General features: G+C 37.8%; 9 protein-coding genes and 1 non-coding gene across 19 annotated transcripts in view; 5 read left to right on the top strand and 5 right to left on the bottom strand.

Annotated features, from left to right (window-relative positions):
• Positions 1 to 794: 794 nt before the first annotated feature.
• On the top strand, positions 795 to 868 carry Trnas-gga. The gene has a single exon. It is a non-coding gene; the product is annotated as a tRNA-Ser (tRNA).
• A 6,197-nt stretch (positions 869 to 7,065) lies between these two features.
• LOC125238974 lies at positions 7,066 to 39,818 on the top strand. Its single transcript, XM_048146475.1, has 7 exons — positions 7,066 to 7,126; positions 8,427 to 8,562; positions 9,804 to 9,915; positions 15,531 to 15,690; positions 29,295 to 29,411; positions 38,533 to 38,673; positions 39,336 to 39,818. The coding sequence occupies exons 1-7, from the start codon at positions 7,070 to 7,072 to the stop codon at positions 39,402 to 39,404; spliced, it is 792 nt and encodes a 263-aa protein (XP_048002432.1). The 5' UTR covers positions 7,066 to 7,069; the 3' UTR covers positions 39,405 to 39,818.
• LOC125238795 (differentially expressed in FDCP 8 homolog) lies at positions 25,945 to 28,014 on the bottom strand. The gene has a single exon (XM_048146239.1). The coding sequence runs from the start codon at positions 27,724 to 27,726 to the stop codon at positions 26,401 to 26,403; it is 1,326 nt and encodes a 441-aa protein (XP_048002196.1). The 5' UTR covers positions 27,727 to 28,014; the 3' UTR covers positions 25,945 to 26,400.
• A 12,460-nt stretch (positions 39,819 to 52,278) lies between the features above and the next one.
• Positions 52,279 to 72,736, bottom strand: LOC125238653. 3 transcript variants are annotated; one of them, XM_048146035.1, is made up of 8 exons: positions 72,661 to 72,736; positions 65,876 to 65,993; positions 61,832 to 61,989; positions 60,582 to 60,685; positions 58,449 to 58,600; positions 57,073 to 57,147; positions 55,869 to 55,984; positions 52,279 to 53,808 (listed from the first exon to the last, which is right to left on the bottom strand). In XM_048146035.1, exons 2-8 carry the CDS (start codon positions 65,985 to 65,987, stop codon positions 52,666 to 52,668), a joined length of 1,860 nt encoding a protein of 619 aa, XP_048001992.1. In that variant the 5' UTR covers positions 65,988 to 65,993; positions 72,661 to 72,736; the 3' UTR covers positions 52,279 to 52,665. The 3 variants fall into 3 exon arrangements, with proteins under 3 accessions (XP_048001992.1, XP_048001991.1, XP_048001989.1); XM_048146034.1 differs by having other exon boundaries at positions 61,832 to 62,004; XM_048146032.1 differs by lacking the exon at positions 72,661 to 72,736 and adding an exon at positions 71,966 to 72,077 and having other exon boundaries at positions 61,832 to 62,004.
• Positions 72,737 to 73,081: 345 nt separating this feature from the next.
• LOC125238654 (adenosylhomocysteinase-like 1) lies at positions 73,082 to 125,258 on the top strand. Of its 4 annotated transcripts, none has more exons than XM_048146036.1 (10): positions 73,082 to 73,654; positions 109,690 to 109,892; positions 111,145 to 111,283; positions 114,659 to 114,829; positions 115,983 to 116,115; positions 117,293 to 117,419; positions 118,380 to 118,457; positions 120,300 to 120,479; positions 121,864 to 122,031; positions 124,570 to 125,258. In XM_048146036.1, the coding sequence occupies exons 1-10, from the start codon at positions 73,411 to 73,413 to the stop codon at positions 124,726 to 124,728; spliced, it is 1,602 nt and encodes a 533-aa protein (XP_048001993.1). In that variant the 5' UTR covers positions 73,082 to 73,410; the 3' UTR covers positions 124,729 to 125,258. The 4 variants fall into 4 exon arrangements, with proteins under 4 accessions (XP_048001993.1, XP_048001995.1, XP_048001994.1 ...); XM_048146038.1 differs by lacking the exon at positions 73,082 to 73,654 and adding an exon at positions 93,659 to 93,704; XM_048146037.1 differs by lacking the exon at positions 73,082 to 73,654 and adding an exon at positions 107,956 to 108,161.
• A 12,411-nt stretch (positions 125,259 to 137,669) lies between these two features.
• Positions 137,670 to 142,243, top strand: LOC125238640 (peritrophin-1-like). Its single transcript, XM_048146007.1, has 5 exons — positions 137,670 to 137,822; positions 138,113 to 138,279; positions 140,612 to 140,788; positions 141,611 to 141,913; positions 142,146 to 142,243. Exons 1-5 carry the CDS (start codon positions 137,804 to 137,806, stop codon positions 142,179 to 142,181), a joined length of 702 nt encoding a protein of 233 aa, XP_048001964.1. The 5' UTR covers positions 137,670 to 137,803; the 3' UTR covers positions 142,182 to 142,243.
• A 360-nt stretch (positions 142,244 to 142,603) lies between these two features.
• LOC125238639 (aldo-keto reductase AKR2E4-like) lies at positions 142,604 to 157,053 on the bottom strand. Its single transcript, XM_048146006.1, has 10 exons — positions 156,909 to 157,053; positions 155,462 to 155,563; positions 154,683 to 154,753; positions 154,193 to 154,292; positions 153,107 to 153,217; positions 152,354 to 152,524; positions 151,629 to 151,723; positions 150,303 to 150,405; positions 144,551 to 144,659; positions 142,604 to 143,879 (listed from the first exon to the last, which is right to left on the bottom strand). The coding sequence occupies exons 1-10, from the start codon at positions 156,945 to 156,947 to the stop codon at positions 143,761 to 143,763; spliced, it is 1,020 nt and encodes a 339-aa protein (XP_048001963.1). The 5' UTR covers positions 156,948 to 157,053; the 3' UTR covers positions 142,604 to 143,760.
• Positions 157,054 to 159,108: 2,055 nt separating this feature from the next.
• LOC125238638 (aldo-keto reductase AKR2E4-like) lies at positions 159,109 to 171,434 on the bottom strand. 3 transcript variants are annotated; one of them, XM_048146004.1, is made up of 8 exons: positions 171,366 to 171,434; positions 167,457 to 167,537; positions 166,654 to 166,839; positions 164,809 to 164,925; positions 162,741 to 162,908; positions 161,552 to 161,755; positions 159,552 to 159,824; positions 159,109 to 159,394 (listed from the first exon to the last, which is right to left on the bottom strand). In XM_048146004.1, the coding sequence occupies exons 1-7, from the start codon at positions 171,372 to 171,374 to the stop codon at positions 159,567 to 159,569; spliced, it is 1,023 nt and encodes a 340-aa protein (XP_048001961.1). In that variant the 5' UTR covers positions 171,375 to 171,434; the 3' UTR covers positions 159,109 to 159,394; positions 159,552 to 159,566. The 3 variants fall into 3 exon arrangements, with proteins under 3 accessions (XP_048001961.1, XP_048001962.1, XP_048001960.1); XM_048146005.1 differs by having other exon boundaries at positions 159,140 to 159,192; positions 159,530 to 159,824; XM_048146003.1 differs by lacking the exon at positions 159,109 to 159,394 and having other exon boundaries at positions 159,437 to 159,824.
• Positions 171,435 to 186,120: 14,686 nt separating this feature from the next.
• LOC125238606 (homeobox protein invected-like) overlaps positions 186,121 to 288,358 on the top strand; it is a 119,675-nt gene continuing 17,437 nt past the window's right edge. For 2 of the 3 annotated variants that reach the window (XM_048145959.1, XM_048145962.1), the window contains exons 1-3: positions 186,121 to 186,365; positions 234,365 to 235,358; positions 235,797 to 235,874. In XM_048145959.1, the coding sequence (XP_048001916.1) occupies positions 234,389 to 235,358; positions 235,797 to 235,874 (1,048 nt within the window). In that variant the 5' untranslated portion in view covers positions 186,121 to 186,365; positions 234,365 to 234,388. The remainder of the gene's footprint in view (positions 186,366 to 234,364; positions 235,359 to 235,796; positions 235,875 to 288,358) is intronic. The other variant, XM_048145960.1, reaches the window with a different exon arrangement.
• On the bottom strand, positions 210,517 to 211,329 carry LOC125238975. Its single transcript, XM_048146476.1, has one exon. The coding sequence runs from the start codon at positions 211,327 to 211,329 to the stop codon at positions 210,517 to 210,519; it is 813 nt and encodes a 270-aa protein (XP_048002433.1).

Genomic DNA, 288,358 nt, shown 5'->3' on the forward strand with positions numbered 1-288,358 from the left:
TTTTTCATCAAAATTCGGCTTTTCAAAAGTGTGTGGATTGAGTGAGCATAAGAAACTATTTGTAAAAAATTTAATACGTCACTAGGTGATCTAATATTTATAGAGGTAGGTTGGCCTATTTTTTACTAAATGTTAGTATATAAATATTATATGTTAAATGAATATATTCACTGTTTTCATTGGTGGTTTGTGAGAACTGAGTGAGCACATGTTAATGGCTGTATCTTTTGATTTATCTTTTTACAAATTCAGAGATTCGTTTTACAATTGTTTTAGAACTTTTACTAAATGATCAGCATATTTTTTTTTATTTTCGGAAGGTGCTCACTCAATCCACACACACACGGAGATACGTATCTTATTTATACGTAGATCGGATCCAGTCGTGACCGTGACGTTTAGTGTAGATTTCATGCGTGTCACTAAGACCCCCGAATGTAATGCAAGGGGCGAGTTTTTAATTTCAGTTTCCATATTTTTGCATTTTAAATAAAGTTTTAAGAGTGATCAAAAATAATAAGATGCAAATATTATGTTGGAGGCAAAAATAATAGACCAGTACAAATTGTAAAAAATTTGTGTATCAAAAGAATTCGCGTATAATCAACATATAAAAAAATAGGTAAAATTCTAATTTTCATTCACATGACACAGACTATAATTAATCAACTTTTTTTAAATAATCTAACATGTACAGTCAGCGTCTTATAGTTGGTAGTATGATATAGGGCTTGGCCGGGCCAAGACGTGTGTACAAAAGGATAGGCATGGAAAGATTTGCGAAGTCCGGCGTGGCTTCCGTAGCTCAATTGGTAAGAGCATTGCACGGATTGCAAAAATGGTGCGGGTTCAAGTCCCGCCGGAAGCGTGAATTTTTCCATTTTTAAGACGTCACCCCAAGACTCTTGGGGTGACGTCTAGCGCCATCTACCGACAGACTATTACATCTTGTAACGGCACTGGAGTCTCAAGTTATATTGAGAATTCACCAGTAACAATGCGCTAACCCATACTAAATTAATTTTTATTAAGCAGAAACGTCTGCTAACGATTCTAAACATTTTTATATTAAAGCGTGTAGCGAGCTAACGCAAAGACGAGACGAGTGAAATATTGTTCAGTGGTATGGGATATTCTCTTCTTATCAATTGTAAAACTACCGTTTCTACACATTGTACTATTTTCAGAACATGAAGATTGAGCTTGTATCCTGCTCATAAAATCAATAATACCGTGTAACTTTGACCTCTCCAGCTTCCCATTGGCTGCGACCCTGCAATATTAGCTCAGTTGCTCTATTTCACTCGCACTTACACAAAACGCCATTGCAAACGTCAAAAAAGCAACAAACATGTTTATTTCTCAATACACGCAAAAATAATAAAGTTTAAATAATTGAGTAGAAACTACTCAAAATTCTGTATACAAGAAACAAAATTTTTTGCTCAGTTTATGTATGGTTTGGGTGATATTAAATATCTAAAATCCTGTTCTACATCGCGCTTTAGAAGATTTTAACCTCTATATCTATATAAGAAAGGTTTTAGGAATTTGCCTTGGGAGGTCCGTAGCTACTCAGTGAGCCGGTGTCGGCAGGGAGCCGGTCTAATTCCTTGCCATCAGATATGTTGAAGCGTATTAAGCAATTCATATATGGTAAACAATTAATTGTCAAGAAAAATGATAAAGAGAGACATTGGTCTCACCCATACTGAAGTAGCTGATTTGACTTCCTCTTTTATGAACAACGTGAGGTTAATATTTTGATCACTTTTTTTTGCACTGATTTTTTTGTCTTCATTACTTATTAGTTTTAAGTCCTACAATAGTTTTGCTTTTTTGTGGGGGGAAAAGTAACAAAACCACTAAAATATAATATTATACCTTAGGCATCTACAACAAACTACTACTACAGCAAATGGTGTTAATATGCATTCTTAAAAGGAACACGCCAAAAGATTAAAGAAAAAAATGATACTCTTCTTATAAAAATCTATAGAATCCTTCCGGGTAACTGTAAACGATGTCATAGATAAGAACAAAAAAGAGAGTCAAATCCGCTACACCGGTATGTGTGAGACAAGTCTCATTTCATTTTGCTGTTTTGTTTGACATTATTTTTATTAATCATTTTTATATTAAACCCATACATGACGACTTCTTCAAGGCGACATATTCAGATGGTGGAGGCTTAAGCCGGCCCCCCACCACGACCGGTTTCCCGTGTAGCAACGGACTCCCGTGCATTTAGAAACGCGTCTTGTATTTATGCTGCCGAGTCAAAAAACTTCGTAAGCGCGATGTAGACCCAGCGATCTGATTGGTCGGTGTATGTGACGTAGTATCGCAGCAACGTGGGTTACGCTCGGCTGGTAAGCAAAGGTGTATAAGTTTCATTGTTGCATTTTGTATTATGAATTACTTGGGTTTCAACAATGGTTACAAAGGTGGTGATGGGGAGTAAATGTAAATGTAGAGAAGAAATCAAGAACTTGTTAACAGTTTATCGTGATCAAGTTTTTGGTACAAGTGTTATCCGATTACTCTCTCTTTTTGGTGGCAAACAAGCAAACGGCGGTCTGTTGCGCTGTTGCCTATCACAACTCTGGTCCATTCTAGAGGTATGCCTAAATATGCCATTCTATGTGTTTTAGAAAAACAAATCTGCTGATGATTCATTGTATTCTCTTATGAGAGTGGTTCTGGATGTTCTGGTCGTTCGTAATCATAAATACTAAATGATTTATCAAGACGTATCCCGTATCCCAAGATGTCAAAAATTTAAAGGTGTCATTTTTAATATTAAATATTACAAGAATTTATTCCTTATCTTCTTATTACAATTTCTGTTTCATGATTCAACCAATTACTACTGCCACCCACGCACCGTTAACGTAGTCCAACGTCATGCAACGTAAAAGGAATCGATGTTTCTATTTATAGTATCTACGACTAGGAAATCTAATCCATAGAGTGCAGTCAGCTGAACCAATGTAATTCAACGTAAACAGATTATTATTCAAACAACTAAACTAACATAATTTGGACTCTACTCCTTAGATTCTGCTATTTGAATAGTAAATACTTTAGATAATAACTAATAGATACTTGCATTGGTTACGTTTCCAACTTTCTACAGCAGCAACAAATAGGACATGCAGGTTATTGCTAAAGTACATGACCCATATAATGCTTAATTATATCTCAATGGTAATACTTGACACGCTTATTGAGTAAAAAATTTTATTGAATCTATAAATGCATTTGGTTTAGTAATATTTCGATACCGTAAACACTCTATAAGCATTCGTGTTGATCCTATGTCTAATCAAAATACAATAAACAATGCGCATTGACTGATGGTCAGATGCGTGGTTAGTAGTAATACAACATTCTTGTAATAAATTAATTAGTTATCAAACAGAAGATGTCTGATGCGGTTAATAGCTTTTATGTTTATAAACTAGGACATACGGTCACTCCTCATTCTACTTGAGTGCACTAATAGAATAATAGTTATGGCTACTAACTGGCTGACCTTCTAATCCTTGAAACGATTGTGCTTATGAAAGGAATAGAGAAGCAAAATTTTCCTGAAGTGATTAGGCGAAACCTCATTATTTACCACTTACTTACTTTTACTTGTTTTATTGACCTTTGACCGTTTGGCAAAAAAAGTAACTTAAGTTTCATGGATTGTCTGGTTTGTGACCGATGTATGTTGACGTCGTCTAATTTCTAAAAAATGTTGTTGATTACATTGTACTTTGTCAGAAGCTCAACTTTATATCTACATTGTTCGTTTTTTTTCAATAGTTCCGATGCTATTACTGACACAATTTGGTTGCAACAACCCAAGCGCAAATAGATACTGATTAAGACCAGAAACGGCATAATAGTCTCTGATCCCAGATTACTTTAGAACCTTTTTATAGTTTCAGTTGTTCTCTACTTCTGCGCATGCACGAGTGCACGTTGCATTGCACTCAACTACCGTAAACAGTTAAGGCTCATCTACTCTTAATCTTTCCTTAGTCATCTGACTTACTCTTTCCAACTTTATGATAACTGAACGGCGGTATTAGAAAAATAAATGCAAATGTGATAGCAACTAAAACTGATAATTACAAATTATAAATGATTACTTACTGAAAATAATGGTTATGATAAACTCTTACATGAAAAAGATACCGTTTCTGGTTGAGAATAATAAATAATGTCGCAAATTTTGACAATATTAATTTCTCATTCTAGTAACTTACACCAAACCAATACAGGGTATAGCTATTATCTTCTTCTTTGCCTTTTTCCATAAATCATTTGGGGTCGGCTCTCCTCGTCAGTCTTCGCCAGGCGTATCTGTTCTGGGTCGTCGAGACATCTGCTTGAGCTTTCTTAAAGTCGTTGTTAATGACGGACATCCAGGTCGTAAGGGGTAAATTACCCAAAACATATGGAGATATTCAGTTCATTTTATGATTGCCTCTTCCTTCCGGTGCACTGTGTCTTAGGTGTCCATGGGCGCCAGTCATCGCTTAGGCAACTGAGTCTGCTTGATTGCCTCCTATCGCATAAAAAAATCATAAATTGAAAGTTTTCGTTGAGACTGTCTAATACTTCGTCATAGAGCAAAGCTGCCTGAGTCCAGTCTAGATAGGAAGACGTTGTATTCGCCGTCTATAGACAATCCCCTTAACGGTGCATTGAAGAAACCTGATTCAACCCCTCCACGGATATCTCAGAGTAGACTAAACTAGATCCAACATTTGTACATTAAGTATAAGCAGTTACGTGTGCACAACTTAGAGCTGTATATTATTTTCAAAAACTTGAACATGACATTACATGAAAGGAATATTTAAATGTTTATGAAACTTTTAGTAATCATGCCATTTTATCCTCCAAGCGTAAGAGTGCAAAGACTGGTATTTTAGCAGTACAAATGCCTAAAAATATTCGATTAGGTTTCATACTGATTGGGATTCAAATTTTGTTGCTTAATTTAGGATCGAATTTGTCTGAGAAGCATTCAATAAAGAGATAAATATTCAATGTTTCTTAATTTCTAGAAAGTACTGTATTTCAATCGTACATATTGCAATGCTAATAAGTAATTAATTAAACCTCAACACAGAACCAAGGTAGAAAATATGGAAGATCTCTCTGTTTTTAACCCTAACCTGCTGTTCTGCATCGCGCTATCGAAGTTTCTTAGCCCACTTCGTATATAAAACAGCGTAAAGCCAAGCAGTTCGGGGAGTCCAGTACCTCACAGTAAAGCGGTCCTGTGCAGCCGCTTCACGTAATTGCACACACACCCAAAATCTGACCCTGTCTCATGTTGCATGACTTCAACATTTGCCATTCTGTCGACTAGAAGAAATTGCTAGACTGTATTTGGATACCCGCGACGCTGTAGAATGACGAATGCTTGAACTTGAGGACGACTGCTTACAGTACTGATGTGGTAGATTTGACTCCTTTTTTATACCTTATATTAGATCATATTTTTAGAGTTCCGTAGGTACCTCAAAAAGGATTTTAGTCATATCAAGCTCCACCTGTGCAAGAGTTAAGTGACCGCCATAATTTCATAGAAGTCGATGTTTAAAATAACACTTGCACTAGGCTTCAAATCGTTGCAATCATAGCTTAGGATAACTTATTTGTTAAAAAAATATTTTACACTCAGAAAGAAGTATGAGGATATCACACATATCCTTGTTGATTTTTTTTGGGTAAATACATTAAAAAAAGTTAATTTCTTGTTAAAATTAAAATATATCAAATGTTCTCAGTTGCATTACGCATTATTATTTACCTCATTATATTTACAGTTATAATTTCAAATAAGTGAACTCGTAGTAACGCAGTTGTTATTGCATTGAATATTGCACATAACAATAAACATTTATTTTAAAATTAAATAAATAAATATATTTACTTTACCACTTACAAGGGTAAGCTTTTATTTTACTGGTAACACTAATCACAGCCTGCTATTCCAAATGCGTATCAATCAAAGGCGAGTGTTGCCTAATTATTAATCCTAGATAACCAATATAAATGAGACCCATGAAGCCCATGAGTAGTCAACGATCATAATACACTGGTTTTCAGTTATTTCTTTGACCGGTCCTTGGTAAGCGGAGAGAATATATATCCTGCGCGCGCATTTCAAATTCAAACGTCAGTGCTGGATCGCAGTTGATCTGTCAACAAAACCCAAATAATTATTGAAATAACAAAAAGATATTAAAATATTACGTAATTTAAATGTATGTGAATAATTAATATAAAGGAGAATCAACTGTAAGTGCCTATACATTTTGCTAAGTTATATTATCTTTTATTTAACAGAAAAAGTTTGGTCGATTTTCGTGCTATCAAGTGTTATTGGTTTTTAGATTTTCTAATATAATTCGTGTTACGGTTGTTGCTCAAAATAACGCATATTTAATTGATCAGTATTGTAAAATGCAAACTGTCCAAAATTGTTTCAATTATTACTGTTATTTACCTTTATAATAAGAGATAGATATTAACATAAATATTATATTTGAGGAAATAGTTAGTGCCACCGTCAAATACATTAAATTAATTCATATCATTTATTTGCTTTTACATAAAAAATCATGCAAATACAGTTATGATAAGCCAAGTAAACTCTGTACTTACTTACATGCAAAATTTTCTTTAAATGTATGTATAAATAATACCCACTTCCCGGTTTCCGATTGAGCTGAAAATTTGCACACATATGTAAATCATGTGACAATGCAATATTATGGTATCATGGAGCTGATCTGATGATGGGGCAGAAAGGTGGTCAAAGGAACTCTGTTGTGAAATGTCGCATTCCCATCGAGTAAGGGGTTTTTAGAGACATCTTGGAGAGCAGTAGATGATTTTTGAAAGAAAGGTACAGCCAGTGATAAAAGCTTGTGCCAAAAATGATATTTTTGCAAAAAAACTTATTATAATTTTGTTTCAAGAATCCTTGTTATACTGGTATAGTTAGAATTCTCTTAATTTGTATGTATACCTTTTTATTTCAGCGGCAATTACAATGAATGGAGGAAACTCTGGGGCGGTGTTCTTTCTGGGAACTAGAGCACATTATCAAGTAAGTAGTTTTATTTGAAAATATCTCACTGAGTAAATGTGTGTTGAAATCTAGTCAAATCAATTGTCCTACTTTGGTGATTACTATAAGGCTAGATTTGCTTGTATCTTTATATGAATAACCTGTCACAGCAACCTTATGTCACATGTATAACGGGTTAGGAATTTCACCACCCCTTTTCCTTGTTTGGATATTGTAGAAGTCTACTGTGGGATATAATAGGTCCATTGTGGTGTGGTCACGGGCTCAGACGAAGGATACTATAGACTTGACGTTAGCGTACACCCGTAAGGGACAGATATAGAATAATGGAGCGAATTTAAGAATCACTTTAAAAATGGCTGACAGTTTACCATAAACAACCTACGTAATTTGGGCGGATAATAAGCTTGACAAGCCACGTCCTAAGGGCCCATTTAGATGGTACGAGAACTCGCATACGAGTTTTATTACATTGCGGTATTTGATGGCTGTACAAAATTGTATGTAACCTCAACAGCCCGCAATGTAACTAAAATCGCATGCGAGTTCGCACGCCGTCTAAATCAGGCCTTATTGTTTGCCACAAACTCGTTTGTGGCAACGGCGGAAAAGTGAAACTATGACAAAGACAAAAAATAACATTTTGCTCTCTGTCACTCTTATTATAATTTGTATGTGACCATCTCGTTCGGTAGTGGTATTATTATTTGGCTATCTAGTCTATAGTATCCTTTGTTTAAGGTCACGGGCTGGCAACCTGTCACTGTACCTATCACAATCTTGTTTCCTTTAAACCCCTTAATTGCCAAGAGAGGCACTGGAACATACAGTTTCATGAGCTCTGCCAACCCTGTTTGGGAATACAGGTTTGAGTTTATGTACTTATATGTAGCATCCATTACATACAAAAAAGTAGGCTTTTGCTTGGGAACAACATATATTTTTTGACAAAACACATTGGACAGCTTGACAAAAAAAAGAGTATAATACAAAATGGAACTATTTTTTTTAAATCATAGCAACACTTACTATTGTCAGTCTCATGCAAAAGTGTCTCAATAGTTGCCACATGTAAAACGGTTTACATAGAATAGACGGTGGCGCCCCTATTACTCCCTATTACTTTACTCTTTTTTTGCCTGGTACAGTCACTGGCATGAATAAGTGAATGATTTATGTACCTTGTCACTTTAACATTGTGTTTGAAATGTCATACGAAATTGTCAAACGATTAGAAGCGACAAGGTATAGAAGTCAACACTTATGCGTGACTCTGGGTCTTAAATGAGCCCAAACTTAAATGCTATAAATTTTTCAGGTCCTCAATCAACCAGAACGCCCCTTCGATGTGGAAAACGGCAACTCCTCGCAAACCGGATCCACCGCTAGCTCTCTCTGGCCGGATACTGACTCGCAAAATAACGAGCGATGGTGCAACGACAACGATATTAACGGTAATCACTTCTTTACTATACTCAGAAATACGAGCATTACTTTTTTTTGCCAATAATTTTTTTTTTAATTGTTTTAGGGAATTTTAGGTCCATTGTACTCAGAATCACGAGTACTTTCAATCTCACTGGGAGACAAAAAGTGTCCCAGAATTTCCATACATTTTTGTTACCTTCCTCTTTTGTTACCCCATACAACATGTACGGAGAATGGTAACAAAATAAGAAAAAATCGTATGGGACAATTTTTTTTACTACTAGGATTGAAAAAGCTAGTAATTCTGAGTAGAAATAGTACTTTTTTTTATATCACACTTCATAAAAGTGTCAAAAAAAAAGAAATGCTCATATACCCACTCTTATCCCCCGACGCAATAGGCTACTTGCCTCCTAGTCAAATCAGCTTCTTTTTAAGAACTGTCAAAACGAATTTGAACGACTTTTTAATATGGAATTAATATGAAATCGTATTGAGTGACGTCACGATTCAGTTACTTTATTATATTTCTACCTGACTTGTTAAATAGAAGAAACTTCTAATGCGACTTGTAACTGACAGCGCTTAACAGGTTAAAGCGTTAAACCAGCCACTCACTCACTCAGTGTTACGTTGCGTTAAACGCCAACTCACTCACTCAGTGACATAATTGTTTTGAATGGTGGAATGTGTGTGTTTTATATTTAGATTTAGTGCAGAACACAGATGTCATATATACCATAGATCAAGCAAACGTATCTACTTAGCGTGTCAAATAACTCAGTGAAATCCACTGAGTTGTCCGTCTTTACTCGCAGCTTGCAGCTTTCGGGCGTCAATTTTTGTAAGTTGAAGTCAACCAAAACATAAAAAATGCCTCGTTACGTGATATTCAATTGCAACAACACAAAAATTATGAACAATCAAGAGCCTGAGACATATTTAAAATTACAGGCAAGAATCAACTTCAGTACAAAATTTGACACGCTCGGCCCCTATACAATTATATGAATTTGTTTCTTCTATCTAAATTAAGTTCTGTGGTCAGAACAGAACTTAATAAACATTTTTATATTAAAGGAAAAATTGGAAAAATTTACGCTTCCGGCGGCTCCCCTTCCGGCTTTCCTTTAATATAAAAATGTTTAGAATCGTTAGCAGACGTTTCTTCTTGTTAAAAATTAAATTTATTAATAAACTTTGAAATTCAGTGCATTTTGCTTTTTCATTGTGGTTTGCTGACAACTTTGATTTTTCTTTGTTATAGTAAACGAAGAGAAAGACACCGGTGTGAAAAGGAGAGCCAAGCGAAGACCGAGCGAGACGGCGCTATGCGAGGACATGAGACCAGCGCAGCTGAACGGCAATGCCAATGAGAGGTGAAAACTACTTATTACACATTTGTATATTCTAGAGATGGGCCGAATATGGACTTTGCCGAATACGAATATTCGGCCGAACATTCGGTTCAGCTCTTACCGAACCGAACATTCGGCCGAATATTCGGTTACGCCATATTTTGAAAGAGGATGTTCATTAATAGTATTTTATGCAACAGGCGTTTAAAGGAGGTCAAAAAAGACGAGTGGCGTGGGTAACAATTTGAGGCGAAGCCGAAAATTGTTATTGAGACGCCACGAGTATTTTTTGACTCAGTTAAACACCGTTGCATACAATACTTTTTCTACGACCATGCACTTAGTTTTTAATAGTTTTCTTGAATAAATTTCGTGAAATTCACACTGTTTCCTGTATTTTGACTCAAAGGTTTGCACTGTCAGCTCGGCTGCGCAAAGCCTTCCCGCGCACGTCCGCAGTGTCGTTATAAGGCGTTGCCATGGTTACAGAGCCAAACAATGCGTTTTCAGTTTTTTCGATACTGCGCGCATGCGCGGAAAGCCGGCGGACGCTGGCTTTGGGGAATAGACCTTTATGTAGGGTTTTAAAGATCTGTGCACGACCCTGTAAATGACGAATAACAGTTCGGGAGTAGAAAAAACTATTAAATGATTGATAAAGGTTACATTTGTTACTACAACTATGTTTTTATGATTTAGTGGATAATTGAAACTTAGTTAAAACAACTCTGAACACAAGTCTTGAACTACGTTTTTTAACTTTTTTACAAAACAAATGTATTTAAGTACATATATTTTAGAATAGAATAGAATAGAATATTTTTATTCGAAAGCACACAGATAATAAACAATTTTACACTGACATAAAATAGTAATAAAGTGCCACGAAATGGCTTCACCTCAGCATATTGCTGGCGACTTCCAGCGCTGGTCTTCATTTTGACGCATAGGTTTCTCTCTTTTAAGCAGTTCCTTGAAAAACTGCTAAACTAGGAGCTTATTATCCAATGGAATACGTAAGATCTTCATTAGTTATTTACTTTGTTTATTCGGTAAATATTCGGCAACGCAACCGAACTACGGCCGAATACCAACATTGAAAAACTTGCCGAATATGCCGAATACCGAATATTTACCGATTATTCGGCCCATCTCTAGTATATTCTATTATCCATACTTAATATTATAAATGGGAAAGTGTGTGTGACTGTTTGTTTGTCCGGCCTTCACGGCAAAACGGAGTGACGAATTGACGCGATTTTTTAAGTGGAGATAGCTGAAGGTATGGAGAGTGACATATGATACTTTTTGTCTCTTTCTAACCCCCCCACTTCCCTGAAATGGGGGCTGGAAGTTTGTATGAAGTATCCCGCAATGTTTGAATTTAAGGCAAGCGAAGCCGCGGGCGAAAGCTAGTATACCATACACTAAAGAAAAGGAGACTAAGCCCACTGGTGGCGAAGCCCGGAATCGAACCCGGGTCTCCAGCTATCGCGACTGACGTGCTAAACCGCTACACCACCCCGACCGCCGTGGTGTCCGTCGAAATATTCTCTAGTGTATGTTGTCTCTGAAAGCTGGGCGCCTCTGCATGGCAAAAAGAAATCAAGTTCAATTTGTAACCTATACCTGTTCAGTAAGTTCAAAGTTGTAGTTAAAATTAACTGGTGGCGGTCGCTTTCGTAAAAATTTTGGGATTAAGTAGTTGTTAAAGCGAACCCTAGGCTCCCATGAGCCTTGGCAAATGCCGGGATAACGCAATGAGGACGATGAGTGAACTCAACTGCTTTATTTATGAAGTCTCTATTAGTTTTGAAGTGCTAGTCGAATTCTGGGCTCAGCCCTATAGTATTGCTCACAGAACTTAATTTAGGGTCCCCCCACATCTAGCGTCTCGCGAGCGTCGCGTCGGGCCAACTGTATGGAAAAAGACGTCGCGTCGACGCGACGTCGGCGCGGCGTCAGGCTTTGCCCATACAGTTGGCCCGACGCGACGCTCGCGAGACGCTAGATGTGGGGGGACCCTTAGATAGAAGAAACAAATTCATATATTTGTATAGGGGCCGAGCGTGTCAAATTTTGTACTGAAGTTGATTCTTGCCTGTAATTTTAAATATGTCTCAGGCTCTTGATTGTTCATAATTTTTGTGTTGTTGCAATTGAATATCACGTAACGAGGCATTTTTTATGTTTTGGTTGACTTCAACTTACAAAAATTGACGCCCGAAAGCTGCAAGCTGCGAGTAAAGACGGACAACTCAGTGGATTTCACTGAGTTCATTTGACACGCTAAGTAGATACGTTTGCTTGATCTATGGTATATATGACATCTGTGGTATTGCTCCTGGAAAGTTATGTATGAAAATCTTGGCATAATTAATGGAAGATTTTTTTAAATTGGGATATGTACATTATCGGCCGAAGTTATTTTTCATCAACCCTCTCCACCCCTCCCCCTCTGCGTCACCCCTCTATCCCCCCCCCCCCCTAAAGAGCAGAAAATGCGGTATTTCTCGATTTCTGAAAATTTCAGCAAGGACCAACTTTCGTGACGGATCGCGCGAAAACTATAAGCGCTAGCACAAAAGTGTTAATGAGAGAGTTATAGTCAATTTATTAAGGACTAGCTTTTGCCAGCGGCTTCGGTCGCGTTAGATAGAGACAGAAAGTAGCCTATGTCACTCTCCATCCCTTCAACTATCTCCAATTAAAAAATCACGACAATTCGTCGCTCCGATTTGCCGTGAAAGACGGACAAACAAACAGACACACACACTTTCCTATTTATAATATTAGTATGGATTACCTCGTTCCTACACGCTTTTTCTGTATCTGCAACGGTTTTGTCAGAATTTGAGAAAAACCGCATTTACGACTCTTTAAGGGAGGGTAGAGGGGTGACGTAGAGGGGGGAGGGGTGGGGAGGGTTGATGAAAAATAGCTTCGGTCTACAACGTACATATCCCAATAAAAAAAATCTTCCATTAATTATGCCGTAATTTTAGCTAATTTTCCCGTATTACTAAAGCGGTCACATCGTCATGTCATGCCATGACTCCATGACACACAAATAATCTTTGGGTTCGTCCATTAACAAATAACATAGGTACACTGTTTGTGTATTGTGAGGAGTTATATTAGTGCTGAATAGTGTATTAAGTATATGTACTTAAATAGGTATGAACTGTGAAATAAAGTCAGTCTTTACGCAATACTCAAGGTGTTTAATTGTCGTCGTACTTCCCGCCCCACATGGCGACCCTGCCACGTGCGGTGTCGGGTTCGGATGTCGGAAGTGCAATCGCGCACTTTATGTGAATGAATAAACTACCTTTTATTACCTGTTTGACGCGTACTGGAATAAACGTGCAAATAAAAACTAAGTAATATGTGCAACTCAAGAGTGGAAAAAGATGCTGTTTTTATCACTCAAAATTCAGCCGGAAGAGGAAATAATGACGCTACTGCGACTGAAATGAAGAATCACCTGTCGATCATTAGCATTTTGATGATTGTGATGTGTACTTTGATGTTCATTGGAGGTTTATATATCATCTACAAGCTGTATAAACGTTGCCACGAATCATGGGCTGCTAACTGGATCGTGCAATACAACCTGCGTAGATCTTTTCGCAACGAACGACGAGAACTAGAGGATAATCACTGCCGCGGATGCTCTGCTGCTCGCGCCGGTACTAGCAAGGACTAATCTCCAGCTACTCGTGAAGTGATGTGATATAAGTGCATTTAGTGTTGATTTATCGGTTCATACCTTTGTTCCCCGCCACCGCTGAGCTCGAAGTGGATAGAAAGACTTACGTACGTCGTCCTAACATAATTAAATAACATTATGACCAGGTACAATAAGGAGTTAATTGTGAGTACGTTTTTTTTTTTTGTTTGTTTTTGTATTAAGTAGGTAAATAAAACTACCATAGTAATAACATAATTTAGTTTGTCATGACAAGTAAATTAATTCAAATCAGCTCAGAATTATCGAATATAAAAGAAAAATTGTCAAAACTTAGTTATGATAGAAGGAAATCAGAACTATTCAAAGTAAAGCTAGATGAAGCAACTGTAATTTATAAGCAATATTTTACGGTCATTAAGGAGATACATGACCAAATTGAAAATAGTCTTTTAGAAAGTCAAAGTTTAGTCGATATTCAAGGAGAGTGTGATAAAATAAAAGCATTATATAAGTGGATTGAGGATTTTTGTAACAAAACATACACAAGTTCAGATAAAAACTCCACAATGGAAGACTTTAACTTGAAAATTGCTTTGTCTTTGATACCAATTATGACGGAGGATGAGGCTGTGATAGAGCAGCTTATTAATTCTATCGAATATTACGACTCGGTGCTTAAGTCCGATTCTAAGCAGCAATTGATTAATTTCGTTCTTAAAAACCGCATTACTAAATTAGCCAAACTTAAATTAAGCGAAACATATAGCTCAGTCCAAAGTATGATTACAGATATGAAGACTCATTTATTGACTAAAAAATCCGCTTTCGCTATCCAAAATCAAATACAGTTGTTAAGACAAGGAGAGAACTCAATCGACGATTATGGTAAGCAGTTGTCCGAGCTGTTTGTTAATTTGACGATAGCGCAGTCAGAAGGCAACTCCACTACATTTAATGTATTAAAGAAAGTCAATGAAAAACAAGTCGTAACATGTGTATAGTCATTTATAACAGCCTGCCCGATCACTTAAAATTAGAAGATAATAATTTATTTAAAACTAGATTATCGAAATGGTTACTAGACAATTGTTTTTATAGCGTTAAGGAATATTTGACTCGTGAAGCTTAATTGTAATTGTTAATAATTCAGATTTACTACTTTTAATTTATTATTTATTGCAAACCTTTGACATTTAAAATCATTTTAGTTTATTTAGAAATTTAGAACTTGCAGGACACCTAATTAATTTGTAATTTGTTTATTCAATGTGCATGAGATAAATTATTTAATATTAAAATGTTAAAAATTTGCACGCCTGCATGCAGGTTGAATATGCATGGAAAACTTAGCCATAAGACCTACCTTGTTACCATATTCAAGCAAATAAAGATATTTCATTTCATTTCATAAAAAGGTTTGCGGATGGTCTGCGCAATCGGCGAATTAGTACCATTATTGCAGCACGCGATTATGAATATCTTAAGGACGCGGTACAAGGAGCGAAAATGAAGAGACGGCGGCGGCTATAACAACCTCTAATGGTGAAATGCTGGCATTCAATCAATATAATAATAATTTCAGCAGAGGATATGTACGTGGTCGCGGTCGCGGTTTTATCACATACAACAATTTTGCGAAATCTACGTTAAATAAACTTCAATTTCAATTGTTTGTGTCAAATTTCAATGTTGACCGTAATACATTTCACCAACAAACACCAATCGGACGTTGACGTTGGTACGCAATTCACGTCCGTGAATCTCAATCTCAACACCTATTACAGATAGTGAAATCAAAGTGTTTTTGTGATTTTTAATCTGAATGTGACGTCACACTAGGGAGGGAGGATGTAGTTTAGTGTGACAAGGGGGGAGGGAGGGATCCAAAAATCACGAAATTGGTGTGACGTAATTAATGGATGAGCCCTTTTCTTGTCAACAGCGACACGCCGAAGACCAAAGGCCGTCGCGTGAACTTCTTCAACGCCATAACGTCGCTCGCGCGGCGCAAGCGCCGCCTCCAGACGCACACTTACCTGAAGCACTTGGCTGCGCTCACCACCTGCACCTACCGGGACTCGTGCCGGTGTCTAGAGTGCCAGGTAGGTAATCTAAAAAAAATTTTTTTATTCTAATATTTTTTGAAAAAAAATAAAAATAATTCCTAACTTTTTTTTAAAAAAGAGACTTTTCATATTTGAATATTACAATTTTCGTTATTTTATAGTAATTTAGAAAGAAAAAACACAGAAAAGTAGCATAATTTCGAAAAAAACTACTTGTTACCAAGTAAAATGAGTGATTTTTCAATGATTTCCGTCTTTTACAATTTTCAAAATTAGCCAAATACAAGGTGTATAGATTCACACAAAGCTAAATTGACAGCGATTATAGTTCAGTCTGTGCAAGTGGCAAACGTGACAGATGTTACAAAGGTCGTCTTCGTCTCGTAAATTTCTTCAACGCCATATATATATGCATACATATTTTTGGCATTTTGGCTGTATACATAGCTCTGACGCTGATTGTAACATGGTAAACTTCTTCAACGCCATAACGTCGCTCGCGCGGCGCAAGCGCCGCCTCCAGACGCACACTTACCTGAAGCACTTGGCCGCGCTCACCACCTGCACCTACCGGGACTCGTGCCGCTGTTTAGTGTCAGGTAATTAAAAAAAAAAATCTAACATTTTTGAAAAAAATAAACCTATTTTTTTTTAAAAGTGCCTTTTTATTTGAATATTACTATTTTATCTACAATTTTCGTTATTTTAGGGTAATTTAGAAAGAATAAACACAAAAAAGTCGAATAATTTCGAAAACTATTTAGAGACTACTTACCTACCGGGACTCCTGCCGGTGTCTAGAGTGTCAGGTACGCTATCTCTGTCCCTCTCTGTCTGTCCCACTCTAACACGTACAGACACACACTTACCTGAAACACTTGGCCGCGCTCACCACCTGCACCTACCGGGACTCCTGCCGCTGTCTAGAGTGCCAGGTAATTAAAAAAAAAAATTCTAACATTTTTGAAAAAAAAAATAAAAAAATAATCCTATTTTTTTTTTTTTAAAGTGAATATTACTATTTTATCTACAATTTTCGTTATTTTAGGGTAATTTAGAAAGAATAAACACAAAAAAGTCGAATAATTTCGAAAAACTATTTAGAGACTACTTACCTACCGGGACTCCTGCCGGTGTCTAGAGTGTCAGGTACGCTATCTCTGTCCCACTCTAACACGTACAGACACAAATTTACCTGAAACACTTGGTCGCGCTCACCACCTGCACCTACCGGGACTCCTGCCGGTGTCTAGAGTGTCAGGTACGCTATCTCTGTCCCTCTCTGTCTGTCCCACTCTAACACGTACAGACGCACACTTACCTGAAACACTTGGCCGCGCTCACCACCTGCACCTACCGGGACTCCTGCCGCTGTCTAGAGTGCCAGGTAATTAAAAAAATGTTTTTTTATTGTTATTTAAAAAAAAATTAAGTGGCTTTTCATATTTGAATATGCCTATTTTTAACCCCCGACGTAAAAACGACGGTGTGTTATAAGTTTGACGTGTCTGTCTGTGTGTGTGTGTCTGTCTGTGGCATCGTAGCTCCCGAACGGATAAACCGATTTCGATTTCGTTTTTTTTTGTTTGAAAGCTGAGTTAGTCGGAAGTGTTCTTTAGCCATGTTTCATAAAAATCGGTCCACAGTGTCGCGGTCGGGTTTTTTTTTTCAAAATTTTAATTTTGTGGTTGGGTTATGAAGTTAAGTATTTTCATAGGTAGCTTGTATCTACAATAATTACAGTTTTCGTTATTTTAGGGTACCTAATCTAGAAAGAGAACAAACACAAAAAAGTCGATTAATTTCGATAAAAACGATTTAGTGACTAGGTACTTACCTACCGCGACCCCTGCCGGTGCCTAGAGTGTGAGTGTGTATGTGTATCAAGCGCTGATCCAGCTTCGTCCCCAGGGGGGGGGTGTCACGTGGTAAAGGCCCAGGCCCCAGGGGGGGGTCACGTGGTCTATTTGTATGGCCAACCTAGGCTCCAGGGGGGGGTCATGACCCCCATGACCCCCCCCCCCTGGATCCGCGCATGGTGTGTGCCTATCTATAAAAAAAACATACAGACAAATTGAGGATCCTTGAGATATAAGGAGTAGGACTAGGAGCCGTCACCGTCACCTACATAAAGTCACATAGAGCCAGTTGCATCAACCACATTTGACAGACATCATCGTCACGCAGCAGACGTCTATGGAGCTTCCCATGCATACAATAAAATTTAACGAACGCTTTAACGATTACAGACGGTTCGATGCAACCGGCCCTAAGTATAAATAATTATGATGTAACAGTTAGATAAGCTGTTATGATAGACAGCGGCTAGACACGTGCCTTGCGTGTTAAGGGGCTGACAACACCCAACTGCGCAAAATTGATGTTACTTGCGCAGTTTTTTAAGACAAACTATTTGTTTTAGTAAGGCAAGTAAATTATATGTTATTATTCATTATATTTCAACGAACATAGCCGTACTCGATACACGATTTAACGAAATCGGCTCGATAGAAAAAAATTGCAAAGATTGGTCTCGAGTTCGTCATTTAACGGTTCTATGTCGTTCAATTATTCACTTAGTTGTCTTTAATTAAAATTACAATAGCAAAAATATACATATCTAAAACACTAACGAAACATATTGCACAAATAATGCATCTTTCTATTTTATTTTAATATTTATCCGTACTTTTCGTACCTAGCCGCCCTGTTTTAGTGACATCGCGCTCTCACTTACTCCCATGCGAATAGACAGTGTACGCTAGCGTCAAGGCCATTGGGTATTGTCAGCGTCTTAACTGATAAGATATATCGTCAACCTTTAAAAAAACTTGTATCTTCGTCTATCAATGAAAAGAAAATTGTAGTAAGTATGTATGGAATGCATATAGACTTACTGCGTTTTAACTTTGAGAAGCAGTGTGAGATACGAGATTTTTACAAAGTAGTGACGATATATGTAATAACAAGACGTGTGACGTTCCGCAGTAAGGAATGAAAAAAATAAAATTTGTTCCAACTTTGTGCCTTGAAACCTTTGCAACGCTCTAGATTCTACTTTCCAAATTAACCACTCGAAAATGTGTAGAACAGTAATAGAAAACAACGAAATTGGGTCGCTTTGTCTGCAAAAAAAATGTTTTTTTTTAATTGTTCTAAGGCGGTTAATTATACCAAAGACATGTAACTCCGTATAGACAGCTATTACATTCTAAGAAAAAAAACGTACCTCAGAACCATATAGAAAAAGGTACGGTGGCCTAGATGGCGTTACACCTTTGGGGGACGCTCGGCTAGATGGCGCTATTATTAATATATTACATTTTAACACATATCAAGCTAAGAATATGGTCCAAATTGTCAAATTTGATGTTTAAAAGTTTTAAGCTTGTGTCGAGAGATGGCGGTCTATGCATTGTAATTAAATTACACATTTTACTTTGACAGTAGGTAACTCTATAATACTCGATCCTCTTTGATTATACTGAAAATAAGTCGAGAACTTAAATGTATGTCCGCCTGGTACGTATTCATGCTCAATTGCACAACCTTATTAAGGATGTGATTCCTGTACCTTGTCACATAATAACATCTAGTTTGAAATGTCATGAGTCAAATAAATAAAACCGACAAGGTACAGAAATCACTTATTTATGCCGTTGACTGTACCTACACAGGCCATAAAGTCTTGCATACATATTTGTGTCACTTTAGCTGTATTCATAATCTTTGTTGTTACATTTGCTACTATACACATAGGTACCTATATGGACCTTCAGGCACGCGACGATACATAATATCGACATGCACACATTTGCATGTGCAATATGCAACTCGTGCATCACGGTAGGTCCCCGCGGGTTATCATACGGCCTTCACCACGTGTTTGTACCTATGGTAAACATACATACATTACATATATTGATTTAGACTAACACGATTTGCACTCATAATTTTAGAACAAAACGGGACTTAATCGCGTAAACACTTACATTTATTTCGAGCTCCATAGTCCCAAAATTCTATCAACGGAACGTCTGTTCTACAGCAGAAAAGTACGTGAAGCGATTGAAATTAGGAAGCATCGAAATTTCAACCAAAATGAGGGACAGGGAATTTCTTCTTCGTGGAATCCAGTGATTAGCAAATGTAAGCGTGAAAAAACACCGAGGGACACACCGGCTGATGTCGTGAGTGTTGTGTGTAGGCAAAGTGACAACCCTAGCGCAAAAGTGAATAATCAAGAACAAGTGCGGGTAGTTCGAGAAACTCGCGCGGCTAGAAGATGTTGATGCAATTCCTCGCCAGTCTACCCGTGACCACGAACATAATGTGATGTTCGAAACGTCGGGCCTAATATAAATGTAAGTGTTTACGCGATTAAGTCCCGTTTTGTTCTAAAATTATACATACATTACATTATACCTCTGCCACACTATGCTCCTCTAGCTGCCGTGAATATGGAGAGTGGCTACTTTTTGTCTCTTTCTAACGTAACGCGAGCGAAGCCACGGGCAAAATCTACGTTTCCAATGTATAATATTACTGGAAATTTTCATATGTACCTACAGAGTAGAGATGGGCCGAATATTCGGTATTCGGCATATTCGGCAAGTTTATCAATGTTCGTATTCGGCCGAATAGTTCGGTTATATTGCCGAATATTTACCGAATAAATAAAGTAAATAAATAGCGTAAGTTTTTTCCTAATTCATCGGATAATGACATCCTATTTCAGTATTCTGAGAAACCACCAAAGGGAATTAAAAATGCGTTACAATATAAGTACCTACCCACAACAATTCATTAATTATGTTGAAAATTAAAATAACACGCGTACCTTAAGATACAAAACCAAAATTTTCTTATGCAGTAAATTATAGGAATATTAAGAGCCTTAGTAGTCTTAGTACCTATGGTTCTTCAACAGGACGTGCTCCAATTCAAGTAAGAAGAATAACTGTAGTTACTATAGATCAAAATAATACCCATTACTTACCAATAATTGAAAAGTTTTTAACTCTAAGCCAGGATTTAAAATATGGCGGAACCGAATATTCGGCCGAATGTTCGGTTCGGTAACAGCTGAACCGAATGTTCGGCCGAATATTCGTATTCGACAAAGTCCGTATTCGGCCCATCCTCTACTACAGAGTTACTCGTACAATCGATCGTATCTAAGTGCAAATGAATCATGTCCACGCAACATGCACCCGATGCGCCCGGGTTATCTCTCGGCCTTCAGATTAGCACGTGTCCCAAGGCCTGGCCAAGCCACAGAACAGTGCAACGGGGTACCTAAGTGGTGGGCAAATTTTACGCCAAAAATGCATTCTTACTACAAAGTACAATGTTGGCCACATGGAGAATAGAGGTAAGGAGGACAATCTGTAGAAGTAGAACAGTCACAAAAATGACCAGCTGAGGCCTATTAATTGCAGTTACAAATCTCTCCGGTAGGAGCGCATGTCTCGCTCAATACTCGTGGCGACGTGACATGACATTAGACGTTCTTTACTCTAGACTGATTTCGTCGGACTAAGCAAGTCAAGACGTAGTCCCGTGGTAGTGCGCTGGCTTCGTATGCGGATGTCCTCAGGTTCGATCCTGACAGCGATTTTTTTGTTTTTTGATTTTTTTGTATTTTAATTTTCTCAGTACTTACTAAACAAAATATTTTTGGATATTAAAAAAATAAAATAATTGAGGAAAAAATATCTGTAGAAAAAAATAAAAAAGATCTCATCAGGATTTGAACCCGGGACCTCTTGCTCCGTAGGCGGGGTCACTACCGAGAAGTCTAAGAGATTGTCAAATCCTTATGCACCTGCGATTGCAGCGCCACCTATCTTTTCTTTAATATGTGCATTCTTTAATATCTCTATTCTTCATGGTTGGCCATATCAACCACTGTATTGTAAATCGCCCGTTAGAAGACTACCCGTCCTTTTCTACTTAACTGTAAGTACACATTAGATAAAGTATAGTGATACTAGTTTATCTCGTAGAATACTGTTGTCGAGTCTATCGTATGTTTGGCCTGCTGACCGAGTTGCAGTATTGAAAATATGTGGAATATTCTACTATTGGCCCATGCAGTGACCTGTTTTTGGAACAGATAAATTAGGAGTATCTTCACTCCGCCGATATGCGGAATTTTAAATGATTTGTGTAGGTCATGGGTGCAGCGAAGTTAAAGGTTTGCATAGATGACGTTATCATAGCTTGACCACAGTATAATAAAGAGTACTATCGTACAGTATGGCCACTCCCGCTCCCCGCTGAAAGTGCCGCCTACCCCCTCTCGGTTACCTCACAGTTACCGCCTGTCAAAAACGCGAACAGTCGACCTGTCATATCTCACTCATACAAGCATGGTACGCGTTCACTTACACGAGCTTAGACTGTGTCCTAGGAACGCGCCTTTTTCATATATTTGATCGCCAGTGACCGAGGTGTGGCTTGACCCTGTCTCGAGTCTAAGGGCTGGCTGGAATCCAGGATAACAAATAAGACAAAAAAAACACATTTGACATTATTCCAGTGATTGTAAAAGGAATAGCTATGCTGGCGCCATCTGCAAAGCGTAGACACTGCACTTTTTTGTTTTTATTATATACCACGTGGTGGCAAACAAGCATAAGGCCCATTTGATAAGCTGTCACCATTGACTATGGACGCTTGCAACTCTAGGGGTGTTACTTGCGCGTTGCTTTTAGACATCTGTAAACTCCTAACTGTATAATATAATCCAGAGAGAAATTAAAATGAGGAGTTTATTTCAATAGACAGTCTTCCCCAGTTGGGCTCTGCTCGAATCTAGAGCAGGGCCCAACTGGGGAAGTAGGTACCTCCGCCTTACAGAAGACCGCAGCCAAATAGCACTAGACCCTACTCATATTGTTGTGTTCCTGCCGGTGAGTAAGGCTGCCAGAGCTCAACGAGGGTGCGGTGTGCTGGCGACGGAAGGACTTACGGAACTAATTTGTTCCGTCTATTGTCCTTTGAGTCGTCGGCAACCCGAACCCTCCTTGGAACTTGTACACTCCTTCTTGCTGTGTACTTATACTTAACACAGCAAAAGGGAATGTACAAGTTTCTAATGGGACGGCAACGCGCATGTGACATTCTTTGAGTTGCAGGCGTCCATAGGGTACGGTGACCGCTTTCTATCAGGCGGACCGTATACTTGTTTGCCACCGACGTAGTATAAAAAAAAACCGGCCAAGAGCGTGTCGGGCCACGCTCAGTGTAGGGTTCCGTAGTTTTTCGTATATTTCTCAAAAACTACTGAACCTATCAAGTTCAAAACAATTTTCCTAGAAAGTCTTTATAAAGTTCTACTTTTGTGATTTTTTTCATATTTTTTAAACATATGGTTCAAAAGTTAGAGGGGGGGGGACGCACTTTTTTTACCTTTAGGAGCGATTATTTCCGAAAATATTAATATTATCAAAAAACGATCTTAGTAAACCCTTATTCATTTTTAAATACCTATCCAACAATATATCACATGTTGGGGTTGGAATGAAAAAAAAAATATCAGCCCCCACTTTACATGTAGGGGGGTACCCTAATAAAACATTTTTTTCATTTTTTATTTTTGCACTTTGTTGGCGTGATTGATATACATATTGGTACCAAATTTCAGCATTCTAGTGCTAACGGTTACTGAGATTATCCGCGGACGGACGGACGGACGGACGGACGGACGGACAGACAGACAGACAGACATGGCGAAACTATAAGGGTTCCTAGTTGACTACAGAACCCTAAAAAAGACGAAATTAATACAATTTAAATATATGTTATTGAACCATAGAATGCCGTTCGCTAGTTTGCAGGTGGTACAGCGACATCTAACGAAAAATGTGGACATCAAAAAATACTTATACATTTTACGAAAACAAGTCATTGCCCAGTTTGCGGGGGTAACAGTGACATCTAGCGAACGACAGCGAACAACTCTATCGTTGAGTTTCCTAAACATATCCTAAGTACATTGGGTTTCTCAACAATAAATAAATAAATAAAATTCACTTTTTCTTTTGACTGAAAACACCGTGTTGATAACCTCTCTCTCCCTCCCTTTCTTCCCTTGGCTTCTGGCTGGCTTCCTAAACTTTGACGAGCCATAACATAATATTAAAAATGTAGGGGCTAAGTTTTGATTCCCATAGAAAAATTGAATTACGCGCCATTTCCAGTGCCAAGTTTCGATTGATCGTCATAGTTGACAGACGTCAAAAATACAACGTTACCTCTTTAGTTTTCTAACAGATGGCGTTAGTTATACAAAATAGTAAACGATGTTTTCTTACTCCTTAGAGTCCTAACAGATGGCGTTAGTAGTACAATATTGAACACAAAACTGAGATTTGATTTTTTTTTAAATGACAATAAAATAATATTTTTTTACAGATATGAAATCTAGATATGAATATAAATTACTATGTTTAAGCACAACTTCATAGGCGTGATAGTTTTTTCAAAAAATGTACCACAAGGTTCGGAACTTTGTCGACTATAGGAGGGCTTCGCTACCGCTCGCCCTGATAAGTAGGATACTGAAATCTTCTTCCTTCGTTGAGCCATCACAGCTAACTTTAACTTACAAACGGTCTTAAGCACCTACACTTCTGAAGGCGCTTAAGTCATTTTTGCTAATAAAAAAAAACCACAACGTTCTATGAACATTGGTCAAGTGCGAGTCGGTTTTCAACTTTTCCATACAAAGAACTCATGAGCGCCTGAACGACTATGATGGCAAAGTTAACGTTTCGAAATTTCAAGACTTTACGTATATATCTCGGAAACGATAAGAGATAGAGCAAAATGGACTTCAGATTTGGGCTTTCGGTGGCACAAATTCTATGTTTTCGTCAACAGACACCTTTTTTTGGACCGATTTGAATAAAATTTTGCTCAGTCAATTTATAAACGGTCTTAAGCGCCTCCTTTTTAGTAGGAACTTAAGTCATTTTGTACAAATGAAAAAAAAATTGAACAAGTTCTAAAAAGAAAAAGACAGAAATGAATTTCTTTATACCTGTCCAACTCGATTACACAATTTTAAGACGTTTAGTAACTACTTGCAGCGGCAGTGAGTGAAATTCGTAATCTGAGTTTTTTCTCTTAAGTCCGAATTACGCTTGACTGTAGATTTCTAATAGGTTTTCCTGTAATCTACATGGAGAGGGCTATCTCGTGTATTTTTTTGAAAATTTTACGCTAAGTAGTTTCGGAGATAAGGGGGGGGGGAATGGTCATTTTTTGCTTATTTTCTTAAATTATTTCTAAATTACCAAAACAAAAAATATAAAAAAAATATATTTCAGATGCTGATAAAATGCTCTTTCATTTGATATGTAACACAATATAGTTTTAATAACTTTGATTTTTAATTTTCAATTTTACCCCCAAAAGTGACCCCTGTGATTAAATTTCATTTAATTAAATTACATGTCCGTCTTTGGGCCACAGGTTTACATACGTGTGCCAAATTTCAAGTAAATCGGTCCAGTAGTTTCGGAGAAATCGGCTGTGACAGAGGGACAGACAGACACGCGAGTGATCCTATAAGGGTTCCGTTTTTCCTCTTTGAGGTACGGAACCCTAAAAATGGAGTAAGTAGTCATACTGAGGCATAAAATTAAATCCAATATGTTTGTAATAGTTTTAATATTTACTGTAGATATAAATTTAACGAATAACTAACTTAACATATGAGATAATAGAACAACATACAATCACAGGCCATCTCCCTTGAATTGGAAAGCTTGGCCAGAAATATATGAACTACGCGCCATGTTGCGGAATTTCATGACAACTTTTTCCTGCATACTATACTGAACTGTCACTGCATACATCAGATAACAGCGCCCTCTTGACAATAGTCTTTTATTTCTGGCCAGGTTTTATGGTCTAATACAAATAAACACAACAATGTCACTAAATGTATGTCAATGTCAATTTACTACATGTCAACCTTACTTGGAAGTCCAATTTTTAAATCTACAAATAATTTGAAACAAGGATGATTGAATTTTATAGTCACCATCATCAAAATATACAATATACATGTATTTTATGCACAGCACGCTGTAAAATTTTTTGCGCTAAGATCTGAAATAAATTAAAAAAAAAATGTGTGTACATTCGAGTCCATAAATATGTGTACATTTCTTCACCTTAACTTGTTGCAATAAGATAAACTAGTTGACTACGGAACCCTAAAAATGTACACATATTTATGAACTCGACTGTACCTATATTCTTGATAATATTTTTGGATTTTATGAGCAATGTTATTATTATATCTGATGATGATGACTTTTATATGTCAAAACAAGGGCAATACAAAAAAAATGGTCAAATACATTGAAAGTCAAATAAAAAAAAATGGTCAAAAGATTATACTTACACAAAAAAGCCAAATTACATTTAAAAAAAAATCGAATATTAATCAATAAGTGGTTTACGTCATTAAATAGGTTATAATTAAAAATATAAAAGTGAGTTAATATTTTAATCTACACCTAACATTTGAGGAGGCTAGTAATGCCTTGTGAACTTTCCATAATTAATTATGCCTTTATTTAAAGCTTTGAACATATTTTATCGCTAAATATACAGCACCATTTAAAATGTTAATTTACAAAATTGCATGTCAATATGTTTATTTTCAAGTCCAATAACTGAAATGTTAGTTTGGCGAAATGTACAAAATAAAATATAAATGTTAAATCATTCGACAAATTTGTCTATGTCGTACTCATTGTCGGCACTAGTATCAGCTTCGTCGGTAACTTCATGTAGTTTCTTACGTTCTTCTAAGCGAACACATTTCGGGCACTTCTGTCCTTTACGGAGCCAGCACACTCGGTGTAACATGGTGTTACATTTATTACACATTATAGCCCCGCTGTCAAATGGATAGAGAATCTCATTATTACTACAAATTTCACATAAATATCCTTTTCCTGAGCACAAATCACAGCTAGTTATATGTGTACGACAAACCTCTGTCAACTCTGTTAATTGTGTCTCTAAGGTGCCATCATTAATCGCTTGCAAATGTGCCATACTGTACTTTTTATTTATATCTCCTAACTGCATAAATAACGGTGAAAGAAGAGCGGAACCTTCTGAGCAGGCACATAAGTAGCGCCTCATCCACTCAAGGTCTTTCCGCATCTTGTGCACCCATTCCAGTTCCGCTATAAAGTTAAATAGCTTCGGGTTTATGCTTTCTATGTCTATGTAAGGTAGATTCCATGCTAGGTTTAACATCTGGAAGGCGAGACGTGACACATAATGCTTCTCCCAGTCCCAATTGTGTACAACTCTAGCCGGTATTGCAGATTGATCGTTCCAATGGCAAGTAGCACAGAAGTACAATCCGGTGTAATCACATAGCCTTGGCTCGTTCCATGCATCTTTAAAGGTCAGCGCTGTTGCACATTCTGCACATTTATAGTCTTGAGTGGCTAAACCTTTCTCCGGACAGATATCCATTTCAAACTGCCCCTTGTCGGTCATAACAACATGTGCACACACTCTACAAATGTAGTCGACACATTTGTAATGGCTTAAATAGCCACAGTCGCTGCAAATGTATGAGCTTTGGACAATGCTCCATATTACACCACTACAGTGATCGCAGTACTGTTTCCTGTTCTGAGGTGTTATTTGTTGTTTAAAATGATGTCCTTTTATACACACGCCTAATCTAGGTTGTCCATCGGTGTCCTTGATGTCTTCTAAACGCAATCGGAGCTCGACTAGGTATCTAACCAGCCATTTACGCTCGTCGGAACACTGTTGGCTGTTCAGAATGAGTTCCTTGCATTGTTTAATCGCCTTTTCGACTTCTTCCTTCGTAGCTGTGCTGTGGATTTTTAGTTTTTTGATCGCTATCGTTTTAGGTACTTGATTTAAGGAATCGTAGCTGTCATCAGCGGATACACAGCCCGAAGTCGACGAGGATGATTTGGAATAAGCGTCCGCCGTTCGTGGGCTGCAGCAAATTAAACTGTTTTGATATTTGGGCGAATCGAATGCTGCAGCCATTGTTACACTTTAATCACATTAACTAGAACTTTTAACCGTTTCTGTGGCACACTTAGAGTCTGGTGGGGCGTTCGCCTAGTTTTACAACACTACGTAACGCTACGCAGTCCATTCATGTGTCTGCAATCGTATTTCCCTTTGTTTTGACCAATTGAAAATATTTTCCTGGTGTCGTCATTTTTTACTACGCATGAAACTGTTTATACTATTTTCTGTACGTTACACGATATGATCTATTATTAAACATCTTTACTGCTATTGGAATAAGATAGAAATTTAGACGCAAAGTGTTTTTTAGTAATTTAGACGAAAAGGGGCGTCATTGTATGATTTGACGTAACATGACAGATTAATTTGGCGTTATGTTGGCGAGACTGCCTAGACTAGTCAATACGTTCCGTTTCACCAAACTCTATTTGTTAGTCAAAGTTGAAACGGAAAAATCCTTCAATAGAAAATTAATATGCTACTTCAAAAAATAATATTTTATGAATGAAAAGTACGTTAGTATGTAAAATATAGAAAAAAAAAATTTTTCATTTCTTAATTACATCATGACTTTGGGTACTTGTACTAATAATAATTATGTATTCTGTGCTTTAGGTTAGTTTGTGAGTTGTAGCGGAACGTTTTTGTGCCAACATAACGCAATAATGAACAGCGCAAATTGCTGCCTCGTTTGAAAACATGTTTGAAGAATAGGTATACACAATTTAAATTAAATTATTCATGTATTCTGTTTTCATTACGTCCATGTTTACATAAATCGAGCTAAATATGTTATTAGGTCAAGAAGGAATACAAACATGTTGATTGCTAAGTAAATATTATTGTATAGTCATGCAATTTCATTGAAATCTAGATACCGTCAAATTTGGCAACTTTACCTACTGCGGTAACTTTACCAGATGATATTCCTTAATAGCAGATTAATCGATATTATTTATATGAGCTATAATAACCAGATGGTTTTACTTATTATTAATTATTCCTAGTATTTATTGTATCTCCATAGAGATCTAAAAATGTATATTTAGTACATAGCTTTGAGATTTAATAAAACTAATAAAAGTAATACCATATGACAAAGTTACCACAGGAGGTAAAATTGCCATATTTAACGTTAGCTTTTATGTCTTCTGTTCTCTTTTTACCTAAAAATAATATTTTTCTCAAACATGCAATGAAATATTGTCTTTACGTTCCTTAAAATGGGCTGGGAAGTATCGCTTTTTGGGCGCAACAACTCGAGAGGACTGTAAAGGGATTTCATATTATTTTTTAGGCCTAGGCCTGCAAAGTAACTTTTTTTTATAAAATATTGTCCTTTAGAGCATTTTTATTTTATTTCATTGTATGTTTGAGAAAAGCACTATACATGCCTCGGCGTGAAAACGGATTCCCGGCCTCGTATCCCTATCCGGCCTCGCTCGCACGCTCGCTCGGCCGTATATACCCATTATTACCCACTTGGCCGGAAATCCTCATTTTCCCGGCCTCTGATGTAATGTACTATTTTTCATGTAATGTACTTGATGTAATGTACTGTTTTATTATTTACTTTCCAGAGCCGCTATTTTGAATGTGACGAAGACGAAGAATCCTCGGAAGATGATGAGTATGAGTACTACGCCGCTCTCTACGCGAGCCAGGTCAACAAGTGTCAACATGACGATGATGACGAGGTACGGATATTTGACATTATCAGTCAATAAACACTCCCATTTTTAACACGCTTTTATTAGGTCGTCGTGTATGTAACTAACTATGTAATGGAATCTGCGGAGGCTAATTTAACCATCTTCCAAGGATCGTAGCGTAATGAAAATTGGCAGCTATATGTAGTTCCGATGACAATACAATAATATGGTACTGTTGAGCTGATCTGATGATGGAGTCGGGAGATATGAACTGGAACTACATGATGGAACATCGTATCATAGCCGTTTTTGGGTTTCTTAGAAAAGTCTTGTTATGAACTTAGACTACAATTAGGTTTCAAGGTCTGAGGATGAAGCCGAAAGATATGAACTGGAACTACATGATGGAACATCGTATCATAGCTGTTTTTGGGCTTCTTAGAAAAGTCTTGTAATGAACTTTGACTACGATAAGGTTTCAAGGTCTGATGATGGAGCCGGAAGATATGAACTGGAACTACATGATGGAACATCGTATCATAGCTGTTTTTGGGTTTCATAGAAAAGTCTTGTTATGAACTTTGACTACAATTAGGTTTCAAGGTCTGCTGATGGAGCCGGAAGATATGAACTGGAACTACATGATGGAACATCGTATCATAGCTGTTTTTGGGCTTCTTAGGAAAGTCTTGTAATGAACTTTGACTACAATTAGGTTTCAAGGTCTGATGATGGAGCCGGAAGATATGAGCTGGAACTACATGATGGAACATCGTATCATAGCTGTTTTTAGGCTTCTTAGAAAAGTCTTGTAATGAACTTTGACTACGATAAGGTTTCAAGGTCTGATGATGGAGCCGGAGGATATGAACTGGAACTACATGATGGAACATCGTATCATAGCTGTTTTTGGGCTTCTTAGAAAAGTCTTGTAATGAACTTTGACTACGATAAGGTTTCAAGGTCTGATGATGGAGCCAGAAGATATGAACTGGAACTACATGATGGAACATAAAGCTTAAAGCCCCCCGCATAAAAGAAAGATTAACGTAGTATTTAAAATAAGTTGAGTAAGCGTTTTCTTGTGACCTTTCAGAGCAAACAAAGGGGGGCTCGGGGGGGAAGCCCCCCGCATAAAACAAAGAATAACGTAGTATTTAAAATAAGTTGGGTTAGCGTTTTCTTGTGACCTTCCAGAGCAATCAAAGGGGGGCTCGGGGGGCGAAGCCCCCGCATAAATAAAGATCAACGTTGTATTTAAAATAAGTTGGGTTAAGGTTTTCTTGTGATCCTTAAGAGTAACGAAAAGGGGGGCTCGGGGGGCGAAGCTCCCCGCATGAAAGAAAGATCAACTTAGTATGTAAAATACGTTGGGTTAGCGTTTTCTTGTGACCTTTAAGAGCAAACAAAAGGGGCTCGGGGGCGAAGCCCCGCATGAAAGAAAGATCAACGTAGTATTTAAGATAAGTTGGGTTAGCGTTTTCTTGTGACCTTTAAGAGCAAACAAAGGGGGGCTCGGGGGCGAAGCCCCCGCATAAAAGAAAGATAAACGTTGTATTTAAAATAAGTTGGGTTAAGGTTTTCTTGTGATCCTTAAGAGTAAAGAAAAGGGGGCTCGGGGGCGAAGCCCCCGCATGAAAGAAAGGTCAACGTTGTATGTAGAATAAGTTGGGTTAGCGTTTTCTTGTGACCTTTAAGAGCAAACAAAGGGGGGCTCGGGGGGCGAAGCCCCCCGCATGAAAGACAGATCAACGTAGTATTTAAGATAAATTGGGTTAGGGTTTTCTTGTGACCCTTAAGAGTAACGAAAACCCCGCATAAAAGAAAGATTAACGTAGTATTTAAAATAAGTTGGGTTAGCGTTTTCTTATGACCTTTCAGAGCAAATAAAGGGGGCTCGGGGGCGAAGCCCCCGCATAAAAGAAAGATCAACGTAGTATTTAAGATAAGTTGGGTTAGCGTTTTCTTGTGACCTTTCAGAGCAAACAAAGGGGGGCTCGGGGGGCGAAGCCCCCCGCATGAAAGAAATATCAACGTAGTATTGAAGATAAGTTGGGTTAGCGTTTTCTTGTGACCTTTCAGAGGAAACAAAGGGGGGCTCGGGGGGCGAAGCCCCCCGCATGAAAGAAAGATCAACGTAGTATTTAAGATAAGTTGGGTAAGCGTTTTCTTGTGACCTTCAAGGGCAAACAAAGGGGGGCTCGGGGGGCGAAGCCCCCCGCATAAAAGAAAGATAAACGTTGTATTTAAAATAAGTTGGGTTAAGGTTTTCTTGTGATCCTTAAGAGTAAAGAAAAGGGGGCTCGGGGGCGAAGCCCCCCGCATGAAAGAAAGGTCAACGTAGTATTTAGAATAAGTTGGGTTAGCGTTTTCTTGTGACCATTAAGAGCAAACAAAGGGGGCTCGGGGGCGAAGCCCCCGCATGAAAGGAAGATCAACGTAGTATTTAAGATAAGTTGGGTTAGCGTTTTCTTGTGACCTTTAAGAGCAAACAAGGGGGCTCGGGGGCGAAGCCCCCGCATAAAAGAAAGATAAACGTTGTATTTAAAATAAGTTGGGTTAAGGTTTTCTTGTGATCCTTAAGAGTAAAGAAAAGGGGGGCTCGGGGGGCGAAGCCCCCCGCATGGAAGAAAGATCAACGTAGTATTTAGAATAAGTTGGGTTAGCGTTTTCTTGTGACCTTTAAGAGTAAACAAGGGGGGCTCGGGGGGCGAAGCCCCCCGCATAAAAGAAAGATCAACGTAGTATTTAAAATAAGTTTGGTTAGGGTTTTCTTGTGACCCTTAAGATAAACGAAAACCCCCGCATAAAAGAAAGATTAACGTAGTATTTAAAATAAGTTGGGTTAGCGTTTTCTTATGACCTTTCAGAGCAAATAAAGGGGGGCTCGGGGGGCAAAGCCCCCCGCATAAAAGAAAGATCAACGTAGTATTTAAGATAAGTTGGGTTAGCGTTTTCTTGTGACCTTTCAGAGCAAACAAAGGGGGCTCGGGGGCGAAGCCCCCGCATGAAAGAAATATCAACGTAGTACTGAAGATAAGTTGGGTTAGCGTTTTCTTGTGACCTTTCAGAGCAAACAAAGGGGGGCTTTTTAAAATAAGTTGGGTTAAGATTTTCTTGTGATCCTTAAGAGTAAAGAAAAGGGGCTCGGGGCGAAGCCCCCCGCATGAAAGAAAGATCAACGTAGTATTTAAGACAAGTTGGGTTAGCGTTTTCTTGTGACCTTTAAGAGCACACAAAGGGGGGCGAAGCCCCCCGCATGAAAGAAAGATCAACGTAGTATTTAAGATAAGTTGGGTTAGCGTTTTCTTGTGACCTTTAAGAGCAAACAAGATGGGCTCGGGGGGCGAAGCCCCCCGCATAAAAGAAAGATAAATGTTGTATTTAAAATAAGTTGGGTTAAGGTTTTCTTGTGTTCCTTAAAAGTAAAGAAAAGGGGGGCTCGGGGGGCGAAGCCCCCCGCATAAATAAAGATCAACGTTGTATTTAAAATAAGTTGGGTTAAGGTTTTCTTGTGATCCTTAAGAGTAACGAAAAGGGGGGCTCGGGGGGCGAAGCCCCCCGCATGAAAGAAAGATCAACTTAGTATGTAAAATACGTTGGGTTAGCGTTTTCTTGTGACCTTTAAGAGCAAACAAAAGGGGGCTCGGGGGGCGAAGCCCCCCGCATGAAAGAAAGATCAACGTAGTATTTAAGATAAGTTGGGTTAGCGTTTTCTTGTGACCTTTAAGAGCAAACAAAGGGGGGCTCGGGGGGCGAAGCCCCCCGCATAAAAGAAAGATAAACGTTGTATTTAAAATAAGTTGGGTTAAGGTTTTCTTGTGATCCTTAAGAGTAAAGAAAAGGGGGGCTCGGGGGGCGAAGCCCCCCGCATGAAAGAAAGGTCAACGTTGTATGTAGAATAAGTTGGGTTAGCGTTTTCTTGTGACCTTTAAGAGCAAACAAAGGGGGGCTCGGGGGGCGAAGCCACCCGCATGAAAGACAGATCAACGTAGTATTTAAGATAAATTGGGTTAGGGTTTTCTTGTGACCCTTAAGAGTAACGAAAACCCCCGCATAAAAGAAAGATTAACGTAGTATTTAAAATAAGTTGGGTTAGCGTTTTCTTATGACCTTTCAGAGCAAATAAAGGGGGGCTCGGGGGGCGAAGCCCCCCGCATAAAAGAAAGATCAACGTAGTATTTAAGATAAGTTGGGTTAGCGTTTTCTTGTGACCTTTCAGAGCAAACAAAGGGTGGCTCGGGGGGCGAAGCCCCCCGCATGAAAGAAATATCAACGTAGTATTGAAGATAAGTTGGGTTAGCGTTTTCTTGTGACCTTTCAGAGCAAACAAAGGGGGCTCGGGGGCGAAGCCCCCGCATGAAAGAAAGATCAACGTAGTATTTAAGATAAGTTGGGTAAGCGTTTTCTTGTGACCTTTAAGGGCAAACAAAGGGGGGCTCGGGGGGCGAAGCCCCCCGCATAAAAGAAAGATAAACGTTGTATTTAAAATAAGTTGGGTTAAGGTTTTCTTGTGATCCTTAAGAGTAAAGAAAAGGGGGCTCGGGGCGAAGCCCCCGCATGAAAGAAAGGTCAACGTAGTATTTAGAATAAGTTGGGTTAGCGTTTTCTTGTGACCATTAAGAGCAAACAAAGGGGGGCTCGGGGGGCGAAGCCCCCCGCATGAAAGGAAGATCAACGTAGTATTTAAGATAAGTTGGGTTAGCGTTTTCTTGTGACCTTTAAGAGCAAACAGGGGGGCTCGGGGGCGAAGCCCCCGCATAAAAGAAAGATAAACGTTGTATTTAAAATAAGTTGGGTTAAGGTTTTCTTGTGATCCTTAAGAGTAAAGAAAAGGGGGGCTCGGGGGGCGAAGCCCCCCGCATGGAAGAAAGATCAACGTAGTATTTAGAATAAGTTGGGTTAGCGTTTTTTTGTGACCTTTAAGAGCAAACAAGGGGGCTCGGGGGCGAAGCCCCCGCATAAAAGAAAGATCAACGTAGTATTTAAAATAAGTTTGGTTAGGGTTTTCTTGTGACCCTTAAGAGTAACGAAAACCCCCGCATAAAAGAAAGATTAACGTAGTATTTAAAATAAGTTGGGTTAGCGTTTTCTTATGACCTTTCAGAGCAAATAAAGGGGGGCTCGGGGGGCAAAGCCCCCCGCATAAAAGAAAGATCAACGTAGTATTTAAGATAAGTTGGGTTAGCGTTTTCTTGTGACCTTTCAGAGCAAACAAAGGGGGGCTCGGGGGGCGAAGCCCCCCGCATGAAAAAAATATCAACGTAGTACTGAAGATAAGTTGGGTTAGCGTTTTCTTGTGACCTTTCAGAGCAAACAAAGGGGGGCTTTTTAAAATAAGTTGGGTTAAGATTTTCTTGTGATCCTTAAGAGTAAAGAAAAGGGGGGCTCGGGGGCGAAGCCCCCCGCATGAAAGAAAGATCAACGTAGTATTTAAGACAAGTTGGGTTAGCGTTTTCTTGTGACCTTTAAGAGCACACAAAGGGGGGCGAAGCCCCCCGCATGAAAGAAAGATCAACGTAGTATTTAAGATAAGTTGGGTTAGCGTTTTCTTGTGACCTTTAAGAGCAAACAAGCTCGGGGGGCGAAGCCCCCGCATAAAAGAAAGATAAATGTTGTATTTAAAATAAGTTGGGTTAAGGTTTTCTTGTGTTCCTTAAAAGTAAAGAAAAGGGGGCTCGGGGGCGAAGCCCCCCGCATGAAAGAAAGATCAACGTAGTATTTAGAATAAGTTGGGTTAGCGTTTTCTTGTGACCTTTAAGAGCAAACAAAGGGGGGCTCGGGGGGCGAAGCCCCCCGCATAAAAGAAAGATAAACGTTGTATTTAAAATAAGTTGGGTTAAGGTTTTCTTGTGATCCTTAAGAGTAAAGAAAAGGGGGGCTCGGGGGCGAAGCTCCCGCATGAAAGAAAGATCAACGTAGTATTTAGAATAAGTTGGGTTAGCGTTTTCTTGTGACCTTTAAGAGCAAACAAAGGGGGCTCGGGGGCGAAGCCCCCCGCATAAAAGAAAGATAAACGTTGTATTTAAAATAAGTTGGGTTAAGATTTTCTTGTGATCCTTACGAGTAAAGAAAAGGGGGGCTCGGGGGCGAAGCCCCCCGCATGAAAGAAAGATCAACGTAGTATTTAAGATAAGTTGGGTTAGCGTTTTCTTGTGACCTTTAAGAGCACACAAAGGGGGGCGAAGCCCCTGCATAAAAGAAAGATCAACGTAGTATTTAAAATAAGTTTGGTTAGGGTTTTCTTGTGACCCTTAAGAGTAACGAAAAGGGGGCTCGGGGGCGAAGCCCCCCGCATAAAAGAAAGATTAACGTAGTATTTAAAATAAGTTGGGTTAGCGTTTTCTTGTGACCTTTCAGAGCAAACAAAGGGGGTTCGGGGGGCGAAGCCCCCGGCATAAAAGAAAGATGAACGTTGTATTTAAAATAAGTTGGGTAATGGTTTTCCTGTGACCCTTAAGAGCAAATAAAGGGGGCTCGGCAAAAAAGAAATACTTAAATTTTGTTTGAATTAGTTGAAATGTGACAATATTTTCTAATCGAGTCAAACAAAATCCCACTAGCTGAGAGCTTCAAAACAATGTATGGCGAAAGTATGTCTCTCTAATGTCTTCAAAAAGTCGGCGATGGCACATATCTATATTGTCTATCTTTTACGGATAACTTACTAGGTATAAACATTTTTATGATAATACCGTAATAAGAAGGTAGACTCTACTTATTATTAAGTAGCAATTAGCAATAAGTACACGTTAAGCCACAAATGACATGTAAAATCCGCCTACTTGAAATAAATTTATGTATAAATGTTAAAAGTATTTGATTATTAATGACTAAAAAGTATAAAATAAATTAATAGTTTAAAAAACTATAAAACACGCTTTTATAAATGCACGTAAAAGCCAAAAATAAATTATGGATCGTTCAAGTTGTCTCTATTTGTGAGCTGAAGTTTAAAAACTATGTGCTTTTAATTATAATATTTGATTGTAAAAGCGTGGGGCGCTGGAACAGGAAAGACTTTCTTGTAAACAAATACTAATCCGAACTTCCTAGCGAATGAAGTTGCATAAGAACATAACGTTTACATATGCCGCCTAAGGGTTACCAAAGAGAACCAAAGATATCTCGTCCACGAACAAGAACTCTGCATCCTGTCACTGTAGACACTTTCCCCTTTTGTACTTTGATTACCGGGAAAAAGCGGCGTTCTAAGTGTCGGTGACTGTCGACTCTCCTCGCTACTAGCGCATATTTTGTCTGAGTTCGACAAACTGGTACCTACTTTGAACACTGACTTTTAATTGATTTGACTGTTTAATGTAGAACCTACTAGTAATGCTGCAACTCCAGTTAGCGCGTCAATCTGTGTAACCTCCTTCCCGTAACATAGCATAATTTGATTTATCAGCAAGTTATACAAAAAGTCTTTCCTGTTCCAGCGCCCCACGCTTTTACAATCAAATATTATAATTAAAAGCACATAGTTTTTAAACTTCAGCTCACAAATAGAGACAACTTGAACGATCCATAATTTATTTTTGGCTTTTACGTGCATTTATAAAAGCGTGTTTTATAGTTTTTTAAACTATTAATTTATTTTAGATAAATACATGGTGACTGGTAATTCGATCTATTCCTTCAAAGGGGTTATTCTATAGGTTATTTGCAATGTTTTTGACCCAGTCAACCGGGGGTCGAAAATCAGTAGTTTTTGAGTTATGCGACTTTTTAGTTTTTTTTTCGAAAAAGTTCTACCTCTCGGCCTATGAATTCAAATTTAAAAAAAGTAAGGGCAATAGGATAGTAATTTTTTTATTGTGTGGCCCATAAATACAGGATTATTTTTAAAATTAAAAATCATGTAAAAAAAGTGTAGAATACTCTTTATTGGTACACCTCAGCAAAAGATACAGTGGAAACAGACTGCAGAGAACAGGCGGTCTTATCGCTAAAGAGCGATCACTACCAGACAACCTTTGGGTAGCGGAAATAAAAAAAAAAACAATCAAAAAGAGTCTGTCTGTCTGTGACATCGTAGCTTTTGAACGGATGAACCGATTTAGATTTCATATTTTTGTTTGAAAGCTGAATTAGTCGGGAGTGTTCTCAGCCATGTTTCATGAAAATCAGTCCACTAATGTCAAGGGGTTTTTAAAAAAAAAATTTACTACGTCGGTGGCAAACAAGCATACGGACCGCCTAATGGAAAGCGATCACCGTAACCTATATACGGCTGCAACTGCAAGTGTCACATGCGCGTTGCCAACCCATTAGAAACTTGTACAGTCCCTTTTGCTATGTTAAGTACACAGCAAAAAGGAGTGTACAAGTTCCAAGGAGGGTAATTTTTAGAGATGGGCCGAATACGGACTTTGCCGAATACGAATATTCGGCCGAACATTCGGTTCAGCTGTTACCGAACCGAAAATTCGGCCGAATATTGAGCCATTTTTAAATCCTGAATAGAGTAAAAACGTTTCAATGGTTGGTAATGGGTACACATTTATACAGAGTGGGGCCTGTAACCAAGGTGAAGAATTGAACTGTAGGCTATTCTCCTTATACTGATCAACATTTGTTCGGCGACTTTTAAAAATAACTTGTATTTTGATTTTTATTACCCTTGAAAGTTTTTTCTAAGAGGTAATGTATTGCGAATTCTGTTAAGTCTAAAGTGTGACAGACAACGTCAATGACAACAATAATGGCGTACATTGAAGCTAATATTTATTTTGTATGAAAAATTAAAAATTTAAAGACTTCATAATTTTTAAAAGTCACTGAACAAATGTTGATCAGTATAAGGAGAATAGCCTACAGTTCAATTCTTCACCTTGGTTACAGGCCCCACTCTGTATTACTGAGGCTATAAGAAAATTTTGGTTTTTGTTTCTTAAGATACATTATCATTATTTTACCTTTTTTGCAAAATTATTGTATTTTATATTTTAACGCATTTTTAACTTCCTTAGAATGCTGAAATAGGATGTCATTATCCGATGAATTACGAAACAACTAACGCTATTTATTTACTTTGTTCATTCGGCAAATATTCGGCGTTGTAACCGAACTATTCGGCCGAATACGAACATTGTAAAATTTGCCGAATAACGAATATTTTCCGAATATTCGGCCCATCTCTAGCTAATTTTGTATATTTCAGGTTTTCATCGACACAGCGCCCGGCGACACCGCGTCCACGGACATGCTTCTCGACGCGGACGAGCCGAAGGAGAAGTCAGTCTCTTCGGACACCGTGTCCGACAACACGGAGCCGGAGCCCGACCCGCATCTCGAGATGGAGGTAAACCTGCTAAAGCACAGTATAATAAAAAGTACTATCGTACAGTAGGCAGGCAAAATAAATGAATTGAAATTGAAAGTATGGCCACTCCCGCTCCCCGCTGAAAGTGCCGCCCACCCCCTCTCGGTTACCTCACAGTTACCGCCTGTCAAAAACGCGAACAGTCGACCTGTCATATTTCACTCATACAAGCATGGTACGCGTTCACCTACACGAGCTTAGACTGTGTGCTAGGAACGCGCCTCTTTCATATATTTGATCGCCAGTGTCCGAGATATGATTATTAAGGAGGCGCTGTTATTCTGATGTATGCGGTGACAGTTCAATATTGTATGAAAAAAAATCGTTCTAATGATATTCCGCAACATGCCGCGTAGTTATATATTTCTGGTCACGCTTCAGCAGAAAAAATATACATAGAAATCACAACCTTTATCGTGCCTCTAAGGTCTCATGAGTTCGTGGCATGCCGTTTGGTTGAGCTAATGTACCTAGCAAAGGCGGATCCCGTGGTCAATTTGTATGGCCAACCTAGGGTCCAGGAGAGGGGGGGGGGGGGTCATGACCCGCTTTGATCCGCGCATGGTACTAGCACTGCGAGAACAACTTAAACATACGACTTTAACTATTTATAATGTATTAAATTATTATTTTGGTTTCAGGTGGCAGCTGGCACTCCGATAGTTCTGAACTATCTGCTCACCCATCCTTTCCATTGCTGTATCCAGTAGGACAGAAAAACGCGCTTTTGACCCGGAACACAAGCTTGTCATGTAGGGTAATCGCGCGGTTTCGGCTTCGATCAGTCAAGTGTAAAAATATGGGTGTACACATCTTACTCAAAAATATGTCCTATAGCATCTTAGTCCGGTGTAATAAGAGCGTTAGTACCATATTTATGAGACGATTATTTCGATACGTATTTTTGCACTTGATTGACCGAGCCGGCGCAGATGTGGACAGTAAGGACATTTTCATCTGAAATCAGTCACTGATATCACTAGCGAGTAAGGTCGTTCTCTCGGCGACTAACTTTTTTTTAAGGACATTCTTACACAGATTGAACGAGGCCCACGGTAAGCTCAAGAAGGCTTGTGTTGTAGGTACTCAGACAATGATATATATGATATATAAATACTTGTATTGAAAACATCCATGACTCAGGAACAAATATCTGAGCTCATCACACAAATAGATGCCCTTACCGGGATTCGAACCCGGGACCGCGGCGCAGCAAGCAGGGTTACTACCGACTGCGCCAGACCGGTCGTCACGGACCGGTCAGTCGTCCGGACTATAAGTGCGTTTTCACATTATCCGATCCGATATCGGATGTCGAACCAATATCCCATACATTACAGGCGCCATCTTGGATTTTTTCTATTGAAATCCTTCCGACATCCGATATCGGATCGGATAATGTGAAAACGGTCTTACCATCTTGCGCTATCATCGCGTTTCTTTTTTTAAGGCTGCTTTAAAAAAAAACATCAAAAGAATGTAAAATTGATAGTTTTAGTCGGTGAAATACTACACTTTCCGTTATCCAACAGATTTATTTAATTCAAGTTCCAGTTAGAGCATCTTATTGTCTTGATTTTTATAAGACTGGATTTATGAAAACTAACTCACTAAATTAATTATGAATTTTTCTCTAATGCACGTTTAGAAAAACGCACGTATAGAGCTGAATCAGTCGATCTTATTTGTAAAATTTGGACAATTTTGAATATTAAAACGGGTAAATTTATAATTCGTATATCCTGTACCATAATCATTTCAGACTAGATTTTTATTTTAAGTTTTTGAAAAAGAGTAAACTAGCCTAAGGCGAATTCAATTTTTTTCAGAAATTACCTAAAATTAAGTGACAATTTCTTTGAAAATCTACATCACATCGAAGTAAGTTTTGTACTAAATTAATCTGCAACGTTTACTTAAATTGCTGTTATGCCTTAGTGATTATAAATTGCTATTATTGATTTTTGCCAATTTTTTGAAAACGAGCCTTCACCGGTACAATTATTACCACTTTTGGACATTTTCTCATATTTTGTTAGACCAAGTAGAAAAAGTCCTATAATGTGATATATATTTATAAACTGCTCGCAAAGCCCTTTAATTTAATACCACACACGGTATGATCGAGCGCTCGGTTGCGATTTCACTATTTTTAACACGAAAGCCCTCTTAACCCCCGACGCAAAAACGAAGGGGTGTTATAAGTTTGACGTGTCTGTCTGTCTGTCTGTGGCATCGTATCTCCCGAACGGATGAACCGATTTTGATTTAGTTTATTTGTCTGAAAGCTGAGTTAGTCGGGAGTGTTCTTAGCCATGTTTCATGAAAATCGGTCCACTATGTCGCGGTCGGGGGCTTTTTCAAAATTTTAATTTTTATACAGGAGCGACTATCTTTTGTTCGTCAAGCGCGGATTCAGCTTTGTGCCCAGGGGGGGGTCACGTGGTAAAGGCCCGCGGGGCCCCAGGGGGGGGGTCACGTGGTCTATTTGTATGGCCAACTTAGGCTCCGGGGGGGTAATGGGGGTCATGACCCCCCCCCCCTAGATCCGCGCATGTTGTTCGTTTTATCAGGGGCGGCTCACTCCGCGATTCTATCGCCGCGCTACAAGTACATGCTGGCGGCCGCGAGTTCGCGGCCTAATCAGGGGTGGCGCGCGTTCTCACGGAACGCACGGTCGCACTTTCTAATGTTACTTTACGTCGCGAGTTTTTTTTTAGGTTCATATGCGATGTCCGCGTGTGGAATGGCTAATAACGCTTAGTTAAATAGATATCATGAATAAAATAAATACCATAGGGCATGTTTACACAGATCTACTATTGATTAAGTCCCCGAAAAGGTTCAATAAGGCTTGTGATGTTGGAACTGAAACAAAAATGTATAAATCCATCCATCCATACTATCCATACTAATCCATACTATCCATACTAATATTATAAATGCGAAAGTAACTCTGTCTGTCTGTCTGTTACGCTTTCCCGCTTAAACCACGCAGCCGATTTTGATGAAATTTGGAACAGACAATCTTTAGACCCTGAGACAGAACATAGGCTACTTTTTATTTCGAAAAAAAGGGATGAACGGGTTGAAAAAGAGGTTGAAAGTTTGTATGGGATTTCTTAATTTTAAAAGATAAAACCATGAAACTTTATATTTTAGCACTTGATAAGAAATCATTAAACATATTATATTTAAAGTCACATACAGGTCGAACGCGATTAAATATTAAAGTAACTCTGTCTGTCTGTCTGTTACGCTTTCCCGCTTAAACCACGCAGCCGATTTTGATGAAATTTGGAACAGACAATCTTTAGACCCTGAGACAGAACATAGGCTACTTTTTATTTCGAAAAAAAGGGATGAACGGGTTGAAAAAGAGGTTGAAAGTTTGTATGGGATTTCTTAATTTTAAAAGATAAAACCATGAAACTTTATATTTTAGCACTTGATAAGAAATCATTAAACATATTATATTTAAAGTCACATACAGGTCGAACGCGATTAATTAACATTATTTTTACCTTTAAAATAAACATGGTGGGAAATAAACATTAACTAAAAGCGGGTAGATTATATTTATTTGTCTACCCCGAACATTTATATAAATTAATATCGGGTAGTTTTGTGTTGTTTACATCTCCGGTGACATTTTGCTGGGACGTCAGTCTTCCGCGACCACGGCCAGTGCAACCTGGCCGAAACGTTGGGAAAAAAGGTAAAAATAATGTTAATTAATCGCGTTCGACCTGTATGTGACTTTAAATATGTGTACAAAGCGCGAGAACTTAAAGTGTTATATCATTAAACATCTTGATAAGGGATAGGGATAGGGATAGCGATAGGGATAGCGATAGGGAAAGCGATAGGGATAGCGATAGGGATAGCGATAGGGATATCGATAGGGATAGCGATAGGGATAGCGATAGGGATAGCGATAGCGATAGCGATAGCGATAGCGTTAGCGTTAGCGATAGCGATAGTGATAGCGACAGCGTTAGCGATAGCGATAGCGATAGCGATAGCGATAGGGATACGGATACGGATACGGATAATATGGGTATCGTTAGAGGGATACGGATAATCGGTCGGCGGTCTCTTACAATCAATGTGCTCTAAGACGATCGTTGTTTGCTTGCTTGAAGATTACGTTTGCGATAAGTATAAGCAAAATGTAAAAAATTGTAAGGGATAATAAAAAAAAGTACTTTTTACCCACCGATCATAGTGTCGAAATACGGGCTATGTGGGATGTTTATAAAGGTTTCCCCAGCGTATATAGAATTACCTACGCTGTGGTCGATGTGTAATATTTCTACAATCATTGCAAGCAAAAGTATTATGTGCAATCGAAATAATCGCAGATAAATATACCTACAGAGAAACCTAAGGATCCAAATGAAAATCTTAATGAATACTTTTATTACGCGGGCGAAGCCGCGGGTAAAAGCTAGTACTACACAATAAATACTACATTTTATCTGAGTATTAAATCGTTTTAATCCGTAGGCAACCCTATCGCCGGGCGCCGCGCACGTGCGGCTCGTCTCTTTGTTAGAATTTTGTAGGCATTTAAAAAGGCGGCATGTCGTGAACATCAAAGCAGTGGGCCTTCTGTACTTGTACTATTATATATTCTGTGGTTTTATCGCCTATAGTTCATCGTTTACTTGCTTTTGATGGGGGACCAGTGCCATAGTTCTTATTGCAGATAACGCTATGACCCTTAAAACTTGGGTGAAAATCTATGGGCTATGCCTATGACCTATAGGATCTTGACACTTTCGGAGCATTTCCACCTTAAATCTTTATTAAACGGTCCTTTTTTTTTAATTATAAATGGGCTTACTCTTGACTACAGACTAGCCAAAGGCAAAGACGTGGCCTACGATGGAGTGAGCTCGCCCAGAAGATGCCTGTTCACATTATGCATAAGGATCATGCTTTTGAAGGAACACCACATTTGATTAACTGATTTATAGCTGTGACTAACCCTTTAATTTTTCCTGACCCCTAAAATATAACCTAACTAGCTTTTGCCCGCGGCTTCGCTCGCGTTAGAAAGAGACAAAAAGTAGCCTATGTCAATTTTGCTCCATCCCTTCAACTATCTCCACCTAAAAAAATCACGTTAATTTGTCGCTCCGTTTTGCCGTGAAAGACGAACAAACAGACACACACACTTTCCCATTTATAATATTAGTAGGTATGGATTGCTTGCAATTTTGCCACAGATTAAAAGTAGACACGTGGGGAGGTGCTTAAATAATATTTAATAAATTACTTAAGGTAATTTAAGTGCAATACTGCAATAAAGTAGTTTAGTCAATATTAAACTTAGGATTTAAGCATGTATACGTTAAAGCTACATGTATTTCTTGTTTTATGAATTTATAAACTGTAAATTGACAACTTTAACAACTGATGGCAACTTTGCCCTCTTGGGCAAACTTATTTTTTTTATACCAGGTTTAGTTAAGGCAAAGGGCCTATCAAATAGTTATCAATACAATATAATATTTCTTAATTTTTGACCAATAATAAACTAAACGCCCACTTTTACATTTAAAAACTATTAAAAGACTTTCATACTGATAATACTCGCCTTTTATATAATTAAGTATCTAATAATTTGCCTTCGCTTAGATTAATCATAATTGTTGCAAATTGTATTTATTTAATAAACTAGATTAATAATTGTAGGCTAAAAAAATAAAAGCGCACTAACTAGACTAAGTACCCATTCAAACAAGTAATTGTAGATAAAAATAAAGCAATATGCAACGATTTATTATTGCTGCATGAATATTATGGGAATAACATGGAGTTATGAAATTCTCCTAAAATTGCTAAAATATACTTAACCCTTCGTCTGTGTTTGATAAGGATCCTAACATAAGGTATTGGACTTGGACTTTAAAATAATATATCAAAGTTAATTGTTTTATGACAATTTTTTGACACACACAGACGAAGGGTTAACGCACGTCTCCCAAAGGTCCGGAACATACACTTAATTAGAGTCAGATTTTGATTGAGGACTATTTTAAGAGTAAGTGGTAATACTGGAGAATTGTGATCTCATACTTAGAAATATTGTAGATTAATTTCGTAATAAGTATTATATGTATACCGAACAATGTTTAAATGTTATCCTCAAATTTAGAATCTAGTCAAGTGTAATTGTAACACTACTTATAATATATCTTAAGTTTAAAACGCAATTTATAAATATATATAATTTTGTGTAATGCTAATTTACTTATTACTTTGTAATTATGTACTATGTGTTCAATAAATGCACTTTTATATAAGGAAGAGGATAAGTAATGCAAAGTTTAAGTACCTATTTAACAAGTACTTTTGTTCTTGAATATCCGTCCTGCCGTTTCTGCAGATGTGCGGTATTTGCTTGTCTAGTTAAGAAATTAAGACATTGAAATTCTTAGTTCTAGTAAGCGTAGTATAATAGCAAACCATTTTGCTCATCTAATATTGATTTCAATTTCATATTAGTCTCAACCTCGTATCGCAGATCAATCTACTGCCAAGAATATTTTAGAATATCTACTTACAGTCTGGCAAATAAGAGTAAAACCTAAAAAGTAACATTGTAGTGTCGTCCCTTTCAAATCAGTATTTGTGTGGAAAAGGGACGGCACTATGATGTTGCCACTTTTTAATTTCTACTGTTTTTGCCAAGCTGTACTACACTGATTATTAGAAGAGTATAGTGATACGCTGAATACACGGTGTGAGATGAGGAAACCGAAAGATTTTAACGCATTTCTGAGGGCAACATAAAATGTTATATGACGTCTAGCAAATTTAGCAAGAATATATTTTTTTTAATGTATTTTCACATAAAAAGTAAATGTTATTGTTAAAACTGGCATTTTAAATAAAAATTTAATTTTTTTTTCTAAAAAATACTTTTTTGCAATGATACTAGTTACTTTTTGATATGCATTAACGCTATCAAAATTGCGTTTTGTTCTGAGAAACAATAAGTAGGTAATTGTTATTTTTTTTAAACTCTGAAAGTAGGCGAAATCCAGAAAAGTTTATATGACATTTTACTCTTCTATGATGAGGAATACGCTGTTAAAATTATTCGGTTACCTCATGCTACACCGTCTATAACTGTAAGTGGCTGCGTCTAGAGTCACACAGCCATGGATCTGCCGAGAAAATAATGCCATTGCTTTAGAAGTAGTATAAAATAAAACTATGCAAGGAAATTAAATTTCAATTTATTCGAGATTACATAATTTCTGTATGCAGCAGCCGCCGCCATTTCCATGTAATAAGAAATAAAATTAATCATACTGAATGTAAGATGTTTTATTTAAAACTAAACTAGTAACCAATTGTTCTACAATTCCATTGAAAATATACAAACAGTTATTTTTACACAAGATTTCAGATAAATAAGTTATGCCCGTGACATATAAAATATTCAATGAATATTGTTTCGAGCGAATTTTTTACCGTTACACATATTCTTTCGCTCTTTAAGTAACAGATATTTTACATACAATATTCATAAATATTTTCATACAAATTGAAACCCAAAATTTACACAAATCGTTCCTGAGCGTTCTAAGAAACTTTATTTCTAATATTTTATAGCAATTCTTACAAAATCTACGCGTCGTATCCAAGCTAACCTTACATTATCTGCCGCATGCAATTTTACGCTTTTATGCCATTAATAGATTTTTATTCGTTCACACGTAGTCAATCTTCACATGACATTTTTCCGATATAAAATAGAATACAAAATTAATGTCACAAGTGGCCTGTTTCATCACAGTGACAATTGCCGCCCGACAGTGTCACTTTGCTGTTCATTGCCTGTTCAACAAAAAATATTGACGCTGATTAACAATGTTATGTTATGAAGCCAGAAATAGGCACCAAATAGATAGGCCAAACGGATAAGTCGCATACGCGATAAACTTACCCCGCCTCGCCCCTATTTTACCTTCATGATAATTATCAATTAAAATTCACCACCGTGACAACTTTACCTTCTGTGGTAACTTTGCCATAGGTAAAGTTGTCACGTTTGACGGTGAGACTGTACCTATGGTGAGAATTGTCATATTGACTAAACAGACGCTTGAGACATTCATATGGTCATCTTCTAAATTGGACGTAATTTAGTTATAAGGATCCACACAAAAACATGTAAGTATTTTTAACTTTTTGTTGAAAGCATTTTATAAAATTACAGTTTTTTGAGGACGGATCCTTTTCGCTAAATTACGTTCTAGACCATTTCCCTGTCTGTCGTTTTTGCAATAATCGAGCAGAGAATATGGAAAAATGAGGGCGTACTGCGAATCGATGTGTTGCTTCCCTGCCATACTTACGTACGAATTCAGAAGTGCGACAGAGAAGCAATGCTTCGAGCGTGGTAGACCCTTTATTAAATCGCTAAACGGTACAATGTTAGTCCAAAATCGCTGCCCTAAACAGCACCCTTACGTTACCTTAGCGCTATCTCGTACGCGTAATTATTTCCTAAGAATTAAAAGAAATCTACATCTCTTTGACTACTTTGGCGAAACCAAATTGTATGTTACTACATATATATATCCTTCGACTATTCGGCATACACTGGATTAAAACAACTTAAGGGCCAGTTGCATCAACCACATTTGACAGATACATCATCGTCACGCAGCAGACGCCTATGTAACTTCCCATACAATAAAATTTAACGAAAGCTCTAACGATAACAGATGGTTTGATGCAACTGGCTCTTAGTGTAACAAAATGCACCAGTAAACGTTTTTTTATAGTGTCTGCGAAAAGAGACTCAAATAATGTATTGGCTACTCTTTTTCCGTTTAGACTCCAAATACGTAATTTTGCGTTGTTTTAAACGTTACATGTCAATTAATATATTTATAATTATTTTCAGCCCAGTGTATGCTCACTTTCACGCGTTTTAAATAAATTTCCATACTTATTCCGTAGCTATTGCACTGCCTTTGTACAGTCACCGCCAGATTGTCAAAAATACTTATCTATATCTGAAGATGTACTCATTCACAAGAAACCTAGACGAATATCTGGTTGTCACTGTACAAAATTCTGTCCCTAAAGAGCACGGTTATTTTGTGCGATAATCGCAGTGTCACGCGACCACGGAAGGTATGAAAAGACAATACATTCACCCCAAATTGTCATTTTTCATACATTGTGTAATCGTATGCGCTGAACGCTACATCTATCGCATAAACCAACCAAACCTTTTAAACTAGGTTTTCCATCTCGTGCATAATTCTTTTCTATACCATCATAAGAGTCCTATTCGTCAATTATTCTATTCATATAGATTATTCTAGAGTTTGTGTACTGAAACAAGATTGTGCAGTATTTACTATACAGGTACTAGTAATGTTATGATTTTTGGCAAAAACTCCGCAAATATGGACTTAACTAATATGGAATAAGTAGGTATTATTAGATTTATTATTGTGTGCCCTTACAGGGTGACATGACTCACTGTCTTAAGTAATGTAACCCCTATTATGTACATGACAATGCAATACTGAATAAATAAATAAATATAAGACAATTATTGGAATTGTAGATAAGTGTAAATTGGAAAACAGTTTTTATACAAACCATGCATAAAGACATTCCTTCGTGTGTTCTTGATTAAAAATATAAATTAAATTATAGTACCCTATGCTGGTTACTATAGCAAAAGACAACATTGCCCAGGTACACAGTTTACAGTCTGACCAAAAAGAGTAGAAATTAAAAAGTAGCAACATTGTAGTCACATCCCTTTCTAACCAATGTGTGAGAAAACGGGACGACACTACGATGTTGCCACTTTTTATTTCTATTATTTTTGGTCAGACTGTACTTGTGATATTGTGTGGGCAAAGTTACACGAATTTGGGCAAAGTTGCAGCACTGTTCTAAAATGTTTGACTTCGTAAAATTATTAATTTATAAAATCAAATTCTTTGCATTAAGAGTTTTTGCCAAGTTTAAACCTGCAGCATTAGTCTCCATTAACCTATACAAATTTTGGAGTCTATCTCGGGTTGTCAATGCAACACTTTCTAAATTTACTTCCTAACTAAGACTAAGTACTTCGGATTAATTTCTATTTGCATTCTTATTTTATTACTTGAGTAAGGCAATGCCAGGACTGATACATAGAGCATCATTTGCCCTACGTTTTATTTCGTTTAGATTATGCATAACTGAGCATCTTATACAAAGTATTACGATTTTTGCTATTTCTGCAATGAACAAAACATATTTAATATTTTTAGTTTCATATAAATGCACCAGACTATCTTACATACAAAAACTATGACTACCATTTAAATAAACCTCTAGATTATGGACTAATTACACAAATTAATTTAATATTATGCATTTCATTAATGTTACAATGGAAATAATATGAGCACTGTTTTATGAAATACGACACGAATTTAGAATGTGTATTCATATTTGAGTAAAAAGTATTGGAGTGTCTATTTATTTCTATTATACTAAGTGTATTATTTTAAAATTATAACTATAATTAAATTTCCAGACATAATCCGCAATGTTGTACCCTCATGTTTACAACTTGGACAATATTTACATTTATTAAATAAATGTATATAGGACATTAGACGAGCTTAGACTATGTGCTAGGAACGCGCCACTTTGAATATTTGATCGCTATTGTCCGAGGTGTGCCCACGGTAAGCTCAAGAAGGCTTGTGTTGTGGGTACTCAGACAACGATATATTAATATATACATAGAGCACATCCATGACTCAGGAACAAATATCTGTGCTCATCACACAAATAAATGCCCTTACCGGGGTTCGAACCAGGGACCGCGGCTTAGCAGGCAGGGTCACTACCGACTACGCCAGAACAGTCGTCAATTTATTATTGCACAAAAAATAAAGGGGCAAAGTTGACATGATAGTACAAAAATGTGAATTATATCAACAAATCTAATTTCTGCATCTATTGGAATATTTCTACTTTGTGTGTGTGTGGATTGAGTGAGCACCTTCCGAAAATAAAATAAAATATGCTGATCATTTAGTAAAAGTTCTAAAACAATTGTAAAACGAATCTCTGAATTTGTAAAAAGATAAATCAAAAGATACAGCCATTAACATGTGCTCACTCAGTTCTCACAAACTACCAACGAAAACAGTGAATATATTCATTTAACATATAATATTTATATACTAACATTTAGTAAAAAATAGGCCAACCTACCTCTATAAATATTAGATCACCTAGTGACGTATTAAATTTTTTACAAATAGTTTCTTATGCTCACTCAATCCACACACTTTTGAAAAGCCGAATTTTGATGAAAAACATAAGATTTAGACCGCTATTATATGTGTATAGTTTAGTAAAAGTGAAATGGGAATTTGTAAAATACAAAACGAACCACTAACGTGTCAGGTTTTTTTATAATAATTTTTTTTAAGTGCTCACTCAGTCCACACGTTTTGAGAAAGTTAAAAATGTAAATATCTTACGATTTGTAGCACCTAAGACACTCGAAAGTACTTCAACATTTAGTAAAAATTTTTACTAAATATCCACCATCTAATATTTTATATTCGTTGTCTGGTTTTAAAGATATTCAGACATAACTTTTCTCATACAAATGTATGAAGTAGGGTGACCACACTATGTCGGCTCCTGATTTTCCCCACCTTCCCATTGTCATATTGAGATTGGGGAGTTTCGTTCAATTTTGATAATAGTTTACCGGATTTGTAAGTGGGAGCGAGAAAAGAATAACTATTTCTCGCTCCCACTTACAAATCCGGTACGCTCATCTGTTAGCACGATTAGATTACCAGGTTCTGGTTTCTTACTAATGAAGTATTATATTCTTTGTTTCTTACCAATTATTATTCATGTCCTTTTTAACGCATGCATGTCGATATGGTTATTATCCTGACGTCGATAAAAATTACACAATACACATCATCACTAGGCCAAGAACATAACCTAAAAACAGTTTGCAGATGGAGAATTAATATGGTATTAGTTTAATATTATCAAAATTGAACGAACGAAACTCCCCAATCTCAATATGACAATGGGAAGGTGGGGAAAATCAGGAGCCGACATAGTGTGGTCACCCTACTTGATACATTTGTATGAGAAAAGTTATGTCTGAATATCTTTAAAACCAGACAACGAATATAAAATATTAGATGGTGGATATTTAGTAAAAATTTTTACTAAATGTTGAAGTACTTTCGAGTGTCTTAGGTGCTACAAATCGTAAGATATTTACATTTTTAACTTTCTCAAAACGTGTGGACTGAGTGAGCACTTAAAAAAAATTATTATAAAAAAACCTGACACGTTAGTGGTTCGTTTTGTATTTTACAAATTCCCATTTCACTTTTACTAAATTATACACATATAATAGCGGTCTAAATCTTATGTTTTTCATCAAAATTTGGCTTTTCAAAAGTGTGTGGATTGAGTGAGCATAAGAAACTATTTGTAAAAAATTTAATACGTCACTAGGTGATCTAATATTTATAGAGGTAGGTTGGCCTATTTTTTACTAAATGTTAGTATATACATATTATATGTTAAATGAATATATTCACTGTTTTCGTTGGTAGTTTGTGAGAACTGAGTGAGCACATGTTAATGGCTGTATCTTTTGATTTATCTTTTTACAAATTCAGAGATTCGTTTTACAATTGTTTTAGAACTTTTACTAAATGATCAGCATATTTATTTTTATTTTCGGAAGGTGCTCACTCAATCCACACACACACTTCTACTTTTGTCATGAATTAAGGTACTGTAGATGATTGAGCAAATAATATATAAATTGGGTAACAGACAGGATGTACCTTTAAAAACGTCTTATGTCAATGTTTAAACTAAATTTTGCTGTTCAACTGATGTTAAATATGAAAAATAAAGACATGCATATCATATACTTAATAAGACAGCTGTAGTAAAAACAACAGCCCAATTGATTATCTCATTTACTTAAACAGTTTTTTTTATTAAGAATATAATATGGACTACTTTTGGACTTGAGCTTTAAATCCGTTTTTTGTAACATTAAACAAAATTAGTATTATTTTAGCAACCAGTTCATTAATTTAATTTACCTTATTAACTTGATTAATTTAAGATAAATGGATCTATCGCTTTCGCTTTCATAAATTGTTACTATTTGTCACCATTCTATATTGTGAACAATTCATATTCAGATTTCAGATTACACCATACATTCGCTGGTGACAACATCAAAAAGTTAAAAGAATGTAGCACAATATTTGCTTCGTCGTCGGGCAAAGTTGTCACTTAATATTTTTGAGGCATTGTCTCTTATTTTTACAAGCTTACAGCCTTAGGCACTGGTCCCACCGCGACCTAGTAATCTATGAGCTATCGGCTATAAAAACGAACAAAAGATAATCACTCCCGTGTAAATGAAAGAGACACGGCGATGTTTATAGTTACTCGCCCAGCGGTGACCTATCAAAATCGCCATGTCTCTTTTATTTGCACGGGAGTGCTTACCTTTTGTCCGTTTTTATAGCCGATAGCTCATAGCTTACTAGCTCGCGGTGGGACCAGTGTCTCACACCCATTGAAAATAGCATATAAACAACATAATATTTTGGGTTCAAAACAGTGACAATGTATAAATCATTATTTTTTATTCAGGGAACGGGAAAATAATAAATTGTTATTTGTAATATGACGACGCCATCTAATTTTAATGTACAAAATCCCCTTGTGTCCAAGAAACTTTCTCTCCTGCCTTTTACACTCATTAATTTACGGAATTAATATGATTAAACTAATGGGGTCACATACCAATTGCTTTCACAGGAAACATCAGAAATCTTGGCTACGGCAACACCACATGAATTTCAGTCACTTAAAATTTTACTATTATCATTTTATATTAGTCAATCACTAACTGCTATAGTCCTTGTCACATCTATCGTCGTGGTCCCAATATTTCTGACTCCTGGGCACATCGGAGACATGCCTCCGCGGTGGAGTCTTGCCCGTTCCGCTCACAACTCCGTCTTGGTTCTCCGTGCTGTTCCGACGGAATCTCCCGGGGACTTTATCTCGAGAGTTTCTAGAGTTTGACCGGTATCTCTCTTCCTTTTCAGGCTCGGGTATGTTTTCATCATTTATGTTATCTTTAGAGCGCTGTCTAGTCCAGTTTCTCTGTCTGTTCCTGTTCGGATCTTCAACCTCTGGTTTTTCTTTTCTCCAATTTTCGACAGGGCGTCTGGCGCTAGTTTTTTGTACTTCATTATTGACTCTCTCGGGAGCCGGTCGGTCGTTTGGGAACTGCTGAACGAAACCGTCTCCTTGAGAGTTGAAATTGGTGTTTCCTGTGTATGAGTTTTGTATGTACGTCCCGTCGCCTTGCTGTAAGTAGTTGGGGTAATTCTCCTGCATATAGTTGTTGAATCTGTTCACATTCGGGACATTAGGGACATTAGGTGGTGGGTAATCCGGGACAGTAACCGGGTAGTTCTGTTGTAGATTCGGGGGCAGAACGGTAGGATTGAACACAGGTTCTTCCTCTTTCTTTTCCTCCTCGGCTTGCCGCCAAGAGTTCAAGTCGTATCTCTTGCTAAGACTGTTTTTGCTAGTCCACGTATCGAAGTTGTCTTGGCTGACGGATAACGCTTGTTCCTGTCTCAACAGTCCGGCACCAGCACCTAGGATAGGCCTGAGTTTGGGTTTCATTTCTCCGTCTCCGTCAAGGCTTATTTGTGAGATGTTTTGGGAGACTTTATCGCTCAAGTCAGAGCTGACATTGGCTTGGTTGTACTCTTCTTTCTCGGGGCTTTTCTTCCACGAGCCGTAGCTGACTTCGCTGTAGTTGTCCTCGGAGGCGAGGTCGAGGTGTGCAGCGTAGAACTGCTGCAGCGTGTTGGGCAGAGGGAGGAACTTGTTGAGGCAGAGGTCTGCGGAGAGCAGCAGCCAGATGATGCTGGTGGGCGGCGGGGACAGCAGACGCAGACGGATGGAGATGGAGAGCTCGTCCAACTCTTGGGATAACACTGAGAGGAGTTCTCGGCCATTCTGCATTAACTGAAAATAAAAAGATACGACAATAAGACAGATTGTTCATTTAAGTTTTTTTTTGGAACAGTCACCGGCATAAATATGTAATGATTTCTGTACCTTGTCATATTAACGTCTTGTTTGAAATCTCATACGAAATTGTCAAACACAGATCAATACAACAAGATGGCCCTTACAGGGCGACTCGCGGTCACCAAGCATACGACAAATCAGGTTTATAAAAGTTTGAACGCGTGCGACACCGATCAGTAGCGCCCAAGTATACGACCCGCTAACAGTGTCCGTGTCCGCTCGGGAAAAAATCTTAAATAATCAATTTTGGTTGCAAACAATGGTCTCTTACAGCATAAAGTGGTGTGGCAAGTCTTCTAACACTTCTACATGTAAAAAAGATGGAACAACATTCCACAGTTAAGTCAAATTAATTATTTTGTTGAATATTGTTTATTGTCCGCGGAGTTCATTTATACTGGTCAATATGGTTGTGCTGAGCGGCGCCGAGGCGCGTCCATCCCTCTTTACCGAGTTAACAATGTGATATGCTATCCCTTTCACGTAAACGACTAGGCATGGGGCCATGTTAGTTTATGTCTGTTGCGGGAACTTCGTACTGCCGTTCGTACCATGTGCTACCATTTTATGAAATATAAAAGAAAGCAGATTTGTAATAGTGAATAATTATCTAGAATCTGTAGAGTCTGTAGTGGTATTTAGTTCATTGATTAGTTTAGAATATTTAGTTGGTTATTTAACTTAGTAAACGTAAGTAAAAATGCACAGTTTAGTTATTAGTTACTAGAATGATTTTTATTGAGATGCTATCACAATTATCATCCTCCTTGCGTTATCCCGGCATCGGCATTCGCCACGGCTCATGGGAGCCTGGGGTCCGCTTTGGAAACTACTACCAAGATTTGGCGTAGGCACTAGTTTTATGAAAGCGACTGCCATCTGACCTTCCAACCCGAAGGGTAACTAGGCCTTATTATAATTTAATTATAATATTATAATTTGTTGCAAAACAAATTCACCACAGTACTGGTACCGGTACCATTGTCTATAATAGACATGTCCCATTCCCATCCCTACTGCTAATCATAAAGGCGCGCCATTATTTGAAACGACCAATGGCAGCACCGTGCGCGCCCGCCTCACCCCGCAAGGATTGGTGATTTGCGTCTCGAACAATATCGCTTGCATTTGGCTTCTAGTGGGGTGTTCTGTGTTGTCAAACAATTAAAAGCGACAAGGTACAGAAATCATCACTTGTTTATGCCGGTGACTGAACTAGGTTTCGGGATTTGCAATATTATATTCGTGGAACTAAGAGGCAGCATTTCAGCAGATGTCCCACTAGCGGACTTAGAGGATCAATATTAACAGCGAGTTGATACTTGATATTGAACGATTTTTAATACAGAATCAAACTTCATCGAGAAAACAACTCGGCATCTTGCAGAATACGGCTAAATGTTGAAAAACGATTGTAATAGCGGTCGAGGTGGTGTGGCGGTTTAGCACGTCAGCCGCGATAGCTGGACACCCGGGTTCGATTCCCCACTTCGCCACCAGTGTGCTTGATCGCTTTTTCTTTAGTGTATGGTATTTATTTCAGTTTATAACCATTGTAATAATTATACATTTCTGTATAAGATAGTAATATTACCTGTGTAGCAAGACTGGTGTGCGCAAATATCGCTTGCGAGTAGAGCTTTCATTTACTGAAGTAAAGGTCCAGCCAGTATGTGGACCTTCTTGCTGTTGAATAGATGAGCCTTTGCAATACCATCATATATACTCTGGCAGTGATTTTGTCAGTAGAAAAAGGTCACAATTGTCACAAACGAGGCGACTTGCGGCAACTTTGCCATATGGTAAGTTTTATATGCCACAGGGCAAAGATGTCATAAAAGGCAATGTTGCCTTTGATGGTAGGTGTGAAATTCTGAATGTGATTTTTTTTTAATTTCGTGCCTTTTCTACTGTGGCATTAAGTGTGTTTTAGACGTTTCAGTAATTTCAGTATTGTAAAGTACCTTGAAAATACTTTGTAAAAGTAAATTTACCTGTGTAGCAAGACTGCGGTGTGCGCGAATATCATCGCTCGCGAGTAGAGCCTTCATGTACTGTAGCAGTGGACCCGCCAGGATGTGTACCTTATTACCGTTGCATAGACGCGCTTCTGCAATGAGACAATAAAAAAAAATAGTAAAATTGACGTAGTTTGATTGGTTCATATCAATTTAATTTAGGCAACCAGATGGCGCTGATCACCGCCTCGCAACTGTGGGCGCGTTCAGATATCTCGGAAGGGCAGGCCGCACACTCCGCACAGCTGCGTTCGTGGCCACAAACCGGTCTCGCCGGAAGATCAGCGCTGGCCCCTGGGTCAGAATTTATGCCTTATTTTTTAGGGTTCCGTAGTCAACTAGGAACCCTTATAGTTTCGCCATGTCTGTCTGTCCGTCCGTCCGTCCGCGGATAATCTCAGTAACCGTTAGCACTAGAAAGCTGAATATTTGGTACCAATATGTATATCAAGCACGCCGACAAAGTGGTAAAATAAAAAGTGGAAGAAAATGTTTTGTTAGGGTACCCCCCCTACATGTAAAGTGGGGACTGATATTTTTTTTTCATTCCAACCCCAACGTATCACACGTATCACATATTGTTGGATAGGTATTTAAAAATGAATAAGGGTTTACTAAAATCGTTTTTTGATAATACTAATATTTTCGGAAATAATCGCTATCCCTACAGGAAAAAAAGTGTGTCCCCCCCCCTCTAACTTTTGAACCATATGTTTAAAAAATATAAAAAAAAAACACAAAAGTAGAACTTTATAAAGACTTTCTAGGAAAATTGTTTTGATCTTGATGGGTTCAGTAGTTTTTGAGAAAAATACGGAAAACTACGGAACCCTACACTGAGCGTGGCCCGACACGATCTTGGCTGGTTTTTTGTAATTATGAATTACTTATGTAAATAATTTATGTGTTTACCATGAATAAACTATTGAATCTTGAATCAAGCATACCCGTTAATAAGTTAAAAAGCCTTTAAAACGCTTTTAATGATATAGCATAGATATTTATAGATTTTATTGTTCTGTTTCAACTGGTCCCCGACACTGTAACCATTATGTATACAATTAATATGCAATGAAACAAATGTTTATGCCATTTTCAATGGGTTAATTGTACCTATAAAAGCAATAAGTGTTCACCGATGAGATTATTCAATGTTTGATTTTTCTTATCCTAAAATTACCTGCGAAATAATCGCCCATGAGGTTAGCGGCATTTATGAGGAATAGGGGATTCGCTCTCTCCAATACGTCCAGTTCTGTAAACAAAAACAATTTCATAATTTATTTACATATTTAAACGTTAGTAAAAAAAAATTCCCAGGATTGGGATACCTTATATAAAAAATAGTACATTACGATACAAGTGCGAAAAAAAGTAAGTTCGAAACGAGTGGCGATAAATTAAAACACGACCGAAGGGAGTGTTTTAAATCGACACGAGTTACGAATTTCCTTTTCGCACATGTATCGTACGACGTTTTTCAGTACAGATGGCCATCCGAAGTTTCGACCTGGCATATAATGAACCACTTCTCGCACTAGTGCGTAAAAAAAACACCATCTGTACTTTTAAAAATCTAATTATGATCACTTGAGCCATCACTGCTATGTGAGGTTTGTCAAAAAAAAAAAATATCTATACAATGTACAGTTATACAATAAAATAATATTCTATTCCATTATATCTTTATCAAGTCATTCATGGCCAGTCTAGCGGGTTCGAACTCTGGCAAGGGCATTTAATAGGGTGGAGCGAAAAAACACTTTTCTGGAATTAGCAAACCTAATAGTTATCAATCAATGCTCCTTAGTCTATGAAGCCTTTGTGCAAATTTTCAGCTTTTTAAATCAACATCTTCTGCCTCCGCATTAGGTTTGAAATTTTGAAAATCTCATACAAACCTGAAAATTCAAATTTTAGATAAAAAATGTTTTTCGGCAGTATTATGTTCAGTATACATTATTGATACATATTATTACAAGAAACTACCAAAAATTGCGAAAATAGCGTTAAAAATCGCCAAATTATTTTCAGTATTTTAGCGGCTATTTTGGCGAATGTACTGAAACTAGACAAACTTTGGCGATTCTTGACGCTATTTTCGCAATTTTTTGTAGTTTCTCATAATGATATGTACCGAAATTTTTTTTTTATCTGAAAGTTGAATTTTTAGGTTTGTAATGAAATGAAATGAAATATTTATCTATAACAATGGTTACAAGTCAGCTTAATACGTACAGGAGTTTAGTTGAACTAAACTTTTACAGTATGAGATTTTCAAAATTTCAACCCTAATGCGGAGGCAGATGTTGATTTAAAAAGCTGAAAATTTGCACAAAGGCTTCATAGACTAAGGGGCATTGATTGATAACTATTAGGTTTGCTAATTCCAGAAAAGTGTTTTTTCGCTCCACCCTAGCATTTATTTGTGGGATGATCATGGATGGTTTCTATGTATTTAATTTAATACATGTCGATGTCGTTGTCTAAGTACCCACAACACAAGCTTCAGTCAATCTGTCTAAGAACGTTCTACCATATTTAATGAAACCTTACTTGAGAAAGTTCCTTGCATGACCACATTGAGTAGGGCTCCGCGCAGTAACTGTTGGCGCGACTGCCTCGTGAAGGAGGCGCCCACGGCGGCCAGCTTGCGCGACGTGACGGCCGACAGCAGCGCCGCCGCGCGGAATGTGCCGAAAGCTTGCCTGTAAAGATAGGATAGAGGTTAGTTGAACGTATCACATGTAAAGGTCAATATCTGGGCGACCGAGCTTCGCTCGGTTCTATTTTAATATATCACGTCTTTAGATAAAAAAAAACTCTTATAAATACAAAAACAAAAAAAAAACAAAAAACAAAAACTTAATTTCTGGCCGGGATTCGAAACCCTGACACCTACGATCTATCTGCGTACATTAGACCGACCTCGTACGACTGAGCTAAGCGGAATCGATGCGCGCGCGGCGAAATTAACGACCATATTTTACGTTTACTAACGCGAAAGAAAAACTCATGAAAACTCGAAAATTCGCGTTTTCCGGGATCTAAGGCTACGCTAGATCGATTTTTACACACATAACAAATTTCAGCGAAATCGTTAGAGCGGTTTCCGAGATCGTCGGTATATATAAATAAATAAATATACAAGAATTGCTCGTTTAAAAGTATAAGATTGGGCGTTTTTGACCCGCTTTATGAGCTTTCGTGTACAGAGACCAAACTAGCTTTAAAACAGAGAATTAAATCTCACTTTTCTAAATATGTAATTTTCCCTTATGTATCAACCGGGAAAAAGTTATTCAACAGTTTGTGTTCGACCTGCTCGTGTATATGTCGGCGGCAGATCGAAGAATCCGGCAGAACACGAGATTCCTAGGCATATCGTGAAACGCCGCCAAATCATGAATTGCCTAAAAGTTGGCCAGGCGTATCACGATATGCCTGATAAACAATACGGCAGATCGATTAGAGCAACGCATTCGTCGATATTCCTAGCTATATAGCGGGCACTTCGTAGAATAGTTTCTTTCTTGGCTATTGGTGGCGCTGCGTATGCAGCGCATGCTATGGCGGCGCTCAACAAAACGATTTTAGCACCGAAAATAGTGTCATCATGGAAAATAGAAGTGCAAAAGAAGCTTTTGAGCCTCAGCTCCATTTATTTTATGTGAGTCACAAGGATTCTGTGCACAATGTCAAAAAACAGTAAGTCTCGTTACATTTCATTTGTAAAATACAAATTATTTAATTAAATACAGTACTTATTATGTTTATTGCATTTTTACTTCAATTTTGGACACTGTACTTAAGTATTGAATGATATGGCGGCGTATCATGATGTGCCTACGAATCACATGATCTGCTTAAATGCCACTTGCGGGCTTTACTTGGTGAAATCATGAAATGGCGGCGTTTCATAATATGTCTAGGAATTTCACGATCTGTTTAAACGTCACTGGACAAATCGTTAAACGGTGAGTTTTGAACGATATGGCGAATGTTACTAAGCCAATTCATGATTTGGCGGCTTTTCACGATATGCCTAGGAATCTCGTGTTCTGCCGGATTCTTCGATCTGCCGCCGACATGTACAAGGCCGTCGCACTGTCGGAAGCTGTGCACTTGTTGCCAGCGTAATCTATTTTTTTTTGTTTTGGGCTAGGCATCAAGAAGTGATTGATGCACCGGTTGCCTTTTTAGACGATTTAAAAATTGATTTTGATCAAGTAGAATAAACGTATCAGTTTGTTAGAACTTGATTTTATTTTTGTTTCTCTTAATATTAAATAACAATGAAAACAACAGCGAAATGCTAAAATGGAAAATGTTTAAAATCGAGGTTCCGCTCTCGACTGTTTCCTCCTTCAAAACTTAATCAATCGTAACGAAATTTGAGAATCTGAATAACAATGAAATAATCTGTGTCGGATTTTTTTGGCTAATTGTTACCAATTTTGAATACCACACCTTTTTTGCGCCATAATCAATTAGGCCGTTTTTGAAAATTTTTGATGAGCTCTAGCGTCTTTTAAAATAATATCAAAAAAATCAAAATGGTCCGACACAGATTTGCTATACCTTCAAAAACCAGGGAGGAAATAGTCGAGAGCGTTTGTATAGAGAATTGACCCCTCCTGTATCGTCTTAACTTCATAAATATTGTTGTACTAAAGTAGGTAGACTTACTGCAAGCGAGCTTCATCAGGGCATATGCTGGATACCGTAGTCTCGAAGTTCTTCAGTTTTCTGTTGAATGCAATACCATCCTCGCCCGGCGAGAACTGTTCCAGCTGAAAAATAAAAATAAATGTGTAATTCGACTAAGTTTATCTAAAGTCAAGTTTAGACGAGCAATTGTTATTGGTGCAAGTTTTGAAACAGAAGTATATACAAGAAAGAGACGCAGATATTTATTTGCCACTTACTCTTACCTATAGTTGCATCTCAAACTTGCAGCAATAACTTGCTGGTCTAAACTCAGCTTAAAAGTACAAAAATATCTCTGTCCTCTTAAAAGGACATTGGGCAGGGCAGGGACCTGCAGAATATATTACTCCTTAATCAACAGCAGCTCTTTCAAAGTCGGTGTCACAATGTTGGTGGGTGTATCAAGTTTTTATTGCCTGTTTTTGCCATGGTTACGGTCCCCCGAGTCACGCTGGTTTTATACAAAATTATGCTACTGAAATTATGCAAGCATGCATGTAGTCCATGTTTGTAGGTGGCAAATTAAGGAAAGGGCTTATCAACACCAGAGAAATGCATGTTTGCATAGTTTAAGTAGCATAATCTTGCATAAAACCAGCGTGATTCAGGGGACCATAACCATGGCAATAACAGGCAAGAAAAAGTTGATTCGCCCAGTAGGCCTAGCACATGATGGCCGCGAGAGTATGTCGCCGCGAGATAGATGACACGTCTTTGTCTAATTGTATTAATGACATAAGGACAGGTAGTCTATCTCGCGGCGACATATATATATATATATATATATATATATATTCGGTTGAGCCTTGAGCCATATTTTAAATCCTGACTTAAAGTTAAAAACGTTTCAATGATTGGTAATGGGTACATATTTATCTTAATGTTCCTATAATTTAGTGCATAAGAAAATTTTGGTTTTTGTTTCTTAAGATACGTTATTTTTACTTTCATACACAATTATTGTATTTTATATTTTAACGCATTTTTAACTCCCTTTGGTAAGTTCTTTAGAACGCAGAAATACGATGTCATTATGTGATGAATTACAAAACAACTTACGCTATTTGTTTACTTTGTTTATTCGGTAAATATTCGGCAATGTAACCGAATTATTCGGCCGAATACGAACATTGAAATACTTGCCGAATATGCCGAATACCGAATATTTACCGAATATTCGGCCCATCTCTAGTTATAAGTAAAGGAGATAATAAACATAAAACACTTACCAAAGACAACAGCGGTGTGTATTGTTCCTCAATAAGCAGTAGCTCCTTCAAAGCCGCCTCATCTTCTCCGCTGACATGATATTTCACTTCCTTCTCCCTCTTTCTTTCCTTGTCTTCAACGTCTTCTTTCTCTTTCTCCAGTTTGGGCTCCGGCTTGTCTGTGTACAAGGGAGCTTTCAATTGTTTCGATTATTTTAGTGAATGAATGAATGATAGGTGATTCTCATTTGTTTTTAACCCTTTAACTGCCATAATCAGATATATGTTGCATATAAAACATAAGTATAATCTATATATATATAAACGGCAAAGTCCTGAGTGACTGACTGACTTAAATCAACGCACAGCCCAAACCGCTGGTGCTAGAGATTCTAAATTTGGCACCTAGCACCTAGGTTACTTTTAAGGTCTAGGGGCGCACTAAGAAAGGATTTTTCAAAATTCATTCCCTAAGGGGGTGAAATGGGTGTTCAAATTTTGTATGGCGATCTACATTTATTCTTATATAAAATAAGACTGCTTCGTATGCCTTTTTAGCGGCGGCAGAATCATGCTCAAAGAGAAATTCAAAGACGTTAAAAAGTTAATATTATGTACTGATTGATAATTTTGATTTTTTGAATGCGGGTTGACATCAAATGAGAATAACCGTAAAGATTGTCGATGAAATGAAACGTGAATATTTAAATACAGTGCACATATCGTCACTACTTTTTAAAAAACTTGTATCTTCGTCTGTCAATGAAAAGAAAATTGTAGTAAGTATGTATGGAATGCATATAGACTTACTGCGTTTTAACTTTGAGGAGCTGCGTGAGATACGAGATTTTTTCAAAGTAGTGACGATATGGTATTTTATTAATGCAAGCTAGGGATCCCTTAGCAGCTTTTTACTGCTTAAGTTACACAGGGATCTTATATTTCAAACATAGACACAGCAATAGCCCCCAAAAGAAAACAAAAAGAACAATAGTTAACAACAAGTTTAGTTTTCTTTGTTCCTTTTTTCAAAGGAAATTTAGTTTGTCAAGTTTGTCAGTAATACTTCCTAGACTAGATATTAAACTTAACCATTATCAAGTTAACTAAAGAGTACTATCATGCAGTATGGCCACTCCCGCTTCCCGCTGAAAGTGCCGCCCAACCCCGCTCGGTTACCTCACAGTTACCGCCTGTCAAAAACGCGAACAGTCGTATTCAGTATTTCACTCATACAGGCATAGTACGCGTTCACCTACACGAGCTTAGACTGTGTTAGGAACGCGCCTCTTTCATATATTAAATTTGATCACCATCAGTGTCCGAGGTGTGTCACTATAGACCTGTGCATTATTATGACAAACTAAATTTGTGCCCATATTCTTTGCATGACTTCCTAGGAGACCACACTTAAGACTGTAAGTGCATGTTGTTTTTGTTTTGTTGTACTATTTATATATATAAAAATGCTACACCCTAGCAGTAAAATACCATGGCTGCATTGAATAAATGAATGAATGAAACTTGAAGCGTTGCTTGTTTGTGTTGATAACGATTATAAACACAAAATACCTCCACCCTCTTTTAAATGAAATCATTACCTTCGGTATCTGTATCAGGAATATCACTATTAGGGTGGAGCGAAAAAACACTTTTCTGGAATTAGCAAACCTAATAGTTATCAATCAATGCCCCTTAGTGTATGAAGCCTTTGTGCAAATTTTCAGCTTTTTAAATCAACATCTTCTGCCTCCGCATTAGGTTTGAAATTTTGAAAATCTCATACAAACCTGAAAATTCAACTTTTAGATAAAAAATGTTTTTCGGCAGTATTATGTTCAGTATACATTATTGATACATATTATTACAAGAAACTACCAAAAATTGGGAAAAGAGCGTTAAAAATTGCCAATTTTCAGTATTTTAGCGGCTATTTTGGCGAATGTACTGAAACTAGACAAACTTTGGCGATTCTTGACGCTATTTTCGTAACTTTTTGTAGTTTGTCATAATGATATGTATCAATAACATATACTAAACATAATACTGCCGAAATTTTTTTTTATCTGAAAGTTGAATTTTTAGGTTTGTATGAGATTTTCAAAATTTCAACCCTAATGCGGAGGCAAAAGATGTTGATTTAAAAAACTGAAAATTTGCACAAAGGCTTCATAGACTAAGGGGCACTGATTGATAACTATTAGGTTTGCTAATTCCAGAAAAGTGTTTTTTCGCTCCACCCTAATCACTATCCTTAACTTTTTCAACACCCATTTTATTTATAACAATATTTATTTCCACAAAAATATAGAAAAATAACAGATAGGTACACCACAATCAACGACCATATGACTACAACTGATCGCACAAGTTCACAATAGCGAGGGTCCGTATTGTATTTCAAAAACAGGTAGTTTACAGGTAATAAGTATAAATAACAGGTACATTAGTTCAGTATTGTTGAACCCTAAATCTTTGTGATAAGGTTGCAATGAAAACAGGTTATTTCACTATCTCTTTCGCTCTTAATACGAGCAGTTAAGCGTGAATGAGATGGGTTATTATTACCATGGTCGGTAGTTTACAAAAATAGTAACGTAGATGTCGTTGTAAAAAACCGGCCAAGAGCGTGTCGGGCCACGCTCAGTGTAGGGTTCCGTAGTTTCCCGTATTTTTTTTCAAAAACTGTCCAACCTATCAGGTTCAAAATAATTTTCGTTCAAAAGTTAGAGGGGGGAGAGACACATCTTTTAACTTCAGGAGCGATTATTTCCAAAAATATGAACATTTTCAAAAAATGATTTTAGAAAACCCCTATTCATTTTTAAATACCCATCCAACAATATATTACACGTTAGGGTTGAAAAAAAAAAACGGACGGACGGGACAGACATGGCGAAACTATAAGGGTTCCTAGTTGACTACGGAACCCTAAAAATTGGCTTACTACCTGTGAACGCTCCTGTTGTATTTGAGTTTTCTAGCTTTGAAAATAGAGGCGGTGTTCGAAAGGATAGTGTTTTAAAAGGAGCAAAAGGGTATTTAATCCCATTGTTTTTTTTTTCTCTTGTAAAGGTACTTTGAGATGATTAGTGAAATAAAACATAAAATATTTTATGCAGTGCACGAATTAAAGCACCACATAAAGAGAAAGTTAAAAATAAAAAGTAAATGAATTGACCGTGACGTCACACCTCAGTATTTCATATAGCAAATCGTTTTGATAGTTCCTAATACCTAACCACAAAATTAAAATTTTGGAAAACCCCAGACCGCGACATAGCAGACCGATTATCATGAAACATGGCTAAGAGTAAGAACACTCCCGATTATTTATTTATTTATTTAATAAGCAGGCAGGCAGTTAAAGAACTGATATAGCCTGTATCCAGTGATCATTGTGACAGTAATCATAGCAGAGTTGTAGATGTGATGTGCTTGTCTAGTCTATTTTTAAACTGATTCACATTTTGTGCTGAGACCACGTCTTCTGGGAGTTTGTTCCAAGATCTCACTACTCGATTGCTCAAAAAGTGTTTATAAGGGTTACTGTGAGATCTATCTCTCTCTAGCTTTAAGAGGTGACCTCTCAAACTCTCTCGATTAACTCAGCTTTCAGACAAAAAAAAACTAAATCTAAATCGGTTCATCCGTTCGGGAGCTACAATGCCACAGACAGACAGGCAAACAGACACACAGATAGACACGTCAAACTTATAACACCCCATCGTTTTTGCGTCGGGGGTTAAAAAGAAGCTGATTTGACTGGTAGGAACTAAATTTTAACTTCTGATTAGCAGAAACGTCTGCAATCGATGCCGTTAGGCTTAGAATAAATTTAAAAGTGGAAAATGTCTGCCTTGGGTGAGACTTGAACTCACGGCCGCTGGATCGATACTCCAGCGCTCTGCCAACTGAGCCACCAAGACTTCAACCAAGCCAGCGAAATTTTCCACTACTAAGGTCAATGGGACCCGTAGCGACATCTACCGTAAGAGTGTTAAACTATTATTGTAGCCTATCTGAACCTTTCTGGCCCAGTGAAGTATGTTGTAAGTAAGTTACCTGTGGCTCTAGGGCTCAGCTCTGCCAGGGCTCGCGCGTCGTCGTCGCCGGGCCGAGGGGACCGCAGATGGTGGCGGCCCGAGTAGCCGCGCCCGCGCCCCGGGGTCGACATTATCTGCTGTAACATAATATATACGAATTTAGAATGTTTATTAAAAAAAAAAAAAGTAAAAAGCATTTAATTGTCCAACATAGGTATTAGGTACATAAGTACAGGTCTCATTATACATTTTTGTCTCACTATGTTGTGCCGTGAGGCGTACAACTTTTAGTAAGTACCATGGGGTCTCATCCGGAACAGTGCAAAATTATTTCCAAATAGAAATCATAGATGGCGCTAAGTGTCACGATTGACGATTATTATTTTTTTATCAAATAGATTTAAAGGTATTTGAAGCGTCATAAATTAAGTACATTATAAATTAAATACAAACATCGATGACAACACAAATTTAATGCATTATTTTAGAAATTTTCAAAGAAATAATATCACGTAATATATTGCTACTGACTATGACGCAACAACGTGAACAACCTGCGCGCGACAGTATCGAGCTACCTAAATTTTATTGCATATTGTCACTAGATGGAGCTGTCACTATCTACAGTATACTGCCAACGAAACGGTGCGATTGTGTGCGTTCCGTTCATTGAGATATATGTACTACGTACTATAGGCGACGTTGCCAGACGGAAACTTTGCACAAGCTGACAAATGCGCGGAGTGCGCGAAGCGGTAATTTACGCGTAGAGTAGTAAGTCCACCATCAGATGTGACACATTATTATATTCCGCCTGTCAAAATTATTTATTTATTTATTTACAACTTAAAAAATACAAAGTAAGCGATCACTGCCGCCCATGGACACCCGAAACACCAGGGGTGTTGGAGGTGCGTTGCCGGCCTTTAAGATGGATGTACGCTCTTTTCTTGAAGATTTATCTTCTTCTTTAAAATACAAATATATACTTATATATAATAATATATATATAGTGCGGTCAGTTTTTTTGGACAAAGCATAGGCATCCATTGTTCTCTTTTTTCATGACCAGGCCAAAGAAAACAGCAAAAAGTGAGCGTGCTAAAAATACAATTTTACTCAATAACTGTTAACAATCAATAAACAAATTAACTTTTTTTTTTATATTATAGTAACATACTCGTAATTCATAAAGTAGTAAGTAGTTACCTAATAATTTTCCAAATTGAAATAAATATATTTCGCAAATCTATTAGAGGTGAAACACATTAGTAGGAACAATGAAAATGGCACATCTGCGCGGTTAACTTTTTAGTCTATGATTGCGTCACCAAAATCGCGCAGCCTCGCTCCCGCTCGCGTGTTCGTAGAATATTCAGCTGTCAGCCGATAATATTTGTTTGTGTACGTTAATAATGTAGGTATACGTTTGTAGTAGTGTGCGTGACAAAAATGTCGTCTATTTCTATTAAACAGCTGCCAATGATCGAAATTCAAATTAGTTGAACAATTTCCATTGAAAAAAAAAGTTTGTAATGCATCGGTCCGAATTGTGGATACTAGTTTTATCATCTTTTAGTAGATACAATTGAATGTAAAATTATTTATTATGCCTGACACTCTTGAGTATTTTTTATGCCGTTATTTTAATTTTACAATATAATATTTGGAATATAGTGCTTATAATTATTAAATATAAAACATTTTTTAAATACTTTTTGATACAAAATCATACTTCATTGATTTGGAACAATGCTTTTTATCGGACCTACAGTCAACCAATTGGAACCCTAGGCCACTGTAGAACTATGTCATAGTAACGTTATAAATCAGATTGTAAGAAACCTCTTACTGCTTGTCATTTTGACATGGTTGTAGAGTGGCCTAGGGTTCCAATTGGTTGACTGTACATCCGACACTATCGGAAGCGTTTATCGGATGTAGGATGTCGATCTGACACCCGATATCGGATCGGATAATGTGAAAACGGCCTAAGCATTAACCGTTAGTGCGTTTTCACATTATCCGATCCGATATCGGATGTAGGACCGATATCCCATACATTGAAGCCGCCATCTTTGATTTTTGCCTTTGAAATACTTCCGACATTTGCTACATGCACGACCGATGCGATGCATGCGAAATCAAACCTTATCGATATGGAAGTATGAGACGCGACGATTGCCGACTGGCTAGGATTTCCGAACGCACACGAATGCGCGCTCGGTCGCCGATTTGCGGCGGAGTGGGCCTAGACCTCGACGCGACGCCGCACTTGCGTCGCGCGAAGCGCAACAGCATTTTAAAACATTATTATTGTACAAATATAATTATTTATTAACCACATTTTTCAATTCCACACTCGCCGTTAAAATACAACTTTGCACTCTTGTATAACAACTAACTATGTATTTTATATTTTTGAATATATTTTTTCAGACTGGCACTTAAAAAGAGTTTAAACGTTTTTTTTTTCTAAAAACCTAAATTTTTCAACAAAGGTTTTACTTTTCACTTTTCGACATCTATCAATGAGAAAGGACCTTTTGTAGTAAGAAACAATACGATTTTTTTATGTAAAAACGATAATGTAAAAACGGCCTAAGGGTTACCAAGGCTCGATCGGCGCGCCTAGTGGACGCCAGGCTTAAATTGTCTGGTCTTGGTGTTTTAATAATTTTATGTGTTTATAGTCGTAATTTATTTGCGAAGTATTAATTTTATATCTGTATTTTTAAATTACACTATGTTGTGGTACCGGGAAGCATATTTTAACTTAAAAGGACGTAATGACAACATTTCATACCATGTTTCAGAAAATAAATAGTTTCGGAGTTTAAATTAAGTTTGCAGTGTTTGCACAATTTTATGAATAAAAATATTACTCTCGAAAATGTTTTATCAAATACGTACTTTACATTTTGTTCATTATGTTTACTACATGTACATTCTTAGCTATTATACTTATGTATTTCTTACATAATAATATTCATTTCCATATTTCTAATTAACTACGCGCCTGCTTTAGAGTGCTTTAAATTTTAACAAATCAATGCATCCTTTGGTCGGGGGCTGGGGCCTCTCAACTCAAGGTCGCCGGCGCCGTGGTCGCGGGGCGCGGGGCGTGGGGCGCGGGGTGGGGCGCCGCGGATCTCGTTCATTCAATTCCGCTTGCATGTGTTGCGGACAGAGCGAGTATATTATACGTACGCGGCGAGCACACATACAAGCCGCACGGCAACGCCATCTAGTAATGTTCGACTTTAAACGTCCATGTGACGTTATAGGTTTAGTGCGTGAAAGCTAAAACAGATGTCGCAAGATGTTGCAGTTTGATGACTATTTCGACGTAGGATACTGATAAGAGTTTTGTTGGCCACGCGTGGCTACTGGCGCCATCTAGCTCTTTGAGTGTGGATTAAATTTAGCCTACAGGTCTAGAATACTTAGGACGGCGCCCATTTTTAGTATGGGATTAGGTATCTGTACTAGTATTATTTGATCTGTGGTAAGTACTGTGTTACATGCTGTGCACAGTTATCACGATTCTGAGTAAAACTCTCATGCCGAGTTATGGTAGATGAGACTGGGGAAGTCAGTCAACCCAAACCATACCGAAATGTATACACCGTGTTTTTTTGGTTTCCGTTAGATTCGACACGTAGTTAGGTTCATTATCAGGAACCACCCAGACCACCCTGTATATCGCTTTTAGTTAAATTCGCAAAAAAAATTTTTCATCATGTTCATACATAATAAATTAATTAACATAATAAACCCTTAAGAATAACTTTCAAGTTATTGACAAGTGATTGACGGCACATGTCAAAACAAATAACATTGGGAATTGGTAAAGGCTGTCACACACATGTTCAGTAATTATCTTCATTTTTTTAATAACTCGATAACTGTAAAAGTTAAGACGCTTGTTTCTTAGAGAAATTAATTGTATTTGATCTAAAGAACCTTCCCTTAAAGTTAACGGAATTCAATAAAAACAGGCTGTATAGAATGTTTATTCCGAGTGAAACTCTCATGCGAGTTACAGAAATACAGTCATAAATAGTCATTTACTAAACATATTACGACCAGTCTGGCCTAGCCTGTAATGACCCTGCCTGCTACGCCACGGTCCCGGGTTCGAATCCCAGTAAGGGCATTTATTTGTGTGATGAGCACAGATATTTGTTCCTGAGTCATGGATGTTTTCTATGTACATAAGTATTTGTATATTATATATATCGTTGTCTGAGTACCTGCAACACAAGCCATCTTGAATGAATGAATGAATGAATGAATGAATGAATGAATGATTTATTTGCATGTGAATATTGGGTTTACATTATTAGGTGTTAGGTACAATATTTTATATTTGAATCTCCAAGATTCTACCTATACAGGTGTACATGCACTGTATATTGGCTTGGCTCGCTACTAATAGTAATAGAGTTTCACCATATAACAGAAAACTTACATATAAAGAGACTTATTATAAAATGTTACAATATGAGGCTATAATACAATTATACATCAAAATTATTAACAAATTAGGGATAAACATGTCATAGAAATTACAAAACAATAAAAAAGAATATATAGACTAATAATTAAAAATGCGAAAATAATGTCATACACATAAAAATTTAAGTTAAAATTTTGATTGAAATTTATAATTTAAAAAGTCATTAATACTATAAAAACAACACTTACATAACATTTCATAGAGTTTACGTTTGAATTCTTGAATTGGCAAGGTTTTTAGAGCTACAGGAATTTTGTTAAATATTCTAATGCACATAATGTATGCACTCTTTTTCCTGACTACTAAGCTATGTGGCGGTATTGGCATTTGATATTGTCTTAAGGGCCTATTGGAAAGATTCCCCTGTGAAGGAAAGAGTTCAGGATTTAGTTTTACAAATATCGAGGCCTCATAAATGTAAAGGGAAGGCAGTGGAAGTATATTAAGTTTAGGGAACAGGGGTTGACAGGATTCCCTATAGCGGACACCACATATAGCCCTAACACATTTTTTTTGTGCTATAAAAGCTTGATCAGCATGTACGGAATTTCCCCACATAATAATTCCATATCTTAACACAGATGCAATGTATCCGTGGTAAGCCATGAGTGCTGTTTTCATGGAAACTGTTTTTTTAAGTCGCCACAACACGAAACAGAATTTGTCAACCTTTTTACAGACAGACTCGACTTGATCCTTCCAATTACAGTATGTGTCAAGAATTATTCCCAGAAACCGTGTACTATTGACTTCCTCAATCTCGATGTTGTCATGACTTGAGCTTACCGTGGGGCTCAGTCAATCTGTGTAAGAATGTCCTATAATATTTATTTATATTTAAGTATTACCCTGGAACCCAGAAATTACATTATTAAATTAATTTAAAAAGTGGAATCCATATTTGGTCAACTCTTGCCAGGGTTTTGGCAACTATAGGTAAATATCTCGCGGAATTTCTTGATTATCAGAATGACATAAGTAATTCTTTATCATGTTTTTATCACTAGAAAATAATGGAGCTTTCCTAAGATAAATGGTTTATTCACCATAATTATTTATACTGTATTTATTATATATATATATTTTTTTTTATACTACGTCGGTGGCAAACAAGTATACGGCCCGCCTGATGTAAAGCGGTCACCGTAACCTATGGACGCCTGCAACTCAAACAGGGTCACATGCGCGTTGCCACCCCATTAGAAACTTGTACATTCCCTTTTGATGTGTTAAGTACACAGCAAAAAGGAGTGTACAAGTTCTAAGGAGGGTTCGGGTTGCCGACGACTCAAATATGAATAGAATAGAATAGAATATTTATTTGTATTAATTGTACATCGTCACATTCATCTTTCATACACTATATTAGGTAAAATAATCATAAGTATTTCAAAATCACAATAAAATCATTACATTAAATTATAAAAATACCATATATTATGTAGTCCTCTTTAATAGTTAGATGATAGGAGCAACAAATGCTGGACATTATCAGATTTTACCCAGAAATCCCAAATTGAATGGTCCTAGTTTACTCACTCTCGGACAATCTCAATGAAATATTAGAAACAAATTTAATACACTTACACTTGGTAAATATCTCAACAACCTATGACACCATGGTACTTGTGTTTAAATATTTTTATCTTTCAAATCAGAATGCTATTGGCAATGATGAAATTGAAGTACACAGTTTAACATACAACATAAGCCAGAACAATAGAACATCATTTACCTAAAACCATAAAATATGAGTCACAAACATGATTGTTTATACGTATGTGCCTACATTAATAACAACTAGTAAGAAAATAGCCTTGGCTAATGTCATATGTAAACAATGCCAATGAAATCGCAACATATCACATACTAGGACGTAAACATGTCACGAAAGTATATAAAAACCATCACAACTGTGTAGGCAGCAGGATGGAACAAAGAAAGCAGCAATTTACACGACTTGGGGAAATACGTCTATATAGATTTGAGTGAAGCATCAAATCGCTTTTCACAAAATCAAGTAATACGCAAAAGAATCAATTAAAATACCATCCCCTCGACGTTACACTTATTTTAATACCCTTCTAACACACATGCTACACATATGTTCCCCTTATTTCTCACGTAAATGCAAATATATGCCGGTAAAAACCACGACAGATTTCAAAATTGACCTTTTCTTGCAGCTCTGACACGTTTAATAAATCAAAGTCGAACTATATTGTTACTAACCATCGCTTACTTATATTATTTTTAATATAATTTCTCGTAGTTTTACTCACCAAATAAAGTATATGAACAAATAATAAGTTATTATTATATTTCCTAGCTGTGTAGTGGAGTTGCAGTTGTCATACGTATCACTGCCATATTGGTAAGACTAGTGACGTACCGAAACGGTTTATGACGATCTACGATAAATCGGTTTATACAATTGTCACAGTTAAAAAATAATTAATAATTTATAAAGCAATCAAATCAAATCATGGTAAAGTTAAAAGTGTAATTAATATTGCTTACAAATGAGTAATTGCTTTCCTTGAACTATTTTAGTGAATAAAAGCTGTTCAGTTAGCTAGTACTTGAAACTTCGATAAATACCGGTTTGGACAACTTACGTTGCCGGATCTTCGGCCGATCGAAAAATGACATTTCAGTCATTTCAGGGGGTGAAGTGGAGGGGTGTGTGTTACGGGCGGAAGTATTGCTGGAAAAACGATTTTTCCGATATAGTATTACTTATTTTGACCAAAATGCAAAAAGCTTTAAAAGAACTCTATTAATTGTACCAAAGAATTTATTTATTATCGTAATTTGTGTTTATTCGTTAGGATAAAACAAGTATCGCCGTTGCGGCTAAATTGTGGTGTTATTATTGATATTTTTATTTTACGTGCTTACATAAAGCTATATTATTTTTTAGTACGTTTATAATTTATTTATTGAATAGTTAAACCCCACAAACCCACCGTTCTACTTGTAAGAAGTCACAAAAACCTTTTAAAAAAAATATACTTTTTAAAAAATAAAAAATGTCTGATGGCCATGGAGAACCCAATCAGCATAGGAAGGAAAGTGTTTCTGCAGCGAATGTGGCCAGTGATAGCCCTGTAACGGACCCCGGGCAAGTGCGAGGGGGCTCCACCGTAGAACCGGCTGCTGGGAAGTTTGAAGGCCCCAGGGTCAAGTCTGGGGCCCTAAAAAAATCTGCGAGATATAGAAGCAGATCCCTGTCGGCGTCTTCGGCAGATTCGTACAGTTCTACGTCCTATACTGGTGAGTTTTAAAAAGTTATTGTTGTTTTTGTAGTGTTGGCAGCAATTCAAATAAATTTAATTGCTTCTGTGTTGTTGACCTTTTTACTTTGAAGATTGCTATTGTAAACAGAAGTTTATAGTTTTAGTTGAATTTTATAGGATTTAGAGGAATACCTATCACAAATTACATTATTTTATAGGAATACCGATCACAAAAAAATCTGATATTGTGTTCATTTTGGATAGTGTCTTCTCCTGTATTATTATGATTTAAATATTAATGTAAATATTTTTTCTAGGCACAATGGCCATAATGTTTATTAAACTACTTTGAATTTAGATGCCTTTTCCCCCAAGGAAATGGGTCAGTCACCATGGTACCTGTGTAAATAATTACCTGTTTAGTTAGGCACCAGTCTCTCGACGGAGAATTATTTTTTTTAGCCAGAAAATAAAAGCCAATCTTGAGCAAGTAAGACTACTACTTAACACAGCAAACAGGAGTGTACACGTTTCTAATAGGTTGGCAATGCGCATGTGACACTCCTTCAGTTGCAGGCGTCCATAGGTTACGGTGACCACTTTCCATCTGGCCGGCCGTATGCTTGTTTGCCACCAACATAGTATAAAAAAAAGTATGACAAGTATAAAAGTATATGGTATAAAATATATGAGGTAAGTATTTTTCATCAAAATTCAAAATTTTAAAAGAAATTCTGATAAAATACAGGTTGGATATGAACCATAAGGATTCTATTCTGATATAGAGTACACTAATACCTATGTTCTGAGTTCTGAAGGCTGATAGAGTGATACTATGAATGATTTCTAAATCTATGTATTTAGAAATAAATTAATGATTTTTCTAAAACCTTTATTCAAAATCCTTAAAACCTATTATACATTTTTAAAAGTATAATCATTAAAACTCCATTAGAACTTTAATGGAAAATCATTAGAGTTCTAATTAAAATGGAAACGCAAAACTTCACGCAACTTTGTTAACATGTACTCCTTAATTGGCTTTATTTGTGTAACTATCTTCCACACATAGTAATATATACTTTAGTTAGCTGAATTAGAATTCATTCTTCTGAACAATAAAATACAGAAACAGTCTTACATGACTATGGACATTTGTAACTGCAATATAAGGTATAAATTGATAGTTGAAATTGACAATGATACATACACTGTTTTAAGGCCTGTTGAAGATTATGGCAAGTTGGCAACCATCTAAATTGAGAGTTGATAAGTAGGTACAATAGGCGAGACGACTAAAAAAAACGAATTAGTCCGTCAGTTAGATTATCAAAGAATTTTAGACACGTATTTTTTCATTTTTCTCATAAACGAAAAATGACGACAGTGCGTTGAAGTTTCGCGTGACGTCACGCCTAGGTACAATTTTTAGGCTGAGCGCACACGGGTGCGACAGTTGCACGGCGACATTTTTTGTCTCTGTCTTGGACGCATATAGTGACGACAGAGACAAAAAATGTCGTCGTGCAACTGTCGCACCCGTGTGCGCTCAGCCTTACTTAGAAGTGACGTCACAAGCCCCGACTCCCGAACTTTGATGCTCTATATCTTTGTATTTGTCATTAATTAGTTAGAAAAAGCGAAAAATATGTGTTCAGTATTATTGGACGATCTGACGGACTAAACAGAATGCCATTTTATGTAGTCGTCATCCCTATACAGACAGAAATAACTGTAAGTAGAGCTCAAAATTATCTGTGATTGTTGTTCCTTGTTGTATTAAACAGTTTTTGCACACACAACACCAACATCTCGGCTGTAAGTTAAAATTCATACCATATATTAATAGAATAAGTATAGATATTGGATAGAGTGCTTACTGTATGTATACATCGGTTTTAATACACTCGGGTGCAAAGAAATCGGACCACCCCTGCATTTTTAACATTTCTTCAATTTCTGTAAAAACTGTAAGCAAGATCGCGATGTGTTATATACCAAATGAAACCTAAGGCTTCAGGGGCGGGAAATCTGGCCTGGACTCTTCTTTTCAGTTTGTCCCATAGGTGTTCGAACTGGTTCAGGTCTGGACTTCGTGCTGGACAATCCATAACCCCTATGCCGACCTCCTCCAGGTACTCCTTAGTGAATCGGGCCGCATGAGGTCGAGCGTTATCTTGCATCAGGATAAACTTGTCGCTGATGTAACCTGCGAATGGGACCACATGTTCATTCCTCAATGTACCGACGAGCAGTCAAACCACCCGGATTCGGTATGGTACCTGGCCCTGTGGTTGAGCTTGAGCCTTTGATTTCGATCTCGCACACTATACATATAATTTTTCTATGACTGTCGCTACTCATAAAACTGGAGGGAGGTGAAGGGATATTTAGTTAAGCGTTTTCACCCCAAAACGTCCTCAAAATACTTAATTTGATGAGCGCCATGTTTTATTTACGACACACATTATTCTGGAATTATTCATCGTCTCACGTCTCATGATATTCATATTTTTGTCGATATGTTTGTTGAATAGTCTTATACGCCATTGGTTGAGTTGGCGGATAGGCTGTTTTTGAAGTGGGGAGGTATGGGCTAGATGGCGCCATGGAGATGTGATGAAAGGTGTCCATCTGTCCATTTCTAATATTTATCGAGTCTGGGAAATGTGTGGGCCGTTCTCTTGTTTACTATCTTGGTATAGAACAAGAGGTATTTGGCTAGTTTCATGTGTTTTCATATAAAGATAAGATGGAAATAATTTAAGAGAAATATGTTTAGGAAGCTTTATTCTTTACCTTTTATTAAGTTGCAAAAAAAAAACGGTTTTTTCTGGCTTGAAAAAAAAAAACAAAAAACCGTGAAAAAAAAACAGTTTTTTTTCTGAAGTGGATCTATGTTTTTTTTCGAAAGTACGAAATCTCAAAATTTGCACTGCAGTTAATACTTTTATACGGTTTTTAGACTTTAATTAATTTCTGGTTTTATTAAACTAACATTTACGAAATCTGTAGTTGGTAGTTATCGCTATTTACTGCTGGCAATACCTACCATCGTCTCTCCACGCTCCACGCCGCATCGAGGATTTCCTAATAAACGTTTGTATACTGAATGTTTATCGAATTAAAATGTACGAGTACGTTATTGTTATTGATACGTTACAAATCACGAAAAACCGTTATTGTCGTATTATTTATTCATGTTACATGAAAAAAACTATGATGCTCGGTTTTTTTTCATGTTTTTTTTTCATAACTCTGAAAAAAAAAAAACATCCGTTTTTTATCTATTTGCAACCCTAGGTAAGTTGCCAGTAACTGACCAAAATCCCGTAACTGGCCACGTTAGCCTCAAATGAAATTCATTTTACCAATATACAGAGTTCTTTTATAGTACAAGGTGGTCAGTTATTGGCAATTTACCGTAATAAGGCCATCATCGCTTAACGAAACCTACGATTCGTGTTAGAAACTAGGCAAACCTATTAAACCTAGTCATATGACTGATCTCATGATCTGATATGCGACCGGCAAGCCTTGACCGTTATACTATTAATACAGTCAGTATCAGGTAGATACTGATGGTCAAATGGCTAAATACATAGATTGATTTTTGAATTTCGAACGCACGAATTGGCCGTTTGAAAGTCTGGAAAACGACGAACTGCTATTTTTGAATAACCTAACCACAAAATTAAAATGTTGAAAAAACCCACGACATCGTGGACCGCTTTTGGTGAAACATGGCTAAGAACACGCCCGATTAACTCAGATTTCAAACAAAAAAAAATCTAAATCTAAATCGTTTCATCCCTTCGGGAGCTACGATGCTACAGACAGACACACACACAGACAGACAAACAGACACACACGTCAAACTGTTATAACACCCCGTCATTTTTGCGTCGGGGGTTAAAAAGGACGGCTTATAATAAGTGGTTAGTGTGGTGGTGGTAAACTATACTGGACGACTATATTCTTTCCGAACAAACTCTAAAAGTCTAAAGGTGTTTTTTTATGATTGCTTATTTTTGCCGACACTCAACTCTATAGGTACCTACTTAAGCTTGACCTTTCTTGTATAAAGGTTGACCAAACTTTGTTTAAAAGTTGGCTTCCTTAACCTTTTGTGATTCTTGTGGGTTCTAGAAACTTCGTGTGCCTTAAGTTGCTTCAAGAAAATTTCAAAGTGAATACATTTCATACTTGTTACGTTTTCCTCAAAATGCTCCATCCAGATATTTGCTAAAACCGGCGCCACCGGGCTGCCCATAGCAACTCCGTCAATCTGGAGATAATGCTTTTGTCGATATAAGATGTAGCTTCCTTCTAGACAGTTTCGCAGCAACACCATGACCGACTCCAATATCTCATTGTGAGCTAGCCTTGTCCGAACTACCTCAAGACATTCCTTAACTGGAACATTGCATTGGTGAAAAGCGACTCGACATCAAAACTCACCATTATGTCATCTGGCTCCAGCTTAACATCCTTCAGAATGTCCAAAAAGTGACGAGAATCTTTCACAAAGGACAACGTTTTACCCACAAGCGGCTGCAACACGTGCGTGCGTGCGTGTTACGTTTTGCTTTGATTTCACATACGTATAGACTTAGTTAAAGGTTAGTTAAAAGTTTGCTAGTTATAACTGGCTAGTGGTTAATTAATTAAACTACGGTTGTACTCACGTTATTATCGCTATTGCTGCGACATGTTTGAACCATCGCGTGAACTCCTATATGCCTGAAGAGGGGCCTCCGAATTGGCCCGAAACATGTCGCAGCAATAGCGATAATAACGTGAGTACAACCGTAGTTTAATTAATTATTTGAATATGTCTCACGAAAGTTTAACGTGTATAATTGGCTAATAGTGGTTGGTCACATCCACAGGTATAGGAAGAAAGGAGATCGGAAACGCCGAGCGATTTGTATTGAAAACGCCTGTTGTAAGTTCTTGAACCCACACACACACACTTGTAAATGGAGGCTCCTATTGGTCTATTGCGCAACACACACACTGTACTTGCGAACGACCAGCGAGTTGTGTCACCACGCACGCACACAACGACAACTATGCTCAATGAGCTAACACTTCGGAGAGTGTGCTCAAGAGCTACACGAGCTTATTCCACCGTCCCCATTCTACCATCGGACTCTTACGCCGTGGCTTGCGTGGGCGACGGTCGCGCGATGGTCGTGCGACGGCGATGCGACGCATACGAAATTAAACCTTATAGATATGGAAGTAGACGATGCGATGAGACGCGACGGCGACGGTCGCGCGACCGTCGCCCACGCAAGACACGGCGTTAGACGCACGGCCGGTGTCTATCCTTACTTGGTAGATATTCCACGAATTCGCACGAAGCGCTTTGCTTCTTCTTTTCTTATGCGCACTGCCAAGGAGTGGAATTCCTTGCCGGCGGCTATATTTCCGAGCTCATATAACCCGGCAACCTTCAAACCAAGGGTGAACAGGCATCTTCTGAGCGAGCTCACTCCATCGTAGGCCACGTCTTTGCCTTTGCCTAGTCTGTGGTCAAGAAGAGTAAGCCCGATGGCCGAGTGGTTTTACAGGCATCCGTCCGGTTAACGGAGTACGCTGGTTCGATTCCAGCTCGGAACACTTGGAGGCCTTGGTCACTTTTTCTTTGTATATGACATTTATTTAATGTTTATAGTATAATAGTAGTGTTACTACTTAAAAATACAAATTAAAATATTTTCAAATGAGAATAATTTAATTTGTTCTAAGATTTGCACGGCAGCGCCATCTCTCTTCGCTAGCTCGTAATCACATGTGTTGATTCAGTTAGGAGGTCGAACTAGTTTCGGTTCTACCTCAGAGATGGCGGGGGGCGCCAAGCCTTCGGTAATTGTGTCATATACTTGGAAATTTCGACCCTTGCTTTCGTGATCCGATGGCCGAGTGGTTTTACAGGCATCCGTCCGGTTAACGGAGTACGCTGGTTCGATTCCAGCTCGGAACACTTGGAGGCCTTGGTCACTTTTTCTTTGTATATGACATTTATTTAATGTTTAAGAGTAAGCCCGTTTATAATAATAAAAAAATAAAAAAAACACTTAGTTATTTCTATTATTACAAATCCATTTCTTGCAGAATAAATGAACCATTTCCTTCCAAACATAACTCGCAAGTTATTAATCGCACAGAAACAGTAATTTCCAAGAAATACCGTTCAAAACTTGTATTTACACAATTTTAATTGGAAACGTTTCAATCTACGCTTTTCGCAATTGAATTCTAGGTTCTAAACCAAGTATTAATTAATCATGAGCATCTTATAGCACTTAAAGGATTTTTTTTTTCGTCAGAGGTGGAGGTAATCCTCATTGGATACTGCCATTGAGTAAGTATTACTTCGTATAGAGGAGCTATAGCAAACAACGAACGTGTCACAGCCTGTAAGCTGAAGGCGGGGCGAGGGGGCGGGGTGTGAACCAATGGCCTGCTTTCGTAACGTCGCAAGCGCTACGATTTTACTCGGCGCTTACGACCTTTCGGTCGCGATGATGAGCCCTGCATAGAGTGCATAGATTAGAAGTCGTAGTATAGAAGTGACATGGGTTTACATGGGCATTTTTTTTACTTTTTTTACTCTCAATTAGCGTGAGTTGTTAACAAAAAACCTAAATCGCTGTTCGTTTTGTAACAACAATCAAGCTTGAAATCTGTATTTAAAACTAAACTTTTTCACGTTCTGAATTTAGATTATAGCTTAGTATAATTTACATAATTAAAACAAAAACGATGTTTTTATTGAAATTTCATGCTTAATTATCGTTGCAAAACTGACAGCGATTTAACATTTTTTTTAACAACTCTGTGAGTCCCAATTTTTTTAAATGCCCACATATAAAGCTGCATACGGACTGAGCGTACATGTGTACACGTAGCGTAGTCGCAACTGGATATTAGTTATTTATGTGACATTTGCATAATGGTAGGCATTAAAACGAGTGTTGTTTTTGTTGTGTTAATAAGATAACATGAGTGTTTTAACGCCTAATTATGTATAGTCGCATACATAACTTTATCTACATCCATGTATGTATAGGCGCGGGTTTATCGTCCCATAGAAAATTTGAATTTCGCGCGTTTTTATACTCTCATAATTTGCTTGACCGTCTACCTACCCAAATTCATTCAGATAGGTTAGGTACTGCCACAGACCAACCCCTATAGACATCTATTACAAGACGACTCGCGGTCGCCAGCCTTCCTAGTATTTGCACTGATATAAGCGCGGGCGCTCGCCGTGCCCGATCAGTATCGACCAAGTAACAGATCCGAAAGCAGCGCGTGTTTTTCGCACAAAAAAATTGGAAAAGGGTATTTTGATGCCTTAAAGATGTCCACCTGTAGTGTGAAATGGTGTGAAAAGGTAACAAGAAGTTCAAATTTAAAAACAGACGGCATTACATACCACAAATAAGTCATATTTATAATTTATTCAGAGCCGGCATAGGTCAACTTACATTGGCCACTTACGCGTCAGTAGAGGGACAGTCATACTTCTGTCCCTTTTCATCTGGCGCGACTGCCCGCCGTCCTTGAAACGGCCAATCACAGCGCGCTTAACACATTCCCCGCCCGCTCCTCGCACCCCAAACACTGGTGACTCGTATCGCGAACCAAATATACAAGACTGCCACTCTATAGGAGGTTCTCTGTGGGTACTGCACTTACATTTACATACTCATATGAAATTCGACACGCGTATTGAGAATCTGTTATAGACCGACATGTCGGAAAACTGTGCAATTCTGACAATAATAATTAAATAACCTTTTTTGCGTCGATAAATATATATAATTTAATGTATGATAGGAAACTTGAACTAACTTGCGATATTGTCACGTCTGCTTTTGTTGCATTTTTTACTCTTTGGTTTCAACGAAACATGGCCGCCGCAACATGGCGCTTCGGCATGAGTTTATATTGATGCATTTTTTAAAAAGTAAGCGTGTTTAAACAAAAATGCAGTAAACCTACGTATGAAGAGTCACTCCTTGGCTTTTGTTAGATTTTCCTGAGCAGTTTGTACAGTACCTCACTACACATGACGGCATTATTTAGACGAAATATTTTTCATTGCGATACGTCAATCTACCACAGCCGTTCGGCACAGACTAAGTGCGTTTGTGCCGATCGGCTCTAAGTGTTGTTACACAAAATCAAGTTGAGGTGCCCTCTCTAGTTAACATAATTACTCAAAGGATACTGCCAACCCGGTATCCTGGCAGTATGCCCGACTCAGCTGGGCTTGCTCCAGCCGCCTACGGACTAAAGCCCTCCACCCTGTTCAGTGTAATGTTTTCGGAAACTCGGCGCTATCGGTATACACGTTGTTTCCGGGTGTGTTATTGTGCAATCCGGGTTATAGTGACTTAAAGGATGTGGAAGGACCCTTTAAACATAGAACGCCACATATTTATGGCGGGGTCTTTAATTAAGTTTGATGTAATCATTCATCAATCGGCCAGATAAATAACTATTTCTACACGGACTTATTTGCAAAAACCGGCCAAGAGCGTGCCGGGCCACGCTCAGTGTAGGGTTCCGTAGTTTTCCGTATTTTTCTCAAAAACTACTGAACCTATCAAGTTCAAAACAATTTTCCAAGAAAGTATTTATAAAGTTCTACTTTTGTGATTTTTTTCATATTTTTTAAACATATGGTTCAAAAATTAGAGGGGGTGGGGACGCACTTTTTTTTCCTTTAGGAGCGATTATTTCCGAAAATATTAATATTATCAAAAAACGATCTTAGTAAACCCTTATTCATTTTTTAATACCTATCCAACAATATATCACACGTTGGGGTTGGAATGAAAAAAAATATCAGCCCCCACTTTACATGTAGGGGGGGGGTACCCTAATAAAACATTTTTTTCCATTTTTAGGGTTCCGTAGTCAACTAGGAACCCTTATAGTTTCGCCATGTCTGTCTGTCCGTCCGTCCGTCCGTCCGTCCGTCCGTCCGTCCGTCCGTCCGCGGATAATCTCAGTAACCGTTAGCACTAGAAAGCTGAAATTTGGTACCAATATGTATATCAATCACGCCAACAAAGTGCAAAAATAAAAAATGGAAAAAAATGTTTTATTAGGGTACCCCCCTACATGTAAAGTGGGGGCTGATATTTTTTTTCATTCAAACCCCAACGTGTGATATATTGTTGGATAGGTATTAAAAAATGAATAAGGGTTTACTAAGACCGTTTTTTGATAATATTAATATTTTCGTAAATAATCGCTCCTAAAGGAAAAAAAGTGCGTCCCCCCCCCTCTAACTTTTGAACCATATGTTTAAAAAATATGAAAAAATCACAAAAAAGTAGAACTTTATAAAGACTTTCTAGGAAAATTGTTTTGAACTTGATAGGTTTAGTAGTTTTTGAGAAAAATACGGAAAATTACGGAACCCTACACTGAGCGTGGCCCGACACGCTCTTGGCCGGTTTTTATTTTTGCACTTTGTTGGCGTGATTAACATACATATTGTGGTTACTGAGATTATCCGCGGACGGACGGACGGACAGACAGACATGGCGAAACTATAAGGGTTCCTAGTTGACTACGGAACCCTAAAAAGGCGACAATAACTTTACAATTTAATTACATGTCATACAATTAACCACAAAATGTCGTTCGCTAGTTTGCAGGTGGTACAGTGACATCTAGCGAGAACTTTGGACATCAAAAAATACTTAAACATTTTACGATTTTTACAAGTCATTACTCACTACTCAGTTTGCGGGGGTAACAGTGACATCTAGCGAACAACTTGCACTACGGCATATAATTATTTTTCACGCCCTCTATCGTTAAGTTTCCTAACCATATCCTAAGTACATCGGATTTACTATTTCCTTTGACTGAAAACACCGTGATGTTTACTGTACGCTCGTAAAACGTTTTTTTAGAACTGTTTGTTTACCCATCGGTTTGATCGCTGACCTATTTACCTAGCAATGGATATTGGTTAGACAGTCCCGTCCCGTTGTTACTCTTTTGTGCAATACCACAGTATAATGAAGTACTATCGTACAGTATGGCCGCTCCCGCTCCCCTCTGAAAGTGCCGCCCACCCCCTCTCGGTTACCTGACAGTTACCGCCTGTCAAGAACGCGAACAGTCGACCTGTCAACCTGTCATAATTTTTTTTGGCAAAATTTCCTCATTTATTTATTTTTTATTTATTTAAACTTTTTTGCACAACTAAAGAAACATGTACAAATGGCGGACTTAATGCCAAAAGGCATTCTCTACCAGTCAACCATTGGGTTAAACAGAGACATATATGTTGGCGCAGGAGAAATAATAGCTAACAGAGACAAATATAATCGTGACATCAAACATAAATTTACTAAACTCAGGTTGAATACTAATACTTATATAAATTTATATAAAGATAGACTAATATATATAATTACATATATATGATGGTGAACATTATTTGAATTCTTCTGCCAGAAGATGCTTGCGGAGCAGTCGTTTGAAAACGAGTTTGCTTGGGGCTTGTCGAATAGAGAGGGGGAGAGAATTCCAAAGGCGGATTGCCTCGACGGCGAAGGAGTTAGAGACGAAACCAGAACGGTGAGAAGGAATGGAGAGTTTGAGAGAGCGGGAGGAACGTAGTTCACAGCCTGGACGGGGGGTAATGAAAGTGAATTTACATTTGAGATAACTGGGAGAGTAGGGCTCATTCTGTGTATTTCCTGTATTTAAAAAAAAATTTTTTTCACGAGCATGTATACGTCCTTGGAGGTTTGCTAGGTTTATAGCTCACAAGCTCACAACTACACAAACGTAGGTATAGTAGTTAGTAATAAAAGAAACAAGTCAGTCTCGATTAAGAGCTAAGGTTAAGCAAAAGTACCTACATAATACGAGTTCCGTGTATGGCGCCTGTCCACGGCTTGACCAATCAATTTTCTGCAGTCCACTGCAGGTGAGCTCGCGTGCTATGGAATCGGCTTCATTATTGTTCGTTGAATATACGAATAAGCTGTGTATAGGTGAAAAACTTTGTATGTGTGAGTGACGTGTTCGAATAGGCGTTTGTTTTGTTTGTGTTCCTAATGTTAAATATGTGTTCTCTATTCGAATTTCGAACACGTCACTCACACATACAACAGGTGACTTTCTTAAGTTTTTCACCTATAGCCGGTTAAGTATGTACATTACTACACGAGTGTGAAAAAGGGTCGCATCGATACTATTTCGCACGTGTATCATATTATAACTATTATAAGTCGATTTACAAATTTACAATACCTAAGTACATAAATGGTACAGGAAGGCGAGCAAGAACAACACTCTGTAAGCGTACCTACTTACCGTTTTTACCCTCCGACGCAAAAACGACGGGTTGTTATAAATTTGACGTGTCTGTCTGTCTGTGGCATCGCAACGAACGAATGAACAGATTTAGATTTTGTTGTTTTGTTTTGTGCGAAAGCTGAATTAGTCTGGAGTGTTCTTAGCCGTGTTTGATGTTACACTATGCACTATATCGTTATTTTTTCAAAATTTTAATTTTGATTCGTTTTTGCCATTGTGTAGCTCTAAAAAGATCTTGTCCATTTTTTGAAATCTTACAATCTAATTATTTTTAAAATCAGGACTTAATCGCGTCTGACTACATATTAAACTGACCTCCAACGTTTCAGGGACAGCGTTGTCCCTCTTGTGTTGTTGGTCTTCTTCGAGACCACGGGGACCACGCTGTCCCTGAAACGTTGGAGGTCAGTTTAATATGTAGTCATACGCGATTAAGTCCCGATTTTAAAAATAATTATGTGTAATAATTGTGAAAGTTTAAATCAGTATCTTACAATCTTTTAAAAAATACTAAAGTTGAAAAGCGCTAGCGATCCATTAAACAAGTTTTAAAGCGAAGAAATTGAACAAGTTACCGAGTTTGTAGATAGTTTGCGGAAGCTGTTAGTGTATTGGTGCTCAATCAACAGCCGGTTTAGTCTTACCACTGACATTTGAGCCAACTTCTGCTTTACATAGTATCCATCTAGTAGTAGGTATTTATCTTATCCATTATTTTCTGTTCAGATTTTATATCTTTTGACAACTTGACAAGCCAATGACCTACTCGCACTAACGTCTGTGATAAAGGAAACTGCAAATATTATGTTTCTTTAAATATTTGTTATTACTCGATTTCATGGCCAGGCCAGAATGTATGGCATGGAGTTTTTTTTTAATACTTAGGGCTGTTATTTTTCAAATGGTTTCGACTGCCCGATGGCAGTTGGGAGACACTTGTCTTCGGGTATTTTCATTCGGATCAGTTTTGCTACGAGAAATTATGAGGATTGGCACGACTTGACGTCCCTTTGCGGGCGGATATGATTAGAGAGCGGATTTCAGGTAGCGATTTCCGCTCTCTAGGAATGATATTTACTTGACTTTTGACAACCCTAAGTATTTGAAAGGGATCGTGGCATGCACGATAAAGGAACTCGATTCGTCCCTGAATCGCTGTAAAAATTACGGTTTTGAAGGAAGTGTCTTTTCTGTACCATTGAACTTTTTTTTTGTTATTATAAATTGGCTTACTCTTGGCCACAGACTAGCCAAAGGCAAAGACGTGGCCTACGATACGATGGAGTGAGCTCGCCCAGAAGTTGCCTGTTCATTCTTGATTTGAATGTTGCTACTGTTGTATTTTTAACCCTCGACGCAAAAACGACGGAGTGTTATAAGTTTGACGTGTCTGTCTGCTTGTGTGTCTGTATGTCTGTCTGTGTGTGTGTCTGTCTGTGGCATCGTAGCTCCCAAACGGATGAACCGATTTAGATTTAGTTTTTTTTGTTTGAAAGCTGAGTTAGTCGGGAGTGTTCTTAGCCACGATTTATGAAAACCGGACCACTGTGTCGCGGTCGGGGGTTTTTTCAAAATTTTAATTTAGTGGTTAGGTTATTATTTTGTTCTGTGGTACTTAAACCTAACATTCCTTATAGCTTGCACAAATCCAAACGGAATTGCATTGCATCAAATCATTTGTTTTTGTATTATATTATATGATACATATTGTATTGATATCATAATCTTTGCCTATAATATGATAGATAGATATATAGAGATAGTACCAGATATTGTTAAGTGCTTAGCCGTGAAAAATGTTATTCAATGTTTTGAAACGAAATTTTGTTATTAATTTGGTTTCAATAATTCGAAATGGTTTTCCACACTTGCCAAATCCGCTATTGTACCTACCTGAAATGGCGTCCGATACGATTTGGCGTATACTTGCTAACTGTACAGTCAGCGTAAAATATGTAGTGAAAGCCAAATACATCGCGAAATATCTTAAGTTCTTTTTATCTTACATTACAGTATCTTTATCTGTGTCATAAAATGCAAAAGCGATCTAGACGAGAAAATAAAATACTTGACAATTTTAAACAAGTTTGCTACGGGGCACGAAGTTTTTTATATTTCGAATATTTTGATAATAATTGAACTACTGAGGCCGATTTTTGAATGTCGACCATTCGATTTCGTGAAATTCGTTGAATAAATACCTTCACTACTAGCGATTGAAATTATACTAACAAAATCTAAAACGAGTGGTCATTACAACCAGATTTAATAGTATATTGTGCAACAAGGGAGGTAAGGGGGATTCTGTCAACGAGTGTCAATAACTCGCGACTAGAGATGGGCGGCGGGAAAATACCCGGGGTAGATATCGGGTATTTACCGGGTATTTACCCAATCTACCCGATATTTACCTTTTCTACCCTAATGGGTGGGTATAAATAAATATTGTAATAAAATGGGTCATAAAAAGAATTTAATCGTGAAAAAATGTTTTCTTGGTATTGTATAATATATTTATATTTTATTAATATAGTTCTATAAACATATATCGAAGTATTTGTATTGAATAAGGAATTTGTTAAATATCATTGACATACTTGTGTGTTTGTTACCTCCTCCTCCTAAACGGTTGAACCGATGGGGATGAAATTTTGTGTGCTTATTATAGTTCCTCTCAAGTAACAATTTCTGGTCCTATAGTGGTCGAGGACATCAAATTAAATCACACTAAATGGTCCTATAAATAATCTATATAAGGAACTGTAGAGCCGATTTGGCGCAATTATGCAGCCATTTAGTGATATAATAGGCCTATAGCAGTATCATCCGTGACGTTTAAGGTCTATAATGGTGATGTAATGATGACTATTGTGCTAATTTGTTGACATAGAGGACACAGTAACGCTATTATAGTATCAATTTATGCTATAGTAGCATTTGAGATTCCGTTATACAGGTTATTTTGTTAATAGCAGTTGCCGTCCCTTTTAATGCGAAATTTCTAAAATAATTTAATGTGTGTAATATTTAACAAAAACTGTTCTAAACGAGGAACTTAACGAAAAGTGGCGTGTGAACTTGTGAAGTTTAGTGTCAATTAACATAATTTAGATTTCGTATACTTCCATCATTACTGCAAAAAGGTATGCGATGGAAATTTTACCGTTAAAAGAATATTAGTTTAATGGAGTATTTTAAATGCGCCCTCGATTTATACATGTTTTGAATAAAATAAATATAATTTAATACAATAAAATTATTGGCACCATAGTTTCTACTATGGATCCAAGAAGTAAAACATACGTTTTTATAGTTCGACTATATCACTTATCATACGCATTCACTGCCATAAGCCCGCCATCGTGGATTCAATTAGGGTTGCATGAGAATTTAACTATGATCCAGTTTAACTTATAAGTTCTTTATATAGAAAACAATACTTGTTTTCAATGTTTTACTATAGAAAGATCTTTTAAACAGTATTAATAAATACAACTAGGGAACAAATCAAATTATTTTTCGATTTGTTAGCCGCGTAAACTGAAGACCCGGGTTCGATTCCCGGCTCGGCCACCAGTGGGCCTTGTCGTTTTTTCTTTCGTGTATGATATCTATTTAAATTTATAGTATTAATAAATGTTGTTTTCTTTTTAGTATGACAAATCTAAACTACAATTGGTCGCTATGTATATTTTTAAAGTTAATTTCTAGAAAAACACTGTACGGAACCAGATACCGCATCTTTGGCCTGATTTCATAATTACGATGTATAAACACCATAAATCAGCCTTTTAAGGTCAAAATTGTCATTTAAAAGTAATCGTTTTCTACTCTTATATATCTGATTTGGTTTATAAAACATATAGTAAACTCAGCTATAACGCTATTGTGTTTTAAAAGAGATACCGAAACCATTATTCAACAGGTCTGTGATATTTAAAGAGTCATTGTGGCGTATACGGCGATGAGATATAAAAGGCATTAGAAAACGACTATAACCTTTTCAAAGCTATATATATAAACGTATCCTGAAAACTTCATTATACAGCAAAATAGCTCTATAATGGAATTCATATCACTACTATACAGTGTTAAATACTATAGCAGTGTTTTCCAAAGCCACTATATCCCAAAATAGTGGTATAGTTAGGTTTTAAATCTGTTAAAACACAACTACTAAAAATACTATAAGCGGCTTGTTGGTTAGCGCAAATTGATCGCATAACAGTGATTTCTAACACCATTATACAGTAATATTGTTCTATAATAGTCATATTTGATCCTGTTATAGACTAGGCCTATAGCGGCTCTATAAAATGGTGATATAAACGTTTACATCACTTCCTAATAACACCTTTTAGCTGTATAACGCAACAACTACTTATATAACGGCTTGTCGGGAACCTTAATAACTAACTAAAATGTTACTTGCTGTTTGTTTGGTAAAGCCTATACTATCTAGCCGAAGTCACATAGAAGGCATTATTACAGTCCGAATTCAAAGCAAGTGTTAATTAAAATCACACATGGACGTGGCGCTTGTTTAGCTAAGTACAAACTGAAGTGTAAGTATCCCATAAATAAAAATAAAAAAAAGTAACTGACCGGTCAAGTGACTTATTGCACCCTTTCAATACGGATGCACCTACCTGGCGTTTTGCAAAGCTGTGACCTCATTGGCTAATGAATTTGAATTTGTCTGTCCACCGTGTTTACGTTAAGTACCTAAGTTATTTGAATACTTAGTGGGCCTAAAACATCTGGGGAATACAACTTTTTAATTGAATGTGGTAAATTACACATGATATATGGAATATTTGGAATCTCTGTTAACATTTTAATATTAGTTAGTCAAATATATGTATTTATTTTAGTAGAAAAATATATTTCAGTCATCTAAATTAAGAATAATCTTTAATTTCATAGATTATTTTTTATACCCGCTCATTTGGGTAGATACGGGTAAATACCGGGTAGATTGGGTAGATATGGGTATTTTCCCGGTATTTACCCGTCAGCGCCCATCTCTACTCGCGACAGCCGCAGGCTGCAGAGAGTTATAGACACGAGTTTACAAAATCTTTACCTCCTGAGTTACACACAATATTTTTCCTCACATTTGAGAGGAAAACACAGAGAAAAAAAATCACAAGGCAAAACCTTCAATGAATGGCGGTGTTGTACTGCCCGTTGCTATGGCAACGCGGTCAAGCTCAAATCGAGATGGCCGTCACAATTTCCTGCCAGATTGCAAATTATAACGATTACACTGAAATAATTGTAAAACATAAATAAAATGCGTTTTTCATATAGTGTAATATTTTTTTATAGCTTATTTTTATAGTCAAATTTTAGTTGTGCAAAAAAATATCCTTGTGTATTGTACGGATTGTATTAATTTTTAAAACTAAATCCATTACTCCCTTGGGAATAAAATAGTACATTATTCTTCAGTACACGTAGACGCAATGAGACCTTTAAACAGCAAATGTGATTAAAAATGAATAACCCTACTTTTTCAAAACATAGTATTTAGTCGTTTTCCACATATTTACTTTCGAACGGCGAAATAATGCGTTCGAAATTTAAAAAAACCGGCCAAGAGCGTGTCGGGCCACGCCCAGTGTAGGGTTCCGTAGTTTTCCGTATTTTTCTCAAAAACTACTGAACCTATCAAGTTCAAAACAATTTTCCTAGAAAGTCTTTATAAAGTTCTACTTCTGTGATTTTTTTCATATTTTTTAAACATATGGTTCAAAAGTTAGAGGGGGGACGCACTTTTTTTCCTTTAGGAGCGATTATTTCCGAAAATATTAATATTATCAAAAAACGATCTTAGTAAACCCTTATTCATTTTTAAATACCTATCCAACAATATATCACACGTTGGGGTTGGAATGAAAAAAAATATCAGCCCCCACTTTACATGTAGGGGGGGTTCCCTAATAAAACATTTTTTTCCATTTTTTATTTTTGCACTTTGTTGGCGTGACTAATGTACATATTGGTACTAAATTTCAGCTTTCTAGTGCTAACGGTTACTGAGATTATCCGCGGACGGACGGACGGACGGACGGACGGACGGACGGACGGACAGACAGACATGGCGAAACTATAAGGGTTCCTAGTTGACTACGGAACCCTAAAAATCGGTTCATTGGCTTTAGAAGATACCTTCACCATACTGTGGTACGGACTGGTAGGGCTTGAGGTGTAACATAGCAAAATAGTTAGCAACATATTTGACGTCAAATGTACTTATATAAAAGATAAGTATCAAATGATATTCCTAAGCTAGATTCTCCTAAGACTAGGTTCAAAGGAGCTGTAGTGCTTTGTAAATGTAATGCAAGCCTACATCGCCATCTTGTCGCCGGTTTATTATTGCGAGAATTATAGAGCGCTGTTCCTGCCATTTCTGATCCCTGGTTGTCATGGATACCATACGTGACTATTTACCATCTGTGACTTCGAAATGTGCTGTAATTTCAGATGACAACTTGCTCATTGTACTAGAACTACTAGAAGGATTATTTTGTCATGAACAACCGCATATACGCTCCAAGAATTCGCCTAGACAAAATCAAAAGAGTCTAGAATGTCTAGCTTGTAAACATAATGCGAGCAATCAGACATCGTCGCCATCTTGACGCCGGTTTATTAGTGCGGGAATTATGTATAGGGCACTGTTCCTGTCATTTGTGATCCTTGGTTGTCATGGAGACGGACTTACTTAGGTATTTAGGGCCAGTTGCATCAACCAGGGACACGTCAACGTCGCGTAGCAGTCTATGGAAATTTCCATTAAAAAATGTGAACCCTAGATTCGGTAACATACGGTTTGGTGGATCGACCCTGTCTCAGTCTGTCACTTCACTTCGTTATACAGAATGTTTGATAGATGGATGGACACACATATACAGAGGATAGAGGGGGCCTTATACAACGTGGTCTTACAAAAACAATACTTATACCCAAAAATTTGGCATATGACTCCATCTATCCCTTGTACTGATGTGCAAAATCTTAAATTTCTTGAAAAATTGACGAAACTTTCACGAAAAATAAAGGGAATTTAAATTTATGAAATGGAAAGTTTCCATCCATACAATTGTCCATACAAAGTATGGAAAGTTTCCGAAGTTTTCCTATGTGAAAATTTTAGAATTTTGGAAACTTTCCGTCGGCACATCAGTAATCCCTTTTATATATATGTCCTTGTATGAGTTGTATGTATAAGTACCAAATAACCTGTATGTTAGTGACCGACCACACCAGACCGTCGCGTGTCTCGGGGCGCGCAACGGGCGTCCGCGCCACGCCGCTTCAGTGTAATTCAAAAAACGCCTCCTCAGTACATTTTGTATAGGAAAGACGTAAGACGCGCCCCAGGTGGCGTGGCGGCGGCGGGGCGCGTGCCGCGCCGCTTGGCGGCGCGCCTTACGTCCTTCCTATACAAAATGTACTGAGGAGACGCTTTTTGAATTACACTCAGGTGGCGTGGCGCGGACGCCCTTTGCGCGCCCCGAGACACGCGACGCATAAGTGGGAACGCTGCCTTATGCTGAATCGTCCGGCGAACTTAAAATCTGTGGACAGTATGAGTGCATGGGCTTTTATATGTCGTAATTGAAAATGACAGTTTTACTGTAGTTTATCCGACTCTATCCTCATTTATAGATAATCGATCTTAGTTAAAACCCACACAGTGTTAACGACATTCAATCCCCTTTGCGAAATGTTCGATTTATGGGGGGTTTACTACGGGGTCTTTTTATTACCAGGTCAATACTGCAACGAGACGAGAGTCGAGACAGATTTGACAATTGACATATGAATGAAAGATAGTAATGATGAAATGAAGTCAATGAAAAACTTCAGTTTCTCTTACACATGAAGACAGATTTTATTTAGTTCATCATCATTGGTACGAGCCGGGGTTCGAACCCGCGACCTTCGGATTGAAAGTCGCATGCTCTTACCGCTAGGCCACCAGATTTTATTTAGTTGAGTTACTAAAAAAATATTTTCATGGGGAGACACATTATGCGGGATAAAAAAAAAGCTATGAAAATATATCTTAACGAGCAATTCTTGAATATTTATTTATTTATTTATTATATATATATATATATATATTATATATATATATATATATATATATATCGCCGGCTCGGTCGCCCATATATTTTTATTTAATTATAAATGGGCTTACTCATTGACACATACTAGTCGAGGCGAAGACGTGGCATACGATGGATTTGCCCTAAAAAAAAATTTCACTATTTTTTTGTACAATAAAAAATGTGTTTACTTACTTAGGTACTTACTTATATGAGTAGGGATAATATAGGCGTCTAAATTCCTTTACGTAGGTAGATACGTAATAATTTGTATGAGCCAAACCCAAGTCAAGTATAGAACTAAGTTTTTTGTAAGTGCTAAAACAAATAAAGAAAAAGGTATTAAATGAATGGAAGTCAGGACTCATATATTTTCTTATCGTTCAGTGTTTATCTTTAGATACGTAGTTTTTACTGTCAATAACATCGAACTTTATATAATCGGTAGGACAAAGATCTAGTTTTGACTAAAAGATAAGATAAGATACGATTCAGTTGTTTTCTATGATAGTTCAGCTGATAGTAGTTCATTGAATGTCGAATAGTTCACTCGTGAAATGGGGAAAAACGAAGAAAGAAAATCCGTAGATTTAGGTGAGTTGAAAGTTTTATAGCTATTCAGTTTAGATGGAGTTGCTCTACACGACAAATACAGGTTGACTTTACTATATATTTACCTAAGGTTTAGTTGGTTGGATATCTGTAATAGGGAACTTGACTGTAGTTAAAATAAAATATTTTATACCCTGAACGAAATAAAACACAGATAATTATATGAAAAACATGGACAGAAGTTATTTTTAAATCTAATTTCTATTTAATAAGTCAGGTAGAAACATATAAAGTAACTGAGTTGACCGTGACGTTATTCAATTCGATTTCATATAAATTCCATATTAGCAAATTCGTTTTGACAGTTCTTAAAAAGGAGCTGATTTGACTGGGAGGCAAGTAGCCTATTTACATGCGACGTTTACGTAATAATGTTAAATAGTATTTCAGGTAGAGTTGCATACAATACAATACAATACAAATATTCTTTATCGCCATAACAAGATGACATTAAAAAATTAAGCAGATAACTTTCATTAAGTATGGTAGACAACAGGCGGTCTTATCGCTAAAAAGCGATCTCTTCCAGACAACCTTTGGATAGTGGAGACAAAACACAAAAAACAACTGATTATTTGAGTAGGTGATGCCGTACAGTACTATACCTCCAGGAAGACGCCGGTGTTTGCATGCTTTCTAGATCTCTCCAAGGCCTTTGACCTAGTGTCATACAAAATTCTTTGGCAGAAGATGCAGAGCAGCGTCGGTCTTCCTGGTGAGGTGATCTCCCTGCTTAAATATTGGTACCATCAACAGAAGAATTGCGTGAGATGGGCTGGTAGGGATTCCGAGGAGTACGGGCTGGAGTGTGGGGTCAGGCAGGGGGGGATAACGTCTCCAAGGCTGTTCAACCTGTACGTCAACGGATTGATTGAGGAGTTAAGTAGCGCCAATGTCGGATGTTCGGTTGATGGTGTTTGCATGAACAACTTCAGCTATGCAGACGACATGGTGCTGCTTGCACCATCTCTGGGTGCTTTGCAAACCCTAATCGGTGTCTGTGAGAGATACGCAGGGAGCCATGGACTCAGATACAATGCCAGCAAAAGTGAATTTCTGATTTTCAAGGCTGGTACAAAAACGTATGAGACCCTGCCACCAATTACTCTATGTGGCACTAATCTGAACAGAGTCACGCATTTTAAGTATCTGGGTCATTGGGTCACTGAGGATCTCTCTGACAATATGGACATCGAGAGGGAGAGACGAGCGTTGTCCGTCCGTTGCAATATGTTGGCACGTAGGTTTTCAGGATGCACAAAGGGAGTCAAGGTTACTCTTTTTAGGGCATACTGCCAGTGCTTCTATACATGTAACCTATGGGTCAATTATACGCAGAGGACGTACAGCGCTCTTCGAGTGCAATATAATAACGCCTTTAGGATGTTGCTCGGTCTTCCACGTTGGTGCAGTGCATCAGGAATGTTTGCGGAGGCAAGCGTGGACGGCTTCCATGCGATTATAAGAAAACGCTGTGCCTCTCTGCTCAATAGGTTAAAAGGGAGCCCGAGCAGTATCCTGAGAGTGTTTGCCCGGAGGTGGGATTCACCAATGATGCGAAGATGGATCGGTCTGCACTCCAGTCTTGTAAATTATGATTATTAATAATAATATATAGCTTGATTTGATTATATTTCTATTGCCTAATTATTTATTCTATAATCCAGTTATATTTTTAATTTAATACATTGCATGTTGTTAAAATTTATCCCTAATTGTGTAAATAATATAATATATATAATTATAATTCTATTTTTTATTGGAATAATTGTGCTTATATAATTAATTTATGAGAGACATGTAACCTAATTTGGACATTGCCAGTAGCTTCTAATATTTAATTTCAACTTCTTTTTATTTTATTTTATTTTGTTATTAAGTACTTATTTTTTATAATTTTTGACATGTTTCCCATAATTTAATTAATGCTTTATTGTTAATGTGCGTTATTTGATGTTTATTTTAATCTCTAAATTGTAGGTCCTTAGTTATTTTGTCACCCATTGTATGAGCCATGTTGCTTGATTCAAATAAATAAATGAAATGAAATGAAATGAAATTAAGTGATAGAAAACGTCAAATAATCTTAATACTAATAAACATACATAAATAAGAAATAAAATAAACCTAAATATACCATATATATATTATTTGCACTCTGTCTACGATTTAAAATAATACAAAACTAAATACTGTTCTAAAGCCTCACAGGTTCAAATTTCAAGTGTATTCAAACAAAATAATGTTACATTATGTAAAAAAATTAAATTGTGTGTTAGTTAAATTGTGGCGTAGGCGAGAGGCTGGCAACCTGTCACTGCAATGTCACAGTTTCGTTTTCTTTCAACCCCTTATTTGCCAGGAGTGACACTGAAGCTTTAGTAGTTTCATGTGCTCTTTATGGGATACAGGCGTGATTGTATGTATGTATGTATGTAAAAAAAGTAAGTCTTAATGCTTTTGCGCAGAAATTGTTACATCAAAAACGATTTTAAATTTTTAACCTATGATGATCGTAATTTTCGCAATCGAGTAATAATAAATAAAGGTTGTAGTAAAAAAATAGTTACACTAGAAAATCATTACGGAAATACGGAATAAGTTTTTGAAAAAAAAAAAATTTTTTTTGGCACAAGCTTTTATCGCCGACTGTGCCTTTCTTTCAACAGCCATCTACTGCTCTCCGAGACGTTTCTAAAAACCCATTAATATTGCATTGTCATGTGATTTACATATATTATGTGTTCAAAATTTAAGCTCAATCGGAAACCGGGAAGTGGGTCAAATTTAGCTTCTACGTTTTGACGCACAGTAACATAGTAACAAGGCAAGTTGAATAAAAACTTGTAAAAAGAAGCCTACTCCACACTAACCTCACCAAATAGTTAACAGCGTTGCAAATCAACCGCCGGTCACACTTTGGGCGCTCGTTATACGAAGCGAACGTTCTCAATTTCAAATTAAGAACATTCTTTTTTCAAAAACTTTTTGAAAAGTGAACGCTAGTGATGTAACTACGGTGTCGTGTTATCGATTTTTTTTTCTCGGAAATCTATTTGTGTTGCGGGTTTTTTATTGAGCTGTGCTAGTTTATGGATTTCTTTAAGGTTTAGTGCTTGCATTATTCGTTGATTTTTGTAGGTTTGTTGTGTTTTATATGATTGATAGGAGTCTTGTGTTTTTCGGCTGACTGATCCAGGCAGGCAATTATGGTCGCGCGATAAATGATAAAACATCTGGCCGTCCCTATCGCACTTATTAATAGTGCGATAGGGACGGGCTGATATTTTATCGTCTATCGCGCGACCATGCTACCCGTGCAGAGTGGGTAATATTTTTGTCGTTAATTTTTGATGCCAGCCTGAATGGCTTGAAAATTTTGATTGGGTTCAAATGTATTGAAAAATGATATTCTAATCATTCTTGTAATGTTATTCGAGCATGTTATTTATGTGAAAAAAAAACGATTGAAGGTTTAAAATGCAACCCTTTTTATACGGAGCTAGGAGGCTAGGAGCAAATCCAATTGACATCTTATTTATTAAAATAATAAAATTTAAGCATATTATGCTCAGTAGTTTTACGGGTCTTTAATATCACTAATGTTGATCTTGTTGTTGTTGTTTTTATAACACGGGACTCGAGACTTAGCCTCAACGACGTTGAACAACGACAACGAAATGACCGTTTTCGATGCTTTACCGTGTGGTTGTTTCATTTTTTCGCTTTACCATAGATAAAATCCGTGAAGGATATTTTAAACATAACATAAACTAACATAATTACTATACCATAACTAATTTGTTCATACGGTTTTGTTGGCATTGTTATTAAACAAATACAGATGTCTACTGACTAATAATAATGTACTAAGTTAATATTGTAATACCTATACTCCTTTGTTAAGTCCAACAACCTTATAGTAGCTATTAGCTATATCGGAGCGGTCAGAGTGTTCAAAAATATCTGAAATTGAATTCTATTGCTTTGATGACCTTCAGATTGTTATAATTGCGATTATTAGATGACTTATGTACAAACTTAATGACTGTTATAAGATTTTCAAGGTTAATATTAATACAAAATGTCATCTGCGCGGACTTTTGACAGTTTTGAATTTATCGTTTTGATCCGACTCGAAGGACCAACACAGTAAGGGTCAGTCCTCAAGTTCAGTTCAAATACGTATTTTATTATTATACCTAAGTCGAGAAATGTTAATCGATTAAACTAATATGAAAGAAAAAAACGCGTATCTAAACACACTATGTGATAAGAAATTTATTTTTGTAAGATTTTATTTAACAAACAAACATTGCACGTAATAAATTAATGCTTGAATGGTCATATCCCAAGTTAGACTTAACTACTTGCATGTCATATATATCGCAATATTATTGAGATAAAAGTTGACATACATATGCATGTAACCATGCAACGATGTGCATCTGATGATGGACACAGGAGGAGGCCATAGGAACTACATATCGACGGCGAAGTAACAAGAACTCCTAAGTACAGGTCGATTACAAAGATATGTATAACTTTTTCACCTTATTACAATGCAATAAGGTGAAAAAGTGGATACATATCTCTGTAGTCGACTGTACTTAGGAGTTCTTGTTACTTCGCCGTCGATATATGCAATAAAAAAAATTAACTTGTATTTGGGTTTGTTAAAATGGTTTCTATGATAATTATTCGTCCCACGTAGAAACAAAAGTACAGTCTCCGTACGGGTATCGACATAATTTATAAAAAAAAAAAAAAAAAAAAATATATATTGGGGGACACCTTATACAGATCAACTTAGCCCCAAACTAAGCAAAGCTTGTACTATGGGTGCTAAGCGACGATATACATACTTAAATAGATAAATACATACTTACATACAAAGAAAACATCCATGACTCAGGAACAAATATCTGTGCTCATCACACAAATAAATGCCCTTACCGGGATTCGAACCTGGGACCGCCTGGTATATTCATAAATTTGCTTGACAATCGCCAATATTATCTAACAATCAAGCTCTACCTAAGTCTACATTACAACAACAACATACAACAACAACATACAATCACGCCTGTATCCCATAAAGGGGAGGCAGAGCACATGAAACTACTAAAGCTTCAGGGCCACTCTTGGCAAATAAGGGGTTAAAAGAAAACGAAACTATAACTACATTCACACACACACACACACACACACGCGCACACTCATTAAATGTCACTTCCACATATGCATGTCTGCCCTGTTTACTTAGTTTAAATAGCTTTTTTTTTTATTGTCTCTGTGCATGCACTTTTCTAGAATTTAATGTAATTTGTATTACCTTTGTAAAAATATTTTTCAAAAAACAAAACGGCCAACATATTCCGTTTAGACAAAGTCCCACAGTTAAATCTATTTTTTCGGTTCCCGAGATACAGGCTGCGCCTAGTTTGGGGCCGACGGATATAACCTTAATGGCAAAAATGTAATTATGTTAAGTTCTGCTTGGAAATGTACCTATATAGATATTTTTTGGCAAATAAACGATTTATGATTATGATTATGATTATTACAACAATAATTCAATAAAAATACAATATATTTCGGACCAACTCGGTCTGCATCTGACAGTTAGACACTTGTTACATGTATCAGCCCCTTTATTTTTAAAACTAAATCCCGTTCCATTTTCAACTCAAACTGTTACGTTACAGAGTCGTGTTTCCCTTGCATGGTATATTAGGTCTTAGTATATTAGGCATAATTACATGATTAAATTGTGCTGGTTAGTATAATTGGGAATGCTGGCTGTCTGAGTCCAGTTTGAGCGCGACCATGGTCCGTGTGTGTTGCAAAAGCACGTTCGAAAATCGAAGCGGTTTGAATCGGTAAATGTGGTCGAAAACCTTAAACATGTAGAAACTTATCCATCACTATCTTGTACTTAAAAGTTAATCTCTTGTCAGTGGAGTATTTTCCAGTTTTCCGCTGACTTTTTGATACTTACGATACTATTTGGTACTTTTTCTTTCACTTGATCTATGTAACTGCGTTTGGGCTTTCATCTACCACTTTGCGTCCTATTCGCCACTCCAGAATAGTTTTAAACATATATCGTCCGACGAACTGGTAATCTGTAAGCCCATTGCCCCTTTACTTGTGGAAGTCACAAGTGTCTGTCATATACAAAATCCTATACATGCACTCCCTGTTGTGAGAGAACTTGTCACGGCCGAACGTCTACGATAAATAATAAATAAATATTATAGGACATTATTACACAGATTGACTGAGTCCCACGGTAAGCCCAAGAAGGCTTGTGTTGTGGGTACTCGACAACGATATACATAATATACAAATACTTATATACATAGAAAACATCCATGACTCAGGAACAAATATCCGTGCTCATCACACAAATAAATGCCCTTACCAGGATTCGAACCCGGGACCGCGGCTTAGCAGGCAGGGGCAGTATGGTTCTCGCGAAAATGCCCACATACAGTAGAGTTCATAAATATGTGTACTTTTCTTGACCTTAATCTATGCAATAAGGTGAAAAAACGTACACATATTTATGAACTCGACTGTACAATTTCAAAGGAATAAATACACAACTAACAAGTATATCGCGTGGTATCGGTTACGTTTGTGCAGATGCAGGTTGACCTATAAACATGCGGACGGTGTTATGCAACAACGCGCATGAATTGACAACGTTTCAAAATTTTCAATGTCCTTAAATCGAAAACCATTTTGAGATATACGCCTGTAGATCACAAAAATATATTTTTCAATATTTTTTTTCCTTATTTTTAGTAAAAAATTCTTAAAAATAGTTTAAAGGGGAAGTGACGTCACATAGTCAATTCAGACTATTCAGAGCTGCCACTATAAACAAAAAAATCTTCCGGTTGGGAAGTCACTTGAGTCTGACTGTTACACTTATCACCGCTCGTAGTATGGAGACTAGAGGTAAGGAGCGAAAGCTTTAAGTTTCGCTCCTTACCTCTAAAGAAGTGCAGATATAAAACCAGGTGGCGCTGCAATTGCAGGTACATAAGGGTATGACACGTCATTTTCGACTGTTCTACTTTGACAGATTTCTCTCCTTATACTTCTACATTCCATAGCTCGTAGTTATTTAATATTTGTTGACAATGACACTTGACAGTCAGACATCTCGGACTGTTTAAGCTGACTGTTAAAACTTTTTTTAGGAATGATTTTGTCGTTTTCTTAGGTGTATGAAACAACACATGTGACGTCACGAAGCTGTGTCTTGAAGTTTGTAACTTACGCTCTTTCTGTTCGAAGTAGTAATAAAAAGGGAATTTCGCATTAAAATAGCAGTTTTTGGGAAAAATAAAAAAATACGTGTATCTTTAAATATTCAGTTCTTTCGAACCAAACAATAAAAAGTAGTAGTCGAAAATATGAAATGTTGTCAATTATATTTACTATAGGATTTTATTTATTGACAGCTAAGCGGCTATAGTATGCGATAGTGAAAATAATTGCAGTCAGTTTCAGAGCATTTCTTTTTTTTGCCATTTTTTTTATTTTTGATTTATTTAGGGAATTTTATGTCAATTGTACTCAGAATCACGTGTACTTTCAATCTCACTGGGAGACAAAAAGTGTCCCAGAATGTCCATACATTTTTGTTACTTTCCTCTTTTGTTACTCCACATAACATGTATGGAAAATGGTAACAAAATAAGAAAAAATCGTATGGGACAATTTTTTTAACTACTAGGATTGAAAAAGCTAGTGATTCTGAGTAGAAAATTAGAAATAGCATATTTTTTTTTCAAAATATCACATTTTATAAATGTGGATTAAAATTTTGAAAAAACCCCCGACGACGACATAGTGGACCGATTTTCATGAAACATGGCTAAGAACACTCCCGACTAACTCAGCTTTCAGACAAAAAAAACTAAATCTAAATCGGTTCATCCGTTCGGGAGCTACGATGCCACAGACAGACACACACACAGACAGACAAACCGACAGACAGACAGACAGACAGACAGACAGACGGACAGACAGACAGACACGTCAAACTTATAACACCCCTTCGTTTTTGCGTCGGGGGTTAAAAAAAGAAATGCTCTTCAGCGTAATCTGTAATTGACTTACATTGTAGTGAAGGAATAATGTAAGGCCAGGGACCCATTTCTCGAAGCTATAAGTTAAAACTGAAAGTTACTTACAAGCGGAAGTCTCTTTCCAACTTGTCATATTAGACATTGACTACCACTTGTAAATTGTAACTTGTAGCTTCGAGAATGGACCCCAGGTGTCAAAATGTCAGGGTTTTGTCAAGAAGCATCTACCTAATTAGTCGGTTTCTGTAAGAATTTTTATATGGTCTCGAAACTAGGTATTTGACAAATTTTCTGTTTTTTTTTGTAAGAATAATCTTACTCAAAAAGCTGTAGGGTAGAGATACCGTTTATGAATTTAAAAGCTTTGACATAACATTGTTAAGAAGAATAGGCGACTATATTAATTATACTGCGGGCGAAAATAGATTTCAGAAATCACTTCTACTTATTTCGATTCGCTATGTCCATTTGTGACATTTCATCGCGTGTTTACAGTTTATAGTACCATACATTGAATTTTAAAATTAATAAGGTATATCGTGCTATTCGTGCTTGTATTCGTCACGTTTGTCCAACAGTAGGCTGACCTTTTAATGGGTTGGATGGTGTTATGCAACACCGAATATCTAAAAAAAAAGTAGTGATTTAAGCTTGAACATATAACAATAGGAAAGTTTCCTTAACTCAGAATTTTTTTTGACAAAGTAGCTTGTTTTAGCATCCCAGTTTTTATAAAATACGCCAGGGCACGTAGCCAAATGTACAAACGCTTACGTCATCGTAACTAGCTATGTCAATCGCTCTCTGTATTGGCACTAGGGCTTCCAAATACCGGACCTTATCCAATACCGATATTCAGTCCGGTATTGGCGATTTCAATACCGGGATCCCGGGACCGGTCTGGCTCAGTCGGTAGTGACCCTGCCTGCTAAACCGCGGTCCTGGGTTCGAATCCCGGTAAGGGCATTTATTTGTGTGATGAGCACAGATATTTGTTCCTGAGTCATGGATGTGTTCTATGTATATAAGTATGTATTTATCTATTTATGTATATCGTCGCTTAGCACTAAGTATGTATATCGTCGCTTAGGCTAAGTTGATCTTGTAATTTGTCCCCAATATTTATTTTTATTTATATTTACAAGTCGCTTTTCGGTGAAGGAAAAAATCATGAGGATACCGGACTAATCCCAAAAAGGCCTAGTTACCCTTCGAGTTGGAAGGTCAGATGGCAGTCGCCTTGGGGTTGTCAAAGCGGACCCCAGGCTCTCATGAGTCTTGGCAAAGGCATGGAGGATGACTAGTGTTTACTGTGGTTACTTAGCCAACAGTTAAGTCTCTGACAAAGCTGGCTTACCACACTATATACATAACAAACTACATGTCAAAAACCTTTATTTATGGACTGCAATCACTGACTCGTGAACTGAATCAATTACCTCTGCATTGTAAAATAATAAACGTGGTTTTTCACATTCATGAATAATGCATGTGTGTGCATTTATTTCTGTTTGCAGTGACCTATTAAAAGGCCAAGCCAGAGTGGACTTGGGTTGAGGTTATGCAAAGATGAACAATTATTTTTAGCTAATTTCTCGACACAAGATAAAAACTGTTTTTTTTTTTTTTAATATTATGGCGGCACCTTACTCAATCAACCTAGCCCCAAACCAAACTTAAGCGAAGTTTGTATTATGAGTGCTAGGCTACGATATACATACTTATAAAGATAAATACGTACTTATATGTATACAGAAAACATCCATGACTCAGGAACAAATATCTATGTTCAGCACACCAATAAATGCCCTTTACCGGGATGCGAACCAAGGACCCATCGGCTTAGCAGGCAGGGTCACTAGTGTCACACTACCGACTGCGCCAGATCGGTCATCAGTTTTAGCATAGTAGTCTAATCTAGTATTTAAACTAAAGGTGTGGGTGTCATCTAAACCAGCATATTTTTTTCTTGATGTTTTAAGAGTTTTTAGACACACCTCGGAGAATGGCGCTCAAATCTATGAAAGAGGCGCGTTCCTACGCACAGTCTAAGCTCGTGTAGTCGAACGCATACCATACTTGTGTGAGTGAGATATGACGGATCGACTGGTCGCGTTCTTGACGTAACTGTGAGGTAATCGCGAGCGGGTGGGCGACGCTTTCAGCGGGGAGCGGGAGTGGTCATACTGTACGATAGTACTCTTTATTATACTGTGCTTTAGAGATACAGGTTTTTTTTAAGACATTACTTATCTTGGCTCATAAGAGCTCAGTGCCAATAACTATAGTATATATAGCAAGTAAATCAGCTATGTGGTCTGGTCGTGACGTTGACCCGATAACGTGGATGGCGTTATGCAACACCCACATTATTTATTCCATTGATTTATCTGTCTAGGAGTAGACAAGTTCATTTGCTCGTTGGTGTGATATTAAAGCTGTTGTATGAAAACCTCTAAGTTTGTTTTAAACATGGAAGTTATGCGTTACTAAGCAGTTTACTTAGTTTAAAAGTGGAAAATGTCTGCCTTAGATGAGACTTGAACTCACGGCTTCTGGAGCCTAGAGGCATCGATTGCAGACGTTTCTGCTAATCAGAAGTTAAAGTTTACTAAGTTGCTCCTTAAGAATTGGTTGACTAAATCCTTTACTGAAAGTCATAAGACCGAGAAGTGAATTTTAGTCTGGTCTTCGAATTAAGATTTCTAGTTAGCTTAATTTTAATATAAATAATGTCAAATCACTTGTAAATCTCTCGTTGTTTAGGACAAGGATTGCATAATCCTTAACTGTACACCAAGTTTGTACGCGACTAACTAAAGCGACCGACTTAATCCCGCCTTTGCTTGTGTTAGTAAACGGGTTACGACTTACGAGTAGATAACCGTGACGTGATCCGGAGTTGCTGGGATAATTATTTAAGATTTGGACCAATTCTTCTACTTCATATCTAACTTTCTACGTTTCTAAAACAATTAGGAAACATTATTTTCATTTTGTTCAAATGTATTAATCTTGTATTAAAATTTCCACAGAATATTTCCAATTAAATAAATACACTTTTAAAAATAAATAAATAAAAAAGCCTTTTATTTCTCGCAAATTAACTTATAGAATAATAATCTTACAAAAAAATAATATTAGCATATAATTAATTGTATCATTAAAAATAATTATATCATTTGATTATGTGACTCTATATCATGCAGTTACAGTACTTATTTTATATTATTACACTATTTAAGATTGAATTTAATTTAAGAAATTGACTTAATTAATTAATTGACTTATCAGTACAAGGCGAGAACCCCTCTTAGTTGAGGGTAAAGGCCTCCTCCAGAGATGCCCAGTAGTCTCTATCTTTTGCTAGTGTCATCCATTGCTCGCCAGCCGTATGCGTGATATCGTCTTCCCATCTGGCTCTCGGTTTTCCGCGTTTCCTTTTTCCTAGTGGCCCCGGCCATTTTGTTAGCACGGTTGTCCAGCGATCATTGCTCATGCGGGCTACGTGGCCTGCCCATCGCCATTTCATTTTTTTTGAGTAACTTAAGGCGTCTATTACTCCAGATACTTGTCTTATTTTAGAGTGGCGTATTTTTTGAATCTTTCTGATATTTAACATGCTTCTTTCCATACTTCGTTGGCATGAGTTTATTTTGTTTTTTATTTGCATTGTAAATTTCCATGTCTGGCAAGCGTAGGTGAGCGACGGCAATAGGCAGGTATCCATTACTTTTTTCTTTATCTTTACAGGTATCTGACTTTTGAAAATCTCCTTCATGCTCCAATACTTATTCCATGCTCCTTTCACTCTTCTGTCGATTTCCATTTCGTTGCTTTCTTTTTCGAAAGATATTAGCTTGCCCAAGTATATGTATGACTCTACATATTCCAGCGGTACGTTTTCGATGATTATTGGCTGTTTTAATGAATTTGTCATTATTTTGGTCTTACTGAAATTCATTTCTAGGCCTACTTCTCTACTTGATTTTTGTAGAGTGTTTATCATGTATACCAGGTTTGCACTGTTTTCTGATAGCAAGACCAAGTCGTCTGCGAACCTCAGGTGGCTTATGAGTTTTCCATTTATATTCAAGCCTACTCTTTTCCAGTTTAATTTGCTTATGACCATTTCCAGCACAGCTATAAAAATTCTGGGTGAGAGCGGGTCCCCCTGTCTCGTTCCTCTTTTTATTGGAAAAGATGGTCCCGTTGACTCCAGTTTCACTCTGCTAGTACCGTTGTCATAGAGATATTGCAGAATCTTAATGTATTTTGACTCTACATTTTGAGCTGCTAGGGCTTGCCATATTGATGAATAATGTAGAGTGTCAAAGGCTTTTTGGTAATCGATGAAGGCTATGTAGAGCGTCCTTCTAAACTCTTGGTACTTCTCTATAAGTAGCTCTACAGAATGGATGTGGTCAATTGTAGAATAGCCTTTGCGAAATCCAGCTTGCTCGATTGGTTGATAAATTTCTAATGTAGGACTTATTCTTTTCTCTATTATGGACGAGAATAACTTGTATAATGCAGGAAGGAGACTGATAGGTCTGTAGTTACTTATATCTTTGGGATCTCCTTTTTTGTACAATAGTATAATATTTGACTCTGACCATTGCTTAGGTGTGGTTCCAGTATGTAATATTTTATTAATCAGTATTTTTAGAGGTGTAGCGAGAAGAGTACAGGCAATTTTTATTGATTCGTTAGTTATCCTGTCGGGTCCTGGGCTTTTTTCCAATTTGAGCTGCTTTATTGCGCCGATAATTTCTATTTCGTCCGCTGGTTTTGGCTCTGACGAGTTTCCTGATTCATCTGGGTTATAAGAAGACTTTTACCAAAAACATATTCATTGTACAAATAACTGCCAGTGTCCTTTTTCACTACAGTGACGTTGACATAGAGACTCGTACTTTTGCATCCAAAGTAATACATACGTAATCTCACACCTGTATTCTAAAGAGGTGTAGGCAGAGCACATGGAACTGATCAACTTCCAGTGCCACTTTTAGCAATTACAGGGTTGAAACTAAACTAAAATGTGATGCTGATGTCGTAGTGACAGTTTCTTAATCCACATCACAAATGAATCCTAATTCAAATTATTGCATAATGCCATTCGCACTTAAAACCTGAACGTTTTAACGGCAACCCGATTTAGTGGCAATGCCAAATGCACTAGCAGACGGTTGTCGAAACAGGGAAGCGCGCTGATTGCTCGAGAGTTTACACTGGAGAAATGTGGGCAGAACGTAGAGGTATATCCAAGAAGATTTAATTACATAACATAAACAGGAACAGGTAGATGTTAACGAACATGTACTTACTACTGACTATTAGAAACCATTTTCTAAAACTACTATTAAAACGCCGGTTCTCCGCCTAGTATGCATAACTTGGCCTAGCTTGGTTTTGATGTGATGACGGCACTTTTTTAAAGCAGGTTTCACACAATTTACTAAATTAAATATTATAAGTTGCTTTTGCGGAACTTGCACTACAAACAAAATAATGCGTTGCCCCATCTACTGTCATTTCTGTCAGAAAGTTTATGCAAAAAATAATTACAACCGTTTGTGATAGGTACAGCACGTTTCTTGTCTTTGCCTCTTAAAACTTGGGATAAGACCCCCTCTAGCGGCGCAGTGTCAGCTTCATACATCATAAAATACCATTAAGTTCATCCTCACTTTCTCGACACGTGGCAAACCAAGAACAAACGGGCCTCTCGCTCGTTTTTGCCCAGAACGAATGAGCCACCTTCTGAGGTTGTTTCCCTTGCGCTATTATGATATGGGGTTCTTCAAGAAGCAGGTATTTACGGTTCTCAAAAATCGGCAACGCATAAGTGCTCCCCTGATGTCCATGTGCGGCGCTGACTGCTTCCCATCAGGTCAGGCGGCTCGTCTGCTCGTTTGTTGCGTATTTCATAAAAAAGTGAACGTCTACCTATGCCTTATTTCTCTTAAGGTTACAAAAGATCTCTTTCCAATTGTACTTTTTGGCGCATGAATTCTGTTCTAAGCTCTCGATAAGTTGTGTTGGCTTATTGCAGAGTTCTGACTCTTTCTGGTTGATCTTACTATTTCGCTCTCGTCCTCTCTTTTTTAGGAGTACTCTTCTTTGCTTAGTTCTGAAAATGAAAATACTTTATCAGTAATTTATTGTAAAGTTGATAGTTTGTGTTGTGTGTAATAAAAAGCGGAAATGCCCGAGAAAGGTATCCTCAAGGTGACGAGTATGGCCACTGTGGCTGAAGAGCCGAAGGAACCAGTGAAACCTTCAGCGAGGAAACGACACTCGGTCATATCTAGGAGGAGTGATGTTTGTAAGTGGACCCTTTTAAGCAAAACTCTCACGTTTCCGGACGCTCAATTTTATGGATGCACATAAAAACTATAAATAGAATCTAACTAGAACAATTTACACTCAAAGAATTCTTGTCAAAAACTCACAAACCGAGTCAAACCGAAACATTTGCTGGCGACAGCCTGTCAAGCGTTTCCTACTATAAATGCCACAAATATTTACATATTTCAGAGTCATATGTCTTCTTATTCTACTAGTAGTAAAACTAGGTATTTGTACGGGCTATTACCACGGTACAGAATATACAATAGTTATAACTAGTAAACAAACTAAATAATGGCGTCGCGCCAAATCTAATTCGTAGGATTACTACGGATATTACCTTGACCGAGTGTCCTATTACTCGTAGGTACTTTATCCGTATTGGACTTATCAACTATCATGTAGAACCAAAGTACCTTATAATAATAATAAAAATATTTTTATTACTATAACTACCAACACAAATACATGAGAAAAAATTACAAACAAAAAAAAATGACGCAGGAAATGTCTGCATAAATTGATAAGAAGCAGGAATGTAAAAAACCAACTATTTTTGGTTCCCTTTTTTTCAAAAACAACTTAGTAAAGTCATATTTTTTTGAAAACCTACTTTTTCAGCATAACTAATTACTAATGTGTGTTATTTTAAAAAAACTTCCTAAATCAGTAAAATATATTAGTCATATTTTAAACTCTCGTTAAGACACGATTATTTTAAAAAAGAAATGAGGATGGTTCTTTATTGTTTAGCCACGATTTTTTTTTCTCCTTTGATCTTGCTTATAATGTTCAAATTCAATCTCTTTAATGTTGCTGATACTAAATGTCATTGCCAAGATTTAGGGAAACCTATTTACATTCCTAATATTTGGAAAGTCAATGGTAAATTTAAAAGTGGAAAATGTCTGCCTTGGGTGAGACTTGAACTCACGGCCTCTGGAGTTCAAGTCTCACCCAAGGCAGACATTTTCCACTTTTAAATTTATTCTAAGCCTAGTGGCATCGATTGCAGATGTTTCTGCTAATCAGAAGTTAAAGTCAATGGTATTCAGATGCTCTTTGTCAAAAAATCATAATTGAGCAATTCCCGTTAAGTTTGTAAATTTGGATCACGTCTCCGTTTTGGATAAAAATTGGTAGGCTGATAGAGTCCATGATGCTGAGCAAGATCCACTAGGTTTCCCAAAATGTCCTAGGTTGATTGTATGAAACTTTCCTTTGTTGTTACCGAAAATGTATAGAAATCTGGTAACAAAAAAGGAAGCTTAAGGTTTCATACAAACTACGTAGGATATTTTGGGAAACCTAGTGGATCTTGCTCAGCATCGTGGACTCTATCAGCCTACCAATTTTTATCAAAATCGGAGACGTGATCCAAATGTACACACTTAACGGGGATTGGTCAATTAATCCAAATCAATAATTATCATGAAATGTCAAGAAAGTTCTATAGTCCATACTCTCTCCCATTTCTATGAGAAATAATATCTCCAATCCCACAGGGTCGTCATCAGAAGAAGACGAAGGCATCCAACCCCATGAGAAGGCTATCGCAGCCGGCACCCCTAACCCTAACTACTGCGTGAGGAACGTAGAACAACATGCGTTCGGACGGAGAGAGATAGAGATAGCTGAGCAGGAGATGCCGGGGATCATGGCTTTAAGAGCGAGAGCTAAAGAAGATAAACCACTTAAGGATGCCAAAGTAAGTACCATACTGTTTACTACTGAAAAAGAAGCAGAATGAGGTAATATTGATAAACTAGGGTCATCAAAAGAAGAGAAGGTTAACGCGAAACAAGATGCTTATAGGAGAGAGATAGAAATAGTTGAAAATAAGGAGGATAAACCACTTAAGGATGCTAAAGTAAGTACTGGCACGTGTACTACTATCACACTAATAAAACTAAGTAGAAATCCCAACAAAAATGAACACAAGACAATCCAAAAAAACGATAAAGCAGTCTACAGAAATAGCTGAGCAGGAGATGCCGGGGATCATGGCTTTAAGAGCCAGGGCTAAAGAAGATAAACCACTTAAGGATGCTAAAGTAAGTACCATACTGTTTACTACTGAAAAAGAAGCAGAATGAGGTAATATAGAGAAACTAGGGTCATCAGAAGAAGATAAGGTTAACGTGAAACAAGATGCTTATAGGAGAGAGATAGAAATAGCTGAGCAGGAGATGCCAGGGATCATAGTTTTAAGAGCCAGAGCTAAGGAGGATAAAGCACTTAAGGATGCTAAAGTAAGTACTATTCAAAAAGTCACACTATTCAAAAATAATGGCTAAGTAGAAATCTCGACAAAAGAGACCAAGGTACGCTGTAAAACGGTGGATAGACTGCGTGGAAGGGGATCTTCGTGAAATTTAAAAATTCAGAAATTGGAGGAAGGAGGCAATGAACCAGACTCCAATGCAAGTGCAAAAAACACTAGATACGAGCCGTAAAAGAGACTCGTTAGGTATATTGTAGACAGTTATTCTCTCAGTATAGTTTCTTTCTATATGACACATTATGCTGTTGAAATATATACATAGAGTTAGCTGAACAGAATACTAAGTATAATGACGACTCAGTAGTTAATCTCCCGCGATCGGTATTTGGCTCCCTCGCTCGCGCCGCGTGCGACCTTGGCAGCGCCACACAGCCGCGTACTGACGCGACCGGCATCATCCGGTTCCGCTTGTACTCTCTGCGCCTCGCTCGCAGAGCGCTACTCAAGGACAAACCGCGGGGCGCTAAATTTGTTAGAAGAATTACTACTGAGTCATCCTTGTACTGTGCTAAGGATATGCTAGATTCAGGATTTCAAGAGCAAGAACTAAGGATGATGATATTGATGAAATTAATGAAATAAGAAGCATGGTTTCCACAGTCCTTTCAGTCAGTTTTTTGGGAGCTACGAAAGCACATTTTCCCTACCAATATTTTAACGAATTTATTTTTTACAGATTGTGGGCTGCACACACATCAACGCTCAAACGGCGGTTCTCATCGAAACGTTGGCCGCATTGGGAGCCACAGTACGCTGGGCGGCTTGCAATATCTACAGCACGCAGAATGAAGTGGCAGCAGCTTTAGCACACGCAGGTACTTATATACACACACTACACAACAAAACACATCTTCACAACTGTTTTGTGCACACACGTCAACGCTCAAACGGCGGTTCTCATCGAAATGTTGGCTGCATTGGGAGCCACAGTACGCTGGGCGGCTTGCAATATCTACAGCACGCAGAATGAAGTGGCAGCAGCTTTAGCACACGCAGGTACTTATATACACACACTACACAACAGCACACATCTACACAACTGTTGTGTGCGCACACGTCAACGCTCAAACGGCGGTTCTCATCGAAACGTTGGTCGCATTGGGAGCCACAGTCCGCTGGGCGGCTTGCAACATCAACAGCACACAGAATGAAGTGGCAGCAGCTTTAGCACACGCAGGTACTTATATACACACACTACACAACAGCACACATCTACACAACTGTTGTGTGCACACACGTCAACGCTCAAACGGCGGTTCTCATCGAAACGTTGGCAGCATTGGGAGCCACAGTGCGCTGGGCAGCTTGCATTGAGCATGAAGTTGCACCAGCTTTAGCACACGCAGGTACCTTTTTTTTATAAATGGGCTTACTCTTGGCCACAGACTAGCCAAAGGCAAAGACGTGGCCTACGATGGAGTGAGCTCGCCCAGAAGATGCCTGTTCAAGTGTTCACCCTTGATTGCCGGGTATTATATGAGCTCGGAAATATAGCCGCTGGCAAGGACCTAAAGCATAATAAATATAAAAACGAGTACTATCGTACAGTATGGCCACTCCCGCTCCCCGCTGAAAGTGCCGACCACCTACTCTCGGTTACCTCACAGTTACCGCCTGTCAAGAACGCGACCAGTCGACCTGTCATATCTCACTCATACAAGCATGGTACGCGTTCGCCTACACGAGCTTAAACTGTGTGCGTAGGAACGCGCCTCTTTCATATACTTAATCGCCATTCTCCAATGTGTGCTCAGGCATTGGATGCCTTGGTCAGTTTTTTTTCTTTCATAATCTGAACCTAATTTATTTCAGTTTTAAATCTCAAATGTATAAAGCTTTTGTCTAAACTATATCTGAGCATTTCTTTTTTCTTTCGCCACTTTTATGAAATGTGATATTTTTGAAAAAAAAAATATGGTAGTTCTACTCAGAATCACTAGCTTCTTCAATCCTAGTAGTTAAAAAAATTGTCCCATACGATTTTTCCTTACTTTGTTACCATTTTCCATACATGTTGTGTGGGGTAACAAAAGAGGAAAGTAACAATAATGTATGGAAATTCTGGGACACTTTTTGTCTCCCAGTGAGATTGGAAGTACTCGTGATTCTGAGTGCAATTGACCTAAAATTCGCTAAAAAAATCAAAATAAAAAAATGGCAAAAAAAGAATGCTCATCTAATGTCGATGTTCGAAAACAAATCCACTAGTAACATTGTCCTTGATTGATTGGCTCCTTCATCATTGTTTTACTACCACTATTTTACAATAGTCAATACAGTACAGTAGTTTTCGCTAGCTCGTAATCACATGGTTATTCAGTTAGGAGGTCGAACTATTTAGTTCTGGCTCTACCTCAGAGATGGCGGGGGGCGCCATAAGCCCTCGGTAATTGTGGCATACACTGGAAAATTTCGACTCTTGCCGCCGTGACCAGTTGGCCGAGCGGTTTCAGGCATCCGTGGCTATAACGGAGTACGCTGGTTCGAATCCAGCATTGTACACTTGGAGGCGTTGGTAATTTTTTCTTTGTATATAACATTTATTTCAGTTTATAGTTAATATAGTAGTGTGCCTACTAAAAAAACACAAATTAAAATATTTTCTATGAAAGCAATTTAATTTGTTCTTATAGTCAATACAGTTAACCACTCTTGGGCCTTATTACAATTACCTACACAAGAACTGCAAATGATCATTGGTTAGAACTATTGTTTACGTTACGAAGCTTGCGTGTCTTGACATAATATTTCATTGTGTTTACTTCTCACGGCAGCGATTAGTAGGTACTATGACACTAGTGACTTAATAGTTAGTAACTACTTAGTAATAGATAAATAGTACAGTCTTCTGCAATGTTAATATTTGAGGACCGCAATGCAATGGCTGCAATAATATCTTTTTTTTTTTGCAATAATATCGGCACGGTCTTATTTGTATAGCCATAAGAGCGTGTCACATATCTTTTTTACAGCCTTCATAGAGTATTATCCATACCACAGAATACATAATAGTATACAAGTACAGAAGGATCACTCCCTTTGATATTCACACAATGCCGCCATTCTAAATTCATACCTACATTAACAAACCGACCGCACGCGAGCAGCCCTGATTGAATTCTATTGCGCCGCGCGAAGGTCGTCACCACTGAATGGCCGCGAACTCGCGGCCCCCGGCATGTACTTGTAGCGCGGCGATAGAATCGCGGAGTGAGCCGCCCCTGTCCATACTAAATTATAAATGGGAGCGTATGTGTTTGTTTGTCTTTGACGGCAAGATTGAGAGACGAATTGACGTGATTGTTAAGTGGAGATATTTAAAGGGATAGAGAGTGACTAGGCGACTATTTGTCTCTTTAAAAAAAGTGGAAGTTTGTATGGAGAATTCCGCTATTTTCGAATTTAACTTGAGCGAAGTCGCAGGCAAAAACTAGTTGTATACAATAACCAGAAAATTACATACATACATACATACATACATACAATCACGCCTGTATCCCATAAAGGGGTAGGCAGAACACATGAAACTACTAAAGCTTCAGTGCCACCAAAAAATTATTAATAAAAAAAACCCTCGATCGCGACATAATGGACCGATTTTCATGAAACGTGGCTAAGAACACTCCCGACGAATTCAGCTTTCAAACAAAAAAAAACTAAATCTTAGGGATCATCCACATATTACGTCACACCAAATTTCAGGTTTTTGGACCCCTCCCCCCTCCTATGTCACGCTTTTTTGTATCCCTTTAACAGGGATTGTCACATTTAGTATACCCCCCCTACACTGTGACGTAATATATGGATGACGCCCATATCGGTTCACCCGTTCGCGAGCTACGACGCCACAGACAGAGTTAACAGACAGACAGACGAACAGACAGACAGACAGATAGACACATCAAACTTATAATACCCCGTCGTTTTTGCGTCGGGGGTTAAAAAAGAAAGTTCCTAAGTCAACATCGAATAAATTATGGCCTGTGTCTTAGTGCGTTTTCACATTATCCGATCCGATATCGGATGTCGGACCGTTATCCCATACATTACAGGCGCCATCTTGGATTTTTTCTATTGAAATCCTTCCGACATCCGATATCGGATCGGATAATGTGAAAACGCACTTACGAGGATAGGTATTTTAATTGCAAAATTTGATTTTTTTTAACTAAATAACTTCATTCCTTCAGGTTTCGCAGTGTTCGCCTGGCGAGGTGAAAGCGAGGAAGCCTTCTGGTGGTGCATCGACCAATGCTGCGCTCCCAGCGCCACCTGGCAGCCAAACATGATACTAGACGACGGTGGTGACGCGACGCATCTCATGTTGAAGAAACATGGCGCTGCTTTCAAACAGATCAAAGGTAAGACGCCATTTTGTGGAAGGAGGCCATTTTGTGGAAGGACGCCATTTTGTGGAAGATGGACGCCATTTTGAATTCCGTTATTAGCATAGAGGAATAAGTAAGGGAAGAGTTGTAACTCCATACATCAGTAAATGCGAGTTATTTGTAGTGACATCTATCGTCATTCACTCGTCAATCACGCGCCAACTAGCGTAAATTATCAGTACTGCTACTTGCCAATAGATGTCACGACGAACAAAAAGTCTACTGCTCAACAATTTTTAACTAATATTACAATAGTATTAATCAGTAGTTTGCTTTCAATTACTTCAGCTTATAATATAAGGTGTAAACTGTTTTAATATTACATTTTTGGCACACGCAACACTGTCGGCACCTAGTGTCGAGTAGCAGTACTGATAATTTACGCTAGTTGGCGCGTGATTGACGAGTGAATGACGATAGATGTCACTACAAATAACTCGCATTTACTGATGTATGGAGTTACAACTCTTCCCTTACTTATTCCTCTATGGTTATTAGTTGGATTGCGTATTTGTTGGGACACCAGCGCCACCTGGTAGCCAAACATGATACTAGACGACGGGGGAGACACCACATATCTCATGTTGAAGAAACATGGCGCTGCCTTCAAACAAATCAAAGGTAAGATGCCATTTTGTGGAAAAATGTCATCATTTTGAATTTCATCGCTAAAGGCCAGTGGCTTATTTCACAATAGTGACAATTGTCGCCCGACAGTAACACTTCGCCGTTCATTGCCTGTTCAACATGGAAATATTGGCGCTGAGCGGCAATGTTACTTCTCAACCCAGAAATAGGCAGGAAATTGTCAGTGTCAAGTGTCAATGTCACAGTGGTGCAATAGCCCACTGATGGTGGAATATTTGCGCTCCCAGCGCCACCGCGCAAACAAACATGATACTGGACTACTGAGAAGTGTCATGCGTATAGCTTACGCACCTCATACTAAAATAACACGGTCACGGTAGGTACTGTTTTTAAACAAATCAAAGCTTACAATCAAGCTAAAAAAAATGGCTGATGTTTTAAATTTAATTGATATTAGCTAGATATTTGTTGCGATCCTATTTCCTTTTTTCGTCTCGTGTATCTTTTTTTTCTGATTACGCTTTTCTTTTTTTTTCAGGCATAGTGGAAGAGAGCGTGACGGGCGTCCATAGGCTGTACCAGCTGAGTAAAGCAGGCAAGCTCTGCGTCCCCGCCATGAATGTCAACGATTCTGTCACTAAAACCAAATTTGACAACCTCTACTCTTGCCGGTAAGGTCCTTATCCCTTTTAATATAGCAAACGGTTTGTGGCTAGGCAGAGTGATATCAGGTGGACTAAAATGTTAACGGAATGGTGGAACGGAAAAGTTTGTACATTTGGATCACGTCTCCGAATTGGATAAAAATTGGTAGGCTGATAGAGTCCGTGATGCTGAGCAAGATCCTCTAGGTTTCCCAAAATGTCCCATGTAGTTTGTATGAAACCTTCCTTTTTTGTTACCAGGTTTCTATACATTTTCGGTGACAAAAAACGGAAAGTTTCATACAATCAACCTAGAGACATTTTGGGAAACCTAGTGGATCTTGCTCAGCATCATGGACTCTTATCAGCCTACCAATTTTTATCCAATTCGGAGACGTGATCCAAATGTACAAACTTAACGGGAATTGCCGCGCTAGCAAATGTAAGAAGTGCCTGGCATCCGTTGGCTCGTTGGGTCGACGACATCCGAAAAACTGCGGGTCACAACTGGATGAGATTAGCCCAGGACCGGGAGAAGTGGCGTACTAGAAGAGAGGCCTATGCTCAGCAGTGGGTGATAAAGGGCTGATATGATGACGATGAAACCGTTTTATAACAACACTAGCTTTTGCCCGTTCTTCGCTCGCGTTACATAGGCTACTTTTTGTCTCTTTCTAACGCGAGTGAAGCCGCGGGCAAAAGCTAGTATAGTAGAACTATAAATATTAATTTTCCCCTCACTAACTCGGAAACACGTGCTTTGTCCTTTAATACCAACGGGTAAAAACGCATTTTATCCACTAGTGGGTAAAGTAATTTGACCTTGAATATAGCCAAATTTTCTGCTTTAAAATTGATAGAAGTGGGTGAATCTAGTAATGAAGATGTTTTACCACCTGTGGAACTACTGGAAGCAGTGATAAACGCGTTTTTTGCGTTGTAGTTTCCTCGCTATAGTGAGGGGAAAAGTTTTGTGTTATACACTTACACACGGGTGCAAATGTATTTTACTTCTCATGTGTTGAAAAACTCGCCAAGTTCGGGATTCCATTTTCGAACTACTCGCTTCGCTCGTGGTTCAACTATAGAATCCTTTCACTTGCTCCTTTTTCAATTCCACACTCGGCGTTAAAATACAACTTTGCACCCTTGTATAACGAATAACTATTGTTTGTTGATCGCAATAATTGTTCTTGTTTTTCAGTGAAAGTATAATCGACGCCTTAAAAAGGAGTACGGACTTAATGTTCGGCGGGAAGCAGTCCGTAGTCTGTGGTTACGGCGAAGTCGGGAAAGGGTGCTGTCAAGCGTTGAAAGCTTTGGGATGTGTGGTAAGATTTATTTATTTATTTATTATTTAACCTTTATTGCACAACATAAAGTACAAATGGCGAACTTAATGCCTTAAGGCATTCTCTACCAGTCAACCATTGGACCAAACAGAAACTTACAATTGGTGCGGAAAATAAAACAGAAATTTAAATAGATATAAGTCAGATTTCTTGTTATTTTAAAAGTAAATTAATAATCAGAGGGAAGGGATCGGAAAATACGAGATATTCAATAGAAAAATCATTTAAAAAAACGCTGGCAACACTCCAAAAGGAACTTACGTAATCGACTTGGGTTTGTTGTTAATTACCATGCTTTGGTGGGATGGAAAATCGCTAAATAATATACTTGCTTAGGGGTCAATTCACGGCAATGCTCTAAAAACCCACAAATCAATGGATACATTTTACTATGTGGAAAAAAATTCTTCAGTTTGTGGCTCTTTATTAAATTGCCGCAACTTAAGCCCAAAGAAACTATCGATACTGAATAGGAATAGAATCGAATGGCATCAGAAAAATACAATGTGAAAAGAAATTTTTTTTTCATACAAATTGTATGGGATAAGTATTTTGCGATTAGTGACTTTTCTAGCCGGAAATATTTTTCGGTCCCATACAAGCTTTTGATCCCAGATAGGAATGGGATCGATTGGCGTTAAAAAAAAGTTTGTCAAAAATGCACCCTGTATGTTTTTTCCAAAATCTGTAAATGCCATTTTTCATCAATTTGAAATCGAGGAATGGTCTCCTTAGACCATTTTCGCGTAGGATCACGGGATCTCACAGCTGCCCTTACTGACCCGCTATCAAAATACACCCTGTATGTATATTATATATAGGTCTGCCATTCTTGAAGGGTTATATAGCATATAACATAGCTGAAAATAATGCTCATATGAAATCAATACACGATTACCTACTGATTACGGAGTTAATATCTAGATATGTTTTTGATAGGTGTACGTGACAGAAATCGACCCAATCTGCGCGCTGCAAGCCGCCATGGATGGATTTAGAGTTGTCAAATTAAATGAGGTAATGATTAAATAATCTTATTTATGTTTCTATACTAGAGACCCTAAAGAGCGGTTACAACAGTGTCGCTTACCATAAGGACTAAATTTGCTCCAAAGAAGATCGAGTATTATAGAGAGTTACTGTCAAAGTGAAATGTGTAATCACAGTGCATAGACTGCCATCTCTCGACACAGGCTTAAAACTTTTGAACCTCAGGTTTGACAATTTGGCCCATATTCTTAGCTTGATATGTGTTAAAATGTTAAATATTAATATTAGCGCCATCTAGCCGAGCGTCCCCCAAAGGTGTAACGCCATCTAGGCCACCGTACCTATTTCTACGGACGACCAGTCTGGCTCAGTCGGTAGTGACCCTGCCTGCTGAGCCGCGGTCCCAGGTTCGAATCCCGGTAAGGGCATTTATTTCCTGAGTCATGGATGTTTTCTATGTATATAAGTATGTATTTATCTATTTAAGTATGTATATCGTCGCTTAGCACCCATAGTACAAGCTTTGCTTAGTTTGGGGCTAAGTTGATCTGTGTAAGGTGTCCCCCAATATTTATTTATTTATTCTAAATGGTTCTTAGGTACGTTTTTTTCTTAAACTGTAGCTGTCTATACGGAGTTACACATGTCTTTGATTTGCTCTTATCTTTTTTAAAGATATCTATATTTATCACACAGTTTTGAAGTCAGTCAAGGGCTGCGAGTGATTTTGCTCTTATTCGTATACAATTTCGAACCCTTCCTTGATGTCGCTCATTTCACTCAAAGTGCGTCCAGTCACCGGTTTAGAACTCCGTCCCCGCCGACAGACTCTATTCGCCATCCTGGTGGCGCACCCATGCTCTGTCGCACTCTCCATTGTACCACGCTCTAACCCTTCTCAATGATATACTGGCCAGCGACAGCAAACTGGATATGTTTCACAGCACGGAGTCGCAATTCCTTGCGATCAGCGCCCGTCACTTGGAGCCTATAACTACTCCAAGTTCGATCCACGTGTGAGTACCTACTATATTATGTACTCTATGTTCCGCCACACTATTTTATATAAGTGTACCAGGATTATTCTTGTTTATACCCTCCTGTACGATTGACATGTTTAGCTAGGCTGTTAATGTTAATTTAAGGAATAAATAAATAAAGAAATAAAGAAATATACGAATTCTTTATTCTTTATTTATAAATTCCTTAAAATTAACACTAACAGACAAGCTATACATGTTAATAGGAGGGTAGTTTTAGAGACTCATACAATAGGGTACACACTTAAGGTCTTATGATTGATTCATAATCAGTAGCTAATGGAACTTGGAGTCGTATTAGCTTCCAGGTATCGGCTACTAATCGAAAGGAATTGCGATTCCGTGCTGTAAAACATGTCCAGATTGCTGTCACTGGCCAGTATTTCATTTAGAAGAGTTAATGCATGGTGTAGCGGAGTGTGATAGGGCATGAGTTCGTGCTGTCGGGATAGCGAATAGAGTTTGTGGACGGGGGCGGAGTTCTATGCCAGTAATAGGGCGAACTTTTAAGAATCGCCTGTTAGAGCGTACTTACTATACTTACTCACAGATATAGTGCGAAAAGGGTTTCCATCGTATTTTTCCGGAAACGTTCGTATCTGTCATGCTAGTTCAGTCAATGTCAGTACGTCTTGTACTGAGACCAAAGACATGTATAACTCCGTATAGTCAGATAAAGTCTAAGAAAAAAACGTACCTCAGTACCATACAGAAAAAGGTACGGTGGCCTAGATGGCATTACACCTTTGGGGTACGCTCAGCTAGATGGCTATAATAAAAAACAAATTTACAATAAAGATTAAATAAATAAACACGATTTTTTCCGCAGGTGATAAGACAAGTGGACATCGTAATAACCGCCACCGGGAATAAAGGGGTCGTCACACGTGAACACATGGAGCGGATGAAAAACGGCTGCGTCGTGTGTAACATGGGGCACTCTAACACCGAGGTGGACGTCCATGCGCTACGGACGCCCGATCTGCTGTGGGAGCGAGTGAGAAGCCAGGTGAGAGAGACGCAAGACCTGCGATATTATTCTGGTTCTGCCTTATAAGATCATTTTCAGAATTTGGGACCCCACATATAGGGTGTTCCTTATTTTAATCTTTCGAAAAATTAACAACGCATACCCTCTTAATATGATCATATTACCCCAAAATACCATGATAAAAAATTTCAGTTCATTCCTGTAAGAGGAACCCGTGCCGACTTGCACCTGAAGTTCCCATACAAATTACTATGGAGAAATTTGCTTAAGACACTAAGTTGATATTTTTATTTATTTCGCATTGTTTTTTTGTTCGCATCGAGATGTTTATGTGAAATATTGTTTATACGGCAGTACTATACTCGGTAAATGTCAAAAAAATATGAAAATTAAAAATTTATTTTTTGGATTTTCATACAATGTATGGGAAATTGCATGAAAGTCGGCACGGGTTCCAGTTATAGGGATGAGCTGAAATTTATTTTGAGGGTGTGTTGGGGTAAAACGAGCCCATTTAGGGGGTATGCGTTACTAATTTCTGTAAATCGTAAAATAAGGGGCACCCTACCCCACAATTAGCGTAAGTTGTTAAGAAAAATTTACTGTCAGTTTTGTTAGCATACTATTAAAAGAGCAGAATTATGACACGCTATTGCTTACACGGTTAAAGCAAATTGCAACCTTATGCCGCCTAAATATTATGCACAAAATTAAATACTATCTGCGAAAGTACTATTCGACTAGAAGACTATTATGCTCATCAACATTATGCCAACGTACAATTCGATATTATAAAAATATGGGGAATGATTTATGCCAAAGCATATTCTGCGTAAGGTGTTTCTGCCAAAGGTGACTTCTGCCAAGAAGATTATGCAAATAAAATATATGCGAAAAAAGTTTATGCAAGATTATAGTGAACCGTGTCTTATAATCAAAGAGCGGAATTCTTCATAGCAAACATCAAATTGTCAAAGGGATTGACCTAACTGTTTAATCGACTTATCGATATCGACTTGAGTTTTCATGAGTGATTTCCTTGCCGTGTTACTAAAATGGTTAGTAAATTATTAAATAATATTAATAAATTATTAACCATTTTAGTAACACGGCACGGAAATCACTTATGAAAATTCAAGTGACATAAATGACATGTAACGCTGACATGATTAACTTTACTATGGAGATGCAAGTTGATTATCGAAAAGGTCAAATGTTACAGAATAATCTTTTAAGTTGATTATGGATACCTAATGTGATATTATTCCGTAACATCGATAAGTCGATAAAACAGTTAGGTCAATCCCTTTGACAGTTTGATTTTTGCTATGAAGAATTCCGCTCTTTGTTTATAATTATAACCTTAAAAATATAGAGATTTTTATACAGATATTTTTTATAGGTGGATCACATAATCTGGCCCAATGGAAAACGTATAGTGCTGCTAGCCGAAGGCCGCCTCGCTAACCTCTGCTGTTCGTCTCTTCCCTCATTTGTTGTCTCTGTCACGGCCGCGACACAGGCCTTGGCCTTAATAGAGCTTTATAATGCACCACAACATCGATACAAGGTGAGAAATATACACAATTTGTATGAAAAACTACCTAAATGTTACCCCAGGTTATATTCCCATAGCGTCAATTCGTTTCTTTATATGCATGATAACTTGCTAATCCTTATTTTTCGTCTTTATCAAGATTACTAGTTATAGATAGACTCTTGGTAAACTTCGCAACGACGTGCGAATCGGATCCAAACTTATCCAATTTCCAATTGATGACCGATCTGGCCTAGTTGGTCCCTGCCTGCTGGGCCGCGGTCCGGGGTTCGAATCCCGGTAAGGGCATTTATTTGTGTAATGATTAATGAGCACAGGGGGCCGATTTTTGAGTCTCACGGCGTTCGAATTCAGAAAATTGTCACTGAAAATAATAGGCAATTCACCGTTTTCAACCGGTATTTTAGTGACAGTGAGACTCAAAAATCGGCCCCCAGATATTTGTTCCTGAGTCATGGATGTTTTCTATATACAATATAAGTCATTATCCTCCTTGCATTTTCCATGGTTCATGGGAACCTGGGGTCCGCTTTGACAACTAATCCCAAGATTTTGCGTAGGCACTAGTTTTACGAAAGCGATTGCCATCTGCATCTGACCTTCCAACCCGAAGGGTAACTAGACCTTATTGGAATTAGTCCGGTTTCCTCAAGATGTTTTCCTTCACCAAAAAGCGACTGACAAATCTCACATGACATTTCGCACATAAGTTCCGAAAAACGGGGTTCGAACCCGCGACCTACGGAACGAAAGTCGCACGTACAATCAATCAATCAATCAAATTTTTATTTGCTGATAAAACATGATACAATGCATGCAAACGTGGTTGTAACGAACATTACATCACTGGTAATGTCAAAATAATAATTAAAATAGAAATAGATTACGGTTAGAATAAAAGAAAACAAAATTATAAAAAGGGAATACGATTAAGAATAAAATAATAATAATAATTTAAAAGTCAGGTACTAAGAATAGTTGCATATTGAGAAACTAAGAATGTCAAGATAGAAGAGATACAAAGACAATGTGATGTAGATGACTGGAATGTATAATTTTATGTCGATTTTTTTTTCATTCTAAATATAATCCAATGCTCTAGCAAAGTACTCTTTGGTGGAATAATATGGCATACATACCGCAAGGCTACCAGCGCTAATTCATGGATGTTTTCTATATGTACACAATATAAGTCATCATCCTCCTTGCGTTATTCCGGCATTTTCCACGGCTCATGGGAGCAAGATTTTGCCATCTGACCTTCCAACCCGAAGGGTAACTAGGCCTTATTGGGATTAGTCCGGTTTCCTCACGATGTTTTCTTTCACCGAAAACCGATTTCGCACATAAGTTCTGAAAAACTTATTGGTACGAGCCGGGGTTCGAACACGTTACCTCCGTATTGAAAGCCGCACGGTCTTACCGCTAGGCCACCGTACATCAGTATATTCCTGCGTCTACTATTTATAAAAAAAAACTTTCACATATTTATTATTTTATATTAATTTTTGATTTTATTTATGTATTTGTATTTGCATGAGTGCTTTGTGTTGTTTGGTTGTAGAGGATAGAGATTTAAATTCTACTTCTCATATTTCTTAGAGCCACCTACCATATATTCTGATTATATTAACTCCAATACCCAAATGTTGTCTGGAAGAGATCGCTCTTAAGCGATAAGACCGCCTGTTGTTACCTCTGTTTTTTTTTGTTTCTTGTGCATTACTTGTAAACTTGAGATGTTGGGAGACCATTGCTTCGCTTCAAAGACTGCACCAAGAGGGACATGGCAGCCTTTACAATCGACTGATTGATTTTAACTGGGAGAAGCTTGCGGAGAAGCGAACGGAATGGCGAAAGTGCGTTGGAGATGGTCGCAAGTTCGTCGATGAGACCTGGTTTGCGGCACTTGCTGACAAAAGGGAAAGAAGACACCATAGCGGAACGTCGCAATCGGTTGCAAGCCCTTGTCAGCTATGTGGCAAAATATGTCGCTCTCGCATAGGTCTCTTTAGTCATCAAAAGCGATGTCTCTCGGACATTGCACCATAAATCGTCTGAAATAGACGCTAAGGCCAGTTAGTGGTACTTATAAACTATGTGAGGTGTCCAATAAAGAGTATTGTATTGTATAGGTGAATAACTTAAGAAAGTCACTTGTTGTATGTGTGAGTGACGTGTTCGAATAGGCGTTTGTTTTGTTTGTGTTACTAATTTTAAATATGTGTTCTCTATTCGAACGTCACTCACACATACAACAGGTGACATTCTTAAGTTTTTCACCTATACTGTATCACAGTATAATAAAGAGTACTATCGTACAGTATGGCCACTCCCGTTCCCCGCTGAAAGTGCTGCCCACCCCATCTCGGTTACCTCAGTTACCGCCTGTCAAAAACGCGAACAGTCGACCTGTCATATTTCACTCATACAAGCATAGTACGCGTTCACCTACACGAGCTTAGACTGTGTGCTAAGTAGGAACGCGCCTTCATATATTTGAACGCCAGTGTCCGAGGTGTGACTGTATTGTATTGTATTGTATTGCAGGCGGATGTATACCTCCTACCGAAGAAGATGGATGAATACGTAGCGAGCCTTCACCTGCCTACCTTCGACGCTCACCTCACAGAATTGTCCGACGAACAAGCGAAGTACCTAGGTCTTAACAAGGTCGGCCCGTTTAAACCTAATTATTATAGATACTAGCATAGAGGGAAAATCGCCCCTCAATAGCCTGGACACTGCTGCAATAGTTAAATTAAGAAATTTGTCGAGAAAATTGCATAAAGTAAGCCCTTAATCAAATGTCAACAAACGACTAAAAAAAAAACGATTTAGTCCGTCAGTCAGATCATCAAAAAATTTTGGACACATATTTTTTCTTTTTTCTCGTAAACTAATTACGATGGTACAGTGGGTTGAAGTTTCGCGTGACGTCACGCCTAGGTACAATTCCTGCCTTACTTTAGGAATTAATAAAAAATTCCTAAAGTAAGGCAGGAAAAGTAATGAGATAAATTCATATTTTATTTTGTTAGCTTAATTTTAGTAAGGTTAACCCGAAGGTTAACCCACCATTTTATATGGAATTTGACAGATGACAGCCCACTAACCCTGAGTTAAGTGGTTGGAGCAAGTGGGCTTTATAAAATTTAAAAAGAAATTCCAGTTTTGTTACGCATTTCCAGTATTTAATGAACTGACACGTAAAATGTGTATGATTCGTCTGTTTATCTGTTTTTAGGGTTCCGTACCTCAAAAGGAAAAAACGGAACCCTTATAGGATCACTTTGTTGTCCGTCTGTCCGTCCGTCCGTCCGTCTGTCAAGACCCTTTTTCTCAGGAACGCGTGGAGGTATGAAGCTGAAATTTATATCAATTACTCAGGTCTACTGTCCCTTGAAGCTGTGAAAAAATCAAACTTCTAAGCCAACGCAATCAAAAGATACAGCCGTTTATGCCGCAAAAACGGAACCCTTAAAGGATCACTTTGTTGTCCGTCTGTCCGTCCGTCCGTCCGTCTGTCAAGACCCTTTTTCTCAGGAACGCGTGGAGGTATGAAGCTGAAATTTATATCAATTACTCAGGTCTACTGTCCCTTGAAGCTGTGAAAAAATCAAACTTCTAAGCCAACGCAATCAAAAGATACAGCCGTTTATGCCGCAAATTTTCGACACTTGCAAGGGAATCAAAACCTACAGGGTGCTTCCCGTGAACTCAGAATCTTGAAATTTGGTACGAAGCAACGTCTTATAGCATAGATAAAGGAAAAATTACGAAAACCATAAATTTTTAGTTACATCACATAATATATTTTTTTTTAATAATTTTAACCTTACTACCCATTTCCTCATAAACGCGTAGAGGTATTAAATTGAAATTCATACCAAATACTCAGGTCTATAATACCTTTAAGCTGTAACAAAATCAAACTTCTATGTCAACGCAATCAAAAGAAACAGCAATTTAAGCTGCATATTTTGAAACTCGCAAGTACTCGCAAGGGAATCAAAAGCTAAAGGGTAGGGTAGGGTCCAGTCGACCTAGAATCTTGAAATTTGGCATGAAGCAACGTTTTATAGCACACATAAAGGAAAAATTCCGAAAACCTTAAATTTTTAGTTACATTACAAAATATATATTTTTAGGGTTTTTAATAAATATAAACTTATTACTTTTTTCCTCATGAACGCGTAGAGCTATCAAGTTGAAATTCATACGTTTGTACGGAACCCTCGGTGCGCGAGTCCGACTCGCACTTGGCCGGTTTTTTAAATTATGTAATTAAATAGTCCTCGCGAGCCTCGCCGGACAGACCAGAATCTTCTACTTACGCCAAAAAAATTTCTAAATATTTAACCTAACCAAAAATTAAAATTTTGAAAAAACACCCGACCGCGACATAGTGGAACGATTTTCATGAAACTTGGCTAAGAACACTCCCGACTAACTCAGCTTCCAAACAAAAAAAAACTAAATCGAAATCGCTTCATCCGTTCGGGAGCTACGATGCCACAGACAGACACATACAGACAGACAGACAGACAGACAGACAGACACGTCAAACTTATAACAACCCGTCGTTTTTGCGTCAGGGGTTAAAAAAGGGAGTGGTACACTATTTCTAAAAATTTCCGTTATACTTAAATCATGAACCGAAAAATTCAACAAAAAATTTTGTAGCTGCAAATATAACAACTCACAAAGATGGCGTTGAATCGCCAGCGCCACATACTAGGTACTTTTGGAAATTGATTAATTGTAAAATGTTCGATAACATCCGACGAAGTTGTTTAAATAATTAAATTTATAAAAATGTATAAAATCATATGTAGTGCTATTTTAAATTATTCGTGAACATCGCGATTTTTACCAATGATTTTGGTATTTAGATTTTGATTTATATGTAAATGCACCCAGTATTATTTTGGCAAGGTTTAAAAGTTAGCATTAGGGCTGTCTCAAACCAGCATTTTACATATATACACAACACGTTCGCGGACACGTATGCTATAGCATACGCGTAGTCTTTTGTTTCCTTTGGCCTATGACAGATGACGTCACTAGCCGTCCGTGAACGTGACTCACTGCATTTGTGTCACGTTCGTATTTCATGTTGACCGAATGGTGGCCGCTATCGGATGTAAGAAGCGCCTGGCATCCGTTGGCTCGTTGGGTGGACATTCGAAAAACTGCGAGCACTTCTGGATGAGATTAGCCCAGGACCGGGAGGCTACCTAATGATTCTCCGACAATTTTTTAGCCGATTATTTATTCGCCGACAACGATTCGCCGAATGCCATTTAGCCGAATAATCAAACTATCGCTGCCACTTTTGGTCGAATAACGTTACGTAGAATCTTGGTTCGCATACAGTTCAGTTCGCTTCTGTGCAAATTATCCGAACTATTATTGGACATTTTTCATTTCAGTCAGCAAAGTAATATTTTCTTTTAGGCCACGTTTAGTCGATTAACGTTTCACATTTTATACATTGTTAAAATATTTTCGAATGAATGAATTATCGCTGTCGTAAAAAAATTACGCACTTAATAGACACTTTTTGTTTCTTAAACAAACAATGTATATTTTAAAAGTAAAAATTTGGTGACTTGAAAACAACAATACATAATTTACTAAAATTAATCCTTAGAATCAGAACATGATGATTAATATAAATAAGTAAATGAATCAAATGTGAGTTACTCTTATAAACGATCTAACAACTAGATTTTTGAATCCGCAGAAAACTTTGTACGCAAGTTCCAGCCAACTCACCAAAAAAAAATACCAAATGATCACTCGCCCTATTGTGTTTCGACCAATTTTTTGTCGGCCAATTTTTACAATTCCTAAATGATTATTCGTCGAAAAGTAAATCGGCGTATCAAATTTCTGCTTACCGACTCCGTTTACGAACGAATATTATGCGAAATGAGAATCTTCCAATCGTTATTCGGCCAAAAAAGACGTCGGCGAATCGTTGTCGGCGTACCGAAAATCGGCGTATTTTATTTCGGAATATCAATCGGGCACCGGACCGGGATAAGTGGAAGGGAGGCCTATGCTCAGCAGTGGGCGATTAATGGCTGAAATGATGATGATGATGAATGTGCTGTATTTCCAAAAGGGGTAAGCAGAGCACATGAAAGTTACTCAAGTTTCAGTGCTACTGATGATGATGATGAATGTGCTGTATTTCCAAAAGGGGTAAGCAGAGCACATGAAAGTTACTCAAGTTTCAGTGCTACTCTTAACAATTAAGGGGTTGAAGGAAAACGAAATTTTGATATTGCAATGACAGCCAGCCGTAGCCCATCGCCTACAAAATTGAATCCATATCCCACAGTCGACTTCTACGACACCCGCGGGAAGAAAAGGGTGAAATTATTAACCCCTCACAACAAATGATATTTATTTAAAAAGGAAGAAATAAGTCAATTTATATCAAAATATAACTTTAAATACTTGCCAAAACACGTAGTTCTTCAATAGTTGACCAGACGACATTTTCAAATAGTAATTGTATATTTATTTGCAATTTTGTAATAAAAAAACAATTAGAAAATGTAGCCTAGTTAGTAATTGTACAAATGGATCGGTATGACAAATATAGAAAATGCTGTAGTATGTAAAAACGTTACAAATGTGTATTTATTTATACTCTGTACTTTTAGGTACTTAAAAAACTGTAAACAAATATTTTTGACATTTTGTGGTTACAAAATTTGTCGGTTAACCAACCAAGAAACAAATGTAAAACCAAGCGAATCTGTCACTGAGCGACCTCTCTTTAACCCTTAAATGCATAGTGATGTATATATGCAGCATGCATTTTTGACTCTATTGACAGCACGTCAAAATTCAAATTTGAATTAATTTTTCTCAAGGTCATGCATTTAAGGGTTAACCTTCCTATTCGGTCGTGTAATGTTATAATTTACCCTCAAGTGGCTTAACGAGCCTTTTGAGGGTAGATTTTGTTTACATTTATTTAAATACCTAAAGAATAGACTATAGTTATTGATGAAATTCAGTTATAATATGTTACCCATCGAAACCTTGTGGGATTTAAACGTATGTATAATATTATGTATTAATCATGTTATGAGTATTCTCTCTCGGAAACCAACATAGGTATAGACAGACTAAGTTTAGTTGACAGCGATTTTGATAGGGTACACCTCAGAACATATCTTATACCTTTAAGGGCCACTTGCACCAACGAAAATAGTGGGTTAACCGGAGGCACAGTATAATCCGGAGGGTTAACCCACCATTTTATATGGAATTTGACAGATGACAACCCGCTAACCCTGAGTTGGTTGGTGCAAGTGGGCCTAAATGAGTAATCCTATATTTATTTATTTATATATACCGGCGATCTAGAAAATTGCTCTAACGATGTCGCTGAAATTTGTTATGTGGGGGTTTTCGGGGGTGAAAAATTGATCTAGCTTAGTCTTATGTCTCAAAAAACGCGAATTTTCGAGTTTTAAAACTCCGAGCGAAGCTCGGTCGCCCAGGTAGTAATACAGAGAGCACAGTATAATAAAGAGTACTATCGTACAGTATGGTTACCTTACAGTTACCGCCTGTCAAGAACTCGAACAGTCGACCTGTCGTATCTCACTCATACAAGCATAGTACGCGTTCACCTACACGAGCTTAGACTTTGCGTAGGAACGCGCCTCTTTCATATATTTGATCGCCATTGTGAGGTGTGACTAGATTGCGGATGTGTCGCAGTTAGCTCATTGATCATACAATTGTCGTTGTGTGCGTGGGTGATGACACGACTCACTGTGGTCGTTCGTATGTACCTGTACATGGAAATGATGCGCGTGTATTGCGCAATAGCAGCGCCCATCTACAATAGGCTACTTGCCCCCTAGTCAAATCAGCTTCTTTTTAAGAACTGTCAAACAATTTGAACGACTTGCTAATATGGAATTAATATGAAATCGAGTTGAGTGACGTCACGGTCAACTCAGTTATTTTTTTATATTTCTACCTGACTTATTAAATTGAAATTGAATTTAACCTCGTAAGGCCCAATGTACATTACAATGTACATAGTGTTGCAATCTAATTTAAACCTTCCATGAACTGAACAAAGTAGAATTTCCATTGTTAGATTGATTTTTGAAACAAATGAAAATCTTACTAATTTATTTATAGAATAAGGTTCAAATTCAAAATGGGAAAACTAACTGTGGGTCTTACGAGGCTAAAAATAACTTCTGTCCATGTTTTCCCTATATATTCAAATCAAGAGTGAACAGGCATCTTCTGGGCGAGCTCACTCCATCGTAGGCCACGTCTTTGCCTTTGGCTAGTCTGTGGTCAAGAGTAAGCCCATTTATAATTAAAAAAAAATAATAATAATTATCTGCACTATTTGTAAGTGCGATAGGGACGGCCTGATATTTTATCGTCTATCGCGCGACCATGCTTCCCGTGCTGATGCTTTCTTTCGTGCATAATATAAAATATTTTATTTTAACTACAGTCAAGTTCCCCATTGTGTGGGTTTAAGAACTTGCGACGGGAATATTCAATACAAATCGCTCGGCATCTTCGATTTCCTATCTACATTTGTGGGGTAGACTTTACTTTGCTTGTCTACTGTTAACCCTTAAATGCATGAATTATTCTTTTAACGAGATATTAATATATGTGATAGACAATGGTTTTCTGACTCTGGGAAAAATAATAAAAAAAATATTTAAGATCGATTTTTATACTAAATCAGTGTTAGAAGTTAAATAGGCCAAATATTATTTATATAAATATATCGTAATTGATAAGTTTTATTTAAAAGAAATGACTACTATTAAAAAGGTACACTATTTGTGGAACCCCTATGATAAAATATTTAAACATAAAATAATTACTAACTCTGAAAAAATCTGCCCAAATAATTTACTAAAAATCGCCATCATCCAGTTTTTTCACACTTTTCCGCCATTTTATCTTAATCCTTAATTAAATGCATGATTTCTTTTATTTTTGGTTGGAAATAATGTTTTTATTTAGTTATTTAGATGCAGGATCTAGGAAAAATATATATAAACGTCCAGCTTATATTTTGGCTACTTTATTTAAAAATATATGCATTGTAGCCAAATGGCAACAATATGCATTAATGGGTTAAATAAACGTCAAATTTGAATAGAATGGAGACGTATAAAATAACCCTTGAACTATCTATGGTAACAAAATCGTTGTCGACTTAGGTGGTTTGATTCTAACCCCCTTATTCATAAACGTACTCTAAAGTTGTCAAGCCGATAAAGTTCGTTTGTCCCTTTCTATCACACCAATACGTCGGAAAGGGACAAACGAACTTTATCGACTTGATAACATTAGAGTACGTTTATGAATAAGGGGGTAAGTATATTATGTACTCATACAAAATTGGAGATTCACGAACATATATCCGTAACATATTTTCATATTTTACAATGAAAACAATAAAACACTTACATATTATTAATTCTGTAGGTTTCCGGGGGTAATTCTAAGTCATGTAATGATTTTAGTTTTTAAATGACAAGAACTATATTTGACCAGCTTTTTTTATTAGAAGCTTAATTTTTTTGTTGTGTTCATGTAACATAATCGGGATATCGGTGAAATAGTTACCTTTTTTTCGTGTTTATGATAATGTAAATTGTATTAATGAAGATATAATATATACGTTTGTTATGTTTCGTATGTGATTCATAATTTTATGTTATTTTTGCTATATTTTTTATCTAAAATGATGTGTGTATTAATTTATTACATTCCGAATAGTTAAATAATGAGAGAATTTGAAGCACGAAAAAATCGTTATTTCACAATACAGTTATGAAGTCTAAATAAAAATAATATTGTACTTAAAAACAAACTTGTGAACAAAAACTAATTTTAAATAACAATCCAGTATCAAAAATGTATTTGAATTCTCAAATATGCGTATATCAATAATATACATACATACATACAATCACGCCTGTATCCCATGAAGGGGTAGGCAGAGCACATGAACCACTGAAGTGTCAGTGCCACTCTTGGCAAAAAGGGGGTAAAATAGGTAAAACGAAATTGTGGCATTGCAGTGACAGGTTGCCAGCCTCTCGTCTACGCCACAATTTAACCCATATCCCACAGTCGACTTCTACGACACCCACGGGAAGAAAGGGGGTGGTGAAATTCTTAACCCGTCACCACACGGGGGATCAATAATATAATTTAGAAAAACAAATATAAAGATTTAGTGCGCAAAAACTCTCATTATTTAAATAAACTGTAGGTACATTAAATAAAACTCAAACCATGTGTAGAATAAAAGTGTGTGTGTGTATGTGTCGAGAAAATGAAGTTTAATCATAATACCGATTTTCTTACAGGTCTAATTTAGAACCATATCATAATATATCTACTTCTGTAGGCCTCGTTTACCGCGTTTGGCTTGGAAATATCGTCTGAACGATGTTGGCAGTTGCCAAAAGTTTCCATTAGACTCAATCGAAGAGGGATTGTCTGGGCACGCTACGACTATGATGGCACAATCTGGATAATGTTTCGGTCAGGCAACCACATTTATAGTTATTTGTTATACAAGAGTGCAAAGTTGTATTTTAACGCCGAGTGTGGAGTTGAAAAAACGAGCAAGTGAAAGGATTCTATAGTTGAACCACGAGCGAAGCGAATAGAATCCTGAACTTGCGAGTTTTTCAACACACGAGAAGTAAAATACATTTGCACCCGTGTGTAACACAAAGCTTTTCCCCTCACTATAGCGAGGAAAGTACAACGCAAAAAAACGTGTTATCACTGCTTCCAGTAGTGCCACAGGTGGTAAAACATCTTCATCACTAGATTAACTCCACTTTTATGAATTTTAAAACAGAATATTTGCCTCTATTCAGGGTCAAATTACTTTATCCACTAGTGGATATAATGCGTTTTTACCCGCTGGTATTAAAGGACAAAACACGTGTTTCCGAGTTAGTGAGGGGGAAAAAGTCTAAAAAACGGAGTGTATGGTGTGTTTAAAAACATGATACCTTATTTTATCATTTAATTTGACATGGTTCTTAATGTTGACCTCGTATGAAAATTGGCATTTAAAACAACAATGAATAATATTAGAAAAAATACATCCGTACCACAGTATAATAAAGAGTACTATCGTACAGTATGGCCACTTCTGCTCCCCGCTGAAAGTGCCACCCACCCTCTCTCGGTTACCTCACAGTTACTGCCTGTCAAAAACGCGAACAGTCGACCTGTCATATCTCACTCATACAAGCATGGTATGCGTTCACCTACACGAGCTTAGACTGTGTGCTAGGAACGCACCTCTTTCTTATATTTGCTCGCCAGTGTCCGAGATGTGTCCGTACTATCTTAATTTTGTACTAAATTCTTTAGTAGGCATTCATACTAAAATATTCCCCAAAATTTAAAAATGTCAAGTTTATTACAGCGCTATAACTGATACCAGGAATATATTATGACTTGACATAATGGTGACAGTTCAGTTTAGTATGAACAAAATAGTTCTAATGAAATTCCGTGAGATGGCGCGTAGTCATATTATATCTCAGTTCAGGTTTTACCTTACTCGATCGATAGCGTAAGCGTGAAGGAAAATGTATAACTTTTGGTTCTAGCACAGAATATATAATAGTACAAGTACAGAAGGCTCACTCCTTTGATGTTCACAAAATGCCGCCATTCTAAATTCTTACCTACATTGACAAACGGACCGCAAGCGAGCAGCCGACATTGAATTCTATTGCGCCGCGCGAAGGTCGTCACCACTGAATGGGCCGCGAACTCGCATGTACTTATAGCGCGGCGATAGAATCGCGGAGTGAGCCGCCCCTGTAGGCCTAGCACATGATTGTCGCGAGAGTATGTCGCCGCGAGATAGATGACACGTCTTCTTCTAACTGTATTAATGACTTTTTTAACTTCTGATTAGCAGAAACGTCTGCAATCGATGCCACTAGGCTTAGAATAAATTTAAAAGTGGAAAATGTCTGCCTTGGGTGAGACTTGAACTCACGGCCTCTGGATCGATACTCCAGACTGTATTAATGACATAAGGACGGGTAGTCTACCTCGCGGCGACATACTCTCGCGGCAATCATGTGCTAACCCTGCTGGTAAGTGACCATTTGGGGGCGCTGTTCTCCATACAATGAATGTAATTTTCTGTCCTTTACCCCATAGGTTAACGTGTTCTAAAACGTCAGAAACTCATGGTACATTCAACAAATTGGAACCCTAGGCCACTCTACAACCATGTCAAAATAACAAGCAGTAAGAGATTTCTTACAATCTGATTTATAACGTTACTATGACATAGTTCTACAGTGGCCTAGGGTTCCATTGGTTGACTGTACCTATGCTCTAATATTATTTATTGTGTGTGGTGTAATATTTAGTGAAAACGCCTAAACCACGGATTCGTAGCGAAGTTAAGATATTGTTGCAATGTTTTAATAAATAAAGGTTTTCGAAAAGTCAAAATGTTTTTTATTACTTAGGTAACTATTCTTTTTATTGTTATTTATATGATACTCGGTCAGACGGGCCGATTTTTGAGTCTCACGCGTTCGAATTCTGAAAATTGTCACTGAAAATAATAAGCAAGTCACCGTTTCAACCGGTATTTTAGTGACAATATCCCGTATTTATTTATTTATTTATTTATTTATGTATGCGAGATTCAAAACTCGTCCTCAGAGCGTTGCACTTAGGTGCAGGGGGAGTTATAGAAAAAGCTTTTTCCCGAGGACGTTATGAAATTTCTAGTGTCTAACTAACTTTCTTTTATCTTTTACATTTTTTTTAATGAATGTGTGATGAGATGAAAAACGTTGCAACCAGGAGTGTAAGAATGTTGCAAACTCGAGTCGGCAAGTCGCGAATAGTCGCGATTAATATTTACTCCCGTTTGCAATATTTAACTTACGCCCCATGTTGCGCAAGTACTATTTTTCTTACATTACCTAACTCACTATCGGTAAGTATTGTGAAAGTAATAAACTTATCTATCTTTAGACGAATTATATTGACAGGGACTTCACTTTTTTTTCCAAAAAATGCATAAAAATATTAAATGCAGCGACCAACCCATTTCAAACCTTATATTTTTTGCAAATGGCGATAAAATGCCATGCATTCTGTATGTTACTTAAGATGTTTTGATTATAATTTATACTACGATGAGGAATCCCCTTCAGTTTATCATATCTTTAGATAAAATATTTATTGTTCAATTAAAATTGAATATTACATGAATCAGAGTTGAGGAAAAGGAAGATTATTATAACTACTGTGTTTTCCCGGGTTGGCTTGTTATTTTTACATTATTTTAGAATCATAATGTCATGGCTCAAAGGGTCATTGTGCCATTTTTGGCCCATGCTTTAATTTTCGTCTACAGCCTAGCAAAAAAAAGTAGAAAGGCATTCTGGCGGAACTTAAAATTCACTGCCGCTGTCTGTCATTTGCCTCCAGCGAATCCTTTACTACTTTGGACACGTGGCCAGACGGGAGCCGGAAAACCTTGAGAAATGTATGGTTGGACCTTGAGAACATTATGGTTGGCATGGTGGATGGAGGACGGGGAAGTGGCCATCCACCAATCCGCTGGGTGGACAGCGGCCGTTAAGACGATACAGGAGGAGTCAATTCTCCATACAAACGCTCTCGACTATTTCCTTCCTGGTTTTTGAATATGGAGCAATGATTTTTCGACACAGATTATTATTATTTTTATCTGTGTCGGACCGTTTTGATTATTTTGATATTTTTATTTTTAAAGACGCTAGAGCCAACGAAAAATTTCCAAAAATGGCCTTTTTCATTATATATCTACCGTGGACCGTCACGGTCTATATCCTGGTCAATATAAGTCTAATGAAAATAACTGAATCATTCAAAAATCTTTTTCATTATGGCGTAAAAAAGGTGTGATACCTACTCAAGCTTGGTAACAATTAGCCAAAAAAACTAAACGGTCCGACACAGACTATTTCATTGTTATTCAGATTCTCAAATTTCGTTTCGATTGATTAAGTTTTGAAGGAGGAAACAGTCGACAGCGGAACCTCAATTTTAAAGATTTTTTCGCAATATCTTTTAACTGAGTTTTTTTCGATAAATCTAATTAATAAGACTAGTATATTCAACTATAGAATTCCATTTTCATTTTAGCATTTTCGCTCCTGTCTTAAGAAGGCCTGCCAGGGATTAACACAGGCGCTTATTATTAGGACTGCAGAAGACCGTGAGGAGTGGAAGGATTTGGTGCGAAAAATAACGACCTCATGTGGCCGCGACCCTCAGCCATGAGGAACCGAGGAAGAAGTAGTGTCGTCCATTTTCTTACACATAGCATTGTCTGTCCGCAGCTCGGCCTGCGGCCTTCGCGTGCTTGGGAGCCTCTTAGATACACTCCGGGCCTTCGGTCCTTCGCGTAGTTACTGTGGGCGTTGTAGGGAAGTTGGAGCTTAAACACGACTCAATAGGCATTTTCAAAAATTGGGACCAAAAATTAGTGAAAGTTGTTAACAAAAATTAACTCGATGTCAGTTTTGTGACGACAATTAAGCATGAAATTTCAATAAAGATATTGCTTTTGCGTTAATTACGTAAACTATAAGCAATAATCTACATTTGGTTTTACTACAAAAATGGTTTTTAGACAAAAAATTTTTGTAATTGACGTCACAAAACTGACATCGAGTTAATTTTTGTTAACGACTGTCACTAATTTTGGGTCTCATTTTCTGAAAATGCCCCAATAGTAAAAGTGTCTTGAGAAGTTCACGGCGGGCCTGCGGCCTGCGGCCTCCGGTCCGTCGTTTCGATTTTCTAAGCCACTACTATTGTTTCGTGTTTAAGCTCCAACTTCCCTATCCGCAGGCGCGCCTCTCAGGGACGTGGTATGAAAAAGAGTTGCCACTTTTCAATATCTGTTCTTTTTGGTCAAACTATACCTACTTGACGGAATAGCACAAGATTTTGAATACTGAATTTGTTACTTGTTGAATATTTTAATTAATCACAATTTGATTGTAGTCGGGATTTTTATTTTGTATTCTTGTCTGTGACAAAGACTAACCCCCTTAAGTTATCAAGCCGATAAAGTTCGTTTGTCCCTTTCCGACGTATTGGTGTGATAGAAAAGGACAAACGAACTTTATCGGCTTGATAACTTTAGAGTACGTTTATGAATAAGGGGGTAAGAAAAGTACAGTCAATCATAAAAGCTTATAGCTAAGGGATAAGTTCGCCTTTGTACTGTTATTTACTGTAATTACTATGTTTTTTGTTATTAATTGTACAATAAAGAGTTTACTACCACTACTAAAACTTTAATGATGGCAATATTTAATATTTAAACTTTATTGCACAGTAAAAAAATGTACAAAAGACGAACTTAATGCCAGAAGGCATTCTCTACCAGCTAGCCTTAGGGCCAAACAGACAATAAGAGCTCAATATTCACAAGACATGATTATGATTATTATGAACAAATATCTAGGTCGAACTCGAAATATTTATTAATACTTATGACTGTATTTATGAATAATTGTTATTGTATAGATTCACGGCACTTAACTCAAAGATAAGTAGTAAGTAGATAGTGCATTGTTTAAATAGGAAACTTACTTCAATACCTTTCAGTGTGCTTCCAGTTTACCTGCAGAAAGTAGGGAGGAATCAATTTCTAGAATTGCATAACATTGAATAATTTTATTATTCAAAAATGTACTCCATACTACTTGGTAAGTAAATTTGTTTGTATACCAAAATGTGTTTATAGTCAAATCTCAAAATTAATTATGATTTGAACAAAAAGTTTTGTTCAAATTCTGTCAAAACTTAGTGCAGACTTGGTGCAGGTTGCAGGTGTTGTTATTAAAAATGGATCTACTTATATTTCATTTCATTTATTCATAGCAATGTACATTGTGTTGAATATTATTACATACTAATAAGAATAATTCTTATAAACTACCAATATCTAAGCCATGATTCAAAATTTCGGCACTTTTATCGTAATGTACTATTTCAGTCACACTCCTCGCCGCTTCAGCATTAGGAGCACAATGCCCACCAGAGGGCTCTCCATTCTTCAACATTCCTCATGAGACCGACTGTTCCAAGTTCTACACCTGTGCCCATGGTGTCCCTGTACTGAAGACCTGTCCTGAGGGCACGCATTTCAGCCCTATGCACTTGGTAAGTTCTTAGGCCCATCTTAACTTATCACATGTAATTCGACTTTGCCCAGACTGCTTACATTTTGCAAAAAATTACATTTTCTCAAACATGCAATGAAATATTGTCTTTACGTTCCTTAAAATGGGCTGGGAAGTATCGCTTTTTGGGCGCAACAACTCGAGAGGACTGTAACAAAGGGATTTCATATTATTTTTTAGGCCTAGGCCTGCAAAGTAACTTTTTTTTATAAAATATTGTCCTTTAGAGCATTTTTTTAAATTTCATTGTATGTTTGAGAAAAGCACTATACATGCCTCGGCGTGAAAACGGATTCCCGGCCTCGTATCCCTAGGTATATACCCACTTGGCCGGAAATCCTCATTTTCCCGGCCTCTGATGTAATGTACTATTGTTAAAATCAAATTATATTTCGTTCGTAGCGGAAAACTTTAGGAAACGACAATGTTTTTCAAGTGCTGAATCAGTCTGATAAGTTTACTACTTCCAATCCAAGTACTCTTCAGTTCTAACCACTTAATTATAGTAGGTACTAGTTAAATATAGGTACTTAATTACCAGTTATAATATCAACACTTTCTCCCCAATGATATGATCTTAAGTAGATACTTAATTCAATTGAAAGCATCTCTTCAATATCTAAGTATAGTTTAAAACGTGACAGATCAGATAAGACCACTGACACAGACTAAAAAAAAAAAGGTTTTTTTGAGTCCTGTCACGGTCGCCATGTAAGCACAGCTCTGGACCGGGAATAAATCCAAACAGGAGGTTGCTACTGTAGTTTAATAAGCAGATAGTTATTCTGTAGTACAGTCTGTACTCTCCAATCTATTAATGCTAATAGTTATAACTGTTAACTATAATATACACATTACACAACTTGCTTAAGGGATTTATAGTTCATCGCGCGGCGACGGACTATAACTCGCTGGTCTTCGCGTCGCGTCTCTTATTTACACTCGAGCGATTATCTTTTGTTCGTTTCTACCGCCGATAGCTCATCGCTAACTCGCTGGTGGGATCAGTGCCAAGAGTAAATCCCTTAAGTCATTGTAGAATACTAACCATTTAAGTTATTTATTATTTTGCAATTTTTTTTTTATTTTTTTTTTATTTTTTAAATATTGGGGACACCTTACACGGATCAACTTAGCCCCAAACTAAGCAAAGCTTGTACTATGGTGCTAAGCGACGATATACATACTTAAATAGATAAATAAATACTTACATACATAGAAAACATCCATGACTCAGGAACAAATATCTGTGCTCATCACACAAATAAATGCCCTTACCGGGATTCGAACCCAGGACCGCGGCTTAGCAGGCAGGGTCACTACCGACTGAGCCAGACCGGCCGTCTAATTGCGTATGTACCTACTAACAACAATGATCTCAGTTGGTCCTTTAAAATAAATGAAATTGAAATTATCACACCTACATACGTATTTGCTCGTTTGTATAATAATGGAGACGTATACTTTAATTAAATATCAACTATTTATTTATTTATTATTTATTTATTTATTTATTTGAAAACATATTTCAATGACATTACAGATAAATCCAATGCGTCATGAAATTAAATAATAAAAAAAACATTACAAAGAATAAAAGTATTATAACTAAACAATTGATTTGGGCGATGACGAAACAGCGTGGCTCCGTTGCGTCGTTTGCCCCGGTGTAGGATTCGGCAAGTTGCCCCGGAACCGCCGAAAAAGCACACCTTTCGGCCAGAAGTCTGCGCTCGCGATGGTGTCCTGCAGCGGCCGCGGCACGCGCACCACGAACGAACTGAAGTGCACGTAATGACGCGACTGTAGCTGGTGTACCCTCAGCGTGTAGCCAGTCTTCCGGCGCACGTACTCCACCACATCGTCAGCCACGGCGGAGTAATGAAGACGGGACACGTAGAGCGCCTTACTCGGTGTTGCAACCCGTAGACCAGAATTAACCGGCTCTGCGGTGCCACACAGAGTCTTACGAGGTGCCCTGCGCGCCTTCTTCTTCCGTTCCACCAGTGTGAATCCCTCCTTATCGACTTTAGCGCGGGAGGAATTCTCTTCCACTGGTTCTTCACACCCCTTATTAGGTGCATTGACCCGGCTGGCTGCGACAAGCTGACCGGCTGCGACGCCAGCATAATCACGCTGACGTGGTTTCGAGGTCACGGGGGGCAGTCGCGCGCGCAGGGGGGGCGCGCGCGGAGCGGCGGCACGTGCTGGACTTTTCAGCGTGTCAGCATCGCGCATACTGACCGACTTAACACTAGTGTCAGTCCGAATATCATTATTAATAATATTATTCATTATTATTTTATATTCAGGTGTGTCAAGATCCGGTGTTCGCCGGCTGCGACAACACTCTTCCAGCACTCTGTCCTGACTGGAGTCTCCTCCCGCGGCCTCACCCTGACGATTGCAGCAAATTCATCGTTTGCCAGTACGGGACTGTGCACGTGTTCAACTGTAGCGATGGCTTGGAGTTCAATGCTGAACTTCAGGTAAGGGAATGTTTATAATTCTATCTGTCGAGTGGTGCCTCGACTGCTTCGATCAGGGGTATCTGGACAATACTCGTTTCGAGTTTATTCAAATATGTTACAATACAAACTTCTAACAATACATCTAATATTATAATTAACTTAAAATTAAATCTTAAAACCCTAAAGAGTAAAACTAACACAAGTAGGTTATAATTAAATATAAAAAAAAAACCTCCCTCAGATCTCCTGCCTCCGGCATAGACCCCAGAATTCTTGCAGCGTTTCCCCTTTGCACCGCCAGACTCAACCTCTGAGCAAAGAAGGAACCCGCTCTTTGGTCCCCCGAGACACCTATAACGGCCCAGCCACGACATTGGTCTAAGCGCGTCAGCGGTGAGCGGCGGCCATATATTGGAGCGAGACACAACGATGGGACTTTTCATTCGCACGTATGGCTGCCGCTCACCGCTGTCGCGCTTAGACCAATGTCGTGGCTGGGCCGTAAGGCGTTCTGACACCTTTTTAATAAAAATTTTGGTGTCAGACGACCAAGGACACATAGTCCCCAATGCAAGCGCCGCAAACTCATAATCGTTCACTAAGAAAGAGTATTTGCGGCGCTTTATCGTTTGGGCTTGGTCTGCGATTTTCAATTCATCTTTTGCCAGTACGGCACTGTTCATAGTGTTCATGTCTTCGACTGTAATGATAACTATGAGTTCAACGCTGAACATTGTTAAGAGAATGTTGTCATTTCTACCTTGTTTTGTGTCTAGAGCAGCTCCTCCCTTTACCGAACCACATTGGCAAGCCAAACATAAATATATTATTTATTTGCAGGAATGCGTGTGGCCCTCCGAATCTAACTGCACTGCATCACAAACTTCATCAGAAAAACCTTCAACGGAGCCATCTCAAGATGGCGGACAAGAAAATGGCGGTGAACAAGATGGCGGCCAAGATAGCGGAGAACAAGATGGCGGCCAAGAAAATGGCGGCGAAGAAGATGGCAGTTCAGAAGGAAGCTGTGTACATGGAGAGTTGTCAAACAATAAAGATTGCAGTAAATACAACGTTTGCGATAATGGCGTTCAAGTAGCTATGGACTGCCCGGCGGGCCTGCAGTGGAATTCTGAACTCTCGGTAAGCATTTCCATTGAAAATGTTTCTATTAAATTACCTAAATATACTTACACGATTTTATTTTAATAGATAATTCATTACGTATTAGGTATATACTTATAAGTACATAAAATATACCTATTTATATCTAGTAAATATCATAATTTTGTCTCATTCATCTCATAAATCTCATAACGGAAGTTCTCTGACCTCTTGACAACATTACCTAATAACATATCTTTCTTTTTTTCAGTTTTGTGATTGGCCAGAGTTAGCCGGGTGTCAATAAAAAAGTGGTTGATTCTTCATATATTTTTTTTATATCTCCAAATATAAAAATACAAAATACAATACTGTTTTAATTAATAATTCGTACACAATACAATACTATTACTATTTTATTTATTTTCTTAAGAATAGTGTAAGTATAGAAGGGTAGTTATTCTTTTTATCATAGTAGTTACTAATAATCCACGCCAGACAAAGAATGAAGAACTTTGGAGCAGGTTACCTGGAATCAAAGGACTTCAGAGAGCTACGAGATGGTTGAGAAGCGCCTGTATAGCTAAAGGACCTTAGGATTGCAAGAGGTAATTGCACAAAAGATCCCAACGGGTCGAAGTGTATCCGTTAGAGTCCCACAGATATAAGATATGATACTAATAACCCAGCCAGTAGATACCCCTTGGCACCTGTAGTACAATTTTTTTAAATCTCTTAACATGAGTTACCAAACTGTCCATGTGAGTCGGTTGGCATTTAGCCTACTATTTTCCCTTATAGTCTTTCTTATTCTGTCTTAGGGAACAGCCTTCTGTTCGAAGTGGTAGTAGATGATCCTGCCAGAAACTTGGCTATACCTTCAACATAGAGCTAGATTGGTTGGTAAGTATGTTGGCCTTTAGAGGTGGCCCACTACTTTCTTCTATAGTTTTTTTATTCTGTCTTAAGGTGGAATAGGTCAGGATCAGGAACAGCCTTCTGTTCGAAGGGATAGTAGGTGATCCTGGCAGAAACTTGGCTATACTTTCAACATAGAGTTATATTAGTTGGTAATTGTGTGTTGGCATTTAAAGGTGGTCCACTATTCTCTTTTGTAGTCTTTCTTATTCTGTTATGTTCATTCTGTGTAGAATGGTTGTTAATTGTGTTTTGGCATTTAGAGGTGGCCCACTACTTTTTCCTATAGTTATTTTATTATATCTTAAGGTGGAATAGGTCAGGGTCGGGAACAGCCTTCTGTTCGAAGGGGTAGTAGGTGATCCTGCCAGAAACTTGGCTATACTTTTAACATAGAGCTAGATTGGTTGGTAAGTGTGTTGGCCTTTAGAGGTGGACCACTATTACTCTCTCTTAGAGTTTTTCTTATTCTGTCTTAGGGTGGAATAGGTCAGGGTCGGGAACAGCCTTCTGTTCGAAGTGGTAGTACACGATCCTGCCAGAAACTTGGCTATACTTTCAACATAGAGTTAGATTACTTGGTAAGTGTGTTGGCCTTTAGAGGTGGACCATTAATCTTTCTTAGAGTTTTTCTTATTCTGCCTTAAGGTGGAATAGGTCAGGTTCGGAGCCTTCTGTTCGAAGGGGTAGTAGGTGATCCTGCCAGAAACTTGGCTATACTTTTAACATAGAGCTAGATTGGTTGGTAAGTGTGTTGGCCTTTAGAGGTGGACCACTATTACTCTTTCTTAGAGTTTTCCTTATTCTGTCTTAGGGTGGAATAGGTCAGGGTCGGGAACAGCCTTCTGTTCGACGTGGTAGTACACGATCCTGCCAGAAACTTGGCTATACTTTCAACATAGAGTTAGATTACTTGGTAAGTGTGTTGGCCTTTAGAGGTGGACCACTACTCTCTCTTAGGGTTTTTCTTATTCTGTCTTAGGGTGGAAAAGGTCAGGGTCGGGAACAGCCTTGTGTTCGAAGGGGTAGTAGGGGTGATCCTGCCAGAAGCTCGGCCATACTGTGCGGTAGTTCTTGTTGAAGCCACCTGGAATTACAGCAGAGGTATAGTTATTAGAAAGGCAGTTTACTACGAAACTCATAAATCATAAATCATTTACATGGTCAATCATACAGGTCAGGTCGAATGTTGTACGTGGTGGAATGTGGTGAGTGACCCCGCGACACTCCTCCCAAGGCGGAGACGGAATTCGTTGGTGGTTTTAGACGGTAGTCCTATTCTGGTTAGTCCGTCATCGCCCCTGGTCCCCCGGACCAGATGGCATGTGTAAATGCATTTCCCCAACGTAAAAAAAAATGGTCGAATGCTTACCTGACCTGAGTTTCTTTTTACAGTGCAACTTTGACTTAAGTATCGTCGACATATTATAAGAATTCACCTGAATTATCCCTATTACTTACGTTGATGTAGTAAGGATTTCAAAGGCAAAAGTCAAAGATAGCGCCTTAAATACAATATATGGAATATCGGTCCGACATCCGATATAGGATCGGATAATATATGTGAAAACGCACTTATCCGAAGAAAGGGAAGAGCTTCTCGTTCTTAATTTTCTCTATCTCTTGTGACCGGTGAACCCGTGATTTTCCACAAAAACTTTGAATGACTTATAAAAATTAATTAAGTGTCAAAACTACAGAAAAGGCCATCCACAGATCCAGGTCCATCCAAGGATGTATGGAACCTGTTTAACATACTCAGAATTTGTACTTCTTCTGGTGTCAAACTAAAGTCGAAGATATCAATGTTTTGCTCAATCCTTGGCTTGTTGACTGACTTCGGGATGGGCGCTACTCCGGTTTGCACCTGAAATTAAAGGTTCTGGATAAAGTAGCTACATTTGAAGAGGTAACTACAGATGACCCTGTTGATGTTGTTGATGTTGCCTGTGTGGTGACGGGTTAAGAATTTCACCACCCCCTTTCTTCCCGTGGGTGTCGTAGAAGGCGACTGTGGGATTGGGTTAAATTGTGGCGGGCAACCTGTCACTGCAATGTCACAGTTTTGTTTTCTTTCAACCCCTTATTTGCCAAGAGTGGCACTGAAGCTTTAGTAGTTTCATGTGCTTTGCCTAACCCTTTATGGGATACAGGCGTGATTGTATGTTATATGTATGTAACTACAGATGATTATATCCTGTTGTCCCTCATCAGAGGCACAGGGCTCTTAGGAAGGATTTCCACTGTTCCCGGTCCGACGCGGCCTCCTCCAGGCGCGCCCAGCCGAGGCCCACTGAGCTGCTCCTTTTCCACGTTTTCTTAATTATAATATTTATAATCATCCCAAAGGCAACGGCAACAGTCAGTCTTAAAATTCATAATCTGAACACATCATAATCTTGCAAAAACCAGATCGAGTGCACGGAGTTCCATACAATTTCGCGACTGTCCACACACACTCTTGTTTTGTATGATTATGAATTTTTAGATTGATCTTACAGATTATTTTTAACACGCTTTTATTAGGTCGTCGTGTATGTAACTATGTAATGGAATCTGCGGAGGCTAATTTAACCATCTTCCAAAGATCGTAGCGTAATGAAAATTGGCAGCTGTACACTCTAAAAAAAATTTGGTTGCTCCTATCAATATTTTGATAGTCGTAGTCAAGCATCTTGATTCCATACGAGCCTGATAAGATCTTAGACACATCAAATAAGGTAATTTTGATTGCTCTTACTTTTGCAACGTAACTGAATCGATTAAGATCTTGTTCAATAATTCCATGAAAAATAATTATGTTAACTAAATTACCTTAGTAAGTTCAACTAAGGATTGAATCAACCTATGTTACATAGTTATGCCTAACAAGTTCATAATTGATTCAAGGTGTACAATGGTTAGGAATAACAAAACACCTAAGTTATTAGTTCAATCATACATTCCCTTGTTGTTTTTAGTAATCAGCTTTATTTGAATTATATAAGATCGTAATTGTAGTGATCAACTTAACGTCAACTAAGAGAAAACTGCTCTTAGTTGGTCTTCATTTTTTAGAGTGTATGTAGTTCTGATGACAATACAATAATATGGTACTGCTGAACTGATCTGATGATGGAGCCGGAAGATATGAACTGGAACTACATGATGGAACATCGTATCATAGCTGTTTTTGGGTTTCTTAGAAAAGTCTTGTAATGAACTTTGACTACGATTAGGTTTCAAGGTCTGATGATGGAGCCGGAAGATATGAAATGGAACTACATGATGGAACATCGTATCATAGCTGCTTTTGGGTTTCTTAGAAAAGTCTTGTAATAAACTTTGACTACGATTAGGTTTCAAGGTCTAATGATGGAGCCGGAAGATATGAACTGGAACTACATGATGGAACATCGTATCATAGCTGTTTTTGGGTTTCTTAGAAAAGTCTTGTAATGAACTTTGACTACGATTAGGTTTCAAGGTCTGATGATGGAGCCGGAAGATATGAAATGGAACTACATGATGGAACATCGTATCATAGCTGTTTTTGGGTTTCTTAGAAAAGTCTTGTAATAAACTTTGACTACGATTAGGTTTCAAGGTCTGATGATGGAGCCGGAAGATATGAACCGGAACTACATAATGGAACATCGTATCATAGCAGTTTTTGGGTTTCTTAGAAAAGTCTTGTAATGAACTTTGACTACGATTAGGTTAGGTTAGGTTAGGAAGATATGAACTGGAACTACATGATGGAACTTCGTATCATAGCTGTTTTCTGGTTTCTTAGAAAAGTCTTATAATGAACTTTGACCACGACTAGGTTTCAAGGTCTGATAATGAAGCCCGAAGATTGGCACTGGCATTCCACGATGGCATGGCATGGCATCGCAAAGAAAAGGATCAACAAAGTATGTAAAATAAGTTGGGTTAGGGTTTTCTTGTGATCCTTAAGAGCAAAACTAAAGGGGGTTCGGGGGGCGAAGACCCCCGCATAAAAGAAAGATCAACGTAGTATTTAAAATAAGTTGGGTTAGGGTTTTCTTGTGACCCTTAAGAGCAAAGAAAGGGGGGCTCGGGGGGCGAAGCCCCGGCATAAAAGGAAGATCAATGTAATTTTTAAAATAAGTTGGGCTAGGGTTTTCTTGTGACCCTTAAGAGCAAAAGTAGGGGGGGCTCGGGGGGCGAAGCCCCCCGCATAAAAGAAAGATCAACGTAATATTTAAAATAAGTTGGGTTAGGGTTTTCTTGTGACCCTTACGAGCAAATAAAGGGGGGCTCGGGGGGCGAAGCCCCCCGCAAAAAAAAGTATCAACGTAGTATGTAAAATAAGTTGGGTTAGGGTTTTCTTGTGACCCTGAAGAACAAAATTAAGGGGGGTTCGGGGGGCGAAGCCCCCGCAAAAAAAAATATCAACGTAGTATTCAAAATAAGTTGGTTTCGGGTTTTCTTGTGACCTTCAAGAGTAAATAAACAAAAGGGGGGCTCGGGGGGCGAAGCCCCCGCATAAAAGAAAGATCAACGTAGTATTTAAAATAAGTTGGGTTAGGGTTTTCTTGTGACCCTTAAGAGCAAAAGTAAGGGGGGCTCGGGGGGCGAAGCACCCCGCAAAAAAAAGGATCAACGTAGTACGTAAAATAAGTTGGGTTAGGGTTTTCTTGTGACCCTGAAGAACAAAACTAAGGGGGGTTCGGGGGGCGAAGCCCCCCGCAAAAAAAAAAATATCAACGTAGTATTCAAAATAAGTTGGTTTCGGGTTTTCTTGTGACCTTCAAGAGGAAATAAACAAAAGGGGGCTAGGGGGCGAAGCCCCCCGCATAAAAGAAAGATCAACGCAGTATTTAAAATAAGTTGGGTTAGGGTTTTCTTGTGACCCTTAAGAGCAAAAGTAAGGGGGGCTCGGGGGCGAAGCCCCCACAAAAAAAAGGAGCAACGTAGTATGTAAAATAAGTTGGGTTAGGGTTTTCTTGTGACCTTGAAGAACAAAACTAAACGGGGGGTTCGGGGGGCGAAGCCCCCGCATAAAAAATATCAACGTAGTATTCAAAATAAGTTGGTTTAGGGTTTTCTTGTGACCCTCAAGAGTAAATAAACAAAAGGGGCGAAGCCCCCGCATAAAAGAAAGATCAACGTAGTATTTAAAATAAGTTGGGTTAGGGTTTTCTTGTGACCCTTAAGTGCAAAAGTAAGGGGGGCTCGGGGGGCGAAGCCCCCCGCATAAAAGAAAGATCAACGTAATATTTAAAATAAGTTGGGTTAGGGTTTTCTTATGACCTTTAAGAGCAAAGAAAGGGGGGCTCGGGCGGCGAAGCCCCCCGCATAAAAGAAAGATCAATGTAATATTTAAAATAAGTTGGGTTAGGGCTTGTGACCCTTAAGAGCAAAAGTAAGGGGGGCTCGGGGGGCGAAGCCCCCGCATAAAAAAAAAAGATCAACGTAATATTTGAAATAAATTAGGTTAGGGTTTTCTTGTGACCCTTAAGTGCAAAAGTAAGGGGGCTCGGGGGCGAAGCCCCGCATAAAATAAAGATCAACGTAATATTTAAAATAAGTTGGGTTAGGGTTTTCTTGTGACCCTTAAGAGCAAAGAAAAGGGGACTCGGGGGGCGAAGCCCCCCGCAATAAAAAGGATCATCGTAGTATGTAAAATAAGTTGGGTTAGGGTTTTCTTGTGACCCTTAAGAACAAAACTAAGGGGGGTTCGGGGGGCGAAGCCCCCGCAAAAAAAAAATATCAACCTAGTATTCAAAATAAGTTGGTTTAGGGTTTTCTTGTGACCCTCAAGAGTATATAAACAAAAGGGGGGCTCTGGGGGCGAAGCCACCCGTATAAAAGGAAGATCAACGTAGTATTTAAAATAAGTTGGGTTAGGGTTTTCTTGTGACCCTTAAGAGCAAAAGTAAGGGGGGCTCGGGGGGCAAAGCCCCCCGCATAAAAGAAGATCAACGTAATATTTAAAATAAATTAGATTAGGGTTTTCTTGTGACCCTTAAGTGCAAAAGTAAGGGGGGCTCGGGGGGCGAAGCCCCCCGCATAAAAGAAAGGTCAACGTAATATTTAAAATAAGTTGGGTTAAGGTTTTCTTGTGACCCTTAAGAGCAAAGAAAGGGGGGCTCGGGGGGCGAAGCCCCCCGCATAAAAAAAGATCAATGTAATATTTAAAATAAGTTGGGTTAGGGCTTTGGGACCCTTAAGAGCAAAAGTAAGGGGGGCAAAAGTAAGGGCTTTATCAACGAAAAATTTCACGCCACGCCACTGCTAAAGCACGTCGCGAAGGTCTACAGATCCCAGAGCCACTATCAGTCTTTTAGTTGCTTAGCAAACTGTCGCGTCCACGTTCCATATCCAGGTTCAACCCCACGCAAATATACTAGAGAGCGACCGATTGTCTTTTTCCTACTCTGTAAGATGAAATCCTTAAGTTCTGTATTGCATTAATCTTCAAATTAGCGCAGCACTATGATTTTTTTTTAAATGAATGACTTTATTGCGATAAACTTGGTACCTATACATCAGGTGGTATTAATTCTTATTAAGTAGCAATACGTGTTAAGCCACAAATGGCGTTTTGAAATTCGCCTACTTGAAATAATATTTTTGTTTAAATTTTAAATATATTTCATTATTAACGACTAAAAAGTATAAAATAAATTTATAGTTTAAAAAACTCTAGAAAAACACGCTTTTATAAATGCACGTAAAAGCCAAAAATAAATTATGGATCGTTCAAGTTGTCTCTATTGCTGGGATGAAGAGTAAACTATGTGCTTTTAATTATAATATTTGATTGTAAAAGCGTGGGGCGCTGTAACAGGAAAAACTTTTTGTATAACTTGCTGAGAAATCAAGTTAAGCTATATTACGAGAAGCAGTTTACACAGATTGGCGCGCTAACTGGACTTGCAGCACGACAGCAGCGCCCCACGCTTTTACAATCAAATATTATAATTAAAAGCACATAGTTTACTCTTCGTCCCAGCAATAGAGACAACTTGAACGATCCATAATTTATTTTTGGCTTTTACGTGCATTTATAAAAGCGTGTTTTTCTAGAGTTTTTTAAACTATAAATTTATTTTAAGATTATAAATTTTAAGACTGTGTGTGTCGTGCCAAATATTCGCAATTGTTTTAGCAGATATTTTTAAATACTTTCATTATATCTACGGCTGCTGTTTTTACCTTCATTGCAAGTAGATAATATTATGTCATGCTAGTTCAGAGTATCAGTACGTCTTGTACTGAGACTGATTGAAATAGCATGACACGTTCGTAGGTTCGTAGATTTCCGTAAAAATACGAAAGAAAAACCTTTTCGCACTACATCTGTCTAGTGAATCTTAACCCTTAAATGCATGACCTTGACAAAGATTTATTCGAATTTGAATTTTGACCTGCTGTCAATAGAGTCAAAAATGCATGATGCATATATACATCACTATGCATTTAAGGGTTAAGCTATTAGTGTGGCCGTAGTTGTTTCATCCAGGAGTTTTTAGACCTTATATTTTAAAGAGACACTTACCAAGTACCTAAGGACGATTTGTGCAACGCTCTTCTTGTATTTAGTGGCCATGGATTTGAGAGTAGGGTCACTAGCGCGCGGTGGAGGTGGTGCTTTGTCAGTGCTGCACAAACAAAGACTAGGTATTAAAGTAAGTTTTCTTACATAGATTAAGTAACTAAGTCCTACGGTAAGCTCAAAAAGGCTTGTATTGTGGGTTCTCTCCAGGAACTAAATAGGGACTAAAACTGGCGTATAAGAGTAGATGTAGGAGTAGGGGTAATGGTCAATGGAAGTGATAGTGGGGCATTTTCAGAATTTGGGACCCCCCAATTAGCGAGTGTCGTTAACAAAAATTAACTCATTGTCAGTTTTGTGACGATAATTAAGCATGAAATGTTTTTGTGTTAATTACATAAACTTTAAGCGATAATCTACATTCAGAATGTGAAAAAAGTAAATTTTTAGACAGATTTTATGCTTAATTGTCGTCACAAGATTGACAGCGAGTTAATTTTTGTTAACAACTTTTGCTAATTGGGGGAACCCATACCACAGTATAAGGATAAATCAGTAGTTAATCTCCGGCAGCGGCGACGCGGTCGTTACTACTGCGCAAGGTCACGCAGGGTTGTACCTGTGCTACTGTCCTACTCGTAGTAACTGTGTATGGCGCTATGCTAGTACCAACGCTCTTTCTACCTTTTTATCTAATAAAGATTCAAGTACGTGTTTGTTTCTTAAATACTGACGAAATCGTATTTACATAAAAGGTTTGAATAGATGTTTGCACAATATTTAAGTAGGTACCAAACTTTCGAGCTAGATAGATCGCAGCATCTACCTAAATGTCGTTACATATAAATCCTTATTGATTTTAATGTGTCATTCTAACTTTAAATCTCACTTTTACGCCATTTACGTAAGCAATAATGTACCTAACACTGCAAAAATATAACAACCACTTACTTTTCTGGGTGTCTAGGAATTCTAAAGAACATTCTGACATTTCCGCATTTTGAGAACTGTTCTCCATACACCCATAAACACTACAGTAACGAAAATATGTCTTCGGTGCTGACGTCATTTTCTCCGGAACTCAACACGTCAACACAGCGCGCGAACGCGGCCCCGACTGTCCAGCCCAATACTTACCAGTTTCGCATGTATTCGGTGTATATGGAGAGTAGTTTTCGACACACCGCGCGGAGTGAAGTTTGTTAGAAGAGTTATTACTGCTTTATACTGTGCCCATACCCAAATTCTGAAAATGCCGAGTGATACCATAATACTTAATTATGCCGTAAAATTGTCCTACTTATTACAAAAATTAAAATTCATGGTTACCTAAAGAGATTTCCGAATGGTGTGTAAGCCATCACAGCTATGTTATGGCGTTTGCAGTACTGAAGGATGTCGTTTTGGGCCAGGTTGAGGTTCACCTGGAATAACCACATTTTTTTTAATACCACGTCGATGGCAAACAGGTATATGGCCCGCCTGATGGAAAGCGGTCATCGTAACCTATGGACGCCTGCAACTCAAGGGGTGGATGCGCATGCCGACCCACTAGAAACTTGTACACTCCTTTTTTGAAGAACCCCATACGGGAATACCTTCGACACCTACGTACGTACGTATTACCGTATTAGATACAAACAATATTAGGTAGTACTGTTTCACGTTGGTACTTACTGTGCTTAGTAAGATTAAGAAGCTCTGGTGGGCATGCGACAACAGCGTGCGACTTTCAATCCGGAAGTCAATGTCAGTCAGTAAGACTAGTTATTAAGCTCCGGGGCAGCAAATTTTCTTGATCAGATTTAGGTACAGCAATATCTATCTCACTGGAGTTGTCTATCGTCTCTGAGGGTTTACTAATTTATATTATTACTAGCTCTTGCCCGCGGCTTCGCTCGCGAGAAAGAGACAAAAAGTACCCTATGTCACTCTCCATCACTTCAAATATCTCCACTTAAAATATCACGTCAATTTGTCGCTCCGTTTTGTCGTGAAACACACTTTCCCATTTATAATATTAGTATTATGGATTAAGGATAACCTTGGCATACCTCTACTTGAAGCACTGATGGTTTGATCTCACAGTTTGCCAGCAATCTGTCCATTTGGCTGATGTTGAAGTTGGATATGCCAATGGACTTGGCTAGTCCAAGTTTCTTGGTCTGCTCCATTTGTTTCCACGTGTCTAGGTAGTCTATGACTTCATATTGTGTGTGATCCGGCTGGAAGTTATTAAAGTAGTGATTAATCAATTATTTCGTTCGTCGCGACATATCTATTGACAAGTTGCAGTACTAATAATTTTACGCTATTTTTTTTAATACTACGTCGGTGGCAAACAAGCATACGGCCCGCCTGATGTAAAGCGGTCACCGTAACCTATGGACGCCTGCAACTCAAACAGTGTCACATGCGCGTTGCCACCCCATTAGAAATTTGTACATTCCCTTTTGCTGTGTCAAGTACACAGCAAAAAGGAGTGTATAAGTTCTAAGGAGGGTTCGGGTTGCCGACGACTCAAAGGACAATAGACGGAACAAGTTAGTTCCGTGAGTCCTCCCGTCATCAGCACACCGCACCCTCGTTGAGCTCTGGCAGCCTTACCGGCAGGAACACAACACTATGAGTAGGGTCTAGTGCTATTTGGCTGCGGTCTTCTGTAAGGCGGAGGTACCTACTTCCCCAGTTGGGCTCTGCTCTAGATTCGAGCGAGACGATATCCGCTGATTGACGCTTATTTGACGCGTGATTGACGCTAGATGTCACAACTTTTTCCTTACTTATTCCTCTATGGCTTAACTTACAGTGAAAGATACTGGATTGTGGATCAAGTACAGATCGACATAGCTCATGTTGAGGCGTCCCAGAGACTTCCTTAGGGCTCCCAAAACGTCTCTCTTCTCGTTGGCGCCCAACTGAAATTAAGTAAGTAAGTAAATATTCTTTATTGCACCACAAGGATAACAGATTACAAATAGCAGACATTAAACATAGGTAGCAACAGGCGGTCTTATCGCTGTAAGCGATCTCTACCAGACAACCTTAGGGTAGGGGTATTTTGAAAATGGTAGTGCAAGAAATAATTAAAGGAATAGGAAAATTACACATACACTAAGTTAAATAATTATATACACCAATATTAAAAATAAAATATAAAAATAAATAAATAAAAATAAAATATCATGTACACAAACATACACATATAAGTATTAATACATACACAAATGCATACACACATACATACATACATAACATAACATACACAGCAGCAAATTAAGGCAGAGATAGGTAATGATTCTTTAGTAAAGTTAAATGTGTACACTTCTATGAAATTTCTAAAGAATTATGAAGAAATGTTCAAAATTTTTCGTAACTTCGAAGGTACAAATCGTCCATTTACCTAAGACGATTTCTTTATTTATTATTATAAACTCGCGCCTGTATTCCCAAATGGGGTAGGCAGAGCACATGAAACTAAGTTACCAGCCAACTGTCCACCAAAAACTGTAATCAAATCTTCAAGGTAATTTCATAATCATCATTTGACATGTTTGGATATATAAGAGTCGTGGAAGGGGGAAGTCCCTATACAAGTACATTCTGTGAATCTCCTCTATCCGCACAGACTCCCATAAGGTACAGCGGGGCAAATCTCGACTGGTCCATTTTGGTGGCCATTGTGACTGATCCATTTTTTCCATTATTACACTATGATGTTGAGTTCTACATGTATCCACTGAACACGCCTACCATAATATAACCGGAGGACACTATTTAAAAATGCAAACTTTGTAAAACATGGAAAAAAAGGTCCAGGTTACATTTGCCAGTCGAGATTTGCCCCGCTGTACCTTACTATTTTTTCGTGTACTCATTCTTGCCACAATTACCTTTGTAACTAGAAAAACGTGCTCCCTAGGAACTGTGGAGTTCTGTACACCTCTCCCGACTTGCACTTCGTTGTTGTAGGCCGATGCTGTGTCTATCATCCTGAAATTGATACCAAGATTACCAAGTTTATACTTATACTAACCCCCTTATTCATAAATGTTCAATAAAGTTATCAAGCCAATAAAGTTCGTTTGTCCCTTTCTATCACACCAATACGTCGGAAAGGGACAAACGAACTTTATCGGCTTGATAACTTTAGTGTATGTTTATGAAGGCTGGTTTTAGTGTCACGCGGACCGTCAGCGCGGACGGATCCGCGCGACCAATTTGTATGAAGTTGATGTTGTCGTCCGCGCCACTTTAAAACGCTCGCTTCGCTCGTGGTTCAACTATAGAATCCTTTTACTTGCTCGTCTTTCAATTCCACACTCGGCGTTAAAATACAACTTTGCCCCCCTGTATAACAAATAACTAATATTTCATGTCTACCTGTACCCGGCGTCAAGTGCCCATGACACAGCATTTTCCACCTCCATGCTTTTTGCTTCCTTCTGTCCGTTCTGTGGATATTTTACATAATATTATAAATGGTGTAGATCTGTAATCGGTCGTGTACCTAATTATTTCAATAGATTTTTTAGCTCCTATATGAGTACGTACCTAAGCAACTATAAGTACGTATGAAATGGTTCTAAAAGATAATATTTAAGTATATGTAGAGTTGCGAGCATATGTCGTTTTTATGGTAAGTAAGCGACAATAGGCTAGTTTCCTATACTTAAAATACAATATTTTTAGCAGTACACGAAATAAAGCACCACATAATTAAAAAAAAATATGCACAGTAATTATTTTTAAACATATATTCCATTTAATAGTCAAAGAGAAAAATATAAAGTAAATGAATTGACCGTGACGTCACTCCTCAGCATTTCATAGTAATTCCATATTAGCAAATCGTTTTGACAGTTCTTAAAAAGAAGCTGATTTGAATAGTAGGAAACTAGCCTATACCTATCTACATTTTACTTGATATATATTTATTGGCGGATTAGCAATCTTCACTTTTAATTAACATAAATTTCTGCAAAGTAACGCCTGATTCCATCGATTATTTTGAAAATATCACAAATAGTTCTTACATACATACATACAATCACCCCTGTATCCCATAAAGGGGTAGGCAGAGCACATGAAACTACTAAAGCTTCAGGGCCACTTTTGGCAAATAAGGGGTTAAAAGAAAACGAAACTGTGGTAGTTCTTACCTCGTCAAAACCTAGAAAGGTGCCAAGCCCCATAGCAGGCATGGAGTTTCCATCGTCCAGGGGGATCCTAGGAGCTTTGCCGCCATCTTTCTCGTCACATAACTAAAAACCACAAAATAATTAATTTACGTCTACCCAGGTAGCTAAGTACCTACTTTACAGTATTTACTTAGGCCCATTTGCACCAACCACTTAACTCAGGGTTAGTGGGCTGTCATCTGTCAAAAAAAAAATCATTTAAGTATTAAAAAAAAAAAAACATTGGTGTAAGTGGCTCTTATTATCAAACATACCTACATACATGCAGTCACGCCTGTATCTCATAAAAGGGTAGGCAGAGCACATGAAACTATTCAACTTTCAGTGTCTCTCTTGGCAATAGGGGTTGCAAGAAAACGAAAATTGTGACATTGCAGTAACAGGGTTGCCAGCCTCTCGCCTACTGTCCAACAACATTTAAAATTCTTGCATCAATAGTGTAGCCTAAGTGGAAAATTTTAGGAACACAACTTATCTAAATCAAATTAGAATTAAATCGAAACGCGTTCAACGTTACGACATAGTAGACGATGCTCACATTGAGAGAGAACGGAGAGCGTTGTGTGTTAGAGCGAATATGGTGGCCCGCAGATTTGTTAGTTGCTCCATTGAGGTTAAAAAGACTCTTTTTAGAGCATTTTGCACTACCTTTTACACTGCTAGTCTGTGGGCGTTCTATACGCAGAAACAATACAACGCTCTTCGTATTCAGTATAACAACGCCTTTAGGGTGTTGATGGGACTACCTCGTTTTTGTAGTGCATCGGGGATGTTCGCGGAGGCCAGGGTAGATTGTTTCTACACTACAATGAGGAAATGCTGTACATCCCTGGTGCGCAGAGTGCGGGCTAGTTCCAGCAGCATCTTAAGGGCGTTGGCGGAGAGATTTGACTGCGAGTATCTGAACCATTGTCACATGATTCACATGCTGGTAGCAAAGTCCACCGGACTGTTGTAAATTTAATTAAGATAATTAAGTTAATTATTAAGTATGATAATTATAATTTAGCTCTTAGTGTATTTTAATTTAATGTATTCTAATTTTAATTTTAATAATATAATTATGATCCTATGTTGGTCGCAAAATAAATAAATGAAATGAAATGAAATGAAATAGTTACGACTCAGTGCCAAACCTAACCTAACGTGTCGTTAAAACTTTCAGACAATTTAGGGCCGGTTGCATCAAATCGTCTGTCATTGTTAAAGCGTTCGTTAAACCACAGTATAATAAAGAGTACTATCGTAACTAAACCTAAACTTTATTGTATGGGAAAGTTCCATAGACGACTGATGCGTGACGATGTTGTGTTAGTCAAATGTGGTTGATGCAACTGGCCCTTCATAAAATAAGTTGTTAAATAAAACCAAATTATTTTAATAATAATATTGTTTAAGTATAACTTACCGCCACAGCGAATAAGCCGGCCAGCGTTAAAAACAACATGTCGGCTCGAATACAGAAGAACAACTAATGATCTTACAACATTTATTCCCAGTCTTTGTTTCCCACCGGTGTTGATGTTGATTTAGTTTTTGTTAGCGAGGTAAAGTTCGGATACGTGATATAAATACCTTAATCAATAAGGTAAAATCAATGTAAAACAACCTAAAGTAGAAATAAATTCGTTTTAGTTCAAGATTTCATGGGAAGATCGTCAAAACCCTGTCCAAAAACGTACAATTTTTAGATTAGAATCGGTCTTCAATTTGTTAATTATAAACACTGTATTACAAAAAAGATGGCAAAATTAAAAATATTGGGTTCACCGGTCAAATGTCATACATTACAGGTGCCGTCTTGGATTTTTTACATTGAAATCCTTCCGACACCAGATATCGGATCGGATTAGGTATGTGAAAACGGACTCACTGACGAATTAAGCTTGTTAGACTACATACTTGTATATCCGAACGTATCTAATAAAATTCCTCAATGCAATGTCCAACAAACATAAAAACATAAAATCAACTATGTAACTTAATAAGAACGTTATATACTTTACATAGAGTCCAAGCGGAATGCATATTTATCTTCGCTCCGTCTAGCTACCGGTTTGGTCACCAGTTACTTAATAAAGATACCTATAATATATGTTAAACTGAATATAAAAATGCATAAGTGCCTTAGGAATCTTATTGAAATATGTCGTTTTTGACTTTAGTAGGCAGTTTTGAAGGCTGTAGGCATAATTAACGCGTTAGTTTTTCTTAACCCTTAGCAGCCCAGAGACCTAAAAAAGGCTGTCTGTTCCGTTGGATATTGAAGCTTTGTTTTGACAAGTCAAAGATGCTTTTGTCTTCGTAAATTTTGACGTCTGGGTGACTAAAGGTTATGGTTTAATTAAGGGCAAAACCACATTGTAAGTAAATATGCAGTTTAGTTCACTACAGTTCGGCGATGTTGTAATGTTTATGTATGCCTACCGTGTTTCTTAAAAATCAAATATTACTCGAATATTCAAACATTTATTTAACAATTAGGGCACAAGGCCACTTTTACTTAGTTGTCTAGTTGTTTAACATAGGTACATACATACTTATACTCACGCTAGCATTCCTATAAGGGTTAGATAAAGCACAAAAAACCGCTTTCAGCTCAGATTAGGCTTGTGTCGTTCACGAACTATGAACTGTTAGGAATAAAATCCCATCAATGACCGAAATGAACTGAATCTTTCCGTGGTCTGAGAATCGGTCTTTGCTCATTTAGTTCATTATAGGATCGGCGAGCGCGAGCGGTTTGGATCGAGAACGAATGTGTGACTGCGCCGACCGAGAGCGAGAGCTACTTTAGCAGAGCAACAAAAAAAGTCAAGTTTTCATATTAAACTTCGGTTACTTACAACTTTTCGGCCCGGAATGTAACTATCTGTGGACTATTCGTATCATTTTGACACTGTTCGGTCCCATTCGTTCTGATCTTTCCGACCGCAGTGGTCGCTGGTCTGGCTGAACTAAATGAGCAAAAGACCTAAAAGAGCGAACTAGTTCGTGGGAGCGATTGAACGAGATCGGAGCGCTCCGATCAACGAACGAAACGGCACAAGCCTAGCTCAGATTTCGGCGCCACTCTTTAGTAATGGGGAAGCACACTGACATTTTATCCCGCCAGGCGGCGCCTGTGCAAGTGCTTAGGTAGGGTTGCAAATAGAAAAAAAAACAAATGTTTTTTTTTCAGAATTATGAAAAAAAAACCAAGCACCATGGTTTTTTTTTTTCTAAATATGGTTTTTTTTCAGATGATCAAATAATACGACAATAACGGTTTTTCGTGATTTCTAACGTTTCAATAACATTAAAGTGTATTTTAATTCGATAAACATTCAGTATGCAAACGTTTATTGGGGAATCCCCGATGCGGCGTGGAGCGTGGAGAAGCGGTGGTGTTGCCAACAGTAAACAGCGACAACTACTAACTACAGATTGTGTAGTTTTATAAAACCAGAAATTAAAGTTATTAAATTAAATTCGTTTAATAATTAACATAAAGTCTAAAAAACCGTATAAAAGTATTAACTGTTTTGCAAATTTTGAGATTTCGTCCTTTAGAAAAAAACATACTCCAGAAAAAAACTGTTTTTTTTTTCACGGTAGGTACGAAACGCCGCGAAAGGTAGTCTGGCTCTGTCACGCCAATACGCAAGAGCGAATATAGATATCTACGAGCGTTTCGTTTCGTGAGCGTTTGTGTCATTCGGCTACGTAATCATAATCATAATCTTTATTTGCTTTTAAAAAGGGTTAACATAATAGGTGTTACATAATTTTTGTGTCCCAACTTTTTAGCCGGTTTTGACAGCATGCAAAATATACTACCTACTAACTAAAATTACATTCAATTCCCTTAATTACTTACATATTAAGCTATTCTATTATAATACCGTACCCTGGGTGCGTAGCCGAATGGCACAAACGCTCACGAAACGAAACGCTAGTAGATATCTATCTCTATCGCTCGTGCGTATTGGCGCGACAGAGCCAGACTAACTGGCGCGGCGTTTCGTTTTCGTTTGGCGTCGGAGAAATGCCATTCGGCTACGCACCCTGTCAAGAAAATATAAAACTAATCGATATCTTGATTTTTCCCGTTCTTCCACGTCAGCAGTGCCTTGGGTATCGCGCTGCTTGGAACGTCGTATTTCTCAAAGGGGTAGTGCGCGTAGTTCTGCCAGAACGTGGGTCTGTTGGAGCGGTAGTTCACGTCGAACTGCGCGAGGTCATTGACCTCTTCCTGTGAGAGTTGGAAGTCGAAGATGGTCGCGTTCTCGACGACGCGGCTCGGGGTCACCGTTTTTGGAATGGTGACGATGCCGCGCTGGTACTGGAATGAAGAAACGAATAAGTATAAAGTCGTTAAAAAAATCTGAATATATTAAAACCATACCAAAGACATATCGTCACTACTTTTAAAAAAACTTGTATCTTCGTCTGTCAATGAAAAGAAAATTGTAGTAAGTATGTATGGAATGCATATAGACTTACTGCGTTTTAACTTTGAGGAGCAGCGTGAGATACGAGATTTTTTAAAAGTAGTGACGATATGTAACTCCGTATAGACAGATAGACACCTTTGGGGAACGCTCGGCTAGATGGCGCTAATACGATTCAATACGATTACATACAGTTACTATGTATGTCTTTCCCATCACGGAACAATGATGTTCCGGACCTTTGGGAGGCGTGCGCGGGGCCGAAGCCAACGCGTAGAGGCCCTTTCGACACTTTAATGAAATGTAAGGGGTACACCGAGCGGATGTTGCCCTTGCCCGTATCATGGGACACACGCAGAGGCAACACCCGCCAGGGTGTAAGGACTATTTGAGAGTTAATGGAATCTAAAATGAACTGGTCTATTTTGATGAAAGTGATGGACTAAATACTGGGCTATGGATAAAAAACCGGACGCCTGCCTAATAAAACGGTATCCAATTTTATTTCCGGCAGACGGTGACTCGTCCCCACAAGATGGGCCCCCACAAAAAGCGACATCCAAGATGGCTCAAGGGCAACACCGGTGTGAGAACTCAAGGGTGTCGAGAGGTGTACACCGCTTTCTGCCCAGTGGCTGTTAAGCCACTGTACCAACTCGCGTCTTATGCAAATTTTCACTTCCACCCCTGGGGCATGTAGCCCTAACGACCCCACTCTGGATGGCCAGCCAAGGCAAGCCAGAGGTAGAGAGTACTGTCCCACCCACCCGCCTTACGGGTAACAGAACTCCCCAGGAGCACTCGGGTACGTGGGGTCGCTGTTCCCCAACAGCTCGCCACAAGCTGCCCTGCGTTGACTGATTGCACTGGTAAAACCAATGGGCGATGGGGTCGTCACATCCCTACGCCAAGTTATAGTTACTATTATTATTATTTTTTGTAATTATTGTTTGACATCTATTTCTTTTTTTAATTAATTATTGAATTTATTTGAGAGTATTTTCTATTTTTAAAATGTAATATTGTATTGTACCCTAATTATGATAATTTAACTTTAACTTTGACATGTAATAATTGTTAATTTTATGAATAAATGAATATGAATATGAATATTAATATTTGACATTTTAACATAATTATATCAAGCAAACAATATGGGCCAAATTATCAAAACTGAGGTCCAAAAGTTTTAAGCTTGTGTCGAGAGATGGCAGTCTAATATGCACTGTGATTACATCCTTTGACAGTAACTTTCTATAATACTCTATCCTCTTTGATACTACTAAACTTACCAAATATCTAAGCACGATTTTTGTAACAGTTTTGTTGTATTTCTTAGCAATAGCGACCAGGGTTGGGTCATCTATCTTAGGTCCTTTAGTATCAGGGGCGGCCCGGAATGGACCCTGATATTTTGTATGGAGGATAGCATACCTACTTACTAGAGACAAACAGAAAACGAATAAAGTTACCAAGTATCTAAGCACAATTTGTGTAACAGTCTTGTTGCACCAGGGTTGGGTCATCCATCTTCAGATCCTTTAGTTCCATGAATCCTGATATTTTGTATGGAGGATAGCATACTTGCTAGAGACAAACAGAAAACGTATAAACTCACCAAATATCTAAGCACGATTTGTGTCACAGTTTTGTTGTATTTCGTAGCAATAGCCACCAGGGTTGGATCATCCATCTTAGGTCCCTTGGCATCAGGGGCGGCCCGGCTGGCGATCATAGCCCCGAAGGGCGCCCACGCGACCACCCTGATGTTTTGGGAGGTGCAGTAGTCGACGAGCTCCTTTTGGCCGAAGGCGAGATTGAGCTGAGGAGAAAGAAGAGTTTTAGTTGAAAAAATATAGAAAATTGCAGCTTGATATAATTCATCTGGAAAGAGGAAATCTTCTTTATCTTTTCCGTTTTTATCTCATTGCGAGTCTACTGGGGTGTAACATCTATTGTGTTTTAATAGATTAGGATATTGAAAAAGTACTCATGAGAGCATTTTTACAAGCTTTTATTCAACTTGCCTTGTCAGTATGTTAGTGTACGTCAGAACGTACGTAGAAGCTGAATTTGACCGGTTTCCGATTGAGCTGAAATTTTGCACACATATACAATACAATACAATACAAATACTCTTTATTGCACACCTCAATACACGAAACAACATAGCAAGTATAAACAACAACTTAAGAGGTAAAACAAGAGGCGGTCTTATCGCTAAAGAGCGATCTCTTCCAGACAACCTAGGCATATGTAAATCACGTGACAATGCAATATTATGGTATCATGAAGCTGATCTGATGATGGAGCAGAAAGGTGGTCATAGGAACTCTGCCATGAAACGTCGTATCTCCATGGAGTAAGGCGTTTTTAGAAACGTCTCGGAGAGCAGTAGATGACTGTTGAAAGAAAGGTACAGTCGGCGATAAAAGCTTGTGCCAAAAATGAAATTTTTGCAAAAAAAAACTTATTCTACCTGAGAGATCTCAAAGCACAACTGCACAGAAGATCAAGACAACTGGCACGTGTTCATTTCGCAGGTCACTCATTTTACGGCAACATACTTCGACTTGGTTTGTCCCTAGTTTATATACTCGTAGTCCTCCTCATCGTCTCCGACGGTGACCCTAAATACCTACACCTTGCGGACGTTTCCTAGCGTGTGCTCTAAGGAGGCTGGCCAGGTCACGTGGTAAAGGCCCAGGCCCCAGGGGGGGTCACGTGGTCTATTTGTATGGCCAACCTAGGCCCCCTGGATCCGCGCATGGTGACCATGTATATGTATGTATTATTGTGGGTCATACCTCAACTTGGTTAGTGGCTGGCTTAACATTGCTGTTGGCGATGAGCCTCTTCAGCTGTTCCACGTTGAAGTTAGACACGCCGATGGAGCGAGTCAGACCTTTCTTCAGGACTGTCTCGAAGCCGCGCCAGGTCTCTAGGTAATCGATGTTTTGGTCTACGCCTTCTTCCTGGAAATTTTGAAACGTATGCTAAAGTAAGTACATTAACAAATTGAGCCTGGTGTTGGTCACCACAATTTCTGTAGCTTCCACATAAAAAACTCAACTTTAACTTTCACTGCATCATTTATTTTATAATAAAAGTAAAAAATACATTCAATCCGCCTACATATTTTTCTCCATTTTACTTTCTTCTGTCCTCTATTGTTTTTCAACCATAAACAAGTTATAGACTTTTTACTTTAAAGTTTCACATACAAAAAGTTTTAATACAAATTAAACTTGTGTTCTGTTCTGAACACCTGGGACATACCCCAGACCTTTAAATTCAGGTTACGTAGCCATGAGTAGGCTCAACTGGAAGACCTTTGTGAAACAATCGGAAGTCCTAAATTAGGTTCTGGATATCTCTAGATACCAGTCCGGTGCTTGGCTAGGTCACACTTCGTTTTCTATAACAAGTGGTTGGAAAAAATAAGAATCACTAACGTACCTAACGTTAGTGATTCTTATTTTTTCCATAGAAAGCGAAGTGGTGGAACCTCCGGCGTTGTCGAGCGTAAGTAAATAAATAAATAAATAAATATTATAACTAGGACATTCTTACACATATTGACTGAGGCCCACGGTAAGCTCAAGAAGGCTTGTGTTGTGGGTACTCAGACAACGATATATATAATATATAAATACTTATATACATAGAAAACATCCATGACTCAGGAACATAAGTCATCCTTAACATCAGCAAAGTTACTGTTAAATTAAAAATATGTGCTCATGCAGCAGTGTTTCATGCCGTGTCTCCTCTCGGTTCAGAGGTGTAGAGACAAGGGCGGATTCAGCTTCGTAGACAGGGTGTGGGAAGGATGGGGGGGGAGGGGGGGAAGGGTCACATGGTAAATTTGTATGGCCAACCTAGGCTCCGCGCATGTGTAGAGAAAATCGGTGTAGCTAACATGATGATAACAATAACTTCTCGTGTAATTATAACAATAGAGGAACAAGTAAGGGGAGAGTTGTAACTTGTAACTCCATACATCAGTAATGCGGGTTATTTGTAGTGACATCTAGCGACAATCACGCGTCAAATAACGTAAATTATCAGTACCACTAGTCACTACTCGATACTAGGTGTCAACTGTGTCTCGTCTGCCAAAAATGTAATATTAGAACAGTTTACAACTTATATTAGAAGCAGAAAGAGTTAAAAACAGAATACTGATTGATACTATTGTAATATTAGCTAAAAATTGGTGAGCATTAGACTTTTCGTTCGTCGCGACATGTATTGACACATAGCAGTACTGATAATTTACGCTATTTGACGCGTGATTGTCGCTAGATGTCACTACAAATAACCCGCATTTACTGATGTATGGAGTTACTCTTCCCTTACTTAATCCTCTATGTTACAACGTTAGCTTACTGATGTGCAAGTTGCGGAAACTTTCCAAAAAAATCTTAAATTTCTTGTAAAATTGACGAAACTTTCAAGAAAAATAAAGGGAATTTAAAAATCCATTCATACAATTGTCCATACAAAGTATGGAAAGTTTCCTAAGTTTTCTTATGTGAAAATTTCAGAATTTTGGAAACTTTCCGTCGACACATCAGTAGTTTAGCTAATATCACAAGTCTACCACATCATTATAGTGAAAATTAAAAAAATGCTCACTGATAGAATGTTAGTAGGAACACCGTACCGCAAAATAACCTCCGATTTTAAGACCATCGATATTGATTTTGCATTCATCCGCTTAAATGGGGCCAATTAAATCAATAGAAAGAAGATCCATCGGAGCAGCAACAGAACGAGTGTTCTTAACTTCCTAGTTCCTACTAACATGCTATCAGTGAGAATTTGTTTAATTTTCACTATAAAATGGCGCCCGAACCACATCACACTCACATTGAAGGAGAGCGGCCAGTGCACAAGCACCTGGTCCACATAGTCGAGCCCCAGACGCCGGAGAGAGCCTCGCACGGAGACCTCCACGTCGGCTTCTCGGCTGTATGTCTGCCACACCTGGAAATACATGACGATTTTGATATAACAGCTGGAACAGATATATGGACTTTAAGAGTTTCTAGATGAGGAATCTGTTACGTGTTATCTAAGGAGTAGTAAAATCATCCACTTATTTTATTATTATTATTTGTATGTCTTTCGTTTATCTTGGGACCATGGGGTCCCGGACATTTGGAAGGCGTGCGTGGGGCCGACGAAGCCAACAACGCGGAGGCCCTTCCGAACAATTTAATCTTAAATCAAGGGATACACGTGGCGGATACCATCCTGAGTGCAGAATGTGATACATCCGGAGATGGTCCCCGCCAGGTGCGAAGACTATTGCAGTGCAGCACTTTTGTGAACTATAACTTTGGAACTATATTAGGGTCATAGGCTATTGTCGTGTAAGTTGGATGGTCTTGTTATTATAAATGGGCTTACTCTTGGCCACAGACTAGCTAAAGGGAAAGACGTGGCCAACGATAGAATGAGCTCGCCCAGAAGATGCCTGTTCACTCTTGATTTGAAGGTTGCCTGAAGGTTTCTTAAAGATACTTCTTCCTATTTGTCTTATTTTTATATTGTTCCATTTTTGTTTTGAAAAAAGGACGACACAAGCTAACAGGACAAAAAGTCACGTGAATCAGCCTACTGATATGACGACGGAAAGTTTCCAAAATTCTGAAATTTTCACATAGGAAAACTTCGGAAACTTTCCATAATTTGTATGGATGGAAACTTTCTATTTCATAAATTTAAATTCCCTATTTTACGTGAAAGTTCCGTGAATTTTTCAAGAAATTCAAGATTTTTTGGAAAGTTTCCGCAAGTTGCACATCACTAATTACACCAGCCCATCGTATCTCGTCACTCGTATCTCACGTTGCTCCTCAAAGTTAAAACGCAGTAAGTCTATATGCATTTCATACATACTTACTACAATTTCCTTTTCATTGACAGACGAAGATACAAGTTTTTTTTAAAGTAGTGACGATCTATTGTTCTAGCATGAGTACTTATAAGTAGGTTTATCATGACTTGATTCCTTCTTAGCATCTTCAGATCGACCCATATGTCGGTGGACTACATACCTTGGTAGTGATGAAAAGGTCTTCTCTCTTCACGACGCCTTCTTCTGTCTTCTTCTTCACCACCTGTCCTATTTCAGGCTCGATTCTGTACAAATGAGCTGTATCTATGTGCCGGTACCCCACGTCGATTGACATAAGGTAGATGCTTCCATTCATTCATTCATCATGAACTCTTCTCACCTGACACAACCTCACCTCCTCTCCTGACTGGTGGTGACACATTAATTTATCGTTGGTCCCAACCTAAATAACCATCCACCTTGCTATAGCTGAAATCTTTTTGATTTCAATGATGGACTACTGGTATACTCAATGACTCTAGAATATCTACGAGATAATTAGTCACAATTTTTTGCTACTGCAACTGTTGTCTTACCTTGGAATCACATGGGTAAGAAGCAAGACCTTGGTCGCTACTAATATCATTTGGAAGAGCAACATCACTGAGAATAATTTAACCAACCTTGGTGGTGATAAAAAGGTCTTCTCTCTTGACGACGCCTTCTTCTATCTTCTTCTTCACCACCTGTCCTATTTCAGGCTCGATCCTGTACAGATGTGCTATATCTGTGTGCCAGTACCCCACATCGATTGACATAAGGTACCCCACATCATTTGGAAGAGCAACATCACTGAGAACAATTTAACCAACCTTGGTAGTGATGAAAAGCTCTTCCCTCTTCACGACGCCTTCTTCTATTTTCTTCTTCACGACCTGTCCTATCTCTGGCTCGATCCTGTACAGATGTGCTGTATCTATGTGCCGATACCCCACGTCAATGGCGTACGAGATGCAATCCACCATCTTGTCCCAGCCGGAGTAATCGAACTCTCCGTCCTGGAAAAGCATGACTTTTTATCAGATGGATTCAGGAAAAGTAAGTATTTTTTTAACTCCCGACGCAAAAACGACGGGTGTCTGTCTGCCTGTCTTTCTGTCTGTCTGTTTGTCTGTCTGTCTGTGTGTGTGTGTCTGTCTGTGGCATCGTAGCTCCCGAACGGATGAGTCGATTTGGATTTAGTTTTTTTGTCTGAAAGCAGAGTAAGGGAGTGTTCTTAGCCATGTTTCATGAAAATCGGTCTACTATGTCGCGGTCGGGGGTTTTTTCAAAATTTTAATTTTGTTAGTAGTGACGATATGGAGCTTATTGTCAGAAATCTGGATTAACCCCTGGAACGCCGCTGTCAAAAATTTGCTACTGAATTAATAATTGTTAATTACAGTTAAAATTGCCTGGGAGAGGGGACCGATTTTTGAATCTCGAATGCATGAATTCGCCGTTCGAAAGTCGTAGCATTACGTCGTTTTCCACAGACTTTCGAACGGCGAATTCATGCATTCGAGATTCAAAAAACGGTCCCCAACTCTGAACTAGCATAATAAATACAAATGTTTCCGGAAAAATACGAAGAAAAACCTTTTCGCGCTTCATTTGTATCAATCATTACGCTTACCTCTCGGATACCGAGCCACGTCCCGTACCCCAGAGCTGGCATTTGGATGCCATTGTTGAGGGTGAACGAGGGAATGTTGACCTGAGAAGTAAAATAATAACTTGTGGTAAGTATACCCTTTCAATTGAAGTTCATCATCATTCTCCTTCTCCTTTTTTTTTGTCGGAGTGGGGAATCGTTACGCACCGTCCCCCCAGCCGCAGGAAGGCCTTGATGAGGGGGTGTGTGGGGACAGTGGGACTCTCTCCTTCGGCCCCCTCTCTTATCGAGAGGGAGGGAAAGAGGTATCATTCTCCTTCTCCTTGCGTTATCCCGGCATTCGCCACGGCTCCTGGCCTGGGGTCCGCTTTGATAACTCATCCCAAGATTTGATAAGCACTAGTTTTTACGAAAGCGACTAAAATTTGACCTTCCAACCCTTAGAATAAATTTAAAAGTGGAAAATGTCTGCCTTGGGTGAGACTGCAACTCACGGCCTCTGGATGGCCTATACAGTAGGCCTTATATTGGGATTAGCCCGGTTTCCTCACGATGTTTTCCTCCTTCAATCGAAGTTGTTGAACATAATAATGAATGTAAAAATTATATTTTCAGTAAACAGTATTTAAATGGAAAAAATACTGCCTGAAGTCACAGCCTTTTTTGTACTAACAACATAATGTACATATGTTGCATTTTTGCCACTGAAAAGAATACATTCATATTTTTAAAATAAATTGTAAATATTTATAATACAGATAATTTTGTTACATAAGCTTAGAAGAGTTTACAAGAGAAGATGATAAAGTAATATGATAACATTGATAACCTCTGTCAAGTCGGTAAAGTAATAGAGTAGAGAGACATATTTACATACATACATACATATACATAGAATCATGCCTGTATCCCATAAAGGGGTAGGCAGAGCACATGAATACTAAGTTTCACTGCCACTCTTGGCAAAAAGGGGTTGAAAGAAATCCAAATTGTGACATTGCAGTGGCAGGCAATTTATCCCATATCCCACAGTCGACTTCTACGACACGCACGGGAAGAAAGGGGGTGGTGAAATTTTTAACCTGAGACATATTTCATGGCAAAATATATAAAAAGGTACCCACATAATTACCACCACGCATATTCATTACGTGAATGTATTTCTATTACTAAATGTTTTAAGTACTTATAGGTAACTAGCGTTTGCCCGCGGCTTCGCTCGCATTAGAAAGAGACAAAAAGTAGCCTATGTCGCTCTCCATCCCTTCAACTATCTCCACCTAAAAAATCATGTCAATTCGTCGCTCCGTTTTGCCGTGAAAGACGGACAAACAAACAGACACACACACTTTCCCATTTATAATATTAGTATGGATGTAGTATATTTTAGTATAGTATGGATAAGCTTTTGCCCGCGGCTTCGCTCGCGTTAAATTCGAAAATTGTAGATTGCTCCGTAGTAAAGTTCCACCCCCTATTTTAGGGAAGTGGGGGGTTAGAAAGAGACTAAAAGTAACCTATGACACTCTCCATCCCTTCGTCTATCTCCACTAAAAAAAAACACGTCAATTAGTCGCTCCGTTTTGCCGTGAAAGACGGACAAACAAACAGACACACACACTTTCTCATTTATAATATTAAGTATAGATAAGTTATCTATTGTAGGAATTGAAGAGCTGAAAGAAAGTGGTACATACTTGGTTTTTTCAGAGCCATTTGACTTACGTTTCGACATGGTTTTTATAACTAAAACCTTTGAAATAGCTCCGTTTAAAACAAAATGGGATCGGACTGCTCTGAAATCGGTGTTCCACGCGAATACTGATGTGCCGGCGGAAAGTTTCGGAAACTTTCCATAATTTGTATGGACAATTGTATGGATGGAAACTTTCCATTTCATAAATTTAAATTCCCTTTATTTTTCGTGTACGTCTCGTGATTGTTTCAAGAAATTTAAGGTTTTTTTTTGGAACGTTTCCGCAACTTGCACATCACTACACGAGAATGCCAATTGATATTTTTTGAACAATTTGTTCTTTGGGCATTTTCAGAAGTTGGGACCCAAAATCAGTGACAGTTGTTCACAAAAATTAACTCGATGTCAGTTTTGTGACGACATATTAGGATAAAATTTGTCTAAAAACAAACCTTTTTCGTGTTCTAAATGTAGATTAAGTAATTATTGCTTATCGTTTTATTGAAATAATATTTTTATTGACATTTCATGCATAAAATTGTCGTCACAAAATTGATATCGAGTTCATTTTTAACCCCCGACGCAAAAACGACGGGGTGTTTGACGTGTCTGTCTGTGTGTATGTCTGTCTGTTTGTCTGTTTGTCTGTTTGTCTGTTTGTCTGTTTGTCTGTTTGTCTGTCTGTCTGTCTGTCTGTCTGTGTGTGTGTGTGTGTCTATCTGTGTCGCAGAGCATCGTAGCTCTCGAATGGATGAACCGATTTCGATTTAGTTTTGTCTGAAAGCTGAACTAGTCGGGAGTGTTCTTAGCCATGTTTCATGAAAATCGGTCCACTAGGTCGCGGTCGGGGGTTTTTCAAAATTTTAATTTTGTGGTTAGGTTATTGTTAACTTTGAAAATATGTCGTATCAAAACCGGTTCAAAAGTATAACAAATTGGTAAATAACAATCAACATTGACGATCACACAGTATTAATAATATTACAGTACCGACTACCGACAGCGTGGAGAGGCTATTTATAAACACGGAACCGGCGACTCATTCACATAAACACGCCGAGAATCTTATATGAGGCGATTGTTTGCGAATTGATATGAGAAACGAAAAGTTTTCTAATAAAATAGATAATTATCAACAAAGACATGGATTATTTAGAGTTAAAATGCCTACCGTCACTTAATGTGCAAATTTTCAAAAGTAAATTATTTTAAAACATCGATTTCTGACAAATATGTTAGTGTAGATATAGTTACATACTGACTTCCAAAATGAAGTCGTAGCGTACTATAATTACATACACTTATAGTGAAGTTATAAACTTGAAGCAAATATATAATAATAAGATTTTTTATTTGAAACTTATACCTATAAATTGTTTTGCTATATGCTGTGTTCCCTATGAACAAAAATAAATAAGTATGAGTACTAGAGACGGATTCCGAAGAAACAGCCTTAGCGAGAATAAGTGATTTTCACCTTCTCAACAATCATGTTAATTTAACGTTCCAGATTTTAGTGTTCAGAGCAATATTAGATTTTCGCACCTGCCTCTTTATACCTACTGAGACTTTTCCCATAATTATGTACCTACGTCTATATTTATATGTATACAATATGAATAAATTTACTTATATACAGATTATATATAAAACAAACATAAAACATTTTAATAAAAGGTAACTTAAAATAAATATTTACAAATAAACTAACTATTAAACCCCGTTTCTGGCGCAAAAGTACCCATAATACTTATGGCGTTACCCCTTTGGATGATTATGGATAACTTTTGCACCAAAAACGATTCAGAGCGGGGGCCCTCTCCTTTTTGCCGTAATCTACGGCCTATGTCGCGCACAAACTCTTTTGCGTCGGCACCCCAGCAGCCCGCCGTCTCCACTGCAAACGGTACGAATATGTACCCGCCCAAAGGAGCATACTAATGAATATGAATATAAAAAAAAAAGTATGAGCAGGTATTTGTATATAATCATTTACTTTATCACCATTATCAAAGAAATGATATTAATTTAATCATGTGTTTATGGATTTTGTAAACGTCTATAGAAAAGTAAGTACTTACATTAAAATTGAAATTTGAAAGCGTGGAATTAGGTGCCTACTGCCTACATTCATTGGAAGATCTTATAGTAAATACTTGTAGATGTAGAATGAGATAGGTAAGTATGATGTGATATATATTACAAAGTGTATGTTAGTAAATAACGAAATTTACCTTGGCCATGTTGCGTGTGAGCTCTCCGCCTGCCGGTTCAAAACTAGCGATAGAAAATACAGCGATAGCAAATGCGAATTATACGATACGATAGTATGGGGCCACGGTCACACCATTCAATGTTTGGATGGTAATGCTTTTTGTAGTTATTATGTCACAAGGGAGATAGTGATAAACAAATAACCATTGATAACAAAAGATATGCCTAAGACACTTGACATAATTATATTTCATGTCGTCATGAAATAAATAATGTAATAATATAAATCACTGTCACTAAAATACCGGTTGAAAACGGTGACTTGCCTATTATTTTCAGTGTCAATTTTCTGAATTCGAACGCGTGAGACTCAAAAATCGACCCCCTGGACTGACAAAGCCCATCTTACAAAAAAGCGTACCCCTGAAATGTATGGGCTTTTTAGGCTTAAAACTAGATGGCGCTGTTCGCAGCCTGGAAGTGGCCAAAATAATTTTTTCCCCAAATATTTTTGCTAGTTTTTATGTTTTATAAGAACAAATGACATATTTTTTTATTTTAAAATCATAATATCACGTCAATACACATTTTGAAAAAAAAAAAAAATGTAGGCATCGTCAGTGTAGTTATGACAGTATTTAATAGGTGGTGGGTAATAAATCTAGGTACCTACTATCTACGATTCTTAGTATAAAGTATGTAAATCCTATATAAATAATCCTTGTATACAAGCAAATAACATTTTCCCCTCACTAGCTCGGAAACACATGTTTTGTCCTTCAATACCAGCGGGTAAAAACGCATTTTATCCACTAGTGGGTAAAGTAATTTGACCTTGAATAAAGTCAAATTAACTGCTTTAAAATTGATAAAAGCAGGTGAATATAGTAATAAAGATGATTTACCACCTGTGGAACTACTGGAAGCAGTGATAAACGCATTTTTTGCGTTGCAGTTTCCTCGCTATATAGTGAGGGGAAAAGTTTTGTGTTACACTCGGGTGACTCGGGTGCAAATGTATTTTACTTCTCGTGTGTTAAAAAACTCGCAAGTTCAGGATTCTATTCTCGAACCACTCGCTTTCGCTCGTGGTTCAACTATAGAATCCTTTTCACTTGCTCGTTTTTCAATTCCACACTCGGCGTTAAAATACAACTTTGCCTCCTTGTATAACAAATAACTATTTCTGCTATTAAGAAAACGTCTAGTGCAGATAGTCGACTTAAAAATAAAAGTAAATCACTTGAATCCCTCATTATGCTAAGATTTTATTTTAGCGTTCTTCGCAGTGTAGGATTTCGCCTACGTTTATCAATATACAAAATGTTGTCTTAGCTAGGCCCTTGGATATTGCCTAACTAGGTAGTCTAGGTACTTAGACAAGCCAAGGTTGAGTGTTAATTTCAATTACCCTACTTACCTATAATTATTATTAATCACTTAATGGTACTTGAACGATAATTATAAGAATTCAAAAGTACTGAGAGACTTATAATGAGTCAAACTTCTGTTGAATACATTTTATGCATGTTATTGTAATAAAGCAAGAATTATTATGCAAAAATGAAAATATGTAACGCAAATATGTAAAACATAGATAGCGACATCTAGTAGCGTAATTGGGAAATGTTTAACAGACTGCTTATAGCGTCATCTTTACATCATATTAAAAACTACGTACCCTTTATGCCAACTATCATTTCAAGCACACGAAACTAAGCTACCTATTATAGTAGTACCGCTACTTGTCACTAGATGGCGCTTAAATAAAATTTAGTTTTGTTGTGTCCATCCGTCCATAGATGGCAGCACCGACATGAAACTAAGAGATTTTATCGCGAAAATTGTATTTGTATTCTAGATCCATATCAGTTCGTTCAGCAAAACGATGTTCTGTTGCAAATAAGATCGATACGTATCATTAACTTTGACGTACGGTCTTCATTATAGCCGCTAGGTTGGCATTATGTGTTTTTCACTTCTTTTTATCTAGTTTTAATAGAGTTAGCGACGTAATTGTATCAGTAAGCGTGTTAGTATCGCGTGAGTTTGTGATTGATGGTTATAATAAACTGTGTCGGCTCATTAAAGGTTAAGTTGATCTGATACTTTTAATTATTAGCGCTAAGTCGAGTTGTGACGACTGAAGAACGTTACAAAATGGTTTTCAGCGAGATCGTAAAGAATATGGAATATGAAATAATAACTGTGATGTGCAACGCTTCAAAAAACTATTGAGGTTTTGCAGGTTTCTTACTACCGATTGTAACTACTTTGAACGTTATTTGTCCATTAAAAAAGATTTTTCAACAACAAAAATTACTCATAACTTGATGCTCAAAGCTGGATTCGCATTTTAGAATTCGCATTTTGTTTATTTATTAATTAATAACAAGAAGTACGGCATAATGACAATGCTATGCTCCACAAAACTTGTTAATTTGTTAATTTGATTGTGGAGTCGTTTCAGTCTCTTTTTATACATTGTTTATTATATTTTATATACTGTGTGGTGACGGGTTAAGAATTTCATCACCCCCTTTCTTCCCGCGGGTGTCGTAGAAGGCGACTATGGGATATGGGTTAAATTGTGGTGTAGGCGAGAGAGAGGCTGGCAACCTGTCACTGCAATGCCATAGTTTTGTTTTCTTTTAAGCCCTTATTTGCCAAGAGTGGCCCTGAAGCTTTAGTAGTTTCATGTGCTCTGCCTACCCCTTTATGGGATACAGGCGTGATTGTATGTTATGTTGTTGTTGATGTTATTATATACAAACTAAAATATAACATAAATGATGATTATCCATATCCATACGAATATTAGGTATAAATGGGAATGTGTGTGTGTATGTTTGTTTGTCCGCCTTTCACGGCAAAACGGAGCTCGGAGAGACGAATTGTCATGAATGTCATGATTTTTTAAGCGGAGATAGTTGAAGGCACGGAGAGTGACATAGGCTACTTTTTATCTCTTTCTAACGCGAGCGAAGCCGCGGGTAGAAGCTAGTGAATCATAAATGTTAAATCAATTGATGGATTTGATTTAGTTTGATGGGGGCCGGGGGCCGATTTTTGAGTCTCACGCGTTCGAATTCAGAAAATTGCCACTGAAAATAATAAGCAAGTCACCGTTTTCAACCGGTATTTTAGTGACAAAATCCCGTATGTGAGATTCAAAAATTGCCCCCCAGTTCATATTTTCATAGTGTTATTTTTCATATACATAATAGTGTTACTTAGTTACAAAATTTGTTTAACCTGCGCCTGCCTTGAAATCCTCGCAACGCTCAAGGTTCCACATTCAATATCGGCATCTTTAGCTTGCTCGGGTATCAATTTTGACACGTGCGGACAAACAAAAAACTTCGCCTACTTGTAAAAACAAATAACTATTCTCGTTTCTAATAAACAATGACTAAGGTGCATTGTGAACTCGGGTTATTTCGAAAGGGGAATCTTGATCATCATCATCCTCCTTGCGTTGTCCCGGCATTCGCCGCGGCTCATGGGAGCCTGGGGTCTGCTTTGACAAGTAATCTCAAGATGTGGCATAGGCACTAGTTTTACCAAACTGACTGCCATCTGACCTTCTAACCCGAAGGGTAACTAGGCCTGATTGGAATTAGTCCGGTTTCCTCACGATGTCAGATGAAAGGGGAATCTTGATATGATGGAAATAATGGTGATATTTAAATAATGTGACTTTCGAAATTAGACGACTTTCGAAATTACCCCAATGTACCCGTACTTTCTGTATTAGTTACATACCATGATATTAAACGTCGATTAACTTATTAAAATCCATAAATTACTAAAACATATAACAATAAATACCTATTTGACACCAAATTCACTGAATGGTATCTAATACCAAAGAGGATCGAGTATTATAGAGAGTTACCGTCAGAGTAAAATGTGTAATCACAGTGCATAGACTGCCATCTGTCGACAAAGGCTTAAAACTTTTGAACCACAGTTTTGACAATTTGGCCCATATTCTTAGCTTGATATGTGTTAAAATGTCAAATATTAATATTAGCGCCATCTAGCCGAGCGTCCCCAAAGATATCCTACCACCGTACCTTTTTATATATGGTTCTGATGTACGTTTTTTTTCTTAGACTTTATCTGTCTATAGGTACGGAGTTATATATGTCTTTGCTAGTGTGCTACTCTGCGGCGGCGCCACCATAATGAAATTCAACTAATTATATGTTAAAATGATGTTCGTAAGACGTACAGTATGTACGTATAATTTTATGACTGTACCTATAGCGGGAAACGAAATAATGGGCTTTTATTGTGGCGCCGCTGCAGAGGATGCTCTGCAGCGGCGCCACTCAGTTCTCATAGATAGATATGACATCATCTACTTTTTTCTCATGGAAATTGATGTACCAATGCTGTTTATTATGTACGTATTGAAAAAATCACTATAACTTAGTAAATTTATGTACTTTCAGTAATTCCGCATTCCGCCTGAACGGTATGAGCTAGTATGTAAGGAGGTGTACCTACGGGTAAGCGAGAGGGAGATATGTTCCTTCCCGCTCGCTCCGCGCTCGGCGCGTTTCGTTCTAGGTTTCAATAATTATTATTAAATTTATGCCCCTGTTGTACACTTTGCTTTTTACTTCGATTGCGAGGAATTAATTATATTTTTCTCGGCAATTTACACCACGAAATTGTCGTAAAGCGAAAGAACATAATAGGTACATAAGATAACCAATTCCCGCCAACTTTTTTTCAACATGTGATCAGAGTTTCAGACGCTTGGTTTTTTTCCAAGTCAAAAATTTTTTAAACGATAAGTAATCGAATCCTATTTTATTTAATTTACTTAATTTAATGACAGAAAATACGGAATTCTAATAAATTATAGCAAAAATAAAATAACCTATCAAAGTTTTGTCACCTACACAATTTTATTGCTCAATAAAATTGTGCAATATGTTTTAACTGTTTGTCTCTTGAGACCGATTATCTTAGTCTTAGGCCGGCACGGCAACAGACAGTCTTAAAATTCATAATTTGATAAAGTCATAGGCTTCCCACAGACAGTCTTAAAAATTCATAATCTTAAAAAAAACTTGTATGCAATCTGACAGTTCAAACTGACACTGACAAGACACTGACAGATCTGTCAGTGTCAATTTGCATACAATTTTTTTTTAAGATTATGAATTTTTAAGACTGTCTGTGGGAAGCCATAATCAGTACAAAAATCAGATCGAGTGCACGGAGTTCCATACAATTTCGCGACCGTCCACACTAGGGCTTCCAATACCGGGATCCCGGTATCACGGGATCCCGGGATCCCGCCTTTTTTTGGGCACATTTCAATACCTGTATTTAATTTAGTAATACCGGGATCCCGGTATTTTTAGTAACTACCAAATGAACGTAAATCACTCATCAAAAACATTAAATTTCTGCATCACGATGGTTACTACACGCGTAAATCTTCTTCTTGCTTTCGTTTTTCGATTTGATACATTCTCTGTTTGGTGTTTTTGCAATATTTGTATGAAAATGATTATTTTTTCGATGATTAGCTAGATAAAGAATTAAAGATACGTGTCAAAAGCATTCATTGAGGAGGGTCGGCCGCGAACATTTTTTGACACATTTGTCGCACTTGTGAATTCGCACGTAAGTGTGACAGAGGAGCAACACATCAAACGTAGTTGCAACAGGACACAAATCCTCTGTAAACAAATCGCCTTGATGCATCTATATCATAGATATAACTTTTCAAAAAATTGGTTAATGCATACGAACTAACGTATCCCGTAGCTACTCTATTTTTACTATGCGTGTGCGTTAGTGTGTTGAACTCTATCTAGCTCAAAACTTTGCCGTACATAACATTCCCTATACTTAGTACCGAAATTGGGAAATCACTCCTTAACTATCAAAATCAAGAAAAATACTTTTCTAATCCGTAAACTAAGTGTTCCTATTCCGCGGATAATCTTTTTGATTTTGATTATCATGGATTTCCGCAAAGTAATGTGTGATTCCATAGATTATTTCTTAATGTGATTTTTGATAATCTATGTCGGACAATTCAGCTTTTTTGGCTAATTGTTCAATGATTTGGCGGATTTATTTTATTAGTGCATTAGCGCCTCTAGCGCCACGAAATACAAAAATACCACTAAATTGTACCACAGATATTGATTACAATGTGTTTCTAAAAAAAATCATCTCATGTTCTAATTTCAAAAGTCAATGATGAAACTATAATCGAGAAATGCTTCTTAATGCTTGTTATTTAATAAAGTGATATTATAGTTAAACCTACAGCACAACTACACCATTAACACTGACTATAAAATGTAACACAGCATGAATGAGCCACAGCAGCTTCTTAGTATCACAGCCATACTAAAGAAGAGGCGATTGAGGTGGCTCGGGCATGTGTATCGAATGGAGCGGACTCGTTTGCCACGCTGGGAGATGTTGTAGATGCAAAAAGACCGGTCGGACGGCCAACGCTGCGCTTTAAAGATTGCGTGAAGCGTGACATGGTCACATTTGATATTCCATGCGACCCGTGGCAACGACTGGCCGAAGACCGAACCACGTGGCGCCGTGTTGTCCATGACGTTCAATCCAAGCACGACAATGCCTGGTTCTCCTCCTTGAATGATAAACGCATGAGGCGTCACGAGCAAGCCTCTAAACCCCGCTCATCTGGGGGAGCATACACCTGCCGTGTGTGCGGACGAGGGATCCTCTATCGAATTGGGCTGTACAGCCACAAACGTAAGTGTCGCAAGGATGCCGTTTGAACCATCTGGTTATATATGCAAAGGCTTGTTATTGTTAAAATGTAAAAGGTTCTATTCCGCACGAGCTTAAAGAGATCGATTTGGCAGAAAACATGGTTTGCTATAGCCGCGTCTTCTTGTGAAATGTCCGATATGGCGGCGATATCTAACTTACAGAATCACCTGAGTAGAGATCTGGCGCTCTTTCCCGTTTGCTTTTATACTGCGTACTTGGGACTGAGGACTCATAACAAAAATAAAGAGCACAGGGCGTAGCCCTTTGAACTATGTATACTTAAAAACAATAGAAGTTGAACGGACTTGGCCACATAAGTTTGCGAACCGTTTGGGTTGAAATCGAAACTTATGAAGTTGGAAATGTAATCGATTTGACACCTCACTAAGTCGGATTGGCAAGATTCCGCTGTAGTATATAACACGCATGAAAAGTAACGAGATTTTGAATAAAATTTGTTATTTTAAGCAAATTACTTGGTTTTTATATTTTCCCGATTTCAATACCGGGATCCCGGAATTGAAATCGCCAATACCGGAATGAATACCGGTATTGGATAAGGTCCGGTATTTGGAAGCCCTAGTCCACACACACTCTTGTTTTTTAAGATTATGAATTTTAAGACTGTCTGTTGCCGTGCCGGCCTAAGACTAAGGTAATCGGTCTCAAGAGACAAACAGTTAAAACATATTGCACAATTTTATTGAGCAATAAAATTGTGTAGGTGACAAAACTTTGATAGTTTATTTTATTTTTGCTATAATTTATTAGAATTCCGTATTTTCTGTCATTAAATTAAGTAAATTAAATAAAATAGGATTCGATTACTTATCGTTTAAAAAATTTTTGACTTGGCAAAAAACCAAGCGTCTGAAACTCTGATCACATGTTGAAAAAAAAGTTGGCGGGAATTGGTTATCTTATGTACCTATTATGTTCTTTCGCTTTACGACAATTTCGTGGTGTAAATTGCCGAGAAAAATATAATTAATTCCTCGCAATCGAAGTAAAAAGTAAAGTGTACAACAGGGGCATAAATTTAATAATAATTATTGAAACCTAGAACGAAACGCGCCGAGCGCGGGAGCGAGCGGGAAGGAACATATCTCCCTCTCGCTTACCCGTAGGTACACCTCCTTACATACTAGCTCATACCGTTCAGGCGGAATGCGGAATTACTGAAAGTACATAAATTTACTAAGTTATAGGGATTTTTTCAATACGTACATAATAAACAGCATTGGTACATCAATTTCCATGAGAAAAAAGTAGATGATGTCATATCTATCTATGAGAACTGAGTGGCGCCGCTGCAGAGCATCCTCTGCAGCGGCGCCACAATAAAAGCCCATTATTTCGTTTCCCGCTATAGGTACAGTCATAAAATTATACGTACATACTGTACGTCTTACGAACATCATTTTAACATATAATTAGTTGAATTTCATTATGGTGGCGCCGCCGCAGAGTAGCACACCTTTGCTAATACTTACTGCATCATTATGTCTAAGTATAGGTATATATAATAGGCGTCACCCGTCTATACAAAATGGCGGTCTTTAGCATAATCATGTGTTTAAAAACTAGTTTGTAACATACCTACCTACATTAAATGTTAACCTACCTCAATGTATTACATCGCGTATCTCATTATATGTTGTGAATTTGAAATGTGAAAATTTAATGGAATATTTTAAATTTAAAATCGGTAAAATAATTATGGACCCATTACCACGTATATATGTGACTTTCTTCAGTAAAAGGTACCACATATCCGCTTGCATTAAAGACGAAAATTGTGAGTGTGTTTAGTAAAACGTCCCACTTTGTCGGTTACCATTAAAGCGAGATTTACTTGTATCTTTACATGAATAAACTGACAAAGCGGCTTTATAGCAATCAACAAAGTGGGACGTTTTTCCGTGCACACTCACATTTGCTCGTATCATTGAAATTGATTTGTGTCTTAAATGATTAAGCGACAATGTGGTACCTTTTTTAGGGTTCCGTACCAAAAAGGTACAACAGGAACCCTTATGGTGCGACTCTGTCCGTCTGTCTGTCCGTCTGTCACATTCCTAAATATCTCGAGAACTACTAGTGCTATCAACTTGAAATTTGGAATAGTTGTGAACATTGTGAACCTCTACAAATAGAAGGTATAATTTTTTTAAATTTATTAATTTTAATTGTAGAAAATGGCCAAAATGAAAGGGGGCAAACTGTAAATTTCAAGTTACTAGGTCAAGTGGAGTATCGTTAGAAAGAGCTCAAATTGAACGTAAAGAAACTATTTTTTATAATTTTTTTGTTGTGGAAAAAAAAAGAATTTTGAAGGAAAATGTAAAAAAAAGTACCGTTCCCCCCCCCCCCCCCCTTATCTTCGAAGTTTACCAAAGAAAAATTATGAAAATTTTAGGAAACATTGGTTTTATGCTAAATATTACAGGAAAAATATAATCGTGTTTGTATCTTGAAAACTTTTTTTTTAATTCACAAAAAACTTTTCAGATTTTTACTTTTAATTTACCCACCTTTGCGGATGTATATAGTACTTCAAATTAATACGAGATGTTACGTAAATCATCTTCTTTCCAATAAAGTAAAAATTGTTTAAATCGGTTAACATTACAAAGAATAATCCCTGAAAAACCAACATACTATGGTCGCGCAAATTAGTTAGCGAATTCACCGAGAGATGGCGCTATACACAATAATACTCATTAGTACCTATACTTTTGTCTTCTAGTCAAGTTGTTAGAGTTATGTGAAAACATGAGATTATTTTAACTGGAGAGTTTGAAAGTTTGTACGGAACCCTCGGTGGGCGAATCCGACTCGCACTTGACCGGTTTTTTTTTGAGAATGGCACATATAGGAGGTTGGTAATGAAATCGCTAGTCGGTTGACTAGTAAAAAGTAAAGTTTTACCTACGTGAACTAGAAAATAAATAAGTAACATATTTATTTTTATAGTTATTGTTTCAAATATTGAAACATTACAACGTGTATAAAACTACTATATTTATACGTCGTCATTTGTCTAAATTTCATTTTTGATTATAGAAAACAAAACAAAGTATTTTAAGGTCATAAAATTGTTTTTTTTTTTTAATTTTATTATTATAAATGTGCCTACTCTTGGCCAGAGACTAGCCATAGGCAAAAACGTGGCCTACGATGAAGTGAGCTCGCCCAGAAGGTGCCTGGTCACCCTTGATTTGAAGGTTGCCGGGTTATTTGAGCTAGGAAATATATATTAATAATTTAATCGCACGATACAATTTGTCCTTTACTAAAAAAAGACGCAAGCTTTAACCTTTAAAAAAAAAAAAGCGCAGGATCATCTCTCAGAGAAAGTATCTCATAAACAAGCTCCCTAAAACACGAGCTAAGAGTGTAAAGTGACTTGTAAAAAAGTTTAATTAAGAATATCTTGCAACTTACAGGCGTATTTTTCCCCCTTTTCTGTCGAGCTACGCCGTGCCTCGTTTAGATGTAACTTGAACTAACGTTTCATCTGAACTTCTTAAGGCAGCGTCCCCACTTAGGCGTCGCGTGTCTCGCGGCGCACAACGGACGGCTCCGCCACGCCGCCTGCATGTAATTCAAAAAACGTCTCCTCAGTACATTTTGTACACATTCAATTGAATTATATTCAGGCGGCGTGGCACAGACGTCCGTTGCGCGCCGCAAGACATGCGTCTTATGAGTGTGGATTCATTCTTGTCAACCAAATCTTATCACAGGCAAATCTGAAAATATGTAGGGCTCACCGTCTAATTGTCATTTATAAGACGCCTGCCTCCCTAAACTGTGACAATACATATCGACGAACCATACGTAGCACTTAAACATTGACTGAGAATGCGAAGCGAAAGGTTCAAAAGAAATACCTAAATAAAATTTGAATTTTAGTGCCAAGATTTGGTTGGACGTGTATAAGTTGTCTGATCAAATGATTTTCTAAGTTATCTATCTAAATCAGCTGTTATTGTGATATTAATTTTGTATTTGTTAGGAAGGGACTCGATTTATTGAACAAAACAAGCATTTCAAATAAAAGTGTTTATTTGTTGCAGATTATCACTGAGACCGTTCATCCATCCACCACCAACCATCCATCGGCGAGATTACAAACTGAAGATTACTGGGATGCGGTTAAAAAATCACCTACCCCGCACGAAACTCTGAATTTATGAAACTGACTGAAAATAAAATAATAATAAATAAATACAGTCCTATTATCTCAGCGATACCGTTGATGCCGCCGCTAATCATGAACTTGAAAATTTCCTTGATAGTTAATTCATGATTTTGTTTTTGTATGATTTCTTTTTCTTTTTCTTCTGCGAACTGCGAACCCTCAACAAGCTTGGTTCTTGATACACTCTAGTTTCAAAACGACTAGCTTTACTAGGTACACACTTCATTAATTTGTGAACCCACCATATTTATATTTTAACCGAATTTCAGTTTGTTTTAAGAAACTTGTTTTTTAACTCCCGACGCAAAAACGACGGGTTGTTATAAGTTTGACGTGTCTGTCTGTCTGTCTGTCCGTCTGTCTGTCTGTCTTTTTGTCTGTCTGTGTGTGTGTCTATCTGTGGCATCGTAGCTCCTGAACGGATGAACCGATTAAGATTTAGTTTTTTTTGTCTGAAAGCTGAGTTAGTCGGGAGTGTTCTTAGCCATGTTTCATGAAAATCGGTCAACTATTACGCAGTCGGGGGTTTTTACAAAATTTTAATTTTGTGGTTAGGTTATAGTTAATTTTGTGTCATTATAAACTATTTTCTGATTGCAAATTCATCATTATACGAAATCAGTTTCCATAATTTTCTTTCATGAGTAACTATCGCGCTAATAACCGAAGAAAATAATATGAAACATTAACGCAAGAGTAAAATATTTCCATTAATAGATCCATTAGCAGCTTACCCAAGTAATAACTTCTGCACTTAACTTATACGATACATTATAATATTGTTATTAAACTCTTAAGTTTTAGCATATTAGGTAGACAAGGCACAACTTTCCAAACACTGGTTCTTACTTGTAAATATCAAGGATAAATATATAGGATTTACATACTTCATACTAAGAATCGAACCTCGATTTTTTAGCGCCACCTATTAAATACTATCATAACTACATTGATGATGCCTACAAATTTTTTTCAAAATGTGTATTGACGTGGTATTATGATTTTAAAATAAAGAAATATGTCATTTGTTCTTATAAAAAAATAAAAACACGCAAAAATATTTGGGGAAAATATGATTTTTTTTTTCTAGTATGGATAGGTAGACGTTTGACCACGATCACACCTGATGGTAAGTGATGATGCGGTCTACGGTGGAGCACGTTTACCTATGAGATACCTATTTACTCTTGCTTTAAAGAGACCTGGATTGTATTCCGATTTTGGCCACTTCCAGGCTGCGAGCAGCGCCATCTAGTTTTGTCTAAAAGGCCCATTTCAGAGGTAAGCTTTTTTGTATGGGCTTTGTCAGTCCAGTATTAAATCGTTCTTGTAAATAAGTATATATTTTATGTAGTACCTATGCAGGTTAATTACATTTTGCAGCATTAGTTAAGATTACTTTTACATATCTATGTATAATATCATAATATTTATTTTTCCATTAGCGTTTTGCATGCACTGTCTATCTTAATTTATATTATGGTACAGTCACCGGCAAAAATAAGTGATGATTTCTGTACCTTGTCGCTTTTAATCGTTTGACAATTTCGTATGACATTTCATACACGACGTTAAAGCGACAAGGTATAGAAAACATCTGTGACTGTACGTAGGTATTTGCATTTGCACCATCATAAATGATAGGCTAGTTTCCTATACTTAAAATAAAATATTTTATGCAGTACACGAAATAAAGCACCACCTAATTAGAAGAAAAATATGGACCGTAGTTATGTTTAAACATAATTTATATTTAATAAGTCAAAGAGAAAAATATAAAGTAAATGAATTGACCGTGACGTCACTCCTCAGTATTTCATAGTAATTCCATTTAGCAAATCGTTTGACAGTTCTTAAAAAGTAGCTGATTTGACTAGTACGAAACTAGCCTATTCTATTGGTTTTTGTAGGTGTAAAGTTTCGATATCCTTGTAAGCAAGTACCTAATCTTCCTTTCCTTTTTGTTCCGTCTATTGTCCTTTGAGTCGTCGGCACCGGAACCCTCCTTGGACCTTGTACAGTGTACACTCCTTTTTGCAGCAAAAATGAGTGTACAAGTTTCTAATGGGTTGGCAACGCGCATAAGACACTCCTTGAGTTGGAGGCGTCCATAGGTTACGGTGACCGCTTTCCATCAGACGAACCGTATGCTTGTTTGCCACCGTCGTAGTATTTAAAAAAAACCAGTTGACCCCAGTGCTTTTAGGAGAGTGCTCTCTCCACCAACTTGCCTGTCTAAACGCGCGCAGTCTTAAAGAACACTTAAAAAACGAGCACTAATTAAAAAGTGCCCTCTTTCGGAGTGTTTCTTTTATTTCACTTTTCCCCCTTTACCCCTGGAGGGGGTGAGTAACGTCTCGTCGAGGGGAGTAAGTGATTCTGTTACCAATACCAAGTTAGCTTTAAAAAATGAAGGTGTAAAGTATCTTAATTGATTTTTATTCGAATATTAATTTATTACGCCGAATTATTATTATACGCAACATTAACATTGTGAAAAAACCCCGACTTAGTGGATCGATTTTCATGAAACATGGCTAAGAACACTCCCGACTAATTCAGCTTCCAAAAAAAAATCTAAATCGAAACATCCGCTTGGGAGCTACAATGCCACAGACAGATAGAGATAAACAGAGAGACAAACAGACAGACACGTCAAACTTATAACACCCCGCCGTTTTTGCGTCGGGGGTTAAAAATAAATACCTATCATGTAAAAATACAAGAACTTAGTTAAAATTTTAAAATTGTTATCTACTGTAGGTTTATAATACTTAAAATACAGGGTGTAAACCTAATAAGGGCGAACCTCTTAACGGTGGTGAGTATAGGACATAAAAAATGGAATTAGATAACTTTTACTTAAAATTGAAATATTTTTTTTTATCCATACAAATTAATTAGGCCCGCAACGTAATGCAAACACACTCGCGTCAAACGCTCGTTGACAGTTGTCATTGTCATCGCAACCACGTTTACAGTACATATAATTAATGATAACAATATTGAATTATATGCCTGGTTTCATTTATCGCCCTTATTAGGTTTACGCGCTGTATAATATGCCTAGGTAATGATAAGTACCTATCATTAATCATAAATTACGAATAGGTATCTTGATGGATTTTATTATAAGATAGCTATCTACGGCGTTTTCTAAATTCTCAGGTTATAAAGTTTGCACTACACACCCGTTATAGGTTATCTATACACCATACGGCATTAAATAATTTTATAATAACATTATTTTCATGGCGGTTTTATAGTAGGTTTATTAATTGCACATTAATAAGGTTATAGTAAAAATTGATTTCTTAATAGTCATATAAAAAGAATATTAAATTGTAAATAAGTTTACTGAAATATTTGATAATTTAATTAGTTATACACAAAAGCTTTTTTAAATTGAAATATAATAACGTCATCAATTAAAAAAGAAATATATTTGCATACAAAAAACAATTTAACCTAACCTTTAAAAATAGGTATCTACTTAAACTACATCTGTGGCATGTAAACAACATCTTCAACACAATCCCTTATTAATATTAAAACGCACACATAGAATAAATTAATAATAAACAACTTTAACCCGCGATCGAATATTAAAAAATAAAATTGAGATACGAAATCATACGGACACTGACGAAATGACAACTTCACTCTTATTTAAATACGACAAACAAATATACATTACATTATAATAAAGTAAAAAAGCGGATGAAATTTCGACGTGTATAAGTATGGGGATATGGAGAAAAAAAGGTCTGTAGAGACCACGCCTCACGGTAAGGTAGGGCCACGCCTTCACTGGTGGGGGGACGGATCGTATTTGCCAGTCTGTACTTGCATTCGCGACCCGCGTACGTTCGAGTTTAAAAAAAATAATTAAAAAGATTACCTGTCAATTTTCAGCGCCAATCGGCGCGCTTTTTGACAGATTAGTTTTTTAATGTTTGTAGTGCTGTGAGTGAGTGTGTTTTTTGGCGGATCATTTTGGAAGCTTTGGGAAGGATTTTGTATGGTGAGTTTCAGTTTTTTAGGGAATTTATAATTTACGAAGATTAGGTACTAAGAGTAGAAGCAAAGATATGCAAAGGCACACACGGTGGTAATGAAAGCCTTTGCTAAAAAAACATAAAGATTGAACAATATTTAGTGGTAGGTATACACATAGTATACCTACATACGAAATTCTTATTATTGTAATTATTCATTATCAATACAGTTATGTTTTAAACTACATTATTTCATCAATTATTTAAAGAAGTGAAATTTTTAAAAAGTCGTTCGGATTTTAAGAAATTAATGCCGACTTTAATTTAATAGAATTTCAAATACTTTTCTGAATTCATCCCGTAGTGTTTGTTACCTATGCATATTTTAAAATAACATTAGAATGCTTATTAGATAATAAGGCGTGATCGCCTAGTTATTAATTATATCAATTATTATAGCACACACGATTCTATCTATTTATTTTTATTGGATCGCTCACTATTATAATACCTACTTCGTAACACGTTGATGCAAAAAAAACATTATTTATATAAAAAAAAACATTCAGTTCATAAGACTGCTATTAGTTTTTGAAAATACTAAATAAATATGAAAAACAAGTAAATAAGGGATAGGTAATATCATATTAGAATCATATTGAACGTTCTATGTCATTTACTTACTATATAAATTAGTTAAACAAATAAAAAATATAACTAAGAAACAAAATTTAAAAAAAAAACGCTTAAAATAGGCACAACACTACAAACACTTAGAGAAAAAATCGAACTATAGGTACCGCTGTGAATTGGGTGGCCGAGCGGTATTAGGCATCTGCCGCGATTACAAAGGACGCTGGTTCGATTCCAGCCTCGGACATTGAAGTCCTTATCCACTAATATAGTCATACTCGTATATTAACTATTTAATTCATATTTCTTAAAATATTATTAGGTATCAGCTGAATTCTAAGACATGTAACTAACCCTTTTTAACTCCCGATCCAAAAACGACGGGGTGTTATAAGTTTCACGTGTCTGTCTGTCTGTTTATGGCATCGTAGCTTTCGAACGCATGAACCGATTTAGATTTAGTTTTTTAGTTTTAAAGCTGAATTAGTCGGTCGGGAGCGTTTTTAGCCATGTTTGATGAAAATCGGGGGGTTTTACAAAATTTAATTACTATCACCCAAAAATAGGCTTGCCTGGGATTCGAACTAAAAACCATCAGCTTGAAGGCAATGACTAACAACCAGGTTAATTGGCTGTTAAAGCTTGTTTGAGCTTGTTATAACCGTTTCCTTAAGTAATTGGTGACTAGGCAAAAAAGTTGAGTGACAATGAAAGCCCAACAAATCAACAATTAACTGTTTAAAAAAATATAAGACATTTGTATTTTTTTTTTATTTTATTTAAGTGTCTTTAAAGTTTTGTATAAGTATAGATAATTTTGCTTATTCTGTGCAGAAATAACGCTCTTCCAATTCATTTGCGTTTTATGAAAATTTCATGCAATATGTAAAAAAAATATTCCGCTCAGGGTGAGATAAAACAGTAAGGAGAAAAATAAAAAAATAGCGCTATAAAAGCAGTTTCAGAATAAAAAAATAGTATGTAGAGATAATATTTTATTAATACAGTTCATAAAATGTAAACCGGACAAATGATCACCAAAATATAAATAAAAAAGTGTAAACATAAAAAGTAGAAAAATAATCATATATGATTTATATGGTAAGTCGAATGTGTATTGAATTGTAATGGCGCTTTTAGCTTTTAAGTTAGTTGTTTAAAATTTTAAAAGCTTACAAAATCTTTCTGGCACTGCTTAATAATTATGTACCTATAGTTTTAACCCTTCAACTGAATTATGTACCTATTTACTATGATTATTATATAAATGCCAAATTTTCGCAAATTTTAATAGGTATTGGTTGGGTACCCAATGTCTATAGGGAACCAAATTTCATGAGTAGAGGACAGGAACCGAGGAAGTGCGCAGAAATGCGCTCACAATTAGTTCAACAGATGTCGCTAGTGTATAAGCTAGTCTTAAGATAAACTCACGCGCAAGAGAAAATCAGATCATTATTTCTTCAATTAAACCTATTTATATCCCTTTTCCGTATTAATAGTTGTAATAATTCGCGGTGCCGGGTTCGAATCCCGGTAAGGGCATTTATTTGTGTGATGAGCACAGATATTTGTTCCTGAGTCATGGATGTTTTCTACGTATATAAGTATTTATATATTATATATATCGTTGTCCGAGTACCCACAACACAAGCCTTCTTGAGCTTACCGTGGGCCTCAGTCAATCTGTGTAAGAATAATTATATTTAATTTACAAAATAACATTAAGACATAATTTTATTGTTAATGTAAATGTCGGCCGACGCGGAGCCGAGGTCAACAAACATGTGATCTGAGGCTTTCTCATTTATTGGCAAGTCGTGTATAAGTAGTATTATTTATTACTACGGAGCTGGGAAGCGGTCACCTCGCTTAGCGCAGCGACCTGAAAGACACTTTCCGATCGAATGACTAAACATACATCAACTCTCAGAAAACTCACTAGATGGCGTTGTGATGTAAGATCGACTGGCAATAAGACCGTGCCGAGTGGCACTGCCGACCTAATTAGGGGGATTGTTATTCATAGCAATGTAGGTATTTTATTATTTTTTTATTGTTTCTTATTATATTTTTTTATTTTTATTTTTTGACACTATTTTTAAGAGTACACATTATATTAACTAGGAAATCCTAGTCTTATATATAACATATTGACATTTGAATTGATGAATTTTGAAATTGAATTTTTTTTTATTAATTTTATCGCTTCTTTGACGTTTTTATTGTTTTTTATTTTCTCATTTTTTTGATTCATGATTTATTATTGTTTTATTATTTAATTTTATTTTTTTATTATTTTGTATACATTTTGACGACCTTTTTGTGAATTTGTGTTTTTATACCTTTCAAGTAATTTCCATTAAGAAATAAAGTTATCTAATCTAATCTAAAAAATAAATTTACAAAATTTCCCACGAAATATTAGCATCAAAATTATTACAGATGTAGTGAGAAAAGGGCTTCCTTCGTATTTCTTCGGAAACGTTCGTATTTGTCATGCTAGTTCAGTCAATGTCAGTACATCTTGTACTGAGACTGACAGAAATAGCATGACACGTTCGTACGTTTCCGTAATAATACGAAGGCAAATCTTTTCGCACTACATCTGTAATTGTATATTCTAAGCGCACGGTAGTGCGCAGGCCAAGTTCCAGCAACAGGCATACATAGTTTAATTTAAAGGTATGAGCGTGTGAACACGTAGCAAACACCACATTCAATATTTATTTTGTTTATTGAAATTTCACCAGACACTAAACAATAGAAAATAAATAAGGTAGGTACTTAAATTAAAATTTTCATTATGTGATAAAAAAAATATACATTTTCTATTTTGTTAATTTTCTTTTTAACATTTAGGAAGGTATTTATTTATTAAGTTTTTCTCCTTGTCAACAATGTTACGAAATGTCAAGAAAATATAATTAAAATAGCCATATTTAATGTGTTCTTGAGTCTATGGTTTGTATTATGGATACATTAAAATGCATTCTTTTACATGTACGTATTTCGCATTTTGACCTCCATCGAAATCGTTTAAAATTTATTTGAATAAGCTCGGTGAGCAGAAACAACGTCAAAATATTTTTTTTTGTGAGCATGGAATTCTGGAGCAATATTCAGATGAGGAATGACATTTTTAAATAATTCAGAAATGTTGACAGCTGTCAACTAAATTTCAATAATTTTGCCCCCAAATTATACAAAAAGAACAGCAATCACTTTATTACAGCCATTTAAAAACAGCATTTAAAGTGAAGATTTTCCTAAATATATTTATAGGTAGGTACTTGAATAGTCTTCTAGATGGCGCTCTATGTTCAAATTGGTTTTATAAATGGCAAATAAATAGGTATAAAATGATAAAATTTGTAGCATTCATTGCCACAAGGACCGTTATGCTTCAATAAGGTCTATTTTATTCGAGATTCCAACAAAAAAAAAATATGATTAAAAAGGTTTTCATTTCAAATGAAAAATAAGTATCATCATAGAGGAATAAGTCAGGGAAGAGTTGTAATTCCATACATCAGTAAATGCGGGTTATTTGTAGTGACATCTAGCGACAATCACGCGTCAAACAGCGTAAATGATCAGTACTGCTACTTGTCAATATATGTCGCGACGAACGAAGAGTTTGATGCTCACCAATTTTAGCTAATATTACAATAGTATTAATCAGTATTCTGTTTTCAATTCCTTCTGCTTGTAATATAGGTTGTAAACTGTTCTAGTATTACATTTTTGGCAGACGAGACACTGTTGACACCTAGTGTCGAGTAGTGGTAACTCACAACTTACGCTATTTGCTACGCTACACTACAAATAACCCGCATTTACTGATGTATTGAGTAACTTCCCTTACTTATATCTCTATGGTATCCTTTATAGCTGGATTGCCATGCGTGCATATTATTTTACTAGCTTTTACCCGCGGCTTCGCCCGCGTAATAAAAGTATTCATTAAGATTTTCATTTGGATCCTTAGGTTTCTCTGTAGGTATATTTATCTGCGATTATTTCGATTGCACATAATACTTTTGCTTGCAATGATTGTAGAAATATTACACATCGACCACAGCGTAGGTAATTCTATATACGCTGGGGAAACCTTTATAAACATCCCACATAGCCCGTATTTCGACACTATGATCGGTGGGTAAAAAGTACTTTTTTCTATTATCCCTTACAATTTTTTACATTTTGCTAATACTTATCGCAAACGTAATCTTCAAGCAAGCAAACAACGATCGTCTTAGAGCACATTGACTGTAAGAGACCGCCGACCGATTATCCGTATCCCTCTAACGATATCCATATTATCCGTATGCGTATCCGTATCGCTATCGCTATCGCTAACGCTAACGCTATCGCTATCGCTATCGCTAACGCTATCGCTATCGCTATCGCTATCGCTATCGCTAACGCTATCGCTATCGCTAACGCTATCGCTATCGCTATCGCTATCTCTATCGCTATCCCTATCGCTATCCCTATCGCAATCCCTATCGCTATCCCTATCGCTATCCCTATCGCTATCCCTATCGCTATCCCTATCGCTATCCCTATCCCTATCCCTATCCTTATCCCTTATCAAGATGTTTAATGATATAACACTTTAAGTTCTCGCGCTTTGTACACATATTTAAAGTCACATACGTGTTGAACGCGATTAATTAACATTATTTTTACCTTTTTTCCCAACGTTTCGGCCAGGTTGCACTGGCCGTGGTCGCGGAAGACTGACGTCCCAGCAAAATGTCACCGGAGACCACAGCGTAGGTAATTCTATATACGCTGGGGAAACCTTTATAAACATCCCACATAGCCCGTATTTCGACACTATGATCGGTGGGTAAAAAGTACTTTTTTCTATTATCCCTTAAATTTTTTTACATTTTGCTTATACTTATCGCAAACGTAATCTTCAAGCAAGCAAACAACGATCGTCTTAGAGCACATTGATTGTAAGAGACCGCCGACCGATTATCCGTATCCCTCTAACGATACCCATATTATCCGTATCCGTATCCGTATCCCTATCCCTATCGCTATCGCTATCGCTATCGCTATCGCTATCGCTATCGCTATCGCTAACGCTATCACTATCGCTATCGCTATCGCTATCGCTATCCCTATCGCTATCCCTATCCCTATCCCTATCCTCATCCTTATCCCTTATCAAGATGTTTAATGATATAACACTTTAAGTTCTCGCGCTTTGTACACATATTTAAAGTCACATACAGGTCGAACGCGATTAATTAACATTATTTTTACCTTTTTTCCCAACGTTTCGGCCAGGTTGCACTGGCCGTGGTCGCGGAAGACTGACGTCCCAGCAAAATGTCACCGGAGATGTAAACAACACAAAACTACCCGATCTTAATTTATATAAATGTTCGGGGTAGACAAATAAATATAATCTACCCGCTTTTAGTTAATGTTTATTTCCCACCATGTTTATTTTAAAGGTAAAAATAATCCATACTAATATTATAAATGCGAAAGTAACTCTGTCTGTCTGTCTGTCTGTCTGTCTGTCTGTCTGTCTGTCTGTCTGTTACGCTTTCCCGCTTAAACCACGCAGCCGATTTTGATGAAATTTGAAACAGACAATCTTTAGACCCTGAGACAGAACATAGGCTACTTTTTATTTCGAAAAAAAGGGATGAAGGGGTTGAAAAAGAGGTTGAAAGTTTGTATGGGATTTCTTAATTTTAAAAGATAAAACCATGAAACTTTATATTTTAGCACTTGATAAGAAATCATTAAACATATATTTAAAGTCACATACAGGTCGAACGCGATTAATTAACATTATTTTTACCTTTTTTCCCAACGTTTCGGCCAGGTTGCACTGGCCGTGGTCGCGGAAGACTGACGTCCCAGCAAAATGTCACCGGAGATGTAAACAACACAAAACTACCCGATCTTAATTTATATAAATGTTCGGGGTAGACAAATAAATATAATCTACCCGCTTTTAGTTAATGTTTATTTCCCACCATGTTTATTTTAAAGGTAAAAATAATGTTAATTAATCGCGTTCGACCTGTATGTGACTTTAAATATATGTTTAATGATTTCTTATCAAGTGCTAAAATATAAAGTTTCATGGTTTTATCTTTTAAAATTAAGAAATCCCATACAAACTTTCAACCTCTTTTTCAACCCCTTCATCCCTTTTTTTCGAAATAAAAAGTAGCCTATGTTCTGTCTCAGGGTCTAAAGATTGTCTGTTTCAAATTTCATCAAAATCGGCTGCGTGGTTTAAGCGGGAAAGCGTAACAGACAGACAGACAGACAGACAGACAGACAGACAGACAGACAGACAGAGTTACTTTCGCATTTATAATATTAGTATGGATTACTTCTCTAGTCTGATAGAGGTTATGTGAGCTTGAACCATTAATTCTATATTTTATCTGTGCTTGAATCCTAAAGAGCAATAAATTATTGAAATCAAGCCGGAGTCAGGTTTCCTAATAAAATCTAGACGGAATCTCGCCTAGATTACCTGGATTACCTATCCTATTGAGATTTGATTCATTGCCAGACATGTGACACCGTCAGTAGGGTCAGTAGAATACTGTTAACTAATAGATAGTGGTTGTAGGACTTACAGCTGCCTAGGTGGAGACATAAAAAAATATACAAAATAAAGGTGAAATATGACGTCAAGTAAATTTCACAAAAAAAAAAAATTGTGTATTATTACTTTTTTTTTATTTATTTTCACATAAAAAATAAATGTTGTTCGTAAAACCGGCACTTTTTTGCAACAAGTCACTTGTTGCTTTTTGATATCTATCAACGAGGATAATTAGATTATGTCCGATAATGGCATCATCGCTATCAAAGCAGCGTTTTGTTCTGAGAAATAAAAAATAACTGTAGTTTTTTAAAATGCTTATAAATCTGAAAGTAGGCGAAATCCAGAAAAGTTATGACATTTTACACTTCTAATATGATAAAATTATTAAAAAAAAAGATTATTCGGTTTCCTCATGTTACACAGTGTATTTTATGAGAAGTCATTTTTTTCACGCAGGACTTTTTCGAAATACAGCCATTTTGATTTGATTTGATTTGATTTGATTTATTTGCTAAAATGAAAGCACAGGTATATGCATGCAAATACAGTTTAAAAATCCTTATACTAATATAACAAAATTCTTAAGATAAAAACCAGATTAACATTAAACAGATTTCAAAATACGTCACAGATACAATTTAAAAGATTGAGATGAAAAAAAGAAAAAAATGTCAAATTAATTGAATAAATTAGCAAAATATTCGTCAATTGAGTAATATGGTCTATTTATAAAATATTCTTTCACTTTTCTGTCAAATAATTTAATGTCATCACAGTCTCTCAAATCTTTGGTCAGCTTATTGTATACCTTGATAGCATTATTACCTAGACTTTTGTTAAAGTGTGCATAACTAGATACAGGTAAAGCTAGTTTGTCATTGTTCCTTAGGTTATAATTTTGACTATCCCCAATCGTAGAATAAGATGCTTTATTACGATGGATATACAAACATATACGGTAAAGATACAGCGATACTACAGTCAAAATATTATTATCTATGAACATATCTCTATGTGTGACAGGTAATCTAGAGCAGCCTTCTATGATCCTAAGAGCTTTTTTTTGTTTCAAAAGGACAGAGTTTATATTGACACCATTTCCCCAAACTTCAATACAATAGCTTATTATACTATTAAAATAAGAAAAATAGACATGTTTCAATATATTTTTATCATAACTACTGGACAAACTTTTCAGTGCATAGCATGCACTAGCCAATTTCTTATTAACTTTGTCAATTTGCATATTCCATCTAAGATGCGGGTCAAGATTTACTCCTAGAAAGCATACACAGTTAGATTTAGATATAGGAATATTACACTCAAAGTCAGAGCTATTACTGCAGCGACGGAAGATCATATAGAAGCATTTACTGCAGTTGATACGTAGACCATTTGCTGCGAACCAAGTTGTGAGCTCAGTCCAGCACTTCTGCATCAAATCATTAAACGTGTCTTCAGAATCAGAATTTAGAATTATGCTGGTGTCATCCGCGTACAGATAAGTCGTTCCACATGTAATACAGTTCGGTAGGTCGTTTATGAATATTATGAAGAGGAAAAATTAAAAAAAAAAATTAAATTAAAAACATTAAAAAAAAAAACATTCAAAAAGTGACTTTTTTCTTACAATTTTACAGTAGATATCCCTCAAAGGGCTATGGAGAGCGTCACTGGACGGACGATGCACTCTTAAGCCTCAATCTCAATTCTTCTCAATCAAAAAATTTTGAAAAACCCCCGACCGCGACATAGTCGACCGATTTTCATGAAACATGGCTAAGAACACTCCCGACTAACTCAGCTTTCAAACAAAAATAACTAAATCGAAATCGGTTCATCCGTTCGGGAGCTACGGTGCCACAAACAGACACACAACAGACAGACACGTCAAACTTATAACACCCCGTCGTCTTTGCGTCGGGTGTTAAAAAGGATTGCCTGCGGATCTCCAAATCATACAACAAACAAGGCGATGACAGACAATTTTAAGCGAGAAGTGACGTACGCACAAACAAACGGTTGGCATATTTACCGAATAACATGAGTTATTTCACTGTGAAGTAATTAATATTAAGCACACGTTCGTAATTTCATTTACACAGTTGTCATCTTTGTTGAGACTTACACGGCGTTCTTTGTTTTCATTATAGCGTTAAAACAATTATTAATTGTAATAATGCAACAATTATTAATTGTTTTATGACAGGTTTTATTTCTTATTGAATATTGTTTTCGATACGCATACATTACATCAAGTTATTTTCTTTGACAGTTTTCTGAATTAATTATTTGTACAATTTATCTTTATTTGAAAGGTAAATTCTAAATAACTGTAATAAATTGTGATATTTACATATCTATAACAATGATATTTACGAACACTAATGCACAAATCACTGTATTGAAACAGAAAAATAATAGAACAAAGAACACCCTATCTTTTGACAGTTTATTGACAGTCATATTATATACTTTTTCTACTCCCGAACTGTAATTCGTTATTTACAGGGTCGTGCATAGATCTTTAAAACCCTACATAAAAGTCTATTTCCCAAAAACCAGCGCCCACCGGCTTCCCGCGCACGCGCGCAGTAACGAAAAAACTGAAAACGCATTGTTTGGCTCTGTAACCATGGCAACGCATTGTTATAACGATACTGCGCGCGTGTGCGGTAAGCCGGCGGGGGATGGCTTTGGGCAGCTGCGCTGTCAGTGCAAAATACAGGAAACAGCGTGAATTTCACGAAAATTATTCTAGAAAACTATTAAAAACTAAGTGAATGGCCGTAGAAAAAGTATTGTATGCATCGGTGTTTCAGTGAGTAAAAAAATACTCGTGGCGTCTTTATTAACAATTTTTGGCTTCGCCTCCAATTGTTACCCACGCCACTCGTCTTTTTTGATCTCCTATTAATATATAAAATAAAATATTATATGGTACCTATGTAAAAACGGTACGGACGGAAAGAATAACCAGTCATAATATAAGTATAATTTATCTGTATTTGTGACTTCTGTTTAATAAACGTCATATTTTTATTGAAATTTGAAATTATTTTGGTCATTTTTAGGTCAGACTATTCACTATCAAAACGGTGTGCCGAGTACGGAACCGTTTTATTTTCCTTCTAGAAATATTTTTCGACATTAAATTTATTAACACTAAACAAACATTTGCAAATAATTCCACACCTGTGATAATTTAATTATTAACAATACAATTCAATGACAGTGACAAATATGGAAAACGGAACATTGTCCGACTGAAATATGTACGGAATGCGCCCGTTGTGGCATTCGATACGCTCAATTTTATTAAATAAACTGTAGATATAGATCACAGTCTGTTGTTATTTTTCTTGTAACGTTTTCATATTCTTTTTAACTGTTTGACCACTTTTCTTGTATGTGTTTTGCTTTTCTGCTGTCTGTTGCCCTCCGTGAATCTTTTTCACTGGTCTCATCGGAAGATCAGCGCTGGAAGTCCCCAGCAACACGCTGAGATGAGGCCATTTCGTGGCACTTCATTATTTTCTGTCTTGTTGTTATTATGTGTATTTTCTCTTGCCTGTGTTCACGAATAAATGTATATTCTATTCTATTATTCTATTCTATTACGCAAATTTTATTTTCATATAGGTATAAGTATACAGGATGAAATAAAAAGGACCGTTCAAACTTTGCCTAGTGACTTTTGATTTGAGGTCATAATGAACAACTTTTATTATGGGATCAATGCTGAAATCGCAAAAAAAAACTTGACTGTTTCATACATTTCGACTGTCATGATGCCGCTCATTAGGCTAGATTCCTACTAGTCAAATCAGCTTATTTTTAAGAACTGTCAAAACGATTTGTTAATTTGGAATTACTATGAAATACTGAGGAGTGACGTCACGGTCGGTCAATTCATTTACTTTATATCTTTGTCTTTGAAAGTGAAAAATAACTACTGCCCATATTTTTCTTCTAAGTATGTGGTGCATTATTTCGTGCACTGCATAATAGTTATTTGTTATACAAGGGGGAAAAGTTGTATTTTAACGCCGAGTGTGGAATTGAAAAACGAGCAAGTGAAAGGATTCTATAGTTGAACCACGAGCGAAGCGAGTGTTTCGACAATATATAGAATCCTGAACTTGCGAGTTTTTTAACACACGAGAAGTAAAATACATTTGCACCCGAGTGTAACACAAAACTTTTTCTCCTCACTATAGCGAGGAAACTACAACGCAAAAAATGCGTTTATCACTGCTTCCAGTAGTTCCACAGGTGTGGTAAATCATCTTTATTACTAGATTCACCTATTTTTATCAATTTTAAAGCAGTTGATTTGACTTTATTCAAGGTCAAATTACTTTACCCACTAGTGGATAAAATGTGTTTTTACGTATTAAAGGACAAAACACGTGTTTCCGAGCTAGTGAGGGGAAAAATATTTTCCCCTCACTAGCTCGGAAACACGTGTTTTGTCCTTTAATACCAGCGGGTAAAAACGCATTTTATCCACTAGCGGGTAAAGTAATTTGACCTTGAATAGAGTCAAATTAACTGCTTTGAAATTGATAAAAGTAGGTGAATCTAGTAAAAAAGATGATTTGAATTTGATGAAAGACCTGTGGAATCACTGGAAGCAGTGATAAACGGAATTTTTGCGTTGTAGTTTCCTCGCTATAGTGAGGGGAAAAGTTTTGTGTTACACTCGGGTGCAAATGTATTTTACTTCTCGTGTGTTAAAAAACTCGCAAGTTCAGGATTCTATTCTAGAACCACTCGCTTCGCTCGTGGTTCAACTATAGAATCTTTTCACTTGCTCGTTTTTCAATTCCACACTCGGCGTTAAAATACAACTTTGCCCCCTTGTATAACAAATAACTATTATTTTAACTATAGGAAACTAGCCTTTTCCATGGAGCAGCCATTTTTTTTGCGATTTCAGCATTGGTCCCATAATAAACGTTGTTCATTTTGACACAAAAGTCACTATGCAAAGTTAGAGCGGTCCTTTTTATTTCACTATGTATCTAGTGGGTTGTTGTTATAAACAAACTGAAATATCATACACTGAAGAAAAAGTCTACCTGATTGTCCCACGGAAAAGTTCAATAAGGCTTGTGATGTTGGCCTTAAACAAAAATATATAAATACTGTATATATACCTAGAAAGTACCCAAGACATGAATATAATAGTATAAAATGTTATCTGAGTATTAATTCGTTTTAATCCATAGGCAACCCTATCGTCCAACGCTGCGCACGTGCGGCTCGTTTCTTTGTTAGAATTTTGTAGGCATTTAAAAAGGCGGCATTTCTTGAACATCAAAGCAGTGCGCCTTCTCTACTTGTACCTAATATTACAACAACAACAACATACAATCACGCCTGTATCCCATAAAGGGGTGGCAGAACACATGAAACCACTAAAGCTTCAGTGCCACTCTTGGCAAATAAGGGGTTGAAAGAAAACGAAACTGTGACATTGCAGTGACAGGTTGCCAGCCTCTCGCCTACGCCACAATTTAACCCATATCCCATAGTCGCCTTCTACGACACCCACGGGAAGAAAGGGGGTGGTGAAATTCTCAACCCGTCACCACACAGGGTAACCTAATATTAATTATAATATATTCTGTGCTAGCACAATATTTGTTAGCGGATTACCAAAAGTAATTTTCTAGATTTATTGACATGAATTTCCGCAAACTAACGCCTTATCTTATACTTTTAAACGAGCAATTCTTGTATATTTATTTATTTATTTATTATTTATTTATTTATTTATATATTTATTTACACTGACGATCTCGGAAACCGCTCTAACGATTTCGCTGAAATTTGTTATGTGGGGGTTTTTGGGGGTGAAAAATCGGTCTAACTTATCCTTAGGTCCCGGAAAACGCGAATTTTCGAGTTTTCATGCGTTTTTCTTCGCGCGCCATCTCGTGTGCAGTAGTTGTACTGTTAATACAGAATTCTTTCGGTCGATGTAAGTACTATTTATTGCAAACACTAGATGGCGACACAGGTCAAGGCTAAAACGAATAGAAAAATACACTATTTGAGCTTTTGTGGCGAAATGCGCGCCATCTCGTGTGGAGTAGTTGTGTTGTTAAGGCTGAGAATTCTTTCGCTCGATGTAGGTACTATTCATTTTTGAACTAGATGGCGACACATGTCAAGGATACGAAACAGAACCGAGCGAAGCTCGGTCGCCCAGATATGCTATCAATTAGGATGGGAATTTATTTATTAGTACTGATTGGCCAGCACGAGTTATTTTTAGTTTATTAGCAAAGGAATACTTTCATTTTCATTATTACGAGTTTCCGACAGACTTCATAAATAATAATACAATTAGCAGCGCACAATTAGTTAGCAAAATAGTATTTTATACAATCGTGATATAATACAAAGCTTTTCAGTCGAGTACCATGTTTAGGCCACGAAGCTTGCTGAGTTACCTAGCAAGCAATTGTTTATAATACCCGTCTCTGATTGGTCGATACGCGATATATAAAAAAAAAATGTGTTTCAGATGCAGAAAAATTTGCCAGGTATCGCAAATTAGTATAGAACTTGTATGAAGTTCTATTTATGAATTTATTTCAGTTAACTAAAGTGAAGTGTAATGAAAGACTATCCAACACTGAAAAGTCAGCACTCTGTGGTGTCCTAATTGACAGATTAAAGTCGACGAGTAGAAAAAAAATATTAAGTAGGTAGGTACCTAACAATAAATGTTATTCACACACCGGACTCTATTAATAATAATTATAACGTGTTTTTGCACTTTTGCAGTTCTTAACAAGGAACCAAAAGATTACTTTGAAATCGTTAAACATTTTTAATGACTTTCAACGATGAAATGAAATTATATTATTGCGTTTATTTAAATTGAGAAAGCATTGGAGAAAATTTTGCCACAAATTTCATATTAGCTGAAATCTTATTGGAATTTTACTGATATTTCCACAAGCATACCTACTTTCCATCGAAGCGGGTACTTATGTTTCAAGTTCACATGGAGCATAGGGAACCTTCTCTAATGGAAAGTCACATAGTCATACAGGCATTCGCTACGCTCAATTGTGTGTTTAAATTAAACATGATGGGATGAGGTAATGACTTGTGACATGATTGATACATACACATAATATAGGCATTGGTTACTGGAATCATTATTCTTTTTATGTTACCTAGTAGTAAAATTGCCTGCCGACCGTTTGACGACCGGTCTGGCTCAGTCGGTAGTGACCCTGCCTGCTAAGCCGCGGTCCTGGGTTCGAATCCCGGTAAGGGCATTTATCTGTGTGATGAGCACAGATATTTGTTCCTGAGTCATGGATGTTTTCTATGTATATAAGTATGTATTTATCTATTTAAGTATGTATATCGTCGCTTAGCACCCATAGTACAAGCGTTGCTTATTTTGGGGCTAAGTTGATCTGTGTAAGGTGTCCCGAATATATATTTATTTATTTTATTTTACAATCTTATAGTGTGTAAGCTTTCTAAAGCCCGCAGGTTTGCTTGCTGCTCTAAAGAAGTCAAAGTTAGTTTGTTCAGAGCCTACTGTACTAGTTTCTACACAAGCAGCCTGTGGGCAGACTATACATATAAGCGGTACAACGCTCTGCGCGTTCAATATAACAACGCGTACAGGGTGCTGATGGGGCTGTCAAGATATTGTAGCGCGTCACGGCCCAGCCACGACATTGGTCTAAGCGCGGCAGCGGCGAGCGGCAGCCATACGTGTGAATGAAAAGTCCCATCACTGTGTCTCGCTTCAATGTATGGCCGCCGCTCGCCGCTGTCGCGCTTAGACCAATGTCGTGGCTGAGCCGTTAGGGATGTTCGCAGAGGCGCGGGTAGACTGCTTCTACACCACTATGCGTAAGCGAGCCACATCCCTGGTGCGCAGGATACGGGTCAGCTCCAACAGCATCCTGATCATGATTGCGGACAGGGTTGATGGCCTATATCTGAATAATTGCTGCATGACCCATGTACGTAGGAATAAATAGAAGTTAAATGTAAATAGTTACGTATACTAACACTAGTCTTAAGTTGTTACATATTTTATGTTACTAACAAAAATGATCCAAGTTGGTCCTCAATAAATGAATAATAATAATAATAAAGGGTTTTTGTAATTGTTAGATTAACTCCGATTTTGTAAAATATAGGGCTCCGCGGCCGATTGTTCTTTTAAATGGGAATTAAACTCAGAGCAAAAAATACTATAACCCGTTTACTTAAATCTGTGGAATTAATCCTTCGCTTCTGGTTTAATTTCCATAGAAAATTTGAATTTGGCGCCATATTTAGTGCCGATATATTTGGTTGGCCATGACCATTCGGTAGCATTTCCATTTCTAGAAAAAAATCGCAATACTTATTTTTTTTATACTACGTCGGTGGCAAATAAGCATACATTCCGCCTGATGGAAAGCGGTCACCGTAACCTAAGAGATGGATATCCCAAAAGAGCGTTTTTTTACCATTTTTTTTATTTTGATATTTTTAGGAAATTGGGTCGACTGTAGGTACTTAGAATCACGATCTCAATAGGAGACAAAAAGTGTTCCATAATTTCCATACATTTTTGTTACTTTCCTCTTTTGTCATTCCATACAAAGTGTACGGAAAATGGTAACAAAATAAGAAAAAATCGTATGGGGCAATTTTTTTACATATTAGGATTGAAAAAGCTAGTGATTCTGAGTAGAAACATGAACGAAACATGTATCAAAAATATCACATTTGAAAAAAAGTGGCAAAAAATGTTCAAAACTGTCTGAAACCGTGAGCGTCAGAATGGCGGGTGTACATCAAGCAATCCTGGTGTGGTATACGTCAGGAGTTAGTGCTAGCAATGTGCCAAATGTGTGCCAAAATTCGAGCAATGTGCTCTTTGAACTCCAGAGATATTTAAGAAATTAATGACACCCGCCATTCTGACGTCAGGTTGGCGGGTGTACTTCCAGTTCTAGCTAATGGCTGCTTACTCGAGGGTGAAAGTACTGCCTAAAGTTAGTGCTCGCAATGTGCTTCAACATGTATGAAACACACATTAATTCAGAGAGCCGTTGAAGAGTAATATGGGATTGAATAAATATATCTATAACGCCTGCTGAAATAAAATAGCAATGTTCATTGCCTGCAATGCAGCATTAACATTCAGGCGCTTTTCACAAAAAAGTGATACTTATAGATATATTTATTCAATCCCATATTACTCTTCAACGGCTCTCTGAATTAGTATGTGTTTCATACATGTGGAAGCACATTGCGAGCACTAACCTTAGGCAATACTTTCACCCTCGAGTAAGCAGCCATTAGCTAGAACTGGAAGTACACCCGCCAACCTGACGTCAGAATAGCGGGTGTCATTAATTTCTTAAATATCTCTGGAGTTCAAAGAGCACATTGCTCGAATTTTGGCGCACATTTGGCACATTGCTAGCACTAACTCCTGACGTATACCACACCAGGATTGCTTGATGTACACCCGCCATTCTGACGCTCACCTGAAACCGTTATAGAAAACAAAACGCACCACAGACTAGTTTCCCCGCGGCATCGCTAGATGGCGCGCGCAGGTTGTTTATAGCGGCGGCACGATTTACAGCGCGATCCGAGATAACGCCGCTCCTATTAAAGAACCTAATTATAACTATATGTTGCGTTTTGTTCGCCTTTTATTTTTATAATTTTTTTTTAAATGTCGGTAGGTGTTAGTCTGTAAAATGAGCTTATAATTTTTATATTAGTCTTAGGTAGGTATCCGTCTATTGTATTTTTGATGTGTTGAAATAACGTATGGTAAACCGAACTTTGATCGAATAAAAATCTCAATAAAAACCTCAAAAATGAGCATTTTTAACATATAAGACCTACGCTAACAATTTTCTTCCCGTGATCCCTGAAATATACATTTACTACTATAATTGCTTGTTATATGATTATGATAGGTACAGTCGAGTTCATAAAAATAGGTATACATTTTTTTACTTTATTGCAACGATTTAAGGTGAAGAATTGTATATATATTTATGAACTCCCCTCCTATCCTCCTCCTCATCCTAACCTGTCTTCTATCTTTCCCCCCCTTAGGTTTTATGAATGTTTCTTTATTAATATTAAACCTTTTTATGTATCTAATTTATGTGTGTATGTTTATGTATGGTTATACTTATTTATGTATAATATATGTCTATTTGCATGAGTGTTTTGTGTTGTTTGGTTGTATTTAAATTCTACTTCTCATATTTCTTAGAGCCACCTACCATATATTCTGATTATATTAACTCCAGTACCCAAAGTTTGTCTGGAAGAGATCGCTCTTAAGCGATAAGACCACCTGTTGTTACCTCTGTTTAATTTGTTTTTTTGTATCTTGTGCATTACTTGTAAACTATGTGAGGTGTGCAATAAAGAGTATTGTATTGTATTGTATTGAACTCGACTGTAAACGTACCTACTTACTGCAATTCATTATAACATAATGAACAATGTTTTTAGGCGTTCGCCAGCATTAAATACTAGGTTTATTTTAAAACAAACAGAACTGAAACATCATGTTATGCAGCTCTATGACTCTTGTTTATGGTAAACTATTTTTAATTTAGAAAAACGATGTAAAATACAATGTCACAGTTCCCTTTATTTGTTTCACGTTCATTAATTCATTAGAGGTATGTCTATATTTAGGCATCTACTTGATATTTAACCGACACTCATTAAGTGTCTATTTTTCACTTAACAGTTAAAAACCGCATACTAAGAAATAATAAAACTGCAAAAACACAAAATTAACACAACTATGTGACACCGCACTAATAAGTACATAAATTACCTCCAAATATGTCATTGAAGTGTCATATTGGCATTAACTGAGTTGCCCTCGCTATCAACACTTATTAATTCATTAAAAAAAAACTTTATCTATGGTACGCAGTAACTGACTGTCAGCCATTTTGCCGCGAAGGGCTATATCCTACTCGTTCTAACCTACAAAAAATTCTTAATAAGAAAGAGATAGATGACGTTCTTAGTGTTGTTTTTTAATTACGTTTTATTATTGCTTTGTTAATTATTATAACGATTGATATGAATCTTAAGTAGGTTTCAGAGAACAGTTTAATTTGTTTTATTAGGGCGCAGCAGTTTGAAATGGACGGTAATATGTAGCGTTCAATGTTTAAAGGGTCCATATGAAATACAGACGGTCAACCAAATCTTGGCACTAAAAACGCGCGAAATTAAAATTTTATAAGGGAATTAAACCATCGCCCTTACATTTCAATCAATTTTTAAGTGGCTCGTTGATGATTCCGCCAACGTCGGCAAGCGTTTTATGAAGACTATAGGGAACATGACTGTTCTTAAAATAAAATATTTTATAGGTACCTTGCACGAAATAAAGCATCAGATCATTATTAGGAAAACATGGACAGAAGTTATTTCTAAATCCAATGTCTATTTAACAAGCCAGGTAGAAATATATAAAGTAACTGAATTGACTTTGACGTCACTCAATTCGATTTCATATTAGCAAGTTGTTCAAATTTGTTTTGAGAGTTCTTAAAAATAAGCTGATTTGACTAGGAGTAGGAGGCAAGTATCGTATTGGCGGGTGAGCCCTTCATTTTTCTAAGTTGCCAGGTTTTTTAGTCCTCAACTGAGCGTTTCTCCAGAAACTTCCTGCCTCGCACAGCTAAACTGTAGAATGAACTGCCGCCTGCGGTATTTCTGGACCGATATGACCTTCAAATTTTCCAGAAAAGAGCGAGCGTACACCCACCTTATAGGTAGACAACGCACCGCCGACCCTTCTGGTGTTTTGGGTGTCCATGGGCAGCAGTGATCGCTTACCATGGTTACAAAGTTGTTTGCATATAAGTACATACACTCAGCCATACTTGTCCAATCATGTATACAAACACTGCTGGAAAACATTATCTCACTTTTCTCTGGAATTGCACATTAACCATCCCTAAAAATGTTATTATGACACTTAAAGAAACTCACAAAGTATTGAAATCAGTCAAAAAACCACTGAAAAATATCATTTCTATAACGATTTTCATCAATAATTGTAATTACGAACGGATGACATCAAAAACTCCTGACATTACGAAGTCTAGACTGTCTATGACTCGTAATATTGAGATGACAACTTATCGTTATGTTATGAACGATCGATATTAACGTTTGAGTTTGTATAGCTTGGAAAAAATGCGTTGATATTAATTACAATAATTTATCAGATTTATTAACCGACTTTTTAAAAGTTTTAATTTAGGGTATGACAATTCTTAATACATACTATTTAAAGTTAATTACTAATTAGGCTTATTGTAAATGTGTAGTTATTTAAAAGTAGGTACGTTGGCATCAAAGGATAAAACACGTGTTTCCGAGCCAGTGAAGGGAAAGTGTAATTTTCCGTGACGTACTCGATATCGAGTAACGCATTTTAAACTCATGATAGTGTCACGCATCTCGTATTCCGTACACATTCGTCCTGACATTTCACGAATAAGCCATCTACTTGTGATACTATTAGTGTGCGTATATTTTATAATATCATTTGCTACTGGACTAATTATGAGTAATTAGAGCTAAGGATATGAATGAATAAAACATTAGTGTGATGTAATTTAATTAGAAAGGGACTAGGTAGTTGGCGTCTCTTTCGCACTTGAAAATGCATACGTAATAAAGCCTGACCAGCACGGGAAGCATGGTCGCGTGATAGACGATAAAATAGCAGGCCGTCCCTATCGCACTATTTGTAAGTGCGATAGGGACGGCCTGATATTTTATCGTCTATCGCGCGACCATGCTTCCCGTGCAGCCGGCGTATCATGCTTCCAATTTTATCACTTATCCACGTGGATAAAGCATCCGTCACGCTTTGGCAAGTATGTCAGTGTGAGAGTGACAGTTGTCTTATCCGCGTGGATAAGTGATAAAATTGGAAGCATGATAGACCGGCAGCCGGCGTATCATGCTGCCAATTTTATCACTTAAGCTAGGAACACACTACGCGGACGTCCGTCGTGATTCGACCGCGGACGGGAATCTGGACAATGACATTACACATAACCGTGCAAACTATCGGTCGACGGACGCGGACGTGGCCTTGAGCGCACGGACGTCCGATCGAAATCTGGCTCTCTGGATGTTTTGTTCCGTGCACACTGATAGGTCGCGGTCGCGGTCGTTTTACGACGGACGTCCGCGTAGTATGTTCCTAGCTTTATCCACGTGGATAAGACATCTGTCACTCTCACACTGATGCTAAAGCGTGACGGATGCTTTATCTACGTGGATAAGTGATAAAATTGGCAGCATGATACGCCGGCAGAAGTGTAAGACTATTGTTAAATTTGTCAAGAGGGCGCTGTTATTGTGATGTACGTGGCCGGTGACAGTTCAGATTAGTATGACGAAAAAATAGTTCTTCCGCAACGTGGTACCTATTTAAAAAATGCGGAAATTCTATAGAACTTAAGAGTCAATACCAAACAAGTAAGCGTTTTTCTCTTTTGCATTTTCTAAGCATATCGCGAAGACTTACTAACTACGACTACTGAGACTAAATTTTATTTATTTATTTAATAAAACATCTTACATAGGAACTTAAATGTAAATACAATGTCCCCCAAAACTGTTTACACAGTTTGACTGTGGGATCTGGGTGAGTCTAAAGGTACATAATTATAATTAGTTGTCATGGTAATGAATACAGATCTACATAAGTATATTGCCAAAGATGGTTAGGTAGTTCACAAATAAATGAGGCATCTAAATTTTGTCTAGGTAGTGTTTGAACAAAGCCCTCTTAAATCTATTTTTGTTTTTCTCTGTTCTAATAGCCACAGGTAAAGAGTTGAGTAAATAAGGTAAGCGTTTTTTAATGAGCCTATCCCCATAGTAATTGCTTACTCTGGGGACAGCATATTTACCTGCAGCTACAGATCTGGTGTTATATTGTTGGCTCATTTCAGATAAGTTACTCTCTTGATTGCCATGCTGATTAACTAATAATAGATACTTGTGTTTAAGAGTGGCTGGAAGAATTTTACATAATTTAAATAACTTATAATAATCATTTTTATATTTATTCTTAATTTTACTGCTCACTAATAATTTGAGAAATCTAATTTGCAATTTTTCAACTTTTTCCAAATTTGTTTTAAAAGTCAGGCCATAGCAGTCCAGAGAGTAACTTATGATTGATTCCACTAAAGATATATAGATACATTTTAGGGTGCTTGCTGGTATTCTATAGCTAAGGTGATAAAATCTACCGAGTAGGACTCTTAATTTACTACATAAATGCTCTATATGAGAAGACCATGAAAAGGTTTCATCTATTTTCATACCGAGGTAAGTGATGCATTTAACTCTCTCAATCGGCTTACATCGGCACGAAACTAGATTATTATGCAAACAAGAGAAGTCATGCGTAACTATTGTAGGGTCTGACGAACAGGAAGGGGTTAAGTAAGGTGAGTGTAAAATGAGCAATTTGGTTTTTTCTGAATTTAATACTATGCCATTATCGTGCGACCACTTGAGTACGGCGTCGACGTCCTGCTGCACCGCGCGGCAGACGCCGGCGAGGTCGTCGGCGGCGCCGGCGCGCAGCACGCACAGGTCGTCGGCGAACATGTGCGGCGAGCAGTGCCGCAGCACTCCGCACAGGCTGTTCACGTGCAGCAAGTAGCACACGGGACCGCAGCCCGAGCCCTGCGGCACCCCACACCGCACTGCCTGCTCGTCGCCGACCGTCGATCCCACCTTCACGCGGTAGGAGCGCGCGGTGAGATAGTCACTGAACCACTGGCTCAGTGGCTCGCCCACCCCGCACTCCCTCATGGCATCGATAAGTGTATTAGTTTCCAAGGTGTCAAATGCCTTCCGAAAATCGAAAAATACAGCCACGACTACTTTTTTATCTGCTAAATAACCATTTATTTCATTTGTAAAATTTGACAGTAGCGTATTTGTACTTTTGCCCTTTTGGAAACCATGTTGACACCTGTTTAATATACTGTTTTTCTGTAAATATGATCCCAATTGATTAACAATACACTTCTCGATTACCTTGTCTACGCTAGAAAGTATCGCTATAGGCCGATAGTTGGAATAGGATTTATAATCACCTTTTTTATGTATAGGTCGAATTATTGCTTGTTTAAGACCACCAGGGAAGCAAGATTGGGTTACTGACATATTAACTAACTTAGCTAATATAGGACTTACTCTATCTGATACAGTTTTTAAATCGCGCATGCGTATGTGGTCGGAGCCGGGAGACTTCTTACAGCTCATCCTGTTAATTACTCGCGACATGTCTTTACTACTCACCGGCTGCCACCGCATACACACGTCCGACTCTTTTGCGTATTCTTTCCTATCCAACCATTTATCATTACACTTATGTTTAATGAGATCAATTTCCTTAGAAAAAGTTTCTGCAAACCCATTACATATATTTATAGTACTACCTTGTGTTTTCATGTTATTCAAAATCACTGAATCTAAGGATTTTCTGTCGTTTCCTAACATAGAATTGACTTTGTCCCATATTTTCTTAATATTATTATTACAGTCTAATATACTCTTCTTATCGTAATCACTTTTTGCCTTAGATATTGTTTTAAAACATTTATTTCTATATTTTGTATATGTAATACGCTTTATCATGTTATTTGGTTCGTAGCTCCATATTTTAAACAGTCTATCTCTCTCTTCTATCATAGATTTTAACTTAGAATTAATCCATCCCTTATTATTTCTATTATTGCTGACTTTAACAATTTTATAACAATCATTATATATATCACTAAAAAGTTTACAGAACTCTTCATACATTTTGTTAGGACATTGAATAGATAATAGTTCCTCGAAGTCAGTAGCAAGCAATTTTTCTCTAACTAATCGGTTGTCTAGGACGCGGCGCGTGTCGCTAGACGCGCTCGCGGACGCGACCGCGGCCGCGGCCGCCCCTCCAGTGGCGCCGAGCCGCGAACTTTGCCCAACAAATGGCGCTGTACACCGCACTCGCGAGTCTCGCGACTGAGCACGTTTCCATACTACCGCTACCGAAATCAAATAGTGATCGGAAATTTTATGTTTGATTACAGCTGAATTAATGCTATCACTGAGCCCGCTAATATATATATGATCCAAACAAGACTCTACAACCGCTCCATTTAATATTTCTCGCCTGGTAACGCTATTTATACAGTTAATAAATCCAAATTCCGATAAAACACTTTCATATGCAATTACATGGTTATTGTTTATATCCAGAGTATTAATATTAATATCACCACACAAAATTACTTTTGAGTTTGGAGGTAAAGAGTGTAATAAAGAACTTAATTCGTGAATAAATTGTGTTTTTTTATCTTGATTGTGCAGTTTCGGTGGCCTGTAGATTGATATAACGTAGATAAGTTCGTCGTTGTATTCTATGGTTATGGAAACGCACTCGGCCGCGGTGAGGCAGCGCGCATGCGCGGGCACGGGCGCGACCGCGAGCGCGGCGCGCGAGTACACCAGCACGCCGCCCCCCCGCCTCCCTTCTCGAGTTATTACATTTACATTGAAGTCTTTAATATTATAAAATGACAAATCTGAATTATTTATGTTTGGTTCTGTAATTACCAATACATCTAAGGAGTTTAATTGGCTGTCTAATGCTACCAATAATTCGTTAAAATGTTTTTTAAGCGATCGGATGTTGACATGGACTAAATTTAAATCTTTAACTTCACTAAACGAGTTTTTTAATTCTCTGAAATTATCTACTGAAACAAAATTAACGAAAGACTGATTATCAATACAATCGATACTATTAATAGCTGTGAATTCTAATGAGTAAAAATAAACACTGTAGTCGTGGAATAATAATAAATCTACTTCACTTTCTTTAATTCACTTAAATCGTTCTCTGACCTCACCCACGTAGCGTTTCCGCCTTCGGCTTTCTTCACCAGGATCTTACCGTTCACCACCCAGATATACTTGAAGACACCATGCAGCTGGTTCTTCACGTTCCACAGCAGCACTCTGGTGGCCTTGTTCAGGTCCTCGTTGAGGTAGACCCTGGTGGCGAGGGCCCCGCCTGTGAGCGCGGCGCTGGTCAGGTCCGCCAGGCGGCGCCGCCGCGCGAGCCACTGGTCGCGCGCCGCCGTCCCCGAGCTCTTGAACGCGACGATGATGGGCGCCGGCCTCGCGTTCGGTCCGGGTCGTGGTGGATGAGTGCGTCTCGCTGACTCGATATCCGCGCAGCTCACGTCAATTTTCTCACCTATCTTAGTAACAATACCCATTATGTTTTCATCTGGTAACTGCTCGATTCCTACAATCTCAATATTATGTTTCCTAGTAGTTTGTTCAAATTCCTGTATTTTTTGTTCAAGCGCCATGTTCTGCTTCTCCAGGTATATACATTTATTATTGGTGCTAGCGGCCATTTTTTCTAGCTTGCTAATTTTCTCCTTCGACTGCTCATGTTCCGCCAGCAGCGTGTCGTACTTCTCTGAGAGAACGCTCATGCTTTGTTTTATATCACTTAATTGTTTTTCCAATCCAGGGAGTACGCTGACCTTCTTTAAAATGACTTTGAGCATTTTATCGACATCTTGGTCCTCCTCCTGCTCCACTTCATCGTCGGATTCATTATCCTCACAATTATTACAGCATCTCCGGTTGCGGCCTGCCTTCATATCTGCCGCCAGTCCCTTAACGCAATTTCTATGAAAAGTGCCTTGGCACGGGCCTTGGCACACAAAATGTGCCCCCTTTTTCGCCAACACTCTGTGACATGCTTGACACTCCATTATATCTTTATTATTATTACTTCTTAATTTGCCAAATAAATGAAGAGTTCACTTGAGGTCACGGCAGGTGGCACAGCAATTCCAGGAAATCGCGCACAGTTTTAGCAACTAATATTTGGGCGTCTCAGCGTCCAGAAGAGCTTAAGTGCGGCCGTTTTTGTAGCCGCTTACGCGTTTTCTTCAAAAATTATGTTTTCTTTAAATTTTACAGTTAATTAACGTTGTATCCAATACACATGTACTATAGCGTAATCACTGTCTCATAAGGAACATTTTGGTATCACTTTTAAGTCACTAAACTCACTTATAACCGTTGAAAATTAATTATTTATACAGAGCTTCTTAAACTGCTGTTTACGCGCGAAGGGCGCGCCCTAGACTGACATGAAACATGGCTATTACACTCCCGACTAACTTAGCTTTCAGACAAAAAAAAACTAAATCAAAATCGGTTCATCCGTTCGAGAGCTACGATAATAATAATAATAATAATAATAATAATATTTATTTATCAAAAGAGACACACGTTTACATGAATATCCATCAGACTCCAAACTAGGCTGAGCCTGTATTTTGGACGTCTGCGAGAGCGAGTTGACAACTACATAATTTTATACATAATTAGATTTGTAACAACAGTGCTATTATAGCTATAGGTAACTATACAAACTAAATTATCATTAAAACTAATCTAAAATCTAAGTTAAATAGGTTCTATTACTAATATTATTTTCATTTGGGTGTGTACACTTGCGTGTAAGTCTGTGTTTGTGTAGGTAGTGTAAGTGTGTTTGTGTGTGAGTGTGTGTGTAGGAAGCTTATCACAAGGTGTTTAGGTTAAGCCTTAGCTGTCAGATTTTCCGTCTCAGCGTAAGATAAACTATGCAACCATCTTGTTACCTGGAATTTGACTTTTTGCACGGACAGTGTTTTAATGTCTAGGGTCCTGCATATATTGTTGTAGGTGTAGGGATGTGCGAAGTCCGGGGATTTCCTGGCCAACGCCGACCTAACTGGAGGAAGAGGGGCTTTGAAGGTTCTCTTTAGTAACATATCCTTATACGACGGGGAGTTCAGAATGGATCGGTGGATACGCGTTACTGCTTTTAGGATGTAGAGCTGCCTCACCCTTAACAACTTTGACTCAGAGTACAACCTATTTGTAGGGAATCTGAAACGTTTTTTGAGCATGACTTTTATCACGGCTCTTTGGGCCCGTTCCAGTGTTATCATGTGGCTTTTTCCTGTGCCACCCCAGACCGCGATGCCATATTGTGTAATGGACTGGCACAGTGCAAGATACACGAGGCGCAGCACTTCACGTGAAGCGCAATCCCGGAGCCTCTTTACGACGTAAATTAGCTTCCTGACTCTAGCGGCAAGGGTGGTAATGTGTTGCTTAAATGTGAGATGTTGGTCAAATAGAAGTCCCAGATACTTCACATACGTGCACCTCGTAATGGCTTGACATGAGCATGATTGAACAGGCGGATTTGGTAGGGAGTCTGGATTTGGTACACACGTATGAAATTTAATAGCACGGTCTGCGGCGGGAGTAGAGGTTTTTGTTTTTGAAAAGGTAACAAAGTTAGTTTTGTCTACGTTTAGCGTAAGTAGGTTGTGGCTTAGCCAGGAGGCAACTTTCGCTAGTGCACTTTCCGCCTTGTGGTAAGTTATATCCCAAGTTTTGCCATGCACCAAAATCACAGTGTCGTCAGCGTAGCATAAAATTTCCGATGCCTCAGACAAACACACACACAGACAGACAGACAGACAAACAGACAGACAGACAGACAGACAGACAGACAGACAGACAGACAAACAGACAGACATACACACAGACAGACACGTCAAACTTATAACACCCCTTCGTTTTTGCGTCGGGGGTTAAAAACATACTATTTGACACATACGACTTCATCACAATCTACTACTAGAACCGCAGACTATATAAATACAAGTGAGCTGTAAAATTGCATGGAGAAATTATCAATGAAATCATTGATAAATGCCATGGGCAAATTATCACAAAATAATGGGCAATAAGTAATTAATATCTCAAAATGTAGTCTCATAACTTCTGAAATGACCACACCAAAAACCTGAGTACGTAGCCAAATGGCACAAACGCTCACTAAACGAAACGCTCGTAGATATCTATCTATATCGCTCTTGCGTATTGGCGCGACAGAGCCAGACTACCTTTTGCGGCATTTCGTTTCGCGTCGCAGAAATGCCATTCGGCTACGGCACCTGGTCGTGTAATCTGAATTTATACATACATACATACATACAATCACGCCTGTATCCCATAAAGGAGTAGGCAGAGCACATGAAACTACAAAAGTTTCAGTGCCACTCTTGGCAAATAAAGGGTTGAGAGAAAACGAAACTGTGGCATTGCAGTGACAGGTTGCCAGCCTCTCGCCTACGCCACAATTTAACCCATATCCCATAGTCGCCTTCTACGACACCCACGGGAAGAAAGGGGGTGGTGAAATTCTTAACCCGTCACCACACAGGCACTCAGCAGGCAGGCAGGCAGGGTCTGAATTTATGTATCGCAGATACCGCTAACCACATCCTCCATATTGAAATGCATAGGAGCTAAGCAATTTAATCACCAGACGACGTCCCCTTTGACACAAAAGCGGAATTCTACGAAATAAGAACGCATTTTGTCTTTCGAAATTACCCGAGCATTTCTGTGCTTCGAAATAACCCCAATGCACCCTACTAGTTTTATTAAATTATCAGATTTATTTATCTATTTAAGTATGTATATCGTCGCTTAGCACCCATAGTACAAGCTTTGCTTAGTTTGGGGCTAAGTTGATCTGTGTAAGGTGTCCCAAATATTTATTTATTTATTTATTCGAGAGTGCCAATAAATTCGCTATTTATAGAAAAATCGTTTATTGTCGTGTGTTTATGATGCTTATTGTAATTCAATATCAGCAGAACGAATGAAAAAAACAAACTACTTTATTATACCGATTGAAAACTGTAACATTTCACATTGGTATATTTTCCACGCGTTTCATAATTTCAGACATTTATAATTTATAACCGTAAACGTTTCACTCGTAAATTTGTGTGACGTGAACAAGACGTTTATAGTTTAGTAAAACATAGTAATTCTGACATTTCGTTATTTATTATGTAAATTCGGAGAAAATCAGATCAGCGCGTAGACAACGTGCCTATATCGGTTACCTCTATCTCTTTTTTAGGGTTCCGTAGTCAACTAGGAACCCTTATAGTTTCGCCATGTCTGTCTGTCCGTCCGTCCGTCCGTCCGTCCGTCCGTCCGTCCGTCCGTCCGTCCGTCCGTCCGTCCGCGGATAATCTCAGTAACCGTTAGCACTAGAAAGCTGAAATTTGGTACCAATATGTATATCAATCACGCCAACAAAGTGCAAAAATAAAAAATGGAAAAAAATGTTTTGTTAGGGTACCCCCCCTACATGTAAAGTGGGGGCTGATTTTTTTTTTCATTCTAACCCCAACGTGTGATATATTGTTGGATAGGTATTTAAAAATAAATAAGGGTTTTCTAAGATCGTTTTTTGATAATATTAATATTTTCGGAAATAATCGCTCCCAAAGGAAAAAAAAGTGCGTCCCCCCCCTCTAACTTTTGAACCATAAGTTTAAAAAATATGAAAAAAATCACAAAAGTAGAACTTTATAAAGACTTTCTAGGAAAATTGTTTTGAACTTGATAGGTTCAGTAGTTTTTGAGAAAAATACGGAAAACTACGGAACCCTACACTGAGCGTGGCCCGACACGATCTTGGCCGGTTTTTTTTTTAGTATGAATAGGTAGACGTTTGACCACGATCACACCTGATGGTAAGTGATGATGCGGTCTACGGTGGAGCACGCTTACCTATGAGATACCTATTTACTCTTGCTTTAAAGAGACCTGGATTGTACTCTATAGCCAGGCAGCAGGCAGGCAAGTATGGTCGCGCGATGAATGATAAAACATCAGGCCGTCCCTATCGCACTATTCGTAAGTTCGATAGGTGCGACCGTGCTTGCCGGCTAAGGCCTACGTCACTAGCTAGCGGTCGCGCAATTCCACTTGGTTTTGATACTTTTGATATTTGATTCTGTTAACAAACTTTTTGTAATTTACTACGCGAAAAAGGTTAAGACAAATACATTTTTAAATAGGCTTTCCGAGATGAACTTTTTTAAATTTAGGATTAGATTCTTTTATTACGCGGAACCCTCTGTATGCAAATCCAGCTCACACTTGACTAAATTATTATAAAACAATACCAACCCTAGGAATTACTACAATAAGCGACAACCCTACCATAAGTAGTCATTGTTTGTAAGTTGCATTCGGGTTACAGAATCCGTTCTTGATCCGTTTTATTTTCGTGGCACTTCATTATTTTCTGTCTTATTGTTATTATGTGTATTTTGTCTTGCCTGTGTTCACGAATAAATGTTATTCTATTCTATTCTATTCTATTTGATAATGAATGCTTGGCGTTAAAGTGTCTGTTAACTGGGATATTTTTTTCAAAGTTGTCCTCCCCACCTTTTTGTAACATGGGTATTTTTTGACGCGATTCGATATTTCGATCCTGCGGACCGATTTTTGAGTCTCACGCGTTCGAATTCAGAAAATTAACACTGAAAATAATAAGCAAGTCACCGTTTTCAACCGGTATTTTAGTGACAAAATCCCGTATGCGAGATTCAAAAATCGCCCTCCTGATAGGAGAAAAAAAGGTACATTTTTCAAACTTTCTATTCCTTTACCGCCATACAATATGTATGAATAAATAGTGACGGAATGGGAAAAAACTTTGGGACACTTTTTTCTCCTATTAGGATTGAAAGAGGTCGCGATTCTGAGTGGAAACCACATAAAAATTTCCAAATCCAAAAAAGTGGGGTGGACAACTTTGAAAAAAAAAATGGCCCAATTGAATTATAAATAAATTATATACAATATCGCTTTTATCCGCGACTTCACTCGTGTTAAATTAGAAAGCCCTTACTTTTACCCCCCAACCCCCATTATAGGTAAGTTGGGGGTTAGGTAGAGACAAAAAGTAGCCTATGTCACTCTCCATCAAGCGCGGATCCAGCTTCGTGCCCAGGGGGGGGGTCACGTGGTAAAGGCCCGGGGCCCCAGGGGGGGTCACGTGGTCTATTTGTATGGCCAACTTAGGCTCCAGGGGGGGGTCATGACCCCCATGACCCCCCCCCTGGATCCGCGCATGCTCTCCATCCACTTACAAATCACGTCAATTCGTTGCTCCGTTTTGCCGTGAAAGACGGGCAAACACACAACCAAGCACTGCAGACACACACACTTTTCCATTTATAATAATAAATAAATAAATAATGAATAAATAAATATCATAGGACATTTTTTACACAGATTGACTGAGCCCCACGGTAAGCTCAAGAAGGCTTGTATTGTGGGTACTCAGACAACGATATATATAATATACAAATACATATATACATAGAAAAAATCCAAGAATCAGGAACAAATATCTGTGCTCATCACACAAATAAATGCCCTTACCGGGATTCGAACCCAGAACCGCGGCTTAGCAGGCAGGGTCACTACCCGCTAGGCCAGACCGGTCATCAAAATATTAGTATAAACCTACCATATACTTATTTCACTACAACACACAAATGCTCCTAACGCGATTCGAACCTTGGACTTCCTGCTTCATATTCACTACTAACCAGACTATAGATCCCGTTATGTTATCAAATTAAAATCATCATTTAACGCTCCAAATGCCGCTTGACATTCTAAAATTCCTTACATTTTCTCAGTCTGCAATATAGTTCAGTAGAAGTAATAACCATTACATTATCATTCACTCCTTCTTCATACAGTTCATTCTTTCCATTCATTCGGCGATTATCACTCTTATCACAATGATATTAAGTGCAATTGAAGTTAGTTTTACGTCGTTGTGAAATAGACTACCTACCATAAGATGGAGCAACCATACTAATATTATAAATGGGAAAGTGTGTGTCTGTTTGTTTGTCGGTCCTTCACGGCAAAACGGAGCGACGAATTGTCATGATTTTTTAAGTGGAGATAGTTGAAGGGACGGAGAGTGACATAGGCTACTACTGTCTCTTTCTAACGCGAGCGAAGCCGCGGGAAAAAGCTAGTAATATAATAAACTTCATTGGCACACCTCAGCTAAAGATGCAGTGGAGACAAAACAAATGATTATAAATAGAGACAGACCACAGGCACTCTTATCGCCAAAGAACGATCTCTTCCAGACAACCTCTGGGTAGCGGAATTAATAAACATAAACAAACAATTTGCATAAAGGTCTATTATAGTTTAAAATTCGAAACATAAGAAACTATAATTAAATTACGTGTACCGTAATTTTCAAATAAGAAAATGATTTTTGAAAGTGATATAAGTAGAGGGTTTAGTTTTGGCAACAAAAACACAAAATAATTAAATGATACGCCTTAAATTAAAAATTGTACATTTTTTTTTATTAAGCTTTTGGGCTCAATCGGTCTTCGCTAGGAGTACGGGCGGCCGATTGCCATTAGATAGGTACGAAGTGTGCGTTTTGTTTAGGTTTGGTTTTGTTAACCCGCGATGCAAAAACGACGGGCTGTTATAAGTTTGACGTGTATGTCTGTCTGTCTGTGTGTGTCTGTCTGTGGCATCGTAGCTCCCGAACGGATGAACCGATTTAGATTTAGTTTTTTTTGTTTGGAAGCTGAGTTAGTCGGGAGTGTTCTTAGCTATGTTTCATGAAAATCGGGCTACTATGTCGTGGTCGGGGGTTTTTTCAAAATTTTAAAAGTGGTTAAGTTATTGTATGTTAGTAAGTTGGTACTACTATGTAGTGTACTACTGTACTGTGGCTATTTGTTGAATGATTTTAAATTGTGTATTATGTATTTGGTGAACTTTAAAAATGATTCAAGAGTTTCTTCTTTTGGAGTAAGTCTGTGTAAATTAAATAGCTCTGTGTTATGATTGCTGCATATGGTGTCGTGGACAGTTCTTGCGTAGAAGAACCTTGGGCAAATATACTAAAATAATTTGATCCTCCTTTTCTGTCTGTCTGTCTGTGGCATCGTAGCTCCCGAACGGATGAATCGATTTAGATTTAGTTTTTTGTTTGAAAGCTGTAAATGTCTTTTAAAGTTTAAATAAACTTTGTGGTTATTATTTTTGATAATTATTTTTATTCCATTAAGCAAACGAGGCTTGATCTCACGTTTTTTTGTATGTTTAGCTTGTCTCTTCTCCAAAGGTACCTTGTCGATTTACACTCTCTATGGGAGGTGATCTAAGCTCACAATATAAGGGTGTATACACACTGTCCATATTTAGAAAAATCATTATACTTCATGCGATAATTTTGCAAATTTAATATGATCGAAGAACATACACGATAATATAATTTACCATTCCAATTAAGTACATAATTATGTTTTACACTTCTGGTATTTTTATTATGTACCTACAAGATTAAAAACAAACATACATAATTTAGTTGCAAATAAGAAACTAAGGATTATAATTGTTGATCAATATTTATTAAGTACTCTGGCACGGGTGTGTACTTTGTAAATAGTAGAAATAGATAATACATACAATCACGCCTGTATCCCATGAAGGGGTAGGCAGAGCACATGAAACTACTCAAGTTTCAGTGCCAGTCTTGGCAAATAAGGGGTTGAAAGAAAACGAAACTGTGGCATTGCAGTGACAGGTTGCCAGCCTCTCGCCTACGCCACAATTTAACCCATATCCCACAGTCGCCTTCTACGACACCCACGGGAAGAAAGGGGGTGGTGAAATTCTTAACCCGTCACCACACAGGCGACAGAAATAGATAATATAAATAAATAAAATACTTTGATGAACAGTTTTATTCGCCTGGAACATTCAACGAGTATACAAGTGGAATCTAGAGCGCTGCGAGGGTTTTCAGGCACGATAGCAACAACTGTAAAATATTAAATAAAACAAATCATATCCATCAATTTTGCTAATTGGTGTAATGAAAAGAATATTCTATAAAAACTTTGATAGTGATTAATAATTTGGTTTTATACTGCACTTCTAGTTAATATTTCGCACGAAAACGTGACAACGTTAACATTTCTGTACGTAAATATACTAGTAGACTGACCATCTGATCAACCAAATCTTGGCACTGAAAAAAGTTTTTTTGTAGGAGGTAGGGCATAGCGAATGATATTCCGCTTTGTGTGGTAGGGCACAGCACAGCGGATATCGTCTCGCTCGAATCTAGAGCAGAGCCCAACTGGGGTAGTACCTCCGCCTTACAGAAGACCGCAGCCAAATAGCACTAGACCCTACTCATAGTGTTGTGTTCCTGTCGGTGAGTAAGGCTTCCAGAAATCGACGAGGTTGCGGTGTGCTGATGACGGGAGGACTTACAGAACTAACTTGTTCCGTCTATTGTCCTTTGGGTCGTCGGCAACCCGAACCCTCCTTGGAACTTGTACACTCCTTTTTGCTGTGTACTTAACACAGCAAAAGGGAATGTACAAGTTTCTTTTCTAATGTGGTGGCAACGCGCATGTGACACTGTTTGAGTTGCAGGCGTCCATAGGTTACGGTGACCGCTTTACATCAGGCGGGCCGTATGCTTGTTTGCTATCGACGTAGTATTAAAAAAAAGGCGGCAAATTTGAAAAATGTAGGGCTCAGCGGCTAATGCTGTTCATAAAGCGCGTACCTACCTAACGCCGTGGCTTGCTTGGGCGACGGTCGCGCGATGGTCGCGCGACGGCGATGCGACGCATACGAGATCAAACCTTATCGATATGGAAGTAGACGATGCGATGAGACGCGACGGCGACGGTCGCGCGACCGTCGCCCACGCAAGACACTGCGTAAACCTTGACGTTTTTGGGGGAATCATCGACAAGCCATAACACTTAAAAATTAATTGAAAATGTACGGATGAAGGTTTAATACCCAATACCCCCTAGAATATTTGAATTTCGCACCTTTTTAGTACACATACTCATATAAATATAATCACGCCTGTATCCCATAAAGGGGTAGGCAGAGAGAGAGATGTCTTTCAAGCCCTTTTTGCCAAGAGTGGCACTGAAACTTAGTAGTTCATGTGAACTACTAAGTTTCAGTGCCACTTTTGGCAAAAAGGGGTTGAAAGACATCCAAATTGCGACATTGCAGAGACAGGTTGCCAGCCTCTCGCCTACGCCACAAATTACCTAACCCATATCCTACAGTCGACTTCTACGACACCCACAGGAAGAAAGGGGGTGGTGAAATTCTAAACCCCGTCACCACGGTTCCACGGGTTTCCTGCAAAACTGTCCAAATATACCTAACCGCAAAGATATACTCACGCCTCACGCAACAAACTAACCTAAGAAAAAATTATGCAAATTAAACACAGTAAAAAGTAGCAAAATGGACTATTAAGACAGCTGTTTACCTAACTAGTAGAAATCCATTGATGAGCAAATAGGTACTAATACTTAGTTACTTTGAAATAAAACTATGGAAACGAATTATATCGCGTATAATTAATTTACCATTCATCCCGACGTTTCGAACACTTTACAGCATTCGTGGTCAGCAGCAGCACCGTGGAAAAATTACAATGTGCAAAAGCTACCCACATATAGGAGACTAGCTTTTGGCCGCGGCTTCGCTCGCGTTAGAAAGAGACAAAAAGTAGCCTATGTCACTCTCCATCCCTTCAACTATCTCCACTTAAAAATCATGTCATTTCGTCGCTTCGTTTTGCAGTGAAAGACGGACAAACATACAGAAACACACTTTCCCATTTATAATGTATGGATATTAATGAACTATGACCGTAAATAATATAGATTTTTAAAGAATGACGCCATCTTGCATGGACGACGATCGCGCGACCACCGCCGCCGCGTCGCGTCGCGTCGCCTGTTATCCATAGTTTTTTTTTTCAAGAATAAATAAATATTATAGGACATTCTTACACAGATTGACTGAGACCCACGGTAAGCTCAAGAAGGCTTGTGTTGTGGGTACTCAGACAACGATATATGTAATATATAAATACTTATATACATAGATAACATCCATGACTCGGGAACAAATATCTGTGCTCATCACACAAATAAATGCCCTTACCGGGATTCGTACCCGGGACCGCGGCGCAGCAGGCAGGGTCACTACCGACTGCGCCAGACCGGTCGTCAAGTTCATGGATGTCGCCCACCTAAGACACTTCCATAGAGATCGAAGGTTTGATTTCGTCGCGTCGCGTTGTCTAACCGTCGCGTGCCCGTCGTCCACGCAAGCCACGCTGTTTTAGTCTTGGTCTTCAACACAAGACCTACGCCACTTTACGCGGTCCAGGTGCCGTAGCCGATTGGCATTTCTGCGACGCGAACGGTAGTCTGGCTCTGTCGTGCCAATACGCAAGAGCGATAGAGATAGATATCTACGAGCGTTTCGTTTCGCGAGCGTTTGAGCCATTCGGCTATTTACCCAGAGCGATCTCTCGCCAGCCCTCGTTGACGCTGAGTTCACGATCTGCCTCTACTCTATCTGCCCGATATTTAGGATGGCCAGCAGGACGGCGACAAACTGCCTTGATTTGAGGAGTTCCCTCAACTCTTTATAGATCCTATCATCAGAATAGCACCAAATCAATATGGGACCACCTTGGATGGTGCTCCTTTGAAACAAAAAAAATATTATCTAATGTAATGTCTGATGAAACGCCCCTGCACATCCTGGTAGAGTGCCCCTCTCTAATGCGCACACGTAATATGATTCTGGGCAGCTACCAAATACACCCAGAGGACGTGAGGTATCTCGATCTTAAAAAGATACTACGTCTTTGAATTTGTAGGACTTGATCGAGAGTTGTAGTAGGTGGCGATCACAATAGATCAGAAATGGTCGCAGTGATACATAAGGCGCTCTGAAGCCTTACAAAGCCCCTAACCTAGAAGAAGAAGAGAAGAAGAATGTAATGTTTTGAAAAGAAGTGGCCCGCCGAGTCTCTTGCCGGTCCCATAGTGGATATCCCCTACAACTGAGCTCTGAAATCTTCTCGAGGCTGAGGCGTAGGGTTAGAGCCGGCGTAGCTTTATTTGACGTTCATATGCGCATTATGATATGCCTACTTGGAAAATAAATATTTCATTTCATTTCATTATTGAAATAGGACCACGGTTCTCGGAGTAATCGGTCAAACCTACATAAAAAAAAGCACGAACCCGAATATAGAACCTCTTTCTGGGTGAAGAAGTCGGTTAAAAAATGTCATGGAGTATTTTTGTTTCAATACTGTTTAAGGCACTCTATGGCTTACTGTGTGCGAAAGTGCTGCACTCTGGCGGCAAAACATTCCCGTAATATTCTATGCAATATTCGCATGACTGAGCATAAACATAATCATTTGTTTTGTCTCCACTGCCTCTTTTTTCTGTATCTTATGCTGATATGTGCCAATAAAGAGTATTATTTCTATCTATACGGTCATAGACAGATTTGACGACCGGTCTGGCTCAGTCGGTAGTGGCCCTGCCTGCTGAGCCGCGGTCCTGGGTTCGAATCCCGGTAAGGGCATTTATTTGTGTGATGAGCACAGATATTTGTTCCTGAGTCATGGATGGTTTCTATGTATATAAGTATGTATTTATCTATTTAAGTATGTATATCGTCGCTTAGCACCCATAGTACAAGCTTTGCTTAGTTTGGGGCTATGTTGATCTGTGTAAGGTGTCCCCAATATATATATAAGTATATTTTTTATAGACAAATATGATAACTTATATCAGTTGAAATAAGTATTATGATCGCCAGAAAAGAAATAGCACATGAAAAAAAAATGAAACCGATGAATTACTTTAACTTCTTATAGAATAATTAGTGTACACGCACCTTAACATTATTGATATTTGCCTCCATACCAGCTAGAAAACTACTTCATACTAGATACTATACAGGGTGAGCCAACGAGAGGGGCGAGTGAAGGAAATATTTGTTTTCATTGAAAACATTTTAATTTGCATTTTTTTCTAAGGTAAGTATAAATTGAAATAAATGCTATAAAATATTACGACATAATAATTAAGACAAAAATGCACACTATTCCATACATTTCTGTAGGTAGGTACGGTCAGCCAAGAAAGTGGTTTACCACTTTTCGACTCTATTTTAAACACATAAGGTCGAAAAGTCGTAAACCACTTTTTTAGCTGACTGTAGTCAGTTAAGGATTGTCTGTATGTCTGTTTGTTCATGATAAACTTATAAACTATGAACGGATTTCCAAATCGTTTACAGCTATCGATAGAGTGATTCTTAAGGGAGGTTTAGGTGTATAACTAAGGTTTTTTCTAATAAATGAATACCTAATAATATAAGTTAAAGGACAAACATATTATTAACCCCCGACGCAAAAACGACGGGGTGTTATAAGTTTGACGTATTTGTCTGTGTGTCTGTCTTTGTGTGTATTTGTCTGTCTGTCTGTGTGTGTGTCTGTCTGTGGCATCATAGCTCCCGAACGGATGAACCGATTTAGATTTCGTTTTTTTTTTTTAAAGCTGAGTCAGTCGGGAGTGTTCTTAGCCATGTTTCATGAAAATCGGAACGCTATGTCGCGGTCGGGGGTTTTTTCAAAAATTTTATTTTGTGGTTAGGTTATTATCTGTTTTTTTTATTTTAAAACCGCTTGCAACATTTATTTGGCCCATATTTAAGTCCTTCCTGTATACATAGTTCTATTCAAGTATGTCATCGCAGTTTTTTTCAATAAACTCATTAGTCCAAATCGGGTAATTAAACACATTACGCTTAAGTACCCTTTGTACCCGGTATGGATATAAATTACGCACCGGTATGAAAAATGGCTATTACGGACTAGTTTTTTAGGGATCCGTATTGAGAACATAAAAACCAGTAAAATATCTGCTTTTGTTCCGTTGCAATGTTAAATAAGTGTCATTAAAACATATGAGCACTTTTATGTGATTTGCCTACCCCGTTAGGGAATACAGTCGTTGACCGGTCTGGCGTAGTGCGGTAGTGACCCTGCCCGCTAAGCCGCGGTCCCGGGTTCGAATCCCGGTAAGGGCATTTATTTTTGTAATGAAAACAGATATTTGTTCCTGTCATGGATTTTTTATCTATAAAAGTATGTATTTATCTATATAAGTAAGTATATCGTCGCCTAGCACCCATAGTACAGACTTTGCTTAGTATGGGGCTAGATTGATATGTGTAAGGTGTCCCCCAATATTTATTTACCTATTTGAGCATTTCTTTTTTTTGCCATCTTTTTATTTTGATTTTTTTAGGGAATTTTAGATCAATTGGACTCAGAATCACGAGTACCTACTTTCAATCTCACTGGGAGACAAAAAGTGTCCCAGAATTTCCATACATTTCTGTTACTTTCCTCTTTTGTTACCCCACACAACATGTACGGGAAATGGTAACAAAATAAGAAAAAATCGTATGGGACAATTTTTTTAGCAACTAGGATTCGAAAAGCTAGTGATTCTGAGTAGAAATAACATTTTTTTTTTCAAAAATATCATATTTCATAAAAGTGGCGAAAAAAAATGCTCATTTATTTAATTTATGTGACAAATTACCATGTGTGTATGTACTTATGTTTACGTGTGTGTGTGTGTGTATAATAATGGAAGTCGCATCAGTAAAGCTGCTACAAGTGTCTGTGATTCCAAAAATCCACATGAAACGAGTACCTTTCTCGTGTGTTTACGTATTATTAATAATAAATAATAATCTCGTCGTAAAAATGCGCGCGGGTGCTGGCTCCGGGCATCGCTAACCGCAATAGTTGACTGGACGAAACCGCAGCCCGGGGCAGTGCGAGGGAAGTATGCTCTACTTAATAAATAAATAAATATTATAGGACAGTCTTACTTACGCAGATTGACTGAGTCCCACGGTAGGCTCAAGATGGCTTGTGTTGCAGGTACTTAGACAACGATATATATCATCACATTTCACCTACTCAAAGGTTAGCTGGAAGAAATCCCTTAAAGGGATAAGTTCGCCTTTGTACTGTCTATCCTGTGTCATATTTGTGTTTTGTGTTTTGTACAATAAAGAGTTTATACTCGTACATACATACATATATATATATATAATATCAAGTATTTATATACATAGCAAACATCCATGACTCAGGAACAGTCGCCATCAGATATATAAGAGCGCCCGAGGTACTCAAAAATATCTGAACACGCCTCTAACGCCTAGGCAATAGAGGCGTGTTCAGATATTTTTGAGTACCTCGGGCGCTCTTATATATCTGATGGCGACTGAACAAATATCTGTGTTAATCACACAAATAAATGCCCTTACCGGGATTCCGACACAGGACCGCGGCGTAGCAGGCAGGGTCACTACGCGCTAGACCAGACTGGTCGTCAATACTTGTTGTTGTTGAATGTCACAAGGCCCCATAGGCACAGGGCCTCCACAAGATCCTTCCACGCCTTTCTATCTTGAGCCACCGCCTTGGCCTCGTTCCAGCTCAGTCCATATTCCCTCAGCTCGTTCTCAACGCTCCACCTCCAGGTGTGTACGGGGCGTTTGCGGGCTCGCTTCCCTCCTTGAGGCCGCCACTCAAACGCGATACTGGCGCTGCTGATCCATCTCCATTTCCGCAAAGCCACTTCCCTGGCAATCGGAGATTGTCGGCACATACTCCACAAATCCTTATTTCTTATGGTCTTCGGCCAGAAGATACGGAGGATCGACCGGAGGGACTTATTGACAAACATTTGTAGTTTGTGTGTCAGCTCCTCTACTAAATACACGTATTTTCAACGCATAAAATGCAGTCTGACTACCTGTGACTACAGACGTAATGTCACACGTCCGAAACGTCGGGCCAAATATAAACGTAAGTCTTACGCGATTGGGTGCAGTTTTAATTCAAAACTATGGTTAAAGTTTAATATTTTTTTTTATTATTATACATCAATATGTATCACCATCATTTTTGTACCTACATACCAGCTACCCATTTGGAAAGCATTTAATTGGGCAATAAAAACCGCCATTTTGTTTTTCCAAACTACCCACATTTTTTATTTCTGCCTCGGAACCACATATTGGCTATTAACACGTTCGCAACGGCAAAGAATTTTTAAGACTTTCCCTGGGCACGGCAAAGGGTCTGTTAGATCCGATGCATGACTTTATTCTATGGCGTTAACGGGTCGATAATAACCGTTGGGTATTCTCTTAATTAATTGTTATTATCTAAGTTTTTACGATGAATTATGCATATATTTTTTAAATAACATATTATTTAATAGTTAACCTAGTCACTATTCAATTCGTAGGTAGATTCATTTTAAAATAAAATTGCTGGACAAAAAACAATTTGTCGGATCTCTTACACCCGATATCCGCACTGGCTGTTTAGATTGTCGATATTTTTGTAGTGTTGAGGGTAGAAATAAAATATCGATATCGAAAAATATTGATTTTAATATGGTGACAGACTTATGCGATACCTACTAAAGACACTACTTAAAATATGTTATAAATTTTAACTGTTTATTTAAAGTAATTTTAGTTTTACACAATATTCATATTATTTTTTTATAATGTCTGTTTGTATAATGTTTTAGAATAAGAAGAGTAGGTATGTAATGAAACGTAATCGACCATTATTTGTCTGGAGTAATAATGATTGCGGGTTGAATAATCTTATCTTCTAATATTTTCACAAGCCGATTGGCAGGGTTGCTGGTAGATGCAGTCAACGTCTGCCCGGTTGATGGGCATGTGTAAATATTATTGGCAGATATGTAACGCTTACCAATAATTATCCTCCTGGCACTACATCCTCTTTTTTTCTTTTGAACCGTTTCATGTTCGTTTTCTTGTTTTTCACTAAAAACAATGTTTTCTCGATCGCTTCATGATCGATAATTCACTAATTGTTACTGCAAGCACCCACACACTTGGACTGCACTATCTCAACTAGACTTTCATCTAGTACGGCTATCGGGTCATCGGGCATCGGATCTTGACGACCCGATGGCCGTACCAGATGAAAAATTTTTTCGCCCTGGTCGGCATGGGGTCGAAAGTAACCGATACCTATTTTATTAACTATATTGCTTACATTCCAATAGACATTGTCAAAACACTACCTATCCTTTTTTTACTCTTGCTACATCCAGAGATATCTATCCCGCACCAGCGTACGGAACAGCAAATTCTCTCTCGCACCGAAGGAAAGTTCTACAACGGTTACATTCGACCCGATGCCGTAGTGAACGTGTTAACGAATCCAGAAAAAACACAAGAAACTACTAAACAGTTAAAGAAGCTATTAAACATGATTACACTATTTGTTTCCGTTTGATTACCGATAAAAACGTATTTGTTTATTTTACGTCCCTGTTATTCGTAATCTACGAATTACTATTTTTGTGATGGTTACATAAAGTGGTTTTACGAAATCGTTTTATTATAATGAGGCTTAAAAAGCTGTTGCAAAAAAAGTTTTTTTTTTACGTTTACGTGCGCAATTTACGTTTACATGTCCAACATACAGTGTATAAAATGAAATTGGGTAATGTATGTGTGGCTTTCTAATCTACAATGTCCACATATTCAAGGGCAATAAGGTCGTATCCATGAAAAAATCTGAAAAAATAATACCTACTGTACATTACGATACAAAGAACGAATTCCCTCTTCGCACGTGTATCATATGACGTTTTTCAGTACATAGTCATATCAGCTGCTCCGATTTTTTGCGAGCTACTTGGGTGACAGGAAACAGTATGTGCAACACGGCTGTTTCGTATCTAAAACCTTTCACACTCGCGTGTTAGCCAGGGTTCGATACTTGGACCGTTGCTTTTTGGAATCATGATAAATGATCTAGCAACAACTCTAAAATTTGCCCGGTGCTTGCTTTATGCTGATGATCTCAAAGTCATTTACGGTGTCCAAGAGGTCTCGGATTGTGTATCTCTCCAGGTAGATGTGGACAGAGTGCATCAATGGAGTCTCCAAAATAAGCTGACGTTTAATGCCTCTAAATGTGCCGTTATGACATTCAGCAGGGCTCGTCATCCGCTTTACTATGAATATTACCTGGGATCGGAGCCATTACCCCGGGTTGACACTATTTGCGATCTGGGCGTCATTCTCGATTCGCATCTAAACTTCCACGAGCATATGATAACATTAGCTCGTGACTGCTACAAGAGGCTAGGGTTCATTATTAGGAACGCGAGGGATTTTCAAGACTCGAATACTGTAAAGCTTCTATATACTTCATTAGTCCGTAGTAAGCTTGAAGCAGCTTCCTCTGTTTGGAATCCTTATGAGGCATCCTACATCCTGCTCCTGGAGAGAATACAGAAAGTGTTCTTCCGGTTCTTATATAAAAAAGAGTTTGGGTATTACCCCTTTTTATATCCAACCAAATATTTGCTTGGTTGTTTAGGCTTCAACTCCTTAGAGGTAAGACGAAATTTTAAGCATCTCACTACAGCCTGTGGCGTCTTACGAGGTGAATCAGACTGTCCTGAACTCGTAGCGCAATTACTGCGCCTTTATGTCCCTATGCCGACCAGAGTCAATTTCCGGCCTCGTGATCGAGGTTTATTTGTAGGCCCAGTATCACGAACCGTGTCTCACAGAAAATCCCCTCTTGTTCGCCCTTTGCCCCTCCTGAATGCTCTCTTAGCATCAGCACCTGAGTGCGATTTATTTGCTGGCAGATGAAGTGCTGTGCGCGATGAATTATTGAGGTTCTGCGAGAGGATGGATGTACGTCTTTCAACAGTTTATCATGTATAAAAAATGTTTTGTACTTGTTTTTAGTTTTTAGTTTTGCAGTGATTTAGTATTTAATACTGTCATGCTGTATCACTATTTTTGAAATAAATAAATAAATAAATATCACTTTAAACTTTCGACCTGACAAAAATGTACTACCTACTCTACAAAAAGTAGTGCAAAAAGAAAACACCATGTATACTGAAAAAACTCTATTGCATATGAAATATAAGGTCATTTAGCTATAGGTAGAATGTTACATTTATTTGCAGCGATTTTATAGCCATTTCATCCAGTTTATTTACCAGACCACGTTAGCATAATTTATTTTTATTTACGTTCAAACAAAATAAATCGAAGTAGAGCAACGTGCCAGACCGATCGGGACCACACACGAAGCTGCGCAAGACCTTACATTTCGCTTAATCTGTCTACCAATTTATCTTTACCGTTATTTTTATTAAACTCCACCTTATTCCTTTAACTTAAGGTTCAACAATTTAAAAGCAGCTGTATTTGTGAAATTGTTTTCATGTTAACTTTACTCTCGCGTTCTAACGATTGAAATTGAACCTTAAACACAACGATTGAGAGTTAACCTTTAAATAAAGAACTCCATCTTGGAATCTTTGTACCAACTAAACTATATAGCTGGTTCTACTAATTTAAACTTTAATTTAAAGCACTAAAGATGATTTCATTCGCATTTTTAAATTGGTCAGAAGTGGGATCGGGTTAAGTCGTTCAGTTCCCGACCACGACCAAGTTTTCAGTCTTATTTTCTGTATGTTTAAGTTAGTTTTAGTTTGTTAGTTAGTTAAAGTGTTAAGCTGGGTATTGAATCGTTTTGTTGTGATCACCACCACAATTTCTTGGCGTTGGTTGTTTTGTGCTAATTTCTATGCGATCATTAGAGTGTTTTTTTGGCATAGTTTAAGATATGGGTTAAGAATTTATGGTAAGGATGGCTTTGAACTTTTGTGTCATTTATCGAGAGGTTTCTTTATCACTTACGTCTAGTAGAGTTATAGGATAATGCTGCACTAATTGTATTGGCTATGTGTCATGTTCGGATGAAATGGCGACAGGTCACAGGCAAATGTGCGATCCCCCAATGCCTCTTAGGCTGAAGGGGATTTTTTTTATAAATCTGTTATCCGACCTGTTATTCAACATTTATTTTGCGAACCGCCAAGGAGTGGAATGCCCTGCCTGAGTCTGTGTTTTCACATGAGTACAATCCAGGTTTCTTTAAAGCAAGAGTAAATAGGTATCTCATAGGTAAGCGTGCTCCACCGTAGACCGCATCATCACTTACCATCAGGTGTGATCGTGGTCAAACGTCTACCTATTTACTTATACTAAAAAAAAAACCTGTCGTCCTGTATGGAAGTGAGCCATCAAGAAGAAGGATGAGAGAAGACTGCATGTGAATGAAATGAGAATGTTGCGATGTATTTGTGGTGTGACAAGACTGGATAGGATTCGGAATGAGTATATAAGAGGAAGCCTGAGAGAACCGCCAGTAACAGAAAAGGTGAGAGCAAGTAGATTAGCATGGTATGGGCATGTAATGCGGAGAGATGAAAGCAATGTTATAAAACGAGTGGTAAATATGATGGTGGATGGATACAATGGTAGGGAAGGCCTAAGAAAAGATGGATGGAATGTGTGAACAATGATATGAGAGTAAAAGGTATTAGTATCGAAATGGCGGCTGATAGAGAGGAATGCAGGAAGATGATCTGCTGCGCCGATCCCAAATAATGGGAAAAGGGCAAGGGAATGATGATGTGTTTGCAATAAATAGATATTATAGACCATTCCTACAGATTGACTGAGTCCCACGGTAAGCTCAAGAAGGTTTGTGTCGTGGACAAAGATATTTATAGTTTATACATACTTATAAATATAGAACACATCTATGACTCAGGAACAAATATTTATGCTCATCAAGTCATCACACAATGTCAATCTAATCTATATAAATAATTTACAACCATGTTTATACTTCCACATAGTTTACTTCATTACTTTCATTAGACTCTAATACACATGATTTCAATAAATAAAGATAAATCATGTGTACATCAGAAAACCATAACTCTCATATGTATTTTTGTAATTTTTTTTTTCCTAGCCTATAATTGTGTCCCACTGCTGGGCAAAGGCCTCCCCTTTCTTCCGCCACTCATCACGATTTGCCGCCTGCTCTGGCCAGTCGCTGCAAAATGCGTCGAGGTCATCCCGCCATCTTTTCTTTGGCCTACCTCTGCCCCGGCTAATCTGTGGTGTCCAGTCGGTAGCCAATTTGGCCCACCGATCTGGATGCATTCGGCAGACATGTCCTGCCCAATCCCACTTGAGCCTTGCAGACTTAACACCCACATCTACAATACCAGTTTTGGAGCGCAGTTCGGTGTTCCTAACCCGATCGGTTCTGCGGACTCCGAGTATGCTGCGCTCCATTGCTCGCTGGCAAATCTTGAGTCGGGACTTTTGGGCTTCCGTCAATGACCAAGTTTGGGCGCCGTATGTTAGGATAGGCAGGATACACATGTCGACGAGTTTGCGCTTTAGTGTCAGTGGAAGGTTGCCCTTCATTAGCGTCTTCATGGACCAGAAGCTCTTCCAGGCGTTCTCGATGCGTCGATCGATTTCTTTGCACTGCCTGTTTTCGAAGGATGCTATCTGGCCCAAATAGATTTTTGTAAATAAATGAAATGAAATGAAATGAAATGAAATATTTATTTTCCAAGTAGGCATATTACAATGCGCTTATGAACGTCAAATAAAACTACGCCGGCTCTAACCCTACGCCTCAGCCTCGAGAAGATTTCAGTCCCCCCTCAGTTGGAGGAGGGTATCCACTATGGGACCGGCAAGAAACTCGGCGGGCCACTTCTTTTCAAAACATTACATCTTATATTTAACATGCATTAAAAAAAAACAAGATACAATTTAATAAGCAAAAGTATTCATAAAAAAAAAATATTAACACAAGAAATTATACAAAGTACAAAGCTATTATGATTATTAATAAGAGATGTTAGAGATGTATAGAGTCTCTAAGTGTCAAAGTACATCTAAAAAAATTATACATGAAGAAAAAACCGAATAACTAAAATAACTTTAGAGTTGTAAAAGACTCTTGTTGTCTTAAGCAAAGGAAAAAAAAATATGTATACTTAATCTACTTTTTTCCTTGGAGATGTATATGGTCTCCAAGAGTCAGAAAGAAAAATAAACAAACAAGGACCGAACAGAGTGCCTCAACGTAATCTCATTCAAAATTAATGTTACATAGAATAGCATAGCCCCTATTAGCTGAAACAGACCGGTCTTCACAAACAGCACCCGTTCACGAATATGGCGCGCATCTCAGCCATCGCCTCCCTCAACCTTCATTCGGGAAGGTGGCGACCCGATCAACGACGTCACCGTAAGCAAAGACTTTTTAGCGAGCATGACATGTTCAAGCTGTCCGGGCTGTATTAAATATTCCAATAATAAGTGAATACGGTATACCTAGATGTAAGACACAACATTCCGTGCTTGTATGTTACATAGTTTAAATTGACTTAATTGAAAACAAGATCTTGGGAGATGTAAAAGGTCCCCACAGTCAATTATAATTAATGGGATATAATAAAAAATAAAAATTTGGAGGTGTAAAGGTTCTCCAAGTGTCAAAAGAACTAGAAATAGAAAAAAAAATGCGTATGAAATACAAATTTCACGTCAAGAGACTGTTAAGCTAGCAATCTCCAACTAATTCTACAGAATACATAACTAGTATGTACTCAACAAGTCAATATATATATATACCAAATTATAATTATACAATAATAAGGATCAATAATTTAAACAGCCAGTAGCAACAGCGCCTTAAGCATGACACAATGTCTCCCCGGGACACTGCTAGCAAAACTATGACAGATTTTGAGCCTGGATAGTCGGCCATGGTGTAGTATCTCCCAGGTAATCATCAATTTTGTAGTACCCCTTTTTGAGAAGTGCACTTTTTATGTACTTCTTGAATGAAGTAAAGGGCAGATCCCATGCCTCTAAGGGTACCTTATTATAAAATGTTACACAGTTTCCCAGGAACGATTTCTTCACTTTCTGTAGACGAAACTTGGAAACCGCTAGCTTATGTTTGTTCCGTGTATTATAACTATGAATATCTGACAGTTTCTTAAAGGACTCTATATTCTTATGAGTATACATTATCACATCTAGTATGTATTGTGAAGCTACTGTAAGGATGTCTATCTCCTTAAAGCGTTCCTTCAGTGAGTCACGTGACGCCATGTTGTAGATAGATCGTATTGCCCGTTTCTGGAGAACGAAGATGGTTTGAATATCTGCTGCTTTTCCCCAGGCCAATATGCCGTAAGACATAACACTATGAAAGTAACTGAAATAAACTAGGCGAGCTGTCTCCACATCAGTTAATTGCCTAATTCTCCTTACGGCATACGCGGCAGAGCTCAACCTTTTTGCTAGGGCAGATATATGAGGACCCCATTGCAGATTGCAATCTAAAGTAAGACCAAGAAAGAGCGTATTCTCGACAAGGTCCAGGTTTTCGCCATTCAGCGTGATGGTAGTATCTGTCTTCCTTACATTGGGTAAAGAGAATTTAACACATTTCGTCTTCTTGGCATTAAGGAGCAAGTTATTTGCTGTAAACCATTCTAGTACCTCCTTCAAAGTTTCATTCACATGGCTATAGTCACTCAGTTGCCTATCAACTTTGAAAATTAGTGAAGTATCATCAGCAAATAAGACTATCTCACATTTGTTCTTTACAAGACATGGCAAATCATTTATATACACAAGGACATCATTTATATACACAAGAAAATCAAAATATAATATCCAACTCAAAAAACATTATAAAAAATGCATATTTTAATAACTTCAGCCTATTTTTAAAAAGCTACATTCGATGGCCTGTACTAGTTAACGCGGATGACATTTGGTTTGAAGAACGCACCCTAATCTATTCAGTATCATAAGTGTGGTAGGTCCAAACAGTTTTTAAAATTAATTCCTGATTTTTGTCAACAGATGGCGTAACAACCACCAACAAAAATGGCGGCGGTATCAACGCCACACATGCAGGACTCCCGTGTGAAGATACAAGAGAGTGACGAAGAACCATATTCCCCAACAACCAGAGACACTGTCACCCCCGACTTTAACGAAGAAGATAAGGAAGAACGTCCCGTACATGCCTTCTCAATCCACAACGTCCTCAAGAAAGAACGCACCAGCCCTGAGAATGTATTCTCAACCGATAAACTCCTCCAAAACACTCCCAATTATGAAGAAAATGACAATAACGATTCCCGAAACTCCGAAAGTGTCAGCCCTAGAATCGACTATGACGATAATCAGACTAACGAATCAAGAGCAGAAATAAGCGTAGACGATGATAATTCCTGCTGTAGTGATGACACTGTGTTATCCGTCGGAAACGAAGCCCCTGTCAATTATGAAAACAACGATAAAGAACAGGGACTTACATCTTTTAAACACATACAGACACATTTAAACGCAATATCACAGCTAAGTCAGAATCTAACAATGAACCAGCCTTTAATCTTACGACCGAATCCTATAACACCAAATCCATTGATGTTCTTAAACCAGCCATTATTATTTCAGAATCCTATCATGGATTTAAAAGCACCAATACCTCGGCCAGCGCCGAGTTTAATGAACCCTCAAGTATTTAATCTAAATTTCGCTCGGAAGACACAAGATTTAAGAAACGCGCGGACAGATGAAAATAGAAGACTAAACTATATGACTCCTAAATCTCCTGATGAGTCTAGGGACTTCATGAGTCAGAGTCTAAAGTTTAGTATAGATAATATTTTGAAAGCGGACTTCGGGAGGAGGATAACTGACCCGATGAAGAGGAAAAAGAGGGAGGTTAAGGAGGTTAAGGAGGCGAAGGAGGAGGTTAGGGTGCCCGAGGTGAAGAGTGGGGAGAAGGGAGGGGCGATAGACTTGTCGAAGGGGGATGATAGTGCGAGTAATTCTGGGTCAACCACTGGTATGTGTCTTTCAAAATTTAAGAGTAAACAATATAATAAAGCTGAAATTTGGTACCAATATGTATGGGTATGGGTTTAATTGTGGCGTAGGCGAGAGGCTGGCAACCTGTCACTGCAATGTCACAGTTTCGTTTTCTTTCAATCCCTTATTTGCCAAGAGTGGCACTGAAACTTGAGTAGTTTCATGTGCTCTGCTTACCCCTTCATGGGATACAGGCGTGATTGTATGTATGTATGTATGTACAATATATTTAGCTTTTGGTGGGACCAGTTCATTACAAATTATGTACTATCAGCTGCAAAGTGTATGGCGAATTTATAAATGAATTCATTCATAATTTCTCCATGCACTTTTACAGCTGATAGTACGTAACCAGGTACGTAGGTACATAATCTATTGTATACTAGAGCAGTGTTGTAACATCGTCACATTTCAGGGACGACGTCGGGTGACGGGCCAATGGTATGGCCAGCCTGGGTGTACTGCACGCGGTACAGCGACCGGCCCAGTTCCGGTGAGTACTGTATAACTACGCAATGCTATTGTTGTTTATCTACCTAATATATACTCACCATAGAGGAATAAGTAAGGGAAGAGTTGTAAATCCATACATCAGTAAATGCAAGTTATTTGTAGTGACATCTAGCGTCATTCACACGTCAACTAGCGTAAATTATCATAGCAGAAATAAAAATAAATAAATAAAAATAACACCCTGGCGTTTTTGCGTCGGGGGTTGTACTAATATGTATTCTGTGTCGGGGGTGAAAATGAAAATACGAAACATTGTGCGCTTTAGGGTCCCCCCACATCTAGCGTCTCGCGAGCGTAGCGTCGGGCCAACTGTATGGAAAAAAAACGCCGCGTCGATGTCGTCGGCTTTGCCCATACAGTTGGCCCGACGCGACGCTCGCGAGACGCTAGATGTGGGGGGACCCTTAATATCAGGAGGGCGATTTTTGAATCTCGCATACGGGATTTTGTCACTAATATACCGGTTGAAAACGGTGACTTGCTTGTTATTTTCAGTGTCAATTTTCTGAATTCGAACGCGTGACTCAAAAATCGGCCCGCTGTAGCGACTAAGTATGTAGTCAGTAGTACAGTTTTAATATTTATATCTCTCTAATCTTACGTTAAAACAGGTTGGTAAACTTTGTTTTACAATCCCAAGCTAATTAAGCTGTAGCTAAGCTAAGGCGAATCAAAATACATTAGCTAATTAAGCTATAAGACGAAAAAACGTGTTTCGCTTCGGAAAACAGAACTAATAACATAAATATGGATGCTCACTTCTTTGCTACATCGACTCATTAATAATTTGGTCAAAAACACGTAGTTTGCGCTCATTATTACTACCTACTAGTTTCCACAATAATTTTTATATAACTACATGTTTTTTAAACATAAAATGCCTACATAGGCACTAAATTTTATGTTTAAGCTCTTGTAAAAAGTATAAACAAAGTTAAATTTGGACTTATGCACATTTTTGCTGACATTTTTACTTATCTGTGATAGAAAATCCATAGTATCTATACTAATATTATATAAAATTTTGAAAAAACCCCCGACCGCGACCTAGTGGACCGATTTTCATGAAACATGGCTAAGAACACTCCGGACTAACTCAGCTTTCAGACAAAAAAAACTAAATCAAAATCGGTTCATCCGTTCGGGAGCTACGATGCCACAGACAGACACACACACAGACAGACAAACAGACAGACAGACGGACAGACAGACACGTCAAACTTATAACACCCCTTCGTTTTTGCGTCGGGGGTTAAAAAGGGAAAGTGTGTGTGTCTGTTTATTTGTCCGTCTTTCACAGCAAAACGGAGACGTACGAACGTGTCATGCTATTTCAGTCAGTCTCAGTACAAGATGTACTGACATTGACTGAACTAGCATGACAAATACGAACGTTTCCGGAAAAATACGAAGGAAACCCTTTTCGCACTACACCTGTACAAGTGTACACTTATCATCAAATAAAATTCATAACTACATCAACCCTAAAATCATCCCTTACCAATAATCCACTGGAAAATTAACCCTCCCAACCCCCAAGAGATTACAGATATGTTTGAGCAAGTGTAAAGCAGTGTTAACACTTTTCACTAAACTCACTAGAAACACGCTATTATAATCTTTATGACGTTTGTTTAGAGTCTAATTTTGTTTGTTTAAGGTTAGATTTTAGGGTTAGGTTGATCGTAATAAATCGGGATTGCTGATCACTAGATGGAGTATTAAGACTTGCATACCAATATTATAAATGGAAAAGTGTGTGTGTCTGTTCGTTTGTCCGTCTTTCCCGGCAAAACGGAGCGACTAATTGACGTGATTTTTTTAAGTGGAGATAGTTGAAGGGACGGCATGCGCGGATCCAGGGGGGGGGTCATGGGGGTCATGACCCCCCCCCTGGAGCCTAAGTTGGCCATACAAATAGACCACGTGACCCCCTCCTGGGGCCCCGGGCCTTTACCACGTGACCCCCCCCTTGGCACGAAGCTGGATCCGCGCTTGAGGGACGGAGAGTGACATAGGCTACTTTTTGTCCCTTTCAAACGCGAGCGAAGCCGCAGGAAAAAACTAGTAAATTAATGAGTACTTTTAATGGTACTCGTTAATCTTCTAATATGTAATACCAAAGAGGATGGAGTATTATAGAGAGTTACTGTCAAAGTAAAATGTGTAATCACAGTGCATAGACTGCCATCTCTCGACACAAGCTTAAAACTTTTGAACCTCAATTTTGACAATTTGGCCCATATTGTTAGCTTGATATGTGTTAAAATGTCAAATATTAATATAGCGCCATCTAGCCCAGCGTCCCCCAAAGGTAAAACGCCATCTAGGCCACCGTACCTTTTTCTGTATGGCTCTGAAGTGCGTTTTTTTCTTAGACTGTATCTGTCTATACGGATTAAATATGTCTTTGGTAATACGAAATCTATTATCAGAAGTCTATGATTATAGGGTACCCTTATCTGCAGCCTCCAGAGAGTTGGGGGCGTGATCTTATAAATGTACGATACGGTTATGATGACAATAATGCGGTTATGATCTCGTTGGGGTTGGTTACGGATACGGATGTCGGTTTTCTGCGATTACCCATAACATTTTTTTAACAAAGTAACATCTGGGAGAAAAAGGATGTATTTGGGGAAGATTGGCAAATAAATTATTTCACTGAGAGAAATTTGCATTGTGAATTTAACAAGTTCGACTTGTTGCGGTTTATTCGTTTGAATCAGCCAAACGTATGTTTAAAACAATATGTGTCAGGTTGTTTTTATAAAATCGACTTGTTGATTCAAATATATTGCCGATTCAAATGACAAGTAGCTTGTTGTTTGAACCAAAGAGCACGTAGGCGCTATTTTAACCAAAAAACTTGTTGAACGAACATGAAAACTGGTTGTATTTTCTCTCAGTGTTAGTTGTAAAGAATGGACATGGTCACTTTTTAACACCCGACGCAAAACGACGGGGTGTTATAAGTTTGACGTGTCTGTCTGTCTGTGGCATCGTAGCTCCCGTACGGATGGACCGTTTTAGATTTCGTTTTTTGCTTGAAAGATGAATTACTGGGGTCGGGAGTGTTTTTAGCCATGTTTCATGAAAATCACCACACTTGACAGACATCATCGTCACGCATAGGGTTGCAAAAAAAACGGTTTTTTTTCTGGCTTGAAAAAAAAAAAACATGAAAAAAAAAACCGTGAAAAAACACAGTTTTTTTTCTGGAGTATGTTTTTTTTCTAAAGTACGAAATCTCAAAATTTGAAAGTAGTTAATACTTTTATACGGTTTTTTAGACTTAATGTTAACTATTAAACGAATTTAATGAAATAACTTTAATTTATGGTCTTATAAAAGTAACATTTACGAAATATGTAGTTGGTAGTTATCACTATTTACTATTGGCAACACCACCGCCTCCACGCTGCACGCCGCATCGGGGATTCCCCAATAAACGTTTGTATACTGAATGTTAATTGAATTAAAATTTACGTTATTGTTATTGAAACACGTTACAACTCACGAAGAACCGTTATTGTTGTATTATTTGTTCATCTGAAAAAAAAAACCATATTTAGAAAAAAAACCAAGGTGCTCGGTTTTTTTTCACAACTCTGAAAAAAAAAATTGGTTTTTTTTTCTATTTACAACCCTAGTCACGCAGTACACGTCTATGGAACTTCCCATACAATAAAATTTAACGAACGCTTTAGGTGACAGACGGTTTGATGCAACCGGCCCTTAGACTTATAACTTACATAATAGTACATTTCGATACAAGTGCGAAAAAAAGGAAGTTCGAAACGAGTGGCGATAAATTAAACGTGGCGATGAAAATTATTTTTCAGTACAGATGGTGTATTTTTTACGCACTAGTGCGAGAAGTGGTTCATTATATGTATAACAGGTCGAAACTTCGGAAGCTCATCTGTACTGAAAAACGTCGTACGATACACGTGCGAAAAGGTAATTCGTAACTCGTGTCGATTTAAAACACTCCCTTCGGTCGTGTTTTAATTTATCGCCACTCGTTTCGAACTTCCTTTTTTACGCACTTGTATCGTAATGTACTATTAGCTATGTACACTTGTACAGTGAGCTGCGAAATGCGAGAGAAAGGGAGACCGCTATACCAGTTTCTGATAAAACTGATGTAACTGGTATAGCAACGTCCCTCTCTTTCAGCTTAAACGGAGCGTTCATTAGTACTTCATACCCCCACTCCCCAGATGGATTACTCGTCTAATGCAGTGTTTTCGTTTTACTTACCCTCTACAATTTCGCACAAATCTACTCAAACATATATTGTTTAAGTCAATCTGTTAAACAACCAATATTATCCCCTCGAGACCCCAAACATCGCACTTGTATTCAATAGACTGCCGTCTCTACCCCATCTCAAAAACATGGCATTGTACTACGGTTATATAATGTAGACGATTGTGTGTTATATACGCCATTATGGATCTGTGTTTGTTGTACTCTTGTCGTTTTATAAAGGCAAGAGATTTCTACAGGATGGTTCATAAATTTAAGCTAATTTTAAATCATTCGCGAGACGTTTGTCAGATTTTTTTTGTATTATAGGTCTTACTTAATTTATAGCATTTATGAAAGGACTTTTGCTGTAAATGACTAAATATAACCACATTTAATGATCATTCCACTACAAACTGATTCTAAATGTTTTTTTTATATACCACGTCGATGGCAAACAGGTATACGGTCCGCCTGATGGAAAGCGGTCACCGTAACCTATGGACGCCTGCAACTCAAGGGGTGTGTCACATGCGCGTTGCCGACCCATAGTGTAATAAATAAGTATTGTTTGCGGACATTTCTGCCTGCTAAAAAAAATCCGAACATGTATCTCATCTATTTAATGATTCGATTTTTTAAATTACATGGGAAAAAAAGTATTTTTAATGCTAAATATTTTAAATGTTAACTAAAATATAAATTCATATCTATCAAGGTTCTATTTTCACTTTTAATGACTGTAAAACTAAGTGTTTATTTTATTGGGAAACTTTTCAACATCCCAATAAGTTGCACCGCGACAATTTCGAGAGTGGGGTAACTTCAACTAACAGACATATTTTCCATATTTTTATATACACAGTACACACATACAAATAATCACGCCTGTATCCCATAAAGGGGTAGGCAGAGCACATGAATACTAAGCTTCAGTGCCACTCTTGGCAAAAAGGGGTTGAAAGAAATCCAAATTGTGACATTGCAGTGACTGGTTGCCAGCCTGCATTCCATGTTTCCACGTTTATAGACAATAATTATTTAGAATGATTTATTTCTCCACTGGTCATATATGGCACGCATATTTGTTCACGTACAGGTTACGGTGACCGCTTCCCATCAGGCGGACCGTATGCTTGTTTGCCACCGACGTAGTATAAAAAAATAAAAAAATACTTATTTAAACTCCTCAGAATAACATCCTGTACATTTCACCATTTACGCCCTTTCCCCCCGCAGCATCTCTCCCCTCTAAATATTTATCAGTTCGCACTTTCATGCCTAATGATCCTTAATTTGATTAGATTTTTCCCCATATTGGGGAGATTTCCCTTCTTGCCGCTTTTTTACATTGAACGTATGTCGTTTGAAATTTGGGTGCTGAAATTTATACAATTTAATTGAATGAATAGGACGTGTTGAATAAGCCCCCCTTTAGAGAACTCGCATACGAGTTTTATTACATTGCGGTATTTGATGGCTGTGCAAAATTGTGTAACCCCAACAGCCCGCAATGTAACTAAAATCGCATGCGAGTTCGCACGCCGTCTAAATCAGGCCTAAATCGATGTTTTCATATTGAGCTTTGCTATATATTTGTTGAATTAAAATATATAAAAATTCTATTAAAAAAACTTACTTTCATATTTACCTAACATGTGTCAAAAATTTAATTTTTGATGCTAGCTTTTTGTTAAATAATACCATAGATTAAATATAACAAGATCATACCATCCCATACATTAAAATGCGACCGCCTAAGACCCCGCTTACACTCCACCACACATAGATGGCGCCACAAAAAAAATGTCTTGTAGCTTTCGATTAAGTTAAAAAGTGTCACTTTTGACATAGATTTATGGCTCGGAATTGACACTTAATGCCAATCTATAAAATAATCGGTGGCAACAAGGCATTTTTTTATGGCGCCATCTATGTGTGGTGGAGTGTAAGCGCGTTCGTAGGCGGTCGCATTTTAATGTATGGGATGGTATGATCTTGTTATATTTAATTTATGATAATACTAATGAAATAATTAGAAAATAATATAATAGAATAATAGAACCCAATTCAGCGAGGAAATGCCGCCAGCATAATGGGCACCATGCCTCAGGCGGATTCGATAAGGTACAGCGGGGTAAATTTCGACTGGGGGGCAAACAAAAAAAGCATGTAATATAATGAATAATTACGCAACGGTGTATTTAAACAGTGGCAGCATAATCAGGCTGTCGGCAATAATTAATAGACTGCTGATAGAATTATTATCTGCCTCGGAAAACGGCTTTGAAACGCCGACGTCCGTGCGAAATAAGGCTGAGTGCACACGGGAGGTAAGACGCTACAGGAGCGAAAATGATAAAATGGATAGGAGTCCCCCTTTCTACTAGTGTTATCAACTAGATTTATAGAAAAAATGTCCATTCAGAACAACTCAGTTAAAAGATATTGCAAAAAAATCTTTAAAATTGAGGTTTCGCTCTCGACTGTTTCCTCCTTCAAAACTAATAGTAACGAAATTTGAGAATCTGAATAACAATGAAATACTTATTCTGTGTCGGACCGTTTAGTTTTTTTTGCCTAATTGTTACCAATTTCGAATACCACATCTATTTTTGCGCCATAATCAATGAGGCCGTTTTTGAAAATTTGTGATGGGCTCTAGCGTCTTTAAAAATAAGAATATCAAAACGGTCCGACACAGATAAAAATAATAATAATCAGTGATGAAAAAATCATTGCTCTATCTTCAAAAACCAGGGAGGAAATAGTCGAGAGCGTTTGTATGGAGAATTGACCCTCCTGTATTGTCTTAAGCTCAAACGTGTTACAAAGAGCGGCACGTAAGTTTAGCGCGGAGTAGTTTTGTAGGGAGAGACTACAGGTAAGGTGCATTGGGGTAATTTCGAAAGTCGCATAAAAATCACCATTATTTCCATCATATCAAGATACCCCTTTCGAAATTACCCGAGCATTTCTGACATTCGAAATTACCCTAATCCAACTTACCAACAATATACGTAGGTATAGGTAGTAGGTATAGGTACAGGTACAATTAAAATAACTACCTAAGTAATAAGTTTTCGACAGATATTCTATGACGAAATTAAGCGATTTTTAAAATCGGGTTTTCTCGAAATAATCAAAATAATATTTTATAATAGCATACAGTGTGTACTAACCCTTACTGCGTATTGACTCACATACTCATACAACATGCGTTTCTTAGTACCGACATTACTTCAATCAAGCAATAACGACTCTTATTCCATTCAAATACCGACTATTTTCAATGAAAAACGAAGACAATTCGAACAGTTATAGTAATTAGTTCAGATTTCTTCGACAATTAACAATACATGCTAATGTTCTAGAGATACGTAGTTATTTATTAAAGTCTTGTGGAGGTAACATGAGTGTTTAATACGTGACTCGATATCGGGAACGTTAGTGCGTATTCACATTATCCGATCCGATATCGGATGTAGGACCGATATCCCACACATTACAGACGCCATCTTGTTTTTTTTTCCATAGAAATCCTTCCGACATCCTATATCGGATCGGATAATGTTAAAACGGACTTACAAAGAATGACATTGTATGGAATAACCTAACCACAAAATTAAAATTTTGAAAAAACCCCCGTCCGCGACATAGTGGACCGATTTTCATGAAACATGGCTAAGAACACTCCTGACTAACTCAGCTTTCAAACAAAAAAAACTAAATCTCAATCGGTTCATCCGTTCGGGAGCTACGATGCCACAGACAAACACACACACACAGACAGACAGACAGATAGACAGACAAGCAGACAGAAAGACAGACAGACACGTCAAACTTATAACACCCCGTCGTTTTTGCGTCGGGGGTTAAAAAATGGACAGCGGCTCCGAATGGTTATTTTTTAGAAACAAAAATGTTATTAACTATTAATTAACCAACATAAGTAACATAACATTAAACAGCACCGCACCTCCAACATTTCTGGTGTTTCGGGTGTCTATGGGCGGCAGTGATCGCTTACCATCAAGCGACATGTCTGCTCGTTTCTCGACACAAGCTTAAAACTTTTGAACCTCAGTTTTGACAATTTAGCCCATATTCTTAGCTTGATATGTATTAAAATGTCAAATATTAATATTAGCGCCATCTAGCCGAGCGTCCGCCGAAGGTGTATCGCCATCTAGGTCAGCGTACCTTTTTGTGTATGGTTTTGAGGTACGTTTTTTCCTTAGACTTTATCCGTCTATACCGAGTTACATATGTCTTTGGTATGTACTATATTAACGGAACCCAACCTCATTTCAATAATACCCGTTAAACTTTTTGCTGATAATCAGCCAATTCTCACTATCATTAGTGCGATTGAGCAATTCCAGCTATAGATTATAATTATAACCAACTGTACCACCCACAGTTTAATGTAATTGATATAGTTTCCATTGTTCGAGTACAGTTGAACTAATTTGTAAAGAAATCGTGTTAAGATTGCAAACTAGTTGGTAGATAATTGTGTTGTACGTATGTGATTGAAGATTACACTGAGAGAAATTTGCATTGTGAATTTAACAAGTTCAACTTGTTGCGGTTTATCCGTTTGAATCAGCCAAACGTATGTTTAAAACAATATGTGTCAGGTTGTTTTTATAAAATCGACTTGTTGATTCAAATATATTGCCGATTCAAATGACAAGTAGCTTGTTGTTTGAACCAAAGAGCACGTAGGCGCTATTTTAACCAAAAAACTTGTTGAACGAACATGAAAACCGGTTGTATTTTCTCTCAGTGTAGCTTCAAACCAGGGGCGCCTCACTCCGCGATTCTATCGCCGCGCTACAAGTACATGCCGGCGGCCGCGAGTTCGCGGTCTATTCAGTGGTGCACCTTCGCGCGGCGCAATAGGATTCAATCTCGGCTGCTCGCGTGCGTTCCGTTTGTTAATGTAGGTAAGAATTTAGAATTGGCGGCGTTTTGTGAACATCAAAGGAGTGAGCCTTTTGTACTTGTACTATTATATATTCTGTGTTCAAACTGAGTGTTTTGAAAAAAAAGTGTAGGTAACTAGATATTAGAAGAGTACATTTACTTTTCAAATCATTCGTGTGAAACGAATTTATAAGGCGCTTTTAGAAAATAAATAGGATTCGCTCCGATTTTGCAAACATAATGTGATAGTTGGGGGACACATTTGTTAATAAATTTTTGGAGCGATTACTTCCGAAAATATTAACAATATCAAAAAATCATTTACGGAAACCCGTATTCATTTTTAAATACCTATCCAACAATATATAACTCGTTAGGATTGGAAGGAGAAAAAAAAACTCCCCACTTTACGTGTAGGGGGGCTAAAGTAATAAAATATTTTTTTCCTATTTTTATTTTACCACTTTGTCGGCGCGATCGGTATACATACATACATACAATCACGCCTGTATCCCATGAAGGGGTAGGCAGAGCACATGAAACTACTCACGTTTCAGGACCACTCTTGGCAAAAAGGGATTGAAAGAAAACGAAACTGTGACATTGCAGTGACAGGTTGCCAGCCTCTCGCCTATGCCACAATTTAACCCATACCCATACATATTGGTACCAAATTTCAGCTTTCTAGTACTAACGGTCACTGAGATTATCCGCGGACGGACGGACATAGAATCATAAGGGTTCCTAGTTGACTACGGAACCCTAAAAAACCTTAGTCTGACTTATTCTTACGTCCTCTTACTTTAATTCGGCGGTTTAATTCATTCTTGTCAAGGCGTCTTTTTTAACACTTGAAATGACATATCGTCACTACTTTAAAAAAATCTCGTATCTCACGCTGTTCCTCAAAGTTAAAACGCAGTAAGTCTATATGCATTCCATACATACTTACTACAATTTTCTTTTCATTGACAGACGAAGATACAAGTTTTTTTAAAAGTAGTGACGATATCCAATCCATCTCGTATTTGAAGTATCTTAAAATTCGTAACAGTCCGTAAATCAATACTAGTCCATTACGAAACATCAAAGCTGAAATAAAGTAAAAATGGCGGCGGCAAATGGCTCGGAAAATGCGAGAATCGATTACTGGCCTCTAGCCAGAAGAACAATAGTGGCCGCTTACAAAACTTACTTAAATGTAGTGCAAAAAGCTTTTCCTCCGTAATTTTTAACCCCCGACGCTAAAACGACAGGGTGTTATAAGTTTGACGTGTCTGTCTGTCCGTGTGTGTGTCTGTGGCATCGTAGCTCCCGAACGGATGAACCGATTTAGATTTTTTTTGTCTGAAAGCTGAGTTAGTCGGGAGTGTTCTTAGCCATGTTTCATGAAAATCGGTCTACTATGTCGCGGTCGGGGGTTTTTTCAAAATTTTAATTTTGTGGTTAGGTTATTCCGGAAACGTTCGTATTTGTCATGCTAGTTCAGACTTACTGAAAAAGCATGACGCGTTCGTACGTTTCCGTAAAAAGACGGGTTACGTAGCCGAATGGCACAAACGCTCACGAAACGAAACGCTCGTAGATATCTGTCTTTATCGCTCTTGCGTATTGGCTCGACAGAGCCAGACTACCTTCTGCGGCGTTTCGTTTTCGTTTCGCGTCGCAGAATTGCCATTCGGCAAGCGTTTCGTTTCGTGAGCGTTTCTGCATTCGACTACGCACGCTGTGCTGTATTGGTGCGGCGATTGTATTCTTGGCTAGCGGCCTTGAGTAGCTAGCCGGCGGGAAAACGTTTACGGCTTGAGCTTTTTTAGAAATTAAAGCTAGGAACACACTACGCGGACGTCCGTCGTAAATCGACCGCGGACGGGAATCTGGACAATGGAAATACACATAACCGTGCAAACTATCGGTCGACGGACGCGGACGTGGCCTTGAGCGCACGGACGTCCGATCGAAATCTGGCTCTCTGGATGTTTTGTTCCGTGCACACTGATAGGTCGCGGTCGCGGTCGTTTTACGACGGACGTCCGCGTAGTATGTTCCTAGCTTAAAAGTCTTAAAACGTGAACTGGGTGCAATAGCATCGTACTATAATGAATTACTTGAAAGATCAAGAAACAAAGTTTCCAATGTACAATTACTTAGAATTAAATTCATAATTCATTTATTTGCATGTAAATATAAATGAGTATAAATATAAATATTGGGGTACACTTTTGAGATTAAGTTAGAGTGAAACAAACACACGTATTGTACGCCATCTTGGGTTAAGGGGGAGTGAGAATATTGCCTTCGGTTACCGCGACAGTTAATACTCATGAAATGAAACTATGGAAACGGATGATAAATAATAAATAAATATTGGGGACACCTTACACAGATCAACTTAGCCCCAAACTAAGCAAAGCTTGTACTATGGGTGCTAGGCGACGAAATACATACATACCTACATTATATAGATAAATACCTACATACTTGTGTACATAGAAAATATCTATACCTCAGGAACAAATAATCGTGTTCAACACACAATTAAATCTAAAGTTTCTAGAATTTGGTAGAAAATAAAACCAAAAGAGATGTTAATTTGTAGTTTGTTATTATGCCTAAGCTCTAAACTTAGGTTCAAATTGCCCACTATCTTAAAATTTCACTATAACAATACATAATTCGAGTTTTACCAGGGGCGGCTCACTCCGCGATTCTATCGCCGCGCTACAAGTACATGCTGTGCTGGCGGCCGCGAGTTCGTGGCCTACACAGGGGTGGCACGGAACGCATGTTCGCACTTTCTATTCTTACTTTATGTCGCGAGTTTTTTTTAAGGTTCATATGCGATGTCCGCGTGTGGAATGTCTAATGATGCTTAGTTGAATAGACATCAACATCATGAATAAAATAAATACTATTATAGGACATTCTTACACAGATCTACTATTGATTAAGTCCCACGGAGAAGTTGAATAAGGGTTGTGATGTTAGAACTTAAACAAAAATATACATATAAATACTGTATTTATACGTAGAAAGCACCAAAGACTTGAATATAACAGTATAACATTTTATCTGAGTATTAATTCGTTTTAATCCATAGGCAACCCTATAGCCGGTCGCCAGGCACGTGTGGCTCGTTTCTTTGTTAGAATTTTGTAGGCATTTAAAAAGGCGGCATTTCGTGAATATCAAAGCAGTGGGCCTTCTGTACTTGTACTGTTATAAATATTCTGTGGTTTTACCCACGTAATGTTATCGTCCAAGCATAATCGATTAATTACTGAGTCCAATAAACTACGAACTCCCGAGTTTTAATTGATAAAGTTCGCAGTGGAACAAAATGGCGGACAAGGGGAATTTAGCCATTGTGCGTATTTTACTAACTTGCTCGCTAATTAAGATATTTCAAGGACGTTTACAGAATTTTATGCTTTATTTTATGGACAACTAGCTTTTGCCCGCGGCTTCGCTCGCGTTAGAAAGAGACAAAAAGTAGCCTATGTAGCTCCATCCCTTTAACTATCTCCACTTAAAAAATCACGTCAATTCTTCCCTCCCTTTTGCCGTGAAAGACGGACAAACAAACAGACACACGCTTTCGCATTTATAATATTAGTATGGATATTAGTTTTAGAATTATGACGAAGGACTTGCTATAAAAATGGCTGCCGACTTAAGGTTGGTATGACCTTAGAGGGCCAGTCGCACCAACCAAATTTGACAGACACGTCATCGTCAGGCAGCAGACGTATTATTAGGGCCGGTTGCATCAAACCGTCTGTCACCGTTAAAGCGTTGGTTATTTATTGTATGGGAAGTTCCATAGACATCTGCTGCGTGACGATGTTTTGTCTGTCAAATGTGGTTGATGCAACTGGCCCTTAGAACTAGATAGATAAAAATCTACGTTACCCTAAACCTATGTTAAAGACAAATAAGCCCATTGCAAAGTAACAGGGACAGTTAGGCGACAAAGTCGGAACCATTGTGAATAGTTCAAGTCACACATCAATCTACGTAGATAGGGGTACACTAGCTACGAGTCCAAGTCATAAGGGATAGCGATTTATTTGCGCCATTTAAGGACAGTGACTGTTAGGCGGCAAAGTCGGAACCATTGTAAATAGTTCAAGTCACACATCAATCTATGTAGATAGGGGTACACTACAAATAGCTACTGGTCCAAGTCATAAAATACAACGATTTTTTCCGCTGGTTATGAACAAAGAAGTCACGAAGTAACTGTGTCATTAAGGCGACAGAGTAGGAACCATTTTGAAAAGTTCAAGTCACACATCAATCTATGTAGATAGGGGTACACTTACTAGTCTTGCTACCGATCTAAACCATAAGGGATAGCGATTCTATCCCGCTCAACAGGGTTAGAACATGATTGTCGCAAGAGTATGTCGTCGCGAGACAGACTACCCGTCCTTATGTCTTGTGTCGTCCTTATGTTGTCGTCCTATTCTCGCGGCAATCATGTGCTAAGCCTACTGTTCTACGAATAGGTTTTTAATGTTGCTATGTTAAACGTTTGCCCTAGTCTGGGATTAGTATTGTTTTTTTTTAAGAGCTCATTCTTTTTAACCCCTGACGCAAAACCGACGGAGTGTTATGTTTGACGTGTCTGTCTGTTTGTCTGCCTGTCTGTGGCATCGTAGCTCCCGAACGGATGAACCGATTTAGATTTAGTTTTTTTTTGTTTGAAAGCTGAGTAAGTCGGGTGTGTTCTTAGCCATATCACACCTCGGACACTGGCGATCAAATATATGAAAGAGGCGCGTTCCTAGCACATAGTCTAAGCTCGTGTAGGTGAACGCGTACTATGCTTGTATGAGTGACATATGACAGGTTGACGGTTCGCATGACAGGCGGTAACTGTGAGGTAACCGAGAGGGGGTGGGCGGCGTTTTCAGTGGGGAGCGGGAGTGGCCATACTGTACGATAGTACTCTTTATTATACTGTGGCCATGTTTCATGAAAATCGGTCCACTATTCTATGTTGGGGGTTTAGAAAAAAATATTGCGGGCCTAAAGAAGGAATTTTATAGGAGGGCGAGATGAACAACACATACCACAGACTGAACCGGTGGCGGGCCGAATAAAATCCTTTCGCGAGCCGCGAAGTTGGGTGTTAAATATGCATTAAACTGAAATAAATGTCATATACAAAGAAAAAGTGACCAAGGCCTCCAAGTGTTCAAAGCTGAATGGAAATTATTTTCTATGAGAATTTGTTCTAAGAATTCATTGAAGGGAAAATCGATTGAGAATATTGAGATCGCATGTTTCTTGTGATTTGTACCATATCTCAACCGTCACTAGTACACAGAAGTGTTGGCAATTAGAATAGTTGCCAGTTGCCCGCCCGTTACGAGACGCCACACGCAATTCAGCTACAGTTGGGCCTACAGACGGATTGTAAGATCCGGCAGTTCGTGAAATTCCTAGGCATATAATTATTATGTCGTAAAATATTAAACCTGAAATAGTTATTGAGTGTGTGTCTGTTTCTTTGTCAGTCTTTCACAGCAAAACGGAGCGACTAATTGACGTGAGTTTTTAAGTGGAGATAGTTGAGGGGATGGAGAGTGACATAGGCTACTGTTTCTCTCTTTCTAACCCCCCAATTTCCTAAAATAGGGGGTGGATGTTTGTAGGAACTATTCCGCAATTTTCAAATTTAACTCGAGCAAAGCCGCGGGCAAATGCTAGTGTAAATATAATCCCTATGTAGATCGTGTTTTTTACAAGCTTTTATTCAAGTTGTCTTGTCAGTATGTTAGTGTGCGTCAAAACGTAGAAGCTAAATTTGACCCACTTCCCGGTTTCCGATTGCGCCGAAATGCACATATATGTAAATCACGTGACAATGCAATATTATGGTATCATGAAGCTGATCTGATGATGGAGCAGAAAGGTGGTCATAGGAACTCGTTATGAAACGTCGTATCGCCATCGAGTGAGGGGTTTTTAGAAACGTCTCGGAGAGCAGTAGACGACTGTTGAAAGAAAGGTAGAGTCGGCGATAAAAGCTCGTGCCAAAAATGAATTCGGTAATACAAGCTTTGAAGCATTTCCGAAAGACGATTTTTGATTGTTTCACCGAATTAGGCGTGTTTTTTTATATTATAAATGGGCTTACTCTTGGCCACAAGCCAAAGGCAAAGACGTGGCCTACGATGGTGTGAGCTCGCCCAGAAGATGCCTGTTCACTGTTTCCGAATGAGGCCAGTTTACCCTACGGATAAAACGCTTCTCACCAATGTTTATAACAAACAGCCTATACCAGTTCGTGTGTTAAAGCCTTTTTAAAGGTTAATGATACAATTCCGTCAATTAAAACATAAAAGAAAATGGCGGGTAATACCCAGAGTAAAGACCACCGACGGCGTAATTAGTTAAGCTTAAAATGCTTGCGATCAAGCTATGGCTGTTTTCAAATAGCTTGCGATAATGTTCTTTGGACGTTTTAAAATAGGGGCATGGGTAACAAATTTAGTAAAGAAGAAAGAAAGAAATTAGTACATTACGATACAAGTGCAAACAAAAAGAAGTTCGAAACGAGTGGCGATAAATTAAAACACGACCGAAGGGAGTGTTTTAAATCGACACGAATTACGAATTTCCTTTTCGCACGTGCACCGTACGACGTTTTTCAGTACATCTTGAGCCTCTGAAGTTTCGACCTAACATATATTTATAATGAACCACTTCTCGCACTAGTGCGTAAAAAACACCATCTGTTTTATTACTAAAATGCAAGCAAGTGTCCTTGTCTAAGAACAAATTCCTATTAGTTACGTCATTCTGTCTCTGTCAGGCTGCCAATATAGTCCTCGTGCCGTTCTCTAAGGCGTCATTTGTAAAATTGCTTAATTTGAGTACTTGCATCTTAACGAGGGCTAAGGTCCCGTCTTATAAGTAGCGGAGCGGGGTCAATTGACAATATTGTCACGAAAAATTTGATCTTAAAAATCCAAATTGTTAATAGGCCAGCTGCAAGTTACCAGTAAGTTGCAATCAAGCGCGGATCCAGCTTCGTGCCCAGGGGGGGGGGTCACGTGGTAAAGGCCCGGGTGCCCAGGGGGGGTCACGTGGTCTATTTGTATGGCCAACTTAGGCTCCAGGGGGGTCATGACCCCCATGACCCCCCCCCCCCCTGGATCCGCGCTTTCGTCTATATCGGCTTTAAGAAGTTTTTATACTATAAAATTAAACACGTATTAACGAATTTTTAATGAATGTACTTCCCAGGCGGACTAGTCAAGTGAACAAACGCTTGCGCTAAGATAGCAAAAGGCACAAAAAATTCGGGTAGTTCGAAAAATTTACGCGGCTAAAGGATATAAATGATGTGTGATACAATATTCAGTTTTGTCCAAGAACACGGGGATAACGTCGTCCTCGAAACGAAACGGGGGAATAGGCTAGTTTCGTACTAGTCAAATCAGCTTCTTTTTAAGAAATGTCAAAACGATTTGCTAATATAATTACTATAAAATTCTGAGGAGTGACGTCACGGTCAATTAATTAACATTATACCTTTCTCTTTGACTTATTAAATAGAAATTATGTTTAAACATAACTTCTGTCCATATTTTTTTTTTCTAAATATGTGGTGCTTTATTACGTGCACTGCATAAAATATTTTATTTTAAGTATAGGAAACTAGCCTATTTCCGCGATTAAGTCAAACTAGGTGTAGGTATAAACAGTACGCACTGCGCAGTCATTTTCTAAAACGTTTAATTGTGTCGCTTAACTTCAAAACTGGGTAAATCCCTTCTGCTTTAAGGTTGAATATATAAAAAATATAATATGATCTGAAAGATAATCAACCTTATAGCAGAATGGATTTACCCAGTTTTGAAGTTAAGCGACACAATTCGGCCGTCCATGTCAACAGCGACACCTAACATAGTTGTTAGTTCTATAATCGTCCAACCCCATTAGCGGAGGCGGAGGCGGAGGCGTATACAGTTAAGCCCCAGCCTTATCGCCAATGACGAACTAATGGACGCCCAGTCATTATCTGTAAAGACTTTAGTTAAACAGAGTTTGTGTCACACCGAAACAGTTAAAACAAGTAAAATTCTATAAAAATACTGACGGCGACTGTACAGTCAGCAGTCCAAGCGTCAGCGTCAAATGTGTAACATGGGTATTTTTTACGCGATTCATACTCAGAATCGAGTACTCTTTCGATCCTGATAGGAGAAACAAAATGTCCCAAGATTTCCATACATTTTTTCGAATCTTCCATTCCGTTACCGCCATACAAAATGTATGAAAAAGTGGTAACGGAATGGGAAAAAAATCTTGGAACACTTTTTATCTCCTATTAGGATTGAAAGAGCTCGCGATTCGGAGTGGAAAACACATAAAAATTTCCAAATCTAAAAAAAAAGTGGGGTGGACAACTTTGAAAAAAATGGCCCAAATACATTGTGACGGACAAAGCGCCAAATATATCGTAGCATACCTTTGTTAGCATAATAATAATGATCTGTTCCGGTATATTTCAGCCATTCTCGAAAAGTTTACTACATTCGGATCACGTCTCCGATTTAGATAAAAATTGGTAGACTGATAGAGTCCATGATGCTGAGCAAGATCCACTAGGTTTCCCAAAATGTCCCAGTTAGATTGTATGAAACTTTCCTTTTTTGTTACCGAAAATGTAAAGAAATCTGGTAACAAAAAAGAATGTGATAGTGAATCGTGATCCAAATGTAAAAAAAACTTTTCGGGATATATTCACCAAACCGCCATCTTGGACTGGCTATCGCATCTTTTCTTGCACTCACTTGTTATATTTAAAAATATTTTAAGCGGTTTACTCACGTATTAAGTCGATATAGCGTTCGACATGTTTCGATCCAATTTTCGAGGATCTTTCTCATGTGTATGCGTCGCGCTCTCGACATGTAAAGGCGGGGTCGCTACTCTTGAGAAAGTTCCTCCAAAATTGGATCGAAACATGTCGAACGGAAAACGCTATATCGACTTAATACGCTTAAAATATTTTTAAATATGTGTGAGTCTCACGGGAGTTTTATAGTTAAAATTCCCTTGTAGCTCCTTAACAGATCACCACCAGATCAAACAGATACGCCGATACGGACCGTCGCGCTCCGGTACGCCAGTCTATGACAGCTATTATAAAACGCTTGTCACACTATTTTTATCTTTCAATCACGAAATAGGGTGTGAACCTTTTAGACACGTGTCGATAGTATCTTATAAGGTAACTGGTAACGCCAAATCGGTTTAAAAGTATATGGACATGGCATGCGATGCCTGATATGGCAGCCCTACTAATTATATCTAAAGATAGGTTGGATCGGTTGATTACTCAAGGTATTTCAAGAGTAAGTTGAAATATTTTAGCATGTTTAAATTGGCTAGTAATTGCGCCAAATAGTTAAATTAGCATCTAAATATTAGGTTAAAAATCACCAAACTATGATCCAAAACTGACTTGACTTGGATATCCTCAATTACAACTACTAATACTACTTTATATTTATTTTTTGAAAAATTCCTTTTTAAGGCAGGAGTAAAATAATACATATTTCCATAAATAAAAATACTCTAGATGTTATTTCATAATGAAATAAATAATAGGGAAAAACATTTTTTGGCCATGAAATTTTATTGACATTTTAAGGAAAGAACGAATTGTCTAACCGGAAATAACAGTGATACGAGTGTTGTCCAGTGATGTAGCAATTGTAGCACTGGTGCCGTAGCCGAATGGCATTTCTGCGATGCGAAACGAAAACGAATCGCCGCGAAAGGTAGTCTGGCTCTGTCACGCCAATACTCAAGAGCGACAGAGATAGATAATTAGATATATATGAGCGTTTTGTTTCGTGAACGTTTGGGATCTTATTGTGAAAGAGCCTTTTGAGGGTAGATTTTGTTTACATTTATTGAAATTCCTAAATACACAGACCTAAGCCTACACAGACATAGTGAAACTGAACTGAAATGTAATGTAACAACTTATGTACACCTATGTTGGACAAATAAATGATTCTGTATTCTATATTCTGTATTCTGTAAGCTTTAATCATTTCTTTATGGGGCACTAGCATATGCCCGCGGCTATCATATATGCTCTCGTTAAATTCGGAAATTGCGGAATACTCCATACAAACTTCAAACCCCCATTTTAGGGAAGTGGGGGGTTTGAAAGAGACAAAAACTAGCCTATGTCACTCTCCGTCCCTTCAACTATCTCCATTTAAAAAATCACGTCAATTCGTCGCTCCGTTTTGCCGTGAAAGACGGATAAACAAACAGACACACACACTTTCCCATTTATAATATTAGTATGGATAATATAACGGCAAATATAAATGCCCACAATCCAATAAAGATTCTCAACGTCGGTGTAAACGCGTTTCCTTAAGGAGCAAACTTGACTAATCGTCCTAGCAATTATGCCAACTGAAGTAACACGTAGGAATCCAAGATGGCCGCCCGTCACTTTTGACAGCTGAGCCCTTCGCAATTTAACTGGCTATGTAATTGTGTTATTGCGTAGGATTGCAGTGGATTTGATTTATGTTTTAATTGTTATTTATCTATAAAATGGGCAATGGTCTTGAGTCTAGTCTGTGAATAAGTTTATATTAACTGTAAAAGCTAGTTTTTGTCAAGGATGCATCATGGGTTGCGTTTCACAGTTAAACTGAGTTTAGACGTGCAAGTTATTGCTGCAAGTTTTGAGACAGAAGTATATGCAAGCAAGAGATGCAGATATTTGCCACTCACTCTTACCTATATTTGCGTCTCAAAATTTGCAGCAATAACTTGCTGGTCTAAACTCAGCTTTACCGGAATTCCGAACGAAAAGAGAAAAGTCATGGAACTCTGCACAAAAACTCTGTTAAAACTCCACTTTTTTAACTCAAAAACTTTATTAAAAGAAACAGCGAGACAAAGGATTGCTTTAACACTAAACTTCAAATCTGATTTTTTCATCCACCCTCAATTGACTTTTATAAAAAAAATAACAAAAACGGGTAGCTGAGTAAATATTGCCAGTTAAATGAATTTGACCGGATTTGTAGGCTTTTTCATTAAACATGCCGCGGCCCAAGGACCATATGGGTCCTTAAGTGGAAAATACAAGCACTACACTTAAAGAGAGTGAGGATCTACACAAAGAAAACTATAAACTATCACTTAAAAACTAAGGCTCTGAAGCAGCTAGTGGCAGAGGGCACAGTTTAGTAACTGGTCTCTTGAATACACGATCCTTGAATTGCAAGGAAACTACACGAGTCACGCCGTCTGCTCCTGGGTGCTTCGCCACAATTCGTCCCAAAAGCCATTTACCTGGAGGTAAGCGATCATCTTTAACTAAGACAACCGCGCCAACATTTATGTCGGGGTGATTTTGGGACCATTTGTATCGATGTTGCAACATAGTAAGGTACTCAGATTGCCAGCGTCGCCACAGACTTTGTACCATACGTTGCACCTTTTGCCATCGGTTTAAATAGTCAGGTCGAGTGTCGACGAAACTTTCTTCAGGGATAGTAACCGGTGCCTCACCGATCAAGAAATGACCAGGAGTCAACGGGAGTTCATCAACGGTAGAACTAATCAACGTAAGAGGTCGAGAGTTGACACAAGCCTCGACCTGTGTAGCTAGAGTACTAAACTCCTCAAAGGTTAGGCAAGATTCGCCTACGACGCGCTTTAAATGTCCTTTTACGGACTTAACTCCTGCCTCCCACAATCCTCCGAAGTGGGGGCGCCAGGGGGATAAAATGCCAAGTTGTGCTGTCGTTAGCTAGCAGCTGGGAGATTTCTTCAACAACAGTTGATCGACTGTTCTTGAACGCGAGGTCTAATTCTTTGGACGCGCCTACAAAATTAGTCCCACAATCACTCCATATCTCTTTACAGTGCCCGCGTCGAGCAGTAAACCGTTTGAAGGCTGCTAAGAACGCAGCACTTGACAGCGAACTGACAAGCTCAAGGTGAATGGCCTTTGTAACCATACACAAGAACACACTTATGTAAGCTTTACAAGTTTTGGTACATCTACCAGAGTACAGTTTCAGCGTAAACGGACCACAAAAGTCTACGCCGCTGGTCAAGAACGGACGTGAAGGATTAACTCTGCACTGTGGTAGATTGCCCATAAAAGGCGTCAAAGTTTGTGCAGTTTGAGTAAAACATGGTTTACATAATCTAATCACCTTTTTTACCAAGTTTTTCGCTCTTAAAATCCAATATTTTTGGTGAACAAGATTTAATGTTAGCGAGTTTCTACCATGTAGTGTTCTCACATGAGCATCAATTACAATTAACTTTGCTAAGTTACATTTGTGATGTAATATTATAGGTGACTTCATGTCGAGTGGTATTTGAGCATTTACAAGTCGGCCACCGACTCTAAGAATTTTATCATTGTCTACTATTGGATTTAAAGAGTGAATGTGACTATTTTTTGGGATAGGTTTGCTCTGTGATAGCAAGCCTATTTCTCTTTCAAAGTAAACAGATTGTGACATTCTAATACAAGTTTTCAGCGCATTTTTAATTTCGCTAGAAGTGAGGTAAGTTAATGATGTGTTATTATTCTTTTTAAGAACTTTATCTTTACATGACCGAAGAAATCGAAAGCAATAGGCCGTCACACGTATGAGTCTAAGTAAACTTGAGTATCGATTGAGATACGTGGTACATTCATCATGTTCAGAGGTGCATAAATAACTAACTTTTGCTTTCGGTTTAGCTTCGAGTGTGGTTTCAGGTATAGTGAAATTAGGGTAACAAATCTCAACAGACTCTCGAAGAAAGGCTGGACCTTCCCACCATAGCTGTGACTGCATCAGTTCGTCCGGACTGATACCGCGTGAGGCGCAATCAGCGGGGTTATCCGCAGACTTGACATGATGCCATTGACTACTATTTGTAACATTCAAGATTTCGGTAGTGCGGTTACCGACGAATGGCTTCCAAGTGTTTGGAGTTTTACGCAACCAAGCCAAAACTATCGTGGAATCTGTCCAAGCAAACACAGAATTGTCATCAACATTTAGACTTGTCTTTACATTTGGTATCAATTTTGAGAGTAGGACAGCCCCACAGAGTTCAAGACGCGGCAATGAGACCTGTTTCACAGGAGAGACCTTCGTTTTGGCAGCGACTAGGCTTACTTTAATCTCATTGTTCGTGATGACTCTGATGTAAATAACCGCAGCGTAGGCGGCGCAAGAGGCGTCACAAAAACCGTGCAACTCAATTTTGACATTCTTCGTGATCCCTAACCAACGTGGAAGCTGAATGGCTTGCATGTGTTCAAAGTTAGTCAAGTAAGTCTGCCATTCAGTTTTCTGGTTTTCAGGAAGTTCAGAGTCCCAGTCCAGGCCGGCCAGCCACAACTTCTGCATAAATATTTTTAACACAATCACGCAAGGTGCTAGCCAACCCAGAGGGTCAAATGTCTTTGCTATCGCAGATAGCACACATCGTTTTGTAACAACGTCGTTGTTATGAGGTAAGTTAACTACAAGTTCGAATATATCACTTTGTGGTCTCCAGGCTATGCCTAGAGCTTTAACCGAATCATCCATTTTAATATTCACTGAACCTTGTAATGCTTTTTGTGAATCGGGAATTTCACTTAACACTTTTTCACTATTAGACGACCACTTGTGAAGAAGAAAACCGCCACGTTTAAATAGTTCAGTTAAACGACTTTGAAGCCGTTGAGTGTCTTCTTCTGTAGCTGAACCCGTCATCAAGTCGTCCATATAAAGATCGGTTTTTAGAAGTTCAGCTTCTGGAAACTCTTCACGTTCATCCTCTGCAAGTTGATGGAGAGTTCTTATGGCAAGATATGGAGCACATGAACTGCCATATGTGACGGTAAGCAACCGATATTCTCGAATCGGCTCTTCTGATGACTCGCGCCACAAGATTCTCTGGTAATCGGTGTCTTGTTTGGATATAAGTATCTGTCGGTACATTTGTTGTATATCAGCTACTAAACAGTACTTGTGTTGTCTCCACCGAGTAACTAAATCACGGATGTCTTGTTGCAGTGGTGGGCCGATGAGAAGCTCATCGTTAAGTGAGTTTCCATCGACAGGTTTAGCACTTCCGTCGAAAACTACACGCAGCTTCGTAGTGAGACTCGAGTCTCGTATAACAGCGCAATGTGGTAAGTAATAAGCTCTCTTGTTCTTCTCTGCTTCAGGGACGACCTCCATGTGACCGAGTGACTCATATTGTCTCATGAACTTGCTGTATTCTTCGTGAAACTCGGGTCTGCGCTTAAACTTGTTTTCCATCTGATGTAAGCGCTTCAATGCAAGTGGCTTGGAATTACCCAAATTTGGAGCGTCTTCGTCCTTGAAGGGGAGTCGAACCTCGTATCGACCGTCAGTGTTTCGAGTGTGAGTTTTCTTAAAATGCTCTTCGCACTGTATCTCAGGTTGTGACAGAGGCTTCACGTTTGGTGCATATTCATCAATCTCCCAAAACTGACGCAGCAACTGATCCACTTCGACTTGTGTGTGCATCACAACTACGTTGTGAGACTGATGGCCAGACTGAGCAACGTCACCGCTTACCAGCCAGCCCAATCGTGAGTTCAAAGCGACCAGAGACTCGTTGTGTTTTATTACTCCGTTGAGAATAATATGTGCATATACAACTGCACCTAAGAGCACGTCGATAGACCCTGGCTTGTGAAAGTGTGGATCCGCAAGATCTGGAATCTCAGAAGAAGGCCAGGCATCCGATGGGAGCTCTCGTGCTGGTAATCTCGAATTTATTCGTCTAAGGACGTACGCCTTAGCTGTGATTATGTGTGATGGATCTCTAACTGCATGGAAGTTCAACTTAACTTGTGACTTGGTTGTCGTAGGTACAGGTGATATACCAGTGATTCTGCCGTTGACTGAAGTACGCTCGAGATTCAGTAGCTGAGCTACCGCTTCAGTAACGAAGTTAGACTGCGAGCACGGATGAATCAGTGCTCTCAAGATGATTGTGTCGCCGTTCCTCGCCTTAACTGCAATGCGCGCAGTCGCCAAAATAACTTCTTCGCTGTCGCTGTCAACCTCAGCCTTGTAAACTACGGTTGATGTGGTTTGGCTAGTTTCAGGTGTGGTGGGGGTAGTTGCATCGCTTTCAGGCACTGCTGTGGTCTTGTTAGGGTTTGTGAAGTGCAACAGAGTGTGGTGTCGTCGACTACATTTTTTACAGGTGGTGCTCTGCCTACACGCATTAACAGAGTGACCCTTAACAAGGCAATTAAAACAAATGCCATTCTTCTTAATAAAATCCTGACGTTGAGGAACATATAAGGCGGCAAATTCCTTACAGTGGCAAATATAATGGTTTTGTGAGCAATAAGTGCATTCGCTGTTTACTTCTGTGACAAATGACTTCATAGTTGTGGGTTTTTGAGTTGTCATATTTTTAACTAAGTCTTTTTTCTGCGGTTGGTCTTTTTTGTGAGTGACGTTTACCATCTCCATAGAACGAAAACGATTTTCTAAAAATACACAGAGAGTGGTAAATGTGGGTATGTCTTGAGAGGATCCAAGTGACTGTTCCCATTGCTTGTGTGTCTCTAAGTCCAACTTGGATACAACTAAATGTACGATAATTGCGTCCCAGGTGGAAGTGTTTACGTCGAGATTGTCGAGAGAATTCAAACATTCCCTCGTAGTATCTAAAATCTCCTTTAAGCTTTTAAAACATTCTGTGTTCATTTTCTTTTGATTTAAAAGGCGGCTAATTATTGTAGTAACAATCATACGTTTGTTATTGTATCTACTCTCCAGTGTGCTCCAAGCCTTATCGTAATTAGCCTCCGTGAGTGCAAAATGTTTTAGAAGTTGTTCCGCCTCTCCCGATAAACTTGTTTTTAAATAATGATGTTTTTCAATCGTACTTAAATGCACGTTATTATGCACGAGAGATTTAAACAAATCTTTAAAACTTGTCCAGTCGTTATAATTACCGGCGAACTTAGGTATCGATAAAGGAGGTAATTTAGTTCTAATAGGTGTGGTCTCGATATCATTCATTGATAAAAAACTCTGCATACTATTATTTGTTTGTGGTTGACCTTGACCTTTCGAAGACTCCAACAAATAATCCTTTAATGATCCCTTAAATTCTAGGTAAATATCTTCAGTAGTCTCGTACAGACTTTCCGCATTAAATTGTAATTGCTCCAGTTCAGTTTCTGTAACTGTAGTTTTAATTATCTGATGTTGATCTTGATATTTAGACCAATAACTCTCTAATGTTTCTAAACGTGTTTGTAAATAGCCATGTGTATATCTTGATTTCGACGTCTTTTTAGTATTAGTTTGTAACTTCGAAATGCGTTCCGATAACGTTTTTAGTGATGCACAAAGTTGAGCCATTGTTTACGTTTATGACAATAATTCACAACAAATAAGTTCAAAGTCCACTTTCCCGTACTATATCGAGATCAATTTACGTAAAGTTAGATCACTTGTTATCTTTATCTGGCTACAAAGTCTATAAATATGCAGGTTAAAATGACATAAGTTTTTAACCACAAATGTCCACGTAAATGTATTTGTATTAGTCCAAAACACTTCGTAATTATTATTACGACTTATTATTGTCCACGTATTAGCAGTTCAAAATAAACTAAACACTGTTTAAATGTCCAAATTAGTGAAATAGTTCATAAAGGTTTGTAACCTCACTGGTGCACGAAATCAATGTTATAATTTACAGTCTAATCTTACCAACTCGCAGTAATAAACACTTAGCCTTTTATACACTACTGTTCTTAGCACTTATTACACTTTCACAATCCAGTTCTAGAAGGACCAAACATGTTAAAACTCCACTTTTTTAACTCAAAAACTTTATTAAAAGAAACAGCGAGACAAAGGATTGCTTTAACACTAAACTTCAAATCTGATTTTTTCATCCACCCTCAATTGACTTTTATAAAAAAAATAACAAAAACGGGTAGCTGAGTAAATATTGCCAGTTAAATGAATTTGACCGGATTTGTAGGCTTTTTCATTAAACAAACTCTATACTTAGTCTGTTTTTTTTATACCACGTCGGTGGCAAGCAGGTATACGGTCCGCCTGATGGAAAGCGGTCACCATAACCTATAGACGCCTGCAACTCAAGGGGTGTCACATGCGCGTTGCCGACCCATTAGAAACTTGTACACTCCTTTTTTGAAGAACCCCATACTGTAGTTCATCGGGAATACCTCGGCAGGGAGCTCATCTTTAGTTTTTTTTTTGTTAGCCTATTTGAGTGTCCCACTGCTGGGCAAAGGCCTCTCCCCTGGCTCTCCATGACTCCCTGTTCTCTGTTTCCTCCGGCCAGTTCTTCAGAAAGGCGTCAAGATCGTTTCGCCATCTTTGCCTGGGCCTGCCCGGCCCTCGCTTCTTCGTCGGCATCCACTTGGTGGCTATGTTAGCCCACCTATCCGGATGCATGCGATAGACGTGGCCGGCCCAGTCCCATTTAAGCCTGGTGGTTTTTTTGCCAACATCAGCAATGCGAGTTTTGGAGCGCAGCGTAGTGTTTCGGACTAGTTAAATAAATTTAAACAAAATCTACCCTCAAAAGGTTCCTAAAACCAGATGATGGTAAATGAAATGATAGAAATAGGTCGTTCAGTGACAGATCCGATAGGTTTTCAATTTGGTTGGTAACAAATGTAACTACCCCAAAATTTGCAATTTTTTTTTAGCTAATGCCTAAGAAAAGTATAGAAGTAGGAGACTATAAGCACAGTATATTTAATAAAGAGGACTATCGTACAGTATGGCCACTCCCGCTCCCCGCTGAAAGTGCCGCCCACCCCCTCTCGGCTACCTCACACCGCCTGTCAAAAACGCGAACAGTCGCATCAAGCATGGATACGCGTTCACCTACACGAGCTTAGAATGTGTGCTAGGAACGCGCCTCTTTCATATATTTGATAGCCAGAGCACAGAATATATAATAGTACAAGGCCAGAGTCCAAGATGTGGTATAGTATGAATTTTCTGAGATGAATTTTTGGATTGTGCCGTAATCTGTTAAACAAAAGCCTTTGTTTCTATTATTCACAACGGCTAGCTTCCGTTTCCACAGCACGTGCTAAAGTCTCAGTGTAGTTAAAAAGCAACTATCATGATAACAATAAGGTTCAAATCCATAAAAAGCCCTTTCGGAGGTAACACGTTTTGTCATCTTCAAAAAAAGTTACCTGCATACTGTAAACTGTTTCATAAATGTGAACCTTATTGTTATCATGATAGTTGCTTTTTAACTACACTGACACTTTAGCACGTGCTGTGGAAACGGGAGCTGGCCGCAGTGAATAATAGAAACAAAGGCTTTTGTTTAACAGATTACGGCAAAACCCAAAAATTCATCTCAGAAAATTCATACTATATAATATAAGTATCATCGGTCTTTCGATTTAATGAATATTTATACAAAGATCCAGAAAATTCTCCCCAACAAAACATTACACTGTCAAACACCGTAGTCATTTATACAAACATTTATCGAGTGCGCGCAGTGATAGGGTGTTCACTTTCCGATAGGGCGCAGCTACAGGGTGTTCATTCGAGTCATTAGTCACCCTCCGGATTCCAAGGGGTAGTTTTAAACGTTTTTACACTTAAATCGATTGGGAAGTTGACTGTAAGTAAAAAGTGTTTTTGAGATTCTGACGACCGGTCCGTAGTTGGTAGTAACCCTGCCTGCTAAGCCGCGGTCCTGGGTTCGAATCCCGGTATGGGCATTTATTTGTATCATGAATATAGATATTTGTTCCTGAGTCATGGGTGTTTTCTATGTATATAAGTACAAGCTTTGCTTAGTTTGGGACTAGGTTGATCTGTGTAAGGTGTCCCCCAATATTTATTTATTTATTTATTCTAGTCGGAAGTATAAAGTACTTATTTTTCATTCGTTTTGTTACTATCCTTCAGCATTCAAAAGGTCCTAAAAACACTATATTGTACGATGAGAACATAGGTTTTAGCAGATATAATAACTACTATGCAGTTTAGGCCTAATGACTCTATTAGGCAACTTGACTGTACTTAAAATAAAATATTTTATACCACGTACGAAATCAAGGATCAGATATTTATAAGAAAAACAGGGACAGAAGTTATTTTTAACTTCAATTTATATTTTATAAATCATATAGAAATATATAAAGTAAATCAGTTGACCGTGACGTCACTCAATTCGATTTCATATTAATTCCATATTTTAAATAGCAAGTCGTTCAAAATCGTCTTGACAGTTCTTAATAAGAAGCTGAATTGACTAGGAGGAAAGTAGCCTATGATTGTTTAGTATCTATTTTTAGGGTTCCGTAGTCAACTAGGAACCCTTATAGTTTCGCCATGTCTGTCTGTCCGTCCGTCCGTCCGTCCGTCCGTCCGCAGATAATCTCAGTAACCGTTAGCACTAGAAAGCTGAAATTTGGTACCAATGTGTATCTCAATCACGCCAACAAAGTGCAAAAATAAAAAATGGAAAAAAATGTTTTATTAGGGTACCCCCCCTACATGTAAAGTGGGGGCTGATATTTTTTTTCATTCCAACCCCAACGTATGATATATTGTTGGATAGGTATTTAAAAATGAATAAGGGTTTACTAAGATTGTTTTTTGATAATATTAATATTTTCGGAAATAATCGCTCCTAAAGGAAAAAAAAGTGCGTCCCCCCCCTCTAACTTTTGAACCATATGTTTAAAAAATATGAAAAAAATCACAAAAGTAGAACTTTATAAAGACTTTCTAGGAAAATTGAACTTGATAGGTTCAGTAGTTTTTGAGAAAAATAGGGAAAACTACGGAACCCTACACCGAGCGTGGCCCGACACGCTCTTGGCCGGTTTTTTTATTTTACTCAAGCTATACTAACTCTGCTCATTGGTTCTAGCGCGGCTTCTAGCTAGCCTGCTGGTAAAAAATATATACCTATGTTAAACTTCAAAATAAAATCAGTGTCATCTGAAAGTCTGTTTAAACATTAGCCAAATAGTATGTCATTCTTCATCCCTTCAACTATGTCCAGTTAAATAATCACATTAATTCGTATAGAGTTAACTTTAGTTAGAACTTAGAATTAGTATATAATAGTATCAATTGTAATTTCAACTCAATTTTAAATATTTTCTAAATATGTACATGTGACGTGTAAAAGTGCCCCTGTGGCCTATTTGCTGAATAAATTATTTTGATTTTGATTTTTTTTTATTTTTTCGTCGCTCCGTTTTGCCACACCTCGGAAACTGGCGATCAAATATATGAAAGAGGCGCGTTCGTAGCACACAGTCTAAGCTCGTGTAGGTGAACGCGTACCATGCTTGTATGAGTGACGTATGACAGGTCGACTGTTCGTGTTTTTGACAGGCGGTAACTGTGAGGTAACCGAGAGGGGGTGGGCGGCACTTTCAGCGGGGAGCGGGAGTGGTAATACGATAGTACTCTTTATTATACTGTGGTTTTTCCGTGAAAGACGGACAAACTGACACACACAATTTCTGATTTATAATATAATAAGTATGGACAAGTATAAGTACCTAAGTATGTGTAATATGTATAGCATATTAACTGCAGAAGTAATATTAAGTATAGCGATATAGTTTGACATCGCTCGATGTATGTTTTGACAAATTAATTCCGCGCGGTGTGCCTGTAATTATATTCTTGCTCAGGGTTGCCACTCACCAGAAAATATATTTAAATTTAGATGGATAATTTTCTCTAGGTGTACAAAACGTACCCTACGTAGCCGAATGGCATAAACGCTCACGAAACGAAACGCTCGTAGATATCTATCTCTATCGCTCTTGCGTATTGGCGCGACAGAGCTAGACTATCTTTCGCGATGTTTCGTTTTCGGTTCGCGTCGGAGAAATGCCATTCGGCTACGGGGCCTGTTGTCAACACACAACTATACAGAAGTGCAAAATTCGACAGTTCCGAACAAACTGGCACCATCCTTTATTTTCTAGTATAATTCTGGGAGCCTAGTCTAGATGATATATATGGCGCGACCAAAATTTGTGTTGGAAAATTGTATATCAATTCAAATATCTTTCATTTTTTAAACCTTGTTCGTTTTTGAAGAGACAATTCAGACAATTACCGACTCAATCAGTGTATCTACCTAAATTAAATAATAACACTGCAAAATATTTTACTAAAACATGGAGCGTTGGAGTTGCGATTGCGAACGAAATGCAACTGTCTCTGTCGCATTAATATAAATAGGCATAGAAGAATGATGCAGACGCAAATCGTTTCATTGCATTGCAGTATTGCAAATGACCATTTACACCGGAATTTGTTTGACTGTACACATCTTACACAATCAACGAATCCATAGGTACTAATATTATAAATGGGAATGTGTGTGTGTGTGTGTCTGTTTGTTTGTCCGTCTTTCACGGCAAAACGGAGCGACGAAGTGACGTAATTTTTTAAGTGGAGATAGTTGAAGGGATGAAGAGTGACATAGGCTACTTTTTGTCTCTTTCTAACACCCCCCCCCCCTCCCACTTCCCTAAAATGGGGTGTGGAAGTTTGTATGGCGCATTCCGCAATTTTCGAATTTAACGTGAGCGAAGCCGCGGGCAAAAGCTGGTATTTAAAAAGATGGCAGGATGACTTGGACAAATTCTACTCGGGATGGCAAGGTTAAACAAACAACAGGGTTGAATGGAACAAGCGAGAGGGAGGCATTTGTCCAACAGTGGGACACTAAACCAGGCTAGCAAAAACAAACTATTAGTTAATTCGTTTCGTTTTCTAGTTCAGCGATTTTTACAATATACATATAAAAAATAAAATAATACATATTTTAATCCGCGATCGCCAACCCTAGCCCGCCGTCTGGGTGGCCCAGCCGTCCGATAGCGAGGCAGTTTAAAACAAAACCAATAAGCAAGCGGGACGGACTGTGTTGCCGTCTCGCTCGCACTCGTGCGCTGAACCGACAGAGCATTTACGCTTAGACGGGGAGAGAGTATGTTACCAGACATTGTAATTTTGCATTGTCACGTTAAAAGCATATATGTGCAAATTTACCAAATCTAGCTGAATAGTTAATTAGGTTTAATAACTTTAACATGAACTTTCCGGATCTAGAAAATCTTTGTATTAAACTCTTTTATTTTTTTTAAGCTGCACCGAAAGTAGATGAATTTTTACGACGTCTGTCAAATTCTGTTCAGTCTGTCCAATAAGCCAATAACTTAGTATTGGAGTATGAGTAGGACTTCTAGGATACATTTTTTCAGTCATTCTGTTTGTCAGACTTTAAAATAAATTTAAATGTGGAAAAATTACTGCTTTTTTTAATAAATGGGCTTACTTTTGGCCACAGACTAGCCAAAGGCAAAGACGTGGCCTATGATGGAGTGAGCTCGCCCAGAAGATGCCTGTTCACTCTTGATTTGAAGGTTGCCGGGTTATATGCTTTGGCCTCCTTCGGCCTTAATTTGGGGCTAGGTCGATCTGTGTCTCTAAGTATTTATTTATTATCTTGAAGTTCGAGAGAATCTGGCTGTACTAATGTAAGGACGAATTTCGACGAGTTTTGGCACGCGAGTTTCATTACAATGTGGCATTTAATCGGCTGGCTGAAATGGTTGTAATCTCATTAGACCGCAAAGTAGGTACCTATCTAAAATCGCATGCGATTTCGCGCACCGTCTAGATGAGCCTTAAGTGACAGAAATCGAGTGTATTTACTCTAGTTAGTTAGTTAGTTTTGTTGGGCATTTTCCGCAAGTCGACAACTATTGTGCCTATACGAATGAAAATGAACCACCGGTAAAGTTGATGCAATAGGACAATAAAGGACACCTGAGTACAAATTAAAAAAAAAAAATATTTTGCGTGAATTTGACGAGGTAGCACTACTCTAGCCACCCCAGCTCCTCTACAAATCCTAGCAGTGTTTTCAGGTTGCTAAATACCTCTTTTAGTGTGTTCGGCGTACCTAGGTACTTGTTCCTATATACCTCTACCTGTTTACCACTCTAGAAGAAAGTGTTTGGTGTATTTACTCTAATTATTGACGCTAAAAACAAGCCACCAAGTTTTCCTCTTTCAGCACAATTTTCGGACGTTTCATGTTACGTAGTCTATTGAACCTAGTCTGTAGCATACTGCATACGGAATCGCTACAAATTTCTATAGATATCAATGAAAGTTCAGTTTGTACCAAAATACTTCACATTGCTTTGACTTCCGTTTATTTTATATACGAATAACTTGTAACTATCACAGTATCATGGGCATTGCGCGGTACCAGGGGAGGGAGGTCATGAGGTCATGACCTCCCCCCCCTGGAGCCTAGTTTGGCCATACAAATAGGCCGCGTGGCATTGACCACGTGCTCCCCCCCCCCCCCCCGGGAACATTCTATTGAATCTTTCATGAAAGGAGAAATTTACGCGTGTAGGGGGCGCCTCTAGTACAGTATCGAAGGATTGATGGTCTACTGCGCCTGTCTGCGCTACCCAGGTTCCAGCATATTCGAAATATTTTGTTGACTCCGTCCCATTATTTGCAGTTTGCACTCAATGCATTGATGGATCAGTGTCAATCAACATGATAAGTACCTAAAGCTTAGACTGAAACTGTTGTGAGCCTTAATGCGTGACAGTACACAGATCAGCGTTCACTGGTTCTTCTTCTTTCTTCTTTAATCCCTGTTACCCTCTGAGGGGGTGTAGGACTCGAATCATATTTCTCCATTTACTCCGGTCTTGGGCAGTTTGGGTAACCTCCTCCCACCCCATGCCTAGCACCCTGAGCTCCTGCTGAACCGAGCGACGCCAAGTCGATTTAGGGCGGCATGGTTTGCGCTTTCCGAGTATATTCCAGGTGAGGGCCATTCTGGATAGGTGGGTATCAAGTTTTCTGAGGATATGTCCAATCCAATGCCATTTCCGCTTCTGGATTTCTTCGTGGGCCTGGTTAACAGATCGTAACTCCATACCTACATTGTCCTGCCAGGTAATCCAGTGTTCAGCAGTTTCTTCCAGTGTTCGGAATGGATTGTGGCGCACTGCAGTTTGTAACAAATTGTTCGCGTAACAAATGACGTCCGCATTATTGGTATACTGACTGACACGTGTTTCTGATACGGTCACAGGATAATGTTCCGTAAATTGTTACAAGTGTCTCACCTTTAAGCTGGGTCCACACTTGTGACATGGCGACGGACCGGACTACGTGGCATCGAACGGGACATGCTAAATGTGGACGATCTAGGTTAGGTCACAATCCATGAGTACGACGGAATGTTACAAGTGTAGACGCATGGTGGTGAACTAGACTGCTGCGTGGCGTGGCACGCGCGATTGTTATTCTTCCTTCCAATAATTACGAGGGACGTAGTGGACGCACCGCCAGATTCAGATTCAATAGTTTATTCATGGTAACCACATAAATTATTTACCGCCAGGACACGTCTTGAGGTGATCCACTTCTATCCCGTGTCTGTTCCATGTCTGTATCATCTCGCGTACTTCGACACGTGTCAAAAATGCAAGTGTGGACGTGTCCTGGTCACGCGAACAATATTAGCGAACATCGTAAAAAACCGACTTTCGATGGATCGGCTTTAATGCGTGACAGTTATACACAGATCAGCGTCCATATTGGGTCTGGTTTGTAGATCGTAACTCCCTACATTATCCGGCCAGTTATCCTGTGTCTGGCAGTTTCTTCCAGTGTTCGGAATAATCCGTTTCCAGCAGTGCTATTAAGGTACAGATTGATGGGTAAGTGGGTATCAAGTAACAATCACAGGAAGCATCTCTTATCTTCCGAAGGAACGGGTTCCAAAATTTGCTACTTTAATTTCAACTCTGTCAAGTTGACAAAGAGTCAAATCTTTATTGAGGCTATGTACAATATTTAGGACGCGGGTCGTCAGGAGGTTAATAGTAGTATAACCATATTTTGGTTTGTTCTCTATAAAATATTGTTGATTGACTAATGAATAAGTAAATTTCATGTAGGTACGAAATGAACGGACGTCATCGAAGCATCGAACAGTGTCAGCGTGGGCTGAAGACTCTATAGACCGCACACGACGCGATATAGTTGTCAATTGCTATTGCTAGTACAGGGTGTATTCAACTAACTCAAATAATAACAAACAGAAAACAGCCATATTCACCATACTAACTGGTACAGGCTCTGTTTGTTCAGTTGGTAGTTAACAATGAGAAAGTTTCATTTCGTTCACACAGGGTTCAATAGTTATTTGTTTTACAAGGGGGCAAAGTTGTTATTTAACCGCACGTGCCAATATTGAAGCCCGAGCAAGCGAAAGATTCCAATATTGAACCGCGAGCGTAGCGAGTGGTTCAAAAAGTGGAATCAAAATTCGTCTCCTCGGGGTGAAATGGGGATCCAAAATTTGTATGGAAAATAATTTTGATGATTTTAGTCGAAACTTCACAGGGTTATCTATGCCCAAACATTATTTGATTTTCGTAGGTCCGCGGGCGAAGCCGTGGGCGAAAGCTAGTTATTCTCATAGGAATACTTTTGGCATCGGCCTGTACGTTAGAAACGCATAAAAGAAATCCCGATCTGCGCCTACACAAGCAGCCATATATCTTGTCGGGTAGCCACGGCGTCATAAACATACTAAACTAATATATGTTATACTCCGCCCAGCTGACTTTGTCAGGGATAGGCGCCAAGTTAGAAGTTTTTTTTTTTTTTTTTTTAATATAAATGGAGTAAGCACTCTTGACTACAGACTAGCCAAAGGCAAAGACGTTCTATTTGAAGGTTCATACCAAGGATTATTTATATAAGATTTATACAGTCTCCATACTAAGAGTCATACCTCATTTATCTGTACTATCATAGCTACACTGATTATGTCTACAAATATTTTTTTTCGAAATGTGTATTGTATTGACGTGATATTAAAATAAAGAAGCATGTCATTTGTTCTTATAAAAAAATAATAACACGCAAAAATGTTTCGGCAAAATAATTATGATTTTGGCCACTTCCAGGCTGCGAGCGCTTTTTAACCCCCGACGCAAAAACGACGGGGTGTTATACGTTTGACGTGTCTGTCTGTCTGTGGCATCGCAGCTCCGATTTAGATTTAGTTTTTTAGAATCAAAACAGATAACATGGCACTCCAGTAAATCAATAATAAGTCGAATGTACATTCCTTGACCATCAGAATCTTATTCTTCTTATCATAACCTAAAAAACGTTATCTCGATTGACAAAACTGCCCTCTACAGATTTATCTAAATCAGACACTTATAAATAGGGCCTATTAAGCCTGATCCATCAGCCGACTTATCCGCCCGTGTCAAATTGCCTTTAAAAAAAAAAACTAAACGTCAACTCATTTGTCAATGGTCCAGTTTCCATGGTCCAAGCAATTAAAAAGTTAATTGAAATAGTCTTTGACGCTCGTTTGTTTTTATGGCGATTTTTTTTTAATTTTATCTGGTAGCTGTGTCGTTAAGATGATGGAAACGGTTCGAGATAATAATATTTTAGCCCTCGTAGACGTTAATAAAGAATACGGAACTTGTCTGTACTGAAATATTTTGTACTATGCATGAAATAAAACATCTTATTCATCAGATAATAATTATAAGGAAATGCCACATGCGCGTTGCCGACCAATTAGAAACTTGTACACTCCTTTTTAGAAGAACCCCATACTCTAAGTAGTAGTTCAATAAACGAGAGATGCTCTTTTAAAGGTATAATTAATCAAAAAACCTAACTGATATAATTGTGACGCATAATTGTGTCGCTTAACTTCAAACTTGGGTTAATCCATTCTGCTTTAAGGTTGAATATATAAAAAATATAATATGTATGATCTTAAAGATAATCAACCTTACAGCAGAATGGATTTACCCAGTTTTGAAGTAAAGCGACACAAATTATGCGTCACCTATTTCGTCAACAGCAGCGTCTTATTGCTTTTCACATTCATTAGTTACGAAATTTGCTTCCCAAACTAATTAAATTAAAAGAAAGCGCGTCTAATTCGAACTATAAAGTTTCAAATTTAAGTTCATTATGAGACGAGGCAAGCTTAATTAATGAACCAAGAGCTCAATTTAAAGATAGTAAAATAAAATCAGAATTATTACATTGTTACTCTACTTATTATACCTTTAGCCGTCCAGATTCCCATTAAAAAGTATAACATTGTTTTGAATGTACTTAGATAAATAATATATTTTGTTTTTATTCTCTCTGATACCTTCCGTGATTTTTTTCCACTTGATGGTCTCATCGGAAAAACAGCGCTGGAAGCACTCTTTATTATTCTGTGCCGATGTGTAGTTATAATGTGTAACTTGTCTTGACCGTGTTCACGGACTCATCAATGTATATTATATTCTTTGTATTTTGAATCTTTAGTGTAACTGGTCTGTATTTGACTTTTTAACTCTTTTAAAATTCGCGAAAATCTAAGCAAAGGATAACCTTTTACTACTAAACCTACTGCACACTTTATAATGTATATTTTTACTCACGAACTTTAATAGATCTTCCAGCAAAACGCTTAAAGCAACCAAAAATAGTTCCCTAGCAGCGCCATTTTTAACCATTCATAATTAACAGGACACACAGACTGTTATGAAAACTGAAAGCGCATTTAATTCACAATGTGTGGTCCAATAATCAACCTAAATTAATTCACGCCATTAAAAAAAACTTGTCTATGGTGCGTAAATCAAACGAACTGTCACACTGACAGCGATTTTAGCGCGAAACGCACCTGTCATGTTTCGTTGCGTTCAGAAATAAGTATTTTTAGAGGCGTTTAGCGAACTAATGTTACGATTAGTGGAACTAAATTTTGTCGCGGACGTATTTATACGGTCGTAACGTCAAAACAGAGTTATGGTTTCACATTATTAATAATAAACTTTAATATTTAGGCCGGTTAGAGTCAAAATCGTTTGTTTTTTTTTCTTTTTAAAAGACGTTTTTTCATGTCATTCTCGTCTCACATGGGTGACTTGAGCGTCATTCAGAGGCGTTTTTATACGTTTTTAGTTCAATTGGATTTGGCCGTTAGATAATTAAAGCTAACCTAAAAGTGCGTTTATACTTTGTAAAGAGTAATTTTACGTTCATGCCTAGTTAGGTTAAGCACCGTTAAGCTTCTTTATTCATAAAATTGTGTAGTTTCTTACAAATATTTTTTTTGTAGAAATCTGGTTTTCATGGAAAATTGAGCGTTTGTAGAGTAAATTAAACGCTTCAAATGTACCTACCTACCAAATCTGATGAATACTGATGAATAGAGTTAAAGGGATCGAAAAGAATTTAGGTTACTTTTTATCAATCATTATCATTTACGCAGACGCGTCGCGGGTATAAGGGCATTTTCAGAAATTGGGGCCCAAAATTAGTGACAGCAGGGTGAGCACATGATTGCCGCGAGAGTATGTCGCCGCGAGACAGACTACCCGTCCTTATATCATTAATACAGTTAGAATAAGACGTGTGATCTATCTCGCGGTGACATACTCTCGCGGCAATCATGTGCTAGGCCTACAGTTGTTAACAAAAATTAACTCGATGTCCGTTTTGTGACGAAAATTAAGATTAAAATGTGTCTAAAAACGAACTTTTATCATGTTATAAAGTTAGATTATTGCTTATAGTTTATGTAATTAACACGACAGCAATATTTTTTATTGAAATTTTATGCTTAATTGTCGTCAAAAAACTGACATCGAGTTAATTTTTGTTAACAACTTTTACTAATTTTGGGTCCCTATTTTTGAAAATGCCCATAACTTACATAGTTATAATTGCTGTAGGTAGTGTCTGTTCGAAAAAAGAAGAGTCGTGGAAGGTATTGGACCCCATACATTTCACGAATTTCTTTCCGAACAGACTTTACCTCTAGAGTAAATTTCATTCTAAAGTCATATTAAAAAAGTTTCGGTCATCATCATCATATCAGCCCTTTATCGACCATTTCTGAGCATTAGGCCTTTCTTCTAGGCCTCAGTCCTGAGCTAGTCTTATCCAGTTGTGACCCGCAATTTTTTCGGTAAGTCACATTTTTTGTAGGATTTTGAGCAGCGCTCCAAGTGGGACGTTTTAGAAGCAATTTACCTAAACATTTTTATCGAAAACAAATAATATTTTCATTAGAGGTCTGACATGATACGAGTTAGATAACAAATTGTTATAGTTTTTGCGCTACTATTAGTTTTCATTCCTATTTCAGTAGAGCCTTCATTATAATACATTAATTTTGTTCAAACATCCAAAGGCTTAAACGCCGCCATGACGCTAATTTGACAGCTGTCAAAACGCCATGATGGATTGAAGGGAACTATTTGAGGCATTATTAGTCACTACTGGTGTTAATAGTTTTGGAAATAATATTTCTGAGTCGAATTTGGTTCAAAGTTCGAGTAGTAAATGATCACCCATCTTCCGGAACTAAGCTTATTTTTTTTTAAATTATAGATGGGCTTACTCTTGGAAACAGACTAGCCAAAGGCAAAGACGTGGTTAATAAACTAGCCAAAGGCAAAGACGTACCTAGTAATTAATATTTTTGTGATGTTTAATGTGTAAAATTAATTATACTGATCTCATTTAGCATTAAGTTTCTATATTGTACGCCTCTCTGAGGCAGGACATGCAGACTCTTGTATATTATACTTTATAATAACATCTCTGTAACTCATGGCCAACAATATTTTGATTTATTGATATAGTTATTATGGTTAATAGAGAAAAAATCCGTACAAAATCGACAGTTTTAATCGCTGAACAATCACTAATAAATTAATTTACATTTATATTACATGCAAATCAATATTAAAATCACATCGTTACTGCAATAATAATTGTTGAGAGGAGGTATGTATAATTAAAGCATTTTTATGAGAAAGAAAAACATAGAGAAGATGAAAAAAAAAGAGACTAGCAGTTTCTTCAATTAAAACATTTTTATAAAGAAAAAAAATAAAGAGAAGATTAAAAAAGACTAGCAGTAGGTATGTATAATTAAAATATTTTTATGAAGAAAAAGCATAGAAAAGATTTTAAATGAGAGACTAGCAGCAACTTAAAAAAAAACAATTTTTAAAATAACTGATTGCAAGCACGAACTGTGCAACGTTTCGTACGGATCAATAAAAACATTTTTTTTCTTAAAAGCTTTGTTGTGTGGCGAACAGCGAAAAAAAAACACAAATAATATCTCATAGATATAAGTAACGTACGATACAACACATAAACACATACGTATATGGGTACACGAATTAGAAAAATCACAAAATGTGATTTAAAAACGCCCTTTTTGGCAAAAATGGTATCCGTGTTTAAAAATACACTTATAAAGCTATTTTCACTTGCATTTCAACAAAATTTTGTGCCGAAAACTAAAAATTAAGTAAATGTGTTTTATAAAATGTTTCCATATGGTATATTTGAATAAAAAAAGCTCGTTTGCCCTTGTGTGGCCACCATTGATAAAACTATAAAAAGATGAATAAAAAGCAACATTTCGCCTAAAAACAGTGTTAATTTCCTAAGTCTGGATTTATCGTCGCCAACGTGGATATTATTGTCGTTGTCGGGAAATATCATATGTCACGGATATATTCGGTATCAGGGTGCACACCCGCTGGCGGCGATGGTTATAGTTTCAAGAGAAACAGTCTTATAACGGGATATTATAGATTTTTATTTTTTAATTTAAGTTTGGTCTAATTTATGTTTATTCATATATGATATGATAAAAAGAAATATGGTTTTTTTGTCATTTTTAATGTAATGTGTAATAATATAATTTATTGACCATTTTACCGTTTTACTGTTGTCATGTTGTTGTTGTTTATTGAAATGAATTTCCATAGAGCAGGTTCCTAGTCTGTTAATATTTCTTTTTTTGATGAATACTTTTGCTGATTAAATTGTATCTCGTTTTTTAATGCATGTAAATTATAAGATGTAATGTTTTGAAAAGAAGTGGCCCGCCGAGTTTCTTGCCGGTCCCATAGTGGATACCCCCCTCCAACTAAGGGGGGACTGAAATCTTCTCGAGGCTAGGCGTAGGGGGGTGAATTGCAGAAAATATGTACCTTTTGGATTTAGTAACTAAACTGAGAAAAAACGAAACTGATAATTGCTGTAACGAAACTGATAACATAAGGCGTGGAACACATGGGAATAAAAATGTTGCCCGGTTCTATATAAAACAGAATTATCAATGAAACATTATAATTCTAATCAACAATATTTATTATAAATTTTTGACATACATAATCGCAGTGAAAATAGTTTCGTTACGTAACGAAAAATAACGAAACTGAGAAAGATATATGAGAAATCATAACCTCAAAAAATATTTATCGTCAAACATGTCACATATTGCTTTAAAATCTTGTAAATTTGTAGAAAACATTGTAAAAACAATCATTTATGAATAAAACTGTGTACGATAATCAAACTATTTACCTTGGAAACTCACCGTTAATCACCCTGAGATTTTATAGCAATAAACACCACGCGTCCATCCATGAGCCACTACGTTGAAAAACAAAATGGATGCCGCTGTGTTCAACAATTTGACAGTTGTTCCCTCTGTGTAATAATAATAATGAGAAGTAATTCTACTAATATTTTTAAACTAATCTTTGGGATATTCCTCCGTAACTAACCCTGAGTAACGAAAGTTCTGTAAGTTGGGACAATATGTAATATTACCAAAATAATATATTATTCCTAATTTAAGTAAATATTTTCGTACTGAACATAAAGAAGAACATGTAAAGACTGAATAATTTACAATTAAACTTTTAAGAAACTAATATGAGTCGTAACAACCTTCCTCGATAGAAGTACGGTCAACATTGGGACATGATTATACTGCTGTGAAGTTACTGCATGCATCACCGAAAAAAAAATAAAAAAAAAAAGAAAACCTACAATTGTCTTAAGATTAATTTTTAAATGAATCAAAAGATTCGCTTTTATTAAATTAACGTAACTCCGGTGTGCCTTATTTCTCAAAATATATTTTTAAACCCTCCTTGTTTTCACGGGACACTAAATTAGCTAAAAGGTACACATTTTCTGCAATTCACCCAGGGTTAGAGCCGGCGTAGCTTTATTTGACGTTCATAAGCGCATTGTAATCTGCCTACTTGGAAAATAAATATTTCATTTCATTTCATAAATATGTAATTTTTGCCCTAAATAAATGTTCATCACATAAAGGTCCTTATGCTTTAGTGCAATGACGGAGCATTTCAAATAGTTATCTAGTCTTCCGTTATCATGTTACAATACAAACGCGAATTTTCTGGTGTCTTCTGTAAATTGACAGGATCTTTCTCTAAGGCCACGTGCAGAATTATGCACAGAAATATGATCGCTTGCTGTAAACGATGAAAAAAAAGTAATAGGTATACGAAATCGTATGCGACGAACATTACAAGACAGCCCACGGGATGCTCCTGATGACATTTATCTGTCGCAGTTGACCATTTACATATGAAACATCACATTCATGTGTATATTATAGTAGCAACTTATTATATCCCTAGTACTATATATTTTACGTTTCTATTTACTTAATACCTATTATTAGCCAATAAAAAAACCAATGACGAACCATAGTCGCTTGCGCAGTGCAGTGTCCGGTTACTCCGCGGTGGTTCTAAAAATTAAGTCATCACTCACAGACTTGTTGCCTTTTTACTGTCGGATGGCTCTATGCCACCCACGACAGTAAATAAATAAAATTATGTCATAACTAAACAAAATCAACAGTAGTTCGCCTCGAATCGAAGTGAAAACCGATATTTAAAGAAAATTAAGTACCTACTAACATTATCAGGCTTTGATTTTTCTGATTTCATTGATACGAGTACTTACTCTAATTTTATTCATACTAATATTATAACTGGGAAAGTGTGTGTGTCTTTTGTCCTTCTTTCACGGCAAAACGGAGCGACGAATTGACTTGAATTTTTAAGTGGAGATAGTTGAAGGGATGGAAAGTTACATATGCTGCCTTTTGCCTCTTTCTAACCCCCCACTTTCCTCAAATGGGGGTAGGGGGGGTGGAAGTTTGTATGGACAATTCCATAAATTTCGAATTTAAAGCGAGCGAAGCCGCTGGCAAAAGGTAATACAGACATATACATACTTCAATTTACACACAGGGTAGGCAGAGCATATGACACTGCTTAAGTCACAGTGCCACTCTTGGCAATTGAGGGGCTGAAAGAAAACGACAATTGTGACTATGTTTAAATTAGAAATGCATCCTAAACACCCACATCAATTGACCTGCCCCTCTAGCACAACTTGCCTTGTCGCGCGCGAGTCCATGCTTGAAGTCATGCTTGATGTAAAGGGTCAGACGACAATAAAATTCACCTAGCTGCCGTGCTTTCTAACAAAGGAATTCATCAGTATAACAAGACCTCTTAATTATATTTCATCTTATATTTAGTCCTGTTATGCTCACCTGAATTTAAAATACTTGTTTATCTTGCACATGTTGCATTTGAATATATTGCCTTCACTGCACTTAATTATCATTAGTATTGTCTATTATGTCTCTTGTATAATGACATTGTCTAGCTTGAGCTTAAAATCGCCTATTTTAAAACACACCTTCTATTCTTGAGGAAAGCAAATTATCCTAATGCTATTAACCAAACAAAAGTAAAGTACATCCGGAAACATATCCATAATCCGGAACTCCCAAAAAAAACCGCAAACTGCAAAAAAATAATTCCACACGCAACACTACAGCATAAAGCCATCCAAACGCTTTTATAATCCTTATTTTGACAGCCAGCCTCAATGGAGGTAAAAACGCGGGGGACAGGGACAGAGGTATATGTGTGAGAGGTATAGCGATAGATGGCGCGCTGGGTGGCATAGTGACTCAAGACGTAACTGATGGGTAGCTAAAAAGGCTTAAGAGAGCGGATTATGGGCAGGGTTCCGTGGGACTTGTTTGAAGAATTTGGTGTGCATAGATTTGATATACCGTCCGGTCTGGCCTAGCGCGTAGTGACCTTGCCTGCTAAGCCGCGGTCCTGGATTCGGATCCCCGTAAATGCATTTTTTTGTGTGATGATTTGATGAACACATATATTTGTACAATCTTAAAACTCAGAAAAAATATCATTATATCTTTTATCTCAACTTAACCGCCAATATATTTAAAGATACTTACTTATGTTTTAAATGTAGATTGTCATTTGTTATTTTTGTTTTCAACCCTAGACGCAAAAACGACGGAGTGTTATAAGTTTGACGTGTGTCTGTCTGTCTATCTGTCTGTGTGTGTGTCTATCTGTGGCATCGTAGCTCAAGAACGGATGAACCGATTTAGATTTAGTTTTTTTTGTTTGAAAGCTGAGTTAGTCGGGAGTGTTCTTAGCCATGTTTCATGAAAATCGGTCCACTATGTCGTTTTTTTTTTATTTTAATTTTGTGGTTAGGTTAGGTTATTATAGACATTATAGTGTTACGTATATTATCTGACTAGAGCAAATTTTTGATGTATATTAAATTTTAAATCGAACCACACAATTTAATAACTATATCTAGATATTTTTCTGGCACGACCGTCAAGTTGTAAGTGCTTGGCAAAATAAAAACATTGACAATCCTTTTATCGATAATTAGCCCTACATAATAGTACATTACATCAGAGGCCGGGAAAATGAGGATTTCCGGCCAAGTGGGTATATACGGCCGAGCGAGCGTGCGAGCGAGGCTGGATAGGGATACGAGGCCGGGAATCCGTTTTCACGCCGAGGCATGTATAGTGCTTTTCTCAAACATACAATGAAATAAAAAAAATGCTCTAAAGGACAATATTTTATAAAAAAAAGTTACTTTGCAGGCCTAGGCCTAAAAAATAATATGAAATCCCTTTACAGTCCTCTCGAGTTGTTGCGCCCAAAAAGCGATACTTCCCAGCCCATTTTAAGGAACGTAAAGACAATATTTCATTGCATGTTTGAGAAAAGGTTATTTATTACCCCTAATAATAATCTCTAAAATCTTGAATAATCATGTAAGAACTTATGTAAACTGTTAAAATATGGTTCGTTTTATTTGGTTTTATTATGATTGTCCGTTTATTTTCAAACATGTGACATTTGTATAAAATGTTATATACACATAAATTTAAGCTTATATAACCTAAACGGGGTAGGCAGAGCACATGAAACTACTCAAGATTCAGTGCCACGGCAATAATTAATGACATTAAGTATTATAATTAATGACATATATAATGTAAGTTATCGACGAACTAAATATCGGAAGGACGTCACTAGTGTCACTTCGTTCGTACTAGAAAAATATCTAGGTATATTAATAACCATACGGAACCATCAAACTATGCGGTCAACCTCCTTGCCCACATTTTTTACGTCAACCCAAAGTGTTAAGATTTGGGTTGCGGCCCACTAGATACGACTAAGTAGGTTTGTATGGAAAAACGCTTGTATGAAAAAAGCGACAAATCAAGCATTTGGCTACTGTTGGGGCCGGCGGCGGAAATTGCATGTTTTCTTCATTTTTATGTTTGATTATTATCTTTGGGATATTATTTTTGTTAATCTTGTTATGATCTTATAATACTATTAACCCTACAGTACTTCGCCTTCGGCAGTGCGAGTTGGTTAATTGCAGATATTTTAGAGAATTTTTATTATAAACCTTAGGTTTTTAAGTATAACAATACCTCTTTAAATTGTTGCTGTATTTACTGTTGACTTTATAATATACTAAACTTCCAAAAATAGTGTTTAGGTATATTAAAAAATATAGCAAATATAAAGTTACATCCTACATATCCTAACAGTACTAACCTAAAAAATATTTTCAGTAAAAAAACTGCTTTTATAAAGTTAAGCTAAACCAATTAAAATTACACGCAATTAAAAAAAAACTTCCGTTCTTATCGTTACAATATTACCTGGTTTCCGCATTATATTTATTGTACATATCATAATAGTTTCATTATGATACAGCTTTTTATTATGATACTGAGCATAAGTACTTAAAGAATATCACGTCCACGCTATTAAGTTAATTCATACGTTTAACTTGAAAAGGTTTTGCAAAGTTTTATTACACTTCTTTAGCTATAATTTATCTATTTTGGTTGATCATTTCTCAAAGTGGTGGTACATTCTTTTTTTAGAAACTACATAAATAATTACGTATATCTGGCAAATATTTAATTGTGACTGGAGCTTCAAATAGTTGAACAGCAAAATTTATTTTTATTATTCATTATTCTTGCAAATTATAGTTTATAACCATAATTAAGGTAGGTACCTAAAAATAAAGCCAAATTACCTACTTCCTAAATTAACGCAAGAATTCAACGGTAGCAGGAAAAAGGGGAGCCATAAATCTAAAGTTTTATTTCCAATTGATGATATACACCGTGTTTTTATTGTTTTCCGTTAAATTCGACACGCAGTTAGGTTCATCATCAGAAGGTTCACCATCCTGTATATCGCTTTTCGTTAAATTCGAATTTTTTTTTTCCTTTCCATACGTAATAAATGAATTAATGAGTGTGAGAGGACCTTAATTTTAACATTAAAGTCAGTGTCAAGTGTCTGACGGCGAATGTCAAAACAAATAACTTAAGGAAGTGGTAAAAGGGATGCCACACACGTGTTCAGTAATTTTTTTTTAATAATTCGATGACCGTAAGAGTTAGGACGCTAGTTTCTTAGAGAAATTAATTGTATTTAACCTGAAAAACGATCCCTTAAAGTTAACGGAACTCAATAAAAACAGGGTGTAGGTACCAACTTATACGCTCATGGAATGAATATAAGATAAATTTATCCTCTGTGTTTGAAGAGAGATATTCTACCTTTAATAACAGTATAATGATGATCAGTATAAAGTCATTATAAACCAGTGAATCACTAAAAAGAATAAAAAAAATAGCAACATTACATTCCGCCCACCAAAAATTCTTAGTGTCTTACTCACAAAATTCCATATCGATAAAAATATAGATTTTAATGTTACCAAGCTAAAGTCTAATCTTGTATACGAACTGGAAACAGTTACTATTGTTTCTCGAACGGATGTTGGCGATAACCGCGTGAAAACAGTGGGTTTTCGTCAGGAACTGAACATGTCAACAAGTGGCTATTAAATGTGTCAACGATTAAGTGCCGATGAAGGGAAACTGCGTAGACAAGATGCCAACGGCTTTTGGTAACAAAAAAGGAAAGTTTCATACAAACTATCTGGGTCATTTTTGTTAACCTAGTGGATCTTGATCAGCATCATGAACAGTTACTGGTAAACCAATAAAATAAAATGAATAGATAGATCATGGTAGAGACTGCTGTTTGGCATTAAGTCTGCCTTTTGTAAGATAATTTTTTCTTTCTTTGTGTACAATAAAGATTAAATAAATAAATGAACTCTATATTAGCCTACCAATTTTTATCAATATCGAAGACGTGATCCAAATGTACAAACTTTTTGGGAATTGCTGACGCTATTATACAATACGTTCTGTTGAACTAATACAGAAATTATAGATAGATATAACTAAGATACAATATATAGCGTAGGAAGATGATCTTGTCTATGCGACTAGAGGAGATGCATCGAACACAATATGCAAGTAAATAATAAGATAACAACGAGAGACAGACATATAGAAAAAGGATGATAATCCTGATGATTATGAATAGAAACTGCTACATAGGTAATTATAAAATCTGTGTAAGGTACAGCGGGGCAAATATCGACTGGGGGACAAGGTGTGTATTTTCAATAATTTAAACAATTGAAATCCATTGAAAAAGAAAACTTGTACGTAGTTAGTCGTTTATGGACGTCGGTATGACTTGAAAAAATACTGTAAGGTACAGTGGGGCAAATGTAAGTGGTAAATTTTTTCCATGTTTTACAATGTTTGCATTATTAAATAGAGTGTCCACCAATTATATATGGAAAGCGTGTACAGTGGATACATGTAGAACTCAACATCAAAGTGTAATAATGGAAAAAATGGATCAGTTGACAATTGCCTCCCAGTCGAGATTTGCCCCTCTGTACCTTGCTTACAAAATTTGAGTGCATAACTTTAAAGATATAGGAGAACAGAATGATGATCAGAGTGATAGAGATGTATGGAAGGGGAAAATATGCTGCGCCGACCCCAAGTGACTGGGATAAGGGGGAAGAGGATGATGATGATGATGATGATGATGATGATGATGATGTTGATAGGAGAACAGATTATTGATGTGAAAATTACTAAAGTTAGCTAATTATTTATAATTAAGAGTATATTTCAAAACCAACTGACTAAAAAAACTTGTGAAAGCGACTCTAAAATCGGTCACAAGTGCTCCGTTTAATACTATCCACAAAAAAAACAACAAAACAACATCCAAGCTATACTGAGACAGACAGACAAAACAAAACAACACAAGATATCTCAATTAGTTCTCACAAAACTTATAAATAGATAGTTCAAATAACATACAAAAAATAACCTTTTAAACTATAGATTTAACGTTCAAAATCGAAGAAGAGATATATCTATCGAATTCCTTCATAATCCTTCTAAAGTAAATTATTAAAAAAAGAACTCTAAAGATTAACATATAAGTCTCACTTTCATATCCGTAAAAAATCCTAAAAACATCTACACGTACAAAGTTTCAATATATGTGTACAGAACCTTATAGCCAATGTATAAGGTAATATATAAGTATTTTGACAGTTCATCCGTATAGATATTTTCAAACATGGCCGTACCATATGAGTAAATATGACATTAGCTTACATTCAAATTTGCACTTTAAGCGGTTATGATATAGTTTGTTTTGGCTTGGAGATGTGGTAAGCCAGTTGGTTCAAATGTTTTGGTGACATGCGCACAACGCATGACTGTGAAGGGGGTGGAGTCGCGTGTGTTAATCATTATGCATAGAATTATCATTATTATGCATATTTTACGTAATGGGTAGGTACCTAAAGTGATAACGAAGTTTGGTGATGCATTTGGCGCACAGACCAACCCCTATAGACATCTATTACAAGACGACTCGCGGTGGCCAGCCTTCCTAGTATTTGCACTGATATAAGCGCGGGCGCTCGCCGTGCCCGATCAGTATCGACCAAGTAACAGACCCGAAAGCAGCGCGTGTTTTTCGCACAAAAAAATTGGAAAAGGGTATTTTGATGCCTTAAAGATGTCCACCTGTAGTGTGAAATGGTGTGGAAAGGTAACAAGAAGCTCAAATTTAAAAACAGACGGCATTACATTCCACAAATAAGTCATATTTATAATTTATTCAGAGCCGGCATAGGTCAACTTACATTGGCCACTTACGCGTCAGTAGAGGGACAGTCATACTTCTGTCCCTTTTCATCTGGCGCGACTGCCCGCCGTCCTTGAAACGGCCAATCACAGCGCGCTTAACACATTCCCCGCCCGCTCCTCGCACCCCAAACACTGGTGACTCGTATCGCGAACCAAATATACAAGACTGCCACTCTATAGGAGGTTCTCTGTGATTTGGCGATATTGAACTTTTTTTATACTACGTCGATGTCAAATATGCTTACGGGCCGCCTAATGGCAAGTGGTCACCGTCACCTATGGACGCCTGCAACTCAATCAATGTCACGTGCGCGTTACCAACCCATTAGAAACGTGTACACTCCTTTTTGCTGTGTCAAGTACACAGCAACAAAGAGTGTACAAGTTCTAATTCTAAGGAGGGCAGACCGCGAGGTAGTATCTTGACTACTAGTCAACAAAAGATGACGAAACCCCAAGAGGATTCGTGCCACAATCAATCGATTCTGTCCTGGAGGGCTAGCATGGTATTGCAATAAAGCCTATCAAATCAGGCCGTTTCCCCACTACATGTAAGTGCGATAGGGACGCACCGGCGCTATAAGTTTTATCAAACTGATGTACTACCACAATATAATAAGGAGTACTATCGTACAGTATAGCCACTCCCGCTTCCCGCTGAAAGTGCCGCCCACCCTCTCTCGGTTACCTCACATTTACCGCCCGTCAAAAACACGAACAGTCGACCTGTCATATCTCATACAAGCATGGTACTCGTTCACATACACGAGCTTAGAATGTGTGCTAGGAACGCGCCTCTTTCCCAGTGTCCGAGATGTGGTAGTCCCCTACTCATAGTATTGTGTTCCTGCCGGTGAGTAAGGCTGCCAGAGCTCAACGAGGGTGCGACTTACGGAGCTGACTTATTCCGTCTATTGTCCTTTGAGTCGTCGGCATCGAACCCTCCTTGGAACTTGTGCACTCCTTTTTACTGTGTACCTCTATTTAACGCAGCAAAAGGGAATGTACAAGTTTCTAATGGGGTGGCAACGCGCATGTGACACTCTTTGAGTTGCAGACGTCCATAGGTTACGGTGACCGCTTTCCATCAGGCGGGCCGTACGCTTGTTTGCCACCGACGTAGTATTAAAAAAAAAAAAGTCATCAGCGTAGCCCGCTGGTGTTGGAGACCTAAAGTTTGAAGTAAACCAACAATTTGGGAGCGGCTCCATGTGATTCCGTGCGCGCGCCTGGGTGGGCGACCACCCGCGTGTGTTTGCGCGCAGGCGCCGCGGCGCGTGCGCGCTCCCAGCGCGTTTGGGCTCCTGGCCTATCTTACTAGACTTCTGCTCTCGCAGCCTATTTCAAACTTTTAGTAAAATTATTACTAAATACTACTACTATTATTTTAGTATTATGATATACTCATAGTACTTAGGTAACCATTAGTGTGTTGTTATCTATTTATACAAAGTTTATAATATAACTAAATTTTGCCCGCGACTTCGCTCGCGTTAGAAAGAGACAAAAATTAGCATAATATGTCACTCTATCCATCCCTTAAACTATCTCCACTTAAAAAAATCACGTCAATTCGTCGCTCTGTTTTTCCGTGAAAAAAACGGACATACAAACAGACACACACATTTTCGCATTTATAATATTAGTAAGTAAGTAAGTGTGCATAACAGGCAAAACAAAGTACCACAACATGTTTATTTTTAAACCAAATAGAAGTTGACACATCGTCCCGTCCCGTCTAGTTTCGTTCTAGAGTCATCACCCTCCTTGCGTTATCCCGGCATTCGCCACGGCTCATGGGAGCCTGGGGTCTGCGTTGACAACTAATCCCAAGATTTGGCGTGGCACTAGTTTTACGAAAGCGACTGCTATCTGACCTTCCAACCCGAAGAGTATTATTGGGATTAGTCCGGTTTCCTCATAAAGTTTTCCTTCACCGAAAAGCGACTGGCAAATATAAAATGACATTTCAAACTTAAGTAGTTAGTTTCGAGCTTAATTAATAGATAACAACTAAAATTTAGACTTAATTACTACATTATAAACTGAAATAGATGTCATACACGAAAGAAAAAACGACATGGTCCCGCTCGGCCATCAGTGGGCCTTGTCGTTTTTTCTTTCGTGTATGATATCTATTTCAGTTTATTGTTTATATTTATGTGTGATTTTTTAAGTGTGTGTGTCTACTTGAAAAAAAAAATTAGGTAATAAAATAATTTGATTTGTTCCATAGTTAATTACTACAGTCTGAAAAACTGAGTCGAGGCACACCTCGGACACTGGCGATCAAATATATGAAAGAGGCGCGTTCCTAGCACACAACCTAAGCTCGTGTAGGTGAACGCGTACTATGCTTGTATGAGTGAAATATGACAGGTCGACTGTTCGCGTTTTTGACAGGCGGTAACTGTGAGGTAGCCGAGAGGGGGTGGGCGGCACTTTCAGCGGGGAGCGGAAGTGGCCATACTGTACGATAGTACTCTTTATTATACTTTGGTCGAGGTTTAATAGCAGACTTAAAACTGATGAGTACTATCCAAGATACTGGTTTTTTTTTTAAATCGACAACACAACTTTCAAGAAACTCACCAGTATCCAGCCAAAAACAAACATTCATAATAGAAGCGTCAGTTTTCTCTGACCTTTGACTGTCAGCCTTTCGCACTTAAACCCAAAACAATAGAACACACAAACTGCCTCGACCGGCGTCGAACCCGGGACCACCCGCAGCCGTTTACTAATAAAGACATCAGCCATAATTGCGATCATATCGCTCTTTTAATTGGCCGCCATGTTGTTTTAACATGCACCGACGCAGTGAATGACTGTATTCAGAGTAGGTTGATTATAAAAAAAAAACTGACAGTCTATCTTTTTTTTAATAGGCATCATATTTGACGCAATTTATATTAAGATTACAAAAGTAGGTAAACATGAAAAGGGGTTTTATTTCTTTTTTATTTAATAAAAATTCCAATAATTCATATGAGGCAACTAGTTCGACGGCTATAAGCATAGAAATGATTGTCTATGTTTTTTAAATAAACATCACATTTGACGCAATCGATATTAAGATTACAAGAAAGTTTTTGACAAGGTGCTTTATTTCTTTTTTACTTAAAAAAGCTAATAATTCAAGTGAGGCAGCTAGTTTATCAAATAAATCGTGTTGCCACATGAAATAATTCAAAACCACGGCTTCCGAACCTTTGATCTCGCCGCTGGCAACATAAACCCAACCTAAATAAACATAACCTTTAATTGCCTTTAACGATTTATTATATTCTAATTAATTAACTCTTAAACTCAAACAAAAGTAAACTTTATACTATTCACAATAGAGTTCATTTAAATAATAAAAAAAGTTTTCTTTTAAAATAATAAAACGAATGCAAACGACCTCAACCTGAAATATTTCTTAATTAAAAAAGCTAAAGTTCAAAATTCGTCTTCGATTTTTTAATTTGGAGCGAAATTTCGAATTTCGAACGGGACGTTTCCATCTATCCTTCGAATTTTTCGCAAACTGATTCAAACTCAATCTTTGACAGCTCAAGGTTGAAAGTTCCTTGCGTTGTGACGAGGTTCTTTATCAGCTAAGTAGTAATAATGGGTTGCTTATTGGAGGCAAATGTCTTCATTAAAGATCGTCGTTGGTGGCGCATGTCCGGTTTGTAAGGAGGTTACACCGTCCCGCCGACGGATTGAGGAATTTTATTAGAATTTTAATTATTAACGAATGGAATATAGACATTCAATTCTCTATGGTTCATGCTCCGTACGGCCTTATGACGGACAGGGCCATTAAACGGGCGCATTTATAGAATAGATTGGTAGCTA

Source organism: Leguminivora glycinivorella, chromosome 24 (genome assembly GCF_023078275.1).
Source record: "Leguminivora glycinivorella isolate SPB_JAAS2020 chromosome 24, LegGlyc_1.1, whole genome shotgun sequence".
Taxonomy (NCBI): Eukaryota; Metazoa; Arthropoda; class Insecta; order Lepidoptera; family Tortricidae; genus Leguminivora; species Leguminivora glycinivorella.

Excerpts from the sequence above, each read along its gene's own strand:
- LOC125238654 (XM_048146036.1), top strand. The coding sequence starts at position 73,411 with ATGTCTGATGGCCATGGAGAACCCAATCAGCATAGGAAGGAAAGTGTT. Across the intron at positions 117,420-118,379 it reads TGAAAGCTTTGGGATGTGTG|GTGTACGTGACAGAAATCGA; the intron begins GTAAGATTTATT and ends TGTTTTTGATAG. Across the intron at positions 118,458-120,299 it reads GAGTTGTCAAATTAAATGAG|GTGATAAGACAAGTGGACAT; the intron begins GTAATGATTAAA and ends TTTTTTCCGCAG.
- LOC125238653 (XM_048146034.1), bottom strand. The coding sequence starts at position 65,987 with ATGTCGACCCCGGGGCGCGGGCGCGGCTACTCGGGCCGCCACCATCTG. Across the intron at positions 57,148-58,448 it reads CATGCAAGGAACTTTCTCAA|AACTGGACGTATTGGAGAGA; the intron begins GTAAGGTTTCAT and ends TTTTGTTTACAG. Across the intron at positions 53,809-55,868 it reads ACCGCAGTCTTGCTACACAG|TTAATGCAGAATGGCCGAGA; the intron begins GTAAATTTACTT and ends TTTTATTTTCAG.
- LOC125238639 (XM_048146006.1), bottom strand. The coding sequence starts at position 156,947 with ATGTTGTTTTTAACGCTGGCCGGCTTATTCGCTGTGGCG. Across the intron at positions 154,293-154,682 it reads GCACTTGACGCCGGGTACAG|GATGATAGACACAGCATCGG; the intron begins GTAGACATGAAA and ends TATCAATTTCAG. Across the intron at positions 152,525-153,106 it reads ACAATCCAGTATCTTTCACT|CCGGATCACACACAATATGA; the intron begins GTAAGTTAAGCC and ends AATAACTTCCAG.
- LOC125238638 (XM_048146004.1), bottom strand. Across the intron at positions 166,840-167,456 it reads CGTGGCTCGGTATCCGAGAG|GACGGAGAGTTCGATTACTC; the intron begins GTAAGCGTAATG and ends ATGCTTTTCCAG. Across the intron at positions 161,756-162,740 it reads CAGCCACTAACCAAGTTGAG|CTCAATCTCGCCTTCGGCCA; the intron begins GTATGACCCACA and ends CTTTCTCCTCAG.
- LOC125238974 (XM_048146475.1), top strand. The coding sequence starts at position 7,070 with ATGAATGGAGGAAACTCTGGGGCGGTGTTCTTTCTGGGAACTAGAGCA. Across the intron at positions 7,127-8,426 it reads GAACTAGAGCACATTATCAA|GTCCTCAATCAACCAGAACG; the intron begins GTAAGTAGTTTT and ends TAAATTTTTCAG. Across the intron at positions 8,563-9,803 it reads CAACGACAACGATATTAACG|TAAACGAAGAGAAAGACACC; the intron begins GTAATCACTTCT and ends TCTTTGTTATAG.
- LOC125238640 (XM_048146007.1), top strand. Across the intron at positions 138,280-140,611 it reads ATTTCAGCCCTATGCACTTG|GTGTGTCAAGATCCGGTGTT; the intron begins GTAAGTTCTTAG and ends TTTTATATTCAG. Across the intron at positions 140,789-141,610 it reads AGTTCAATGCTGAACTTCAG|GAATGCGTGTGGCCCTCCGA; the intron begins GTAAGGGAATGT and ends ATTTATTTGCAG.
- LOC125238975 (XM_048146476.1), bottom strand. The coding sequence starts at position 211,329 with ATGAAGGCAGGCCGCAACCGGAGATGCTGTAATAATTGTGAGGATAAT.
- LOC125238795 (XM_048146239.1), bottom strand. The coding sequence starts at position 27,726 with ATGGCTGCAGCATTCGATTCGCCCAAATATCAAAACAGTTTAATTTGC.